The sequence below is a fragment of the Phocoena phocoena genome, chromosome 13 (assembly GCF_963924675.1).
Source record: "Phocoena phocoena chromosome 13, mPhoPho1.1, whole genome shotgun sequence".
NCBI classification, from domain to species: Eukaryota; Metazoa; Chordata; class Mammalia; order Artiodactyla; family Phocoenidae; genus Phocoena; species Phocoena phocoena.
Window position 1 is genome coordinate 13,593,139 of NC_089231.1, and position 288,358 is coordinate 13,881,496.

General features: G+C 36.6%; 2 protein-coding genes across 6 annotated transcripts; one reads left to right on the forward strand and one right to left on the reverse strand.

Annotated features, from left to right (window-relative positions):
* Positions 1-10,251: 10,251 nt before the first annotated feature.
* Positions 10,252-128,974, reverse strand: RELCH (RAB11 binding and LisH domain, coiled-coil and HEAT repeat containing). Of its 5 annotated transcripts, XM_065889657.1 has the most exons (30): positions 128,455-128,974; positions 110,773-110,862; positions 102,451-102,522; positions 102,285-102,340; positions 102,069-102,182; positions 90,085-90,288; positions 89,888-89,979; positions 88,986-89,279; positions 86,248-86,323; positions 83,933-84,028; positions 83,761-83,784; positions 66,142-66,254; positions 61,971-62,061; positions 59,181-59,252; positions 54,975-55,115; positions 54,366-54,530; positions 52,021-52,168; positions 47,746-47,902; positions 46,995-47,118; positions 45,131-45,179; positions 42,956-43,035; positions 39,780-39,886; positions 38,687-38,786; positions 34,050-34,132; positions 33,189-33,252; positions 31,642-31,780; positions 27,576-27,692; positions 23,743-23,831; positions 19,050-19,120; positions 10,252-10,372 (listed from the first exon to the last, which is right to left on the reverse strand). In XM_065889657.1, exons 1-30 carry the CDS (start codon positions 128,972-128,974, stop codon positions 10,252-10,254), a joined length of 3,669 nt encoding a protein of 1,222 aa, XP_065745729.1. The 5 variants fall into 5 exon arrangements, with proteins under 5 accessions (XP_065745729.1, XP_065745732.1, XP_065745731.1 ...); XM_065889660.1 differs by lacking the exon at positions 83,761-83,784 and having other exon boundaries at positions 42,956-43,023; XM_065889659.1 differs by lacking the exons at positions 34,050-34,132; positions 83,761-83,784 and adding an exon at positions 33,458-33,540.
* A 2,532-nt stretch (positions 128,975-131,506) lies between these two features.
* Positions 131,507-238,900, forward strand: PIGN (phosphatidylinositol glycan anchor biosynthesis class N). Its single transcript, XM_065889663.1, has 29 exons — positions 131,507-131,660; positions 139,167-139,415; positions 141,442-141,563; positions 142,173-142,271; positions 143,935-144,041; positions 148,489-148,613; positions 149,729-149,859; positions 150,758-150,874; positions 153,305-153,345; positions 156,234-156,293; positions 157,525-157,617; positions 158,655-158,710; positions 176,495-176,573; positions 177,520-177,702; positions 182,891-183,030; positions 185,249-185,348; positions 185,453-185,545; positions 186,653-186,744; positions 189,332-189,440; positions 191,702-191,810; positions 195,570-195,672; positions 200,567-200,669; positions 202,587-202,673; positions 205,512-205,567; positions 205,863-205,938; positions 207,880-207,953; positions 211,507-211,549; positions 214,084-214,136; positions 238,595-238,900. Exons 2-29 carry the CDS (start codon positions 139,195-139,197, stop codon positions 238,716-238,718), a joined length of 2,796 nt encoding a protein of 931 aa, XP_065745735.1. The 5' UTR covers positions 131,507-131,660; positions 139,167-139,194; the 3' UTR covers positions 238,719-238,900.
* The last annotated feature ends 49,458 nt before the right edge of the window (positions 238,901-288,358 follow it).

A 288,358-nucleotide genomic window follows, 5' to 3' on the forward strand; every position in this document is an offset into this window, starting at 1 on the left:
GAGACTAAACAACTTCTAAATAACATATGGGCCAAAGAAGAAACCTCAAGAGAAATTTTAAAATATTTTGAACTAAATGAAAATGAAAATAAAATTTATCAAAATTTGTGGGATGCAGCATTAAGCAGTGCTAAGTGGGAAACTTACAACCTTGAATCCATATATTAGAAAAGAAGATATAAAATCAGTCATCTAAGCTTCCACCTTAGGAAACTAGAAAAAGAAGTGCAAATTCAATCCAAAGAAGTAGAAAAAAAGAAATTATAGGAGTTAGAGCTGAAATCATTGAAATTGAAAATAGGAAATCAATAGAGAAAAATCAACAAAACCAAAAGCTGATTCTTTGAAAAGATCAATGAAACCAATAATCCTCAAACCAGGAAAGAGAGAGACAAAGAAAGAGAGAAGACACAAATTACTATTATCAGAAATGAAAGAGGGGACATCACTACAGATCCCATGGACATTAAAAAGATAATAAAGGAATACTGTAAACAACTTTATGCCCACAAATTTGATAACCTAGATGAAATGGATCAGTTCCTTGAAAGACACAATTTGCCAAAACTCATCCAAGATACAATCTGAATAGGCCTATGTCCATTAAAGAAACTGAATCAATAGTTAATAACCTTTCAAAACAGAAAGTACTAGTCCCACATGGGTTCACTGGTGAATTCTTACCAAACATTTAGAGAAGATATTGTATCAATTCTCTGCCACCTCTTTCAGAAGACAGAAACAGAGAGAATACTTCCTAACTCATTCTATGAGGCCAATGTTACCCTAATACCAAAACTAAACAAAGACATTACAAGAAAAGAAAACTACAGACCAATATCTCTCATGCACACAGACATAAAAATCCTCAACAAAATATTAGCAAATGGAATCCAACAATGTATAAAAAGAATTATGCACCACAACCAAGTGGGATTCATCTTAGGTATGAGAGGCTGACTCAACATTTGAAAATCAATTATGTAAATCCATCACATTCACAGGCTAAAGAAGAAAAACCACATGATCATATCAATAAATGCAGAAGAAAACACTTGACAAGATCCAACACCTATTTATGATAAAAACTCAGTAACCTAGGAATAGAAGAGGAACATCCTCAGCTTTATAAAGAATATCTACGAAAACCCTAGCTAGCATACTTCATGGTGAATAACTTGAAGTTTTGCCACTATCAGGAACATTTTGACTTTCAGAGAGTACAGGTGCCCAATGGACCCATTTTCTCAGAGACTGTCAGTCTACTGCATTTCACAAACCCACTTACCTCACTCATCAGAAGCCCAAGCTTTTTCTGACCTGAGCTCTTGCCCCTGAGCCACTCTGAACATTCCTTAAAGTTACTTAATCTCTAACCCTTCCCCACCACCCACTGGGCACATGGGAACTCATGGTGACTTCAACTTTCTTATCTACCTCCTCAACCTCTTCTCTTGAAGAGTCTCTTGTTCATCTTATACTAACTGAAAGCTGACTACCCCTAAGACATCACCTTCCCTGCTATTCTTTAAAGTGGAGGCTTTTCAATTTTGTTCCCACAAACCTCTGTACTTTAAAGGCTGGAGGTAGAACAGGTATATTATTTGCTTTCCATTTCTACTCTCAAAGGAAGTATCTTTCCAGTTTACTTACATATTTACTTTACTGAGACCCATCCCTCAGATTATTTATTTCCCCCCTCATTCCAGTATCTCATTTTCCCCCTTTCCCAGTTTAGTCTATGGTCCATCACTGTAATCATTTCTTTGCAAGAGCTTTAATGTCCTTGTCTTTTCTCCTCCTCTTATGCATCTAGAAAAACCCAGACATGGTTATACTTTATTTTGTGTATCTTCACATCTGCTCCTGAACAGTTAATTTTGTCTGGAAGAAACAAACAAAAAAATAACCCCACAATTGTGTTAACTGTCTTTCTTTAAATTCATAATTACTATTCTAAAATGGGCTTTCAAAATTGCTTGGCAATCCTACAATTCCCTCAATTCACTCTGCCATTCTTGGAGACAACCATTTCTACCTTCTTTCTCCTCAAACCTCCAATACTTTCCACATGACAGCCAAGCTAACATCTTTGCTTCATACTTCACTGAGAAGAAATTGAATGGAAACCCCCAAACCTTCCCACCACTAAATCTACCAAATTACCTCCAAGTGTATCTATTCTCTGCTTTCTCTCCAATTACAGAAGAGGCCAGGCTGCATTTGTGCTCTGAATCTCACCCCCTCTTGCCTTCTCAAGGATTTCACTCTTGCAGTTGTTGCCTGTTGTTGCTGTTGCATCATCACTATCTCTCAATTTACTGGCTTATTCTCACCAGCATATGAAAAGGATCTAACTTCTTATGTTAAAAAACTTACCTACGTGACCTCATGTTCATTTCTAGCTACCAGTACTTCTGCTCCCCTTTATGGCAACATTTCTTGAAAGAGCTGTCATCTCTAGTCATTGTCTCTCTTTAGCCCACTCCAATAAGGCTTCTATTTCCACCAATCCACTGAAACTACTATTGAAGTCATCAGTGACTTTAATCTTCCACCAGATTTCAGATCCATCCTCATCCTGACTGCTGAGTAGCAATTGACCCTCCTTGGAACACTCTTCTCTTGGCTTCCAAGATGCCACACTTTCTTGGTTTCCCTCCTACCTCACTCCTCTTGAACCTCTTAGTAGTTCCTCTTGCTCTGCTGAATTTCCAAATATGGGAGTGTCCCAGACTTGGATACTCTTCTCCACGGTTACTCTCTCCCCAGGGCCATCTCATTTACTTCCATGGATTTAGTCAAATATTGTTGACTCCATAATCTATATTTTCAATCCTGACCTCTGTTGAGATCCAGACCTGTATAGCTAACTTCTTGATATTTAGACAGGTAACTCTCAGACATCTCCAATTTGACACATCTAAAACAAAATTGTAGATTCGCTCCTAAAACTTGTTCTTTACCTTACTTCCTTACTATTGTTATCACTCATTATTTATTCAAATTATTTCAGACAGAAATCTCAGTGACATCTTGGTTTTTCTCTTTCCCTCACTCTTCATACCCAACCTGTCATGCCAATTCTACTTTCAAAATATATCTCAGGGACTTCGCTGGTGGCGCAGAGGTTAAGAATCTGCCTGCCAATGCAGGGAACATGGGCTCGAGCCCTGGTCCGGGAAGATCCCACATGCCGTGGAGCAACTAAGCCCTCAAGCCACAACTACTGAGCCTGTGCTCTAGAGCCCATGCTCTGCAACAAGAGAAGCCACCGCAATGAGAAGCCCGCACACCGCAATGAAGAGTAGCCCTCGCTCGCTGCAACTAAAGAAAGCCCGCGCGCAGCAACTAAGAACCAACACAGCCAAAAAAGAAAAAAAAAAGTGTATATATATATATCTCAGATCTGCCTTTTTCCCTCCATTTCTGTCCAAGCTGCCATCATCTCTTGCTTAGATTGCTGCATTAGCTTGTCTGCAGCCTAGACTCATACCCTTTTCCAAAGCATTCTTACAAAGCATATCTAATCGAAATGTAAATTGGATCAAGTCATTCTACTACTTCAACTATGCAAAGGCTTCCCTTTCTAACTTCTAACCATAGTGTTCAAGGCCTTCTGTGATCTGGCTATACCCCTCTCCAATTTCAGCTTTTGATACTCCATCTCATTTCAAAATGCTCCAGCCACACTGGCCTTCTTTTTCCAGTTCCTTAAATACACCAAGGCTTATGCATATACTGCTCTTTCTTCTCTTCCTCTTTCCAAATAGTTAAAGTCCATTCTTCCTAGTTTTCAGGTACAATGTCACCTTAAAGAGGCCTTCCAAAATAATCACCCTAATTAAGGTAAGTCCTCCTCAGCCCTTCCCTCTCAACCTGTTTGTTTCCTTGCCTGGCTGCAAGCTCTGTTCTCTGTTGGTCTCGTTCATTGCATCCCATGCCTAGCACAACATAGGTACTCCATAAATAATACACAGGTTGAATGGTGAATGACTTTATAATCCTTAGAAAGGGGTGGTTTCCCTACATTTACAAATGGCTTAGGACACATGGTAAGGTTTGTTGTTAAAGGCACTGCCCAGGGAGCCAGAGATATGAATACAAGCTCCGAGAGCTTTTTAGGCCATATGCACCTGGCACAGCTCTTAATCTGCACTTTTATTTACCCATATTTTCTACCTTGGAAATAAATAAGGACATTAAGAGAAACAGTCAGATACTTTGCTGAGCTCCAATGCACAAGACTACACAATTCTCCTGATCAAAATATAATGGCTCTATGAAAAGGACATTAGGTTAGTTCAGAATGTGGTCTCAGTAAACTCATACTGTTTTGGGGACTTCTGATTATCCTCATAATCACTCTTTTAATCTAATTAGAAAACTTGCATAGAATTGATATCAAGCTCAACAATTCATTAATTCATTCAATCAATATTTGTTGAGTACCTACCATATACCATTCTTCAAGTACTGGAGAGACACTGGTTGAAAAGGATAGACAACATTTTCTCTTATGGAGCTGAGTCTAGTGAGAGAGACGGACAGTAAAAAATAAGAAAATGAGTGCTGGTAAGAATCATGAAAAAGATAAACCAGGCTGATTAGGGAATTACAATGGTTACTTTGAATTGGGTGGTCAGAAAGGGCCAACTTGAAGAGGCTTTATATAAATTGAGAACTAGATGGGAATCCACATTTATAAAATCTACTGGCTTCTCATTTTTAAAATCAGGACATTTGTTCATCTCTAGTCTTCTGTCACCTCTTCATAATTTCTTGAGGATGATTACAATATTAAGTGTTTCTGTAGTATGACAAAGAAAGCAAAATGGTCTCTAAATTTGATATGTAGCATTTACCTCCTTATGAAGACTTTTGTAGCTTCAGCAAGAAACCTGAATTCTTTTTTTTTTTTTTTTTTTTTGGCGATACACGGGCCTCTCACCGCTGCGGCCTCTCCCGTTGCGGAGCACAGGCTCCGGACGCGCAGGCTCAGCGGCCATGGCTCACGGGCCCAGCCGCTCCGCGGCATGTGGGATCCTCCCGGACCGGGGCACGAACCCCCGTCCCCTGCATCGGCAGGCGGACTCGCAACCACTGCGCCACCAGGGAAGCCCTGAATTCTTTTTTTTTATTGGTCCATGGTTAACGGAAGGATTTCCTTCTCTTAGATAACAGTAGATTTATTTACAGCCAATTATTTTCAAGAAATGCCGGTTCTTATTTTGCTTTCCTCAGTATGAAAACTTTAGTTGCAAAGAGCCTGGAATTTCAAACTACATGTCAAAGCTAGTTACTATAAGAATAAAATGTATACTAACAGACAACAGTGGGGATGCAGAGGGTAAAACTTTTTCAAAACCTAAACAACTTATGTAATGGAAAATGAATCTATCAAATTAATTTATTTGGGTCTTTGAAAAAATTTTAATTTAATCACAAGTTTTAGTAAATACAGAGCCAAAAAAAATTGTTTTTTGGCTTCACTGCACAGCACGTGGGAGCTTAATTCCTTGACCAGGGATTGAACTCGCGCCCCCTACAGTGGAAGCACAGTCTTAACCACTGGACTGCCAGGGAAGTCCCTAAAGAGCAAATTTACCTTACCAGTCTTCACTAGGTTGGAGACTCTGGGAGAGGTCAAAGTAGGCCAAAGTAACCATCAAAAGTAGTTTCTGCCTCTTCTACTGCAGTATTAGATAAATCATGCCTGGCATGGTAACCTGTGCACTTACTAGAAAACAAAAGCATGAGGGAGGGGGTTATCCACACTTTAGTGATTCAGTAATTTAAAATTTAAAATTTCACTTTGACCTTTCATAAAACTTTAGAAGTGCTAAAACACTTTCAGGTTTACTATTATGTAATTTTCATAAAGTCTTCTGAGGAATAGAAAGCATATTATTATTTTCATTCTCTTTGATGGTAAGACAAAAGAATTTGTTAGAAAGGTGACTATATTTATAAAATCCATATAAAAATAAATTAGGAAATGATTTACATTATTAAAGCATTCATTATAAGTTTGTTATTTGATACATGACGGACAGCTTACAAACAGAGAAAGCTAAAAATTTAAAGAACTGTCAAGTAATTGTCAGAAATAAAGATAAAGCATCTATGAAATCATAAAGTCAATGAGAAATTATTAGTACTATCCAACAATGCATATTTCATATAGAGATATTTATAATATTTCCAGCTTTTTTGAAAATCCGTATCTAAAAATATCCAAGGTTGCAAATGCCAACAGTTCAAGAGAGGGTTGCTTTTCCACCAAGATAGTAGTTTAAAATTTTAAAAAGCAGACTGCTATCAACAAATGACAACCCTAAATAACATTACTGACAAAGAATTTAATACCTATAATGACACAAAATGGTAGTTTACAGACAACATAAATATTGCTACATTAAAGTCCCTCAAGAAATCTATTCATGAAATGATCTAATTGAAATAAATATAATGGAGTAATCTTTAACGAAATAAAAGGAATTAAAATAGTAAAACAGGACTTCCCCGGTGGTGCAGTGGTTAAGAATCCACCTGCCAATTCAGGGGATACGGGTTCGAACCCGTGGTCCAGGAAGATCCCACGTGCCGCAGAGCAACTAAGCCCGTGTGCCACAACTACTGATGTCCGTGCGCTCTAGAGCCTGCGAGCCACAACTACTGAAGCCTGCGCGCCTAGAGCCCGTACTCTGCAACAAGAGAAGCCACTGCAATGAGAAGCCAGCGCACCTCAACGAAGAGTAGCCCCCACTCGCCGCAACTAGAAAAAGCCCACGCGCAAACAGTCCTCTAATATAGACATGCTTTGAACAGAACTTTCCAGATATTACTGAAGACTCTCTGGAGAAAAGCAAATAATTTACATTCCTCACCACACTGAACTGAAGGAATTATTTATATGCTATCAAAAACACATAATAAACTTTTAAAATACTGTGGTAAGTTTATATTAACTATTGTGTACTTTATGATTGGTATGCTCTTACAGTGAATGGAACTTTTTATTTTAAGATTTTTTAAAATACGCAAACAAAGTAAAACATAAAGAAGGCAATCAACACAAAGTTTCCTGTAGTTAGTCCTGAAGGAAAAATAGGAATGATGAGATGTGGCACTCTCAGATTGTGATTAGAACACAGACTCCACAGATGAAATGCATACAGAGCATCCTTATGTAGTATAAAAATAGTCTAAAATCCAATTATTTTACCAATATGCAGATACATTTACTATTTTTGATTAGTAGCATATAGCTTTAACATATTATTTTTAAACATACAGAAATAAAATGGTAACAAACCAAGAACACTGCAACGTTACATTACAACTTTCAAACAAGTCTATTCATATGAAAGGCTAAATTTATTTCACAGTTTGCTTGTAAGAGAGTTAACAACCAAAATAAAGTTGGAATATTGTTACCTGGACAATCTGGAGAATTTTAGGAATTAGAGTAGCCAATTATAAAGCTCTTTAAATATACATTATTTACACAAAAAGTAGTTACGAAATTGGTAATCAGCACAAAACGTTAGCGGCAGTTGGCTATCACTGTTCAAAGATCAACAAGGTAGGTCTAGACAAAGTTATGTCCTTAAAGGTCAAATAATGGTCTAAAATAGTTTATGTTAAAAATCAGGGTCATGAAAAGACAATTCAGCCCACACTGATTTCACCTCCCTAAATTTTAGTTCAGAGACTATTTGAACCAATTTTTTTTTTTTTCTGTAAGAAAAGGAAGTTTGATAGCACCTTGAATTGATATCCCATTAAAATTACTTAAATTACTCACAATTTCATTCAGGTTGTAAGTCAATCTGATGTTTAGCAAAGTAATCTTTCAAAAGGTGCACTGATGGAAACAAATGAAGGTCAAGGATACTATGTATAGAGAGGTAGACAGTGCTACTACTCAAGCATCGCTCTTGGAATAATTCAGCAAAATTGTTAACTATGGCACTTCTGGATTTCTGAAAAATTTTAGTCTCTGGCTTGCTTTGGAGCATAATTTCAAATTAACTTTTCATTACTTTGCAAACTTAACTTTAATTTGTATCACTTTTACTTCTGTTTAAAAAGAGTGAGGATGGGAGTTTTACAGCTTGTTTTGGAAGAACACACGCAGTTTCAGTGATTAGTGACTGTCTTGTGTTTAAAGAATCCATATTTTACCATAAAAATCAATGTGAAAATAAATGGGAAGTCTTACTGACATTAATATATTTAACAGCATAATAAGGGGGACTCACTTGAGATATACTGTGTATCTTGCTAGCTGGTGCCTTTCCAAAAAAACCATTAGCATTTAGATAAATGGAGTCACAAATTAATAAAAATTATCACATTAAAAATATATTATATTTATTCACCAGGTAATAAACATACTAATTCTACTACAGTTCAAAGCAAATAAGAATTTAAACATTTTTTCTTTAAATCACCTCGGAAATGTATTAATTTTATACATCTTTTTTTAGTAAAAGTAAACTAAAACAGGTAATTTATATAGCTTATATTCTTAAAATAAAATATATTTTAATGAACATACACTTTCTCATTTCATTTTGCTTGGATGTAGGATATAGTGTTTCAAAATGAAAATAAACACACATAGTAAAAACCAAAACCAAAACAAGTATGCAAAAACATTTTATTTATAATAGATCAACATTTTTGACATGAAAGGTAGCCACTTTCAATTTCTCAGGAATGCCTAGAATCCAACAGTTTCCGTAAAGACTAGTTACTTAACAATTATTTCACTGTAGGTGAAAGAAATAATTTCAGAATAAACTTTTTAAATGGCTTTGCCTATGGCAACTTATTTTATAAGCTTTAATATGTGGTAAGCTAGCTTTCCCAGGAAGTGAATATAATCCACCTATGTTCCAAGTGTATTAAACCAGTTTATACAACAAACATGACAATCACCCATTTGTATCAGCTGTGCTCAAAAGAGAATTCTCTTTACCAAAATATGCATTTTTCAAAAAGGCCTCACATTAACCCCTTAAACCAACCACCTCCCTTCTATGTCCAGGACCACTCTTTTCTACTTCAAGTTGCGTTACTTTAAAGACAACTGTCAAATTCCAGTGGAACGGTACACTAACTTAAGACTCTATGTAATATATATCAAACACAAGAATAGTCACTGACTTTAAGGGACAAGGTGATGACTAACCAGTAATAATTTAGCCAATGTCATTTTTAGTTTAGAGGGAAAAAAGCAGCCCCCAAATGTCCTGAACTTTTCTGTACTTCTCTGTAACACACAGAATGAAAAGATAATCTCTGAAATTAAAATCATTAGAAAACATCTTAATAAAATGTTTTATGTAAATAGGTGTTAAATATTAGATTCAAACCATTATTTTCTTCTGTATTTCGGTTTGGGAAAAAATGTCACAATTGTTAGGTCTTCTTACTTAAATTTAGTTTTGAGAATTTAAATCTACTACACACCAGTATGTAAAATTCACCTTGGTTAACCACTCCCCATGCTTCTGTGCTGGGTTTCCTCAGGTAAGTCCATTATATGCATGTAAGTGATGGGGAGGTTTAAATAGCACTTAAAGAATATTCATGAGAGTGCTGAAATATTGAAAGTTTCATTATTATCTACTTACTGTAGGATTTGCAATTCAAATTCATTGCAGTATTATAAACACTGTGTGAATGGAATGCACACAATTCCTACAGACACACAAACTGAAGTCCAAAAGGCACAGAGTAATGCTGGTGGCTCTTTCTAGTCAGTTAAGAAACAATAAAAAGTCTGCATTATTCTTTCATAATTTAAATACTTAAGTAATCTCCACTTTTATTACTTTATAACAATGACTGCAAATTTACATTATTTTAAGTACCACTGTAATAGCTTAGTGTATCATACAGATATTTGCTAATATCCCATCCAAAAATTAAAAAAAAACCATATATATATATATATATATATATATATATATATATATATAATTATTCTGAAAGACAAGAACATAGAGGAGGGACTTGGTACAGACTATCAACTCAATTTTTTATCACCACAGTTGTAACTCCAAAATTAACAGATATACAGCAATAATCAAAAGCAGTGCAAATATCTTTGGAGGTTAAGATAAAATTATAATGCAAGAACATAAAAAAGAAATAAAAAAAGGCAAGTACTTCAAGTACAAGGAACCAGTCTGCTTGAGGTCCATTTAGTGTTTACTGGGGGCTTCCTTCCTGCTTTTACTTCTTTCTCTGAAACACATTGGCCAACATGGCACCTGATGTTGTCAACTGGCCCATTTTGTTCAAAAACTTGGTCTTTGTATCTTCACTCACTAAGCTTGCAGCAATTGACATTGAGCTAGGAAAGAAATTTTGAAATTCGTGTAAAGCAATTAAAAAACTAAAATATCTATTTTTTCATTTCTTTAGTAGTATAACATTAATAAATGCATTCTGAACTGGTATCACAAAAGGGAAACTAGTATTTATGGAGTAGAGTTTTTTGGTACCATAATAGGTTAGCAGCTTTCATGTTCATTGTTTTTTTAAAGGAAGCAGTGTGGTATAGGGATTAGGAGAAAGTGTGGAATGAGACTGAATCTCGGTTCTGTCATTTACCAGCTGTGTGACTTTGGGCAAGTTATTTAGTCTCCGTTTCCTCATCTATAAAATGGAGATAATTCTAGTACCTACCTCACAGGGCTATTTAGGATTATACGAGTGTAAAGTGCTTATTAGCAGTGCCAGGCACGTAATACCATGCTCTAACTGTTAGTTATTCTTCTTATTATCAGCATTACTTCATTTAATTCTTACAGCAACCCTGGGAGATAGATATTATCCCTATTTTCACAGATGAGTAAAGGAAATCTCAGTGAGGTCTTTAACAATCCTAGGACATATTACTTTTTTGGGGGGGCAGGGTTGGGGAGAAAAAACATGTCCTCAATTGCCAATTGCACTAGTTTTGATGGACAGTGTCATATCTTTTCCTTTCTTTTTGACCAACCTTCTGTGTAGGAAGTAAGCACAATTTAAATGACTACTAAACACAGCTGGTTTATCATATTACTGAACAGAGTATTGATAAAGGACAATTTTTCAGTGATCCAACAATTGTGCTGTAATGGATTCAGGAATCCAGCTTATTGGCCTTGTGGCTTTGGCCAAGATGCTTTAAATCACTGTGATTCAGTTTCCTCCTCTGTAAAATTTTGCAACTGTTACTGCAAAATATCTTGAGGACTAAGTAAGAGAATATGTTTGAACATGTCAAAGACAATGAGTGGCGAGCGAGGTACAGGAGCTCAACAGACGTCTGTTAAATCTACACATGAAGTATGTGCTGCTACCTAAGACCTCTGGTTCTATGTGGTCTTTAAAGGTGTGTGCTGAGTTACTCAGTTAAATACCCGACCACGATGCCCATCCTGAAAGTCTCTTCTTCCCATTGCTCTCCTGCCAGTACATCAACCTGGTCTGACCCTACATGCTCTGAATACCCCTCTCTTGCTGCTTTTCCTCTTCCCACAAAGTAATCCTCCATAAGGCTCAGCATTTGGCTCTAGTTCTTCAATTACAAAACTTACTCATTCTATAAGTTTTAAGTAACATCTCCATAGGATGACTCAAAAATATTTATTGAATCACAACATTTTTCCTGAGGGCCAGTCCCACATTACCGTTTGCTACAATAAAGCCAATGTCTCAAGTTTTTTTTCATACCCTAACTTTAGAAATAACTCCCCACTTTTATTTCTGAGTACAAGTCTTTCATCTCCTTAGGCAGCTTTATTCCTAGGTATGTCATGCTTTTTGTTGCGATGGTAAATGGGAGTGTTTCCTTAATTTCTTTCTGATTTTTCATTGTTGGTGTATAGGAATGCCAGAGATTTCGGTGCATTAATTTTGTATCCTGCAAATTTACCAAATTCATTGATTAGTTCTAGTAGTTTTCTGGTGGCATCTTTAGGATTTTCTATGTATAGTATCATGTCATCTGCAAACAATGACAGTTTTACTTCTTTTCCAATCTGTATTCCTTTTATTTCTTTTTCTTCCCTGATTGCCGTGGCTAGAGTGAACATCCTTGTCTTGTTCCTGATCTTAGTGGAAATGCTTTCAGTTTTTCACCGTTGAGTATGAGGTTTGCTGTGGGTTTGTCACTTATGGCCCATATTATGTTGAGGTAGGTTCCCTCTATGCACATTTTCTGGAGAATTTTTATCACTCACTTTCATTTCTTTACTTGCCAGTGGTTCTATCCTTTTCCTCTCTTCCCAACAGTGAATATAATGGCTCTCCATTTCAAACTATCATCAAATCTTGTGACTTTATTCTACAACATCTTCTCTATTGTTTACTTTTATTTCTAATGCCAATACTTTACAACTGAATTATTCCAAAAGTTTTAGATCTGGCCTCCTTGCATTAGTCAGATTCACCTCTTAAATAATCACTTCTTTATATCACACCCCTTCTCAAAATCTTCAGTGGTCACTTACTACCTACAAGATAAAATATGCATGGCATTCAAGAAACATAGCAATCTAATTCTTATGTGTGTGTGTGTGTGTGTGTGTGTGTGTTTAACCAACCATCACTACTTAACTTCTAGACCCCCTTGAGTCAGGTCTGCCTAGTCTAATTGTTCAAACCATTCTCAACTTAAATATTTCTTCTTTTATCTCGTGTCTAGCCATCTTTTAATTCCCAGCTCAAGCCCTATCTTTTCCATGATGGCTTTCCTTAACATTCTAGGTTTATAGTACTGTTTTTTTTCTGTAGGAAACAGTGTTAAGTAAAAGATAAGTATGATTTTAGTTTGTATCTACAAAAACAGGATACATGGCTCAGATAATACTTGAGATACCATGAAGTCTTTTTTAAAAAAATATTTCTTTATTTGGTTGCACTGGGTCTCAGCTGCGGCAGGTGGGCTCCTTAGTTGCGGCTCGCCCAGCTCTTTAGTTGTGGCATGTAAACTCTTAGTTGTGGCATGCGTGTGGGATCCAGTTCCCTGACCAGGAATCGAACCCGGGCCCCCTGCATTGGGAGAATGCTTCCCTGGGAGTGTGCGCCACCAGGGAAGTCCCCCATCAAGTGTTAATGATATTCTAAGAAGAGTGCAACAATGATGCTAAGGAGTCTGGAAACCATAAGAGATAAAAGTGAAAGGAATGAAGAATGTTTGGTTTGGAGAAGAGAAGATTTAGGAGACTTAAGATAACTCTCTGTGTTACTCATGAAAAATGAGATATATAATATATATCTGCACAGCTGTATATATCCATAGAGCTCTATTGATGCACATCACAATTACCTGGGGGAACTTTTTGAAATGTGGACACCTAGACGTAACCCCAGTGATTCTGATTTTTTCCATCTGGGGTAGAGGACCCACGTATGTATTTTACAAAGCTTTCTAGTGAAGAACCATTACATTATGGCTTTTTTTTTTTTTTCCTGAAGAAAGAGTTTACATTTTTATCAGTTAGACAAAAGGGTCTGACTCTGACCCCTCTGCCAAATGATGAAAACCTGGTATAGAGAGTAGATGTTATAGGAAGGGAGACTTTAACTCAGGATGAGAAAGGAATATTTTAAAAACAGAGTTGTTAAAAATGAAATGGGCTGCCTTGTAAAGTAATGTCTTCTTACTGCAGGCTTTCAAGGGATTCTCAGATCTTTCCTTTGCAACTCATAGCCAACCAGCTGTCATTTCTTACTGATTCTGAATCTATAGAATCTCTTACTTCTGGCCTATCTTTAAAATTATTTATGTCCTAGAATAGTTCTCTCTCTCTCCACATCACTATATCTTGCAAATCAAAGATCACTATTCCTTCTCTTTGAAACCCCTATTTGATTTTTTGACACCACTCTGATTTGCCTCCTATTTCTCAGTTAAGCTTCTCGTAAATGCTGCACTTTCAAAAAAAATTATTTTATTTATTTATTTATTTTTGGCTGCATTGGGTCTTCGTTGCTGCGTGTGGGCTTTCTCTAGTTGTGGCAAGCAGGGGCTACTCTTCGTTGCGGTGCACGGGCTTCTCCTTGCAGTGGCTTCTGTTGTTGTGGAGCATGGGCTCATGGGCTCTAGGTGTGCAGGCTTCAGTAGTTGTGGCCCTTGGGATCTAGAGCACAGGCTCAGTAGTTGTGGCGCACGGGCTTAGTTGCTCCCGGCATGTGGGATCTTCCCGGACCAGGGCTTGAACCCGTGTCCCCTGTATCGGCAGGTGGATTCTTAACCACTGCACCACCAGGGAAGTCCCTTAAACGCTTCATTTTAAATGTTGGTCTAATTCCAGGTCTGAGCTCCCTTTCCAAATGATATCATCTATCCACCTCTAGTCCTTACCTAAGCCTTTAATTACCACCTATATCCTAATGGTTCCTAAATCTCAATAACTGCTTATAGTGTTTTTCTTCCTGTACCTCAAATTTTAAATATTCCTCTTCAGAACAGTTCCATTTGGTTGTACGGTGCCATCATTCAATCTGGGAATTCTTATTAGATTCTAGTTCTCTCTTACTCTAATCTGTTGCCATGTTAAACTGAGTTCACATTTGAATATATCTTGAGTCCATCTTATTCTCATACTCAATGTTACATATAGGCAGTAAAACATGGTGGTTAAGACCATGGTCTCAAGAACCACAATGCCTGGGTTTGAATTCTGGTTCCTCCACTTAGTAGCTAGGTGGCCTTTGAGCAAGTTACCTAACCTCTGTGTCATCTGTAAAATGGGAATAGTAATAGTATCTACTTCATAGGGTTATTATGATAAATTATTAGCAAATATATGAAAAATGCTGAGAATGGTGTCTGGTTCATGAGTGTATCTTATTATTACCTGCCCATCCATGCCCATACCTGCCTTCATCATGGGTTACTACAGTAGCTTTCTGTTCCACCTGCTTCTCTGTTGCTTGTATTCACTAGAGCATGGCTTCCAAAGCAGTGGTTCTCAAAGTGTGGCTCCTGGACCCAGAGTATTAACATCACCTGGGAATTTGTTGCAATTCAAATTCTCAGGCTCCATCCCAGATCTTCTGAATCAAAAACTCTGGAGATGGCACCCAAAAATTTCCAGGTGGGCTTCCCTGGTGGCACAGTGGTTGGGGGTCCGCCTGCCGGTGCAGGGGATGCGGGTTCGTGCCCCGGTCCGGGAGGATCCCGCGTGCCACGGAGCGGCTGGGCCCGTGAGCCGTGGCCGCTGAGCCTGTGTGTCCGGAGCCTGTGCTCCGCAACGGGAGGGGCCACAAAGGTGGGAGGCCCACGCACCGCAAAAAAAAAAAAAAAAAAAAAATTTCCAGGTGATTCTGTTGGACCCTAAGTCCTGAGAAGCAAAGTTACTAAGGGTTGGTAAACTAAGGGTCACAGCCCAAATCCAGTCTGCTGCCTGTTTTTGTAAATAAAGTTTTATTGGAATGCAGCCATAGCCATACATTTCCATATTGTCAATGGCTGCTTACTGCTACAATAGCAGAGTTCAATTGTGTACTTGTAACAGAGACCATATGAATTGCAAAGCTTAAAATATTTACTGTCTTTACAGAGAAAGTTTGTTGACTCCTGGCCACAGGATAAGTCCAAACCTCTCATGTAGCATACAAAGTTCTTTATTAATGGTGCCCGTCTACCTTTATAGACTTATCTCTATTGTTCTCCCGTACATACTCTGTGCTGTAGCTTTAATTACAGTTCCCAAATATGCTTTTCTGAACTTTTGTCCTTTTGCACAGTGCTGATATTTCTGCATGTAATCCCTTTTCTCTTTTCTTTTGCCTCTGGTTGGAGGGTGGATCAGTTCATTACTTTGGAAACTGGTACATAAAGAGAAAGAATTGAACATTTATCTTGTCTTTACTATATAAACGGTATAACTTGGTAAAAATAGTACATATGGGGGACGGTTTTCTTTCTGAAGAATTCTAGCTCACAAATGAAGAAGGAATGATAGAGTAATACATTTTGTAATTGCTAATGAATTAACGGATCTGGCATTCATCATTAATAGATGTTAACATCACCAAAAAAAGAGAGAAGCAGACATTACCTGCCTCACGATGAAAACACACCTCCTCCTATGTAGAAGTCTTGGCAAATAAAAAACATGCCCCAAACCTGATTACAACTCTAGATCTAGATCCAACTAGTAAATTTATGGGAAATACAGAGGAACATTTTGAACCACACAAAGGAAATGCAATTAGCAAGATTTGGACTGTGGGAACCTCTATAGGACAAATGACTCAGTTCCTTCAACAAGTAAATTGTATGGAGAAATAAAGAGATACAAGGGGGAACCTCTGAATTAAGAGATTCAAGAAACATATTAACCACTTATAATATATGGAATGTCGGATCCTGACTCAAGGAAACAAACTGTAGGGAAAAACCGAACAACAAATCAATAATGACATTTATGAAACAATTAGAAATTTGAATAAAGGCCAGATAATAAATGATATTAAGGAGTTGTTATGGTGTGATGATACTGTGTTTATGTTTAAAAAAATAGCACTTATCTTTTAGAGATGTATGTCAGAATATGGGAGGGGAGAAGAGTTGGGTATAGATGAAATAAAATTGACTATGAGTTGATAATTGTTGAAGCTGAGTGATGAGTACATGGGAAATCATTATACCACGTTTATTTCTGTGTTAATTTGAAATTCTCTACAGTAAGAGTTAAAAAAAAAAATAAATGATAATATAGAGGATTTGAATAACATTTACAATAGCCAGGACATGGAAGCAACCTAAGTGTCCATCGACAGATGAATGGATAAAGAAGATGTGGTACATATATACAATGGAGTATTATTCAGCCATAAAAAGGAACGAAATTGGGTCATTTGTAGAGATGTGGATGGATCTAGAGACTGTTCTACAGAGTGAAATAAGTCAGAAAGAAAAAAACAAATACCGTATATTAACGCATATATGTGGAATCTATAAAAATGGTACAGATGAACCGGTTTGTAGGGCAGAAATTGAGACACAGAGTAGAGAACAAATGTATGGACACCAAGGGGGGAAAGCAGAGGCACGTGTGGGTGGTGGTGTAATGAATTGGGAGATTGGGATTGACATGTATACACTGATATGTATAAAATGGATGACTAATAAGGACCTGCTGTATAAAAAAATAAATTTAAAAAAGAGTTAAAAAATAAATGATAATATAGAGGATTTGAATAACATGGGAAAATATGATTATAAATGTGAACTTTTTTTTTTCTTAAAAAGGAAGGTCATGTAACCAAAGCAATTTTAGAAAGTTACGAAGAGATTTCTTTCTTGTAAAATTCCTGCATGATAATTCATGAAATTTCATTTAGAATGTATTTCACATATAATTTTTCTCAGTTTTGGTCTAAAACCTTTTACATCTTAAACTAATAAGGCACCAAATAATTTTAATATTTAATATACAACAAATGAACAGAATTATTTGCTTTAATGTTAACTTTATGGATTTTGTGTTCAGAATAGAAACCTATCAAAGTATGTCTATTGTTTTATAACTTTCCATGACTAAAATGATAGAAGAGCTCCCACCATTCTAGGAGACTAAAGCAAGAGTTCTGACTCATAGTAAAAGGCAAAAGACTCTGTGTGTGTGTGTGTGGGGGGGGGGGGGTTGTGGGTGTGGAGGAGTGTGTTTCTGTGTATCTAGCCTGACAAGATGAAACACTTATTCCTGGTAGTCAGTTTTATAAAGGAAACACCGTTGAGCTTTTCATGCCTAACAGAGTCCATTTAAGATCAACTGGTCAAGGTTACTTCAGAAAGAGTTAGAGACTATTTGTAAATTATTTCCTATCCTGAAATGCCCAACTTTATTCTTTCACATCTATGTTCATATTTTAATTTCACTGAATCTTTGAATTCTAATTAGTTTGGTTAGAAGCATGGGACTAGAACATTCACAAGTTGACAATCCTTTATGCAGTGAATCAAGTTAAATCTTACAACTCCTCTCATAAATTTCTACAAACTACGTTCACCAGTGATTCCCAAGTCCAGCTACCTATCAGAATCTGTTTGGAAGCTTGTATTTATTTTATTTTATTTTTATATTTTACTGAAGTATAATTGATATACGATCTTATATAAGTTACAGGTTTATAATATAATGATTCATAATTTTTAAAGGTTATACTCCATTTATAGTTATTATAAAATATTGGCTATATTCCCTGTGTTGTACAATATATCCTTGTAGTTTATTTTATACATAATACTTTGTACCTCTTAATTCTCTACTCCTATATTGCCCCTCTCTCCTTCCCTCTCCCCACTGGTAACCACTAGTTTGTTCTCTATGTCTATGAGTCTATTTCTTTTTTGTTATATTCACTAGTTTGTTGTATTTTTTAGATTCTTCTTATAAGTGATATCATACAGCATTTGTCTTTCTCTGACTTATTTTGTTTAGCATAATACCCTCCAAGTCCATCCATGTTGTTGTATATCGCAAAATTTCATTCTTTTTTATGGCTGAGTAGTATTCTACTGTATGTGTGTGTGTGTGTGTGTGTGTGTATGTGCGTATATATATATATATATACACACATATATATATGTGTGTATATATATATATATATATATACGCACATACACACACACACACACACACCACGTCTTCTTTATCCATTCATCTGCTGATGGACACCTAGGTTGCTTCCATACCTTGGCAATTATAAATAATGCTGGCTGCTATGAACATTGGGGTGCATATATCTTTTCAAATTAGTGTTTTTGTTGGAAGCTTTTAAATATACAGATCCCTAGGCTGACTCAGAATGTTGAGGTCACAGAGAATGAGATAGAGATCTGAATTTTATATTTCCCAGATGGTTTATGGATTAGCATTAGAGAACTGCTGTTTTAAAGGATTTTCTTGTCTTCCAAATTAATGACTACAAAATAACACAATATAAAACACTACACCCACCTAAAGAAAATTTATATAGAGAAATTAAGGTTAACTAAAGCCTTAAAAAAAGAATTAATGTCTTACCCTTGAGGCTCTTGGACGGTCTTGTTCTCTACTTTTTGTTCACATTCTTTTATCATGGAAGTTAAAATAACCTGATTTAAAAAAAATGACTTTAGAGAAATACTGTTAACATAGTAAAATGCTACGGTTTCAAGTTTTTAATTGAATTTTTAATATTCCCATAAGCTAATATGTTAACTAAAAATTGAAAATTTTGGCAGTTACTTAGTTACAGGAATTCACATTGGATTGCTAGACTAGGTACCGAAATAGCTTTAAAAGATCTCAATTGTATAACTCAATAATTCACTTTGATTTTCACTAACCTTCCTTCTGAGTCTGATTCCATTCTCCCTTAGCTTTCCCCACTATCTAATGTTAAAAGTAAAATTTATATACATTTAAAAAATACACATACCATGGTCAGACATATTTTCCCAGTAAAAGCTGTTCTGTCCCTTGTCCCTTGCTTTTTCCAGGTTGCTAAAAGCAAGATGCTCTATTTTAAAGTCTAGGGCAGAGACCAGATATAGGTCTGTGGTCACTAAAACTGGGGAGACAATAGGTGTCTAAGAGTTGCTATCACTCTTGCGGGGAGACTGAGTGAGTAATGGAAAGGGTGGAGGGATGGAAGCTACTGCCCCAAGTGCTGGCACCCACACCAGAAACCAAATGGCCCTCCTGAATTTTCTTGGCCCATATTTGTGCATGGAGGTCACTAGACAACAAACTTATTGTCACCCTCTACGTGCTAGGCATGTTTTTAGACACAGAGGATGCAGCAAATAGACAACATTCCCTCCTTGTGGAGAGCTTATGTTCCTTTGTTATAGACAACAAACACAAAAAATAAGTAAATCATATCGTATATTACAAAGTGATAAGGGCTTTGGAAAGAACACTGAGTGAGATAAGGGGTATAGAAGGCCAAAGTGAAGAATATTACAATTTACATGGAGGTGTTCTAAGCAGGTTTCATGGAGAGGATGATATTTAAGCAAGAACCTGAGGGACATGAGGAGTAAGTGTGTGAGACCCTGGTTAGAGGCTGAGCAAAGACTCCAGCTGGGAGTATGTCTATTGTATTCTAAGCCTGGAAGCCAGAGTGGTGGGTGCAGAGTGAGCAAGGGGGAAGGCAGAAGGTGAGGCCCGGGAGGTAAGGAGGAAGGAGCTGGGTCCTCTAGTGCCTTGCAGATTATGGTAAAGACTTTTGATTTTGTAATGTTTTCCCGCTCTCTCATCTGACACATTACAGATTTCGTTTGTTTGGCTCTTTTCTTTTACATCAGTGTTTTTTTGGGAGAGTTTTTATACTTTCTCTTCCGCTCCCTCTATTGGCCGTTCCCTCCAGTATCCTTTTTCTTGTGTGTATATTTTCATCTCTGTCTTTGATGTCAGAGGCTTTTTTCAAATGGTTGGTCATCTTGGGATATCCACTAAAGACTGAGGTACTAAAACGTTGATTAGAATCTCTTCATGCATGAGTAAATTCACTTTAAGGTGACTCTGGCACAAACTTTCTGCCAATCTTTTTTTCCCTGCAAATATAATTCTGGCTGCCACCCCATTCCTGGAGCTAAGAAGGAGAAAGGTAATGAGGTTTCTAATGACTAACTATACCTTTGACTTAATTTCCCTCCTTTCATTATAGCACCTTATTCCTGCTCTCAGCTAGGCCTGATATCTCAAGTCTAGAAAGGAAAGCTCCAGTCTTCCACCAAGGTTCAAAAGGTAATCTGGGAGTCTGATCCTTTCAAAAACTTTTAACCACTCCCCCTATTTTCAGTCCCACCCTACACTAATGGAAGGTAGTGAAAATAAGGCTTCTTATTTGTTCTATTCTACAAGTAGTCTTCATTTTCGATGCAAAAATCCTGAACAGAATACTAGTAAACTGAATCTACCTTCATATAAAAGGAATTATATACCATAACCAAGTGGGATTTATTGCAGTAGTGCAAAGGTTGCTTTAACATGTAAAAATCCATTAATATAAAACATTGTAAGAGAATAAAAAACACAACCATGTAATCATCTCAACTGATGCAGAAAAAAACATCTGACAATATTCAACACCCTTTCATGATAAAAATACTCAAGCAACTAGCAAAAAAAGTGAACTTCCTCAGGCTGATAAAGGGAATCTATAAAATATACAAAGCAAAAATTGAGAAAACTGAAAGGAGAAAGACATAACTCACAATCATAATTTTAACATGTCTTTCAATAGCTGATAGAACAAGCAGATTACAAAAAACTAATACAAATATAAGAGAACTGACTCATAAAATTAACTACCTTTACCTTATGAAAAAAATCCATGCATCAATAAAAATATAATGGAAATGAGAATCTAATTTGAACTAAATGATAACAAACCTACAATGCAGTAAAAGGGACGTGGCTAAAGGAGCACTTAGAGCCTTAAATTTTTTTTTTTTTTTTTTTTTTTTTTTTTTAGAGCCTTAAATTTATGTATCGGAAAAGAAGAAAAGTTAACAAGTAAATAATTTAAGTCTCCTCCTCAAGGAGTTAGAAAAACAGAAAAAAAAAAATCAAATCTAAAGAAAGCAGAAGGAAATAAAGATGAAAATAGAAATCAATGAAACTAACACATAGAGAAAAGTCAACACAGCCAAAAGTTCAATATTTGAAAAGGTTAATAAAATTGATAAACCCCTATCAAAAGTATTTTAAAAAGAAAGCAAGAAACAAATTGATATCAGAAGTAAAAGAGGGGTAGCAATATAATAGATCCTACAGTAAGGAAAAGGGAAAAAAATAAAAGTATTATACAAGAATCTATTATTTACAGGTGACTTTTCTACACTTGAAACTTATAAAAATTCCAGTGACATTTTGTTATTAGAATTAATAATAAAGTTTCTCAGGTTGGCCAGACATAAGTTCAACATACAAAAGTTATATTATTTCTATACATCAGCAAGAAAGGGTTAAAAACCATATAATCCTAAAAAAGGTAGCATTATAACATTATAGATATAAAGTGACAGTTTTTTCAAACAAAGTTATAAAACTTTATTAAAAGACATTAAAGGAGATCTAAATAAACATAAGATATAGTATATTCTGGAGAGGAAGATTCAAAATCATGAAGTTGATGTCTCTCCCAATTAATTTATAGAATCAACTCAATTTCAATCAGAATCTCAATGAGATCTTTCTTGGAGTCTCATAAAATAATCCTAAAATTTACATAAAAAAGCTAAGGGTCATGAACAGTTCTAAAAAAGGACAGGGTGCTGGACTTGCCCTATTAGATTTTAGGACTTTTTAACAAGGCAACTGTAATGAAGACAGGGTATCAATGTTACAATAATTGAGAAAGAGACCAGTGGAAAAGAATGTTCCCTAATAACAGACACATGCATACAAGGAAACATCATCTATGATAGAGGTGGCACTGCCAATCAGTATAGACATGATGCACTGTTCAATAAACAATAATGGGACAACTGGTTATCCATACAGAAAAAAATGTAACTTAAGCACTACCTCACATCATACGTAAAAACTAATTTTAGATGGATTAAGAATTTTATTGTGAAAATACAACTTTAAACATTTTAAGAAGAAAGTATAGGAGATCATGTCATGGAACTGGTCAATCAATCTATTAAAAAATTAAAAATCAGTGTTCAAATGGGCCAAAAATGTGAAAAAACATCAAAAATTGGAAAAAGATATTCATAAAACACAAAATTGACTGAATACTGATATTCCAATTATATAACAAACTTCAAGGAAATAATAGGAAAAAAGACAACCCAAAGTGGGAAAAATGGGCAAAAAACCTAAAAAGGCTTTGATGTTAGTGAACACACAAATAATTCTAAGTTTGACAATAATCAGGGAAATGCAAATGAAAACCATAATGATATACCACTTTATATCTACTGAATTTAAAAAGTCTAAGAATACCAAGTGTTGACAAAGATATGGATGAAAAGGCTACATACTCCTGCATGCTCCTATCAGGTCTGAAAAGTGTCCTTTCGGTGCAGCACTTTGATCAGTAGTGATCGTAGAGACAGAAGTTTTGTTGGATTACTGTGATGGTAATGAATACGACGTACCAACAGACAGTGTGAAAGTTGAGAGAGGGGGTGTAAACTGCTGGGAGGAAAAAGAGATATGAGGGAGGGATGAAGGGAAGATTTTGTTTTTGTTTTGATTTGTTTAGGAGAGAAGAGTCAAACACAATAATAGGTTAAAGAAAAGCTGCTAGAAAAACAGGCTGAAGATATAGAATAGGAAATAAATGACAAACAGGGTTTTGGAGAATACAGGAAGACAAATAGAATGAAAAGAGTTATGAGGAAATGGAGAGAGAAAATAGAAACTTTGCTTCTAAGAAAGTTAATGGTCAGAGATAACACTGTACAGCATTTTATAGATAAAAAGCATTTCACATACACTCTCTTACTAAATTCTAACTATATTCAGTGAAGGACAGTACGTTATTCCTACTTTAGAGAATTAAACAGAAGCTCAAAGATGTTGAAGGAGTGTCTTAAGATCTCATAGCTAGTAAATAAGTCCATAAAATGATGCTGAACTAGACTTTAAAAAATTAGGCACAGCATATCATAATCACACCTCATGGAGAGGAATCAAAGTCTATATAGGAGATATTAAAACACATGAACATGGCACTGATAATCACAGTGGCTTAATCATGATAGTAGCTTACCTCATGCTCTGGAGAAAGATGTTCCATGTCAATTCGTAAACATCTGAGACCAGGTAAGAAGTGATTAACCATTAAATCCTCTGAAATGACTTGAGATGAGGTAGTTAAGGAGATTAAAAAAAAAAAAAAACTGGTATGTCCAACAGAACAACAGAAGAATATAGAAGAAGCAGATCTCTTAAATGCTGCCTATGGCATGCTGATCACTTAGAGCAAACAGGCTTCTGTCAAGCACGATCTGTATTTGTTGAGTTAGTTACTTGTCAAGAGGCAACTGTGTTTATTCCCACAAATCTCCTTATGTCAGTGGCATTGATTATTGTAACAGCACATAATTTAATTACATGGTATGTAAACGTATGAAATAATAAGGGTGAAAATTAAATCATGAAATTTAATTGGATGTTTAAATGAGTATGAAAAGTAAAAAAATTAATGTTTCCATGACAACTAAGTTGAAAGTTTCAGAAAAAATTGATAAAGGCCAGTTGCTTAAAACACTGTTGCTTGGATACATATAGCTGATTCACTTTGTTGAACAGCAGAAACTAACACAACATTGTAAAGCAATTATACTCCAATAAAGATGTTAAAAAAATTGCTGCTTAATTATATATATGACAACTGTAAATATATACATATTTAAATATAAAGAAAAATATAAAAATCTAGAAAAATTCAGTACCCAGTATCAGAAATGTTTCTGGATTCTCTTTAAAGAAACTTAAGCTAAAATTCATAGACAATTATATTACGAATGTGGTTCACCTAAGAAAGCTGATGTTTAATTCTAATCAGCAGACACACAAAAGAAATGCCTCAGTACTACATCAAAAGCTTGGTAAAAGAAATGACATTTATGTGTTTAAGTTAAAAGAAGTTCTCTTAGGTATATACCATTTTCCTGATTTCTTACTCTAACCATTCTGTTAAACTGACCCACACTGGTCCTCACTGAATTGGGCAAGAGAGCTTTTGCTGTAATAAGTTTTAGTACTACTTATATTTCCTAGCCATATGAGTTTTAGTTGATTATATGACATTGAAAGGAGTCAGGAAAGCAGATGCATTTCTCAAACAATGCACCTTGTTTATTCACATCGCTTCTGACACATTCTCACCTATTACAGTTGTGAGCCATCTAAAAATATTTCTTATTTAATATTATACCATATTAAAGTGAAAAATGCCAGTAAATGAGTTCCTTTATAAAGATGAGTTATTCTGAAAAAAATAATAAATTATATTAACTAAAAAAAAATCCATATAACTACTGCCTTAAAAATATAGTTATAAATAAACACTAGTTGTAAATAAAACTCCTATAATTGAGTGACTTATAAATAGGCAGTTATAAAAATATAGACATCATTTGGTTGAACCAAATCCCTATAGATATACAAAGTTCTACAACCTAATGGCTATGTAGTTTTATTTTCTGGGTATAGGAAAAGTATCACCTAGATGTATCTGTGAGTGACCTTTGGATTAGAGAAAGGTCTCTGCTCTAGAGAAACCTGGGCATGGATTGAGAAACTGAAAATGGCCTTACTTGGTGGTAAGAGGGAAGACACTTTCCTTCTCCTCTCTCTCTATCCACTGTTTGGTCCTTTTCCCCCATGGAACCCCACAATCTTTCTTAGGGGATGGAAACTTAGAGATCATTTAGTCCTATCTGATGTTAGTAATCACCTCTACCTCATCTGTGAATGGTGGTCATAAAGCCTCTGACTGCTAACAGTGACAGGACATTCAGTTTTGTAAGACAGAGCACTGCATTTTTAGAGAGCTCAATTTGAAAGTTTTTCTTATAAACACAATAGGCCTCTCCATGACCTCTGCTTGTTAGTGTTTGCTCTGCACTTTAGTTACACAAGCATGCCTAACCTTTTTTCTATATAACAACCTTTAAGATAATTCTCAAATTATCTTTTCATCCCTAAACCATTTCTTTTCCAGGTTAAACATTTCTAAATTCCTTCAAATTTTTCTTAAACATGATTTCTTGACTTAATACCATGCCAAATGTTAAATTATATAGATTTCCTATGTCCCTATTGAAATACGATGTCGTGCTGAAAGGAATACTCTTGTGTTCTATCAGCTCGTAATTCAATAGAACAGCAGAACAGATATGGACAATGTGATTTTATTAGTGGCCATAACCACCCTGTTGACACAAGTACAAGTTCTGACTCACGGAGAACTAACGCTTTTAGTACTTGAACAGGGTCTATTGTTAAGATGGTTCTTCCCCTTACTGTGCTGTTATAAAGACTTTTTACTGTATTTTCTCTAGTAATATTCTGTACATACCTAAATACACAATAATATTCCTTCTATACAGACTTCTATGCTCTTCAGAAACCACTGCTTAGTCCATTTGAAAATTAGGTTAACAGAGCTAAAATTTTTAATCTTTTGACTTTCTCATTTTCCTTGAGGCATATTTCTTTAGAAACTCTGCTATATAAGATTACACACAACTCTTCACTTAAGTTTGTAAACATTTACTTTCGCAAAGTTTAGGGAATAGGTATAAGCGTATCAATGTTTTCTTCTTTGACATGCCAAACTCTGACATGCCATTATTACTTTCTTGTAAGGGTCCTGTCACTTCTCCATTACTAAAGAGCCCTTTCTTGCTAATTCAGAATTATCACTTCCTCTTTTTGCTTCCTCTATCTTCTCTAAGTTGAAAATGCCAAAAAGATAAATCAGGAATGATAGTAAGTTCTGCTTTTAGTGGAATTAAACTTATAGAAGGTATATGGTTAGTTGAGGCAAAATTATCAAAATATGGTATCTCTGCCCACTTTATGATCTATAGTATAAGAAGGTGGCTTATATCAGCCACGTGAATAGGCAATTTGTAGCAGAGTCCCAAAATGAAATGCTCTCAACCACACATCGAACTTCAAGTTTTAACATTTCTAAAAGGACAAGTAGCTCGTTAACAGACAGCTCTGCATTTCTTTCTCTACCATCATTTTTTTTTCTGTCAAAATCATAATTCTCTGATTATGTTGTCTAGCACATATTTTTACGGTTATATTCAAGTGTTCAGCCGTTCACTCATTTTTCAATCTCTTATTTCCTCCTTTCTTGAAATATTCTGGCTTTTAATGGGAGAGCCTAAAAGCTAGAGTTTATTCTGCCCATATTTATCTTTACTTCCTTCTTACTTTTATTTTACTAGCCCAAGGATATTAAAGAGAACATTGAACAGGATAGCTAAAGTTCACTGTTCTAGTCACAGTTTTGCTTTTAATTATAAAAAACAGAAGTCACTAATGCCTTTAAGTTTTAGTTTAGTCATTTATAAAATGTAGTGGTTGACATGGGTTAGATGATCTCTGAGCTTTCCTCCAGTTCTACCATCACTGCAAATGATTAACCATGGTGTCCCTGTATTTTTTTTAATGAGTGATATCTCTCCAAGAGATATTCACAGGATCATAAAGACGGTTAAACATTCATTAAAAATGAATGCCAGGACACATACAAGGATTCCTTTTGATTAACAGAAGCCTCAGTTATAACTCATTGCTTGCTTAGTTATATAGCTGATTAACATACATACAATTTTAGTCAATGTTTTCAAAACTATGGAACATATAAACACAGAAGACTTAAACTTATCTTTTAAAATTATGAGATGGCTAGAATAAGGAGCCATCTTATGGGGCAAGTCAACTCAAATTTTTAATCTTCTACTTAACTACTTCTTAGTTAAGGTGAAGAAAAAAATTCTACTTCTCAATCTTTAACAACTGAGGTTCACTGTAAGACTGATTATTAAATATAGATATATATTAATAAAGCAAGGATACAACAACAGGAAAGTGCACTGTAGGCTTCAAAAAGATGGGTAGCAATATCCAGTCTTTTAGAATCCACGATTTGTAAGTTGTTCACCAAGGCTAACTTATGCAAATGTGGTATAACAACTGAAAAAAGAAAAAGAAATTATTAATTTTAATCTAAAACATCCTTATACATTAAAAAAATAATTTTTCATTTTATTTTATAAAATTTTATTTTAATTCTGGATGATTTCAAAAGATTACCCACATCCCATACTTGCTTTTTCGTACTAGGGAAGAAAGCATGTTTTTCAGAATAAATAGTGATCTAGAATTTGGGAGAAATAGATTATAGCATGCCATTATAACCTAATTATGAGGATGTATACAGGTCATTTGGCTTCACTGCAATTCAGTTTCCCAATTTGAAAAATGAAAGCCAAATAAACAAATGTAAACAACCTATCTCTTGTGTTATTATCAGCTTTATAAATAAGTTTATATAAATCTTGTATTACTGTTGCTATTAAAAAGATAAATACAGTATACTGATTCATTTTCAATATCAAATTATTTCACTACTTCATGAAACTATTATTAGCTTTAGTTTCTCAAGTTCTTAGCAAAGACCAGTGTCAAATAGCACTGGTGGTTGAGTTTTCAAGTCACCTAATGGGCTCAATATCTTATATCTCAATGAATAGTGTAAAATTTCAAAAATACAGACAGCACATTGCTAAAATTAAAGTGGTGGTCCAAGAAACAGTAACCATTTCAGTAGCACTGAGCACTCCTACTGCCTAAGATTGTGTTCTTTAAATACCATTTCCCACTAAAACCAGGGTCCCTTGCAGAAATGGCTCCAGGGTAAGTGATTATCAAATTGTTGATCACACGGTCCCATTCTAGTCCTGCTTGGTTGGGGGACCCAAAACATGGTTCATAAGCACATACTTCTGACCAACTGTAGTGACTTCATTCATGTCTACCTTGAGCTTGTATATGTTAAAGCCACAATCTCCTTCTAGAAAAATCTCCTGCTTCCTCAATAAACCACTACTATAATTACAACTTTTATGCACCTTAGTAAATGGTAAAAAACCCCACACAAACTTAGGACAACAATGGCCATTTTTAGGGGACTTTTTGACTTATCAAAATTAATAACAACATACTTCAGAGGTGCTCTAGAAAAAATAAGAAGACAAAAAACTCCAAATTGGGGCTTCCCTGGTGGTGCAGTGGTTGAGAGTCCGCCTCCCGTTGCAGGGGACGCGGGTTCGTGCCCCAGTCCGGGAGGATCCCACATGCCGTGGAGTGGCTGGGCCCGTGAGCCACGGCCGCTGGGCCTGCGCGTCCGGAGCCGGTGCTCCATAACGGGAGAGGCCACAACAGTGAGAGGCCCGCGTACCGCAAAAATAAATTAAAAAAAAAAAAAACAAAAAAAAAACTCCAAATTGAATTCCCAATGAATTCACCGAAACTCCGATTCATTAACTGGCATGCTGAGGCCTCAACAAAATGGTGGCTCTGAGACAGTCTCTCAAAGATTCTCTATTTCATTTCTGCCCAAACATTTTGAAACTGACCTTCCTTGCACTACTTTATCTATAAACACGTGGCCTCTGTTCATTCCGCTCATTCCCTGATTTCCTACACAAGCAATCCTTTCCTCAGTGTTTTTCTCAGAAACTCAACAACCACACTATACAAGATCCCTGTAAAACTGCTTAACTAGAAAACAAACCTATACAAGTTACTTTAAACTCTAGTCTACAGACAGTTAAAGGTTACAATTAAGGATATTCCTAAATCTCAGAAGATAGAAGTTTACTAAAGAATTCAACATTTCATTATATATGTATTGTCCTGGGCTACCACATCTGTACCAATTAATTCATTTAATTGTTAACCCCTCAGATGGAGATAAATGGTTAAAAGATTTAATAACCTATATGTGAGTAATTCTACAACTGACCTTCGGTGGGCAAGGAAAACAGGAAATACACAACATAAGGCCACTTCTGAAGCCTTTCACTTAAGGGCAGATTGGACAAAGATTCAAAAGTGCGAACAAAATAAAGATAAATCAATAGGAAACTTTATAAAAATAGATTTTTGTAAACTTCTAAAAAATATTCTGGGGTAGATCCAATAGCAAAAGTGAAGGGAATCTTGTCCTCTCTTTTTGTAAATGGGCTTAGATCTAAAATAAGGAACTTTGAAAAAAACTGATCTGAAATGTAAAACTGCCATGTTAGAAAATCTCCAAGGTATGACTGAACATTTTCAGAGAGACTTATAAAGTTAAAAAAGTAGAAAACAAACAAACAAAACTGTATCATGTTCTGAATAAAACAAATGGCCCCTGAGATAAAATCAGGACTAAAAGGTCCTATGATAACTAAGAGTTGGGAGAGAAAAAGGGCCACTGGAAGAACCAATGTCTTCTATTCTCTAGGAAATAGAGGGAAGAATATCCAAAAATGCCACTCCAAGGAAGACATTACCACCCAGCAATTCTTTGTTCTTTCTCTAAACTCCTAACAGGAACTGTCTATAAATACAGATGGATAACAATATAGCATCCTTGTCAATGTGGGTTCTACTTCATCTACCATTAATCTTATTAATATAGGACACTAAATTCCACAGGGTAAAGTTCTAAAGCAAAAGAGAAGCCAACTGACTGAGTAGTAAATACAGAAGAAAAACAATTTTTTTGTCTTAAAAAAAAAAAGTCTCGTGTCAGAATGTGAAGGAAGATTGTATAAGACAAACTTGTGGGTATACAGTAAGTTGTAGAAGGCTTCAGGAATAATGGTTTACTACACCTATTCAAGCAGTGGAAACTGCTATTTTCAATTTTTTCTCAAGCCAATCTTTAATTGCTATTTTGGGACCATTATGAAAAGAATATTTCTCTTTTCTATGTGATACATAAATCTTTCCTTTGAGTGTACACAAAAAGGTTAGATCATATTCTAGATAGTTACTAACTCAACAACACAGCACCCACCAAAGACCCATTGCCTATTCAGCCTATTCCTTGATCCAACAGCCAAGACTTATTCTCCTTGCTTCAGAGCAATTACAGACAGCCTCAAAAAAGTTAGTCAAAGCACCTGTAGAGGGTCACCTGTAAATCTGACGTTACTATGATGAGGAACTATCCCTAATGCTAACTAAAATACTAAACCTTTTTCTGTTAACTGATTGTGAAATACTGTTATTTTCTCCTCATGCTACCAACACTAATACCCATTGAAAAATAACCTTGTGGTTGTTTCTGTAGTTCAATATGTGTTCATGCCCTCAACAGACCTTTTGGACACTGCAGTCCAAATCCTGACAATATTTTTGTTGTTTATCTTAAAAATACCAGGTTAAATATGCAATAACTAGTCTATGGGAGAATCCAATTTTGTATGGAAACCAAACTGATGTAAGAAGCCAAACTTGCGGACTTTCCAAGAGCATGTCAAATTGCTAAAAATAAAAGGACTAAGGTATAACAGTGATAACTGTCATGCTTTTGGAGTAATAATTACTGGATGCTTTGATGACACCCAAAGAAATTGTTGTCATAAAGTAAAAAGTGATACTATAGAAACCGGAGAAAATGCTTTAGCAGATCATCATGCAGGTTATTTAGCAGATCAACAAGCCATGATTTAAAACAAAATAGTGGAATGGCATGCTAAGTGGAAGAAATGTATCTTTCATAAGAACATGTCTAGAAACACATAAAAATTTCCTTAGAAATAAGAATTAAATAATAAGCTCTAAATATAATGAGCACAGTATTTTGAAATTAACAGGAAGAATTATTTTAAAAATAACTTGAAATTATTTATGAGTTACTTTTCATACATCTACAGCAATCACTATATAGTATAAGAAGCCATTTAATAGCAGTTAATAGCAATACCGATCAATCCACAATAACAAACTTGTTTCACTTTCAGCTTTCAGTATATGAAAGATAAGGTGTAGAAAGGTGTCATGTAACACATGACAAATCCTCAGTGAGGCTTATGGTCTCGCTCTTACATTACAATTCAGGAAAAATGGTAAAAAAAATGCAACTTACACTCATCTCGGAACCTTGGTTCTGCATTAGGCCCAACTCTACCAAATGTTTTTATGATTTCTGTATGCAAAGAATACTGGTCTTGATATTGAGGATCTTCCAGGAAAGAAGCCAACTGCATTTTCACTCTTTCCAGCAACTTAAAATTGAATATTGTACAGTCAAATTGAGAGAAGGATACACACTAAACATGGCTTACATCACTGGATTCAAATGACTTATATCAACATAATAGTAGAAATTTGGAATTAAATAAGTACTTATTTAGTCTTTTGGCTCAGAAAAGATCTTAAATTTTTGTTTATGCTTGTTAATTCATTTTTTGTTCTTTAAAAACACAAATATTCCCTGACAAACTGTAGAAAAGACCCCACAATATTTAGGGATAAAGATAGAGTTTTGATGATTTTGTATCTAAACTATAATTCTTAAAACAAATCAGAGTGTAAGTTACCCACTTATTCACCTTCTGAAAGCAATGAGTCATTAATGACTTACATCTTACTCATATTTCCCTAAAAGACATTTTTATTTTGGGATTTAAGAACATGTTGAAATTCTGCCAAGACTGCAAGCTTTGCAGAACAATGTGTTTTTTTATTTTGCTCCACTGGTGAAATATGTAAGTGAAAAAATGGAAAACATTTTTTCCCACAACTAACACGGTTGTTTAATTTTTGTTATAAAAAAAATCTATATGACAAAAAAATTTTATGGAACAGTTTAATATATATATATATATATAAATTTTTTTTTTGGTTAAATGTCTATGAGATGGAAAACCTTGTTTTCCATTTAAGTGGCTAAGTGATATAACCACAAATAATTTACTTTCTAATGTATAGGGTTTTTCATTGTGTAAGGACATGTCCAATTTGATAATAAAGAATAAAATTCTGATAACTAATTTTGAGAAGTGTCTTAGAGTTAATGTTGCAGATAGAACCTAACAAACTGAAAATTAAATCACAAGTTTCTGAATCAAAATACATATTTAGGGAGGAAGACTTTGGTAATCTCCTGAAGCAGGCGTGACAGAGGGTTGTCACAGTGATGTGTGCTACAAAAAGATGATACCAGTCTACGACATGACTTGCAGCTTGATTATCAATGACAGTTACAAGAACATAGGTACCCTCTAGCCTCCGTTCGTGAAACTGAGAAAACCTGTCTTCAAATCTGTACAAACTGGCAATTGAGAATTTATGTAGACTATCCAGAAGTCTACTGGATAATAGAAGCCTTTGGAGCTAAATCTGCTTTGAAGGATTATTCAAAACTGCAATATCCAGATAGACTTAAAATAGAACATCTGAGAGTTGGCTTATACTTAATTTTCTAGTTGAGAAGAAAGACTAGAGATTGCCTTCGCATATGAAAATATACTTTTGGTAGGCTATCATATTTTCAAATACTGAGATCCTCTTCTGGCCCATAAGTAACTAAGAAATCAAATGAAGGGTATGATGCTACCGGGTACACATATTGTAATGTGTTATCATTACCTCAACAGTACATAGATTAAATAAATTCCAGTCATTTCCTACCTCTCTTTGAATAACTGTTTCCATAATAGTGCCAAAGGCTGGAATTGTGGCAATCCTGACAGAGCTGTTAAAATTAAAAAAGAAAGAAACTGAAACTTTCTTTGAGATGAAAAACTGATTATTATTAAAATATATATCAAAGTAAGTACAAGGTAAATATACTGTATTAGTCTCTAGCAATGACAAATTAAATTTAAAAAAAAGCAGACCAAGAAGAATGCTCAAAAAGACAGACAGGATAACTTAAGGTCGCAGTCTGTGAAACTCACAATTCAGGATCACTGGACAAGGTAACAAGGGCCGGAGCAACCCGCTTGTCAACTAACGCTTCACTCATGCCTCGAAGAGTCAGCTGTAAACCAGTCAACATGCAATAAAAAATGGTTTGGTAAACTGGAATGAGAACTGGGTTAGCTGTGACTGAGGATGGGCAGGCAGACTCATTGGCCTTTCTTGGTTTAGTCACCCACACGAGACATTAAAATGTTAAGCCTCTGGTTCATGCCACTATACTTACTGGTAACAACATGTTAGTGAGATTAGAGAGCATCCCTTCTTGGCTTGGAAGAAATAGTCCATCAGCATGTTTTAAGTTTTGGAAACGTTTATTGAGGACTAATAAATACTACTAATATATTCTTTTCAATACATGGCCTTGTCATTAGGCTTACTGTGAAGGTTGACTTAAAAAAGATACATGAATAGTAGTATAATAAAGTTTAAAATCAAGTAAGCATAATCCAATATTATTATTTTAAAGAGCTAAATCTAGTCTTCAGTGAATTTAAAAGCTGATGGTTATTTCTTGACAGGCGCATTTTGAAAGGGATGCTGAATGTAAAAGGTAGGAACGACACTTACATTTCAGGGTCACTGGAGAGAGTAATGAGAGCAGGAACAACCCTCTGAGCTACCAGAGTTTCATTCACCCCCTTCACCAACAGCTGATTGGTCAGCACAGGGGGTATTCACAGGTGATGCATGGAAAGAGCAAACACAATGCCACAGGAAGAAGAAAGGAACAACCAAGAGAAAGAGAGAAAACACAAAAGCAAAACCAAAATTAGAAGCTAAGCAAATATTGCTACTAGAGTGCTTTATAAAGGCAGAGAATGCTTAGGAGAAAAATAAAGCTTACACAGCCTAGCAGTCCCTGAAAACAGTTTGTTACCAATTCAATGACAGTTTGTACTTCTGGTCAAATAGTCTATGCAATTTCCATGTTCAATTTAAAAGAAAGCTTTACCTTTTTTTTTCTTTTAAAGAAACTAAAAAGAAGACATACTGGGTTCTATGGTTAAATTCTTTAAATAAATCTGATATAATTTTGTTATGACCAACAAGGTACAAACTGGACTGTTTTTAAACCAAACTCAAATGGCTAGCAGCCACCACTAAATTGCTTCTGATCGTTCTGACGCAAGTAAATTTAAAAATCACATACAAAAATTCCCAACCTTTTACATCATGTAGCTTTATTCCTTGAGCTACAGAGATATAATGTAACCTAGTGGAAAGTACTTATTTCATGTGGGAATCAGACTTGGGTTCAGATTCTAGCTCTCCGCTTATTGGTCATGTGGCCTTAGATATATTACATAATCCCTTGAAACTCAGTTTTCTCACCTGAAAATGGTGACACTATCATCTACCTTAAAGGATCACTGTGCTACTAACTACACATAATATACTTAAATATTGTGTCTGACAAAGACTAGGTATTCAAGAAATGCAAGCTGAATTATTGTGACTACTCAAAGGACCTAAGATTTGTGATATATTTGAAAAAAGAAATTATTAACTAAAAAATGTTTTTGTCTCGTCCAAGTAGTTAATGTTTACAAATAGTCCTTTGTTTTGCATTTCTCTAAAAGCTCAAATAAAAAAATACAATGAGCACAATTAGACCTATTTCTATAATCATAAAAACAATTCATTTAGCAACCAACCCTAAATCGCAGAGGACTTAGAGGACAATATTGAGCTGTATGCCTTGTTTTTATAAAAATCACGGAATTTTATGAGTTCAACAGAAAAGGGTAACATCCTAATCCTACGTTCTCTATTTCAGAATGTAAACACAAATTAATCCTAAATGCTAATCAATCTCTTCACCTTGTAATGGAACTAGTCCTCATGGAAGATGGAAGATGCTGTGGAATTTTTAGTAACAAAAACACAACACTGTGTTGGGTTAACTATTCCTCCTACACAGCACATCAGAGAGCAGAGCCCCCTTTATCAGAGATTTTTAATTTTACACTAATCTGTTACCATTTAACAACTGATACACTTTATTTTATTTTTTTTTTGCTGTACGCGGGCCTCTCACTGTTGTGGCCTCTCCCGTTGAGGAGCACAGGCTCCGGACGCGCAGGCTCAGCGGCCATGGCTCACGGGCCTAGCCGCTCCGCGGCATGTGGGATCTTCCCAGACCGGGACACGAACCCGTGGTCCCCTGCATCGGCAGGCAGACTCTCAACCACTGCGCCACCAGGGAAGCCCAACTGATACACTTTAGAATCTACTTCAGTATTCTGAAATAATTTTTATTTCAACAGAACCATGGATAATTTAGGCAGGAATAAAATGACAAAAGAACTTCTGTTACTACCTTAAACATTACAGATGTCAGGTAGAAAGAAATAGGGGGAAGAAGTTCAAATACATTATATACAACTTTCTTCTCTGTATCATTTTATAAATAAGGTAGCTTAGATTCGAATTAGTAAAGTGTATCTTAAAGTGCCTAACTTGTGCCAGCCAAAAAGCATTAAAAAAAAAAAAAAAAGGGATAATCCAGGGGCAAGTTAATTTTTCATTGCACTGGAGTTTTCAGGTTTAATTTAATAAGCTGGAAAATCGGGAAGCAAAATTTAAGAGCTATTAATTATTACACATTTAGACACAGTTTATCATTTGATTTTTAAACATGATGAGGTAAGTACAATTATTATTAATGCTTTAACAGATGAAGAAACTGAGCCTGAGAGAAGTTAAATAACTTGCCCAGGGTTTTAGAGCCCAAAAAAGGTAGAGCTAGAAAATGGACTCAGTCACATTTGTCTTAAAAGCCCATGCCTTCTTTGAGTTGTGGTCTTAATGTTACCTGATTGATCTCCTTATGATTGATGTAAGAAATCATTATATGAAGTTCTTTTCTGCATCGTTTGGGAAATCCATTATGTCACACTGGAAGTCACATAATAAAGTCTCTTTTATAAATCAATTTCAATAATAATTTGTTACATCAAGAATATATTGTCTCTTATTTAACAATGAGAATAATATGACTGATTGGATTTCCCCTTTTTGCCCTGCTGTCTGAAAACTCAGAGCTAAATTTAGTGTTCAATTTCACTAAGTATCTCATATTATGTTCCTGGTATATCCATTTATTGCTTTTTTTCTCAGTAGTTTCTAGTCTCACATTAAAAAAATTAAAAATTTTAAGTGACCTGTTTTTTATGTTTTTATTTTGAATTAACTCATTTTGGGGGTGGGGGAAGCAGGCATAACTGTAAATTATAAAGTATTAGTATCAAAAAAATCTTATGAAATAATTATTCTTTTAATATAATATTATTCAAAATAAGCCTCACTGACAAAAAAGTAACTTTAATTTTTCCTACTAATGACTTTTATTGGCATGCTCAGTAAAAATTTTTTTGTCATAAATGAACTTGAAAAATCATTAAAATAAGTCTCTCAGATTAGACTCAGAAACTCATCATCAACTGAGAGAACACTGAAAACTGCTTAAGCATAGGTATAGTTTCCAACCAGCACTGACAGCAGACATAGAAACCAAAACCAGACAAAAACCACATGTAAGAAATAAGGCAGAAAAAACCCCACAGAAACAAGTAAAAAGGGAGGACGCTTCATTTTCTTTATTTTCATTTATATTGTATGCTTCACCAGTATATACATACATTTTAGAAATAAATGGTTCAAGAGAAAGAAATAGCTGTTATGGTCTTAGAATAAAATCCTATTAAGTGAGTCAGGATACTTTTTTCTTTTGGTGGGTAGAGGAGGCTAAAGAAAAACCTTTTTCTTTCATGGTAATAATTATTTTTCAGCATATTGAATAATCAAAAATTATTTATACCCAGAAGGCACTTATGCTAGACATCTAACTGAATTTTTAATTTGGAATTTATCTTGACAAAGAACATGTGATTAGTTATTTTTTATCAAATATGTATAATTGTGGGAATAACATGTTCAGAGGATTTTCAACCTCCTCATAAGGATGGAATTTTCTTTAGATTCCACAAATCTATTTTATATATTTAAGAGTTTTAGAAGGTATATATTTCAAATCTGTCAGTGCTCTATCCTTTAGATTGCAATTTATCTTAAATTATGTAAAAATTCTGAAATTCAGGAAAAATTGAATTGTCTAATTCTTATGAAAATGAGTGCTTTAAGATATTTTAAGAATCACATGTGTGTATTAAGGACAATTTTAGTTTGGATAAGTATACTTTTCCTAAACTATTATATTATTTTGTGAAGTAACAGCATATTAAAAAAACAGTAATCATAATGATAGTTAACATTTATTAAGCTCTTATTATGTGCCAGACACTGTTTTAAGACCTTAGAAGTATTAATTCATTTAATATTAATAAAAATCCTTTGAGATGGATACTTATTATTATCATCTTCACTTATAGATGAGAAAACTAAGGCACAGAGAAGTTTGAAACTGGCATTAAGTGGCAGAGACAGACACTGAACCCAGCCAGTATGGCTCTAAGAGAAGACTCAAGAACAGTAAATAACACTCTAAACCACTTTTAGTGCTCAAATTCAAGTTCTAGAAACATATATATATGTACACTAGGCTAACATAATTTCCTCTATGATGGATAAAAAGATAGATATTCCAATTTTCGTACTAAACTTGGGTAGGTGGCAATTTAAGAAAATCTAGTTAAATTATATGAAGTCTCTTCTGTCTTATAAGTCTACAGGCAGTTAATGTATAGAGATGTTGTTATTCCAGATATGAAAGGTGAGGGAATAATGAAGTAGGAATAATCAGTAAAATAAATACTTCCATAATTGCAAGTATGAATCCAACTATATTTTACTCATGAATCCAACTATATTTTACAACTTTAAAGATATCTTATATTGTTTTACTTTATTTTAATAGCTGTGTGCCTCAGTAAATAGAAAGTATAGCCAGGAAGATTTACATAGGATGGAAATTAAAATAAGATTTAAAAGAAATTCTGAGAAATGGAAATGATAATACAATAACATTCAAGGAACCAATAAGGCTAGAAAATAATCTGAAATGTACCAAAGCTAAATTTCTGCCCCATCACACAGTACACAACTAGATACTCTTCAATGCCATAAAATATACATCAACATACCATAGTATGAAAAGCCTCTCTGCCTTTTTAAGAAATATTCCCTCTCCCTCTTCCAAAGAAAATGATTATGATCTGAACCAATAGAAGCGTTTGTTTACATACCTCAAACATTCTAGCAGCAGTACATCTCACAAGTGCTGAAGTATGGACAACACCATACCACAAAACAGTTAACAATAACTCATGGTAGGCTGGATTTGCACTGAAAGAAAAAAAATCAATGCTAAAAGTGAGAGCCACATAGTTCTGGTTTAAAACATAAAAAGGTATATTCTTTCATTAAAGTCTATTTTGCCTTACTGGTGTATTGAAAAATACTACATTTTTGAGGAATATTAATGATAAAAATATTGGCAAAACATATAGAATTAGTTTGTATGGTTTAATAGGTTACATCTAAGATTCTTTAAAAAAGGAAGTCACCTTATAAAACTACAAACTTTTAGCATATTCAGGAGTTATACTTTTAGTTTCTCTAAGTACTTGCAATTATGACAGATATTTCAACTCTTTAATAGCATAAAAGTTAAAATTATAAAAAAATAAAGTAAAATAAAATTTTTACTTATGAGAAAGAAACACTGCACTAAGAGCCAGATGGGTAAGTTATAACCTCTGTGGGTTTTAATTTCTGCATCTATAAAAATCTGGGACAATACTGTCCTATTTACATCATATGGTTGTTTGTAGGATCAATAAGGATAACTCAAATCACCTATATGGAAGGGTAAGTTGGCTGTGAAGACTATCCAAATGTGGGACAGTATTATTAATAAACACATAAGTAAAGAATGAGATAAAACTACTTAAGCAGCTAGATGATGTGCTTATGAGGGACTAGGCAAATCAAATGGAATGGAAAAAGGAGCCTAATGAGCTGGCTTTCACTTGGGGCTCCTTTTCCAGTTTTGGGATACTGAATTTTCTTCAAATCTGTACTTGACTTTATTTCTCCAGCTGCTTCAAAGAAGATATGTCTGTATCCTTTCCCTCATTCTTTTATTATAATGCATTGATTACAAAATATTAAGAATGTACAAATAAGAAAAACCAAAAACAAACAAAAAAATCTTAAGTCTCAAAACCAAGAGATTTGGTGTGTATGCCAATCTTTTTAGACTAAAAGTATGTACTCTATAAATCCAATTTTAAAACTTTATGTAGCTTTTAAAAAACTATAAGCTATTATTTTTACCCCAGTTCCACAAAAGAAGCTTTCAGGCTATCAAGAGGAGCATGAGATAATGAAAGCAAGGTCATTACATCTTCTAAGAATCCAATTAACAGCTTTCGGTCTTCTTCCTACAGAGGAAAAAGACTGATAATGAATTTCCACCCAGTCAAGTAGAACTAAAACCGTAATTTCCTAACTATAATTAGAAAATTTTACCAAATAAGGGGGAAATATCCTAATTTGGGAGCATTTTAATTAAAGATATTTATTAAGCATATCTATGATCACAATGGTGTGAGGACAAAGACTATCTTGATTCACAGATTTAGACCCGTGCTGTCCAATATGGTAGCCACTCACCACATGTGGTTACTTATATTTAAACTAAAAAGGAAGTAAAATAAAAGATTCAGTTCCTGAGTTGCACTAGTTACAATTTAAGTTGTTTAACAGCCTCGTGTGGTTAGTGGTTACCTTACTGGACAGCTCAGATACAGATTACTTACATCATTGCACTATTGATTAGATAGTTCTGGTTTAAAACATAACAAGGTATATTCTTTTATTAAAATCTATTTTACCAATTTTACTTCCCGTTAACTATGGCTCTAAATACTTAAATACAAACCACTAAAATAGTTAGCCTCCTAATAGTAGAAAATTGATATCTGAGAAATTATTAGTGGTGAGAAGCTTCACACTTGCTGAAATATAGACCACTGTATTCTTAAAAAACAGTCACACCCTTGACTAAAAAATAATCTTTACTTTTAATCTTTCTTTTACAAACCATTATTTTAATAATCTGAAAAAATATTGCTTTCTTTTTTCTTACGCAGTACTGTATTAAGAAATACGTTAGAAAAAGCAGGTCTACTAAATAGGAAAGTTAAAAAAATAACTGTATGTTAAATTAACCTAAATCTGTAAGGGAGGGAATCTGACATTCTATCAGAAAGTAAATATATGTAGAGTCAGGTATTTTGTCTTTAGGTCTTTATTAGCTCAACAATAAATGGCTTCTGTATATATCAATAGATCCATGAGGAAGACTAGATAACCACCTACCTTTTTTCTACATGGTCAGGTTAATTTAGAATGAGGTACAGATAAGTGATTGACAAAAGTAATGATCAGCATGAACAAAGGATGGACACAGCAGTTTTATAATACACCAGTCTATTTAGGGAAGAACTTAGACACTGACAAACCAGCATCAGAGCTATGTTGGAATATAGATCTCACTCATTTATAGTCGCTTACTATATTAAACAGAGTATCCATAAATTTGGAAGATAAACTGTAAATCTGAAAAAAACAAGTGTGAAATGAGACCTATGAAATATACTTCTAAATGAGCATGGATTCCTTTGATTTGAAAATTTACTATAATACTATTTCTCAGTTTTGAAATTTAATACTACTCATGTATTTGATTCAAAATAGGTTTTGTTTACCAAAGCAATCAGGGCGTGATTAACTCTAACAGAAAATTTGGTTTAGTAAGAAAAATATTAACAGCTGGTGTGGGCAATCTAGGACAGCCACCTCAATTCACATTTTGTAACCAGCAGGAAAGTTCTTATCTCTTTAGATATTTGGATTTCATATAGTGGCTCAAAAAGCATGTCTTTATTCATTTATTCAACAAACCTATACTGAGGGACTACCATGAGGCAAACTTTGTACTTCATTATGCCTTAAAATACCATTTATGGTGAAAACCAACGTACTAACCAACTGCCAGAGCTTAAAAATGAGAGAGAAAAATACTGATATCACACTTGTTATTATGCTGGAAGAGCTTCTAAAATTAAAGAGGAAAATGGTATTCACGCTATTGTGCCTCGTAATATGTGCTAGGACTTAATCTCCATGAATTTAAGAATAACAACAGATACAATCTGTTAAGGTTACATGACGTAAAATATTCTAAACACAGGGATTCTCTGTGTATACATATTATGGAGTAGTCTTAGAAACTAGTGTAGAAAAGTTTAAAAGAATACTGTACTACTTTAACAGAGTTGGAGCTTCTGTTTCAAGGTATCATATGATACTGTAGAACTATATTTTAATATTATAGGATGGTTCAAATCTATTTTGGAAGAAGAGTGCAATAAATATGAACTGCTTTACTCTGAATACAAAAGGTAAAAGAAATTAGGTATTAATCGGGTAAAGTTGGGAAAAAAGATCTTCCTGTTTGCTTCTCACATTCTAATTCCTAAAAATGCTTTATCTTGAGTCCGTATCTTCGCCTCACAGGTGGAACTGCCTCACACTTAAAAATGACTGATGTGCCTTAATAAACATAATATGTTTACTTAAAACAATGTTAAGTAGAGTGAGGTGGTCTGTTATATTGGTGACCACCAATGAACCACATCTCCTGGTTCATGCTCTCATTTATTTCCCTCTTTTTGAATCTGGGCTGGGCCTGTGACTTACTTTAAGCAACAGAATGCAGTAGTAGTGATGTGCTAATTCCAAGCCTAGGCTTTAGCCTAGCAGATTCTGATTTTGCAATTTTGGGAGCCCTGAGCCACCATGTAATGAGTCTGGCTCTGCTGTTCCACAGGCCCTGAGGACAGAGAGAGGCCCTAAGACTACATGGAGACTGAAGCTCAGCCATCCTTGCTGAACCCCCTACCAACCAACCAAGTGAATGCAGCAACACAAGCAACTACCAGCAAGAAGAGATGCTTAGCTGAGCAAAGATCGTGAGCAAATAAAAGAGTTATAATAAGCCTTTACGTTTTGGGGTAATTTATTATGCAGTAACAATTAAGAAAAATAAAGTATTACTAAAACATACCTTACTAAAAATGATGATATAGTGTGCTACAGCATTTTGTAGTTTGCTTCACCTAACACATGTGCTTTGTTGTTTATTAATGAAAAAATTATCAGGAAACACAAAGAAATTACTAAATAAGTGCAATCTAACACCTCTAACAAAATATCAAGAAGCACAGAATCTCTAAATTTATTTGTCCAACAGAGATTTTCCTCAGAGACTATTACTGAAATATGCTCACCACTGTAAATTATTTATTGAATGAAATGAATAAATAAATTTTGTTTTCACTTATGGGTAACATTTTCAATTATAAGCACATTAAAATACATAATATTAGCTATCTTTCTAAACAGAAAGTGCTTTACATTTTCCAGCAAAAGAATTTTTCCCTTACCTGAATATAACACGTAAGGACTCCTGTTGCATAAATAGGGACAGTAGCTTTAGTGAGGACCCCATTTCCTGCTGAGGAATCTAAAATCACAAAAACAATTTAAAAAATCTGAGTATGCTTTAAATGTAAAGCAAAAAGTCATAAGACAAATTATATTTAAAATTAAAACTGGTTACAAAGCTTACAAATAAATATTATTACTTTGAAAAATATTTTGATTAAAACACATATCCACTGGTGGTTGTGAAAATATTATACAACTTAATATGCCATCATCAACTTAATTATGCCATCAGCATAAAGTTTTGATAGATGGGAAAAACTTTAATAACCAAAATGAGATGCTCTACTGTTATTTGCACAGTCAGAAATCAGAGCTTTCTTTAACACTCTCCCAAGTGCCCGTATAAGCAGGTCTTCATAAATTGTCAGGTTTTCAATTTGCAGCATTCAGTAAAATGTAAAGGCACTCAGCTGAAAGGAGGCAGCCAGATACACATTTTAGCTGCTTCCAGATACGAGATACTATTTAGTTTCCAGTGCTAGCCTAGTTCCAGAGCTCCTCCTGCGTCCTGTATAGGGATTTTCAGCCAGACAGAACCCTGATTATTTTCATGGAGTAGGGAGGCTAAGTAAAGCATGGGGAGAGGGGAAAGCATCCAATCACAGGTGAGTGTCCTGTGACTACTGTAACATAAGAGATTTTCTTATGCAGCACACGTAGATGATTTAAAAATAAAAATGTGCCAGAGGTGATATGACAGTTGCTATTTACAGTACCACAGCTCTCACTTATTGATTTTTAGGCACTGTTTTAAGTGCTTTACATTTACTTTTATGTACTCAAACTTTTTAAAATTACTTTTTATCTATTTTTAATATGGTTTTAAATTCTTTTCAGAAAGTAGTACATAAAGAAATTGATTTGAAAAAATGTATTTAACGGTCCTGAAAGAATTTTCAGCAAAAAAGAAAGTTCCATTTTCCTATCAATTCGTATTTGAGGTTTGTTTATTCTCTTGGTAAGGGTAACTTTTTCTTTTGGGGAGTACTGATGTTGGTTGACTGTGACTATGGTAGCTGAGAGGTAAATCTGAGGCTAGGAACATAAGCTTAAGTTGAACTCACAGATACAGACTGTATATACAGTGATTATATACAATAATCACTTCCTATACGAACAGTTAAATATTCACAGCTAACTAATAATTCTAAAACCTATCAGTTTCCAAAAATATATAAATATTCTTCACCAATTTATCATCAGAATTAATAATTAACTAAAGAGATAATACTAACTATTAGGTATTCCAAGCATTAACCCTTTAGAAAGCTATTAAATATAAGCTTTGGGAAGCATTTGTCAAAAAAAAAATCTCATCGACATTTTCAAACTTAAAGGGAATCATTTATTCATTCTCTAACTATCTCTGAGGACAGCCCCAAATGGAGTTTTTCAGATGACTCAATTCAAATCATTAAGGTAGGACTGAGATAAGAATTACCTATACATTCAAAATCAACCAAGTTTAAAAACAAAACAGGGGGGCTATACATTTTTGTTCCTAACATTTTTCACAATTCGTTCCTAAGAAATTAGAAAAATACACATGGACATAAGATCCACACATAAAGGAGTTCTTAGGCCAGTGGTGCTACAACTACACTTCTTATGACAGATAAGTGAAAACTATGAACAGAGGGGCTGGAGCTGCCCATTAAAGCCTATAGTTTCTTTAAAATCTCATGTTTCATTTAAAAAACATATATGTGTATCTTGTATTCCTTCAATTACAATTTGTTTTAAGTTTGAAAAGTTTTAAGTAACTAATTATGAATTAGAGGCTCTTTATTTTTTCCTTTTCAGTATCTCGAATATACTACTTCAACTCTCCAAGGGTACAAGTACTCAGCTTGAGAAGCTCAGCCTTAGGTCAATTTGATTACGGTGAAGGTAGATATTTACAGTCAAATTGACAAAGATTAATCTTACTGCCACCCCATGGGAAGGATATTAGATGTGGCAGAGTTGTAAAACCAAGAATTCCGTAGTATAAATCTTCCTTTTCAATTGTACTTGCTAGTTTATTTATACACTTTACATACAATGAATAAAGTATTTTGCTGGAGTAAAGAGATTCAATTGTTTTTAAAAGTAATAATGAACAAACTTACCAATATTTTCTTCAGACAGTCTTAAAATCTCCTGGAACTGAGGTTTTACCTAAGCAACCCAAAGAAAAGATCCAGAAAGTCTCAAGTTCAAGAGACCAATCAATGGTTAAATAAATAAAATGTTTACTACCACTACTTATTTATTTATTTTGTTTTATAGATTGTTGATTCAAGTAGTCAAAAACATAACAATTCTTAAGAGCCATAGGAAAAAAGAAGAGTTAAGTTACTGAAAACAACACCTTTTAGAGATAAAATATTTAAAAGAATCAACTCACATCAGCAAGTTTTCTGAAGGGTCTTTAGTTTCCTTCACTAAATTAAAATAATTTCCAAGGTGATTTTAAGTGCTTGAAATTACTACCTCCTAAAACTGACCTTGATGTTAGAAAGGGTATTTAGGCAGATATTATATGATTAGAATTATTGAAAAAATTTGCTGTATATAAAAGGAATGAAATTCCATTCATTTAGGGTATTCAATAAGTAACATATTCATCATGTGATATCCACTGGCTTAGGTTAGTCTTTAACTTCTTCAAAATTTAACTTTAAAAATCAAGTACAGAATTTAATTAAAATTTTAAGTTAAAGCAAATGCTTGTTTCAATTTTTTATTTTTAACATTATTGGATTTCAGATTTCAGGCCACTGAAGTCAACCACTTACTGTTAAGTGGTAAAATGAACTCCTAATTTTTTTTGTAAAAAAAGTAAAATAAATAACAGCTACTTCTTTTGGAGATGTCAAACAAATTGTGCCAAGCGTGATTACCAGTAAAATCAAATCATATTTGTTTAATAATTACATGTTAGTGAAAAATGTAAAATGATTTTGTTTCTTCTACAATAACATCAAGCTCTGGTTTTTGTCCTCCTATTGACAGGTCAGGCATATTAATTTACAAATTCAATTTAAACTGAGATGTAGACCACTGTGAAAAGATTAATCTACAGAATCAGACTTATAGAATTAAATGACACTGAAGCAACTTCTTCATTTCACACATGGAAAGATTAAGCACAGATACATTAAATGATTTATCATAGGATACAAACATAACAGGGTCATAACCCATTTTCCGAATTCCATCCAGTCCACTATACCAAACTGTCATGCTCTAAATGTTTCAGTAACTACAGGTTTAATAGTAAAGAGCTAAACAAAATTTTTACCCTTTAAATGTCTTGATTAACATTTGATTATAGCAATGACATCTTTTTATGTTTTTATTAGAGCTCTAAAGAACTGACTTAACAATATGCTATGAAGACAAATGGATTAACAGGATTGAAGAAGAAAGTGGGACCTAAGGACATTCCAATTTAATATCTAAAACTACAGAATAGCCTAGGTAGGCAAATGTGACAGTGATTGAAATATGTAGCATTTATCTCAAGTGTCCATTCTATTCCAAGAGCTTATATCTTGTAGCAAGTATTCTATACAAGCTGCTTTGATTCTATAATCACCTGAAGTTTTGACCAAAGCATGCTGAGCAAATGGCTGCTTCCTGAATCTGTGGTAGATGGTAAAGTACCAGAAGCACATTCAAAGAATCACAGCTGAGTCCCCTAGCTGATACTTCCTATGCTAGAAAGCTTTGAGATATCCACAGTCAGTAGATCTTATAACCAAATCTGGATACAAACTAAGTTTTGGCTAAATCATCTTCTGAAAATGAATAAAGAGAAGAATATTACTGACTAGAATTTTCTTTTCCTATCACAGTTTTCTAAGGTAATAAAAGATAATTTGAATAAAGGAAGGGCTCACGCTTTTATTTACTCTGCTATAGCATTAATTAACACATTACATTTCTATGTCTCTTGCATATAAGAAAACATGGAATACAAGTTTTTACCTTAGTGTTTGTAAAAATTTTGCCAAATGTCCGGCAAAGGCGCCAGAAAAATCTGGAGAATTCATGGACACAGGTAGTTGAAGTAACATTAATTTTGCCAACTATTTCTATAAGCTGTGGCAACCTGAATATGAAAGGAAAGAAAAATAGGCAGGGGTACAAATAAATTATTGTTTCCTTGCCAATTTCTGAAACAATGCAAATCTAACAATATCTTCTGTTCTGCTTTTCATAGCTAGTAAAATTGGAATGCAAAGGAGTTGTTTGGAACCCTTTGCAAAGTCTTCAGTTTATATTCTATAAATTTCTTAAAATAAATTTTAACTGATTGCCATAAAATATATGGAATCTTAATGGTAGGGTTCTAAGTATGGAGTTAATGAGACTCAAATCAATGGAGCTGCTATTTCATACAAGAGCTTGGCTAACATGGCATCATCCACTTCAGCCTCAAAAATGAAAAGTCTGGATGTAGTTTAAAATCCATCACCACTTGTAGACAATAAGGCAGCAGATAGGTCTTCTGACATAATACAGCAGCACCATCTCCATAGATAAATAACTACGTATCTAGTAGTATAAATCTCCTCTCCTAAAGAAATTTACCATAGATGATGCCAAGTTATGTTTTGCAATTTGTTTTTTAATATTTTGTTATATTTTGTCCCTCAGTGCCCAGGCTAAGTATAGTGAGCTACCTTTCATTCAACTGATTGAGATGTACCAAATGAATACGGAGATGGTAACTTACAATTGATTGACAACCCATAGTAAACTCTCCCAGCCTGTTGTACCCTCGTGTTCCAGCTGGTAATCATAAAGTTGTAGCAGTACTGCCAATTGCTCACGACTTCCAATAATAGTAGACACATCTTGAAGAGGCGACATAGGCCGAGGGAACCTAGTCACTATAAAAATTAGAAGCAAAAAATAAATCACATAGAAAATGACAGTTTGGAAAGTTAGCTATTCTGTCAAAAGAAAAGTAAGGTTCTGCCTCCTAATATTTATTTAGCTTATTATAGACTTTAAATATAAAACTAAAATATATTAATTAAACCATTTTTAGAGAAAAATGAAATACAGTTGATCCCTGTACAATCAGGGGTTAATCTGCCTACAACTTATAGTCAGCCCTCTGTATCAGAGGTTCTTCCACATCCACAAATTCAACCAACCACAGACCATGTAGTACTATAGCATTAACTATTGAAAAGTATTCACATATAAGTGGACTTGTACAGTTCAAACTCCTGTTGTTTAAGGATCAACTGTAAATTTTTGTCATATGTGAACAAATTTAGCAAATCTCAAAAATTAGGATTTTATGAGACTAAATAACTAGTAAATGAATATTGTAATGAAAGAGCTTGCCAGTGAAGAGTAAAATTTCACTTAAATTAAAATTGGCCACAAAATAAGATCTCAGCTAAAATATGGATTTGAATTTGGTTTTAAAGAAATAGAAATACTTGTAATTCCACCAGACTGTTTATGTCAAAAACTAATAACTATGATAAAATATTTCCTTCAGGCAGCAAGAAACTAATAGGTTGACAGCAGGGAAAAACTGTTTAATACCAGAGAATAATGACCTAAAATACATTAAAACTTGAGCTGAACAGGCTTCTTAAGTATTTAATCTCCAATATTAAATGATTTATTTAAAAAATGTTCCATAGTTTGATAAACATTAAGTTACTATAAAGTGTTAAAACCAGTGACCAGTAAGATAAAGCAAAATTATTATTAAAAAATGTATTATAAATATTATAACCAGAGTCTCATGTATATACTTTAAAAGTTTTGGAGGAAAAACTGTAAAAATTACTTTTAAAATTATGTAAATAAAACATGAATATACACTAGCATATTGTAAAATTTGAACACATCAATGAAATCTATGATTCTACAGATCATAATTAGATTCCAGGTTATTAAAGAACAGGTCTTAGATGGCTGTTAAGTGAATAATGCTACCAACAGCTCATTAACTGTTGAACAGAAATTCCTAATGGCCTAGCAACTCCTGCATAGAGGTTAACACCCTAAAAAGACACAATTAAGGATGCAGCATTTTCTCAAAACATATTAATGGTGTAATGATAATTATTAAACTTAAGAAAACATGCAATAACTTTAAAAGTGCTCAAAGACAAAATTAAGATGGTATCGTCCTCCTATGCTGCCCAAGGCTTTTAACAATATCTTAAGTACAGATAAAGGTTATCCCTTGCTAGCTGAAGTCTCCTATTTGATATCATAGTACACACACAAACAAACAAATAAATGAATTTAGGTAACATGGTATCCCATACTATCTGAGGTTTCTGCTTGAGTTGTCATTATCTCAACCTAGGAATCAAATAGATTTGGATGGTGAGGGATATCTGTACTTCATATTTCTATATTGTTGAAGCATATCTGATAATTTCAAAAAGGATTATATCATATTGGTCACAATCTGTGATACTATGATGGAATGTATCAATATATTATTCCTTCAAAAATACTGACAAATTATTGAAAAATAGTGGAACAGTTAAAAGTAAATCAGATAATGTCAAGATTTATTACAGGCAAAGTGAGGTCCAAAGATTTAAAGCTAGGTCCAACAGAAGCAAAACAATGTCAAGAAATAAGCAATTACTTGGATAACTCAGTTCTAACAGATAAGCAATCAGAATGGTTCAGGGATCTCAAAACATTATTCTATTTAAAAAGATTTTTAAAAATTTAAGCATCTAACTTGTAACCATACAGAAGAGTCCCCAGAACGCCATTTTAATAGGTATTTTATTGTCAAAAAATAACCACAATTATTCAAATCCAGCAAAATAACAACTGCTATGACTCTTCAATGTATTTCCCTCTCACTAGAATGTAAGCTCTTCATGGCAGAGATATTTGTCTGTTTTGTTTATGAGTGTATCCCAAGTGTTTAAAATAGTGCCTGACATAAATATTAGCTAGTGCTCTGGAATTTTCATTATGTAAGAGAAAACTATTAAATCTTCACTTGTAATAAACTGTATCCCAAATTATACAGATGTACATACAGATAGACACAGAGACATAGATATATAGACTATATATATAGATAGATCTATATATATATATAGATAGATATATAAGGATATAATATTTCCTCATTTATAATAAATGTATTATAACCTACATGTGAGAATAATAACATTTACAGTTACTATTAAAAGTCAGAGGGTCAAATTAAGTCAATAAGAACTTAAAAGATTATTTTTGGCATGATAAAGACATAATCACAAGGAAAGGTCACATAAACACCAGAAGAAATATGTTCAGGATGGTAAAGTAGTTTTGAAAATTTTCTATCTAATCTCTAACATGTGCTTGGCAGGCAATAGGTGACATTTAAGAATTATTTGTTAAATGCATGAATGATAGCAAGTGCTGTGGGTTGAACTGTGGGTCTCGCTTAAAAATTTATATGTTGAAGTCCGAACCCCTAGAACCTCAGAATGTGACCTTATTTGGAAATATTGTTGTTGCAGATATAATTAGATAAGATGAAGTCATACTGGAATAGCGTGGACTTCTAATGCAATATAACTGATCTTATAAAAGGGAAATTTGGACAGGGACAAGTGCATGTGCGTGCACACACACACACATGGAGAACAGAATGTGAAGGTGAAGGCAGAGACTGGGGTGATGTATCTACAAGCCAAAGAACACCAGAGATTGCCAGCAAACCACCAGAAGCGAGGAGAGAGGCATGAAACAGCTTTTCCCTCACAGCCTTCAGAAGGAACCAACTTACTGACAACTTGATCTCAGGCTTCTAGAGAGCTCACTTCAGAACTGTGAAACAATAAATATCTGCTGTTAAAGTACTAAGTTTATGGTACTTCGTTATGCTGGCCCCAGCAGAACAATACAGCAAGACAGAAAGAAAAAGAGAGGGAATTAGAAAGACAGGAAAGTCCCTAGGCAGATGAAGTGTCTTAATGAGTGAAGGGGTAGAACCTAAAGTAGCCAGCTGTGAGCGCTTTATGAAGATTTATCTTAAAAGTTTGAATTTTCATTCTCCTCAATATCATTAAAAAATATTAAACTAACTCTACCCCATCCATTCTCAATTTTCGAAGTAAAACTGGCATTCTAACAGTATACACCATTTTTATGCTGTGCTTTGTGTATTCTTGGACACACTGCTTCATATCCCAAAGATTATAGGTAGCCCAGTTTACTTTACATGAAAACTATAATTCTAAAAACACTGTGTGTTGATTTTCTCAATGTTATAATTCCTTTGTCTATCAGAAGCCCGTAAGAGACACGGCTAATTCACAAATCTGAAAAAGCTGCAAAGGAATCTCATACATAGTAATAATTTGTCTATAGCTGTTTATCCTGGGGGTTAGGTGCAGTGGGGCTACCACGTACCATGGATCAAAGGTCACTTACTAGTTAGCTAGACTTTGAGCTAAGAAAATACTGGCTCTTGCTATCAATTTCATGTATTTCTGAAAATAAATCATATTCTTTTTTTGGAAAAAAAAGAAACTGTGCTGCATATGCTTATATTCCTATCAAGGACATAGCAGGAAAGAGTAAATACATTTACCTTCCCCTACTGAAAATAAGATGAAATAGCTGGGGAAGAAAAAATATAAAGAAAGTGGAAATGAAAAGCTTCATAAACTGGTTCTGGTAACTATTAATTCAGCTCTATTAATGAAAGAAAATGCTTATTTCTGACTTATAACACTGAAAAAAAGGCTATAATAAAAGCCTCTAGATTAAGAATGGAAAGAAAGTACAAATATTATAAAATACTACCACGAGGCTTATCCATAAAAGATGAAGCCACATAGTTCACCCCAGATATCATACAATCTACGACCATGCAGTTCCACACATATAATACATTTTAGTAATTATGCTGTCATATAAAGTGACTTTTACATTTTTAATCAGAAACAATTCTTTGGAAAGCTAAGCTGTTAATATTCTACATCTTCCTTCCATAATTTAAGTTCAGTACCTTCTATCTGTGGCACTTCACCATGAAGCTTGGCTTTGCTGGAGAAAGGTGCGTTCTGTAGCACTAATGCAAAGAGAGATGGGATCAAGGACTGCAAGGCAGACAGATACATGTGGAGCTTATGTTCATCCAGCCCATGCTCTCCTTCCTGAAATATAAGGAGGTGAAAGCTAACTTTAGACTTCTGAGGTTATGTATTTATGATGTTCTTCCTTTCTGTGGCAAACAATAAGACATTTAAGGACGTGTATGTTAGACTCAAAGCATCACACCTAATGGAGATGACCATGAATCTTTTCTGAATTTCTCTGAGTATGAGAAAATGTGAAGTACTAAGGCACTGTGGAAGTAATAGAATCTTTTGTATGGAAAACTTTAGGATGAACATCAGTCATTTCATTTGTATGGAACTTCTTTTACAGGGTTTTTTCTTTTAAGAGGGTCTTATCTTTTGACATTTTATAAGTCAGGTTAAAGAAATTAAAGTGAGCCACAGGAATCATTTTAAACGCTCAACTGCTAAACGAGCAGGAGTACTTGCTATTCCTAACTTCTTTTATAGATTTGGTGACAACTGTATTTGCCAGCATTGGAAGCACTTTAAAATAATTCAATGTATAGATAAAATGTAGGAGAAGAAATGTCAAAAGAAAACAAAAGAAAGAGATAACAGGAAAAAAAAGAGTAAAAGGATCACTATGGTACACAGAAACCAAATATTAAAGTGAAAAATAGAATCATTAGAGAGGAAAGCATTTATTGCTGTTCAAATCCACTTGAGATGTCATTACTATATTATAAATAACAACTGTGTCAGAAATATCAGATATGTTAGTTTTTTACTATCAAGTTCTAAATTAGTTAATTTCTTCATGTAAGAATTACCTTGTGTGCTGAATACTGCAGCTATGTTTAGCAACAATGTGGAATTAGCTGTGTTATGAAATCGAACTAAAAAAAAAAAACAGGTACAGGGCTTCCCTGGTGGTGCAGTGGTTAAGAATCCGCCTGCCAGTGCAGGAGAAATGGGTTCGAGCCCTGGTCCGGGAAGATTCCCACATGCCGCGGAGCAATTAAGCCTGTGTGCCACAACTACAGAGCCTGTGCTCTAAAGCCCGCAAGGCACAACTACTGAGCCGGCGTGCTGCAACTACTGAAGCCCGCACGCCTAGAGCCTGTGCTCCGTAACAAGAGAAGCCACCACAATGAGAAGCCTGCGCACTGCACAAAGAGTAGCCCTGGCTCGCTGCAACTAGAGAAAAGCTCACGCGCAGCAAGGAAGACCCAATGCAGCCAAAAATAAATAAATAAATTTTTATAAAACCCCAAAAAAACAAACAAACAAAAAAACCAGGTATGGATAATTCTCAGATAGAAGGAATGCAAATATTAAAAAAAAATACTTAAAAAAATTCCCTAGGTTTCATAAAAAGGAGTACTTCAGTATAGTTGTCTATTTATAGTTTTTTTAACACCCATTTTAAAATTTATAGAAAAAATAGCCCAATTTTTAAATTAAATGAATACATGTGTATACATATAAGACTATCTACAGAGTAGTTAAAATACATTATGTTAAGAGCCTTTAAAATCTGGGGGTAAAAAGGGCAAGAGTTTGGTTTTAGAGACTGATATCAGATCCTGGTTCTGTCATGTGACAGCTTTGGGACCCTGAGCAAATTACTTAAACACTCAGTTTCCACACAAAAAATAAAATATAATTCAAATGATTATAAGAATGAAATAACATACTTTAAAAAGTATCTACCTTAACGGTACATAATCAATACGCATTAAAGAAATGTTTTTCTTCTAGACTTTAAAAGAGACTTTTAATACAAAAATTAGAACAAGAAGTTTCTATTGTTTCTTCAATTCTTTTACTTGGGAAGAATGGAAAGTTCCCTTTAAAAAGTCAGGACGTGAACTACTGCAGTGAAAAAAAGGTAACGCATTTTGACACTGTATAAATAAGAAAACTTTAGAGACTCATATTTTAGTTATCTCTGCATTCTGGGAACTGATGGTGACACTTTATATAAAATATTTAAGTCTTCAGAAGAGGCTAGGAAGAGGTAGCACTGTGAATAGTATACGAGTTAGTGCCACAAAGGTGCTATTTTAGCTAAAAAAAGGCAGACCATGCTCTTTCTCCTCTAGCTTCAGTCAAGCAAAACTTCCTCAAATCTCCCTTGGCTCCAGACCAATAGAATCTTTAACAGGTAGTTAATTAGAATGTTCACTAAGTGGTACTTTCTGCCTTTGTTCCCCCAACATTCTCTCAAGATGCCTTAGAACACACCTTTTAAATTTCTATTAACTATATAAATAAAGGAAGTATTTACCCTGAGAAGTTTTTCAATCTTGTTCAGCAATGTAGGTATAAGATGAGACTGTAAATTTCCAAGTTCTGTAGTCCAGGCAGCATAAGCTGGTAAAAATACTTGATGTGTTGCACTAACTACTCTTTCTGAAGGGTCACCCAAGGCTGACAGCAACAATTCAAAACCCTGCCAAAAGGAAATAGGCAAAACGTAGATTAAAAAAAAAAAAAAACCTAAAAAACATAATAATACGTAATAAATATACACTGCAGTACATTTAGCAGACATTTTAAGCAAGAAAGAAAACCATTCATAATCCTATCCTTCCCAATTTCTTTAAAGAAAAATGTCATTTATCCGTTGATGGGAAAACCAAAGAGAAAGGGTGGTAACATGGCATGCTTGTTGCCAATTTACCGCCAGAAAGCTGTGTCAGATACTATAAATGAATCAAAGCATCTCCTCCTTGAAATAGCAGAACTGAAACCAGGCAGCCAACTTCAACTGGTTAAAGTTGACACGTCTGCCATCTCTACTATAGATTATAGGATATCTGAATCAGAGATTTGGAATATTATACTATTTGGAATTTTAAAATGAAATAAATGGGATTCGTTCTGAAAAACATACCTGTTGATATTTGTCTGGATCATCAATGTATCCCATAATGATACCAAGGCTTTTGATCACAGCTTCTCTTACCAAATCTGCCTTATCTTCCATTAACATCTGTTGCAACATTGAAAGAACCAAGGAGCTACGGATTTCTTTCTGAAAATAAACAGGAACATGTTTTACTATTTATTTACACTAGCAGCAGAAAAGGATAGAAAATAATGAGATATCCATGTATTCAAAATCTAGATTAAATATATATTAACATGTTGCTATGTTTGCTTCAAGTCCTCATTTTTGAAAGACATAAGACATTAGAGATACAGCTGAAATATCACTCTTCTCCACCCTCTCCCCCTTCCTCCAACTCCCTCTCTAAAGATAACATCTACCCTGAACTTGGTATTAATCATCTCCCAGCATATTTTTGTATTTTTACTAAATATGTGTCAATCCCTCAAACCTTTACAGTGCCCTTTTGGCCAATCAACAGTCAACACTCTGCTATAACAGACAATGACTCTCCTACCACTACCTGTACAACTCAGATAAGAGCACTGACAGTCATAACAATAGGAGGGATTACAAAAATCACTCTGGTAAGCAAAACATTTGCCTGGGGTAGGAGTGTGGAAACATAAAATCCTGGTGTTCTGTTTTCTGAAGAACTGAGAAAAAATATTAAAACAGGATGATGAAACATGAGAGTAAACTTTAAAAGTGCTTAAAAAACTGTGCTGATATTTTCAGATGCTATTTAATATAATGTCAACCACTGTTGTGTCTTAATTTCACACAATTTTTTCCCCATGGTTTTAGCCTAATTAATGTCTGAGGTTAGAATAAAGTGTTACTGTTATACAAATTCTTGCCCTTCCTTCCCTTTTTTTGTACCATTATTATAAGTTGACAAATTTATAAAATTCTTTAAACTTGTTTAAGTTACTTTTACATATAATAGTTAAAATAAAAGGATATGATCATTTTCATAAATTTACAGTGTGATCTGGTATGCAAAGCAAAGTCTTAAAAGACATTTTTAAATGACCTAGCTTTTGTTTTGACTTTTAGAGACAAAAATATATGTAAGTTTAGCAAATTTTGGTTACATTTAGGTTGGTGAATATGCCTTTTGGTACAGCCATGTTTATTTATCCTTTAGGCTAAAATTGCTCCCCCCAATTTTTTTTAAAGTGTATTAAAAGGGCTTTTTGGTTAATATCAGCACAGGCAAAAGGACAGAGGTGAGTAAACTTCAGCTGGGTATTTGCTTTGCAATGATCTAGCCTGAGGTCAACTGTGGCAGTTAGTTTCAGTATGCTAAGGGAACCCACAGGACAAGTCAGGATGCTTTACTCCATTTAAGCCATGACCACACTGAGGTTTTACTGTTACCAGTTACAGTGGGGAACAAGAAAGTGGAGGTCCATGTAGGAAACATTAAGTCCATTATTAATACAGCTTAGCATTCTAGTACTAGGAGCAGTGTGGAACAGTTTCCTTCTTCTTTGATAGCATGTGATGTTCATCTCTGTCTTGGAACAATAAATAATAGGATGCTCAAACTCATTCATGTATCACAACAATAAGATACTTTTCTCTTAAAAGATAGGCAAACATTAAAAATAAAGTGATTATGCCCAGTTGAAGTATGGTAAGATAAGAACTCCAATGCACTGTTGACAGGAGTACAATCTGTGCTATCTTGGTTGGGGGCAATTTAACACTGTCAAAATAAAAAATGCAAATGTTAAAAGCAGCAAGATACACAGGTATTAATGGTTTGTGAAATTTAAAAATGAAGACTCCCTTGTGTACATTTTTAAATTTCACATACTGTTAATATCTCTGTATTTTGCTTCTTTTAACACACAGAGTAATTAATTCTGGGTAAGAAAAATTTAAAGGATGTAAAAATGCAAGCTGGTAACAGGCATAAATTTTTATTCTCTGTAAGTATTAATTAAAAATCATTACCCAAAGATGTAATCTTTGGGGATAATGATTAGGGTCAGGGAAGTCTTTGACTTTCATTTTATTCTTTTCTATACTGCATGAAAATTTATTTTTAACAAAATAAAAAAAATGTTACTGGGAGTGAGACTATGAATTATTCTTTATATTTTTCTGAGTAAAAAACCAAAATTTTTATTTATTTATTTTTAAAATTTATTTTATTTATTATTTTTGGCTGTGTTGGGTCTTTGTTGCGGTGCGCAGGCTTCTCAATGTGGTGGCTTCTCCTGTTGTGGGCCACAGGCTCTAGACGTGTGGGCTTCAGTAGTTGCAGCACATGGGCTCAGTAGTTGTGGCTCGCGGGCTCCAGAGCACAGGCTTGGTAGTTGTGGCGCATGGGCTTTGTTGCTCCACGGCATGTGGGATCTTCCTGGACCAGGGATCGAACCCGTGTCCCCTGCATTGGCAGGTGGATTCTCAACCACTGGGCCACCAGGGAAGCCCCAAAATTTTACTTTTTAAAAAGACAATTGACTATTGGTTTCTCACTCTTCACCAAAGATTATGAGGTAACAGTAAATGCAACATAAACAGCTCCTGTATTATACAATTCCAATTTTTGTACCCCTTTAAAAGAACAATCTTACAGAAAGGACCCTTTAAGGCAGATGTCAGCAAACTTTCTATAATGGGCCAGATGGTATATACTCTTGGCTTTGTGGCCAAAAAGTCTCTGTTGCAGCTATTCAGCTCTGCTGTTGCAGTGTGATAGCGGACACAGACAATACACAGCAAATGGGTGTGCTTGTGTACCAATAAAAGTTTATTTATAAAAATAGGCTGTGGACTAGATTTGGTTCCAGGCTGTATTTTGTCAAGCTCTGCTTTAAACTATGGTTGTTTAAATTAAAATAATTTTTGATGTCACCTCATTTCTCTACCCCTTCTAAGCCCTTGACCTATGGGAAGATACCTAAAAGGGGCACAACAGTGCAGTGGTTCTCAATCTTTTGGTGGCAGGATTCCTTTAGTCATTTAAAAATTAATGAGCACCTCAAACAGCTTTTGTTTGGGTGGGTAATATCTATTGACATTTATCATATCAGAAATAAAATAAGAGAAATTAAAAATGATTAATCATTAAAAACAATAAACTCATTAAAGGTTAACATGAATAATGAAATTATAATTTTAATGAAAATAACTAATCAAAAAATTAGTGAGAAGAATGGTGTTGTTTTATATTTTGTGCGAATCTCATTGATGTCTGACTTAAAAGAAGATAGATCCTCTTAACTGCTCAGCATTCAACTGTGTTGTACTGTTTTGGTTGAAGTATTTGAGAAAATCTGGCCTCACACAGACATATAATTGAAAAAGGGAGAGATATTTTCATAGCCTCTTCTGATGAGAATAGAAGCTGTCAAGCTCACAGTGGTGAATACAAGTTTTCCAAAATTCTTGTTCTCACTTAGAAGTTCCAGTTTTATCACTGGCAATGAATGCTGTCTACTTGTTTTCCTTGAAATGACAGGTTCCATTTCATTCACTTTCATGAAAATGTCTGTCAAAATCCCAAGTTTGAATAACCACAGCTTTTTTTAGTGGTCTGTCAACTAAAACTGGTTTAGCTTACAACTCGAGTGCTTTTCCTGAAACAGCCATCATAGTTCAGAATGCAGCAAAAGGGCTTGATATGAGTATCTTCCATTTTATTACACAGAATATTAAAATGATGCATACTTAGGGTCAAAATTTAGTAGAATTAATAATTTTACTGATTCACCAAGCTTATTTTTAAGTGAAACTGACTTTTTCTGCGAGTGCATGGCAGTGAAGAATACAATCATTATCTGTCTATTTGGGTGTCACTGCCTTGATCAGTGATAATGCACTGACATTGTTGCTCATTACAGCTTTTGCACTAAGAGTGTAAATGTCAACACAGAGAAAAAGTCAAAAAATGTTTCAATATTCTCATGAAAATAATTTTCATCTCATGGGACCCCCAGGGTCCTCAGACCACACTTCGAGAATTGCTGATGAGGTTTAATATATTTATACTCATGCAAAATCAATGGTTAATGTACCTATCTGTCTGCAGTGCCATATGGTGTCAATGTGAGCCTTCTCTTTTTGGCTCATCTTTTTCCTTTGTTAGGACAGAATTTGGATTCAACTGTATAATTACACACCTGAAAAAAAGGTTTCTCTATTGTTACAAAAGGAAGAAAAAGGTTTTTAAGAAAAAATTACAATTCTTACAGGAAGGTAAGGTGCCAGTGCTCCACAAGATTCCGCCACAAGCAATCTTCTTTCTGGGTATTTGTGATTAATCTAGAGTAAAAAATAAATAAACCAAGCATAAACAACATACCCTCCCTTCCTCCAATAGAGAATTATTTTTCACCATAAATCCTGTTAGGAATGCAATAAAGCTTCTTTCTTTTCCACTTCGGGGATCCCTATACCTGGATCAGGATTAAGGGAATCAGGGAGAGCCTAAAAAATGAGGTCACAGGGGTTACCTGTTAAAGAGAAAGAAGATAAAGCAAAGATGAAAATATGGCAAGGTGTCTAGAGATTGTGGGCTTGCCCAAGACTAAGCTGTCCTTAGGATGTCAGGAGCAACCTTCTCCTTCCCTAGCAACATTAGTATATTTTTAAATTTGGAAAACCCAGCTTCTAGATATTTACTGATACAGTCTACAATATGTGCCAGGAATGATTCCTCCATCCTCTTTTTTTACCTCAGGGATTAGGACGTAAATTAATCGATGATTTAACCAGAGCCCTTGACTGGTGTTATGATTTTGTTTTTAAAGTAAGCAGACGTCAATTCATTCCCGTTTGCATATGCAAGATGATGGGGTTTTGCTATTGTAATGACTACACTGAACCATAACAAAAAATAACAAAAACAAAAAAATGACACATACTGGGTTTTGTTCCCATATGTCTTCTTCATAGAATATAAATCTTTCTTTGACTGGAAAAGAAGTGTATCTGTTCTCATATTCCCATATGAAAAGGTGACATAATTCATTAATGTATTGGATGCCTAAAATTAAGAAAAGAAATTATGTAGCAATCTATTGGGCAACAAACTGGAGGTAGGCGGCTAGATAGATCACCAATATCCATGTTTATTCAGGTTACAGAAGAGGTGGTGGTAGAGACGATGGTAACTGACATCTCTGAATAAAATTTAATCCAGAAATAGTAACCTCAAAACAAAATGGTTTGAATGTCATAGTATGCAATATGTAAACTTCGATTTTACTTTCCTTTAGTCTAGCAAAATGAGTCTCAAAATTAAATGTACAAACAATCAACTGTATTCCTATATATTGGTGATAAACAGAAAGTTTAAAAAATTCTATTTACAATAGTATTAAAAAGAATAAAATACTCAGGAATAAATTTTAAAAGTGCATAAGTGATATTCTGAGAACTATAAAACATTACTGAAAGAAATTTTAAAAGACCTAAATAAATGGAACGACATCCTAAATTCATGGATTGAAAGGCTATTAGGATGGCAACATTCTCCAAATTGATCTACAGATTCAACACAATCCCTATAAAATTTCAGCTGGCTTCTTTGCAGAAACTGACAGGCTGATCTTAAAATTCATACAGAAATTCAAGGGACCCAGAATTCCTAAAACAATCTTTAAGTACAAGAACCAATTCAAGGGGTTGGGGTTTCTTTGGGGGGTGATAAAATTCTTCTAAAATTGACTGTGGTGATGGTTGTGTAGCTCTGTGACTACAAAAACCACTGAATTGTACAGTTTAAATAGATGAATTGTATGCTCTCTGAATTACATCTCAATAAAAGTTAAAAGAAGAAAATGGAAAAAACTATTTTAAAATTGCATATACATATGTATAATTGTACAGAATTGTAAATTCAAAGTTGTTTCCAAGTTAATTTGACTTTTCAGTGGTTACAGCCTAACCTTAAATTAGTATGCACTATAATCTCTAGATGACATATGGATTGTCAGAGATAATATGGATATATATAATGTTCCCTTTTAAATAATGAATCTAGATACGACTCCACTAAATTCTAAAGAAAAAAATGAATACTCAAAGAAAATGGGAACAGAATTCTAAAAGACCATAAACTTTAGTGATATTCCAGAGGCTAATAATTTTTCTTAAGAATAAGTGACAAAGCTAGTATAAATAAGGCCATGCAATTTGTCTTCATAAGTAAGAAATCCATCTTTTTAAGATGGAAGAATAAGTTACTTAATGACCTAAATATGGAATCTAGAAAGTCAAAGATTCTGAGTTCTAGCGAGGACTGGAATATTACAATTCAACATAAAACCAGAAGTATTGTTAGTAAACAGTGAGTTGAAATATAAATATATATAAACCTCCTACATCAAAGGTTTACACTTTATATTCTGTATATACTTATAATATATACAAGTATACAATATATACAGATACGATTTCTATTATCTACCTACCTACCTACACATACACACAACCTCTTGCTTTCCCTTGAACTCATTAGTTTGTATACTTTTCATATTTTGTATCTCACTTGATTCAGATCCTTGAACTCAGCAATTTTTGTATTTTGTCTCATTGGATTCAGATTCTTGTCTAAACACCCCTTTCTCAGAGATTCCTTCTCTGACCACCCTTTCTAAAACAGTACTCCCTATCACTCTCTAACCCTTAGCCTACCTTTTTTTTCTTCATAGTTTATAAATTACTAGACATCGTTTCATTTATTTGTTTACTCTTACCTCTCCACTAGGATGTCATTGTCTTTTATTCACCACTGTATCCCTAGTGACTACAACAGTACCTGGCAGTGGAAATAGTGTTAAGTATTTGTTGGAAGAACGAATAAAGCAAAGCAACCCAGAGCTTTCTTAAGGACTATTAAATCACTGTGCTGGGTTATAGAAACAGTAGCATAATTTATATCCCACATATTTCCTAATAGCATTTTTAAAAGATAATATGAACATTTATAATAAATTAGAATACAATAGCTAGGGAAAACCCAGTACAGTTATTTACCTGTTCCCAACACTGTGGTAAAAGTTCAGCTTCTACACGTGTTGGACCAACATGACGTGCAAATGCCACACAACCCGTCAGTATCATCTGCCTGAAAGATAATACAGATGAATAAAGATTCGTATTTGCACAGAAAGCACAACTAGGACAAAGGGTTAAAAAGAGTCAGCTCTAATTAACATGAAGTACAATATTTTTGCACAATTTGTACAATATTTTTGTACAAATTCAACTTTTCACAATGGACAGGCTGCCACCATCCAGCAGTGGCAAAACCATTTGTGAGAGATGTTGTGAAGGGATTCTCTACTGGTGTGAAGCTGAATCTCATAACCTCCTAAGTTAACTTCCCACATATACATTCTGAGAGTATATGTTTAAAGCTTCAGTTTCTAATGAATTTCAGTTTCTAGCTACTAAAACAATCAGTGATTATTTTCCCAGTATTTCTATAATTAAAAACTACGATGTCATATTAGTAAAATGATATTTCTTTTTTTATTTAAAAAATTTAAAATTTTTACTTGAAGTATAGCTGATTTAAACTTATTTATTTATTTATTTTTAGTTGCATTGGGTCTTTGTTGCTGCACGTGGGCTTTCTCTAGTTGCGGCGAGTGGGGGCTGCTCTTCGTTGTGGCGCGCAGGCTTCTCACTGCGGTGGCTTCTCTTATTGCGGAGCACGGGCTCTAGGTGCAGGGCTTCAGTAGTCATGGCTCCCGCACTCTAGAGCACAGGCTCAGTACTTGCGGTGCACGGGTTTAGTTGCTCCGTGGCATGTGGGATCTTCCCGGACCAGGGCTCCGACCCGTGTCCCCTGCATTGGCAGGTGGGTTCTTAACCACTGAGCCACCAGGGAAGCCCAAAATGATATTTCTTAAATGAGAATTTTTGGTATTGCACCCAAGATAACTGTGGTAGGCAGCTTCTGACATGGCTCCTAATGAGGTCCATCTCCTGATATTCATGCCCTTGAGTAATCCCATCTCCTTGAGTGTAGACTGGACCCAATGATTTGCTTCTAACGAAAAGAATAATGGCCAAAGTGATGGTATGTCACTTAGGAGATCAGATTACAAAAGCCTGTGATACCCATCTTGTGAGACACTCTCTTCTACCTTCTCAGCTGGCAGGCTTTGATGAAGACACTGCTATGTTGGACAGTTTCATGTGGCTAGAAACTAAAGGCAACTTCTGGCCAAAAGCCAGTGAGGAACCGAGTTCCCCAGTCCAAAGATCCATAAGAAACTGAATCCTGTCAACGACAAAGCTTAGAAGCAAATCCTTCCCCCATGGACCTTGAGGTGGCTATAGCCGCAGCCAACACCTTGACTACAGCTTTATAAGAGACCCTGAAGAAGAAGACCCAGATAAACTGACTCACATAAACTGTGTTATTTTAAACCACTTTCTTTTGGGGTAATTTGTTATGAAATAATATATAAATAACTAATGTGATAATTTCATTTGAATTGATAGATTTATAATTTAAAATTTTAAATAAGACTTTTCACTCTTCAGAATGAAGTTCCATTTAAAATGACTCTGAAAGGCAGAATTGCAAGTTTTTTTACTTTTGATTGACTATGACTTCAAAACAGTAAAACCTGATTTAAAAAAAAAAGTATGTTTTCCATAGATGTTTCAAAGTAGCCAACTTTAAGGAAAACCAAAATAGAATGTTTAATTCATACTAATTATAAAAGCCCAGGCATTACTCATTGCTATTTCTCAAAATACATCAATTTAACTTAAACTGAATAATGACCTTACATTTCTATTTAGTTCAGCCAAGTTAGCTACAACTGTTCTCTCAGGCTGAGGAGAATAATAACAGACAAAAAGCATCTGGACAATGAGAAGGGAAATGTTGAGCCAATAAGTCTTCATTGTATATTGCAGCTTCTCCTCACCATAACCTTGTAATTTTTATCTATCTGATTTCCCTTTATATCATTGTCTTCTATGCCTGTTTCTCAACTTTTCTTTTGTTTTTCTATTTTCTCCTACTTTAGGAAGGCAAATAAAGTGAATAAAAGAAAAATAGAAAAAGAAATTCCCAAGCTTTAAGACAACACGTTAGCTGCCTGTTCCCACTGAAAATTTCCAAATGTCTGATCATTTTTACCCCCATAGTATATTAAAATAATGAGAAATTATATATGTACGTTCCAGAAAAATTTGATAATTATAGTAAATGAACTTTGGTGAAATTTAAGCATTTCAAACACACATAAGAAGTATATACTTATATAAGAGCTTCATGTAAAATGACTTTAAATAATGAGTCACCATCACTATACTAAAGATGTACAAACTTGTTCAAAAAATGTTAGTCCCCTCAAAACAAACTTCTTAGTCAGCAGAGTTAAGATTCAAAATTCTAAAAAACAGGACAGTTTTGAAAGACATTTGAAAACAGAAAAGATCAGACGGTCTACAGATTATTAACAGCACTGGAAACAGGCTCCTGTGATAGGAAAAATAAACACTGTTCCTACTTGTAGAAAATCATAGGATAGGAATTATTTGACACAGGTAGAAATATGGTGTTAGTTATGGCTGTCAGCATAGAACTGCCAAAATGCACTACTATCGCTCATAAAATTAAGTTTCTCTTAGGATGCAAGGAAGCTTGAGATTCATTAAGTAAAGTAACAACTGATTATATGTCAAACATATCATGCTAACTTAAAATTTTTGCTTTGTTAGTTTGTTATTCATATATATAGTTAATAAATTGATTAGTTTATTTTAATAAATAACTTTGTTTCTGTAAGGTGAAAGATTTAAGTGTGGAAATGAGTGTTTCAATCCTGACATATCTTGACCTGAAGTAAGGCTATAGGTACTTTTGGCCACCAGGCGGCAGCTGTTAGCTTTACATGCAGAGTCTATGAAAACAGCCTATGTAGAACTAGAGGTTGCCTTGCAAATCTAAAAATGACAATGTAATAAGTGGTATTTAATTGTTAACTAACTTACCAAGATAGGGAATAGTATTTTTCAAGGAGAAAATAAAATATTAATTTTCCTATATAGCACCATCGAATTGTCCTTAGAAAATTTTCAGTTTGCAATGATTGGAACTTGATTGAATTTCCCTTATTTCCATTTGACTAGCATGTAGATTAATCTTGACTGGATCCTGGAAAAACATGTTTCTCTGCTTGCTCAGGTATATTTTGGTAAGGGTAGGAAAGAGATATATGCTTATAGAGTTTTAAAGTCTACATGACTTTTTGTTCTCATAGTGGAGAGATTCCTTGTGTTTAAAATTTTGAGCTTCATTTGTCTTATGGTTCACTTTTATGATTTTCCAACATTCTCAGAAGAGGTAAAAACTGTAACAGTCAGTAAAACAAGTACTGAAATTATACAAAGTTACCTAATCATAATGTATAATTCTATTTTTTGCAAAAGTATAAGCAAAAATTATTTATTAAGATAGAAAATTACTATGTAGAAAAACATTTCAATAGCTCAATCTTATCCAAATGGTGCTTAGTCTACCTACCCATCCACTGAGATGTTTTGTTCACAGTCACACTTGCACAGCTTCACCTAGTATTTAAAGGTCTTACCTTCTGAGGCAGACCTCTATCACTGTTGCTTGACCAAAACCCATTCCCCTTTCTTCCAGAGAGTCTCTCGATGTGTGTCCCATCCCCCCCCCCCACCATCAGGTATAACTCATTTCCCCATTCAGGCATCCTTGATTGTGGGTATTTGACTCAGGACTAACCAAAACACTGTATCCCTTTAGCCACACAGAAACTGCTTTACTGATAGCTCAGTGATGCAGACATTCATAATATAAATATTTTATTTCTTGTAAAGCATAACCATGAAGAGGCCATGCTGTATCTAGTTCATCTGTGGGAAAAAGGGGAAATATTTAGTTCCTGGAAATCAAATGTGAAAGATAAAAGCAAAGAAATATTGGAATTAGAAATCCAAAGGTAACTAACACAAAAGTGTACAAATTCAACATGAGTAGTTGGAATGACAAGAATGAAAACACTGCAGGGCACTGTGAACAAGGTGTTTCCTCTGTTTATTAAAATAGATATGAGAAAGAAAAGATGGCATTTATATTAAAATGCTAATCATGATGCCAAATTAATAAGTCAACATTATACTTATTTACCAAAGAAGTGGTCATACCCACCTTTGCTCATCATCTGGTCTCTTGATCAAATTGAAAAGTATGTGGAGAAGCTGATCTCTCTCTTTAGGCTCAGGATGTAGGCAGGCTGTACACAATATGAGGGGGATCAACTCCTAAAGAAATATGAAGGTGGAAAAAGTCAAAGTAAAAATGCATTGCAGAATATTCTTTTTTTCCCCAATGTATTCTTAAATGGACATTTAAAATGAAATAAACCTCAGCGTATATAGGAGCAAATTTTAACTTTGTAAGACTGATAATTCAAGAGAAAACACTGAAACATATATTTTTATGTTGGTTGTGCAGAAGATGCAGATCACAACGTAATAAAGTAACTTAAAATTCAAATAACCTTGTTTTCTTATCCAATACTTCCCAAGGGTCTATTAGTTTTTAAACTAAATAACATTCTATCTTACTATAAGCTGATATAGTTTTAATTTTGCGGGTTTTTTGGGGGTTTTTTTTGTTTGTTTTTTTGCGGTACGTGGGCCTCTCACTGTTGTGGCCTCCCCCGTTGTGGAGCACAGGCTCCGGACGCGCAGGCCCAGCGGCCATGGCTCACGGGCCCAGCTGCTCTGAGGCATGTGGGATCTTCCTGGACCGGAGCACGAACCCGTGTCCCCTGCATCGGCAGGCGGATTCTCAACCACTGCACAACCAGGGAAGTCCAGTAGTTTTAATTTTGAAAGTGTTTTTAAACAAACACTTGCAGAAGTTAACTATACTTTAAAACTTAAAATGATAACAGAAAATAAAGACAACTTGTCCCACTTCCATAAGCACAATATAATCTTTCTTAAGATTAGATATAATTAATAATTTTGTACCCTTAGCACCTAACCTAGTGGCTAATTTTAAAGACCATTTCCACAGGTGTTGAATGCTCTCAGTACAACTACAAAATGTTAGTAGAAATGCTTTATGCTGAAATGAAAATTTTTAACAATATTTTGTTTGTTGCACTTTCAACATGCAGAGGTAAATTCAATATTTTCAAGGAAAGTAATAGACAAAAGTTTATTTCTCTCTTCCAAAGAAGTATTTGAAAATTAAAGTTGTTTCCCATTTTAATTAAATTAAGACTAAATTCTAAAATATATTCAAAGGATATTAATGTTTTTCATTTTTGGAATAGATTTTCAAATCTAATGAAATAAAAGTCCAAAAGTGATAAAATATTTTTGGAGAGAAATCCTTTAACTTACTTTGCAGATATTTTAAAGAAATCACTATGATGTAATAAAAAGGGTAGAATGATTACTCCCATTTCTTTTTCCCATCTGCCTCCCTACCCACCAAAAAGTACTAGCAGATTTAAAATAGGAATTGATCACTGCATACTAATACATGGTACCTTGAAGAAAAGTCTACATTCTAGGAGAAGTATCTTCCTATTTTGAAGATGCTCCCTTAGAAACAGATGATATGCTTTTTAGAGGAGTTGAGACTGAAACTTAAAGGCGTGACTAGAAGTCCTTTCCATTATTTCTAACATCTTTATATATTACGCTAAAATTATAATTACTCGGTATAATTCTAAATTGAAAGTACAAAGATGTAGATACGAAGAGCTAAGAATAAATCTGAGAAGCAAAAAGAAATTTAAAACATTTATTCTGCCATCTTTCTTTTTAGGCACCTCTGTACATTTTAGATTAGTGAATAACTGAAAAGCAAAAGAAATAAAAAATAATTAGGGAAAACAATTTTGCACTGGGAACGGAACAGTATGCGTATGGATCCTATATTGTTATATAATGCTTCCACAGATGCTTAATATGTTGCTTGATGGGTAAGTCTTGACTTTGGAGGAGAAAATAAACAACCTTTTATAAAATATTAGGGTAGAAGACCATTCATATCAAGGATCCTTAAGGATTCCATTGAGGCTGCTAGGAGCCAATGGTACTAATAAGAGGACTAAGACTGCACATCAGCATATCACACTGAGAGTAGAACTTTAAGGATGAAAAAGTAGTTATTCTAGAAGGCACTAACAAAAAGAGAAAATATTTTAATGCCTGAAAATCAAAAAGACCCTAAATATTTTATTTGTACTTTCCCCTCATGTCAGACCTTTGTTTCCCATGGGTTTTCTTGCTTCCTCATAACCCTTCTTCCTGCTTTCCAATCATCTCCAAATATACGCTCTTACATTATATTATTCCATTCTCTTCCTATTGTATTACTCTTTTAAAAAATAAAGTTATGAAATGTAGGTAAGATATTTGTTATAACTGCAAATACATGCATATACACTCTGTTTAAAATATAGAATAAATAGCTTCTTTATCTCCATAACAAGTATACCAAAATAGCTGTTGTTGTTTACTTTTTGTGCCTCACATTTTCTTTTCCTTTTCTCTTTATTTTAAAATCATGAGGCTTAGTGATTCTTAATCGAAGAGGAAGTTTATGTGATACAGTAATATAAAGAATCTTTTAACTGGAATATGGCTATAGATGTGCTAAACCGAGAACCCTGAACTTGGAGGAGCTAGAAGAGCTCCTGCCTTAATACTTAGTACCAAAGAACCTAATGAAAACCACGAATTTCTCTGATTTTTAGTTTCCTCAAGTGAAACATATAGGAATTAATTATGATTAGTGCAGAAATCAAAAATTCTTTATATATATCTTTACATATATTTCTGTATTTTTCTTATCTATGGCTAATGGGATTGTTAATTTTTCCTTCTGAGATCAAAGTTGGCCTCAAAAAGCCTTCTCAACACAGCAGCCATTACCAACCAATCCAAACTGACACATGGGAGCAAAACGATTTGTCAGTCCTTGTCTCCTTGAACTCTAAAATTATGCTCAGTCACAGTTAGTAATAATTTATATTGCCATCTGTTGTTTTTTTTTTTTTGCCATCTGTTTTTATTTATTGCTGGCTAAATCAACAAATATGGGAAGTCATTGCAAATAAGTTTTGGTTGATAGCTTATGGCAAGGAGAACTGGGTACAGCCTGGCACATTAATGGCTATGGCAGTTATAACCCAGTGTATAAAGTATGCCAGATGGTCTCTTCTTACAGCAACACTGAGCTGAGAAGAGGCCCAGAAAGTGATGGTAGAAAAAAGTGGAAAGTGTAGTCTGTTTGTGATACAGCCATCAAGGATTTTAATTGCTAAGTTCTGACTAGCTCCAAATATCCTAATTTCCTCTTCCTCTATCATTCATTTATTTATTCACAACTTCTATTTGTACCATTCCTGAAATAATGAATTCTGTGTTAAGTGCGTATCTGCTGTGCTGTATATCACTTATTTATTGTGAATTCACCTTTTTCAAGCCTCTGAAGTACTAATTCATCCATTTAAGACCCTATTTACCATTTTCACACTAAAAACGACCCTTGAACAACACGGTTTTGTACTGTGTGGGTCCACTTATGTGCAGATTTTTTCCCTTAAGTATGTATTACAGTAGTACACAATCTGTGGTTGGCTGAATGAAAAGTTATACTGGGATATTGAACTGTGTGTGGGTCAGCACCCATAACCTCTGCATTGTTCAAGGAAGGGTCAACTGTATTTATAAATTTATAGATTTGAATCAATATTCTCCCTTTGGTATCATCTCTCCAACTGATGAAGTCCAGTGTTTAAAAAACTTTCCTTATAATTATAAATAAAACATTTAAAAAATGGTGGCTAAATTTTCTTCAGAAAACAATGTGATAGTGGTTTTGAAAATGTCTTTGAATAATAACCATGGTAAAATAATACTTATAGCTTTGGTAACATTATATCCAAAAAGAATCCCTTGCCCCGCCCATAAAAATGTTATTGTCTCCATATTTCAAGGCAACAGAAATTTTAAATACTTTCAAACATACTTTAGCACCTGATAGTACTCAATTAATGTGTATTGAAGTGAAATACAAAACTGATCTACTGACCATTAGAGAGGAAATCAGTGTAGTAATCCTATTGCAGAAGGTATTCCAGTACCTTATTACCACAATACTAGAAAACATATTTCCAAGGCCTATAGAATTCATTAACCTAAAGACTTAGTAATTTGCACTTTACTCAAGTAAATGACTTTTGCTTTAACTATTTTGATTTTTCCAATTTTAACAACAATGCTAGTTCTCTCTATATGAAAGCTCTTCCACTCTTCCTATGAAATTTTGTACAGAATTAAAGAGGAAAGGCTTCCAGGATTTTCCTTTCAGTTTTCTTTTTTTTAATATTTATTTATTTTATTTATTTATTTTCTTTTGGCTATGTTGGGTCTTAGAGTACGCGGGGTCTTCGTTGAAGCGTGCAGGATCTTTCGTTGCAGTTCAGGCTCTTCGTTGTGGTGTGCAGGTTCTTCTGTCTCTAGTTGTGGCGAACGGGCTCCAGAGCGCATGGGCTCTGCAGTTTGCAGCACATGGGCTCTCTGGTTGAGGCGCGCGAGCTCGGTAGTTGTGGCGCTTGGGCTTAGTTGCCCCGAGGCATGTGGGATCTTAGTTCCCCAACCAGGGATCAAACCGCGTCCCCTGCATTGGAAGGCGGATTCTTTACCACTGGACCACCAGGGAAGTCCCTTCTTTTCAGTTTTACAAGTAAACCAAAATAACTTCTAATAATAATAAAGAAATCACTTTCAAGTAAGATTAGTGTGTGTTCAGACTATAAAAACAGAAGGAAAAAGAAGTACCTAAACAGGATCTAAAACAATGTGAGTGATCAGATGTTAAAGGGGAAAGAAATGAAGTAGGAAATGAGATCAGGCAAATTTTAAAAGTAAAAAAAAAAAAAAGCATGGATATGTTGATAAGATAATGGCTCCAAAATCTGAAAGGAATCTAAACCATAAAAAGAAGTATTGCATTTAGATCAGATGCCAAGGAAGAAATGTTTGAGTACTTCAGGTCAAGAAGCAAAATTCTATAGTTCTAGAAAGGTGACGTTAGTCCAATTAATTATAGTTCACTGCTTGTCCTCACTGTTCCACTGAAATTATTTCCTATAACCCAAGCTTCGTTAAAAATTTTAGACAGGGGACGTCCCTGGTGGTGCAGTGGTTAAAAATCCACCTGCCAATTCTGGGGACACGGGTTGGAGCCCTGGTCCGGGAAGATCCCACATGCTGCAGCGCAACTAAGCCCGTGCGCCACAACTACTGAGCCTGTGCTCTAGAGCCCGCGAACAACTACTGAAGCCCGTGTGCCACAACTACTGAAGCCCATGCACCTAGAGCCCATGCTCCATAACAACAGGAACCACCGCAATGCGAAGCCCGTGCACCGCAACAAAGAGTAGCCCCTGCTTGCCGCAACTACAGAAAGCCCGCATGCAGCAACAAAGACCCAACATAGTCAAAAAATTAATTAATTAAAAATTTTAGATAACTGTTATTAAATTTTTTTACATCTAGTCTTTTGCCTATGGATTAAGCAATAATGAATTATAATTTAAATTCAAGTACTGACAAGTGTACATCCTCTGATTTAGATTTTCAGTTGAAATTTGTCAGGATGTTGACAATAACATGTAAAGAAAAAACATAAAGAACAAACATTGCAAAGACTCACATAAGGAAAAGAAAAGATTACTCACCTCTGGAAAAGTTTTACACTTCAAGGGCTGCTAAAATATCTATTTGTAGAATTATTAATATCTATAATTCCTGGGGCTCAGCCTTTAGGAAGCCTAACTGAAATACTTAAGTGACTTTCAAACTCTGATACTGCTAAAGAGCATGTGATTTACTCCAAAAATTACAAGATACACACACACACACACACACACACACAGAGTCTACATGGGTAAAGAAGATGGACCAAGCTTATGTACTTTACTGTACTATCTACTTTACTTGTACTACTATATTACTCTCATACAGTTGTAATTATCTGGGGCTATTATTACATGTAAGTTAAAAATTTACCATGGAGTAACCACGAATGGCAATGTAAAAGAGCAAAGTTTAGTTTCTCAGAAGATGAGCAAGTCTTTAGAGGAACTAGCTACTTTTAAGTCTTTTAGGAAATTGGTGTTCTCCTTTACCTTTTTTCTTTTTATAGCTTTAATGATATATATTTTATATATCATGAAACTCATCCGTTTCAAGTGTACATTCAGCGGTTTTTTTCCAGTATATTCAGTGTTGTGCAACCATCCCCAATCTAATTTTGGAACATCCTACAAAGAAAGCTTGGACTCATTTTCCATTTCACCTTGCTGCACCCCCATTCCAGGCCCAGGCTTCTCCTTTGCTTTTCTAATTTAGCTAGCTGACGACATATATTTCCTTGCCATAGAATAAAAATGAACATTAAATTTAGATGTATTATTTTAAAATGCTTTTAGAAGTAATTCTTTAAGAAATCTTATTTTAAATTACAGAATTTCCCTTTCAAATGCATTTAAAGCAGAAATTGTGAAAAATCAACTTCTTTAGCCTATTTTACTATATACATATATCAAATGACAAATATATTTACTTTGTAATTTGGTTTGAAAGATACAAGTTCCTCAACCAATCCATTAATGTGAACTACTATATAGAAAATCAGTTCATTATTTTATTTTTTTTTCCCAAAATGAACAGGCAAAAAAGTCTTTTAAAATACAAGCTTGTAAAAAGAGATTGTCACGGGCTTCCCTGGTGGCGCAGTGGTTGAGAGTCTGCCTGCCGATGCAGGGGACATGGGTTTGGGCCCGTGTCCGGGAGGATCCCACATGCCGCGGAGCGGCTGGGCCCGTGAGCCATGGCCGCTGAGCCTGCACGTCCGGAGCCTGTGCTCCGCAACGGGAGAGGCCACACCAGTGAGAGGCCCGCATACGGCAAAAAAAAAAAAAAAAAAAAAAAGAGAGATTATCACTACTTCGCAGAACATAGGAGAAAAAATTTTTTTCACTTTTTATCATCTCTGAAATTGGGATGCACCTTACAATGGGCAGCTTATCATAAATTAATTGGAATTCTTATTTCTTAAAGGTACATAATTGTTACACTCAATGGTATCTTAAATTTGAAAATACGGTATGTTGAATTTGGAAAATGCTATAATTGTGCCCTGAAGGTTAAGTGAGGTTGCGATTTTTCTTTTAAAAAACAAAAACAAATAACACTAATATCTATAGTCACTATACTTTCCACTTTTATACAACATAAAGTTTAATTTATTAGACAGTTTTAATTAACCTTTATGTCACTCCATTTAAAATAGTGGGTTATAAAGTCAACTGAGTGGGTCACAAAGAGCTTCTTTTTCTTTTTTATTGTTTACTTAGGTATATTCTTTAGTGCTTTAAAATATTTATAAAATCCTCTTTGATACTATCTTCTAACTTTTTGTAATAAAGGCAAGACTTGATTTGTAACACTTTTCTTTTAATTACATGTGTAATTATATACTGGCACATGATGTAAAATATCTTCCTTACTGACAGTGTAGACAATAAAGCTTGAAATACCTAATTTAAAACGTATTTAAAAGACAATAGAAGACTAGATATTATGCAGTCTTGAGAATGAGAAAGCTCTTTATCTACTGACATAGAAAGATACAAAAATATGTTACATGGAAAAAAAGCAAAGTGCAAAATAGTGCATAGAGTATGGTAGCATTTGCATAATTCATGGAGAGATCATATATTTGAGTTTCCTTATACATGCAGAAAATACCTCTGAAAGAATACAAAACAGCTCCAATAATAGTTGGAGACTTCCATACCCCAGTTTTGATAATGGACAGAATATCTAGACGAAAGATCAGTAAGGAAATAGAGGACTTCAAACAATGTAAAACAATTAGACCTAATAGACATATATAGACCACTATAGATGACAACAGCAGAATATATATTATTTTCAGGTGCACATGGAACATTCTCAAGGAGAGAACATATGTTAGGCTACAGACAATTCTTGGTAAGTTTTTAAAGATTAAAATCACACAAAGAACCTTCTCCAGCCACACTGGAAATTAAAAATCAATAACTGAAGGGAAACTGGAATATTCAGTAATATGTTGATGTTAAACAACACATTCTTAAACAACAAATGGGTCAAAGAAATCACTAAGGAAATTAAAATACTTTGAGACAAATGAAAAAGAGAAACAGAACATACCAAAATGTGTGAAATGTAGCATAAGCAGGACACAGAGGGAAATTTATAGTTGTAATTGTCTACATTAAAAAAGCAAGATCCCAAGTCAACAACCTTGCAACAAAGAGCAAACTAAACTAAGGGCCGGCTGAAAGAAGAAAATAATAAAGATTCGAGCAGAGATAAATGAAATATATACAAGGAAAACAAGAGAATCAGCAAAATCAGAAGTTGGTTCTTTGAAAAGATCAACACAATTGACAATCCTTTAGCTAGACTGACTAAGAGAAAAAGAGAGAAGATGCAAATAACTAGAATCAGAAATAAAGGAGAGGAGATTAGTAGCAACGTTACAAAAATTAAAAGGATTGTAAGTGAATACCATAAATGATGCTTCACCAACAAATTAGATAATCAAGAAATGAACTAATTCCTAGAATCACATAAATTACCAAAACTGAGTCAAGACAGATAGAAAATCACAATAGACCAACAACAAGCTAATAGATTGAACAAGTAATAAAAACCCTTCCCCAAAGAAACGTTCTAGGATCAGAACTGATGAATTCTAAAACACATTTAAAGAATTATTAGGGGGACCGGGCCTGAGGAGCAGGGGCGGGAGCTTCGAGACGGGCGGCACGAGAGGACTCTGGGAGGGCTCACGCCAAGGAGTACTCCCCAGAACTTCTGCCGCCAGGGTCCTTGTCCCCACGGAGAGCCACAGCCACCCCCCACCTCTGCAGGAGACCCTCCAACACTAGCAGCTGTGTGGATGAAAGGCTCTTGGTGCTCCAGCCAGGCGTCAGGGCTGTGCCTCTGAGGTGGGACAGCCAAGCTCAGGATACTGGTACACAAGAGACGTCCCAGCTCCACCTAATGACAAACGGCGAAAATCTCCGAAAGAGCTCCATCTCAACGCCAAGACCCAGCTTCACTCAACGACCAGCAAGCAACAGTGCTGGACATCCTATGCCAAACAACTAGCAAGACAGGAACACAACCGCACCCATTAGCAGAGAGGCTGCCTAAAATCATAATAAGTCCACAGACACCCCAAAACACACCACCAGACGTGGACCTTCCCACCAGAAAGACAAGATCCAGCCTCATCCACCAGAACACAGGCACTAGTCCCCTCCACCAAGAAGCCTACACAACGCACTGAACCAACCTTAGCCACTGGGGGCAGACATCAAAAACAATGGGAACTACGAACCTGCAGCCTGCGAAAAGGAGACCCCAAACACAGTAAGTTAAGCAAAATGAGAAGACAGAGAAACACACAGCAGATGCAAGAGTAAGGCAAAAACCCACCAGACCTAACAAATGAAGAGGAAATAGGCACTCAACCTGAAAGAGAATTCAGAATAATGATAGTAAAGATGATCCCAAATCTTGGAAATAGAATGGAAAAATTCAAGGAACATTTAACAAGGACCTAGAAGAACTAAAGAGCAAACAAACAGTGATGAACAACACAATAAATGAAATTAAAAATTCTTTAGAAGGGATCAATAGCAGAATAACTGAGGCAGAAGAATGGATAAGTGACATGGAAGATAAAGTAGTGGAAATAACTACTGAAGAGCAGAATAAAGAAAAAAGAATGAAAAGAATTGAGGACAGTGTCAGAGACCTCTGGGACAACATTAAACACACCAACATTCAAATCATAGGGGTCCCAGTAGAAGAGAAAAAGAAAGGGACTGAGAAAATATTTGAAGAGATTATAGTGGAAAACTTCCCTAATACGGGAAAGGAAATAGTTAATCAAGTCCAGGAAACAGAGAGTTCCATACAGGATAAATCCAAGGAGAAACACACCAAGACACATATTAATCAAACTATCAAAAATTAAATACAAAGAAAAGATATTAAAAGCAGCAAGGGAAAAACAACAAATAACACACAAGGGAATCCCCATAAGGTTAACTGCTGATCTTTAAGCAGAAACTCTGCAAGCCAGAAGGGAATGACAGGACATATTTAAAGTGATGAAGGAGAAAAACCTACAACCAACATTACTCTACCCAGCAAGGATCTCATTCAGATTTGACAGAGAAATTAAAACCTTTACAGACAAGCATAAGCTAAGAGAATTCAGCACCACCAAACCAGCCTTACAACAAATGCTAAAGGAACTTCTCTAGGCAGGAAAAACAAGAGAAGGAAAAGACCTACAATAACAAACCCAAAACAATTAAGAAAATGGTATTAGGAACATACATATCAATAATTACCTTAAATGTAAATGGATTAAATGCTTCAACCAAAATCCATAGACTGGCTGAAAGGATATAAAAACAAGACCCGTATATATGTTGTCTACAAGAGACCCACTTCAGACCTAGGGACACATTCAGACTGAAAGTGAGGGGATGGAAAAAGATATTCCATGCAAAAGGAAATCAAAAGAAGCTGGAGTAACAATTCTTATATCAGACAAAACAGACTTTTAAAATAAAGACTATTACAAGAGACAAAGAAGGACAGTACATAATGATCAAGGGATCGACCCAAGAAGAAGACATAACAATTGTAAATATTTATGCACCCAAACATAGGAGCACCTCAATATATAAGGCAAAGACTAACAGCCATAAAAGGGGAAATTGACAGTAACATAATCATAGTAGGGGACTTTAACACCCCACTTTCACCAATGAACAGATCATCCAAAATGAAAATAAATAAGGAAACATAAGCTTTAAATGATACATTAAACAAGATGGACTTAATTGATATATATAAGACATTCCACCCAAAAACAGAAGAATACACTTTTTTCTCAAGTGCTCATGGAACATTCTCCAGGATAGATCATATCTTGGGTCACAAATCAATCCTTGGTAAATTTAAGAAAATTGAAATTGTTATCAAGTATCTTTTGCGACCACAACGCTATGAGACTAGATATCAATTACAGGAAAATAACTGTTAAAAAATACAAACACATGGAGGCTAAACAATACACTACTTAATAATCAACAGATCACTGAAGAAATCAAAGAGGAAATCAAAAAATACCTAGAAACAAATGACAATGAAAACACAGTGACCCAAAACCTATGGGATGCAGCAAAGGCAGTTCTAAGCGGGAAGTTTATAGCAATACAATCCTACCTTAAGAAACAAGAAACATCTTAAATAAACAACCTAACCTTACACTGAAAGCAATTAGAAAAAGAAGAACAAAAAACCCCCAAAGTTAGCAGAAGGAAAGAAATCATAAAGATCAGATCAGAAATAAATGTAAAAATAATGAAGGAAACCATAGCAAAGATCAATAAAACTAAAAGCTGGTTCTTTGGGAAGATAAACAAAATTCATAAACCATTAGTCAGACTCATCAAGAAAAAAAGGGAAACTACTCAAATCAATAGAATTAGAAATGAAAAAGGAGAAGGAACAACTGACACTGCAGAAATACAAAGGATCATGAGCGATTGATTACTACAAGCAACTATATGCCAATAAAATGGACAACCTAGAAGAAAAGAACAAATTCTTAGAAATGTACAACCTTCCGAGACTGAACCAGGAAGACATAGAAAATATGAACAGACCAATCAGAAGCACTGAAATTGAAACTGTGATTAAAAATCTTCCAACAAACAAAAGCCCAGGACCAGATGACTTCACAGGCGAATTCTATCAAACATTTAGAGAAGAGGTAACACCTATCCTTCTCAAACTCTTCCAAAATATAGCAGATGGAGGAACACTCCCAAATTCATTCTACTAGGCCACCATCACCCTGATACCAACACCAGACAAAGATGTCCCAAAGAAAGAAAACTACAGGCCAATATCACTGATGAATACAGATGCAAAAATTCTCAACAAAATACTAGCAAACAGAATCCAGCAGCACATTAAAAGGATCATACACCATGATCAAGTGGGGTTTATCCCAGATATGCAAGGATTCTTCAATATATGCAAATCAATCAATGTGATACACCATATTAACAAATTGAAGGAGAAAAACCATCTCAATAGATGCAGAGAAATCTTTTGACAAAATTCAACACCCATTTATGATAAAAACTCTCCAGAAAGTAAGCACAGAGAGAACTTACCCGAACATAATAAAGGCCATATATGACAAACCCACAGCCAACATCATCCTCAATGGTAAACTGAAACCCTTTCCAATAAGATCAGGAACAAGACAAGGTTGCCCACTCTCACCACTATTATTCAACATAGTTTTGGAAGTTTTAGCCACAGCAATCAGAGAAGAAAAGGAAATAAAAGGAATCCAAGTTGGAAAAGAAGAAGTAAAGCTGTCACTGTTTGCAGATGACATGATACTATACATAGAGAATCCTAAAGATGCTACCAGAAAACTACTAGAACTAATCAATGAATTTGGTAAAGTAGTAGGATACAAAATTAATGCACAGAAATCTCTAGCATTCCCATAAGCTAATGACGAAAAATCTGAAAGTGAAATTAAGAAAACACTCCCATTTACCACTGCAGTAAAAAGAATAAAGTGTCTAGGAATAAACCTACCTAAGGAGACAAAAGACCTGTATGCAGAAAATTATAAGACACTGATGAAAGAAATTAAAGATGATACAAATAGATGGAGACATATACCATGTTCTTGGATTGGAAGAATCAACATTGTGAAAATGGCTCTACTACCCAAAGCAATCTACAGATTCAATGCAATCCCTATCAGACTACCAGTGGCATTTTTCACAGAACTAGAACAAAAAATTTCACAATTTGTATGGAAACACAAAGATCCCGAATAGCCAAAGCAACCTTGAGAAAGAAAAACGGAGCTGGAGGAATCAGGCTTCCTGACTTCAGACTATACTACAAAGCTACAGTAATCAAGAAAGTATGGTACTGGCACAAAAACAGAAATATAGATCAATGGAACAGGATAGAAAGCCCAGAGATAAACCCATGTACCTATGGGCACCTTATCTTTGATAAAGGAGGCAAGAATATACAGTGGAGAAAAGACAGCCTCTTCAATAAGTGGTGCTGGGAAAACTGGACAGGTACATGTAAAAGTATGAAATTAGAACACTCCCTAACACCATACACAAAAATAAACTCAAAATGGATTAAAGACCTAAATGTAAGGCCAGACACTGTCAAACTCTTAGAGGAAAACATAGGCAGAACACTCAATGACATCAATCACAGAAAGATCCTTTTTGACTCACCTCCTAGAGTAATGGAAATAAAAACAAAAAGAAACAAATGGGACCTAATGAAACTTAAAAGCTTTTGCACAGCAAAGGAAACCATAAACAAGATGAAAAGATAACCCTCAGAATGGGAGAAAATATCTGCAAATGAAGCAACTGACAAAGGATTCATCTCCAAAATTTACAAACAGCTCATGCAGCTCAATATCAAAAAAACAAACAACCCAATCCAAAAATGGGCAGAAGACCTAAATAGACATTTCTCCAAAGAAGATATACAGATTGCCAACAAACACATGAAAGAATGCTCAACATCATTAATCATTAGACAAATGCAAATCAAAACTACAATGAGATATCATCTCACATCAGTCAGAATGGCCATCATCAAAAAATCTAGAAACAATAAATGCTGGAGAGGGTGTGGAGAAAAGGGCACCCTCTTGCACTGTTGGTGGGAATGTAAATTGATACAGCCACTATGGAGAACAGTACGGAGGTTCCTTAAAAAACTAAAAATAGAACTACCATACGACCCAGCAATCCCACTACTGGGCATATACCCTGAGAATACCATAATTCATAAAGATTCATGTACCAAAATATTCATTGCAGCTCTATTTACAATAGCCAGGATATGGAAGCAACCTAAGTGTATATCAACAGATGAATGGATAAAGAAGATGTGGCACATATATACAATGGAATATTACTCAGCCATAAAAAGAAACGAAATTGAGTTATTTGTAGTGAGGTGGATGGACCTAGAGTCTGTCGTACAGAGTGAAGTAAGTCAGAAAGAGAAAAGCAAATACCGTATGCTAACACATATATATGGAATCTACGGAAAAAAAAAAAAAAGGTCACGAAGAACCTAGGGGCAAGGCGGGAATAAAGACACAGACCTACTAGAGAATGGACTTGAGGATATGGGGAGGGGGCAGGGTAAGCTGTGACAAAGTGAGAGAGTGGCATGGACATATATACACTACCAAACGTAAAATAGATAGCTAGTGGGAAGCAGCCACATAGCACAGGGAGATCAGCTCGGTACTTTGTGACCACCTAAAGGGGTGTGATAGGGAGGGTGGGAGGGAGGGAGGGAGGGAGAAGCAAGAGGGAAGAGATATGGGGACATATGTATAGGTATAACTGGTTCACTTTGTTATAAAGCAGAAACTGACACACCATTGTAAAGCAATTATACTCCAATAAAGATGTTAAAAAAAAAAAAACTGTACTGGCAGTCCTAACCAAAGTAATTAAGTAACAGGAAGAAATAAAAGCTATCCAAATTGGAACGAAAGAAGCAAAATATCTCTGTTTGCAGATAACATGATTCTATATAAGTCTCATAGAATCCACAAAATACTACTAGAGCTAATAAACAAATTTAGCAAAGTTTCAAGTTACAAGATCAACATACAAATGTCAGTTCTGTTTCTATATACCAGCAATGAACAACCTGAAAAGAAATTAAGGAAACAATTTCATTTACAACAGCATCCATGAGAATAAAATAATGAGAAATAAATTTTAACATGGAAGTGAAAAACTACAAAACATTGCTGAAAGACATAAATAACTGTAAAGAATCTCAAGTTCATAAATGGCAAGACTTAATGTTGTTTGAATGTCAATATTCCCCAAAGTGATCTACAGATTCAGTGCAATCCCTTTCAAAATTCAAATGACCTTTATGGCAGAAATCAAAACTGAGCATCAAATTCATATGGAACTGAAAGGGGCCCTAAATGGCTAAACGATATTGAAAAAGAAAACAAAGCTGGAGGACTCATTCTTCCCAATTTCAAAACTTACTATAAAGCTACAGTAATTAAAATAGAGTGGAACGGGCATAAAGATAAACACAAAGACCAATGGTACAGAACTGAAAGTATAGAAATGAATGCAAACATCGACATTGAACTGATATGTGGCAAAGGTGCCGTGACCATTCATTAGGGAAACAACTTTCTGTTCAACAAATGGTGCTGGGATATCTGGATAACTAAATGAAAAGAATAAAGTTTTGGACTCCTGCCTCACTCCATATATTAAAAAAAAAAAAAACTCCAAATGGATCAATGACCTAAATATAAGAGCTAAAGGTATAACACTATTAGAAGAAAACACAGGAATAAATCTTTCTGACTTCAGATTTGGTAATGGATTCTCAGATTGATACCAAAAACTCAAGCAACAAAAGAAAAAATAGATCAATTTCATAAAAATGAAAAACATTTGTTCATCTAAGGACATTATCAACAATGTGAAAAGAAAACCTATAGGATGGGAGAAAATATTTGCAAATCATGTATGAGGTAAGGGTTTAATATCCAGAATTGTAAGAACTCTTACAATTTAAAGGCAAACAATCCACTTAAAAAATGGGCAAAGAACTTGAAAGAATACACTAGAAGCTAATAAAATTTATTGCATGTAGGATGGTGGCTCAGGGACAAGGGAAGACAAGTTTTTGTTGTACATCTTTTTACATTTAAAAGATGTTAAACCATGTGACTGTATTATTTATTCAAACCTTAAAACCTGTTTTTAATGTTTTATTTTTTTATTACCTAGGATATTGCTATGATCAATCAGTTTACTAAAGTACATTTTAATTGTATTTACATATCAATAAAAAGGTTTATACTGATAAGAGAACACATAAAACAAGAAAGAAGAAAAAATAAAAATATTAATCCTTCAATCACGAGACCTTTTTAAAAATATATATATAAGGAACTAGGGTAAAATATTAAATACATGTAATCCAATATCAAAGGATAAAATGAAATAAAAGTTTTGACCTTTTATGCCCTGGGATTAGTTTCAAAGAAAGGCAAGGTATACTTCATTATTTACCAATTTAGTTTTGAGGGAATACAATTTTGGTATATAATAAATGGTAAATCTTCTGGTAAAACAGAATAAAGTACAAATAATTAAGTAAACAAAGATAAATGCTCAATTCTTCATGAAATTATAAGTATATAAATATTTTTAAATATAAAAACCTTAAAATCAGCCAAAAAGTAAACATCATACCACAAATAAATGTGTATATATAAATATGTTTACAGATATATTTATATATATATATAACTGATTACTGATGATGCAAATTTATAAATACTTCATGCAGTACAATCAGATTTTAGTGGTAGTTTTTTATGGTTAAAAAAGGGAAAATTCAAATAAAAAAGCTTAAACTACATCTCATAACAATTAGGTTTCTGTGATATTTTAAAGATTATATTAAGGAAACATAGTAAAAGGGATGCAAACATTAATGCACTGCAATGGATTATGTTACAAGCTGAAAAAGGAAAAGAAGCTCAAACACCATTCTGCCAGGCAGAACTGCAAAACAATCTGAAATTGGACACTGATCCTTCAAGACATAGAAAAATTTCTATACTTATTAATGTCTCAGAGCTATTTTTAAATATTAGGTAAAATAAAACCATCAGCAAGAAAACAGTCATGTTTATCTTTTTTAAATTAAACATACCTATAGGTATAAAAAATTTTTAAGCTCTACACATACATTTTCTTGAGGATCAGTACAAATTTCTTGTGCTAAACAGATAATTAAGGATAAGCTCTACATGGGTTTTGCCAATGCATTGTGTACCTATCATACTGTAGGTCCCGTGAATTATGATTAAAACCGGTGGTAAATATTAAGAGGATAACAAAAGAAACTTTTATGACACATTCTAAAATATTCTTAACCCATTAAAAGAAAATTTCTGAACTGAAAATTGATTTCATAAATTGAATAATTCAAATAATTAAGTTTGTTTGCAAATAAATAATTCACTGTCATTTAAATGAGATTACAGATAACTTTTTATTAATCTTTTATTGGCTAAATATAACTCTAAAAATAACTTTCTACAGTATTTATGGCTTATAACATAGGCAATGTGTACTAAAATAAATTTGCTACTCTATTTTGGACATTTAAAGCATCTGTCAATAACAGGTGAGCTACAAGAAAAACAAGAAAGGTACTTTCGAAAGTTATTGTAGACAATATTATAACTATCCTATCATCCTAAGACAAGTGTAATTACTGCCAAACAAATACAATAAAACTAACATTAATAATAGGTAACTACGTTTAAGAAAAGTTACATTATTAGTCCCTGTGAATGTTCAATACAAAGCATGTCTATTTCTGAAGACAAATCACGCATATCATATCAAGAGCAGAGATAAAATAAATTAGTTAACTGGTAATGTAAAAAACAGACAGTGTTCATGGCACATAAATGGACCTACAGTAATAGTTAGTGCTGCAAAAGCTAATGATGCTTTAAGCAAAATTGGAAAACATGAATACCATGCAGTTTTACTGAACTCACCTGACAGAGGTGTAAAACCATTCTCTAGGAGCAGAGATGCATGCACAAAAGTAAGAATATGATTGCAAGTAATAGACTTTAACAAAATAAAAATATAACACTAAACTTCAAAATGACAAAAAATGGACACATGATGAGATCTGGGGAATGAAAATACTTTTATGTGTCTCACCTCTCTCTTTGCCAACAGCACATTAGGAACAATGTGTGGCAGGCAGCGCCCCAGCATTAACATAACACTTTTCTCACTGTCTGCAATCCGAGACACCTAGAAAACCAAAGAATTAATAAATGATGACACTGGAGAACTTCTGTGCATGATGGTATTGTACTTAAAGTTTATGTTTTGGACCCTGTCACCTCTGTTCCAAACACACATCCAAAATTACAATTTATGATGATGATGATAAAAACAACAATAAGAACAACTGTAATCCCTAACGGGATAAACATTTTTATAGACCAGAAATGGATTTAAAACACTGTTAAGAAGCAAGGGTGAAGACAGGGAGGCTTACAAGGCTTCAGTTCTGGGAACAAACAGGGATAACACAGGACTGGGGCAGCTTCAATGGTTTTTAATTTTGTTCTTGGGGAAAAGGTGCCCACAAAGCTACAGGCTTTGCCTAAGGTGAGAGTAGTTTGTATAATGAAGCTGCATGCAAGGGAAGTCCAAGGGGGCTGACCCAGTCTTACAATGGGGATTGCCAGATTGCATCCAAACCATCCTCTAGCTCTTTCATATTCTTAATGACATTGTGGGACAGAAGCCCAAAATAGGTGAAGTGGAATCAACCATAAAACAGCTAGAAAGGGAGGAGTGAGTATAAAGATAGGAGAAAAAAAGAAAAAAACCCTCTGAAGATAAGCCTGCAACAACAATTACAAAGGACTTGAGGAAAACAAATCTGAGAGCTAATAAACTCTGAAATCAAAGACAATCAATCCGAACCTAGGGGGAGGACAGAAATAAAGACACAGACGTAGAGAATGGACTTGAGGACACAGGGAGGGGGAAGGGTAAGCTGGGACGAAGTGGGAGAGTGGCACGGATATATATACACTATCAAATGTAAAATAGATAGCTAGTGGGAAGCAGCTGCATAGCACAGGGAGATCAGCTCCGTGCTTTGTGACCACCTAGAGGGGTGGGATAGGGAGGGTGGGAGGGAGACGCAACAGGGAGGAGATACGGGGATATATATGTATAGCTGATTCACTTTGTTATAAAGCAGAAACTAACACACCATTGTAAAGCAATTATACTCCGATAAAGATGTTAAAAAAAAAAAAAGAAAATTACAGACAACCAAAAAAAAAAAAAATCCAGATGCCCAGCTTCTCTTGAAAAAGACTGTTATCAGCTATACCTTGCACAGAGAATCAGCCTAAATGGTAAGTGGGGCTGACATCCAACAGGCACTCATCTGCCACGCCAGGTATTTATCCATCAAAAGTAAGGAGTATCATTTTAATTTGCACAAAGGTGATATATAGTCTAGCAATGGCACTATCCTTGGGCCCTCACACACACACAGAAGCAATCACCTGGAAGATTTAGGCAAAGGATGTAAGTTCGAATTTACTGCAGTACCCACCACTCCTTATTATTACCCTCTTGCTTCATCATATTATGAGACCTGCCTGGTTTCTTTGTAGACATTTGAGTTTACAGCTTTTGGTCAGCATCAAAAGGAAATAATACTTTTGATTTATTCAACTAAATAACCTAAGTTTAGATTCACTTTGCAGAGGTAGGTTGTTCAGCTCCTTATACCAATGCAAATACTTAGCAATTAGGCTTTACAATCATATAGACCTGGGTAGCTGTCTAACACTGGGAAAGTTATGGGACTTGTCTAAAATTTCCTTATCTGGAAAATTAGACTAATATTACCTACTTTGTAAGTTTGCAAAATAAAATGCAGATTAAATGAGATGACATGTAACATAATGCTTAGTGTGTGTTAGGTATTTTTTAATGTAATTTCATGTTAACTGCTGAAATAATACCCTCACCCTGACCCTGAAGCAGGACCTTATCAGTTATTTCTGGAATCACAAATATTTGTTCAAACTTATTAGACTATAAAGCATAAAGCATGAAGGTGGGGGGGGAAAGACAATCCAAATGAAATTAAAAGTAGAGTAATCTAAAAATAACTGAAATTATAAACAATATGTACACTTGATTTGGTTGTCTGAATTATACCATAGAGAGGCATATAACCATATGTCGGTAGACAACAAATTAAAACTAGACTGTAAAAGGCCACTTTAATACTAAACAAAGCTTTAACCTAAAGACAAAAATAATCAACTACTTTCCTTAAAAGTTTAAAATTTTAGGAACTATTTCTTAGAGCATTATTTTAAATACTAGATTTGTACTTGAAATAGAGTCTTATCACAATTATTTTTGGTTAAGATGCTAAAAAGAAAAACTGAATGTTTTAAGAAAGTTTGAAAGAATCTGGTATAATTTACCTCTGATCCTAAACGACTATCTGCTGACATTCGACAGAAAGAGAGTAGTGCTTGATGGAAAGCAGGAGACAACTTCCTAGAAGAAAATATTGAATGAAAATTGGACAATACCAAATAGTTACCACTGGCATTTAAGGAGAAAGTAAGTTGCAGGTTATAATTCCCATCCTTGCATAAACCCTAACCCACAAATGTTAACTGAATATCTCAGCCACAAAAGACTTAAAGGTCACTTCAGTGGAAAATTATACTGGGGAAAAGAAATCAGCAATAGATGCTGATCTTAAAAGAGCTTGACGTTATGGGAATGAATGACTTGTAAATGTTAATTAAACCTGAAGTGGTATGGCAGGTCAATGACAACAGAAAGTGTTTGTAAAACTTGAAATGAGGATTTTTTTTTCTTCCCTAATTCTCTATGATCCCAGAAAGGTAAACAGTGGAGACAAAGGTTGACCTGGTATGTTGCTGAGAAGTTTTACAAACCTATATAATGATAATGATAATCCTTAATGTTAGAAACCCACGTAAAAGAATTAAAAATTAAAGATAAATGAAGGAGAGGCTTGTTCAACATTCATGGTATATCTCAAAGGAAGTATTTTTGTAATTGAAAATATTAGCCTATTTATGTTTAATAAAAAAGGTTAAAACATTTATATTTTTAAAACAACACTGGTCTCTAAATAATAGTATTCATAATATTGTAACTATGAGTTGTACTTTATGTGCTCTATCTACAAAGAAAAGGGCTAACACCAAAATTACATAATAGAGGTTATTTAGTATACACCACAAAGTGGCCCCCAGTAACATCTCATTGTGGAGTTACTGTGCCAAAGCTTAAGCCTATTTGCTCGTTATGTTTCCCCTCCCATATTCTTTCAATGGAGAGAGCTATAATGCATCCAACTGCCTATGCCAGAAAGCCTTTATCCTTCCCTTTCTTTTAATCTCCTAATCCAATCAATCTTTTACTTTCTAACTATCTTGTAAATCTATCCACTTCTTTCTAATACAGGAAATTCAATCATTTCTTACTTTGATTCTTCCAATAGATATCCTACTAGTCTCCTTTCTTCCAGTCTTGCTACCCTCCAATTACCTCTACCCTAGAGGACTCTTTCTAAAACTTAGATGCCATCACGTCCCAACTCTCTAAAATGAGTTAACACGGCTTATATGACTTAGTCTTTGCTTAATTCTCCAACTTCATCTGTCATTCTTCTCACTTGCATTCTTTGCTTCAACCTTAATAAATTCTTCTTAGCTCGCAAAGTGCACAGTGTTCTCCCTGCACATGCTATTCTCTCTTAGTGGGAAGACCTCGTCTTATTTCTTTGTCTGGTTAACTACTACTTAGTCATCAGGTCTAAAGTTAGATAATACTTCTTCCCTGAAATCTTTCCTGCTCTGATGCCTAGGTTAGGTGCCCTGATTGTGTGTTCCCAAAGCAAGGTGAACTTCTCTTATATTACTACTCTTCGTACTTATAATAATTATCTGTCGGCCTCTCTCATACTGTAAGGTTTGTAACTGAAGGGATGACCATATGTTTGGTTACCATTATACTCCTCGTTAAGACTGCCTGACATATAGTTAAGAGCTAAAAAAAATTAATTGAAGAAATTTAACAGTCATCTTTCTCCAGAGAGTGGCTTTGGTGTATCAAAGGAGATATATGGAAGTACTCCTAAACAGTAAGAACTATTACGAATGCCACTGTTATTGAATATCATTTTTATAACTGTATCTTAACCATATTTAATTAAATGCACTTTGAGGATTGGGCTGTGTCTAGTTCAACCCCCATAATACCTAAAAATACACACACACACACTTAAGCAGGTACACAGAAAGTTGTGGCACATGAGTGGAAAGATTTGCTTGGGAAAAAAAAAAATCAAATACTTCTCACTAATAATGAGTACCTTTAAGTCTAAAACAAATTAGTCATGCTTTCCTACTACATCCCAACACTTGGTATAATATTCCTCCATTTAATAGGAGGAGGAGGAAGCATGGCTTTGTGGCTCAGAATGCACCATAGGGTAATTTGTGAGGATTAACTAAGTTAGTACACGTAAAGCGTGTAGAACTGTGCCTGACATATAAAAAAGAACTCAGTAAATGTTCCTTTCTTAACATTTTTCACATTAAAATGTAAAATAATTTTAAACACATTTTGCCTCCTCTACTAGAAAACATAATCATGACGGGCAAGGGACCATGCTTTTGTCATCTGAGTTCAATCACTGCAATCCAATAAAAACTAAATGAATTAAGAGAATATTAATGATACAATATTAGTAATGGAAGCAGACACAGGAAAAAGGCCTAAGATTAACAGCTAATCCCCTCTTTAGTACAGGCAACTATTCAGTACCAAAACCTTCTACTGAGTCTGATAATGACTGTAGAATACAGAAAAGGTAAAAAGCACTGGGTAAAATACAGCACATAAAACATACATATTACTTATGGGTTTAAGTACTTGGCTAAGATAGGACCTATCTCATTTATGGTCTATTCCTTGTTAATACAATTTAACTTAGTAATTACTTGTGATTTTTTTTTTTTTTTTTTTTTTGGTGACATGTACTTTGCTATGTGTTAAGTTCATGCCAAACATAAAAATTCATACATCTGATCTGCAAAATAAGAACTGAAACTCTTCTATTTTGACAATGTTCTAAATAGCTGAAAGATGCATTTCAAAACACAGGATGCATACTAACCTATTGGGTTTATCAAAATGGACTGTGCTTTTATTTGATGGGGAAGAAGATGGCATTCCTTCTCTTTCTCTCCTGGGGAAAGAACGTGGGAAATTCTCTTTAGGAATAGTGGAATCAATTTCATCTGATTTTGAAAGATGGATATCCTTGTTCTCTCCCATGTCTGAACTATTTATAACTGAATCCTGTCCACTGTCTTCAGAGTCCTTGTGGGGAGACTGATCCAAAGAAGGCTGAACAGAGTCACAAACTACAGGGCTGGCAAAGTGTTCATTTTTGAGGAAGTCCATTTCACTGTAGAAAGGAAGAGAAATTATCAGAGAATAACTGTATTTTTTAAAACTTTGGCAATAGCATAAACCTCATAATGGGTTTAACGGTTTAAAAGTATAACATATTAATAGAAAGTGGTTTGGCAACTGATTAATCTCTTCTGCACCATATACACTGATGCTTCATATACCTGGAAGTGCAGCTACAAACACTTATAAAGCATAAAAATGGTTTTATAAACTATGCTTTGGATTAGCACTTAACATTCTTCATTTGCAAAATGGGAAAAATTCTACAGAATTAAGAATTAAATGAAATAATGAATGGGAAATATGTACAACACTAATGTGAAAAGCTATTTTATTACTACTGATACAACTTGGAGAAAATAAAAAATATCTTATTTCTTGGTTCCAAGACATATGCAATTACATGATTATTACGGGGACAACTTTTTTGGGAAAAAGGACACTTTAAGTATATAAGCAACTATAAGACTTTTTTCCAGAAGTATTAGGATATGAAAAATTATGTCTTACAACTGAAATGTTATTTTATATATTTATATAATCTGTCAATTTCTTTAAAAACTTTAAGAGGTTTTTTAGAAATAATGATTAAGTACTAACCTTTCAAGTCTTCTGATTTGTTCCATCAAAGACCATTTCTCACTATTTAATAAACTAATTTTATCTTCTAATTTCTTTACTAGCAAGGAGTTCTAAAATCAAAATGGGAGAAAAACAGAAACTCAAGATCTCATAGTATGCTTTTATGCAGTTTAAACACTTTTTGTGGACTGGATTACTTAGGTAATACCTCTCACCTCTACAGCAGCAGGAGTTTCAAGGGTTGGAGGAAGATTGCATAAAATTGGTGTCAGAGCCTCTAATTCATCTTCTTCTACACCACTGGCCACATCCACAAGATCTTTCCCAGTCACTTGATGATTTCCAAAATCTCGGTAGAGTTGCAATAAGTCTGGAGGTTTCGGAATGTTTAATCCTACATCATCCCATAGTTCAAAATCCTAAAAGATAAAAAAAAAATAATATAAAAAAAATCTATGTGGCAGTTTTATCTTGCATTTTTGAAATTTATCTTTTTTTAAACATCTTTATTAGAGTATAATCGCTTTAAAATGGTGTGTCAGTTTCTGCTTTATAACAAAGTGAATCAGTTATACCTATACATATGTCCCCATATCTCTTCCCTCTTGTGTCTCCCTCACTCCCACCCTCCCTATCCCACCCCTCTAGGTGGTCACAAAGCACCGAGCTGATCTCCCTGTGATATGCGGCTGCTTCACACTAGCAATCTATTTTACACTTGGTAGTGTATATATGTCCATGCCACTCTCTGTCCCAGCTTACCCGACCCCCTCCGCGGATCCTCAAGTCCATGCTCTAGTAGGTCTGCGTCTTTATTCCTGCCTTGTCCCCGGATTCTTCATGACAATTTTTTTTTTTTTAAGATTCCATATATATGTGTTAGCATACGGTATTTGTTTTTCTCTTTCTGACTTACCTCACTCTGTACGACAGACTCTAGGTCCATCCACCTCACTACAACTAACTCAATTTTGTTTCTTCTTATGGCTGAATAATATTCCACTGTATATATGTGCCACATTTTCTTTATCAATTCATCTGTTGATGGACACTTAGGTTGCCTCCATGTCCTGGCTACTGTAAATAGAGCTGCAATGAACACTGTGGTACATGACTCTTTTTGAATTATGGTTTTCTCAGGGTATATGCCCAGTAGTGGCATTGCTGGGTTGTATGGTAGTTCTATTTTTAGTTTCTTAAGGAACCTCCATACGGTTCTCCATAGTGGCTGTAGCAATTTACATTCCCACCAACAGTGCAAGAGGGTGCCCTTTTCTCCACACCCTCTCCAGCATTTATTGTTTGTAGATTTTTTGATGATGGCCATTCTGACTGCTGTGAGATGATATCTCATTGTAGTTTTGATTTGCATTTCTCTAATGATTAATAATGTTGAGCATTCTTTCATGTGTTTGTTGGCAATCTGTATATCTCCTTTGGAGAAATGTCTATTTAGGTCTTCTGCACATTTTTGGATTGGGTTGTTTTTTTAATATTGAGCTCCATGAGCTGTTTATATTATTTGGAAATTAATCCTTTGTCCATTGATCCGTTTGCAAATATTTTCTCCCATTCTAAGGGTTGTCTTTTCGTCTTGTTTGTAGTTTCCTTTGCTGTGCAAAAGCTTTGAAGTTTCCTTAGTTCCCCTTTGTTTCTTTTTGTTTTTATTTCCATTACTCTAGGAGATGGATCAAAAAAGATCTTGCTGTGATTTATATCAAAGACTGTTCTTCCTATGTTTTCCTCTAAGAGTTTTGTAGTGTCCAGCCTTAGGTTAAGGTCTCTAACCCATTTTCAATTTATTTTTGTGTATGGTGTTAGGGAATGTTCTAATTTCATTCTTTTACACGTAGCTGTCCAGGTTTCCCACCACCACTAATTGAAGAGACTATCTTTTCTCCATTGTATACCCTTGCCTCCTTTGTCATAGATTAGTTGACCATAGATGTGTGAGTTTATCTCTGGGCTTTCTATCCTGTTCCATTGATCTATATTTCTGTTTTTGTGGCAGTACCATATTGTCTTGATTACTGGAGCTTTGTAGTATAGTGTGAAGTCAGAGAGCCTGATTCCTCCCGCTCCGTATTCTTCCCTAAAGACCGCTTTGGCTATTCGGGGTCTTTTGTGTCTCCAAACAAATTTTAAGATTTTTTGTTCTAGTTCCGTAAAAAATGCCATTGGTAATTTGATAGGGATTCCATTGAATTTGTAGATTGCTTTGGGTAGTATAGTCATTTTCACAATATTGATTCTTCCAATCCAAGAAGATGGTATATCTCTCCATCTGGGTGTATCACCTTTCATTTCTTTCATCAGTGTCTTATAATTTTCTGCATACAGATCTTCTGTCTCCTTAGGTAGGTTTATTCCTAGATATTTTATTCTTTTTGTTGCAATGGTAAAATGGGAGTGTTTTCTTAATTTCACTTTCACATTTTTCATCATTAGTGTATAGGAATGCAAGAGATTTCTGTGCATTAGTTTTGTATCCTGCTACTTTACCAAATTCATTGATTAGCTCTAGTAGTTTTCTGGTAGCATCTTTAGGATTCTCTATGTATAGTATCATATCATCTGCAAACAGTGACAGCTTTACTTCTTCTTTTCCAATTTGGATTCCATTTATTTCTTTTTCTTCTCTGATTGCTGTGGCTAAAAGTTCCAAAACTATGTTGAATAATAGTGGTGAGAGTGGGCAACCTTGTCTTGTTCCTGATCTTAATGGAAAGGGTTTCAATTTTTCACCATTGAGGATGATGTTGGCTGTGTATTTGTCATATGTGGCCTTTATTATGTTGAAGTAAGTTCTCTCTATGCCTACTTTCTGGAGGGTTTTTATCATACATGGGTGTTGAATTTTATCGAAAGCTTTCTCTGCATCTATTGAGATGATCATATGGTTTTTCTCCTTCAATTTGTTAATATGGCGTATCACACTGATTAATTTGCGTATACTGAAGAATCCTTGCATTCCTGGGATAAACCCCACTTGATCACGGTGTATGATCCTTTTAATGTGCTGCTGGATTCTGTTTGCTAGTATTTTGTTGAGGATTTTTGCATCTATATTCATCAGTGATATTGGCCTGTAGTTTTCTTTCTTTGAGACATCTTCGTGTGGTTTCGGTATCACGGTGATGGTGACCTCGTAGAATGAGTTTGGGAGTGTACCTCCCTCTGCTCTATTTTGGAAGAGTTTGAGAAGAATAGGTGTTAGCTCTTCTCTAAATGTTTGATAGAATTCGCCTGTGAAGCCATCTGGTTCCGGGCTTTTGTTTGTTGGAAGATTTTTAATCACAGTTTCAATTTCAGTGCTTCTGATTGGTCTGTTCATATTTTCTATTTCTCCTGGTTCAGTCTCAGCACATTGTGCATTTCTAAGAATTTGTCCTTTTCTTCCAGGTTGTCCATTTGATTGACATATAGTTGCTTGTAGTAATCTCTCATGATCCTTTGTGTTTCTGCAGTCAGTTGTTCCTTCTCCTTTTTTATTTCTAATTCTATTGATTTGAGCCTTCTCCCTTTTTTTTCTTGATGAGTCTGGCTAATGGCTTATGAATTTTGTTTATCTTCTCAAAGAACCAGCTTTTAGTTTTATTGATCTTTCCTATGGCTTCCTTCATTTCTTTTTCATTTATTTCTGATCTGATCTTTATGATTTCTTTCCTTCTGATAACTTTGTGTGTTTTTTGTTCTTCTTTGTCTAAGTGCTTTAGGTGTAAGGTAAGGTTGTTTACTTGAGTTGTTTCTTGTTTCTGGAGGTACGATTGTATTGCTATAAACTTCCCTCTTAAAACTGCTTTTGCTGCATCCCAAAGGTTTTGGGTCACTGTGTTTTCATTGTCATTTGTTTCTAGGTATTTTTTGATTTCCTCTATAATTTCTTCAGTGATCTCTTGGTTATTAAGTAGTGTATTGTTTAGTCTCCATGTGTTTGCATTTTTACAGATTTTTTCCTGTAATTGATACCTAGTCTCATAGCGTTGTGGTCGGAAAAGATACTTGATACGATTTCGATTTCCTTAAATTTACCAGGGCTTGATTTGTGACCCAAGATATGATCCTGGAGAATGTTCCATGAGCACATAAAAAGAATGTGTATTCTGTTGCTTTTGGATGGAATGTCCTATAAATATCAATTAAGTCCATCTTGTTTAATGTATCATTTAAAGCTTGTATTTCCTTATTTATTTTCATTTTGGATGATCTGTCCATTGGTGAAAGTGGGGTGTTAAAGTCCCCTACTATGATTGTGTTACAGTCGATTTCCCCTTTTACGGCTGTTAGTATTTGCCTTATGAATTGCGCTGCTCCTGTGCTGGGTGCATAAATATTTACAGTTGTTATATCTTCTTCTTGGATTGATCCCTTGATCATTATGTACTGTCCTTCTTTGTCTCTTGTAATAGTCTTTGTTTTAAAGTTTATTTTGTCTGGTATGAGAATTGCTTCTCCAGCTTTCTTTTGATTTCCATTAGCATGGAATATCTTTCCCCATCCCCTCACTTTCAGTCTGTATGTGTCCCTAGGTCTGAAGTGGGTCTCTTGTAGACAGCATATATATGGATCTTGTTTTTTATGCATTCAGCCAGTCCATGTCTTTTGGCTGGAGCATTTAAACCATTCATATGTAAGGTATTCATTGGTATGTATGTTCCCATTACCATTTTCGTAATTGTTTTGGGTTTGTTATTGTAGGTCTCTTCCTTTTCTTGTGTCTCCTGCCTAGAGAAGTTCCTTTAGTATTTGTTGTAAATCTGGTTTGGTGGTGCTGAATTCTCTTAGCGTATGCTTGTCTGTAAAGCTTTTAATTTCTCCGTCAAACCTGAATGAGATCCTTGCTGGGTAGAGTAATGTTGGTTGTAGGTTTTTCTCCTTCATCACTTTAAATATGTCCTGCCACTCCCTTCTGGCTTGCAGAGTTTCTGCTGAAAGATCAGCTGTTAACCTTATGGGGATTCCCTTGTGTGTTATTTTTGCCTTGCTGCTTTTAATATTTTACCTTTATATTTAATTTTAAATTTTTTTTTTTTTTTTTTTTTTGCGGCATGCAGGCCTCTCACTGCTGTGACCTCTCCCATTGCAGAGCACAGGCTCCAGATGCACAGGCTCAGCGGCCATGGCTCATGGGCCCAGCCCCTCCGCGGCATGAGGGATCCTCCCAGACCGGGGCACGAACCCATGTCCCCTGCATCGGCAGGCGGACTCTCAACCACTGCGCCACCAGAGAAGCCCTGATAGTTTGATTAATATTTGTCTTGGCATGGTTCTCCTTGGGTTTATCCTGTATGGGACTCTCTGTGCTTCCTGGACTTGACTATTTCCTTTCCCATATTAGGGAAGTTTTCAACCATAATCTCTTCAAATATTTTCTCAGTCCCTTTCTTTCTCTCTTCTTCTTCTGGGACCCCTAAAATTTGAATGTTGGTGTGTTTAATGTTGTCCCAGAGGTCTCTGACACTGTCCTCAATTTTTTTCATTCTTTTTTCTTTATTCTGCTCTGCAGTACTTATTTCCACTATTTCATCTTCCAGGTCACTTATCTGTTCTTCTGCTTCATTTATTTTGCTATTGATCCCTTCTAGAGAACTTTTAATTTCATTTATTGTGTTGTTCATCACTGTTTGTTTGCTCTTTAGTTCTTCTAGGTCCTTGTTAAACGTTTCTTGTATTTTCTCCATTCTATTTCCGAGACTTTGGATCATCTTTACTATCATTATTCTGAATTCTTTTTCAGGTAGACTGCCTATTTCCTCTTCATTTGTTAGGTCTGGTGGGTTTTGCCTTGCTCCTTCATCTGCTGTTTGTTTCTCTGTCTTCTCATTTGGCTTCACTTACTGTGTTTGGGGTCTCCTTTTCACAGGCTGCAGGTTCGTAGTTTCTGTTGTTTCTGGTGTCTGTCCCCAGTGGCTAAGGTTGGTTCAGTGGGTTGTGTAGGCTTCCTGGTGGAGGGGACTAGTGCCTGTGTTCTGGTGGGTCAGCCTGGATCTTGTCTTTCTGGTGGGCAGGTCCACGTCTGGTGGTGTGTTTTGGGCTGTCTGTGGCCTTATTATAATTTTAGGCAGCCTCTCTGCTAATGGATGGGTTTGTGTTCCTGTGTTGCTAGTTGTTTGGCACAGGGTGTACAGCACTGTAGCTTGCTGGTCGTTGAGTGAAGTGGCGTTAAGATGGAGATCTCTGTGAGATCTCTGAGCTGGGAGGTCTCTTGTAGACCAGTGTCCTGACTTTGGCTGTCCCACCTCCGACGCACAGCCCTGATGCCTGGCTGGAGCACCAAGAGCCTGTCATCCACACAGCTCAGAATAAACGGGAGAAAAAAAAGAAAGAAAGAAAGAAGATAAAATAAAGTAAAGTGAAATAAAATAAAGTTATTATAATAAAAAATAATTATTAAGGAAAAATTTTTGAAAAGTAATAAAACAACAAAAAAACGGACAAACAGAACGCTAGGACAAATGGTAAAAGCAAAGCTATACAGACAAAATCACACAGAAGCATCCATATACACATTCACAAAAAGAGAAAAAGGGAAAAAAAAAAATGTATCATTGCCCCCAAAGTCAACCTCCTTAATTTGGGATGATTTGTTGTCTATTCAGGCATTCCACAGATGCAGGGTACATCAAGTTGACTGTGGAGATTTAATCTGCTGCTCCTGAGGCTGCTGGGAGAAATTTTCCTTTCTCTTCTTTTTTCACACAGCTCCCAGGGTTCAGATTTGGATTTGGACCCGCCTCTGTGTGTAGGTTGCCTGAGAGCATCTGTTCTTCGCTCAGACAGGATGGCATTAAAGGAGCAGCTGATTCGGGGGCTCTGGCTCACTCAGGCCGGGGGGAGGGAGGGGTACGAATGTGGGGCGAGCCTGCAGTGGCAGCGGACGATGTGATATTGCAGCAGTCTGAGGTGCGCCACGTGTTCTCCCGGGGAAGTTGTCCCTGGATCACGGGACCCTGGCAGTGGTGGGCTGCACAGGTTCCCGGGAGGGGAGGTATGGATAGTGACGTGTGGTTGCACACAGGCTCCTTGGTGGTGGCACCAGCAGCCTTAGCATCCCATTCCTGTCTCTGGGGTCCGCGCTGATAGCCGCGTCTCACGCCCGTCTCTGGAGCTCCTTTAAGTGGTGCTCTTAATCCCCTCTCCTCGTGCACCAGGAAACAAGAGGCAAGAAAAAGTCTCTTGTCTCTTCGGCAGTTCCAGACTTTTTCCCGAACTCCCTCCTGGCTAGCTGTGGCGCACAATCCCCCTCAGACTGTGTTCACGCAGCCAACCCCAGTCCTCTCCCTGGGATCCAACTGAAGCCTGAGCCTCAGCTCCCAGCCCCCGCCCGCCCCAGCAGGTGAGCAGACAAGCCTCTCGGGCTGGTGAGTGCTGGTTGGCACCGATCCTCTGTGCGGGAATCTCCCTGCTTTGCCCTCCGCACCCCAGTTGTTGTGCTCTCCTCCGTGGCTCCTGAAGCTTCCCCCCCTCCGCCACCCGCAGTCTCTGCCTGTGAAGGGCCTTCCTAGTGTGTGGAAACTTTTCCTCCTTCACAGCTCCCTCCCACTGGTGCAGGTCCCTTCCCTATTCTTTTGTCTCTTTTTTCTTTTGCCCTACCCTGGTACGTGGGGAGTTTCTTGCCTTTTGGGAAGTCTGAGGTCTTGTGCCAGCATTCAGTAGGTGTTCTGTAGGGGTTGTTCCACATGTAGATGTATTTCTGATGTATTTGTGGGGAGGAAGGTGGTCTCTATGTCTTACTCTTCCGCCATCTTGAAGCTCCTCCCCTGAAATTTATCTTTTCCTTATTGCTAATATCCTTCTTTTTTTTTTGGCTGCGTCAGGCCTTAGTGCGGCATGTGGGATCTTCCATTGTGGCACATGGGCTCTTCATTTTGGTGCTTGGGCTTCTCTCTAGTTGTGGTGTGCAGTTTTTTTCTCTCTCTGGTTGTGGCATGCAGGCTCCAGAGTGCATGGGCTCTGTAGTTTGTGGCATGTGGGCTCAGTAGTTGTGGTACATGGGCTTAGTTGCCCCGTGGCATGTGGGATCTTAGTTCCCTGAGCAGGGATCAAACCCACGTCCCCTGCACTGGAAGGAGGATTCTTTACCACTGGACCACTGGGGAAGTCCCCTTATTGCTAATATCTTGAAAATTCAACATAATCATAATTTTGTTGTAATGTCAAAGTGTATGTTCCAATTGAGAAAACACCCTGGGAGAAAACATCCTGGTTCTAGAGTGTGAGAGGCACCACCGTCTCGTACTTGGAAAATAGGGGAAACAGCATCCTCAGTTAAGAGACAAGTGTTATTTAAAGCAAAAAGGATATTCTGAGAGAAGCTGAAAATACACAGAACGCTTATTTACAAAAAAAAAAAAAAATTTCACATAGCACAACAGAAAGAAAGGATAGAAAGTAAAAAATCATAAAAGAAAGAACTGGTAGGAGGGAAGCAAAGAACAGTAAGACAATGATTGCATGCAGATAAAAATATGAGAAAACTATCAATAAATATTTACAGAGTTTTACTATACTTGCAGATACAGAGATGAACAAGAGATTCTTTTAGCCTCAAGGAACTTATAGTCTAGTCAGGGAGACAAGAGATAATTGCAGGTAACGATAAGTGCCACTAAGAGGGTAAAATCGGGGTATATGATCAAAAATAAAACAGGGCAAAAAGTTTTACACTTTGTCTAGAGACTAAACATGAGGGGAGTGAGGGCTCTATATAGCTCTGCTTTTAGGTCATTTGAAATTAGCACTAAATGTTGTTTAATGGTTAAAGAACAGGTTATTGATGAGCACTTCCACTGCCTTTCATAAAAAACAGCTTTACTGAGGTATATAATTAATACACAGTAAACTGCATGATTTAAATCCACGAGCTAATTTAAAATGTACAATTTGATAAGTTTTGACATCTGTGTGTACCCACAATCAACAAGATGAACTTGTTCACTCCCAAAAGTTTTCTTGGCCCCTTTGTAATCCTTCCCTCTTATTCCTCACATGTGCCCTGTTCCTAGGCAAATACTGACCTGTTTTCTGTCACTGTATAATAGTTTACATTTCTTAGAATTTTTTATAAATTCATACAGCAAGTACTATATTTGTCTGGTTTTTTTCACCCAAATTAATGATTAAGGATTTTCAGACTGATCTGTGTTGTTGTATCTGTCAGCAGTTTGTTCCTTTTTGTTGCTGTGTAGTATTCTACTATAAGGATATATTAAAATGTTTTATTCAACCGCCTGCTCTTGTATATTTGGGTTGTTACCCTGATTTTAGCTACCATAAATAAAGCTGCTGTGAACATTGTAAAGGAGTCTTTGTATGAACATATGCTTTCATTTCTCTTGGATTTTAATATCCATGAATGGAATGACCAGGTCATATAGTTGGTGAAGGTTTTAACTTTTTAAAGAAACTGCCAAAAAGTGTTCCAAAGCGACTGTACCAGTTTGCATTCTCACTAGCAAAAATGAGATTTCTAGTTACTCCACATCTTTGCCAAGACTTGGTACAGTCTCAGACATTCTATTAAGTGTTATGGTATTCTCATTGTGACTTAATTTGCATTTACCTAATGACTAAAGATGCTGAGCACCTTTTTCATGTGCTTATTTGCTATCCATATATGTTCTCTGTTGAAGTATCTGTTTAAATTTTTTTGTCCATGCTTTTAAAAATTGGGCTGTTTTCTTATTATTCAGTTTAGAGAGTTCTTTAAATATTCTGGATAAAGTCCTTTATCATATATGTTACTTGCAAATATTTCACCCAATCTATGGCTTACCTTTTCATTTGCTTAGAGTGGCTCTCAAAGAGCAGACGTTATTGATTTTGATGAGAACAATTTTGCTGAAGAATACCATACTTTTGGTGTCATATATAAGAAATCTTGGCCCACCTTCCAAGGTTGCAATGAATTTTTTCCATGTTTTCTTCTAGGAGCCTTATGGTTTTAGAAGTTAAAGCTATGATCCATTTGAATTAATTTTTGTAGATGGTGTGAGGTATGGTTTGAAATTCATTTTTGGAGGTCTACAGATATCAAAATGTTCCAGTACTAATTATAAAAATGACTGTCCTTTCTGAATGAAATTTACTTTGCATTCTGTCAGACATCAAAAGATCATCTATGCATAAATTAATCTCTTGACTCTCTATTATGTTCTATTGATCTATTTGTCTACCTTTATGCCAATAAGATACTGTCTAAACTACAATATCTTGAAGTCAGGTAGCTGAAGTCCCCCAATTTTGTTCTTCTTTATTAAAGTTGTTTTGGCTATACTATGTTATATGTTATTAATATATATGTTATATGTTATTAATATATAATAAGTAAAATTTATAGTGATATAACCTTGCTCATTCCAGATTTTGATAATTTGCTTCTTCTCTCTTTTTCCTAATCAGTCAGGCTAGAGGTTTTCCAATTTCATTAACCTCAAAAACTCAGTTTTTTATTTTATTAGCTTTTCTCTATTGTTTTCTGTTGCCTATATCATTGATTTACATTCTCATTTTTAATATTTCCTTTCTTCTGCTTACTTTGGGCTTTGCTTAGTTTTCTTTTTCTAGTTTCTTAAAGTAGAAGCTGATTTTCATCAATTTGAAATCTTCCTTCTTTTATATTATAAACATTTTGGTGTCATAAACTTTCCTGTAGCTTTAGCTACATCCTGCAAATTTTGATGGTTTTGTTTTCATCTTCATTCAGCTCAAAATACTTCATAATTTCCCTTTTGATTTCTTCTTTAACTTATGTGTCATTTGGAAATATTTAAAATCCTCTTAAATACTGACTTGCTTTATCACCTACATCTATTTAATAGATATAATATGATCTATTTTGATAAGTGACCCATACGTATTTGAAAACATGTATTCAGCTATTGAAAGATGAAGTTTTATAAATTCTACTTATGTAAAGTTAGTTGATAGCATAGCACAAGTGTTCTATATCCTAAATGATTTTCTATTACCTTATTCTATCAATTATTGAGAGAGCCAGCTTGAAATCTCCAGTAATTTCTGCCTTTTAATTGGAAGGATAGATCATTTATATTTAAATTTAAAGATGAACTTTAAACTTAAATTTAAAGATGAACTTTATATTTAAAGTGAGTATTGATATGGCTGGGTTTTAAATCTGCCATCTTGCTATTGTTTTCTGTGTGTGCCATCTATTCTTTGTTCCCTTTTTCTTCTTTTTCTGCCTTCTTTTTGGCCTCTCAATGTTTCTCATATATTCAACATATTTCTTATTCATTGTTTAGTTGATCATTAACCTAAGTTTGTGATAAAACATGATTAACCTGAAATATAATCACAGTATATTATAACATTATTTATATTAGGTAAATATTAGTTTAATGTCTTTTATATAGTTGAGTAAAACTACCACTTAATAAAGAATAACTATATATTTTATTAAATTTAGTTTTTGCCAAATACATTACAATAACTGAGGGAGTAACTGTACTGCTATCTTCCTTAGAGAACTTCTATTTTTGCTACTTTTATTTTTGCTAAATGATCCATGGGATAGTTTATGGACCAATGGGATATACCTGATTTAAAATGATAGCCTCCTGATTTCTATACAATACACTCCTTGGTATTTACTTTACGAAGGTACAAGATTCGAACTGACCTATTCGCACTAAGAAGTCAAAATATTCCAGAGTTACGAGATAACACTAAACAAAGCATCATTTCTTTTCCTATAAGATTTTATCAGTAAAATAATGAGGTTCTAAGATTGGCTCCTATTCAGAGACACAACTTATATTCTCTTATTCAAAATATTCTCTCTTAAATGCTGTCATCTATCATCTTAATTATTATAGTGTTACTGAAGAGGTTTTAGTTAAACTGAATTTATAAGTACACATTAATCTGTACTACTAAGTAAATGTTTTAAAGTTAAAAAAAAAAGCACATTTTATAAATACATGGAAATATGAGTAGATTACATAGTTATAAGGGGAGTTGTAAAAAGCTCCCTGGAAAGAATGAGAAGTCTTTAGAAACAGGAAATCTATAAGCCAACAGAATACTAGACTGGGAAGCCTTATGGAATTTTACAATATGTATAACTTTTCGAAAAACTAAAGAAACTAGATTAAAGAGAAAATAAGTATATTATAAATTAAAAAGGAAACAAATCGTCCCTTATTAAAAAAAAAAGAAAACCGAAAAGAAACTGTACCTGATCATCATTTTCATCTGAAAAGGTTATTGATGTCAGCTTGTAGTTATTCTTCAATAAAAATTCATTGACTAAGAAGTTTAGAGCTCTCTTTTCAAGAGGTTTGATTGGCTCCTAGAGATAAATAAAAGACATACAATACTGTAAGTCTTCTTCCTTCAATACTTGTGCTACCATTTCATATGGAAGATACTTTTAGATCTATCATTCACCCACCTGAATTTCAGGACTTGATTTGTAATTTTTTCGTTCCTGTAAAGGAACTTCGTGTTCTGGTGGAAGAAAATATGAATAATATTTTACTATTTTACATTAGAAAATATCTCAGCTACTTCTACATTGTCAAAGTAGAAAAAGTCTCAAAAAAGTTTATGTACACCACCTGCAGCCTTTGTCAGGTTGGCTCGGAGGGCCTGAATGGTCTCCTTGGCTTTCCGTAGTTCAAACTCCAGGACTGGACAGGGATTTGGAATAAACACACACAGGCATCCAACCAAGAAAAGGGAAACAAAAATAAAAAAATAAAAAGCAAGGATGGGTATGAAAAAAAAATACAATTTGTATTGAAAACAGAAAGCATGCAATCTTTATGAAACTTGTGAACGCATGCAGCAGAGTTGATTTGCAAGCAAACTGGTGAATGTTTTCCATAGTTTTAGAATACAGGGGACTACTGATCAAATGTTCCAGCTGTCTGACAAGGAATAGCTCTATTTAAAAGTAAAATCTATGGCATACTCTCCTTTAGGTAAATAAAAATCTTAGTAATTTAGGTGGTTGTGTTTCACTCAGTCTAGGTAAGAAATGTAATGGAATGTTTTCAGGTGACATAATTTTAGGGGAAAAGACAAAAATTAGATGAAGTCCTAGCAAATACACTTAAAGAAAATCTTAGGATTAAAAAAAACGTATTTTAAAATGCATTATCTAGAATAATGTTATAAATCAACATACAGAAACATTAGTGAATATAGTCCTTCATTAAGATGTTGAAAGAACAGGGTTTAAATATTTAACAAATGTGGGATGCCTATCAATTTTTCTACAAACAAGTATGTCTTGTATAAACAAGCACAGATATGTTAAACACATATCTAAAAAAAAGTTCTGAGGGGGTTATTTTAGGTTTCATTTAAAGCCAAAGGATAGAAATAGTTTGTCTTTTAATTTACAATTAAGATCATTCTAAAGCAAATGACTGAGTACAATTCTACAAGTGTGGTAATCTAAGGATACTGAGTAAATTTAAGTAGAATTTCAAAGTTTCTGACAACTCTTCAAATAGATATTTGTTCATAGTAAGAGGTACTAATGAAACTTAAAGATTTCTCCTATTACCACAGAGTCTGATTATAAGATAAACATGAATACTGAGGAGACATTTTAATGAGCTCTTTAAAATGTTTCATCATGAGCAAGATTTAACTATATGTGTCTTTGCTGGGAATTTTCTTTAAAATATATAAATACTGCTCTGAAGAAAAAGCAAGCTTAGATGTGGGGAAAAAAGCCATTTGTGTGAAGTAAAGCTCTGAGAAAATTAAGTGATTTTTGTCACAACTGGATATTTAAAAAAATTATAATTTAAATAGTTCTGCATAAAAATTAGCAAATTTAACACTTTAAAGATGCATTTTTTCCTCATTGACTAATAAACAGAATAAAGAAGATGGCAAATGAAATGCTATCAGAGACAACAAGGCTATAAAAATATATGGAAAAAATAGAATTCACTCAGTTTGCATATTTTCATTAAAAACTTAAGATGTAACTGAATCACATCTGGTACATTAAAGCCAATTATTTTGATGCACAGAATTTCCCTGCAGCAACACGGAAGCACAACTAAAAATCAGATGACATGTATGTGACTATTTCTTTTTTGTTAGTCAGCAATGCTGATCTGCAAATATTTCTGTGCAACAAAGTTAAAACATTTCCTAAAACTTAACACTTCTGGAAACTCTTAGAGTTTGTGTTTAAAGTCAGACTGCACACATTCAATGTGTTAGGTAAGTACAGAATAGGTTTACTTTTCTTTTTATTTCAAAACTTTAGGTAATTTATTTTGATTTAAAAGCACTTAACTATACCACAAGCAAAATGAGTATACATATTATGCTTCCAGAATCACTTACAATTTACTAACATATTACAGAACAATTGCAGATCAGAAATGCCCTGCACCAGAATGAAAGAAATATGAAAAAAATAAATTAAAAAAAAACTGGTTAAAACACAAACTGTGAAAAAAACTCAGATTCAACTGGTGAAAGTTTAGGTGACCAAGAGCAAAACACTAAATGATCAAGGCACAGAAAGCCAGAAACACCCATGTCAGACGGCAAGAATTTATATTTTTATGCACATCTACACATACATTGCCAAATGTCATTAAAAGGTACCAATGCTCTGGAAAGATAGTGCTTATCAAAATGAATTCACTCTGCTGCATGTTTCTTAATATACAATATAGACTTTAAAAGACAAAGGCATATCTTTGAAGCCATAGCACATCTCTATAAAGGCACAGTATGATCAAGTATTTGCAGTTATGTGAGAAAGTTTCACAAGAAAGGTCTGAACAGCTATATTTACACATATATAAATTTGTCACTTCTTCATTAAAAAAATATTGGATTAAATCTCAAAATTTATTATCCTGTAAAGAGATACATTGTACCAAGCAACCTCCAAGTATTTTTCAAATATTATAATTCTTCATAAAAATGTTTGAAGAAGTACATGTTTTTAAAAAACACTGTAGGAACCAACTACCAGCCTGCTCACTCCACTATTCCAACCCTCCACTAGCCCAACCCTGCTGAATGCAATTTTATTGGAACTAAAGTAATCGCAGACATAGGTATATTCTAATACTGCATATTACAATCTTACCAAAATATTTAATGACTAAGTCAGTATAAGCAATTCTAGATTAGTTGAGATAGTTATTTCCTAAATAGGGTTGGATAATACTGGCATTATATCAGGGGTACTTGATAGCTTCAAGATCAGGTGCTCGTGACTTGGGATATATACAATTGACCATGTCGAGACACCAAAGGTGCAGTGTTAAATTTCAAAGCAGAAAGAAATATTGATTCTTTGTTGCCCCAACTAAATATATTACTAATATTATCTTGAAATATTTGTTAGTCTTAGTTCTTTTGGCACAAAACTCAAAATAATACATATTTTAGATCTTTCCTATAATACTGATCAGAATATTATAGTGGTAATAAAATACCTCTTCCCCATCCTTAATACTTATTTTATTATCCCAGGAAAGGTTCTAGGAAAAGAGGAAAATTCTCATAAGAATATGAATTAGAATAAAAATATATTCCTAAAATAATACAAAAATCCCCAGGCAGTACCATCACCACTCCTTCTGGGTTTAGAAAATGCTCCCTGCCTATTACAGACCTAAGAAAGGTAGAGGACTATTACAAATGACCTAGCAAATAGTCAGAAATAAATGAACGGAAGCAAGATGCAATCTCCGTGGTTTGTACACATTTAGTTTTCTATATTCTTCTGAGGGGGAAAAAATTCCTCCTCCTTAAACTTTAAAAGAAGAAAATTCTTCCCATTATTGTTCCTCCTGCTCAGGTTCTCTTACAGACTCCTCTATCATTCATCTCAAAGTTGGTGTTTCCCAGAGTGTCCTCCCTGGTCCTTTTCTTACTCTATATACTGGGATGATAAACATTTCACTCTTACAGTTTTACTCTCACCAGTACTCTTAAGATTCAGAAATCTTTAAACTTTTTCCCCAAGATAAACAGGGCTACCTGTTTATCAACTGGACATGCCCACTTGAATGTCTCATAAACTTTGAATTTGATCCTATCTAAATGAACTTCATCATCTTCCTCTCAAATCTGTCTTCCCTCCTCCTGCAGTATATCTTCATTAAGGGCACCACTATCTACCCAGATGCCCAAATAAGAAACCTGGAGATTACTCTTCACTTACCTCTTGCCCTTACTCCCACATTAATTCAATGTCAAGCCATAATGATTCCAGCCCTTGAATCCTAAATAACCATTCATCTCAATTGTCTCTGCAAATGTCCTAGTTCAGACCTTTATGACTTATATAAATTTTAACAATTTACAACTCACATCAAAGGCTTGTTGCCCTTAAAAGCCTTGTTGGAGCATCTATCCTATTTTAAATCATACAAAACCATAAATAAGATTTAAGTAAAGTTGAAAATAAGAAAAACAAAAAGTACTGCAAACAAGAGGTAAAGATATTTGTACTAAGGAAAAATATATTATAATAAGACAGATAGGCTTATTTAATCCTGATAAAGCTGGATATGTATGCTGCAGCCCAACAGCTAAGGAATGAGAGGGCTACTGATGATGCTTCTTACCCAGGGGGTAAGGCCAGGTTAACCCACAGGCAAAATTTTGAATTTCATTTTAGAATGTTTACTAGATTACATAGGCTTAAAAAGGCTTCATATGTCTACTTTGTTGTTTATTGTTCCCAGAACAGTATAATACCCTGAATATAGAGGACTCAGCAAATGTTAGTTGTATGAATGGGCATTCCAGTACTTGATGCCATATCTAATAAATCTAAACATCAATGATCTTACCAGCATTCAGTAGTGTCTTTCCCTGCAAATTGGAAAGAACAGTTTCTGCAGTTCTCTAGATCCCAATACAAAAATTAAGGTATGAACTAGAGAAGTAATACAGTAACAGGTAGAGGTATGAGAACAAATAAAATCAGAGACTCTGATGCTAAAAGATGGATCAGGTGAACCTGAGACAGGGATACAGATGGTTCTAAAATCAACAAGTTCCTTATCACTAGTTCCAAAGTACTGAACATTTATTTGTATTACAGATATAGACAGGTTTTAGTACAAATTCCTTGAGGGCAGAAACTCTGTCTATTTCATGCGTCTGTATCTAGCGCCTAACATAATACCTAATACGTAGCAGATGCTCAAAATGTCTAATTAAAGAATGGCAATTCCAATATTTAGAACATAGATGTCCCTTGCTATCTTGAAGAAAACTTGAAAATTTAACAGCTACACTGTATGTACACTGTACAGCTTTGTTTAATAACATATAGAAAGGCGTTTACCAAAAAGTCAGTTAAATTGAGCTCATTTTGGTTTGGTGTCTACTAAATTCAGAAGTGGAAAATATTTGAAATGAAATGCTTTTGAAATTTTACTTTTTTGGAAAGAAAATGACTATGTTGAAACAGTCTTTTATGGGAAAGATAAGATTCTGCTATCCACATGAATGTACCGATGAGTCAAAGCTCCAGCCTGGTACTTAAAGATACTCGTGAGCCCTGGAATAAAAACCTATATGTTCACATCCTGATTTTGCCCTTTAGCCATATGGAGGCTACTGGGAAAATTTTTCAATCTTGGTAAGCTTTTCAGTTTTCTGATCTATAAAATAAGGATATCATGACCTATTTTGAAAGATTGTTAACAAGGTTAAATAAGTATTTTATATAAAGCAACCGGAACAGTGCCTGGCACAGAGCAGGTGCTCAATAAACATTTGCCCATTTAGAGATCTTTTCCTCTTTAAAGGAACACCTGTACAGACTTGAAAAAATAACCAGATATTTAAATTTAGGGAAAAGATGATAAGAATGATGCTGAACCCACATGTAGTAGTATATATATGTCTCATAAACAGCAACAGTTTATTAAAGGCTGGAGCAGACCCTACATTTGCATTGTGGGGCAGCGGACTCAATACCTGTATTATCTATAATCTCCTTCTGCCCAAGACTGGTATACGAAAATAAAAGAGATTTTTATTCTTTCTCAGTAAGGTTTACATGTGATCCAATGATAGATGGCAGGATAATTATCTTTTCTGGATCGTTCATTTTTCGATTAGGTTCTAAGTTACTAGCAATGGTTAGCAAAGAGCCAAAAATCTTTTTGTAAATGGGAATTGCGATTAATTAGAATTTTCATCCACATATCACACATTTGGCTCAATAATAGGCGATGGCACAAGAGCATTAAAAGTCTAAATGCCATTCTCTTGGAATAACATACATTTCCTTCCCTTTTCCAGTGAAGATGGAAGACAGCATTCAGTCACTCATTTACACTGAAGTATAGTTGAGTTACAATATTGTCTTGAGCTTCAGGCATACAGCATAGCCATTCGATTTTTTTGTATATTATATTTCGTTACAGGTTATTACAAGGTATTAGGTATAATGCCCTGTGCTACAGAGGGCATTGTTTATCTATTGTTTGTGTATCTATTGTTGTTTATCCATTTTATGTAGAGTAGTTTGTATCTGTTAATCCCATACTCCTAATTTGTCCCATCCTCTCCTCCCTCTCCCCTTTGGGGAACCATAAGATTGCTTTCTAGTCTATAACTCTGTTTCTGTTTTACCTTGATATATAGATTCATTGGTATTATTTTTTAGACTCCACATATAAGTGACATCACATAGTATTTCTTTCTCAAGACAGCATATATTTATACATTAGCATTATATAGTAAGCAAAAATTACTTTATCTCCCCAAACTTAGAGATAAGAGTATAATCTATAGATTAAAAATATAAGGTCAAAACTACCAAATATTTAAAATATTCACTCTTAGTTATGCTTAGTTATAACATATTGCTTAATTATAACATCTTGCTTCTATATCATTGTTCCCCCTAATTAGAAATACTAAAATACCTAAATACTGAGAATAATGATGAACCTCTTAAATTTTACTAAGTCTAAAATTTAGGTTTTCAAACAAAAATTAAAGGGAAGAAAGTAATTATGTGGTCTATTTCTGGGTAGAAGTTATTTTCTGATACATAACCATCTGAACAACAATACAATATACAAAACTAAATATATTTGGTTAATCTCTAATAAACCAAAATACCATGCATTTAATACTTAACATATAACAGAAAACACAGAATAGCTAACATTTACTATATAATTAAATATAACAATGCCACTTAACAAATGATATAATTAGTAGGATAAGTTTGCCCTAAAATTATTCAAATAATTCCCATTTGATTTGCTAATTTTCAGACAGTACTGATGTGATTTCTTTTTTGATACAGCTTTCAATTAATAATGCTTATGACTAAATCATGACTTGATATATGGAGCTGCATTAAACTCTTCCAATGACTTCTCCATTCAATTGATAATGCTATTGTTCTCACTGCTGAATCCTCTCTTAGCCTCTGTTGAATTAAAAACAATTACATCATTTTTTCCCCCTAACTCAGGGAAGAGATTAGGGAAAGAGAGATTTTTTAAACATTCAATAGCTCTATTCTTGAGTAATAAATGAAAACCACATATTGGAATGTCATTTTAACCAGGTCAAACCTCATCCTTCATGCTAAGAGGTAGCATACAGTGCAGTCAGTTGTGGGCTCTGCTGCTGGGTTATCTGCGTTCAAGTCTTAGCTCTGCCACTAAAGTCTTAATAATCTCTGAGTGCCTCAGTTTCTTGGGGAGGGGAGGCTGATGATAATTCTATAACTCAAAGAGTTAATATACATTTACAACAGTGTCCAGAATGGAGCAAGTGCTATATAAAAATTAGCACTCACTTTTATTCATAATGCCTATGACAGGCAAACATTTGGTAGGTTTTAACAAACTTGTCCCAGTAAATGGAAGAAAAATATTTCCCTCACAGGCTCCCATCTGTCCCACGTGGCATCCTTCCTGTGCCAGGTGTGCCCACCATTCTGGTGGATTAAAATACCTAACTGATGTCTGTCTGCTTCCCATCTATCTCAGAGTCAACGTCCTATGAAAACTACAATTCCAACAAGACATTCAAAAATTACTTCAATAACAGACAGCCACAGCCTTGAAGCACCAGAAAAGTACCAGTCACTTGACACCTGAGGAGCCAGAGCTGCTACACTGGTAAATCCCAGGGTGGACCCCCAGAAGAATCCAACTGGCCTCATTTGATGTGGGCAGAACACAGAGGGTACCAATTGGTTTTCTGAAGTCCCTACAGATCCAGTGGTGATGCCTATAAGGCAGAAATGGTGGGAGGATGGAGAGGGGAAGGAGATTGGAATGAGAAACCAAGCAACTAATAAGGATGTTGGCCTTCTTTTTGGAATGGGCAAGGTCCTGGAGGCCCCTGATGGACCAAGCATTAACCCTTTATTTTCTGGATCACAGGCAAGTCAAGAGAAGTTTCTGGAGAGATGCAGTGATGGCCAGGGAGCATCCAGGGAACCAAGCAAAGTTTTATTCACCAACCAGCATAGAAGTATTTAAACCAATTTTAACAATCAGTAGAGCTGTATTGGTATATAACACATGAATATTACTCAGTCCTGGTTTGGAGGATAAAAGGAATGAGGAGGCCAATGACCAACTAACTTTGTACTAAACCATGGCTAACTTAAACCTCTTTTACACCAGTTGTATAACTACATGGTTGTAAACTACTGGCTACAAGCAGAACTCAGCAAACTGTAGGTGTGCATAACCAAAAATTCAGAGCACCACTGGAAAGAGCAGTTGGGGGCTGGATGTTCCCTTCAGCCAATAAATTAGTAACATAACTTTGTATAATAACTATATCAATATATTCACATATCAAATTATAGAAAGAAGAGAATTCTTCAAGTCATTTTATTATTTCTGGAATGTCAAAAAATCCAAATCTGTCTTTACAATCTTACTCACCTGCCACTCTCTCATCCGTTTCCCTGTTACCGTCATCTGAATATCTTGCAAAGTCTAAAGAATCAAGGGTACTGATGCTCCCAGCTCGATCTGTAATAAACGAAAAAAAAAAATAGAATTAAACAGATTTTTATTTAACTGCCAAAATAAGGGATTGGAAATCAATTAGCTAAGATTTTTTTTTCCAGTGAATAAACTGTGACTCTAAGATATAGGAATTCTATTAAAACAATAAGGTAAAAATGCTCATACCAATTAAGCTACTTTGAAGTAACTCATGTTTCCCTGCCCAGATCTCTAACTAACTCCTGAATAATGGACACACAGGATATAACACAAGCCCAGCTAAGGACAACAAAACTGTAAACAGTTTGAATTTTATTCCAAGTACAATGGAAAATAACAAAAACACATACATTTTTGGAAAATCATTTTGGCTGCTATAAGGAAAGTGATTTGTAGAGAGACCAGTTAAGAGGCTACTGTGTAAATCAATTACACTTTAATATAAAATAACAATTTAAAAAAAAGAGGCTATTAGAGTCATGTAGGTGAGAGATGATCACATTTGGCCTAGAATAGAGGCAGCAGAAATGTGAGAAGTGGTCAGGGTTATTTTTTGATGTAGAACCAACATGTCCTGGTAGTGAAATGGATGTGGGTTTAAGTAAAAGAAAGTAACCAAGATAATTCCTAAAGACTTCATTTATTGAATTTGTAATATGGGATGCAAAAGGCAAATGAAGGGGTTTCAAGAGTTCTGTGTTTTGAGTGCATGGTGGTAGTGGGGAGTGTCCCTAGCTTTTGCCAGATTTTTAAGTGTCCCTAAACAGAAAAACACGATGTAAACATTCTCACTTAAAGGAAGAAATCAATGCTGATACTCACTAAAGGAGATCTAGCTAGCTAATGCAAAGAAGGGACAAATGAGAGGCTAGGTCAACTCATTCTATTAAATCGTGCTACTTACATAGTGTCCACTGTTTATATATTGCTCTAAGGAATAGATTATCTGTGTTTAGAAAGCACAGTCTGGACAAATGAATGCAAGTTACAGAAATAAAGATTTGAACATGTAGGGCTCCCTCACCTCCTTTTAAAACAATTAGTACATGCCAATAATTGAAATGGTTGACTCTTCAAATACAGCTATGTCATTATCAATGTACCACTTATCTTTAAATTCCTGTTAAGTGAAATTCTATATATAGTACTCTTCTGAGAACACTGTGTTTCTATTCACAGAAGCATTTAATTCCCCTGCAATTTAATTATATCTGATAAATAACAACTTGCTATTAAGTTTTAAGACAGCATAAACAAATAACAGAAAATCAAGTATTACAGTACCATTCATTAGAGCATAATTTATTTTAAGCATAAACCAAGAAACACTAAATAACAAAAGTAACCACAGAAATCTAGAAAGTTCATATTAAATATAGGCTGAACTCAGGAACATTACTCAGCAATTAAAAAAAAACTATTGAGATATATGCCACAACATGACTGAATCTCAATGCTTTATGCTGAATGATAGAAGCCTTACGCAGAGTATATAATGTATAATTTTATTTACATGAACTCTTAGAAGAGGCAGTAGTAATTTATGGTAGAAAAAAATCATTATAGTGGTTCTTGGAGTGGGGGGCTGAAAGGGGTGGGGACTGACTGACCGGGAAGGAGCATGAGGGAACTTTCTGGGGTGACAGTAATGTTCTATATATTGACAGGAGTTTGGGTTATCATGAACTGTTAAGTATGATGTTGGTTGTTGATTCTGGATAAATATTTTTCTATTATGTTAAGTATCTATCTAATGTTAGTTTTCTAAGTGTTTTCTAGTATTTTCAATCACACATACAAGCCTAGGTTAGACTATTTTCAATCACATATACAGGCCTAGGTTAGAGCCTATTTGATCACCATATATTATTCCTCCATTGTACTGTTACTATTTCTCTAAAAGTTTCAAAGAAATCACCTATGCAATAGGAAGAGTTCTTGGGGAAAGCAAACACTGCTTAATTTTTGACTTGGTATTATTATGGCCATTGAAAAATATATTCTAATTATTTTTTTTAGTTCCAAGCCAACAATTTTATATTCTCCAAGAAAAAAAGTTCTAATGTCTTTTTAACTAACAATAACTATAGTATCATAAAAGTAAAAAAAAATCTCCTAATTTATTAAAATTTATTCCATGTCAGAAAAAAATTATAGAAGGAAGTAATTTTAACTTTGATGGGGCTAACGTATAACAGATTTTGTACATAAAATGTACTTTGGAATTTAAGACTAATAGGTAATATTACAGCTCCTAGACAAATATACACAATTCTTTTCCAGGGCAAGCACATGCCTTTCCAAATACTCTAATATAAAAGAGGAAGAGTTTGGAAAAATTAGCCTCTTTTATTAAGAAAGAAGCTACTACCACTTTCTAATATAAAGTATACCACAAAGCCTTTCTTCAAATTCCAAGATTGTGTAACTTCTTAGTAATTCACTTTACAACTCAGAAACCGAATGATCAGGGACTTTCATCATAGTTGGCAAACAAGTAAAACCTGTATGTAAGTTTTACTAGGTCTGAAAACTAAAACCATTATACACAGTGTGACTATAAGGCATGCAGACTGATTTTATAAATCACATATGAGAGTAGTCTTATTTATATATACATTTAATCCTTTAGTACTAATGACAGAAGGTAACTTTTACGATAGTTAAAAAAATGAGTTTCAGACCCTTGAAAAGGTATCTTTCATGGAAATCATATAGCACTTTAAAAGCTAAGTGTACCAGGAAAATTGATCAGCTCCTGACTGGTAAAGAGCATTGGTTAATTCAATGAACATTTAGTGAACAACTATAATGTACCAGGTTACTGACAGGAAGCTACAATAAAATATTGAATAATAATTTTTAAAGGTTATAGATATAACTGACTCCAAGAAGTAGAGTTAAAATTTTTCAATACATACTCCTCTCTATACTGCTTGAATTTTTTTATTTGTGATTTGGTATTTTTTCCCCAAACACAGTGAATACCTTTTATGATATGGGCATTTTATAATTAAAAAGTCACAAAAGTACCCAGTTCACAGTTAAAGAATAGGAAGAAAAATAATGTCAAGCAATTAGCTTTAAATTCCAATTTGTTTAGTAAAGATCGTTTACTGAACCATGCCTGTGTCATGATAAGTAACAAAGAAAGAAGTATATAGTATATAAATTTAATAAACAGAAAGATAACAAATTTACCTTAAAAGTAATTATATCTAAATCTGAGGTCATGCATAAACACTTTAATATGTATCCACTTAAATTAAAAATGGATCTTAGGAATCTGTCAATGGCAAAACATTTATATTTTCTGATCCTCAGTTCTTCCCTAACGCTGGGACTCACTTCACTGACCCCTATGTTCAAAATATTTGAGAGCTAGAGGGAATCTTAGAGATAGTCCAACCCCTCCATCAACCCCAGTTTGATGAGAAAACTGAACCGTGTATTCATTCAATGCATATTTACTAATCCATGGTAGGTAGTAGAAAGATAAAATTCAGTAAGACTTGGTTCTTGCCTTAATAAGTTTATAAACCACTGTAGTTTCGTGCTGTAAACAGATAACGATAATAAAGTTAGACTACTTTATGTTAAAGGTTAAGCAAATTAATCTGTGAGCAAGCTAGGGGTACAATGTAAGTCTCCCAGTTTGCAGTCCACTGTCTTTTCTGTCACAAGATTACACTGAGTTAAATGTCAAATCAAGACTTAAACTTAGGAAGAGACTTGAACACTGAAATTTTATTGACAAACTATTCACTGAAATTAAAATTTCTATAATGCTGGATGATTTTACCATATGAACAGCTATCAGGTTAAAAGGAAGATTATTATTAATAACAGCATTAGTTATTATTTTGAAGATTTTCTGACCACTTATTCTGTGCCAGATATTTTTCATAGATAAACTTATTTAACCTTCGTGACAGCCCCCTGCAAGAGGAGTCATTCATTACCTTCCATATTTTACAGTAAAGAAAACAGAGACTGTCCCAGAGATACGCAGCTAGGAAGTAGCAGAGTAAAAATATGAACTCAAGCTCTCTGATGCCAAAGCCTGAGCTCTAAACCATTAGTTCCCTTGAACAGTATGTAAAAGCATGCAGGTTCAGATCTCCTAGATTCCAGCTAAGTTGGGCTTGATACCATGAAAGGCCTCAGAAAGATCAGCCTGGACTCAACTTTCCTCAGGCTACACAGGGAAAAGCTAATTTCACACGGAATATTCCAAACTTACATATTTATAGGATCCCATTACCTAAAGATCATTTCTTTAACATAACATCAACATTTTTTCAAAGCCTTATTTGCCAGGCACAATATTACGCACTGGTGACAGAAAGATAATTAATCTCCATAAGTGAGACAGACAAAAAATACCACAAGTTCAGGGGATTTAGAGATCACTATGTGCTGGAGAAGCTTCAGGGAGAGGAAGGAACATAAACTGGACCTTCCCTTAAGGATATACAGAATCTGGAAAAAACAAAAGGAGGATGGAGGAAAAGAATTCCAAGAGAAGGAAAAATAATATGGCCAAAGGCACTGAGATAGGAATATATAAAACATGTTCAAGGGACACTGAGTAAACAATGTGAGTACACCAATGGTTGGTATATGACAACAGGGTTGAAAAGGTAGGAAGAAGCAAAATTACAGGCAGAACTTTATGATGCACACTTATAATAACATATTTCAAAGTCATTTTTATCATATACTATGCAAAAATGGGAAAAAATAAAATTCTTAAAAAGAATTAAATTCTTGTTTCTGCAATATATAATTTTGCTAATAAAAAAAGAGTTCAAAAAAGTTGCCTTGGACAGCAGAAAGCAATGTTAAAAGGTTTTAGCCTCAGTGACAGGAATGAATAGCTTTTAAAATCAATTAAGAATAAGGATGGAGGAAAAGTTTAAAGGCACAGGAACCAGTTATAAGGCTAAAACTGAGGGTCCAGATGTAAGCTAAAGGCCTGAACTAAGGCAGCACACAAGCACAGGGCTGATGGATGGTTAGAAAGAACATAGACAATACGATGACACTACCTTGAGCAATCTAAGCCACCTAACCAGGACCAGCTGGTTTCAAAAACAAATGAACACCATTTCTTACTGCTGGGGAGTTTTGAAATAATAGGTGGGAATATCTGGAAGAAGGTTACACCCATGATGGCAACTGGGGTCTCCTCCTTGAGGCTTAGCCATGTTCCATGTCTAGACCAGAAACTTAGATGTAACCATGCAGCAAAGCTTCAAGACTGAAAAAGAGAGTACATGCTAATCCAACCTTGGCAGATTTCCTTAGAATTTCATTCAGCAGGTTATTCACCTCTGTCTTGATGTGGTGCTATAGTTTATCACTTTATTTTTTAAATGATCAATATTATACTACCTGACTTGCCTTCTGCATTAAAACGACTGGCTACTCTGAGTTAATAAGATATACTCTGAATGAGTTATTAAGATACTTTGCCTGACCATACACTAAAATGCTTTAAGAATATTTGCTTAACTGTGCTTTAAAATTGACAAAACAGTAGTTGTGGTGTAATGGAAAGAATGCAGACTTGGAAGTTAGTGATCTGGTTTGGAATCCCAGCCTTGCCACTTAAGACATGATATGTGGTAAAATATAAAAGGGCATACAAAGAAAAGGTAAGCCCATCTCCCAAACACCAATCACCCTCCGTGACGACAATCATTGTTTAGACTCTTCTGTATATATCCTTTTAGAAATATCCTAGGTATAGGCCAATTTCTCCCTTTTTGTATGTAAATGGAAAAACACAAATACCTGAATAAATTAGCCTGCATCCTAATTTATTCAATTTATCATATATCTTGGTGATCATTCCACATCAGCACATATAGATCGTTTTTTTTAATTAGCCAATCCCCTACTGTTGGACAGTCAGGTTGTTTTCAATCTTTGATACCTTTACTTGTAGAATATACGAAAAAAACCTAGGTTCAGTAGTAATGCAAACAAGCTTGTCTATAATAAATTATAGGAATGGAATTGGATATTAAGGAATATGTATTTTATTTTATTTTATTTTTTTAGGAATATGTATTTTAAAAATATGATTGATATCACCAAATTATTCTCAAAAGAGTATCCTACCAACAGTACATAAGTATACATTTTACTTTCCGACCTTTGTGTCATGCACATTTGATCAAAACTGCATTCAGAAGACAATACTGTTTATAGAAAAAAAATCTGTTAGGAAGAGTTCAGTAAGACTGTAGATTCAAAAATCTCCCATCAATACAGGCTACCTATTTGATATGGACATCTTATTAGAAGGTTTAGGAGACAAAAATTCTTACTGCTGTAAGTTATTAAAGGGTACAAAATGCAAATATTAAACATTAAGAACAATAATAAAATGTGACTAGAGATTTTGCTGATACATTCATAACTCTCATCATCCCACCTTATATTCTTTGGTCAACGCTCCTTACTCACATATCCATCCCTGAAGAAAAAAAGAAGCTTCCCATGATTGTAAAGAATGCCTACAATCAGGAGCTACTCTTGCCTAGAAAAATTAGAAACTTTAAGGCTGTTGCTAGGTACTTTTCTAACAGTAATTCTATTTCCGTACAGATATACATCAACAGAATAGTTACAAAACTCCTCATACGATGCAATAAAAAGCTATTGGTACAGTTTTGTTCACTTGAAACATGTCAAATGTATCTTAAAAGAGATTTGTGTCAACATTATACTAAGAATTATTAACTGATTCTGAAGATTTCCCTTCCAGATAAAACTGATCCTCAAGGTTACAAATGGCAACAGGAGACTGAGAATAGAGAAACTGGTACATATGTACCAATAGTTTGTGAGCAAAGAATGACATTTTTTTGCTGTTATTTTGTGCAAATTTAATTAACAGATGACACAAGACAGATATTCAATATAAGGTAACAAAAAAGGTAGACATATACCAAACACATATGCAGAAATAACTTACTATGCAAAATTCATTCTCTGGGTTCATATACCAGAAAGAAGATGGTATTTCATGTCACTAAAAACACCAAACTCAATTTACACTGCACAGTTATAGGATTAGGTGCCAATTAAGGGTGGAATAGTGGAGTTATAACTCCCACTACAAATTTTTCTTGTTTTACCGGAATTTACTACATGCAAATTTTGACAAAAATACTTTAAAATGCTTTACTTTAAATTGCTTTAAAGTACAACACCATATAACCACCACCTGATATGAACAACTGCTAACAGTTTGCAATTTAAAAAGAAATAATACCTTAAAGTTCATGTCCCTAATGTTTCCCTCCTCAAGGGCAATCACAGTGATGGATTTGGTGTGACTCTAGTTGATGCTTTTATATCTATAATACATATACAAGTACCCACAAATAATATACAGTATTGTTTTATGTGTCTGAAAATTTAAATAATGGTATAGAACTGTAATGCTCCACAACAGACCTGAGATCTGATTAAAGGCTGCTAAGATTTCCATTTCATGAATATACCCCAACTAATGTTTCCATTATGTATGGCCAAGAGGACTGTTTCCAACCTTGTACACACCTCGTTACACACCCTCATAAGTTCCAAATACTTACACGTGGAAAAGCTGGGTTGAAGGGTGTGCACATCTTCAACTTTTCTAGATTTTATCAAAATATTCTTCAAAGTAGTTGTATCGACACTTCTACTGGTAGCACAAGAGTGCCTGCTTCCTCCATATCAGGAATACTAAGAGTTGTCAGACATCTTCATTTTTGCCAAAAGGCTGGGTATTGTGAAATCCATTTCCCTGATTACTAGTGAATTTGAGCAACTTTTTATTGGTTTGCTTCTTTTTGAATTACCTATTTTTATCCTTTGCCTATTTTTCATTAGGTTATTTTTCCTTCTCTTAATTTATAGGCATTCTATACAGATTCTAAATTTGAAATACTTTTTGACTGTTATATGTATATGGCAAATATGTACTCCTAGTCTGTGGCTTGTCTTTTACTTTATGTTAGCTTTTTACATACAGGAATTTTAATTTTGATACAAATATATCAATCTCTTACTTTAAAATGTACAATTTTTATGTCTAAGAAATCCTCACCTCATGGTCATAAATATGTTTTGATATTTTCTTCCAAAAGTTTTCAAGTTCTATTTCCCACATTTAGCATTTTAATTCATTTGGACTTTGTTTTCGTGTGTGTGTGTGTGTGTGTGTGTGTGTGTGTGTGTGTGTATGGTAGGAGGTAAAGAAATACTTTCCCTCTAGAAGGAGAAAAATTTATTGAATAGCCTACCCTTCCCGCACTGATTTGACTCTTTTTCCTATACAAAAGACTCCTTGAGCTTGTTTCTGGCCTGTAATCTCTTTCTTACTTCACTCTGTCTACCTCTGCTCTTCTTTGCTTTTAAAGTATTTGTTCTGTAGATGGCAACATATATTGATTTTTTAAAACTATTATTAAGTTCCAAAACAAAAATAAATAAAGGGAAAAAAAAACTTTTCTGGCCATCCATTAGTTATAAAATTGAGTAAGTAACCATTGTCTAAGAAGAACACAAAAAGAAATTATATTTAAAAATAACTTACATGAATGTGATTAAACACATCTGTAAAAATGTAGGTACAATGCCTTTACAGACATAAAATACAATGCATTAACTGTACGGTAGTAGGTTTTAATGAACCATTACAAAATCCTAAATCCAATGTTTGCCTTTTCATAATTTATTTTACACTTATACAGACTTACTGCAAATGATAATAAATATTAATTCAGCTGACTCTCACAACAGCTCTATGAGGTAGGTACCGTTATCCTCATTTTTAGATGAAGAGACTGAGGCATTGAGAGATTAAGTTACTTATTCAAAGTCACAAGGATAAAAAAGTAGCAGAAACAGGATCCATGCCAGGTAGTCTGATTCCAAACTGTGCTCTTAACTCACTATGCTATACAGCTTTTTCCCTTAAAATGAGCAGACTTCTTTGATATAATTTATGGTGGCTACTCAAAAAGAAATGCTATCAAACTTTCCTGTGAATTTCAAGTACAAATGTTCCCAGTATGTTTTTTAAACGATTATTTTAATTAGGATGCCATATACCCATTAGTCCCATTTAATCCTACAAATTAGTACTAGCAGACATCACCTATCTTTCTCAGTCTTTTATCATCAGCAAATCTGATCTAGTTTTCCCTCATTGCTTCATATATTTTTTCTTATAAAAGAAAGAAGTAACTATAAAATGAGTTTTTGAAGTCCTCTCACATATATACCCTCATGTAAACTTCATTAAAACCCTGTAACTAGCAGTGGACAGAAATGATTACTATGCTTTACACAGAATAAGAAGGCTCTAGGGCTTCCCTGGTGGCGCAGTAGTTGAGAGTCCGCCTGCCGATGCAGGGGACACGGGTTCGTGTCCCGGTCCGGGAGGATCCCACATGCCACGGAGCAGCTGGGCCCGTGAGCCATGGCCGCTGAGCCTGCGCGTCCGGAGCCTGTGCTCTGCAGCGGGAGAGGCCACAGCAGTGAGAGGCCCGCGTACCGCAAAAAAACAAACAAAAAAAAGAAGGCTCTAAAAGGCTAAGTAATTTACCCAAGGTAACAGAGCTGTAAGTGGCAGAGCAGAACTGAGGATCAGATATCAGTACTACAAGTTGAGTGGTCTTCAAAAAATAGGCCAAGGGCTTCCCTGGTGGCGCAGTGGTTGAGAGTCCGCCTGCCAATGCAGGGGACACGGGTTCGAGCCCTGGTCTGGGAAGATCCCACATGCTGCGGAGCAACTGGGCCTGTGAGCCACAATTACTGAGCCTGCGCGTCTGGAGCCTGTGCTCCGCAACAAGACAGGCTGCGATAGTGAGAGGCCCGTGCACCGCGATGAACAGTGGCCCCCGCTTGCCACAACTAGAGAAAGCCCTCACACAGAAACGAAGACCGAACACAGCCATAAATAAATAAATAAATATTTTTTAAAAAAATGGGCCAAGTTCAAAAGTATAGATGGTATAGACTGGCACAGACCTACTGTTGTTTTTATCAGTTACGCATCTTTCCACGGCTACTCTTTTGCCAAGCCCATATTTCTCTATTTTATTCATACCAGTGTGAGAGATCTGTCATGTAGCTTGCTATAATCCAAATATATCAGCTCTAGGACAGTCTTCTTGATCCTGTTATAGTTAAGTGTTATCTTTTGCTGAATCTTAGTAAATACCATTGCTGTATTCAATTATATCAGGTATTCATTTCTCAGAAATCTGAAGAATCTATTTTTAAAGTGAATTAGACAATTTACATTCAACTTGTTCAGATTTCCTGGGCAGATGTCCTTAGTTTGTAGAAACCATATGCATATGCGGAATTAGACAGTTATCATGCTCCAGCGAAATGGAGGCCAGCAACCACTTTAAAAATTAATTGGAGGGAGGGAGACACAAGAGGGAAGAGATATGGGGATATATGTATAACTGATTCACTTTGTTATAAAGCAGAAACTAACACACCATTGTAAAACAATTATACTCCAATAAAGATGTTAAAAAAATTAATTGCAGGTATACACAATGTTCACTGCAGCACTATTTATAATAGCCAGGACATGGAAGCAACCTAAGTGTCCATCAACAGATGAATGGATAAAGAAGATGTGGCACATACATACAATGGAATACTACTCGGCCATAAAAAGAAATGAAATTGAGTTACTTGTAGTGAGGTAGATAGACCTAGAGTCTGTCATACAGAGTGAAGTAAGTCAGAAAGAGAAAAACAAATACCCTATGCTAACACAAAGATATGGAATCTAAAAAAAAAAAAAAAGGTTCTAATGAACCTAGGGGCAGGACAGGAATAAAGATGCAGACGTAGAGAATGGACTTGAGGACATGGGGAGGGGGAAGGGTAAGCTGTGATGAAGTGAAAGAGTAGCATTGACATATATACACTACCAAATGTAAAACAGATAGCTAGTGGGAAGCAGCTGCATAGCACAGGGAGATTAGCTCAGTGCTTTGTGACCACCTAGAGGGGTGGGATAGGGAGGGTGGAAGGGAGGCACAAGAGGGAGGGGATATGGGGATATATGTATACGTATAGCTGATTCACTTTGTTATAGAGCAGAAACTAACACAAAACTGTAAAGCAATTACACTCCAATAAAGATGTTAAAAAAAATTAATTGCAGGTACAAATTTCCAATTTTAAGATAAACAAGTCTTGGGGATGGAATGTACAGCATAGTGACCATAGTTAACAAGACTGTTTTGTGTATTTGAAAGTTGCTCAGAGAGTAGATCTTAGAAGTTCTCATACAGGAAAAAAAATTGTAACTTTGTGTGGTGATGGTTGCTAACTAAACTTACTGTGGTAATCATTTCACAATATAGACATATATCAAATCATTATGTTGGACACCTAAAACTAATAAAACGTCATATGACAATTAGATCTCAAAAAAAAGTTAATTGTAATATTGAAACAAACACTCATACGATAAGGGAGTTGAAGTAGGTCAATCCTAAACTAATGCAAAACCCCCAAAAATCAACCAAAGAGGAGCTGTGTTCAAATTATAGCCAAACAGCAAAACATAATTCACTTAAGCATCAACAAGTATGTTTTTAGTATAAATAATTTAGAAACCACATTTTATCATCAACTCTCACAGTACTTATAGGTAGAAGCCAATAAAAACAACTACCTGAAAGAAAAAAAATAGGCTATTAATATTTAAGACCCATCTCAATCGATATTTGTAATTTAGATATAAGTAGACTGTATTTTTAGATCAAGGTAAGTGTTCTTTTTCAGTTAATCATCCTAAAACCATGGGAGTTAAGGGGGTGGGCACAATTGAAAGCCATCATATAAAAACAAATTAACCGAATTTAGTTTTTGACGTAAATATACTAAACAAAATGAAAACTACACTAATCCTGGAACGTTTTTTCCAACAAATGTTTTTAAAAAAACAAGCAAAGAAACAGATAAGCATACATTCTGAAGATCACCCCTAAAGTAGAAAGTGTAAGTTTAATTTTTGACAGAAATAAGGCCTGTTTCCCCTGATTAATGCCCCTATCCTGCTTCCTTTTAAACTATGTACCACAATGGCTTGAAACATCATACTGCATTTTAAAATCTCTTTATTAATTGGTGAGCCAGATAATGGTAAGCATGTTCCCAGATGATGTTTTAAACAAGGCAAAACATAAAATAAACATTATCTTCTCTTTACCCTCCCTTTCTTGCCTCTCCATCAAGAACATAAACTCAACGACATACACTAAACTTCTCTTGGATTCCTACAATCCTTAGTTGATCACAGTTTAATAAATGTACTGATCAATGTAAAATATTGAATACCAACTATACTCGTCACTGTTCTAGGCAACGAAAATATCTGACTAATTTTCCACAAGAATTAATAAGTTTGAAGCTACTGAAATGCATAGGCAAAAAAATGACAGTCATGTAAGCGATAAATTTAGGAATCTATATGGTCCAGACAATAGTAGGAAGTCTCATTCAGCTAAAAGCAGTGAACCTAATAAATTTTAGAAATATTCTCTTGATACGCTCCTGTTAGAAGCCAGAGGAAGCACTAAACCCAATTCCAACCTAACAGGGAGGAACTACTGTACTTTGTAAAGCAGAAGAGATGGGAACTCTGAAAGACGGTAATCACACAGCACAGGTGATACTAAGAAAGGAACAGAGCACAGTGAGATATGTACTCTTTCAGAGTTTTGAGAAAAGATAGGCAAGGTAATGAAACAGAAAATTTTAAAAAGGAGAAAGATGACTCAAGAAGTCTGTAGGCTCACAAGTTAAATTATTAAATTCAATCATAAATACCTCCTGATAAGCAGCCTTACAAAAATTTGAAAGGATGATAAATACAGAATAAAAGAAATCCATCATTGAAAGGCATAAGTTATTTGACCACCTACTGTCTCTACAAAGAACTGGCTCATCCTAAGCAATTACAGTCCAATTTTGATTAGAACGCTAAGGCTTAGAGTGGAACCAGCATTCCTCCGGATAAGATACTACAATCTGTTCAGTGCTAATCAATGGCATTGGCACAACTTTTATCTTGCAATCTAATTGGAAAGCAAAACAATTACCAAATTGGCTCAACTGGCAAAAATACAGAGAAAAATATATAATTAATGCGTGTATATATTCAACCAAGTGAAACGAAATACAAAAGATCTAATTAGTTTAACAAATGGATCTAGTAGGAACATCACAGTGATGCTGCAACAAATTATCAAACACTGAGACTTCATTAGAGCTCATTTTAAATTCTTCTACTGAAAACATCAAAATTATAAAGCTATAATTCTTTTAATTTTTGAATGTTTTATAAATATAGACTACTCTTCTAATCAAGAAAAAAGATTAAATATAGTATGAAGACTTTTTACAGTATTTTAAAACCACCACTATACTAGTATTAACCGAGGTCAACAGACTTTTGGGTAAACAATTTAGTAAATCTTACAAAATTAAATTGCTTTTAGACATCTTTAAAGAAAACTACTTTTGACTATACATGTATTATTCTGAAGTTTTATGAATTTTCAGATCAGACACACATCAAAAAATACATAAAAACAAATAAAAATAATTTAATGTTTTAGATAATCATACTATCAATCTTTATACTCTTTATAATTAACCAAAAAGTACTTATTGAGTATTATAAAGTCATAACCGAACTAGCAACAGCTGACATGCTACAACTGAACATAGAGGACCTTAAAACAGACAGTAGTCTGGTCCTAAAGAAGGATTCATCCTTAGAATCTCTAAAACAGAATTTGTGTGATTAGGAGCTTAGTCAAAATCTTCAAAACATGGAACTAACCACAGTTTTACAGACTTCTTTTAGCATTTATCTATTTTCTGACTGTATTAAGACATTTAAATGCACTGATATTTTGACATACACAATGCACTTGCATTTAAGCTATACTAAAGTTTGTGCTATAAATATCTGCACATTTATAGGAGGAATATTTAAGAAATATTTCTTCTTTTTCTGATGCCATCATAGGCCTAAATTTAAAAGCTAAAACTATAAAACTTCTAGAAGAAAATACACAAGAAAATTGTTGCAACCTTAGGATAGGCAAATATTTCTTATTTAGGACACAAAGAGCACAAATCATTAAGGAATAAACCCAATTAACTGGACTTGATAAAATTAAAAACCTTTGTTCATAAGACCCATTATTAAAAAATGAAAAGGCAAACTATACTGGGAGAAAAAATTTGCAAAACACATTCTTGATAAAGGACGTGGGTCCAGAATATATAAAGAACTATAACTCAATAACAAGCTGGGAAGAGACATTTCACAAAAGATACATTAATGGCAACACACACACACACACACACACACCCAACGGCAAAAAGCTCAGAAGAAATAGCTCAGCATCACTAGCCCTCAATGAAATACCACAGCACTCTCACTAGAATGAGTTAAATAAAAAGCCTGAAATTACCAAGTGTTTGGGGGATGTATAGAAATTGAAACTCTCATACACTGGTGATGGAAATATTAAATGATACAACCATTTTGTAAAAACAGTTTGACCTAGGTATTACCCAAAAGAAATGAAAACATATGTCCAGGCAAAACTTATACAAGACTGTTCATGGCAGCTTTATTCATACAGGCCAAAAATGGAAAAAACACAAATGGCTAACAGATGAATGGATAAACCAAAAAAGGAATGAACTATTAATACACATAAAAACATTATTTGGATAAATTTCAAAAACATTTTACTGAGCAAAGGAAGCCAGACAGAAAAGACTATATGCTCCAGAACTGCATTTATATGAAATTTTAAAATAGACAAAACTTAACTAAGGAAGTGGTTCTCAATTGGGGAAATTTTGCCCTCCCCTTCCTTGGACAGTGCTGGTGACATTTTTTGATTGTCACAACTTAGGGAATGGGGTCGGGGTGGTTGCTACTGGTATCTAGCAGACAGAGAGGCCAGCAATGCTGTTAAACATTCTAGAATGCAGAGGACACTAACACAACAAAGAATTATCAGGCCCAAAGTTTCGATAGTGCCTAGGCCAAGACTGGAAATTGTGTTCTACAGTGGTCCGTGATGGTCTTCGGATATTGAATGCAAAGGAAAATGAAGGAGTTCTGGCGACAATAAAAATTTTTGTATTTTATTTGTAGTAGTAATTTTTTTTCCAAAACTCATCACACTGTACGCTTGAAATGGGCACATTTTATTGTATGGAATTTTACCTCAAAGTTGATGGTAAAAATTAGTGTCTGTCAACTAATATAAAGCTATATAAAACAGTTTAAAACAATTTTTGCTTTCTAAATTATATGGATAGAAAATACAGAAAAGGCAAGTACCACTGGTTGGATTATGGATAATTTTGATATTTTTTTCCCTGTTGCTCATTTGTTTTGTACTAACTTGAAAATATATTATCTAAAATATATTATTTAATTATGTATTTTTGAGTTATACCCAAAACAGGTCCAATTAAATGAGGATAATAGAAAAGCACAACTGCAGATGAATATTTGATCGTAGTTAAATTTTGATTTTTGATCACAGGACTTAAGTTATTTCAAGAAACTATAAAAATGTATAATGCAAAGGCATTTAGAAGTCAGTTTTTACTCTAAGACACCTCTATAATATTTAGTCTAAATTATAAATATATTTGTATACGAAAGGTTTTTAAGAGACATTTTCACTATAAACAGTGATATCACGTCATAATAAGGTAGGGTGAACAGGATAATAAATTCTTTTAAATTAAATAGAATAAAGTTATGAAGTAAGTAATAACCCATTTCATTATATTTATATAGTAGAAAAACACAGCAGATGCAATTTAATTATGTTCAACAACAGGCCAGGAACTGCACAAACTGTGAGGAATATAAAGATGACCTTCAAGAATTGACTATCTAATGGAGAAAAATGATACTGTTAACAAATCAAATACAAAAAGTTAAAAGCAACGGTTGAGGTTTGAAAATAGTACAATGAAAGAACCAAACAACCAAGCCTGGAGAGTGTGGGAAACATTTACAAAGATGACATTTGAGCTGGGTCTTGAGGAAGTAGTAAGAGCTTATCAGGTGAAAATCATTATTAGTTCAAAAATCTGAAACCAAACAAAGAAAGCCAACTACCTAACGATTTTGTTACACTGCTCTTTGTTACATTTTATGGTCTTAAAGGTCAGCAATGAGAAAATCGTTTCCAGAAACGGAATATTATCCTATAATATTGAGCAAGGAAGTTACACCTGCTGAGAAAGTTCCATATTCAAGAGAGAAATATGCTCAGTATTTACCCTGATGGAAAGAGCACTCTGCACTTTCACTACATCTAAGTTAGGAAATGTAAGTCTCTGGCACCATTTAAAAGTATAGACAGGGCTTCCCTGGTGGCGCAGTGGTTGAGAGTCCGCCTGCCGATGCAGGGGACACGGTTTCGTGCCCCGGTCCGGGAAGATCCCACGTGCCGCGGAGCGGCTGGGCCCGTGAGCCATGGCCGCTGAGCCTGCGCGTCCGGAGCCTGTGCTCCGCAACGCGAGAGGCCACAGCAGTGAGAAGCCCGCGTACCGCAAAAAAAAAAAAAAAAAGTATAGACAAAAATTAATCAATTGGGTTACACTTTTAAAACTGTATATTTAACATTTGTTAGTAAATTCCAGTTGGCCTCACATAACGCACAAAAACACCTCATACCATTAATAAGGGAAAAAATCTAAGATGCCTCTCAAAAGGGGTGGGTCTTAGGAATACAGTATACATCCTTGACAGCACGTTTTAAAGCCATAAGAAATGCTTATAAATATATGATGAATGAAGTAAACGACTACTCTATACTGCTAACAATGATTATAACAAGGTAAAAAAGTTAATTCCTAACTTAGGCAGAGAAAAAAGCCTGTGAGGTGGTGAGACCAGCAGATACACTGCAGGCAGAACTTGCCTAGCCAGCTCCTTAGACTTCCTGTAATTTTGGAAACCTACTGAAATTAAGGAACAGAAATGGAATTAAACTGAATTTAAACAGAACAAATTTTATGCAACAGAAAACCTAATTTTTGAGTGAGCAAGTCATCCCAAAGACAAAGGGTCTTCAAGTGGATCTGATTTCGTGGAGAGAAATTTCCTATTCTTTTCTCTCTTGACTTTGAGTCAAATAATTACTGCGAACAATTTAAGGAACACTGTTTCCAGGCAGTGGTGATTCAGGGGATTGGAGAAAACGGAAAAAGGATTAAAGCGATAAACCAAGGTTGCAAGGGAGTCTTCTGGGGTCACGTAATAGCCAGTGAACTAGAAACGCTGGCTATTTAGTAGATCCCGACACCAAGAGTGGAGCCAGGAGCAGGTGCAAGTCCAGCCAAGAGCTGGATCACTGCCAGATCCTTTTGCTTCCACCGCAGAAGATCACCTCCCGCCCCAACTTTCTAACTAAAATGTTCCTCATACTCAGTATCCGCCCGGAAGTACCCCTCCCCACAACTACCCCTTGCAATCCCAACAGTCCAGCCGGAGTGACAGGGCTGTTGTTCACTTACTGAGCTGTCCCCCACCCGACGTAGTACTCGGCTCCCGACCTCCTGCGCCTCCAACGCCGGCTGCTCCAGGGATCCCCGGCGCCCCTAACCCCGGCGGGGTCCCGCTCTGCCTCTCGAAGTTGCCGGGATTGGAGAAGTAGTCGCGCAGCCGAGGGAGCTCGCGGCCACTCTCTAACAGCTCGGTGTGCAGCTCCAGGGCGGTCAGCAAGTATTGATCGCGCAACAACTGAGCCGCGATCGCATCAATTGACAACCGGGCCGCGGTCTCGCCGGTGCCCCCCAGGGCCACCGCAGCCGCCGACGCCTCCCCAGGGAGCCCTGGTCGTGCACTGCTCCCTAAGGCCACGGGATCCTGAGGCGATAGCGAGTCCGCAGAGCCAGGATCTAGGCCGACCCCGGAACTCAGCCGAAGTCCTGCCCGCCGCTCGTCGGTCCCTGAAACCTCGTCGTCGTCCTCGTCCGAATCGCTGAGGAATGGATTCACGCCGCCGCCACCACCTCCAGGCGCCATCGCCGCCATCTTATACTGTCAGGAGCGTGGGCGCCTCCCTGTCTGGCTCTGACGGGCCGCAGCCTGAATCCCCACTAAGCCTCAGCGGGCACTGGGCACCTCCAAGGCCCCGGATTGGCCACGTCCCGCCTCCTCACTTGGAGACCAGGCCCAGGCTCGGAGGCAAACGGTCTGGAAGCAGCACCACCCTCTGCCTCAGCCGCAGCTGCAGCAGCAGCCCGGCTCTGCAGGCGTCTTCCTGGTCCCCAGTCTCGCGAGAAATGGCGCGTGCCGTGCCCCCTCTCCCCGCCCCAGCCCCGCCCCCGCCCCGCCCGTTCTCCCCACTAGTGAGCAAAGATAGAGGGCCCCGCTCCGCGCTCAAAGACAAAATCCCGCCCCCACTCCTTTTTGATTGGCCAAATGGGTAAGGGGCGGGGACTGGAGTTACTGGGGGGCTGACCCAAGAATTATCGCGAGAGCAGCTTCTGGAAACGTAAGTGTCAGGGGCGTTCCGTGGTTGAGGAGCGGTTATGACGGTGGCTTAGGAACATTCATTCTCTTGGATGTCCTTTCGGGAACAGAGGGGAACTCTGACCTCGAGCTGGGTCCCACCTTCGCGGTGAGGAGGCCCCATTTCTGAGATCAGGCCTGACCTGTATAAGCCCAGGTAAAGTCCGGGACTAGTGGGAGAGAGGTGCGGTGGCCCCGAAAGTGGCCTCACGCCCGCCGCCGAGCTGCTTCACTTTTACTTAGCACGTTTCACTTTTTCTGCTGTGTGCCGCCAGTTGATGACATTTTCTCCGCACGTGTAGCAAGTGCCCAGGGCAGGGGCTGTAGTCAGAATGTGGCTTCCTTTCTCTTCCTTGCCTTCCCAGCCGTGTATCCGTTTGCCCTGGAGGCCTAGGAGAGCGCCTTCTCGCCGCCGAGTTAGTAGTGATAGGGCAGGATGCCATAGGGTGGGGTGTGGGAGGTGGAGAGAGTAAATGGAAAATGGAACTCAGAGGTTTGGATTTGCGTGGATCAGAGAATACCCTGATAGCCTCGACTTCAGTAGCAAACTGGTAGAATCTCAGGATTTAATACACAGGGATGCTTCAAAATATCAAATGCAGTCCCTCAGTGGAGGGAAAAGTAAACTTAATCCTAGAGACGTTCAATGACCCGGATAAGTCAACTCCATCACTAAGTATTCAAAGGAACTAAAGTCAGTTCTCTTATGTCCATAGCCATTCTTTCTCCGCTATGCCTTGCAACATTTCTGACTTGTACATTTAGGCTGGAGTCAAGGTACTGACTGTGGAACTGAGAAATTTGGAAACTTGGCTGCTTTTGACAGTTTTGATATCCTTTATCAAATGTTAGCACAGTATACTAAGTTTGGGCAGTATACAAAGTATACTTTGGACAGTATATATATATTGGACAGTATACAAATATGTTAGCACAGTATACAAAGTTTGCCACTTATGCACTTTTAGATTTCCCTGTCATTCTGCATAGGTTCTTCCTTTAAGCACCAAAATAGAGGTGGCAATAATTATTATTATCAGGTAAGTTATGTTACATTGAAGCAGTGAAGTATATCCTTTAGGTCTGTGGAAAAATAAAAATATTGCGTTCTTATATAGCCTTAGGTCAGGTTATTGGTTTACATGTAAGTGTATACCAACAGTTAAATGTCGGCTTTAATTTCAGTTTACCCAGGCTCAGTAAACTAAACTTTTCATTTGAATGAGGCTTTGGGTTTTTCGTTTTATTTTTGGTAGAAGTTGTTTTTGATGTTATTAATACTAAGAATTCAAAGTATTTTTTATAGAGCATTAGCTCCTAATGTTTGAATTCTAAATTTTTTTGTGTGTGAGCCATAATATATTGAAGAAAAGCATGGAAAAAAAAATCGTGGATCTTAGAAAAATAGTATCAAACTAGTCAATGCTGTTACATATTTCTTAGCTAAAAGGATTGCTGCTCCTTATTGAGTTTGCCAGAGAGACTGAAAATGGAACCAATTTCTGGAATGGAGGAATGGAAGGGGTTAGGGACTGGCATGGAAAGGGCATGATTAGAAATGGGTTGTTTGTATAGTACAATATTTCCATCTCTGTAATGGGGAATTTTGGAAGTCTTTTGTATTTAGGGTCCCTGCACTTAGGGTCTTCCCTTAGAGGATTGTGCTTATTAGGTTGAAGAGCCTAAAGTTCATATCCCAGTTCTGCCAATTATTTACTGTGAGACTTTTAAATAGTTACTTGACTTCTCTCAGCCCTCATCTGTCGAGGGGATGCTGAAAGTATATAGAATTAGGAATGTGCTTGTCACTGTACCTGGTACGTAGTATACAATAAATGTTATAGTCAGTTCTCAATTAATGTAATACTAGTATATGGAGAACACTTGACAGACTTTTAAAAATAAAGCAAAACAAACCCCTTGTCAATTGTTTAGTAGCTACAGCCAGAAAAAGCAATTAAGGTAGTAGGCCCCAAAGGGAATATCTTTAATTTAAGGTCTGATTTCTAAAATGAAAGTTGAAAATATCAATAGATTTAAAATATGTTTCCTCAGAGAGTTGTAAGGAGTTGGATGTAGAAGTCCTTCCATGATTGGCTTCCTGTAACACGTCTGTAGTTTCCTGATTCTACTTCGTATCCTATAATCATGGACTTGTTTATGTGACCTTCCAAGCCCGTAACAAATCAACTGGCCAGTCTCCTCAGTAAGTACTTTTCTCTTCCGCAATACATAGAGGTTTACTTACCAACTTAAAATGTTTAAGAAATAGCACATACTATAATATTAATAATTGCTGATCTCTACTTTTAATAATTTGCTGTTAATATTGTTGAGAAATTTTCTTTCTACTTAGCAAGATCTGCATTAATTTGGTCTTTACAGCTAATGTTTCACTGAATAATATGGATAGTCATTGAAGTTTGTATCTTAGTGATGAAAATATAACAGATCACTTTTTTCCAAGCACTTAAATCATTTTCATGTTTAAAAAATTATTTTTTGCTTTAGTAGTCTTAAAATAACCACAAGTAATATTTCAAATGCAAGTTTTTCATTGACTTAAAGTTTTATAAGTATCTAATTCTTTATACATTCCAATTTTTTAACATTGTTTTTTAGCATGTGGTAGACATCCCACATATATAAGCTAAATAACTTTTATTGATATATGGTTATGTGTATTTTAAAATTTTTAGTAATTATTCATTTATTTTGGTAGTTTCCAAATGATTCATCCATGACAAAGTTTTCTTTTTCACTAAATCTGAATAAAAAATGATTTTTTAAAAACAGAAATATTAAGTAATAATATTGCTTAATTTCATGTGCTTAGCAATAATAAAATAAGTAGTGTGTGAAGAATAATATTTTGGAATCACCGAAATTTTATGTATAGTAAATGACTTAAACATAAAAGTTGTTGTGGTTGTTTTTAAGTATCCTGAATCTTCACAGTTCATGCGTATGTTCTGGAGGAGGAATAAATAGAGAAACAAGGCAGCCTCTAGTGGCTATCCTGCATATTACATTTACCTTTGAAATGATCATTGTAAGTCATTTATTAGTCCTTAGTAAGTGCCCAGGACTGTGATGAGTGCTGGAGAAAGCCTGTCTTGCTGTCCTGGAATCAGCTTTAAATGATAGAGACAGACATTACTACAAATAGTCAGAGTCATAGCCATATAATTGTAAACTGAAGTAAAGGTTTTCGCTTCTGATTTGGACTGCATAGTCCCTGAGGAAGTGATGCTTGAGAGTGCAAGGTAGGGACTTGACTAGGATCCCACTGTCACTATATAACAGAGCTAGATTTTTATGTTGGCTGTTACAGCTTCAGGGTCAAAGTTCTCAAATACAATTTTTGTTTCACTACTTCAGTAAGGTTTGGGGTAGTGGAAAATTTGTATTATCCTTTGACACATAAACTTTGATACTTTATATAGAAGAGTTGTGTAATAACAATGGAGAAAAGAAAGAACATAAGTCCAGGGAGTTATTTGTAAATACAAATGAAAGTGAGAAGTGATATACATATTTCCTTATATATAAGCATGAAAAGGAGAGTACTCAGGTTTCCATGGTAAAGAGGAGTGTTTAAATCAGTGTGAGCTTCTGTACATCTAGATATATACAGTATGTACTTAGTTGTAAATAGAGTTTAAGATCTAACTGAAATGATTTAAGTACTTGAAAAATGACTTACTTTGCATAACTAAATATGATACCTGGTAGATGGGGTCCTGAGCTAGACGACAGAAAAAAGGATAAGTGAATAGAATATTATGGATAATTTTGGAATAATAAATTTGACAGTTTGCATGAAATGGACAAATTAAAAGATACAACTACCAAAACTCACTCAACAAGTAGTAAATAATCATAACATCTCTCTGTATATGAAGAATTTATAGTTAAAAACCTTCCAACAAAGAAAACTCTGCGCCATTGGTTTCATTGGTGAATTCTGTTACACAAGAAAGGAAGAAATAATATAAATTCTACACAGACTCTTCCAAAAAATAAAAGAGGTAGCAGCACTTCCCAATGCATTGTCTGATACCAAAACCAGAGAAAAAAGAAAATTATAGTCTAATATCTCTAATAAATATTACTTTAAAATGCTAAATAGTATTTCAGGAAATAAAATCCAATAGTATATAGAAAGGATAATACTTAATGATCAAATGGGGTTTATTCTGGGAGTGCAAACTTGGTTTAACGTTTGAAATTCAATCAGCGTAATTCACCACATTGGGAGACTAAAAGAGAAAAACCGAATGATCATGATCATCTCAATAGATGCAACAAAAGCATTTGACAAAATCCAGCATTCATTCACAGTTTAAAACTCTTTGCCTATTGAGAGTAAAAGGGAACTTCTTTAACTTAAGAAAGGGAATCTACAAAACCTGGAAAACTGACAACTTTCACCCTAAGACTGGAAACAAGGCAAGGATTTCTGTTGTTATTACACCTATTCAACATTATACTAGAGGTCCTAGACAGTACAACAAGTGTGAGACATAAATAAAAAAGTATAGATTGCTAAGAAGTCCTTTTTTCACAGGTGACATAGTTATCTCTTTAGAAAATCAAAAGGTACCTACATAAAAGTTACTATAACTAATAATTTTTCAGTGTTGCAGGATACAAAGTGAATGTATAAAAATCAGTGGTAATTTAAGAACTAACAAGGGGAAATTGAAATTAAAAATATCATTTACAATAATATCAAAAAATGAAATATGTAGGGATGAATCACAGAGGCATGAGGAAACTTTTGAGGGTTATGGGTATGTTCCCTATCTTGACTGTGATATTATACACTTTAAATATATACAGCTTATTATAGGCTAATTATGCCTCAATAAAGTTATAAAAATGCTATAAAGAATATTATTGGGACACTTCAAAAATTTGGAGTATAGTTGGTAGATTAGATAAAAATACTGACGTTGAGTATACTGAAGTTGATAACTCTGCTGTAGGTATATATGGGAGTATCATTATTCTCAGGAAATAAACACTGAAGTATTTAGGGGTAAAGGGCCATAGTGTATGTAACTTATCTTCACATGGTTCAGAAACAATATTATGTGACACACACACACCCCCAAACCTCCCACCCGCACACATGGGAGGGGTAAGTTAAAGAGGTGAGGCAGGGACCAGAGAGGCAAGAGGGAGAAAATGATAAAGCAAGTGGGAAAAATGTTAACGTTAGATGTATATGGCTAAGGGGTGTATGGATGTTCATACCACTATCGCAGTTTTTCTCTGAATTTGGAATTGTTTGAAAATAAAAATGTTAAAAATCTATACTAAAGTGTTGTCATTTACAAAAATTCCTTAGGTGGGACACAAAATACAATCACCAAAAGAAAATTAATTGAACTTAATCAGAATTTAAAAGTACTGCTATTTGAAAAACGCTGTCTGAAAAGGGCAAAAAAAGAGGATTAAAAAAAGTTCATTAAATGCATGAGAAGTTGCTCAACATTATTGGTCATCAGGGAAAGGTAAATTAAAACCACAATAGGTTACCACTGCACTCCCACTAACTAACTGTAATTGGATATACTCAAGAGTGGGGGGAACATTATAACAATATATAAGAAATTATAAAGCACATTATACTTACTATAAAAGTAAATTCTAAAATGACATTGATAGCCAAATTATAGATTGTCAATAAAATAAAGTTTTAAAACACTTAAAGACATTGCTTGTAGATGTGATAAACAGTTTGGAAAAAGTTTGGTAGTTCTTTTTAGACGTTTAAACATTTGCTTACCATTTAACCCAGCAATTCTAATTCTGCATATTTATTCAAGAGAAATGAAAGCATATATTCACAAAGTCATTTACTGTTCATAGAAGCTTTATTTATAATAGCCCAAAACTGAAAACAATTCACATATCCATCAAGAGGTGAATAGATAAACAATTTGTAGTATATCCATACAATGGATCCTTCTCGGTATTAAAAAGGAACAAACAGCTGAATCACAGCCGTGCATGAATCTCAAAAATGTAATACTGAATGAAAGCAGATACAGTAAAGTACATACTGCATGATTCCATCTCAGTGACACTTCAGAATGCTAAAAATTAATCTTGCATCACAGAAGGCAGTGATTGCTTATGGTCAGAGCTGTGGGGACAGGGTTTGACTGCAGAGGAACATGGGGAAACTTCTTGGAATGATAAAAATATTCTATATCTTGATTCTGGTGGTTGGTTATATGAGTGTATATATTGGTCAAAACTTATAAAATGTAAAATGTCCATTTTTGTATATAAATTATGCTTTAATAAAGTTGATTGAAGAATTAAAAAATAGATGCCATTCATTAGAGTACGTCAGAAAAAATTTAGTAAGACTATTGACCTTAGAATAATTACCTCTAAATAAGTGGAATGTATTATAACAAGAACCCTTATACTCAAAAGAAAAACAATTGTATGAACTAGTGGTAATTTTTATTTAATATGCATATATTTAAAAAATGGTTAAAAACATAAATTAGTAGGTAATTTTTTGGATCTGAAAGAATTATCACAGGGCTCCTTGTTAGCATTGAAAAGTGGGCTACTAGATATTGTATTTTTGCATACATCTTTTGATTGCCTAATATCCCATATATCTTCAAAGACTTTCCTTGCTTTGGCTAGGTTCTTTGCCTCGTTCTTTGTGGTCCTACTAAAACATGTGGTCATGCGTATTCAACACGGACGTGTGGTCCATGTCTATTCACTTTTCAAATTCTGTTGCTGAGCATAATACTTGCAAAATACTAGGTTTTGAATAAATGTTGTTGAAGTAGGATTCATTTTAGCCAAAATTACTTTGCCATTCATTTTAATAAGTTCCTTAAAAAACATTGATTGAGCGCCTACTTTCTTAGTAGGTAGGACATAACAGTGGTGAACAAGGTATCAAGCCTTATGGGGCTTATATTCTAGCGGAAGAGAATCACTAAGTAAATTTCAACAATAAATACAGGGTGTGTCATTGTTTAAATCAGGTGAAATGAGGAAAGGGTCTACTTTAGGGTGGTGTAGAAACATTGAGGAGGCAACATTTGAGAAGATGGTGTGAAAAATAAGAAGGAGCCCGCCATGGGAAGAGCCAACTGAAGAGCCCAGAGATAGTTCGCTTGGAACTGAGCTGTTTCCCTGGATGCAAGACTTCCAGTGCCCAAAGCAGGGAGTCGGGGCGGGGGCGGGGGGGGGGCGGTGTGTCCCAGGCACAACGGGGTGGTCCAGCTGCTCCACTGTGCTGTAGGCTCCAGCTCTTCTTGCTTTCACAAGGGTTTTTAACTCCTGCAGTTACTCCACCTTTCTGTTGCAGCATTAATTTCTTTCTACATTTGAAATCATTCCTCAGCACACAGATCTAGTGTCTCCTAGCTGAGGAAAACCCTCTATTGGCCATACATCAATTTTCATTTAAGCAAAGAACTTTTCTTGAGACTTAGCATTCTCCCAAAGAGCTGTACTCATCCCACTGTCTTTCCCTCCCTGACCTCCCATTTACTTTCGAGCAAGCACGTTCATGGGGCTTACCTCTCACTACTCTGTTGAAATTCCTCAGTAAGGTTAACAAGGACTTCAGTTTGCTTCCCTGCTCTTACTCCAGTCTTTAAGTGTATCTGATAAAGTTGACCACACCCTCCTCTCTTGAAACACTGATATTAATAATAATTTCCGTGTTTGAAATCTTGTCCTTTAGAATATTCTGCTTAATGTCTCCTTTTTAATTCATCAAATTTAGTTTGTTGTACTGTGTGTATTTGAAGGAGGGCTTGTGAGATAAGCAAGAGAAATATATATTGCAAGTGTTTAATTAATTTATCATTAGGAGAATCAGTATTCAGCTGAAACAATTATTTCCATATATAGCATATCAAAGGCCTTAAAGATGTTCATAGCCTTTGATTCAGTGACTGTACTTATAGGTAGTATCTTAAGCACATAATGTGAAATGTCTGAAAAATTAACAAAAATTATATATAAATTTAGATTAATCACATCGATACTTTTAATAGTAAAAACCTGCTTAACAATATGGGGGTGATCAGGAAAATTAAAATGCACCCATAGAATAGAGTTATGGTAATGGTAAATGATGTGTAGGAAAAGGTGGGTTTTTTTTTTTTAAATAACAGAAATGTTAATGTATAATAAAGGAAAAAATCTATATAAAATTGTGAGCCTCTATAAAAATGTAGATAGGATAAAAATTGTAAGAAACTGTAAACAGATTTTTCTTTAAGTAGTAGAATTGTAGGTAATTTTTCTATATTTCCAAACTTACCACAGTGATTTTATTTTTATAATCAGATTGCTATTATTAAGATGGGAGTTGCTATGTGGTCAAAGCTCATAAGGAAAATACATATTTATTCTGAGAGTGTTGCCTTAGATTGCAGAATAGCATCTACTCAGTAAGGGACTTTCATAATTTGTGGAATATCTTTGATATTTAGTTGACTCTTGATTCTCCCAAGAAAAAAGTGGCCCATAATTTGACCATTTTCTCTGTTTTATTTTATTATTTTATTATATGCTTGACTTTGATAAGGTTTTTTTCCCCAATGTTTCAGTTTTTTTGTAGGATATTTTGCCACCCTTTCCTTTCATAATGTACTTCTTCAGGCCAGGAAGAATAAGATGTATCTGTAATTAAATTAACTCATGTTTAGTGTTTTTCAGCCAAGCGTCACTATGTATAACTAATGCAGTTACATTACAAGGACAAGTTAGAGTACTTTGCTGTTATTTATAATCTGGATAGAGATTCATCAACAAAAGCAAATTGCAGACTGGCTTGAAAAGCACTCCCCTGGACTCCCATTGATTTAGGCAGTTAATGGTATACTTTAAATGTGTTATTTAAATGTTTCACATTGCTTAGTTTTCCTTCCCTAAGTATTTGTAAGCTCATCAGATTTGTGACTGTGTCACTTTGGTGGTCTCTGTAGTTCCCCAGCACACAATTATGCGCTTAATACGTGCACAGAACATTTTTACTGAATGAATGAATGTAACCCTCTGCTTTTTTGTATTGCTTCAGGGAACTAAAATAAAGTGTTCCCTTAATGAGTGTAAATCTTCTGAAGCAAAGATGAAATTTAACTACTTTTTCCTTCCCCGACTAAATGGACAAAATGCATGTTGTCTGCTCAACTTGGTGATAGTCAAGAGAAGCTAAAACTGTCCTGAGCTGATAACCAAAAGTCAAAAAAAAAAAAAAAGAAGCACACATAGTTAAATAATGTTAAATTCTGAGAATATCAATGGTTGTCACATGGGTAACCAAGACCACCATGAGTTATATTTTCTATCTTATACAGGATTTGACTTGACTGAACCCTAACTCATTTTAGGACTCATTTAATTCTTTCTTTCTTTTTTGATCCTATGTTAGTTTTTATGAGCTTAGTATGCATTTAAGTTTATTATAAATAGTTTATTGGTGCTAATTACTTATGATACTTGAACTTTTTGCTTGAGTGTACTTTATCATATTTTATTTCTGTATTATCTCATTATTAAATAATACTTGTTACCATCATAAATAAAGGTGAAGCTGTGCTATGTAATATTTTAAAATATACAATCTATATGTAGTCATCAAAATAAGTGAAAATATATATGATTGCACTAAGGCTTACCCAAATTTAATTTTGTTCCCTCTTTTCAGTTTTTCTTGAAGATTAGTTACACAGGATATGCTGCTGTACATTATTTTGGGATTGCTTATACATTTGGTGTTCTTCGCCTCTATCTTTGACATTTATTTTACATCTCCTTTGGTTCATGGAATGACTCCTCAGTTTACGCCATTGCGTCCCCCAGCGAAAAGATTAGTGCTGTTTGTTGCTGATGGCCTGCGAGCAGATAAACTTTATGAATTAGATGAAAATGGAAATCCTAGGGCACCATTTATTAGGTAAGCGTGTCAACTGGTACAAAGACATCTTTGGAAAATGTTATGCTAATACTGTTTATCTCATGTTGGGTAGAGGAGTGATGATGAGAAAGAGAATAGGGCACATATAAATTGGCCTTTGCCATAGAGATTAGCAAGTTTATTTCCTTCTAGGAGTTATTTCTCTTATTGTGGAAGTTGATATCAGGTGAATCGAAATGAATGACCTTAGCTGCTTGGCCTAACTTGTCCTAATTTCTGAAACCTGGCTTACAACTCACTATATTGTCCTTTTCTTATTAATGACAAGCATAAATATTAGTGAATTGCCAACTACAAAGGTGTTAAACTAGAAAATATAGACTTCAACTCAAAATACATCTTCTATAAAATATATAAAGCCCTTCCAAGTCTATATCACTACATAATGTAATTTTTGGATTTTATTAAGTGGCTTTGAAAAGAAATGTTTAATTTTGGGGGCTTAGGGGACTCCTGCAATCAACTGTTCTTTTTCTGATTCTATGGCAAGCCCCTCAAAAGCCCTTCCTAATGCTGTTGTAGAGAGATTAAAACTCAAATTCAAATGGAAATTTATCTAAAATCGTCATCTTTCTCCTGCCCCATCATGATTTCTTTCTATCTCTTTACCCTATTTCAATTTTCCTTATAGTACTACTTAGCATGTGCAACTTCCACTAAGGCTGGGACTTTGTTTTATATACCACTTTATCTCTAGTTCCTAGAACATATAGGCAATTAATAAATATTTGTTGACTGCTAGAAGAATGAATGAACCTGAATTCTATGTTGAATTTCCAGGAATAAATTTATGGTGCCTCAAAGAAATGCATAATATACTAAAGTATGCAAATAAATGAGCAACTCAGGGCAGTAGGAAAATAAGATCAAGCCTGGGTTAAGTTCAGTACACAAAAATGTGTAACATAAATTTCTATGGATAGTTTAAAAATTGGGGTGATATATTTGGTTGAATTTCTTAGGTGTCGAAGAAAGGAGAGAAATATAGTTCATTGCAAAATTAATAAGATATAAAATATACTGGTTGTTAAGGCAAAGGCAAGGCTTTCTGGTGCCACTTGCTTCTCCTTGGGGTGTTACATAGAGGGCAAAGGGCTCACAGTTGATGTTCCTTGTGTTGTATGCCATTCTAGCTTCTCCTAAACCTTTTTTTTTGAAAGGTTTTACTTGTTCCTCACTGTTTTTTAAAAAATATGATCTGATCAAAATGTTTTCAACAGAAGTATCCACACTTCTTTATACCTTCCTCTCTCTGTTTGAGTTCAGTTTCCATTACATAACTGAAGAAGTTAAAAAATATTTCTCCCTCAGCAGGTGGTTCAATGGTTTTTTAAGCCTTTTATTTTTATGTATATATTTGACTAAAGTTGGTTTTATTATGAGATGTCAATATTAAAAGTACCTAAACCAGCACTTTTAGATACTTTCCTACAGAACATTTTGAGAATTGAAAGTTGTTACCAATGAATTAGTGTTTTATAACTTGTTGCTCTGCTGGCCTTTTACCTGCAACAGCATTACTGATAGTTTTGCATTTTCCCCCAAATTCTGCAAATCACTGTTAGACAACTTAAAGAATGTTGATACATTTTAGCAAAAGAAATTTTGGCCTGTTTTAATCTCAAATTTAGGTAGATAATTTAACCACCATCACACCTAATAAAATGTAACATTGACAAAATAATATTGTGTATATCAGTGATTTCTTATGTAACATACCATTTCAATACTTTGTGGCTTTAAACAATAATGGTGTATTTTGTCTTGTGATCCTGTACAGTGGTTGAGTGGTTCTTTGTCTCACCTGGGCTTTCTTGTGCTACTGAATCCAGCTGGTGGGAGGGATAGGACTGGGCTCAAGTGGGATCAGAAAGGTTGCTTTCCTTCTTAAATTTTGACTCACTCTTTTGACTGGATTCCTTCAGTAATAATCTTATTTTTCTAAAGCCTTAACAGAGCATTTGATCATAGTCTGTGTTAACTATTCATCTGTAACATCTTTTAGGAATATCATAATGCATGAAGGCAGCTGGGGGATATCTCACACACGTGTGCCAACTGAATCTCGGCCAGGCCATGTAGCCCTGATAGCAGGGTTTTATGAAGACGTCAGTGCAGTTGCCAGAGGTATTGTCTATTTAGATGACTTTATCACATGAAAAATTTATTGCAAAAATATTGCTTCTTTAACACTGAATCATGACACAAAGTGAAGTATGTTTTGAGATACTTTTTTTTGGCCATGCTGCGTGGCATGTGGGATCTTAGTTCCCTGACCCGGGACCGAACTGATGCCCCCTGCAGTGGAAGCATGGAGTCTTAACCACTGGACCACCAGGGAAGTCCCTGTTTCGAGATACTTTTGACAAGTATTTTAGCATGCCTAAGTCACATAAATACAAACTGGGATTGACTCAAGAATTAAGCTTTAGCTTTTTATCATCCTGTGCTATTGATGGAATATGATTGGATGGATTCATGGATTTCCTAGATCTTAACACTCGAAAGGTCAAAAGTGATTCTATATTTTAGTAAGAAGTAAATTATCTGTTGTAAGCTTTTTAAAAAAAATTGTAATATAATACATGTAACAAAATCTGTTATTAGTTTTGCATTTGTTCTACAATTAATCCTCATTGTTATTATTTGAAAAATACTTCTTTAGGGGATATACTAATATTTCATCATGTATATATTACTTTTGTCATTGTTTGCTTTTTTCTCAATTACCTGAAGGATGGAAGGAAAATCCTGTGGAATTTGATTCTCTTATTAATGAAACCAGGCACACATGGTGCTGGGGGAGCCCAGACATCTTGGCTATGTTTACCAAAGGTAAAAGTCATTGATTATATTTCCTCAGCTACTAAATAGGCAATAAATCAATATGGTAATTTAAAATATATACTATATTTTATTGATTTTGAAATACATGGTTTTACATGTTTAACATCTCTGAAATAAGGGTGTATATTGCAATAGATAGACATGTCAGTTTGATTTTTTTCCTTCTTAGTTGTACTTGAAATGTTGAATTATACAGTTTTTAATACCTTGGATTCGATGAAATGGTATATGTATGACTCTTAACATCTAATAGCTTTTTAATCTTGGGCAAGTTAGATAACTTCTTTGAAGTTCAGTTTTCTTTTCTGTAAAATGTGATAATAATTTCTATCTTCTAGGTTTGTTTTGGGGATTAAATAAGATAATTCATGTGAAACATTTAGCAAAATGCTTATTATGACGATGATAACTCCTCATAATGATGATGTAGATGTCTGGTTCATTTTACTTTGATAGATTATTACTAAGAAGTTAGTAGATAGTCACATAAAGATTTAAATGTTAATATTTATAACTTCTATTTGCATATATTCAGGATCATGCCATTTGGATTTGTTGTATGTGTTGTATTTCTGCATGAATCTGCAAGTATTCGAACATCTCTTGATTAGAAAATTCATTTACATTATTTTCTAAAATCAGTTGGATTCCATTTGAATTTTATGTCATTAAATGCTTTTTAGTGAGAGCATTATGATCATTTCACCTAATGAAAAGGTTTACACTTAGTCAAGAATATAATATAATAATTGTAATTACTAAACATTATTATAATATGTCTCAAAAGTAAAACAGATATTCAGAATTTTCTGTATGATAGTCACAGAACATTATTATGTAGAGCAGGTCAAAAAACTCATACTGCTTGCCATTTATATACTCCCTTCTTTGGAAAGCAGTTAAGCTTTTTGGGGGACTGGTGGTAGTGAGGATGGATTAAGTTGCTATGGTTACCAAATTTACCTCCCTACTTCTGACTACAGTTGATAGGACAGGACGCCTGGAGATAATCGAATAAGAATGTTCCATTTCTTATGGCAACCCACAGACCCACTCAGATCTTTACTTAGAATGTGGGAAGTAGAATGGCTGAACAGTAGAATAGTATCATTAGAGCTAAGCTGATATTATAAGAGATTTGTCATTATTTTGTTATATCTCTTACTTATGAGCTGTAAGAGCCTAACTCAGAAATTCACTAAGTTGATTAGATTCTTAATAAAATCCTACAAATATGTAAGATTAATATATTTGTTGACCCTTTCAAACTATTTGGCAATAAGCAATATTCCCTTATATTGAGAAAAATGCACATATTTTATGAATAAAAGAATTGAAATATTTGAATTTTCTTCTTGGTTAGGGAATTTTGTAAAACAAATGATTTCATCCATTTTAGATTGTACCATCCTTAGATGCACAAATTCTTTGAATAGTTTAATCCTTACAGGGAGACAAACTTTGGTGTTTACTCTTGTGCTGTCGTGTTTCATTAGCACTGTGACTTTGGCAAGTTAATTAACTCACTTGTAGTGTATCTGTAAAATTGGAATATGTTACTGTGAGAACTAAAACAACAGCATAGGTTATAGTATAAACTATGGTCCATGGCAGATCATTAAAAATTTTTTTCTCCAAATTTCCTTTTCAGGTGCTAGTGGAAACCATGTTTTTGCACATAATTATGATGCTTACAGTGAGGATTTTGGTGCCCAGGATGTAACAAAACTGGATACCTGGGTTTTTGATAACGTGAAGGTACGTGCTATTGAGTGGCTAATCTACAGCACACGTATTTGTACCTAATGTACTAGAAACTGACTTGTTAGTAAATGCATCTTAGTTTTTTTTATTTGTATGAACTTGAAAGTTCTTTATTGTAGCATACTACTTTAAAAAGACTGGATTCTAGGAAATTACACATTCTACAATAACCAATTAATAGAAGTTTAAAAAAAATAATTTAAAAAAGTTAACTCTGGACTTCCCTGGTGGCGCAGTGGTTGAGAATCTGCCTGCCAATGCAGGGGACATGGGTTCAATCCCTGGTCTGGGAGGATCCTACCTGCTGTGGAGCAGCTAGGCCCGTGTGCCACAACTACTGAGCCTGTGCTCTGGAGTTTGCGAGCCACAACTGCTGAGCCCGCACACCACAACTACTGAAGCCCACGCACCTAGAGCCCGTGCTCTGCAATGAGAGAGGCCACTGCAATGGGAAGCCTGCACACCGCAACGAAGAGTAGCTCCCACAACTGGAGGAAGTCTGTGTGCAGCAACAAAGACCCAATGCAGTCAAAAATAAATAAATTAAATAAATAGATTTATTTTTTAAAAAAGTTAACTCTTAAATTCCGTGTTTCTGACAGTAAAATGAGCCCTTGGTTGGATTTAGGAAACCTGCATTTCTTTCCTAGTTTGCTGAATCATCCTAGGTAAACCTTCTTGATCTTTCTTTGACCACAGAACCAGTCTCTTACAAGTAGTGAGACCATGTGATTTGTTTGAAAGTCTTCTGAAAAATACTGTTCAAATCTAATGCATTTATTATAACATAAAGTAGATGTTTAAAAAAATTTGTACTTTAAAGAAAAATTAGATAAGCAAAAACAAATTCACAAGTTAATCATAATAAAATATTTGAATTTTGTTAAGATATCGAGTTTTTTGGACTATTTGTTAGTGACAATCATCACAGCTTCACCAGGAATCCAATAGAATTTATATTTTCACAAACCGTAAAAATCTCAGCTGTGGATATTGGGTCACTCCTTTCTGTCAATCTATTCTTTCTCATCTCCAAATTATAACTCATAATTCATCTGTTATAAGAAGCATTCATTGATTGACCCTTAATGATTCTTCCTTTTACCAGTAGTGTCTTTGGACTGACATTGCGGACTTCTCCATAATGTAGTCATTTTTATTGTTTGTTTGTAAACAGTCAGTATGTGTCTGCATTTTTCTTTGTATTTACTTATCAGGAATTAAGTGCTCAATGTGTTCTTTGATAAACCCTATTTCTTTTATCAGAATATTTTTCCTTGAAGCTTTCTTTTTTCATTTAACATATGCTTTTGTCAAAACGGAAGACCTTCAAGTTAAATAAAATCTCTTCAAAAAAATAATTAGCAATTTATTTTGCTATCACTTCTTAATATAATTGACTTATATTAGTATCTGCTTAAAGGCCTTTGGCTTCTAATTTCGTAAACATGCCAAAAATGTTCCAAAATCATGGATTTGATTCCTTGTGGATAGGCAGATATTGCTAATGACTGGCCTGACAACACTGCTAGTTGGTGATATGATAGTGACTAGAAAAAAAATTTGCCTACAACTTCATAAGATATGATAGAGACATGTACATTAATCAATAACAAAAATATGAAATCATCAACAATGATCAGTGGTGTGAAGGAAAAATGCAGGGACTAAGAATATATCTTTAGAAAATTCTGATCTAAACTAAACAGTTAGAGGAAGACTTTCCTGAGAGTTTTGAGATAGTCTCTGGAGAAGTATACGAGACAAAGAAATGGATGGATCTGGATTGCATATAGAGAAGAGTATTTCAGGCCAACAGCGTTATGTGAACTTGGGCCCTGAAAGGAGAGCCAGCATAATGGATTTGGGGAACTGAAAAAAAGGGGAGGTTAGCATGGCAGGAACACTTACTAGAGCACAGTCTGAGATCAGGCTAGAGAGGGAGTCAGGGGTCCAACCTGGACTTTGTGCCCTGGCCAGAGACTCATGCTTAATTCTAGTCAAACGGTTTACAAATATATGCCAATTTCTACTCACTTTTTTAAAAATTGTGGTAAAATATCCATAGCCATCTCCTCTATTAGGTCTTCCATGACTTCCCTTTGCTTTACCCCACTTCCAGTTTGACTTAGAGAACCCTCTTCTATATTCCCTTAATACCTCTATCTTAGTACCTTATTATGCTATGCTGTAATTTTTGATACATTGGCAACAATTTCAATCCTATGGGAAAAGAATCTAAAAAAGGATGGAAAAAAAAAAGATGTGTGAGGACTAACTGTTCAAATACATCCCAGAGGATTAAAAGGAACTCTGCTTTTATTTAAGCTTACAACTGCCTATATTATAAGCCATTGGATCTAACAAGCATCTCTGTACTGTTTATGCAAAAAGGAGGGGATTTAAAAACAAAACAAAACAAACAAAAAAATCCAAACAATTTCAATCCTATATACATCTTATGGCAGAGATACTGTTTTTTTCACATTGTTAAATCTAAATTCCTATCATGGAATTGTCTGGTACGTAGATACATGATTAATTTAGATTAAATTCAACGCTGTAATAGAAAAAAAATATTGCTTAGAAGTTCTATCTCAATAAGAGATAATGCCAGAAGTATGCAGCCCAAGATTGATGCAGTCCAATATTGCCATAGTGGTTCCACAATGTCATTAAGACCCAGTCTCCTAAGTTTCTCTTCTATCCTCAGAGCATGGTTTTAGCTTCAGAGTTGTCTTACAACCCAAGAGATGCTGGAGTTCCAGCCATTATTTTAAATGTTTTAGGCCAACAGTACGAGGAATCGAAAAGGACCTTCTGTCCTACTAAATTAAATTTATTTCAAAAAGCCTTAGGTCCACATAGTCCTTTGACCGAAATGTTTGACTTATATCTCATTGGCCATAACCAAAAAGGCACATGTAGCTGTGAGAGAGAATAGGAAATATGTAGCTTTTAAGTTTGGAGCACTGACATGTCCCATAAAATCAGAGGTTTTACTTGTAGAGAAAGGGAGACTGCATGCTGGGGTAGTCATCTAGCAGTCTCCCATGAGGTATAATAAATATTTGTTAAGTACAAAAATGAATGAGTGTCTTTGAGCTAAGAAAAGTGGGATTGGTGGGCATAATTATACTAAATATTGGGGGGAAAGAAGCTAGGAGTGCATTCTATCTCTTAGGTACAAAAGACCAACTTTTTAAAAGGCAGTGAGAATCTAATAGGCTGAGCTCTGTAAGATAAGTGTTTCATGGCTTCCCAGATCTTGTGTCCACATATGAATGAATAGCACTTTTTACAAAGCTGAATATTATCAGTCATGAAACAAATTGTAAATTTGACTCAAGTTCAATTGCTAAGTTTTTTTGTTTCTTGTCAGCTTTCAATTATATCTTCAGAATGTAATTCCTTTCTCTTGAAAAACTTACCATTTCCATCTAGATTTAAAATTTCTTAGGGGCTAATTAGAATGTATTTGAAAGGGGCTAGGTAGAATATACATTTCATACATATATGAAAGTTAGGGGGCCATTTTATGTTTTTAAGGAGGATTGGTAGCATTATGTTTATGTTTTTAAAAAAAATTATTTCTATTCTTGACTAGATGGTTTCTCTGATGGCACCATTTATATTTTTAATGTTTGTAATAATGAAGAATTATCTGAAATAATATTTCAGACTTTTGTTGGAAAGTTAAATACCTCTTATTCTTAAAATTAACATCTTCTATAGTTCATTTATGTGAACAATAATTATATATCTTGGCAGCCTGTTGACGTATTTAAAATAATTTTAAAATACTCTCCATAGGTACTTGTTTACATGTTCATGTGTATGTAAGCACAGGATGAATCCTTTTCTTAGAGGGCTTTATGAATCCAGTTTACCATTATGAAATTAATCATTTTTGAACCGTATTTCCTTTCATTAAGTGGACATTTTTCTATCATACAATGTGAAGAACAGATTCTAGTCTCGGGACAAAGGAAATAGGAGGCTATTTGCAATGTTGCAAATGAGAGACTATGGTTGGACTAGGGTGGTAACATAGGACAACAGAAGTATGAAAACATTTTAAACTCATAAAGCGTTCCTAAACTGTTGCCACTAGTACCGTTTTACTTTTGACTCTTGTCAAAGTAGTTCTTCAGTCTGCTATATTTTATTCAATGTTATGAGAACTTCATGAAAACGAGATCCCCGTTCTATAACCTTTTTTCAGCCTAATTATAACACAGAAAATAGCTCACTCGTTATTTGAACATAGATGTCTGAACTGACAAGTACTTTGTGTTGGTAGGTCCTGAGGACAAATTTAAACAAAATAGGATAATTTAATTTTATAGTTATGTATAAATTTAATTAAATGTTTTCATTGGAATTACTTTTTAAATAAAATAAATGAACTAAAATTTTTTAACTGATTTGTTACATATAGGAATTCTTTCATGCTGCCAGAAACAACCAATCTTTGTTTTCTAAACTAAATGAAGACAAAATAGTTTTTTTCTTACATTTATTAGGAATAGATACAAATGGACATGCTCACCGACCATCGTCAAGGTAATTTTAATGCTGTGTTTAATTTCATGGTTTTGAGGGAAACGCCTGTTTGAACTTTTAAAATATTATTATAATGTTTTCTTTGTAATGATCACAACAGAACTTATATTTTAAATAACTCTAAAGTAGAATAAGTTCTCATTTATATGAGATGTAGTATGATATAGTGGCTAAAGTCACATGTGCTGTGACCACACTGCACATTAATATAAGTAAAATATATCCTGTATGTGTATTCCATATTCTTCATTTATCAGGTCAGGGAGAAAAAACTTATATTTTAGAAGTATTTTAGTAAATTTTGAAATAAAAAGCATTTTTATGGTGTTAATATTTATATCACAAAAAGACGTAATTAGCTGTTCCTTATGTTCCATTTAATCAGTGCTGTATCTAGCAGATAACAGTATAAAGTTTTGTATGTGATGTTTCAGTAGTACTCCTTATATAAAACGGCCACTATTTTTCTCACTTTTGAAGACCGTAAGAAAGGAAGAATTCATGTTATACTTTTATTCTTCATTTTGAATTTGGTTTAGATTAGTCTAACTAACTGTAAAGCCTATTGGCTAGCTGCCAGTAATGAATACCTCATGCTTCCCTTCTTTAACACAATGCATTGTCTTAAGTGATAAAACTTATACCAAACCATCCTTGTTCAACTGTATGGAAAGCTTAAATATAGTTTGTTCAAAATATATTATAGTGGTTTATATCACAAACACTCTAAGGGATGGAAATATTCTATAGTTGAAACAGTGATGCTTACCTATTACTAATGTGGAAAGAGCAATATAGTTTACATTATGAGAGGCATGAACTTAAAAGTCATCATTGTTGCATTTGAGACTTAAAAAGCATTCCTTAAAATCTATTTGCTAATCAATATCTTTTTAAAAATCATTTTTGAAAATGATTCCAGATGTTTTTACTTCTTTAAGAGAAGAAAATTACTTTTAACACTCTAAAGAGCTCTGATTTAAAAAAATATTAAAGATGAGATCTAAAAGTACTTCAAGTTATTGACTTTATAAGTTCATGTTGAATAAATTTGATTTTTCCAAATTAATGTAATTAATATAATTTAATTTTCTCTTCTCTTTCTTTTTAAACAGGGAATATTTGAACAATATTAAAATAGTTGATGAGGGAGTGAAAGAAATTGTGTCTACTCTTAAAGATTTTTACGGAAATGATGGGAAAACAGCATTTATCTTTACTGCTGACCATGGAATGACAGACTGGGGTTAGTCTGTTTCTAAATGATATATATTTTACGATTAAAGCAGTGGTAAATGTAGCTTGCAAATGTCTTGTAATGTTGAAGAGGATTAGATATCTTAGTATATGCAAACTGTCTAGCACATAATAGCATGCATAAAATGTTAGTGTATAAAAGACTGATCTTATATCATCTTTCTTCTAACTATGAAGGGAATATACTCTCATTTAACTTGAGAAATTAGAGAAAAGTGTGGTGAAGAAAACAAAAAATACTGATTATCCACCTAGAATTAACTGTATGTGATGGCAGAGGGGGTGAGTTTAAGGTGGTATTACTGAGGGTACTACTAGATGAGCCTATCCCCCCTGTGAGATTCCCAAGGCAAACACAGTGTGTGCACAGAGAACAAAATAAGGCAAAGCTGAGGTTTGGGTCACCAAATCACAATGTAGAATTCTTGTGAGCCAGTTCCACTTTATAAAGGGCTTTTGGCTATACCAGCCAGAGTGGCCTGGAAGAAAAGCATATAGAGACTTTGCTATCCTCTTCAGAGCAGACCTGGCCTCAAACTTGGGTGGTTACTCCCCAAAGGAGCTTTACCTGTTCTTTCTGCCTTTGGTACTACTCTGGTGGCATCTCCTCCAAGTCTTATTGTTATTATTCTTATTCTTCTTTCAACCAGTCACTCAACAGATGTTCTGCTTTTTGTTTTTGCCTGTTTGTTGTTGATGCTCTGACTTTCTTTGGGAATATTTAGAAACTAATTGTTAAATAGAGATGCAAACATTTGGGAGTATGGTGGCTAGAATTAGCTATATAGAGATCAACTCTTTAAAACTAAGTATTAAAAAATACTTAGGTATAAGTTAATTCTTATATATTGATACTTGTCTTATTACTCTTTGTGTCTTATTTGTAGGTTCCCATGGAGCTGGTCATCCTTTAGAGACTTGTACTCCTTTTGTCACTTGGGGAGCTGGAATCAAGTATCCTCAAAAAGTGTTAGCTCAGAAATTTGATGATACATATATGCAAGGTATGAACATTTATCTTTATTGTTTTTATAAATGTGACATTTTAAAATAAAACCAAAGTTTAACTTAAAAAAATTACTTTTCAAGTTATAGCTTTCATTTTGATATTTGTGTCATTAATATTTCTATGTATTACTTTTGTATAGTTCATATTATTTGGTTTATAATATTCAGCTTGAAATATAATTGTTAGTTATTTGCCTTGTGAAAGTTCAAGTATAAGTTTTAATATTTTTTTTCACAAACCTTATTATTCCAGGACTTAGATTAAACCCTTGGCTTAGATCTTACCTGCAAAGACTATCAATTAGATAAATCACACATATGTCACAATTGATATTTCAAAACCGGACAGATTTTGCCCTGTCTCTAGTACTTTTGAAGGCTCTCTCTGTTGCCCAAGCCTCCCTTCCTTCTCAATCCATGACGAAAAGGAATTCCTTTTTCTTGGAGCTCTGGTTATTTTGTAAGGTAAGGGTATTTTAGCGTTTCAAAGCTTTTACTAATTGGACAAAATAAATTCCTCTGAAATGCCTTTCTCTGGATTACTTGTGTCAGACTCATTCAAAGCACTTGTTAAGAATACAGATTTAAAAAAAAAAGTTACAGGGCTTCTCTGGTGGCGCAGTGGTTGGGAGTCTGCCTGCCGATGCAGGGGACATGGGTTCGTGCCCCGGTCCGAGAGGATCCCACATGCCGTGGGGCAGCTGGGCCTGTGAGCCATGGCCACTGGGCCTGTGCGTCCAGAGCCTGTGCTCCGCAATGGGAGAGGCCACAGCAGTGGGAAACCTGCGTACCGCAAAAAAAAAAAAAAAAGTTACAGATTTCCAGACCTTGTCTGTAGGTATTTTGATTCCATGAGTCTGGGTAAGCCCTAGAAATGTTCCTTTTAAAACCTTCTCCAGGGATGTGGACTCCCAGCTGTATTAGGTATTTCTACCATAGAAGACTTTTTGGTTTGTATAATAAAATTTTCCTACACACTTTCTTTCTTTTTTTTTTGTTTACTTTTTATTGAGATGTAATTCTCATACCATGAAATTCATGTTTTGAAAGTGTATGATTAAATTTTTTTAGTATATTCACAAGATTATGCAATTGCCTCTACTATCTAATTACAAAACATTTCCTTGCCACCACCACCCCCCAAATCCCTTCCCATTAGCAGTCACTCCTTACTTCTCTCTCCATTGTATGTCTATGCCATATTTCATTGTCATCTTATGGACATTTAGGTCGTTTCCACATTTGAACTGTTATGATAATGACTCAATGAACATTTGTGTAAAAGGTTTTGAGTGCATATGTGTTTTTATTTCTCTTGGGCAGGTACCTAGGAGTGGAATTAACGAATCATGTGTTCCTCTATGTTTTATTTTTTGCAAACTGCCAAACTGTTTTTCAAAGCAGCTGCACCATTTTATATTCTTATGCTCTGTGTTAAATGGATTAGATTGAATCTAAATAGAAGCTAGGTTAAATAGTACGTTTGTATTGAATACTTAGGAGACAGAACTTTCTTTTGGCAGTTGATTTCTCAGTGACTTAACATTTTAGAATCATATGACTTCAAGAATCATTACTGAAAGAATGTATTTTTTCTTATATGGATATTTGGTATCATAAGGTACAGAGAAAGGGAATGTGCATGTTCTTCCTCATCAGGTGATTAGTCTGAATTTTTAGTAGCTGACTGGTAAAATTAGGATCATATTTTTAAACTTTTTTAGCTTATTAAAGGAAACTTCATCATAAAAATGCCTTAGAACCCTTTGGGTAATATATCTTAAAGTCAAAAACAAAGTCTTAAAATCAAGACATGCCCTCATAATCATTTGTTTCGATTACTGTTCATTGAAATTTCTGAATTTATATGTAGAAAGATAGGGGAATGAGGCAGTTTTAATAGTAACTCACTATACTACTTTCACATTTGGGATTAGTGACTGTAGGAGCATCAGAGCTAAAAAATTTCAAATATTTTGCAAGCAACTCTCATTACAGAAAAAAGAAAAGCTTAGATTGACTAACGGGCTATTGGTTGCCTTAATAATTCCCTGGAACACGACTGTCATTAGTTGTAGTCATGCTGGCAGTTGTTATCATTGTGCCTTTTACTACCATCTTTCCTTCCTTAGCCTTTGGATGTTTTGAAACAATTATCTCCAAATTATTTCCAAATTAATATACTACCACAGAAAATATCAATTATTTACTTTTCAGTTATTCTTTTAAAATTCTAGTTTAAAAAAAAAAAATTCTAGTTTAAAAAATTTATAGCTCTTCCTTCTTAAGCACGCTTTTTGTTCATACTTGGCTTAAAATGAACTTTACCAATACTTTCGTTTCCACTGACCACTTATAATAATAAAATGATTTATCTTTTAAAAAAATTCTTAACAGCAGCTCTGGTGTTTATTTGTTTATTTCAGAATGGAAATTGGAGAACTGGAAGAGACAAGATGTCAATCAGGTATTCATTATATTTAATCATGTTCAGATTTAATTTCGTCTATAAGAAGTTTAGACCAAAAAAGTCTGGAAAAAAAGTATATTAATAATGATAAAAGATTTTTCTAAAACATTTCAGTTACCAAGGGAAATCCTATTAAATGAGAATATCTTAACCCCAGGTAATCTTCCTTTTGGCAAAATAAAAAAAGCAGCTGCAAATAAAAGTGAAAAGAGAAGAGGCCCTCCCTCCAAATAACACTGGCTAATTAAAGAATTATTATGCAAATTAAAATTTGCATGCCTGTTACATTTCTGTGATTTCTTGTCATGGTTGCCTTGCTTAGTTGCTTTAAGCACAGATCTAATAAAACCCCATTATGGGTTTCTCTCCTGTTAGTGTGTCAGTTACCAGTTCTTTTTTATTAACACCCATTTTATCTTTAATTCTACCCAGAGTTTTTACAAATGCAATGGAGAAAAAGTGACAAGACTATATAGATTACTCAGCTAGAAACTTTACATTATAGGAAAATGCGTGGCCAACCTAATCAAGTTAGACCAGTAACATTATCTGTAAATATGAAGCACAGATTTTTCTTGTTGAAGATATGCTGTGTAGACAGCCATCTTTACTATTTATGGAAGGCATGGCATCGTTGGTATGTGGCCTCCAAAATGGCGGGAATACCTTACTTCTCCAGGTCACCTCACAAGCTGACATTCCTTACTGTGGTGGATAAACCAAGGTCTAGGGTCTCATTTTCAGGCTTACGGTTATAGAAGCCTGTTCTTTCTCAGCGTATTAAGAATGGTCTCTTCGCTCTGGATGGATGCTTATTATCCAAGTAAGTGACAATGTATAGAATCAGATAGCAGTCTATTACTTTGCAATAAAAATCACTGTCAAAGGGATAGGAATAAATTGAAGTCCATAAAACAAGAACATGTTTTTTATATAGACTGGATCATAATCAAAAACTAAATATAGATTCAGCTATTGCTCTCTGAATACTGCTTCAGATCTACATTAGATGAGAATTCTTTATTCATTCCTTCTGCCAACACTGTTGTGTGTGTGCAGTATGTTTAAACATCGTGCAAACATTAACATTAACATTAAAATATTGAAACATTAACACATTAACATTAAACTTTGTATAAGGGATATAATGGTGAATAAAAGCTGACACACTCCCTACCCTAGGAAGCTTATAGTTTAGGAATAAGATAAATTTTACTTTTATTTGTATTTATGATACAAACAAACATAAAATTATAGCCGTGATATACAACAAAAGAGGCCTGTGAAGCCATCAGAGTATAAAGCAGATACATCTCATAGGCTGTGTGGTCAGCAAAGGCTTCCCCAGAAACTGAGACTTGGGCTGCGATTGAAGAATGAGTAGCAGTTGCCAGGCCAAGGCAGGAGGAAGGGAGCTTTTCAGGCAGAGGAGCAGCATGTGCCCAGAGCTCTGGTAGCGGGTACGTGGCATTTGAAAGGATCTTGAAGAAATGGGTGTACAGAGCAGCAGACCGTGCTTTGATGTGAGGCAGAATAAGGTAGACACTGGACCACACAGGGCCTCATGGGCCCTATGGAGTTAATCCTAAAGCTTGAGGAAGCCTTTGAAGTGTTCAAAGCCTGGGGAGTGACATGATCTGATTTTCTGTGAGAGGATTCCTCTGGCTGCAGCATGGAGACTAGATCAGAGGAGGCCAACGGTGGATTCTGGGGGAAGGAGAGGAAGCAATTAGGCGGCCCATGGGGTTTTCAGTGTTCTGTGAGATGGTAAAGAGAGTCTAGATGGTAAAAAGTAAGACTGAGAGCCTGGGACCAAACTCCAGTTTTAAATGGGGGCTAGAGAAGGTATCTGGAAAGAACCCACAGTGAGATTGGAGGCACTCAGTGGAGGGATGTTAAGGCCCAGGAGGGGGTGGTCCGCACAGCACTGCCAAGAGGTAACGTAATTATAATCATCACAACAGCATTTGTAGCCACCGGTTAGTGCAGGACTATTATGCGCCAGGTACTTTATAAATTTGGTCTCATTTGATCCTGCCATAACTCTGTAAGGGAGAAACTTTTATTTCTTTTTTAACTGATAAGGAAACTGAAGCATTGGAGAGGTTAAATAACCTGCCCAAGGTCTCAGAGATCACAAGCAAGTGTTTGAAACTGAGCATTCTGACAGCCAAGTATTTTACTCCCTGAAAAATTGTATGGACTAATATAAAAGCAATCAATTAGTTGTAGAAAAATGGAGGTTATTAGCTCTTTAGGAAGAGCAGTCTACAGAATGATAAAGAGTCAAAACAAGTTAGAGTGGCCTGGGGAGTGATGGGGAGGTGAGGCCATGGAGACAGAAAGCATGAGCAACTCTTCTGGGAAACTGGACTTGAAGGGAGCTCTCCAAAATGATATTTGAGGTCTTTTGTCCAAAGAGCCTCTTATCTGGTTTGTATCTTTTCTGGACTTCACTGGCTGGCAAACAAACCTCCTTCTGATACATACTGTCTTTAATTTATATATATATATTTATATTTCTTTAGTTAAAGTCTATTTTTGCTATTTATTTTCTAGTTAAAGCATCCTTCTCATAATACTCAAACACTGTTGCATAAAGTGGTCAAGTTTTTGGCATCTAGAATAAGTAACTTTTTATATGTTTTACATCTGGGGCTCCTAGTGGTTTCTTGTCAAATTTAAGTTTTCGTAAGTTCACATACCTCTAGCAAATGACATTTTTTAGAGATCAGTACCTACTATGTATTAAATAAATGTTTGAAGGTAATGGATTATAATGAATATCATGGTTATTTTTCAAACTACAGTGATATTAATTAGATTATTTACTTTCCTTGTTGATCTCTGTCAGCTTCTTAGATTTGAACTTCTTCTGTTTGTAGGCTGATGTTGCACCACTGATGGCTGCTCTTATTGGAGTTCCCTTCCCTCTTAATTCAGTGGTAAAGAATACAATTTTCTTATCAACTCTCAGAATTAAAAAAAATTATTGTACAGTAAAATTAACTTTTTATGTGTTTCTGAATAATCTTTGATTACATTTAAAACTTTTTTCCTTTATATTTCTTTCTAAAGATGTAACACCTCATAATTATGTATGAAATACAACATGGAGCACAAGCCTAATAGCTTTTCTTAAAAATTTTTTATTTTCTAAAATGTAAATAGATTTATATCTTTGTATTTTAGTTACATGATGAAAATATATAAGTAATTTTTTATTGTAAGAAGCAGAAACTGAATCCATTTAAAGGAAATTTATTAAAAAGATATTGCTGGTTTGCTAAATCAAAGGGGTCTTCAAAGGCCAGACTGGGAAATGAACAGGAACCAAGAGTGCTCCAGAGACTCGGAGAAAGAAGCTCACCGTGGTCCCATGGTAGGGCCAGTCTGCAGGGTCACTGACACTAGGGGAGAGTAGCATTACACCTGTTGTACTCTCTGTTCCTTGACTCTCAAGTGTCAAATTCCAGTGCTTACCATTTGAGTGGTCTGGCCTCAGTTATTTGTCTACCCTTCAGTGAGGGAAGGCTGGGGGGGCCTCATTAGAGACCTACTATGCTCTACCTGATATCTCAACATAGAATGATAATGCTGTTAAAAATGGGAACTGGATGCTGAAAAGCTAAAAAACAAACAGAATCCATTCCCATCAGCCATTCTTTCTAGCCCTTCAAATCAAACTTAAAAAACATAATGTCATCTACCTCAGAACTCTGATATGACCCCTATAGTCATAAGTATGTGTGTATGTCTGTCACTGAAACCAACGTTTCACAAAACAATCCTTACCGTTACTATACATAGTAATATAGTCCTATTTTTCTTATTATTTCTTTTTAAGTGAGCTGGCTGTGGCCCACCATAGTAATTTTGTGTGTGTGCAGAGCACCTTTAGTTCACTGCCTGCCACATAGTAATCTTTAAATAAATGTTAGGTTTTATTGAACTTAATTCATCTCTTTTGCTTTATTTACTTTATTATATCTACTTTGTAAGAAAAACTAAGAGAACATTTTTTAGTTATGGTTTTTAAAAAGATTTTTTGTTTAATTATTCCAAGAATTTGTCCATATGTCATCTCTATTGGTTCCTTTGTAAGTCTGTTTTGTTTTATAAGAATATTTTGAGCTTTGTTAGTACTAATATTAAATCAGTGTCTATTATTTACAGGGAACCCTTCCTGTGGATATACTTAACAGCACTGATCTCTTCAAAGCAGAGAGCATGTTTACAAATGCAGTACAGATTCTTGAACAGTTCAAGGTAAAACAAGACCACACACAAAAATGGACGCTACTACAATTTTAAAATTGTATATATTAAGTGAAAATATTTGATTTTGCATTTCAAGAAAGGATTTTCTATAATTTATTATCTTTAAATTTTGTGTGTTTAACTAATGTCCTAAAGTTTCACATATCTGAGGTGCAGGTTCCATGAATCAGTTTAAGGGTGTAGAATTACCTTTGAGGAGTGTCCCTAATTGTTAGAGTACCACATATGCTCATAAAGACTACAAACCAAGTCTTTATCAGTGAAATTTGCCTTGTAGAAGTAGGATTAGAGATTGCAACATTTCTTGTCATTCCATGTATATTATTATATGCATTAAGAGCTTAAAGAGGTGACCATCTAACTGAAACTTTCTGTTATTCTTTTTTGTTTTTGGCTGCGTTGGATCTCCATTGCTGTGCGCGGGCTTTCTCCAGTTGCGGCGAGCAGGGGCTTTAGTAGTTGCAGCACATGGGCTCAGTAGTTGTGGCATGCTGGCCCTAGAACACGCGGGCTTCAGCAGTTGCGGCGCGTGGGCTCTAGGGTACACGGGCTTCAGTAGTTGTGGCTCGCGGGCTCCGGAGCGCAGGCTCAGTAGTTGTGGTGCACGAGCTTAGTTGCTCCGCAGCATGTGGGATCCTCCCGGACCAGGGGTCGAACCCGCGTCCCCTGTACTGGCAGGTAGACTCTCAACTACTGCGCCACCAGGGAAGTCCCTTTCTGTTATTCTTAATAACAGAATATGTTAATGCAGCTTGGCTTATTTTGTTTCCTAAGAATTAAAGAAGTATAGTTTAATTACATTACAATATGTTATTTTGCAGGCTTGATATGCTTAATTCTCAGCTTATTGTAATGGTACAATAATATTAACATTTTCTTTAGATATTTATGAAATAATATAGCAACACAAAATTCCATTTATTTCTGTCCCTGAAGAACCATTTCAATGGATGTTTATATTTCAAAATGAAATTAATTTTTTTTTCTCATTTATAATATAAAGTATTTTCATACTTGGTTCCCAGGTGAAAATGGCTCAGAAAAAAGAAGCTACTTTACCATTTTTGTTCACACCATTTAAGTAAGTCTCTTATATTTTTTTATTAACTTGTAGGAAATCATTTTTCACTGAGTTTGAAAGCCTGACAGGATAGATTAGGTACTTAGAAACATTGTCTTTTTTGGGTACGTTAGTGCAGTCTTCTAAATGAAAGCCTCTTCTCTTGTTTTATAAATAATGAACCAGATGCTGTATACCTTTGAATGGCTGGTAGAGGAGATATAGGGGTGCAGAGAGATATAGGAAACATTAAGGAGATAAATTCAACAGGGCTTGACTGGGAAGGTGTGGGGCTCTTGGTTTGGTTGATTGGGAAGATGCTTGTGCCGTTATGGCTTACAGAAAGAAAGAAGAGCTAGCATGAAAGGTAAGGATGAATTTACCGAGTTCAACTTACATTTGAAGATACCAGTTAATTAGTTAAAAATAAGGACTTGGATCTCAAGATAGAGATGAGAATTGGTTATTAAGATTTTGGAGCCAACAGCATAAAGATGGTGGTGGAAAGTGTTAAACATGTAGGAGGCTCTGGGGAGAATATAAAAAGTGACAAGAAAAGGCCAATGAAACAATTCTGGGAAACACTGACAACTACTTGGGAAAAGAAGAGAGTTGATTTTGGTGGGCAGCAGATTTTGTCCCACATCCAGAAAGACGTACTTTCCTTGAATTGAGAATGGGGAGATTTGAGTCATAAATGTGGCTCTGCACCACCGACTCGGGTGGGTTTTCTCAGCCTCCTTGGACTTAGTTTGCAGTTAGTAGGGATTCACATTTAATTAGGGAGATTTTGTTCTTGACCAAAATAAATAAAAACTGTTTGAAATATGGGTGGTAAGGATCTGATTGAATGACTTCATTGGAGTTATTTTTTATAACTTATATAGCACTAGTATAGTATTCATAAACTAGAAACTATTGCCCTCTGAATCATGTAATCACATCATTCTCTATGGCAGCCTGCCTTTGTGTGTGTGTGTGTGTGTGTGTGTGTGTGTGTGTGTGTGTGTGTGTATAGGAGAGCAAAAACAAAGCAAAATTAAGATTTTGCAAGTTATGACATTAACAAGTTATGTTAATTAATTATGACATTAACAAGTTAGTTATGAATTTGCAAGTAATGAAATTAATTATATTACATATGTCAAAAGTAGAATTATTTTTGAGGAGTGTCCCTAATTGTAGGATTATCACATATAAAGACTATGAGCCAAGTCTTTATCAATTAGAATTTGCCCTATATTATATCATTTAGATATCATATGCATCTGTTTATTTGTAATGTAGTGGTATAGTCAGACAGTAACAAAATAAACAAATAAATGAACAAGAAATATATTATCAATTTTTGATATGAAGAAAATACACAGGACATTGAAAGTAACTGAGAGTTACTTTAGATCAGCTACTTGAGAAAGACTGATCAGGGAAATGCTTTTCTGGAAGGGGTTCAAGTGCACATTGCCCACCTTCCTCCACTTGGCCCGGGAGCTGACCATGAACTTCCCCTGCTTTCATGCTCAACACCTGCCTGCGGAGCCACTGCTAGCTTTGTGTCACCAGGGGCCCCAACAGAATGGTTGATTCTCACCCACTGGCTCACCCACCCTGCCTGCAAACTTGTCTGGCTGAAAATCATCATTCGTTGAAAGCCTGCAGTATGACGAGAAAAGCCTTGGATAAAACAAAGAATTGACTCGTGAGGAAATAGATAACTGAAGGAATAGAAAAGAGCTTAAAAATATTTAAATCCTCAGATATATCTGAGAAACTGTTGTATCCATAAATAAAAAAGCAGCACAAACTTTACAAAATGAGAAAAAGTATAGGATGCATTTTTTAAAAAATGCAAAATGCAACTAAAAACCTACAGAATGATAAATTGTACAAGAATGGTCCAAATGGGAGGCAAATCCTCCAAATTAGAACAGCAAGTAGAACTCAAAAGAAGTGAAATGAATTTTAAGTAATGTATGTACTGAATGAGAAGCTGGAGGAAACACTGGAAGGTGTCATTTCTTCACCCCCCATATACTGGAAACTTAGGGGGAAAGGAAACATTTTAAATTGTACAATAAAAGCAGGCTTCAAATCTGAAGCAACCTAAGATGTGACATGATTTTGAGCAATTGTTGGGACTGAAGAAAGATTTGAAGATTGGCATGTGGATCAAGGCTTCAAAGAAATAGATGAGAAAATTTAATTATAGTATAAAACTTTGCTACTGAGTGAACAGCATTTAAGTAATCATAAATAATGTAAATATTGATTTCCAGCTTTTAGAGTCAAACCTTAGACAAAGCAAGGAAGACTTAATAATGATTACAGAATAGAATGCAAATGTTACCAACTTCGGCAATGTACAAGGCTACAGGTTGGAAGGCAGAAATATAAATGGAATAATATTGGTGCTATTGTCCTCATAAAAAAGAATGTGGAGATGATTCCAGCTATAGTTGAGAGAATAAGGTAGAGGTTTGGGTATTAGATTATTAAAGTGACCAACGTAGCCACCAGGAGGTAAAAATAGTAATATAACCATATTGAGGTGGGAGGAGACAGCAGGAACAGAGTCAGTGGGGAGTCAACAGCAAGGGTCTCAGGTTATCAAGTCAAGAAATAGTAATAGGGGCTTCCCTAGTGGTGCAGTGGTTAAGAATCCGCCCGCCAATGCCGGGGACACGGGTTCGAGCCCTGACCCAGGAAGATCCCACATGCCGCAGAGCAACTAAGCCCGTGTGCCACAACTACTGAGCCAGCACTCTAGAGCCCGCGAGCCACATCTACTGAAGCCCTCGTGCCTAGAGCCCGTGCTCTGCAACAAGAGAAGCCACTGCAATGAGAAGCCCACGCACTGCAACGAAGAGTTGCTCCCACTCACCACAACTAGAGAAAGTCTGTGCACAGCAATGAAGACCCAATACAGCCCAAAATAAAAACAAATAAGTAAATAAAAATTTTTAAAAAGATATAGTAATAAAAGCATATTATTAAGAAAAATGAGGGTAACTACCAGAATAACTAAAATCAGACACATGTAAAAGTTTTTATTTCTGGGTTGGGGAACTGAGAGCTGAGAAGGGTGGAGCGGGGATACATTGGTTGTCATTTTGCCCCTCTGTACTATTTTTGATTTAAAAAAATTATATGTGTATATTGCTTTGATAAAACATAATTTAAAAAGAAACAAAAAATAGGTAGTTCCCTGGTGGTCCAGTGGTTAGGACTTGGCACTTTCACTGACGTGGGCCTGGGCTCAATCTAAGATCCTGTAAGCCACACAGTGCGGCAAAAAAACCCCAAAAAACAAAAACAAAACGGTATTCTAATCATTGGCATGAATCAAAATCATAAAAGTTATGGGCACAGATAAAAAAGAAATGTATTCTTCCATATAAATTTTAGAATCATCAACTTGAATTATATGAAAAATTCTTTGGTTATTACACTATATTTAGGAAGCAATTTGGAGAGAATTGATGTTTTTACACTATTGAACTTTATTTATTTATATCTTCTGTTATGTCCCTAAGTAAAATTTTATCTTTTCCCATCCAATATACATTTCTCATTATTTTATTCCTGGATATTTCTATTATGAGTAGTATCCTGTTTTCCCTGTTACATATGTTCAGTATACCAGGAAAAACAGTTATCATCATTTATCATCTGAGTACAATGGGCTCTTTATTTTTCCCTAATCCAATGAGTTTTTTTCATTTCTACACCATCTCTTTCCTTCCAGTCACCTTTATATATACACCTAATATTAGCATTGTCCACTTAGAAACTATATCAAGTAATTATTGGAACAGAAACATCATAAAATATGAAAGAATGCTGTGGTCACACATCCTTTTTGTAAAACAGCTCAGGTTCTTGTTACAAATAATTGTTCAATGAAGTCCTTCCTTCTTGAATAAGTACCATATTTCCCTTTTCTGGTTAGAAATATATTGTTCACTCATCAGTTCTTAAATGTAAGAAAACTTATCTAGGATATTGACAGCTGAAAATTCAGTCTTGAGATTTTACTTATGTGATTAATTTCACCAGCATCACTAGATTTAGGTTTAATAATATCTCTCTACCATTCTTCCATTTTCTTGTTTAGTCTTTCCTAGCATGAATAATTGGTGAATAATGTAATAGTTCCTAGGGTGATGAAATAGCAAATGTGTCAAGATAGAGGAAGAACAAGATTGCTAAGATCCTGTAACATCTCTTAGACTTGTAAAAGGGTCCAATGGATCCATATGGTAATTGCATATCCTATTTTATCCTATTATTTAAAAAATAAGTAAATTTTACCTTTGATATTTTAAAGACCTCTAAGAAAGAATAAAAATCATGAAATATTCATTATGACAAATAGAACTGCTCAAAAAACCCTCAAAACTAAAATTGGGTCTAATGGACCCTGAGTCTATGCCAAGGAATGACCAGCAGGTGGAGCTACATGACTAGAAAAAGTATAGTTTGGCTACATTGAAAGTACCTTAAAAAAGAGGAAAAAACACTTTCTATTTGAAAAGTGTGTATAGAGGCTAAATTAAGATAAGAAAAACATTAAAAGAAAAAAATTCCATGAAATGAGAAAAGAACAAGAGAAGACTCTTAAGAGATATTTTAGAAAAAAATGAAAATGGGAAGGAGATATTGTACCTTGCCAATAGAAGCCAAAGCATCTGTTATATTTTATTTAAAAATCACTATTTAAATTCAGGGAACTGAAATAAATTTTAACAGAATATTTTAATATTAATATTTTCTACTAAAATGACAAAAGATACTTTGATTCTTTTTACTATATTTATTTCTTTTAGTCTGATATGGATTAAAATTCCTCCCTTGGACCAAATTTTAAATATTTGTTTTAATGTGAATCTTTCTACCACTTCATCCATCTGATTTACTAATTATTTACTAAAAGTGTAATTTTCTGCCTCAAACCCGAAATTCTTCTTTTAAAAAAGTAACTTTGGGGACTTCCCTGGTAGCACAGTAGTTAAGAATCCTCCTGCCAATGCAGGGGACACAGGTTTGAGCCCTGGTTCTGGAAGATCCTACATGCCGCGTAGCAACTAAGCCCATGAGCCACAACTACTGAGCCTGCACTGCAGAGCCTGCGAGCCACAACTGTGGAAGCCCCCGCACCTAGAGCCCATGCTCTGCATCAAGAGAAGCCACCACAATGAGAAGCCCGCGCACCGTAACAAAGAGTAGCCCCTGCTTGCCACAACTAGAGAAAGCCTGCGTGCATCAACAAAGAGCTGACACAGCCAAAAATAAATAAATAAATAATTTTTTTAAAAGTAACTTTTATACATCACATACCTATATTGGAAAATATTCATTTACTTTATTATGACATGAAAGATAAGATTCTATGTCATTGGTCAGCCTAAAGGAGTACAAATTATTCTCTAAATACTTTTTTTTTCTGCTTTTTCTGTCTTTGTTTTCTTGATATAGTTTTTCCTTTAAATATTCTAAGAAGGAATGGAGTAGGTATCATTAGGTATCTCTAAAATATCATTTGTAAATGCAAATGAAATATCTTTGTAATAAAAATCTGAGTAGAGAATATATAATACTTCTAAGGGTAGCATTTTAAGGAGATTTCACCCTCCAACACTAGTTCACCCTGAAAAAATGCTGAAAGTCTTGATAATTCTAAAACATGGTTTAGTTTCTTCTACAGTGTTCATATAACTACGGAAAAAAATGAAACAATAGCAATCACAGCAAAGAAATGTGCACAATATTTATTTCTCTTTTGCTTTTTAGTTAAGCTTAACATGTTGATAATAGATTCTTTTAAAACTTGATGTTTTCAATATAAAATATTTTGTCAATAGAGGAAAAATTTTCATACAAATTACTATGTAGAAATGTCGTGTTGCTATTATCATAAATATTACTTCTGCCAAATTCTCTCTCTTCTCCCTCTTTGTGATTCCAATTATGTGTGTATATATATATGTGTGTGTGTGTATATATACAGGAGAAATATATATATATGTTCCTGTTCACAATGATGTGTATGGTTGATTTTTTAAATGGTCTTTTCTGTATTTTCTTTCTGCTCTTCAAGGTTGAGGCAAGATATTTTCTATTGACCTATCTTCTGATATACCAAATCTCTCTTCTGCTTTGTCTAGTTTGTGGCTATCAGTTATCACTTGTTTTTCAGTTCTAGGATTTTTATTTCAATTTATTGTAAAAAGTAGATTCCAGATACATGGTGCAATTTTCTGTCTTATTCTCCATTATTGAATATATTAACCACAATTATTTTAAAGTCTGTACTTGATAACACCAATAACCGTATTGTTTGTGAGTTTGTTACTGTTGTCCTTTGTCGGTTGGTCCTGTTGTTGAGTCTGGTAGTTTTTAAATGAACCCTTATCATTGTACATTAAAAGTTTTAGAAGCTCTGGATTGTCTCATTCTCTGGAGAGGTCTTACCTTAACCTCTGACAGGCGCAGAGCAGTAGCTGACTCAAAGCTGTGTTGCAGTTTGTTTCTTTGTCTCTTCTTCCCACTGGTTTGTGTCTGCTCTTAGAGTGGAGCCACCCAGGGATCTCAGCTGAAGCTTGTTGTGTTAGCTAGAGCCCTTCCTCTTAGGTGCCTCCTAAACACCAGATTTTCTCTCTCATATATCTTGAGATTACTGTCCTACTTGTCAGGTGCCTTCTCCCCAACTTCTTGTCCTCTTGTCCTAAACAGCTGAAGAATTCAGCTGAGTGTAAAGTTCACCTTTCCTCTTACCAGCACTTGGCCTCTGTTTCTTTATCTGAGTTCTCCATATATAAATTCTTGCTTATAAAAATTCCTTCTCTCATTTTTCTTAAGACTTCACTTCAGAATCTGTATTAAATTAGTTTAAGTAATTCCAGATAACCTTCTTTTCATGTCTTTTTTTAAAAAATCCAGAATGAAAATTGTATATTGTTCTCTTATTTTTCTCTTTTGGGTCCTCAAGTCCCGGCTTCATGGGATGCTGCAAACCTTAATTTTTATCTCTACAGTCTGATAAGATTGCCAAAGGCTTTGTTGGATTCTCTACATCCTGGCAGCAGCCATCTGCCCAAATTCTCAGCCTTTTTCCTTGTGTATGGATGCCCTAAGGGTTACAATTTTCTGTGTGATTTCTTTCTAGGGTCCAAACCCTTCAATTCTTGATGGTCTCAAGACCATCAAGGGTCTGCTAGCTCTCCAGTACCTTCAAATTTATTTTTAATTTTGTTTTATCAGGCTTTCTGGTTGTTCCTGGTGGGAGCATTGGTATGCCAAAGCTTCTCCATCATAGCCAGAAACTATGGTTAAATTTTAATGTTGTAATTATTTTAAAAATCTGGTTAGTAAAATGTGAATGAAAAAGTAATACATCTTGGGGCTTCCCTGGTGGTGTAGTGGTTAAGAATCCGCCTGCCAATGCAGGGGACACGGGTTCAATCCCTGGTCCAGGAAGATCCCACATGCCACGGAGCACCTAAGCCTGTGTGCCACAACTACTGAGCCCGTGTGCTACAACTACTGAAGCCTGCACGCCGAGAGCCTGTGCTCCGCACCAAGAGACGCCACTGCAATGAGAAGCCTGCGCACCACAACAAAGAGTAGCCCCCTCTCGCCACAACTAGAGAAAGACAGCATGCAGCAACAAAGACCCAACAGAGCCAAAAATAAATAAAACAAAATAAATGAATTAAGAAAAAAAAGTAATACATCTTCACAATAAAAGTCACACAGATGATAACAAAAAGTTCCCGTGCCTGGTGTGTTCCAGTCTTTACAGTCTTTGTTCCTGGAGGTGTAGCTGCAGTTTCTTATGTATCTGTCTATATATATATATCATGTGTACCTATGTATGTGTATGTATATATCCCTTTGGCTAACATATTCTTTTATTTTAATTATGAAATTATTCAAACACACTGAAAAGAATGAAGACTATAACAAAAATCCTTGTACCTACAATCCAGGTTTTTAAAATGTTAACATTTTACCATATTTCTTTAGATCCTCTTTTTTTCTTAAGAAGTAAAGTGGTGTAATATAATTGAATCCCTATTTTTAATATCTACCAATTTTTTTTTTCTACAATTCTCTTTTTTTCCCTTCAGTATGATTTTCAAGATTTACCAGCATTGGCACGTGCAGCTCCCCGTTATTCATTTTAATTTGTATACATTACTCCTTTGATTACTCCCTTGCTAACCCCCCTTCTTTGGTTGTTATTTGTTTTGTCTTTTTTACATGTCTTTTATTTCTCACAAAACTTCTTTATGTTTAAAATATGTGATACTAAGACGTATTTTGCACTCTTTCTCAACTTATGGAAAACTAAAAAAATTACATGGGGAACACGTTTATAAGAGTCTTTAATGTCATAATGCAACAGTGAGGTTTGTATAGAACATTTTGATGAATTCCAGACACATTCTGAACCTTTGGTATGTCCCTAAATTTATAGAGTCCATTTAGAAAAATATAAATTAGACTGACCATGGTTTCTAATACTCCATATATAATGTAATATTTCATATAAAATATGTATTTAATGTAATATAACAAGTATTTCTCTTTAAAAATGTTTATTTTTTTTTAAGACTTCACTTGAGAACATAAATTAGCTTAAGTAATTTATTTCCGGACAAGCTTTTTTTCCCTTTTTTTATTTAGTTTAGCAAATTGTTAGGTGCTTTAAGAATAGCAAGGTACATTCTTTTATTTTTCTTCCTTTTTTAGGTCTGCAATATTTTGATAGCATTTTTTAAACATCTTTATTGGAGTATAATTGCTTTACAATGATGTGTTAGTTTCTGCTTTATAACAAAATGAATGAGTTATACATACACATATATCCCCATATCTCTTCCCTCTTGCATCTCCCTCTTTCCCACCCTCCCTATCCCACCATTCTACCTGGTCACAAAGCAGCGAGCTGATCTCCCTGTGCTATGCAACTGCTTTCCACTAGCTATCTATTTTACATTTGGTAGTGTGTACCATATATACATTAGCACTCTCTCACTTTGTCCCAGCTTACCCTTCCCCCTCCCCGTGTCCTCAAGTCCATTCTCTATTAGGTCTGTGTCTTTGTTCCCATCTTTCCCCTAGGTTCTTCATGACCTTTTTTTTGTTTTTTTTGGATTCCATATATATGTTTTAGCATACGGTATTTGTTTTTCTCTTTCTGACTTACTTCATTCTGTAAGACAGCCCCTAGGTCCATCCACCTCACTACAAATAACTCAATTTCGTTTCTTTTTATGGCTGAGTAATATTCCATTGTATATATGTGCCACATCTTCTTTATCCATTCATCTGTCCATGGACACGTGGGTTGCTTCCATATCCTGGCTATTGTAAATAGAGCTGCAATGAACATTGTGGTACATGACTCTTTTTGAATTATGGTTTTCTCAGGGTATATGCCCAGTAGTGGGATTGCTGGGTCGTATGGTAGTTCTATGTTTAGTTTTTTAAAGAACTGCCATACTGTTCTCCATAGCGGCTGTATCAATTTACATTCCCACCAACAGTGCAAGAGGGTGCCCTTTTCTCCACACTCTCTCCAGCATTTATTGTTTGTAGATTTTTTGATGATGGCCATTCTGACTGGTGTGAGATGATATCTCATTGTAGTTTTGATTTGCATTTCTCTAATGATTAGTGATGTTGAGCATTCTTTCATGTGTTTCTTGGCAATCTGTATATCTTTGGAGAAATGTCGCTTAGGTCGTCTGCCCAATTTTGGATTAGGTTGTTTGTTTTTTTAATATTGAGCTGCATGAGCTGCTTGTAAATTTTGGAGATTAATCCTTTGTCAGTTGCTTCATTTGCAAATATTTTCTCCCATTCTGAAGGTTGTCTTTTTGTCTCGTTTATGGTTTCCTTTGCTGTGCAAAAGCATTGAAGTTTCATTAGGTCCCATTTGTTTATTTTTGTTTTCATTTCTCTAGGAGGTGGGTCAAAAAGGATCTTGCTGTGATTTATGTCATGGAGTGTTCTGCCTATGTTTTCCTCTAAGAGTTTAATAGTGTCTGGACTTACATTTAGGTCTTTAATCTATTTTGAGTTTATTTTTGTGTATGGTGTTAGGGAGTGTTCTAACTTCATTCTTTTACATGTAACTGTACAGTTTTCCCAGCACCACTTATTGAAGAGGCTGTCTTTTCTCCACTGTATATTCTTGCCTCCTTTATCAAAGATAAGGTGACCATATGTGCATGGGTTTATCTCTGGGCTTTCTATCCTGTTCCATTAATCTATATTTCTGTTTTTGTGCCAGTACCATACTTTCTTGATTACTGTATCTTTGTTGTATAGTCTGAAGTCAGGGAGCCTGATTCCTCCAGCTCAGTTTTTCTTTCTCAAGATTGCTTTGGCTATTCGGGATCTTTTGTGTTTCCATACAGATTGTGAAATTTTTTGTTCTAGTTCTGTGAAAAATGCCAGTGGTAGTTTGATAGGGATTGCATTGAATCTGTAGATTGCTTGGGGTATTACAGTCATTTTCACAATGTTGATTCTTCCCATCCAAGAACATGGTATATCTCTCCATCTATTTGTATCACCTTTAATTTCTTTCATCAGTGTCTTATACTTTTCTGCATACAGGTCTTTTGTCTCCTTAAGTAGGTTTATTCCTAGATATTTTATTCTTTCTGTTGCAGTGGTAAATGGGAGTGTTTCCTTAATTTCTCTTTCAGATATTTTGTCATTAGTGTATAGGAATGCCAGAGATTTCTGTGCATTAATTTTGTATCCTGCTACTTTACCAAATTCATTGATTAGCTCTAGTAGTTTTCCAGTGGCATTTTTAGGATTCTCTATGTATAGTATCATGTCATTTGCAAACAGTGACAGTTTTACTTATTCTTTTCCAATTTGTATTCCTTTACTTTCTTTTTCTTCTCTGATTGACGTGGCTAGGACTTCCAAAACTATGTTGAATAATAGTGGTGAGAATTGGCAACCTGGTCTTGTTCCTGATCTTAGACAAAATGGTTTCAGTTTTTCACCATTGAGGACGATGTTGGCTGTGGGTTTGTCATATATGGCCTTTATTATGTTGAGGTAAGTTCTCTCTATGCCTACTTTCTGGAGGGTTTTTATCATAAATGGGTATTGAATTTTGTCGAAAGCTTTCTCTGCATCTATTGAGATGATCATATGGGTTTTCTCCTTCAATTTGTTAATATGGTGTATCACATTGATTTGCGTATATTGAAGAATCCTTGCATTCCTGGATAAACCCCACTTGATCATGGTGTATGATCCTTTTAGTGTGCTGTTGGATTCTGTTTGCTAGTATTTTGTTGAGGATTTTTTCATCTATATTCATCAGTGATATGGCCTGTAGTTTTCTTTCTTTGTGACATCTTTGTCTGGTTTTGGTATCAGGGTGATGGTAGTCGTAGAATGAGTTTAGGAGTGTTCCTCCATCTGCTTTATTTTCGAAGAGTTTGAGAAGGATAGGTGTTAGCTCTTCTCTAAATGTTTGATAGAATTCACCTGTGAAGCCATCTGGTCCTGGCCTTTTGTTGTTTGGAAGATTTTTAATCACGGTTTCAATTTCAGTGCTTCTGATTGGTCTGTTCATATTTTCTATTTCTTCCTGGTTCAGTCTCAACAGGTTGTGCATTTCTAAGAATTTGTCCATTTCTTCCAGGTTGTCCATTTTATTGGCATATAGTTGCTTGTAGTAATCTCTTGTGATCCTTTGTATTTCTGCAGTGTCAGTTGTTACTTCTCCTTTTTCATTTCTAATTCTATTGATTTGAGTCTTCTCCCTTTTTTTCTTGATGAGTCTGACTAATGGTTTATGAATTTTGTTTATCTTCTCAAAGAACCAGCTTTTAGTTTTATTGATCTTTGCTATCGTTTCCTTCATTTCTTTTTCATTTATTTCTGATCTGTATGATTTCTTTCCTTCTGCTAACTTTGGGGGTTTTTTGTTCTTTTTCTAATTGCTTTTGGTGTAAGGTTAGGTTGTTTATTTAAGATGTTTCTTGTTTCTTAAGGTAGGATTGTATTGCTATAAACTGCCCTCTTAGAACTGCTTTTGCTGCATCCCATAGGTTTTGGGTCATCGTGTTTTCATTGTCATTTGTTTCTAGGTATTTTTTGATTTCCTCTTTGATTTCTTCAGTGATCTCTTGGTTATTTAGTAGCGTATTTTTTAGCCTCCATGTGTTTGTATTTTTTACTTTTTTTTTCTGTAATTGATATCTAGTCTCATAGCATTGTGGTCGGAAAAGGTACTCGATACAAGTTCAATTTTCTAAAATTTACCATGGCTTGATTTGTGACCCAAGATATGATCTATAGTGGAGAATGTTCCATGAGCACTTGAGAAGAAAGTGTATTCTGTTGTTTTGGGATGGAATGTCCTATAAATATCAATTAAGTCCATCTTATTTAATATATCATTTGAATCCTGTGTTTCCTTATTTATTTTCATTTTGGATGATCTGTTCATTGGTGAAAGTGGGGTGTTAAAGTCCCTTACTATGATTGTGTTACTGTCGATTTCTCCTTTTATGGCTGTTAGTATTTGCCTTATGTATTGAGGTGCTCCTGTGTCAGATGCATAAATATTTACAATGATTATATCTTCTTCTTGGATTGATCCCTTGATCATTATGTAGCATCCTTCTGTGTCGCTGGTAATAGTCATTGTTTTAAAGTCTATTTTGTCTGATATGAGAATTACTACTCCAGCTTTCTTTTGATTTTCATTTGCATGCAATATCTTTTTCCATCCCCTCACTTTCAGTCTGCATGTGTCTCTAGGTCTGAAGTGGGTCTGTTGTAGACAGCATATATACGGGTCTTGTTTTTGTATCCATTCAGCCAGTCTGTGTCTTTTGGTTGGAGCATTTAATCCATTTACATTTAAGGTAATTATCGATATGTATGTTCCTATTACCATTTTCTTAATTGTTTTGGGTTTGTTACTGTAGGTCTTTTCCTTCTCTTGTGTTTCCTGCCTAGAGAAGTTCCTTTAGCATTTGTTATAAATTGCTGGTTTGGTGGTACTGGATTCTCTTAGCTTTTGCTTGTCTGTAGAGCTTTTAATTTCTCCGTCAAATCTGAATGAGATCCTTGCTGGGTAGAGTAATCTTGGTTGTAGGTTTTTCCCCTTCATCACTTTAAATATATCCTGCCACTCCCTTCTGGCTTGCAGAGTTTCTGCTGAAAGATCAGCTGTTAACCTTATGGGGACTCACTTGTTTGTTGTTTTTCTCTTGCTGCTTTTAATATTTTTTCTTTGTATTTAAATTTTGATAGTTTGATTAATGTGTGTCTACGTTTTTCTCCTTGAATTTGTCCTGTATGGGACTCTCTGTGCTTCCTGGACTTGATTAACTATTTCCTTTCCCTTATTAGGGAAGTTTTCCACTATAATGTCTTCAAATATTTTCTCAGTCCCTTTATTTTTCTCTTCTTCTCCTGGGACCCCTATAATTCGAATGTTGGTGCATTTAATGTTGTCCCAGAGGACTCTGACACTGTTCTCAATTCTTTTCATTCTTTCTCTTTATTCTGTTCTGCAGTATTTATTTCCACTATTTTATCTTCCAGGTCACTTATCCGTTCTTCTGCCTCAGTTATTCTACTATTGATGCCTTCTAGAGAATTTTTAGTTTCATTTATTGTGTTGTTCATCACCGTTTGTTTGCTCTTTGTTTCTTCTAGGTCCTTGTTAAGCGTTTCTTGTATTTTCTCCATTCTATTTCCAAGATTTTGGATCATCTTTTCTTTCATTATTCTGAATTCTCTTTCAGGTAGACTGCCTATTTCCTCTTCATTTGTTAGATCTGGTGGGTTTTTACCTTGCTCCTTCATCTGCTGTGTGGTTCTCTGTCTTCTCATTTTGCTTAACTTACTGTGTTTGGGGTCTCCTTTTCACAGGCTGGAGGTTCGTAGTTCCCCTTGTTTTTGGTGTCTGTCCCCAGCGGCTAAGGTTGGTTCAGTGGGTTGTGTAGGCTTCCTGGTGCAGGGGAGTAGTGCCTGTGTTCTGGTGGATGAGGCTGGATCTTGTCTTTTTGGTGAGCAGGTCCACATCTGGTGGTGTGTTTTGGGGTGTCTTGGCCTTATTATGGTTTTAGGCAACTTCTCTGCTAATGGATGGGGTTGTTTTCTTGTCTTGCTAGTTGTTTGGCTTAGGGTGTCCCGCGCTGTAGCTTGCTGATCGTTGAGTGGAGCTGGGTCTTGGCATTGAGATGTAGGTCTCTGGGAGATTTTTGCCATTTGATATCATGTGGAGCTGGGAGGTCTCTTGTGGACCAATGTTGTGAACTTGGCTCTTCCACCTCAGAGGCACAGCCCTGACACCTGGCTGGAGTACCAAGAGCCTGTCATCCACAAGGCTCAAGATAAAAGGGAGAAAATAAATTAATCAATTAAATAAAATAAAAAAGTTACTAAAATTTAAAAAATTCATTTAAAAAAAGAATTTTTTAAGTAATAAAAAAAAAAAGAGTAGAGCAACCAAACCAAAAACACAAATCCACCAATGATAAGATGTGCTAACAAAAAAAAAAAAACGGACAGACGGAACCCTAGGACAAATGGTAAAAGCAAAATTATACAGACAAAATCACACACAGAAGCATACACATACACACTCACAAAAAGAGAAAAAGGGGAAAATATATACATATCATTGCTCCCAAAGTCCACCTCTTCAATTTGGGATGATTCGTTGTCTATTCAGGTATTCCACAGATGCAGGATACATCAAGTTGTTTGTGGACATTTAATTCACTGTTTCTGAGGCTGCTGGGAAAAATTTCCCTTTCTCTTCTTTGTTCGCACAGCTCCCAGGGTTCAGCTTTGGCATTGGCCCCGCCTCTGCGTGTAGGTCGCCTGAGGGCGTCTGTTCTTTGCTCAGACAGGACGGGGTTAAAGGAGCAGCTGATTCAGGGGCTCTGGCTCAGCCTGGCCTGGGGGAAGGAGGGATACGGAGTGTGGGGCGAGCCTGCTGTGGCAGAGGGCGGCGTGACGTTGCATCAGCTTGAGGCGCGCCGTGCGTTCTCCCAGGGAAGTTGTCCCTGGATCTCAGGACCCTGGCAGTGGCGGGCTGCACAGGCTCCCAGGAGGGGAGGTGTAGATCATGACTTGTGCTCACACACAGGCTTCTTGGTGGCGGCAGCAGCTGCCTTAGCATCTCATGTCAGTCTCTGGGGTCCACGCTGATAGCCACGGCTCACGCCCGTCCCTAGAGCTCCTTTAAGCAGCACTCTTAATCCCCTCTCCTCACGCACCAGGAAACAAAGAGGCAAGAAAAAGTCTCTTGTCTCTTCGGCAGGTCCAGACTTTTTCCGGGACTCCCTCCCAGCTAGCTGTGGTGCACTAGCCCCCATCAGGCTGTGTTCACGCTGCCAACCCCAGTCCTCTCCCGGCGCTCCGACTGAAGCCCGAGCCTCAGCTCGCAGCCCCGCCCGCCCAGGCAGGTGAGGAGACAAGCCTCTTGGGCTGGTGAGTGCCAGTCGGCCCTGATCCTCTGTGCGGGAATCTCTCCACTTTGCCCCCCGCACCCCTGTTGCTGTGCTCTCCTCCGTGGCCCCGAAGCTCCCCACTCCGCCACCCGCAGTTCCCACCCGTGAAGGGGCTCCTAGTGTGTGGAAACCTTTCCTCCTTCACAGTTCCCTCTCACTGGTGCAGGTCCCGTCCCTGTTCTTTTGTCTCTGTTTATTCTTTTTTCTTTTGCCCTACCCAGGTACATGGGGAGTTTCTTGCCTTTTGGGAGGTCTGAGGTCTTCTGCCAGTGTTTAGTAGGTGTTCTGTAGGAGTTGTTCCACATGTAGATGTATTTCTGATGTATTTGTGGGGAGGAAGTTGATCGCTGCGTCTTACTCTTCCGCCATCTTGAAGCTCATCTCCTTATAGCATTTTAATCAATTAAGATTTATTGATTCATTTTATGTGCTTTGCACTTTGCTGAGTATTATTGATATTAATGTAAATAATTAGTGGCCCTCATGAAGGTTAAAATTTAATTGAAGAGAAATAAATTGATGATGAGACCACACTAAAGTGCTAATGGTGTGAGGTAAGATTTGGAGTAGACCATAAAGGATGATAAGATTTGATTTTGGAAAGCAGAGACTGGAGGATCTTTATGAACAATAACTCAGACGTGAATGCAAGATAGGTGAAGAATGAAGCGCTTAACCATTTTACAACTGAGAGTATATATTTGGGGTAATAGGAAATTAAGTAGAATAGAAGGAGATGGTCATCAGTAGTCCAGTAAGTTTAGAATTGATGAAGTAGACAATAATATACCCATATCAATTTCAAGTATATCAGAAGATGTAATCAGTATTTTAGGAAGTGGAGTGGATTAGAGCAAGGAGAAGGAAGATCAACTTAGAAGGGTTTTATAGAACTTTGGAAAATTTATCTTAGATGTAGCCTTCAAAGAATTCCTGTGCCCTTTGGCCCAGTAATTCCATTTCTAAGACTTCTAGGAAGATATTCCAGAATGTGTGGTGTCTGAAGGACAGAGAACTGGATCATGGCAACAGTTTGAAGTAATTTGTTTTTCTTTCATGTATTCTTGCTTCCTGGTACCTTTTTCCTCCACATCCCATTGAGTCCAGGGGTGGTGGATTTTCCTACAATCTGACAAAGTGTTTGGGTTCCCATGAGTTCAGAGATCTGGGATCCCTTGGAGTAGGCACAGATTCTTAATCAAGCCTCTATAGAACTGTAGAGAGTTCATAGTTGAGTTCTGGGGTTCTTGAATTTTCTGAAATTATATGTAAGATTTTGGATTATTTATTTTTCTAGAGCAAATTTCAGGTTCTGAAAGATGTCTGTGACCCACCCAAACTAATAACATTGCTTAAAAGACGAACTTTCTAAAAGTCTCCATCTCATCTCTTTAGAAGCTGCTGAAACCAAGTAGAAAGAAGACAAGTGATTATTGAGCCATATGAAATTGTCAAAATTTAATTTAGTAGTTTCTGACATACAAAAACATCAATTTCAAATGATCCAACCTAATATATCCTTAAATAGCTTTTTTACACTTTTAAAATGTAAAGGTATTCACTTTAGGAATGTAGATGCTAGTTAAGCAGTATATATTCAATTTTGTGTTTAAATATACTTATTTAAAAATTACTTATGCAGTATTAGGAGTATTTCTCCTTTGTATTTAAGGTTTTTACTGTGGTAAAACAAGGACAGGGAAATGGTGAAAAGAGAAATGAAAGATAGGAAAACCAAAAAGGTATATGGTGTAATACAAAAATAGCAAATAGATTCAAATTATTCACTAACTTTAATTGTTGGTTAAGCTCTGCTTGGATCTCTTTGATAATGAAAATTGTCAGGCCCTGTCTGGCTCAAGGGTACAAAGCACCATAGTGAATCTGCCCTTTCTGTTGTGTCTACCATGAGCATGAGAGAGCTGAGTGTTGTAACTCAGACCACTCGTTTGTTGTTCCATTAATTACATTGATTTAGTCAGAATTTCTGTGTTAGCCAGAGCATTACATTTCTTCCAATGATGTATTGTATGACTGTCATAAGTGGAGTTTGGCAGTTGAAACTTTGAGTCAAGAAAACCAAATTTAATTTATAAGTTATTTCTTGGAAGAGTTCAGATAACCAGCAGTGATACAATTTGGCTCAGAGTTTGTTTGTTTCTTTCTTTCTGTCTTTCTTTACTCAATTTTCACCATCTTTTTATTTTCAATTAAACAAAGAACCAAGAAAAAATGTGATTAAAATGAAGAAACATTTTAAACCTAAAGCATTTTTTTTCTTTTGTAGCTCACTTTCTGATTCTAAACAGATCAACATTTTAAGAAAAGCAAGATCTTATATAAAACAGAAAAAGTATGATGAAGCAGTAAGTATGCAGGCCTTGTATATATAAATAGCTGATCATTCAGGTATGGGGAGGGGCAAGTATGGTGACGGAGAGCAAAGTGGGCAGGCCAGGGAGCTTTCCTGAACCTTTAAGGAAGGGTTGAATTTCCTAAGTAGCTGCTTTAGCCACATGGACATACTTCTCTTATTTCAGGTAATGTTATAGGTAAATTTTTTTAGGTTAACATTGGAAATGAACAATTGCTGTTCTCAATAATGAGAAAGTATATTCCAGGCTTCTGTCATCCAACTTATTTATGCATAATATTTTAGAACATGACATATCTGTACATTTAGAATTAGCTTCACACTATTTGAAATCTAATGGTTCATACTGAAGCTCTGACTTTTCCCAACTCCTGCCCTATGTTTTTCATTAATTTTCTCTGTTTTAAATGGTCATATAATTTTAAAGTAAGAAAGAATTCTATTTTTGGTTTCTAAAATTGCCTGAGTAGTATGATGGCATTTCTAATGCTTATTTTTGTTATAGTTTTACAGTGGCAAGCTATTCTTCTCCACTAAAATATTAAGCTATTTTAATAATGTTTTATAACTGATTTGGGTAATCTGATATGAGAAAGTCAAAACATGTAAATGTGGGCATCTCCTATCAGGGACCTATATTAGAGAACCATTTCTTTCATGTGCCATTTGAAGATAATTTCCACAAAATGAATCATTCAAAATCATTTAAAATCATTGTACATCTCATAGATAGTTTGCATTTTAAATGTCCTTTCTTATCAAGATTTAGAAATTTATTTTATTCAGGAATTTTTCTTATACTTTGCAAGAAGATCCTTGAACAATCAAAATCTGTTTTTGATCAATCATCTACAGTTACTTTAATAATTTTTCTTCCTTTGAAACTTAGGTTTTCTTTGTCTTTGCATGTGGCAAGTTATATTTTTCTTTCTCCATAGGTTTCCCTTTGCAAGGAGCTGATTAATCTTGCATTGAAAGGATTGTCCTATTATCACACTTATGACAGATTCTTTTTGGCTTTCAATGTCGTTCTTGGTTTTGTGGGATGGACATCTTATGCTTCTTTGCTGATCATCAAGTCTCACTGCAACCTTACCAGAGGTGTTAGTAAAGAAGTCAAGGTATGTTCAGAAGGTATAATGAAGATTCAGATGATGGTGTAAAATCATAAGACTAAGGAAAGAAATTATATCAAATTAACTGCAGTGAGTTCATATAATGTACATGCTGTACTAAGCTAACTCATTTGCTTTTGTTGTACTGGGTCTTTTTTTCTCAGTAATCTCTGTTTCTTTAGTTGGGAAAAGGGTGTATCAGTAATAATGGTCCTGTAACTTAAGAGGCTATAAAGATAGCTGTGTAATTTACATTTGCCTATGGCATTAATTGTGTTGTTTTTCTGTTTATTATTATAATTATTTAGCATGTTATAAGTATTCTGTATCTTTCTACAGTACAGGTGATCAGAAAACAGTTTCAAAGCAATATATTTAACTTTATCTGATATTAAGTTTAGGAGCTGGAAAGAAATAAAATCACTTATTCAAAATGTTCCTTTTAAAAGGAACATATTCCTTTCTGGAATATACATTTTTCTTACCTTTTTCATCTTTCTAAAATTCTTAAATACAGATTTCCAGAACTTTCTATATATCCTCATTTTAAGAATTAGTCCCTAGTTTACTGTACTTTCAATGCCAAAAAAACCCCGTACTTTCAATGCCAAAAAAACCCTGCTCTTTAATAATACTTTATACAACTGAGAAAATATAACAGTACATATATGGTTTAACTATATTAAAACACTTTACTCTTTTAAAATATATTACTGTCATTTACCAGGGATAATATGCCTCTTCCATCTCCTTTACTTCATTCTCTAATGATTATTACCATGTCCAAATCATCTAAAAAGTAATATACCTGAATGGTGTATTATTAATAATAATAGTCTGCAGACATTTCCAGTGATAACTTTTTTCAATTTTATACTTTATTTTTCTGTAATGGAAGGAAGAGCAGTAGTATTTATTCCATTTTTGTATAATGCTGTAATGCATCTTAAATAATTTACCCCAACTAATTTTCATTATTTGAATGTATGTGAAATTGGCTAGAGTAGAAATCATTTCTTACGTGGTAGGAAAAGAGACAAAAACAAACGTGTTATAGTGGAGGATATAACTAGGCATTCAGCTGGGTATTTGAAATTTATTTTGCTACTTTAAACGTAACAGTGCTGGAAGTAGGCATTATAATTTTTCTATATAAAAGAGGAAACTGAAACTATTTAAGTAATTTGCAAAAGGCCATTCAGCTAGGATGTGGAGGAACTAAGATTTGAGTCCAGAGTAGTCCAATGCCAAACGCTGCCTTTTGGTATTTGTCTTGACGTTTTGGGTTATTGAGAAGGGATATGATATCTTTAGATTGTTGTGTCAGCAGATTTCACAGCTGATAGTTCTTTATTCATTAATCTGATAATGCAGAGAATATTTGCGTATACAGCACAATGCGAGATGCTTCATAGGATACACCAAGAAATACAAAATTCAGATACAAAATTACAAGCTTCTCAAGGAGCTTGTAATTAAATAAAGTAGGTAAAAGATGTATACACATAGCCACCTTATCAGGTATAGGTCATATACTATGCTATATTGCATAAGACAACAAATGTTTGACAACTTTAATATAAAATGTGAAGTGAATGTGATACAATGACTATCATATTTTAAATAAAGAAAATCTCACTTTAGCTAGGGTGATGATAACAGGAAAAAATAAGTCTTGGTGGAAATTTAACAGTCAGAATATAGGGAGAGGATAAGAATTAAAGCAAATTGAATAATATAAATAGAGGCAGAGTTGGGAAGATGTATTTTTATTCTGGGATAATAAGTAATATTCATTAGACTGCACTATTCCAGGACTGTCCTGGGTGTTGTACATGTGTTATTCAGTTAAACTTAATACTACCCTAAATTTAATGGTATGATTCTCATAATATGGATGGGGGAATTTAGGCTCAGAGAGATAAATGTTTTCCTCCAGGACACACTGGTGTCCTTGAACTCTAATACTTAAATTCATGCTCTTTCTATACCATGCTACCTTCAAAATAAATAGTTCAGTTTGGGGGGAATTTGGGAGGTTTGTTCAAGGGCCTAATAAGAGATAATACTGATAATATAGATTAGGTGGAAGTAATCAAAGGCCTCAAATGCTAGACTATAGAGTTTAGACTTTATTTAGTGAAGAGCTGGTCTATCACTTAGAGTTAAACCAGAGAAATAGACCAGTAAGATCTCTGTATTAAGAAATTTAGTGTAAGAAATTGGCTCATGTGACTGTGGGGCTAGTTAGACAGGTCCTAAGTTCAGAGGTCAGGCCATCAGGAAGGGCAGACTGGAACTTGCAGGCAGGAGCGGAAACTTCACTCCACAGGTACAGTTTCTTCTTCGGGGAACCCTCTGTTCTGCTCTTAGAGCCTTTTGTGAATCAGGCTCACCATGATTGTTCAGGATAATCTCCCTTAAAGTCAACTGATTATGGACTTTAATCACATCTACAAGATATTTGCACAGCCAACACCTAGATTAATGTGTGATTGAATAACTAACTAGGGTCTGTAGCCTAGCCAAGTTGACACACAAGACTGACCTTTACAGTTGAGGTTATTAAAAGCATTTTGAACCCTTTAGTTCTGTTTGCAAAAACATTCTGATTCTTCTTCAGTGAGAGTTTATAATCTAGTGAAGTGACAGCATCTGCAGGAAGAATAAGTTGCCAGAAGTCTACAGCATTAACCAAAGGGAGGCTTGGAGAGCAATTGGGGGGTGAGATGATTGCAGCTCTGCACTCATTAGAACATGATGCTTGCAGTTGGGGTGTAGGGAGCCTTCACTGAGGCAGTTGTTACCAAAGTCAAATCTTAAAGGGTGAGTCGGATAGCACAATAGAAAAAAGGAAAAAGGTGCAGGGAGAGCAGCATGTGCCAGATGAGGAGTGAGGTAGCATGGCTTCTTGGAAGGGCTGCAAGTCACGGATACGGCTAGACTATAGAGGGCCCAGGGGGCGTGAGAGGTGAGCTCGCAGCAAATTCTACCCTGCACGGCCAGATGAGGAAACAGAGCTTGAGACAAGCTAAATGGTTTAGTCAAATTGACAGCAAATAGAACAGCAGTGCTGGAATTAAATTTAGGTCTGACTCCAAAGTTTCTGTCACTTCTCCATGATAGTGTCCGCCAGATTTTACAGGTTTATCACTCTTACAGACAACTCTGCAGTGAACATTCTCTTTAAAGGTAATTTGCCATAGCTCCTCCTAATTGAACTCTGCATTTAACTTCTATCTACTCTTCTCCTTTGCTTTTGCTAGTTCAGATGTCTTTTGCTTTAGAACTGAATATCCTTATTCTGCCACATGCTTCCCTTATTCTCTCACTACTTAGGGAAATCACAAAATGTTAACCCCTTAAACCAAGTCCCAGCATTCAGTCTCCACCTGTATGGTTTAAACTCCTCATAGGGCAGCACCTAGTACAGAGCAGGGCGTAGACTGTGCGACTTAATCATTGTTAGTTGGATGGAGGAGTCATGACAATGCACACAGCATGGTTCATTATCATCAGGTATTTTTTGGAGGGTCTGGGGAGGCAGGGAATTAATGATGATGAGGTGGAAAATGTTCCCCATTCCTGTTATTTAAAATCCTTTCAATTTTTACTTTAGCTGAACTGAATTCTTTTTGATTTGGTTTCCTACAAGTAGATGTTTATTTGTAATGTCGATTACTTTATGTGTCAAAGGATTGGATAATTATATGGTATTGTACTAACTCTAGAAAATCCCTTGAGTGTCTTTTTTATGTACTCTTTAAACTTATTTTCTTATTATTTTACTATCCTCAGAGTGATGTGAAACCAGTCCCAATTCCTAAAGTGAATACCTGCCTCAGGCACCTTGAGCTTTAGAGACTCTACCTGTCCATATCTGGTTGAGACTTGCTCCTTCTTCTTCCACCCCCTTGCTATGGGACCTCCATTTCCGGTGCTAGTCACTGAGGTTTCTGTAGTGACTTTTGGGACTAATGCAGAGAGGTAGAGGAGGAGCGAAGAAAAATAAAGGTGATAATGGTAGCCATTATTTATTAAGCAGTAGTAATATTCTGGGCATTTTGTTAAGCTCTTTTCATAATCTCATTTAAGCATTACTAGCCTTGATAAATAGATATGGAATTATTCTTTGCATTTTATAGATGGGGTAAAATTAAGTCTCAGAATCTGTTTTGTACTTTGCTCATGGTCATACAGTGAGCAAGTGACAGAGCCAGGATTTGAATTCTGATCTGTGTAGCGCCAAACTCTTAATCACAATGCTGTGTCTCACCTTCCTTTTTACAACTCTGCCCTAGTTTATTCTTGCTTCTCTACTTCCTTTCTGGTGACATTTTAGGCCAGAGGGAGGAATTATAAGGGGGAAAAAAACTCTTGCTTTTCCTCCCTAACCTCCCCTACTCCAGAAGGTAATTCTTAATTCTCACCTTATTTAGTTTGGGTAGCAAAACAAGGGGGAAACAGAGAGAGAGAAAACAAGGCACGGAGGCAAGAGAATACCATGTGACCCCTCCAGTCCTGTTTTTTTCTCCAGTGTGCTCTTAGCATCACAGCTTTCCATAAGTGTGTTCTTGTTCCAATCATTGGCATTTCTGTCCCTGACCCTCACATCATTACTCTTGGCCCAGAGCACCCATGGCCTGTGGAGGCCGTCACTGGTGATTTACATGGAGGAGCTCCTTTCTTGTTCGGCAGGTGTTTGGGAGAGAAGATATGACTGAATGAACCTACTGTGGTTGGGTGATGGAGAGAGAAGCGTGGGCAGCATGTCAAGTTGAAGTTTGAATAGATAGAATCATTGTTCCAAATGAAGATTAGGTCCCACAGTTTATTGTAGATTAAATGGGCTTTTGTGGGCTTGTCAGTGAACCTAATCAACATTTATAAAATTGTTACTAAGGAGAAATATGTTCAGAGTTCCGAAGAAGTTACTTGCAAACAAACTTTAGGAGCATAGTCATTTTAAATTGAGAATTACCTAATTGCAACAATTCCAGGCTATCCAGCTTTTTCTTCTATAATGTGCTTCTCCAATGACAGATTTTTTTACAATGCAGCTCTTAGATTAATCATCTAGTTGTAGAATCACTGAAAGAAAGTAATGTATTTTCTTCACTTTACAAAATCTCTTTTAAAAACCTATCAAGTAGCATGGATTTGGAGTGTTTTCAATGTTTTTTTTAACTTTCAGAAACCAAGCCATCTCCTGTCATGTAGTTTTATAGCTGTTGGCATTTTACTAGCACTTTTCCTGCTGATTCAAGCCTGTCCCTGGACTTACTACGTATATTGCTTGTTGCCACTGCCAGTATGGTATGCGGTTCTGAGAGAGTAAGTAACACATCTTGTGGTCTTGTTTTTCACTTCACTGACAGTTAAATCTGTATTTAAATGCATTAGTTTTCTGTAGCATAAGTCATGAAAGATAATTATAATACCGTCAAATCTCCAAGCCCTTTCATTTCATTCATAACAGCATAAACGTTGCATATAAACAGGCTTTTTTTTTTTTTCTTAGCCGCACCTTGAGGCCTGCAGAATCTTAGTTCTCCAACCCAGGATTGAACCTGGGCCCTCGGCAGTGAAAGTGCAGAGTCCTAACCACTGTACCTCCAGGGAATTCCCTAAACATCCTTTTTACTTTTCCCTTTTGACTTCATCTTGATTGCCCTGAGGTAGCACTGGCCTCATTCCCTTCTTTGTGTTATCTTTTATAAGAAAAATCTGGAGTAAAAATTAAGTAATTAATATGGATTGTACTATGTCAGGAGTGACTTACGTTTTGAATTTGTCTCATCATCCCAGTTTCCAGTGTATCTTCATGTTTCACAAAGCAATTTGCATGCTTTTGTTCCATACATTTTTGCCCCTCCTTTCCCAGCTATCATGTAAACCTAGATGAATGAAAGTTCGCAATTAAATCCAATCTAGTAATGTATACCTACAGGGGTTAGGGGAGATTATTCTTGTATGCTGTGATTCTACCTTTAAGTGCTTGCTCACAAGTTGGACTTGCAATGGATTCTTATCATTGTAGGAAACATCAGAGGTAGAGCTCTCATGGAAGTTATAAACACTTTAAAAGAAAATCACTAAAATGTTGGGCTGGTTCATGTTCACAGGCAGCGAGGGTCATGTTACAGATCATGTTGATTTCTATATTTGCACCAGTAATCTAAATTTAAACTTAGTCTTGGGCATCCTTTGAGCAAACCAGATGCCAAAAGCAGACCAGGGAATGACAGCTCAGAATAAGGGTGTTGTCAGGGCTGGCGAGCATGTTGCAATGACACAATGTGTTTTCTTTTCTAATTTTTGTTACCTCCAGCTTTGACCACCTCTTCTTAATATGAAAAATAAAAATTAATATTAAAATATTTTAAATGTTAACATTTTTAAAAACAAGGCAAAAAGACACTGACAAAAGAACAGACTGTTACTTCTCTGTTTGAAAGGAATAGGGTTGCTGGATGTACATATTTAAATTGGATTTATTCCTAATGTCATTTGCTCTGGCTTAAAAATTTTTAGAATGAAAGGTGTTATCCAAAATTCCCTCCTGAATTATTAAATGTTCTATTTATGAAGAACACATATACATTAAAATTTTAAGGACAGAGTGATTTTGAAAATATGTTGTGTTCTATCTTTATCTTTTTGATAGATTATAAAGAAAATAAAACATAAAAATTGACTTTTCTTCTAGAAATAATCTAAATGATTTTACAAAATCATCACTGTTGGGAACAAAAGAAACATTCTCCTTTAGACTGGTGTTAGCTTTTCTTTCCTAACATGGCACCTTAATCGTTTTGATGACATTATGTAACCATTGTTTTCAATCAGAAAAAGGTTATAAACCAAGTGATACTGACTTTTTATAATTGCTTACTTAATAATGCACTACCAATGCTAAAAAAATTTTTCCAGTGATGAAATGTAAAAAGGACTCAAGTATGTAATACATTTTTAATGGTTATGAATTCACATTTAATTACAATTAGTGTACAATTAGTGACATCTTAAATTGAGTTTGGAAAAGGTTATTTCACCCAGTGAAAAAGTGCAATTAAGATTTTCTCTACCTAGACTAGGAAAACGACCTTTATTTTATTAAGACAGTTGAGATTTCAATATAAAATTAACTTTAGTGAATTTTAAAAGTGTTCTTTATGTTTATTCATTTGGGTTTATTGTATTTTATTTCTGATGTTGTATCTGTAATTGTATGTGCCCATGTTTAAACATTCAATAAGACTCATTTATTGTCATTAATGTTTATTAAAAAGCCAAGCAAATTAATGTGATCATTATCAACTTAATTCAGAAGTTACATTTTTCCTAGAATACTAGGTATCAAAAAAAGATTTAGGTAAGTAAAGCCATTGAAACAAATGTTGGAGGTTGTCTTAGTTTTTGAAAAATCTATGAATTGAAAATTCCCTGATTTCTATGCACAAAATTTTTATTTTTAACTATATGAGAGCTAATTTTTTTATATTCAATATAGGTTATAAATAATCTTTTTATAAATAATCTTGTTAAACAGATTTCCAGTTATTCAAGGCTTGGTCACATTACTGTTGACCTTCCCTCCAAGTCATTTTGTTGGATACCTGTTACTCTTTATCCTGGGAGTTGAAGTATTAGTAAGTAATTTACCACGTTACCACATTTTCAGGTCTCTTTCATACACATGTAACTCCTTTGAAATGACCTCATTTTCCCTTTCTTCTTTGGATTGCATTACTAGGTTCTCAGTTTTTTCTACCGCTATATGCTTACAGCTGGACTCATTGCATTTGCAGGTTGGCCATTTATCACTCCACTGTGGACTCGAGCAAAGGTATAAGTATTCACTTTGAAATTAGGCAGATTCATAGCAGCTTTGTTTTGATATGCTTTTAACTCACGGAATTATTCAGTTTTTTTAGAACAGGGTAGAATGTGACCTTACATAAAGATCCTGACCCTTTTGACAGGAGGACTGATGTTGACTTTAAGGTTTCAGTGATTCATGCAGACTTTCATATCAAAGTGAACTGGTCTTGTGGTGATTGAAATACTCAAGAAGCAGAGCTGATTTGTCCTTCTCTGAAGCACTTCCTAGATTCCTTTAGGCTCAAATATCTAAATGCCACAGAGGAACTGCCCAGAGCAGTGCAGTGGCATGAGAGGCCACACTCTGGACTCAAGTCAGAGGAGTCACCTCCCTCCTGGTCTGGAGCCACCTCAGTTTTTCTCTGGAGAAGTATTTATTCATGATAGATTATTTTAAAGTATAATTACTCCTGATTTTCTGCCTTTAACTAGGTAGGTAATTACAGTGTACTTCTACAAAGAATACTCTCATGTTTTCATTTTGATACTTTTTGGTGGAGGTAGCAGGAAGATAGAAATATCTTCTTTCTACTCTATGAGAACCTACAAAATTTTCCAATTAATGGGACTATTGACAATTTTTTGTCTTAATCTAATTACAGAAGTATTTTTACTTATTTCCCTCCTGGGCACAATCATTTGATTATGATTGCAGGCCAGCTTTCTTAAAGATGTCATCTATATATGGTAGAACATAAATTGAATGAAGTGCTTGCTTTGAAACAGCAGACCTGAGTCTAAATCCTGGCTGCTTCATTTACTAGTAATAGATCTGGTGCTACTTACACTTTGACATCTCTGAGCTCAGTTTCCTCATCTGAAATACTGTGAATAATACAGCCTACCTATTGAGGTTATTGTGAGAATTAAATGAGATAATGCCTATATCATACCTAATATAGTGCCTACTGTATAACAGATCCTTCACAAATAGTAACTATATTACTTTTTAAAGTAAACAGATGTAAAGCTTTGAATTTTCCTTTTAGTTTCACAGCCATGTAGTCTGTGAAACACTGAAGACAGTTTTTGTACCATAATTGTCTAAAGATAACTTTTTTCTTTATTTTAGAGCACCTCACTGAGTTGGATTTTCTTCTGTTTGCTCCTGGCAGTGTTCCCACTTATGCCTGTTGTAGGACGCAAGCCAAATATCTTTCTAGTGTATGTACCATATTTTAACTTATTTTCTTTTTAATGCAATTGTTTTTCTCAATCAACACTATGAAATATGAACCAAGTCTTGGCCATGGGTTTAAAATCATGTGAACAAACTAGAAGTTAAAATACTAATATCAAACCATTAGTCATAATTTTGGCTCAGGCTCTGAGAGGCATTAAAACTCCCTGAAGATGCTTGTGGACCTTTGTAAAAAATGAAATTGTGCCAGTGATAACTTAAAATGCCAAGAATTTTTTAAAGGTCTAGAAGCCTTTGTATGTTTTATATATTGGGAGATCAGTAAACGGTTTCACATGAAAAAATGTTCTGTTGCCAAAATTAAAAGGTCTAAAAGCCACTGATGATTGATGCAATCTCTATCTTTTCCTTTGATCATGTCCACATTTTAAATGTCTGAGAAAAATGAAATTCTCTTCTAATCTGAATGTAAAGATCTCCATGGGAGGAAACTCTCTGTACCTTGGCAGCTTTCTCATGTTTAATCACTTAAACTGTTAGAAAATTCTATATACCTTACCTGAATTCTCCATGCTGCTGTTATATTTATTTCTCCTCAGTATATCTCAAGCAAATCTTTAAAATAATTGGTTACAATTGTTTTTAACTTTAAAGTTATTATCATGTAATCTAATGGCTGTGTGTGTGTGTATGTGTGTGTGTGCAGGCGCTTGGCAAATTAAATGATCACTATTTCATTTAACATGTCCTGTCTTATTTTCTAATCATGTAATCATCTTTGCTACTTTCTTTTGAACTTTGTGTAACCAACTTTTTAGCGTTCTAACCCCATCTTTAATAGATGAGGGTATATCTTTTGAAGGAAAATTAAGTCAATATTTTTTTAAAGTATGTGTTCATTTTAAAGTACCTATAAACTATATACATTTTATCTCATTTCTGTGAGAATAACGATATGGACTAGATCAGAAATTATTCCAGGAAGTCAATTTATTAGCAGAGCTCAAAAAATTGTATTCTAAGACTATTTTATCTAAGCCATACTTTATTAGTTCTAAGTGAAAACATTTTGCAGCTGTCATAAACTGTAAACAGCATGTGCAAAGATGAATTCAAACATTTTATTTTTTGCTTCCCACTACTCTGTGAGCTCTTCTCTTGTCTCTATAAAGCCGCTTTCCCTCCTTTCATTGGCCTCTACCCATCTGCCCTGCTCAAGCACTATTGACATATTTGAACAGGACTTATGCTAAAAGGAAAAGAAATTATATAAATGGTCTTCATAGAAATTTTTCACTTTACCTATTCCAGTAAAGATTAATTCAGGAAGCAAAATTGTTAAACCATGAGAAATCTAATTTGTATTTTTAAAAATTATGTTGTTTCCCCTCTTAATTTAAATTCCTCAGTGCTTCAAGTTTCCCAGTAGCTATATTTGCAACTTCTTCATTTTGCCTCCTGGTTTATGGAGAAATTGCTACTCGCCATTTGATCTCTCACCTCATCTCTCTTCTTTAGAAAATTACAAAGATAGATATGTGAAATATTTAAGGATAAATTAAAAGAAAGAGCAAAAATTTATATAACATAGCTATAATATTCCTGTTACTCCAGTTTTCTGAGGTAAAAACATATTTGCCAATTAATTGAAATACCAAATTATTTTTTAAGAGGGTATGGGGGAGAAAAACAAACAAAGAATCTTAATCATACACGGTTGTTTTTCATAAGATTTAATTAACTTTTCCCTCATGATTCTTAAAGAGAATATTAGAAGAATCAAAACAAAAGCAAAAACAAGCATTTTCCTGGGAATTCCTGCTTCACGTTCTCTATAACCCTGCCTTTTGCTCTTTCTTATTTCTCTTAAACCAACTCCTTTTCACATAGTTCTGTTATATTACTGGGTTCCAGATTCTATCCTCAACATAATTTCAGTCATCCTGTGTTACTTGGATTTTTAGGAGGTGAGAAATAGAACTCAATAGTAATAGTACAGTATTTCCTTGATGTTAGTCTCCTTCAATTTCAGGAACCATACTGTATCTGGTGTTCTTGAAAAAGTGTAATTTGTTGTTTCATTACTGTACCAATGCCTCACCCACATGCTACTTTTGTGGCCCCTCTTCCATCCTTCCGTTAGCCAGAAACAGCTGTGAAAAGCACCAACGTCAGTGATAGAGAGGAACAATTTGTGGATTATAAATGTAGATTTTCCTTTTTGTATGAGTAGGTGCTCATAGTCAGAAAATGTGTGATGTAGATACTGATATATTTGTAGAGCTATCTTTTATATTGTTTTCTGTAAATTTGTCCAAGTCAAGCTGAGAATTATGGTATGCGTAAATGTTAAAAAAATCAAATTATGGAAATAAGATGAAGATACTTAAAAAATTGTGTGAAAATTTACAAATAACACCATCCCCACAGGATCTTTATTCTAAGATTTGTATTCTTCTTACACCTGTGTATTCATTTTGTTACTTCATCTTGATTAAGCAAATGATTGAGAGGTTCTATATTAGAGTAAAATATCTAATATTTTCATGTGATATATATTCTATAAATGTCTTAAGAAAATTTGAAATTGTGAATTGTGTTTTAAAACAGAGTGGGTGCAGGCTTGCTGGTTCTTCTGCTATCCCTGTTTGTTGTAACATCTGTCTTAAAAAGAAAAGATAGTTTTGTAAGTGAAGAGCTGGTGTTACATCTATTACAGGTCAGTTACAGATTTTCAACACTATGTTATACAAATGATACACTAAAATGTATCTTACAGTTGTATTTAATTATATTGTTCTTAAGATGCCATCCTGTTTTTTTTAACCTCAATACCAGCTGAGAAGAGTTTTCTGTTTAAGATATTACATGGAAATATGTTCTCTAAAAGGTATGAAATAGCAAAAAGGTCAACAGGAGGCCCCCCAAAAATGCCTAGATAGCAGAGATTAAGGAGATATAAGAGGTATTGTCCAAAGAGTTGAACTGAAAAAGACTTCCTCTGGTCTGAGATTCTGTGGTGTCCTAGTTTGGGTCAGGAAAAAAGTAAGCTCTTTGAAGTGAAAGCAGACGCTTAGTATGTTTACAAGAAAATTAGTCAGTTTAAGACTTCAGATGACATACTAGGAGAAAATAAACATCACCTTGGTTGGTGGTTTTGTAGTGGTGAAAAGAACTTTGAACTTGACATTTCAAAATTGAGTCAATTCCCAGTTATTCTTTGTACTAGATGTGTGATTTTCAGTAATAGAACTTGTCTGTTTGTTTTTAATCTGTAAAGATAATATCCAGTAGGGTTGTAAGAGATTATATGATGTCATATTCTGTAAAATGATAGCTTTTTGTAGATAAGAGTGGAAACCACTTTTTTTTTCTTTTTCAACAATAAACAATATCTAGAACACTGAGAAAAAAACTTATTTAAGTCTCCTCAAAAAATTTACTCAGAACAAAGCTGGGATAATAGTATTTCCAAGAACACTCAAAAATTAAAATATACAACACTTAAAAGATGTTGACTCGTTCTTGGAGAACAACAGAGAACATATAAAAAGAGAAGTATTTTTGTCAAAGATCCTATCAAGCTATTGAAGCGTATCTTTTTTTTTTTTTGCGGTACGCGGGCCTCTCACTGTTGTGGTCTCTCCCGTTGCGGAGCACAGGCTCCGGATGCGCAGGCTCACGGGCCCAGCCGCTCCACGGCATGTGGGATCTTCCCGGACCGGGGCACGAACCCGTGTCCCCTGCATCGGCAGGTGGACTCTCAACCACTGCGCCACCAGAGAAGCCCTATTGAAGTGTATCTTTTCATTTTAAATGGTATACCGACTGATTTTACACTAAACCATAGTAGCTTTGAAAAAATTCACCTGTAATACTGAATACTTTGACAGAAGTGAATGTTTCTGAACCTTACTCTGTAGGAGCAAAGAATACCATGTTAAAATTCTTATGGACTTTGTGAGAAATACCCCTAAGTATAAAGTAATTCCTTCTTACATTAACCTATTAATTTGTACTCATTCCTCTATTGTGTACATATATATTTTTTTATGATTCTAAGATTTGTGTCTTCTCACATTTTAATGTATCTAAAATGAGAATGTGTCTTACATTTGAAAGGATCCTAGAATTGTGTCATAGATTTATTGACAGCAATTTTTCCTTCTTCATTCACTGAAAATATGAGTAAATTAAATGTATCTCTAGGATTTGGTGATCAGGTTGCTAATCTGATCTTTAAGAGAGTTTACTTTGTTCATAGCCATAATTTAGCTCATTTCTTAAACTGGCTATTAATCCGCTAATTCAGGGGTTGGCAACATTTTTCTGACATGCTAGATTGTACATATTTTAGGCTTGTGGGGCATATGGAGTCTGTTGTCACTTTTCAGCTTACCATTGTAGGGCAAAGGGAGCTGTAGACAACATGTGAATGAATGAGAGTGACCATGTTCCAATAAAATAATATTTCTAAAAGCAATAGTTTACCAACTCTACACTAGTTTGTCTATATTCCCTAAAGAATATTGTACTCCTTGTATTCCCAGTACCAGTGAAAACTCAGGCCACGGATATGTATTGAATGAATAAATAGATATGACTGTTAGTGAGGGCCAGAGGTGGAAGACACTCAGCCATATATGCCAAGCTATATACATTTCACTCTCTGCACTTCCATGATTTAAGAAAACTTCAAGATTAATAACAAATATTTCTAAGTAAAAACAGTGTGATAATGTATGCCAAAATACTCCTGAAAGTGTAAAACACCTCATTCATGCTTGTGAAGGAGGGCTTTTGCTTAGTACAAGAATTCTGACTGTTGGTCTTAGCCACAAGAAGGTGAGCTGGTCCAATTTCAATAACATTTTGGCCGGATTCCAGTTCAAGCACTTTTCTAAGTATTCTTTCTAATATATAAATTAGTCACTCACCACCTTTTCTTTTATTTACGTCTTCTGTGTTTGTTGTTTTCAGATGCTAAGCACGGTGCTTTCCATGTGTGTTGTGTATGGCACTCATAACAGTCTACTCAAGAAACAAGGACTGCCTCTTATTAATCAGGTTGTTAGCTGGATAATATTAGGTAAGAGGTCAATCAAATCAAATGAGATAACTTTCCATCAAGTTACATCTTAAAATTATCCACTTACATCTGTATCATAGCTGTTGAAACAAATAATTTTGTTATGGGAAAATAATAATAACAAGCTATTATTTCTGTCTCTTGTTGGAAGTTGACAAAGAAAATTAGAACTTCTGTGAGCATTCATGTGTTATTAAGAATTACTTGATAGAATATTTATGACTTGGTAATGAAGCTGTATATTTATTCGCACCTGATAAAAAGTGCTTCCAGAAGAGAAGAGGGTTTTGTGAAGAGATTCCTTTGCTGAAATTTCATGTCAATTCATAAATTCTCAGTTCTTACACAGGGACTAGAAAGCAGTTCAATTTTATCTGTATTTCCCTTGCTGAAAATAACATTGATTAGTCACCTCCCAACACATTATATAAAGCTGATTATACATTTTTTTTTTTTTTGGTATGCGGGCCTCTCACTGTTGTGACCTCTCCCGTTGCGGAGCACAGGCTCCAGACGCACAGGCTCAGCGGCCATGGCTCACGGGCCCAGCCGCTCCGCAGCATGTGGGATCTTCCCAGACCGGGGCACGAACCCGTGTCCCCTGCATCGGCAGGCGGACTCTCAACCACTGCGCCACCAGGGAAGCCCCTGATTATACATTTTAAAACGTATTCCTCTATAGTTCTTTTAAGAATGTGCGTGTGGAGCAAACATGTCATTTAAGGACTTAGCCTTTTCCTTCCAACTGGAAAACAGGAGCAAACTTTAAGTCCAGGTTTTTCATTAAAAAAAGGAAAAAGTGGGCTTCCCTGGTGGCGCAGTGGTTGAGAATCTGCCTGCCAATGCAGGGGACACAGGTTCGAGCCCTGGTCTGGGAAGATCCCACATGTCACGGAGCAACTAGGCCTGTGAGCCACAACTACTGAGCCTGTGCGTCTGGAGCTTGTGCTCCACAACAAGAGAGGCCGCAACAGTGAGGCCCGCGCACCGAGATGAAGAGTGGCCCCCGCTTGCCACAACTAGAGAAAGCCCACGCACAGAAACGAAGACCCAACACAGCCAAAATTAAATAGGTAAATAAATTAATTAATTAATTTAAAAGAAAAAAGAAGTAAAGCAAACCAAGTAAAATTCACTTAAAAAAAGTTTGTAATGCCTATGGATGATATGATGTGCAATTTAACATTTATTTATTTATAAATGATTTTTGTTCATTATTAAAAAAAAAAAGATCTTTGGATGGAACTTTATCTTAAAAAGACGATTAAGGGATAGGAGTATTTGTCCTTGGATTGCTCTTAAAATCCAAGCAGAGGCTTAAAAATACAACAGGAAACAGACATGTATCTCCTAAAGTTTTCATTTGCTCATTTTCTAAACACCTTGGTCATTGTATAAGTGGAAGTTACTCTTGGACAATAAGTGTTCTTGTATATATAACTTTATTTTCACTGTGTAAACTTCATTTCATTATGGGCATTATGTAGGCCTTCCCTTTTAAATTATCTTGATTACTAAAGTTACTATTTACATTCATTCTGCATGACAATAGCAGAGACTGCTCTTTCATTTAAAAAATAAATGTGTTTAGTTTGTACTATGTTCTGGCACTATTCTGTTCTCTGAGAATAATAAATATGGAACAAGTCCCTGCCCTCCTGGAGCTTATATTCTGCAGGGCTGGGTGGTGGGGCTAGTAATCTAGCGGGGTATTTATATGTAATTGTCTCTCATATGACATGTTAGTTTTCAAATCCACAGAAAAATCAAAAATTATGAATGACAACGATGACATTAAAGGGAAGTCTTTTTATTTTCCTGCATAACTTCAAAAATATGCGGTGTATATAACACACACCAGCATATAAACAATATATCACCTAGGGATAAACCACATGACAAAGAGAAGCAAAGAAAACAGAATTTGTGTTCATATTATTGTATCTCATTTTTAAACATCTAAAACGTATAAAAAGGTTAAAAAAAGAGAAATTTCCAGAATTACAGAAAGTCATCCTCTACTTCATGTTCTTGTCCATCTGTGATTATGAGTGTATGTATGTATAAAATTTTTTAAACATCATATTCAATATTTTTATCTATTCTACCATCCTTATATTAATTTTTCAGTTGACTTAATAATATCCTTTATGGTATTTTCTCTTTGAAGGGTATAGCTACCCTTCACTTTCTTTTGGTTTCTACTTGTATAGAATATCTTTTCCATTCCTTCACTTTGAGCCTATGTGTGTCCTTAAATCTGAAGTGAGTCTCTTATAGGCTGGACATATATTTTAAACAAGACTTTTCCTCCTTGGGATTAGGAAAGCATCGGTACTAGAGGATGCCTGCCATATGGTGCAAGGCATGAAATAGTTGACTCATAGGTAGGTAGGTCAGCAGTATCTCCAGAGGTATCTTCCAGGCACTAATTCACTATAGTCTAGCTCCAGTGAACATTTTTTGCTAATGTGCTGGGATCCCTAAATGGGTTATATGTTATGCAACTGGTTCTAACTTATGTCACTCAGGATGGGGACTCTTATTTCCCTTTTAGCATCTTATCAATCCTTTACACAAAAGTCAAACAAATACAGAAAATACAGATTGGTAAAACAGGTCTCATTTGAACTGGCTTTTTAAATAAATATTAAAATACTATTTCTTTCTGTTAAAATATATACCAGATGATGATAACGTTACTGGAACTACACATCTGAAAAAAAATCAGAAGCGATTCCTTTAAGATTACTGTAAATATAACTTACATAATCTTAAATCTTGCAGTGACTCAACTTTGAATGAGATTGTCTTTACATTTAACTTATTAGTAGATGTTGACTAGTAGTAATAATAGCACCTAGCCGTTATTAAGCACTTACTGTATCTCAGGCACTATGCTCAAGGAGCATTTTATAGGTGAGATTGTATTTAAACCTCACAACAACTTTATTCATTTCTACTTAACAGATGGAAATACTGCTTAGATAGATTAACAAACTTGCCTCATGGTTAAAGAGTTACAAGTAATTCAGCAAGGATGCCCTCCCAAATTATCTGTCTTCATACTTTAGAGCATTTCATTCCACGCATATTGCCATCCTAGCCAGGAGGATTAGGAAATTATACACATTTTCTTTCCAAAATAAAGATTGGGGAGTTTATGTTTTGCTACCCCCCCCCCAATTTATTTGCTCTTCTCCCACTGAAGTAGTTGCTTTCTAATATTGAGAAGAAAGATTACTTCACTTATTTGGATTACTCTTATTACAACTGTCATGTGTGGTGAAGTCCTTGTCTCCTGTCTCTAATTTTCTAACTGGCACACTACAACTCTCAATGCATACTTTGCAGTGGGAAAACTTGGAGGAGGGAGTGTTTAGGAAAAATCAATTTCTGGGGAATAAGTTGTCTTTGAACTAAATGTTTAATTAGGAGAAAAGTTGCTGAATCTTGAGTAATTTTTTTTTATTATTTACATTAGAAAATGACAAATTATTTAAGAGTTATTACAGTGAGCAAGGCTGAATATAAATTGGGAAAATCTGAAAAAAATTGTGGTTAAAATGGTGAAATGTAATTTTAATTAAAAATGTGAAGTTTCAAATTTCTTACAAAAATGAGTAGGGCAAATGTGGCTTCATTTTAAATATCACACAAATAATAAATACTATAAATGATAATAGAGTATTCAGTGCTTTAAACTCAACATACCCTGTGTCGCTTGTACTAACACTACCCACATGTGTTTTATTGCAGCCTCTTCCTTCGTCATGCCTCTGCTGAGTCCTCTGATTCTCTTTGATCGGCTGTTTAGCATTCTTGTTTCCTCAATGTCGACCTACCTACTTCTAAGCACAGGGTATAAACTGTTTTTAAATTTTAATTTTTAGTAGCAAGTTTTAAATGACATATTGACATTTCTCTGAGTATTTAACCTCTGGAAATGAAAAATACGTGAATCTTGAGGAATAAATTATAAGTATTTTTCCTCTGTAAAAACTGTATGTGACTTGATCTGTAATCTTCAGTTTTCTTTTTCTTATCATTTTCACAGTATTGCCTATAGTCTTTGTGTTTCTGTTTATTTCCTGAAGTTGCTTAAATATTGCTTACCTACAGTGTTAGAGAGTTCTGATAGATTGTGGAGGAATTTTAAGCCTCAAACAATGACTTATAAGAATTTTAGTCTTTGTTGCATTCCTTTCATGCACTTTAAATTATGTTTTGATTTGTTCATTCTTCTTTGAGTATAATATTTTATTTTTACTCCTACATATGTCATAGTCCAGATATTCCTTTTGATTCAGAAACCTTTTAGAATATTTTCCCAAAAGGTAAACTGTTAAAAAGTTAAACATTTTCATTGAAGATTAGAATTTTCTTGTAAAACAAAACCAAAAAAGAACAGCTTGATTTGGGTTGGATTCTGAAGCGTTCTCTAGAAATCAGTGAGAACAATGACATACTCCCCCATCTACTTTGAAGAAAAGAGTTCTTCACTTGCTTTTGAAATTTATTTCATCTTTACTTAAATCTTCATGAGGGTGAGAAATATGAACTTTATAATAAACACTGAATAGAGCAGACAAATCGAATAACCACCACTCAGACAGTTTCAAAATTTGGTCCAAATATAGGATCTTTATCCCAGTTAGAATAAACCTAGGGATTTACATTGTGCACATTTAAGCACATTTAATTTAAGAAATCTAAAAAGTGAAAAATCACACCTAAAATCAGAATAATAAATATGACCTTATTAATGAATGTATTAAGAAATATATTACCCAACATCAGAAAGTATATTTACCTTTGCAAAAAAAAATTAGACAGAGGTAGCCTTAAAGAGCAGTCTAATAATTTCAGTTAGTACATTTTCCAGTGTCACATCAGTTTTGCAAAACATAGTCCACCTGTTATCATTCCACGTCACTATTTTTGGATGACCTGGAGGGTTCTCCATGTAAATAAGTGAATAGTCAGAATTATAGGATATTTAAAAGAAATGCAGTTTCATTACTTTACAAAAGTACAATAATAGCAATCCTACTTCTAACAATGCACCCTTGATTAAATGAATAAAGAAGATTTATTTTTAGTCAGCATTTAATTATTTTTATGCAGATGGAAGCTATTATAATACTTGAAAATAGTTCTCTTTAGTTGGTTATAAACATTTTCCTCCAAAATTTTGATTATATTATCCCTTTGCTTAACAAAGTATAATACAACCTAAATGTCTTTTCAGCCCTGTTCAATTTGCACAGAGACCAAACTAGCAGATCCTAATTTAGAAAGGTTTTATTATGTACACTTTGAGCCCATGATGACATTTTATTGGTATTTCAGTTTATTAATTCAGTTATACAGACTTTATATGAGATATTGGTTCTCTAAAGAAATAAAGTCCCATAAGAAGATTGTCTTTATCAGATTTATTCATCTACATTTTACAAAAATTTTATTTTATAGTTTTTGAAAAGAAGTAAATCTGTAGCACTATTTGTAGAACTATGGAATTTATGTTTTTACATATTAGGAAAGAATAATTTCATATATAAGTGCAAATATTTAAAAAATCATGGGGTTTTTTTCTTTGTTTTTTGCTCAGAGAGTACGCTTTCTTGATTCAATTAGCCAAGTTTTTTTTCACATTTCTAGTGTCCTGAACACTAGACAGACATACAGTTAGAACAATTAGTGTACCCCAGGTGTATAATAGAGTTGTAAGCGGCTATAAAATATGTACTCTATTTTACAATGTTAGGCAATTACAAAATGCAACAATTAAGTTATCATAATTTAAGTTGTGAATTATGTGGTATAAAGAATGACTAGAGACAGGGTTTGGGTAAGGGAGCTGAACTGGTGCCATCAAGGACTCATGTGGAAATTGAACTAAATTTTCAAGAATGGTTAGGATACAGGCATTCTAATTCTTTCTTTTTCAATTTTTTTAAATCATTGTAAACATAGTATAATCACATTTTGAAGAGTAGGAATAAGGAAGAAAAATCATCTATTAACCCTACTCCTCCTATTGATGTTCTGACATATTCCCTTCCAGTCTTAGCTCTGTATTTATCTTTTTAACACAGTATTAATCATAGTCCACGTACTATTTTATATCTTTATTTTCTACTTTGCTGTATTTTATTTTTAATGTTTTTAAATTTTTATTTTATTTTTATTTATTTATGGTTGTGTTGGGTCTTTTCTGCAGCATGCGGACTTTCTCTAGTTGTATTGAGTGGGGACTACTCTTCGTTGCGGTGCTTGGGCTTCTCATTGCAGTGGCTTTTCTTGTTGCAGACGGGCTCTAGGGGCATGGGCTTCAGTAGTTGTGGCACGCAGGCTTAGCTGCTCCCTGGCATGTGGGATCTTCCCAGACCAGGGATCGAACCCGTGTTCCCTGCATTGGCAGGAAGATTCTTAACCAATGCGTCACCAGGGAAGTCCCTCTACTTTATTTTAGAAGCATTTTCCTAGTTGGCTTATAGGCTTCCTAACCATCATTTTTTTTTTTTTTTTGCGGTACATGGGCCTCCCACTGTTGTGGCCTCTCCCGTTGCCGAGCACAGGCTCCGGACGCACAGGCTCAGCGGCCATGGCTCACGGGCCTAGCTGCTCCGTGGCATGTGGGATCCTTCCGGACCGGGCCACGAACCCGTGTCCCCTGCATCGGCACACGGACTCTCAACCACTACGCCACCAGGGAAGCCCCTAACCATCATTTTAATAGATTTTTAATATTCTATGACATGGCTGCACCTTGATCTTTCCTGTATTTTTTGGTCACTTTATTTACAGTTTTTATTATTATAAATAATGTTTTGAGTTTTGTTTTTATGCATAAGCCTTTTATATAGTTAGATTATTTCCTTTTTTCACTTCTCAGTTGTAGTATAGGTGGGCCGTAAAATATGAATTTTTTTTTACTTTTGTCTTAAGAACAGTGCCAGCTTATAATATTACCAACGACCTATGAGGGGGCCTACTTCATCATATCCTTCACAGTATTTGGTATTTTCATTTTTAAATAAGAATATCAAATGCTATTTTAGTAGGCCAAAAATAGTGCAGCTTTGTGTTGATACATTTTTCTGCACTTGTTTTACTAATAATATTTTCTCACATATGTGTTGTCTGTTCATATCCTGGGGCGTCCTAAGTCTTATATACCAAGTAATTTGTGTATGCTTTCTCAAACCTGAACGTTTTCTTCTGCCTGATCTTCAGTGTTTTAGTTTTATGATCGGTGTTAGAGTTTAAAGCATTTTGTTTCTTTTGCTTTCTCATGTTTAGGAAATAGCGCAATATGGAATAGAGTTCAGTAGTTGAAAAAGTTGAAAGAGAAATACAGGTTTTTTTGTTTTAATTTGGTTTGCTTGATTTTGTTTTGTAACTTCCAGTCAACAAATACTTATTATGAGGGGGCCTGTAGTGGTGAAAAGACTGACCCAGTCAAAGATTTTCCAAACTAGTGGGGAATGCATATTAGTAAACATGTGATTAAAATAGTTTGATAACTGCTGTCATATGTAGAGTGTTTTGGGGATTACAAAGGTGAAGCATTTATCTTTTTTTTTTTTTTTTTTTTTTTGCGGTACGCGGGCCTTTCACTGTTGTGGCCTCTCCCATTGCGGAGCACAGGCTCCGGACGCGCAGGCTCAGCGGCCATGGCTCATGGGCCCAGCTGCTCCACGGCATGTGGGATCTTCCCGGACCGGGGCACGAACTCGTGTCCCCTGCATCGGCAGGCAGACTCAACCACTGCGCCACCAGGGAAGCCCCGAAACACTTATCTTAAACTAGAGCAGAAAAGGGTTAGGAAAAGTATCTGTCACTGCATTATTTCATGAACGTTTCTCCTTTGTCCACATTTTAATGTCCGCATTGTACGCCAGCCTAAAGATGTACCATACATTATTTAACTAAAATCCCCTGTGGATATTAAGCTGTTTTCTTGTTTTTCTCTTCTGTAAACAATATTGTAACAAACATCTTCAGATGGGAATCATAGTGTATATGTCTGATTATTTTCTCAGGGTGAATTCCTAGAAGTGACATTATTAGATTATACTATATGAATATTTTTTAGATTCTTGATGCATAGTATTAGATTGCCTTCCAGGAAGTGTTTATTCCTAAGTAGAGAGTATGAGAGTTCCTTTTTCATTATACTCTTGTTGACATTTTTTTTAATATGGGTAAATATTATGTGACTATGGCATCTATTTTATAATTTCTATATCAGTTATCAATATGGTCAGACACTTTTATGGATTTTTTTTTTTCTTTTTGAGAGGTTTATATTCCCTTATTGCACCCAATTTTTTAAAAATTTGGGATGTTTGTCTTGCTCTTTTTCTCTGTATATTAATCATTTTAACTCAGGAATTGTCTTTTTACCTTTGTCTTATGCTTTCTTTCTTTTTTGTGTATTTCTGTCATTTACCTCATGAATGAATTTTAAATATCTCTACTATTTTAAACATGTAATGATCTCAAGATCTGATAAATTTCAAAAGATGGTGTTAGAGTTGATATTTAAATGTTACTTTCCTTTCCTATTTTCTTCTTCTGGAAAGCCTAAAAAATTTAAATTTTGTGATGTTGTAACTTAGAAGTATTATCAAGATTGTTTTAATTTTGAGAAAGACCTATTAGTATTATAAATTTGCATTTTTATTTGTTTAATGTTTTTTTCTTTTCTACCCTCCCACTTCCACCTCACACCCCCCACCCCTTAGGTATGAAGCTCTCTTCCCATTAGTGTTGTCATGTTTGATGTTTGTCTGGATACACATGGAACAAGAAACCCTGCCACAATCTGTTGTTTTCTGTAAACAGAAGGTAGCTTGTCAAAATCATTCTTGCATTTATTTAAGAATATTAGAATATTCTCTATCCTATAAGGAGGTTGCAATGTTATTTCATCAAAAATTCTACTTAAAAATTTACAGTACTTGAGGCATTAATAATTAAGTCAAACAGTTTGTAAGGAAATTTTCACTTACAACAGAAAAGCATGATTTTATTGTTTCATAGGCATTATATGGGTTGGGCTTTTCTTAGAGATTATTTGAGAATCTCTGATGCAAAAAAGCACTAATATAGGTGAAAGAATACTGGAGAAAGAATGTTCTTTATCTTGTTTGCCTTTGTTTTCACATCTAATTTTTCTTTCCTTCAGTTTATTTTCATTGGAATAATACTTATGTTATCACACTTCAGTTTATGAATTTGATCATAAAGTGACATTTGTGTTCCAGCGTTATTTTTCTCTTTCTAGTCATTCTAATCCAAAATGCTTATTCTGTCACCTTAGTGATCATGGCCTCAGTCCAAATCTTAGACTGTTTATTCAACATAATATACTTTGAATTGGCTAAAAGCCAACCAGATATTAAGGATATTAAGGACACCTTTATCATGCTGAGCTAGAGAGCTAATTGATGTCTCTTGCCTTTATTTCAGAACTGAAGATAATTATAAGAAATTGGTGATAAAATATTTACAATTTTACTGAGGTCAGATAAAAGAAGTATTGCAGGAAAATACCTTCATAGTTGATCCATTGATTCATCCTTAATTGGTTCTAGTTGAGTTCACAAAGAGTACTTGATGTTTTAGAATAAACAATTTCAATAAAGAAGAAACTTTATTGAAGTATATTGAGTAATTACTGGTTTTTAACTTTCAGTCCTGGAATATTAAAACAATACATGAAAAGAAGTTTTGATCAGATTCAAGTAAATGGTCAGACTGTCCTTAGTATTAAATATTCAAAATTTTAATAATTAAATATTATTAAATTAAAAATGAGGTTTATTGTGTTATTTTTTAAATTCTTTTTTTTTGTGTGGTACACGGGCCTCTCACTGTTGTGGCCTCTCCCGTGGGCCTCTCACTGGTGTGGCCTCTCCCGTTGCGGAGCACAGACTCCGGACGCGCAGGCTCAGCGGCCATGGCTCACAGGCCCAGCCACTCCGTGGCACGTGGGAGCTTCCCAGACCGGGGCACGAACCCATGTCCCCTGCATCGGCAGGCGAACTCTCAACCACTGCGCCAACAGGGAAGCCCTAAATTCTATATTTTAACTGAAAGCAGATATGTCTTTTTCTAGAAAAGAGGATTAAAGTATCCCAAGAACTTAACAGAAAGTTACATGGGAAGTGGGAGATAGGGAAAGTCTCCCTTTAAACTTATCCATGAGTTTTTCTTTTGTGGAAAAAGGGGGATTAAGCAAGAGTGCATCCATCATATTGGAATTGAGAGGCTTTTTATTTTACCAGGACAGAAATATATTGCTTTTTTATAGAGAGAAAATAATTTCTCTGGAAATGAGTTAACAGAAGAACAAAAAAACAGAAAAATATTTAATTTACCGTGCTTTTTAATATCATACAATACTTGAGTTTGAGAAGATCGGGACACTGAGAAATCAGATGTCAGAAAAGGGAAAAATTATATAGGGATTTAAAAGTGAAGCATTTATACAGGATAATAAAAAGCCCAGTTCTCACTTTTATTACACATATGGCAATACTACAACTCTGTTCAGTATATTATTAACAGTATATTTTACCTTTCGGCAGATGTTATTAAGGTGAAATTAAGCTATAGGAAAAGAGTTATTTGTTTTTGTTTGTTTTCTTGTCAGTACAAGTTATCTTTCTAGCTATTGTAACTTTGACGGTAAGTTTGCTTTTGAGGGTAGAAGTAAGCAAACTGTTATTGTGCATTTATAAATTTCTTCTTATTTCATAGGTCTCCAGTATCCAATTCACCTATAATACTGATATAACCCAGTTTCGAGACCTCTATCTGGATGACATCCGTAGGGCCTTTTTCCTTGTATCCTTTTTATGGACTTCTGTTTTAAGGCACTGCGACCTCCCATTTAATGGAGTAAGAAGAAGTGGGAGGGGTTTCTGCCTGTCATTTGGTAGTGGTATTACCTTGGAGGCCATTTAACTGCCCTCCCAACCATAATTTTCTCATATAGTTTACACTTCAAAAAAATTCTGAAACCATAGAAAAGCATAAAGAATGATATAACAAACAAATGTATATATGTGTATTCCTGCCATCCAAGATATCAACAACTAATATTTTGTCACATATGTCACACATTTTAAAAAATTAAAATATTACAGCTAAAGACAGTCTCCTTTCAACTTCCAACTCCAAACTAATTTCCCTCATCCAGAAGAAACCACTATTATGAGTTAGGTTTGTATCTTTTTATGTGTATTTTATACTATACTCATGTTATATAACATCTGTCCCACAAGGTTTTTGGATCACATCAGAGGCAATATTGTGTGAAAGTTATTTGTATTAGAGTTTTGTAAGACAATGTGACAGAATAAAGTCTCAATTTGGGAAGGCTGGCTGACTGGGTTGAAAAAACTCATAGGGAGATATTTCCTTTGAACTTACCATGGTGGAGTCTGGACCTTATAGGTCCAGAAAATAAATGTTCTTATTCTCTCCTCTACCTCTTGCCTTCACTCTCAATTTTGCTTTCTGTCTTTGCAGATTCCTTCCACTCAGCCTATACTAATAAAACACCTCTTCCTTTGAACCCTGCATCTCCCTAAATTATAATTTCATCTTGTCCTCTGTGTCTACTACCAAGCTCCTTGCTGCTACCATTTCCTCCCCATTTATGTACTATATCCTCAAGCCTTGACCAGTGCCTGTCACACAGTACCTCTTCAGTATTTGTCAAATGTCTCTGCTGAAGTTGTCCTCTCGTGGTCTGCAGGGCCTTGCTGAGTGCACAGTCTAATCTGTTCAGTTTTACTTGACCACTCTTACAACATTCAACTCAATTGATTTTTCTCTTTCTTTTCCCTTGACATCCAGAACATGATCCAGGTTCTCTTCTCAGCTTTTTACACCATCTCTGTTCTCCTTCATGGAAACTTACTCTTCCTTTGCTCTTGAACCATGTATGTTTTTCTCCAAGCTCTATCATTAACCTTCTCCTCTAATTGTGCCTGGGTAATGTCATCCTCTCCTATAGCTTTGACTGACACCTCTGTACAAACAACTCTAAGATCTTCTTCTCCAGCCCTGACCTCTCTGACCTTAAGAGTCATACGTCCAACATCCTGCTGGGCATCACCAGATATATGTCCACACTGACTAATGACTGTCCACCCCTCTCCAAAATCACTCTCTGCCAGGTCTCATCTCATTTAATGGCATCACCATGCTCCCAGCTACCCAGGGCATCAAACTTGTCATATTTAACAACTCCCTGTCCAGTTTTAAAGTTCCGTGGTCTCCCCTCCTTCTCCATTTCCACTCTAACCACACTGGTTCAGACTTTCCTTGTCCCCAACATAGACTACTGAGAGCTTCCTAACTGAATTTCCTGCCTCTAATTATTTGTATCCCTGGTCCAAATATCTCACTGTTATTGGTATTTCTTATTTATATTACTCACCTAAAATTCTTGCCAGCTCTTCATTGTCTCCACAATAAAGTTCAAGGTTTTTTATTAATATGCCACCCAAATGCTTCGTCTTTCACTGTACCCTTCAGTAAACGCTCAGCTTCTATCACACCTGTTGACTGTTTCTTGACTACATCATTTTATTTATTTTTTTCTTTTGTCTGCACTGTGTGGCATGTGGGATCTTAGTTCCCTGACCAGGGATTGAACCCCGCACCCCCTGCGTTGGAAGCATGGAGTCTTAACCACTGGATCGCTAGGGAAGTCCTTGACTACATCATTTATTTCCCACTGTTTACCTTTAAATTCATCTTATATACTTCTACATATCATCATAATCTTAGTCACCATATGAGCACTTTAAACTATTTTATTTATATTTATATTCTTAGTGCCTAGCTCTGCCTCTGACATGTACTAGATGATAAATCTTGCTTGGTTAGTTGACTGGTTGAATGCATGGAAAAATTAATATATTTAAGGCTCAAGTTACCAATGCAAATGCCGCTTTTTCACTGAAATTTGCCTTGATTCATACTTCCTTTTTAGTGTGTCTGTACCATTTTTGTGTATGTGTTTATGATAATAAAGTAACTAACATTTATCGAGCCCTTTCAGTGGGCCAGGCACTATTTTAAATACTTTACTAGCAGTAAGTTCTTAGACCCCAATATAATTAATACCTACTTTTTATTACTGCACTATTACAAATGTAAGTTTAAGAAATGTCAAAAAGATGTTTACTCTTTCTCATTCTCTATTGAATTATTTTAAAACATGATATCTTATTTCTTCCTAAGCCTTTCAAAGAACCTGGCACGTTTCACATGTAGTGGGCACACAGCGAGCATGTATGAAATGAAATCGTCGTATTTCAGCTGAAAATGTCTATCGCTTTTTTTTTTAATCATTAGCAGCCAACTACAAATAACAGTAATCCAACTGTTTATGTTAGAGGCAAGGAAAATAGTAACCTTCGCAAGGTTACTAGTGACAAGGATGACCTCCCATGCCTCGTTGTTCTTAGTACATTGCTTGTTCCGTCTGCTGCTTTCCAAATGCCTTCACAAGGAGATACAGTGGAACACTCATTTACAACAATTTATGATGAAATGTACAAGTAGAAAAGCAAATTACACTCATGGTAGAATAGGTATATCTTTTCTCAATGAAAAAGAACTTTTATGAATTCTGACTTGTTTTGGCATTTCCTTGACTCTATTTAGGTTTTCTTCTTAATGACAGCCTTTTTTGGAACTGGGAATATAGCTTCTATTAACAGGTAATTTAAAATAAAAACAGCATATGTATAACCAGAAAATAATACAAATAGGGATTTTGTTCTGTACCTTGCTTTTTACACTGAAGGATGTATTTTGAAAATTGGTATGTATGGGCACATACAAATCTATCTCATTCGTTTTACTGATTTTATAATAGTTCTTGAGACAATGTATACTTGTGCTTTAGTAAGAGTAGGTTTCAGAAAATTAGTTTAAACATGCTTTTTAGAAGAACGTTCTTTTAAAGTTACAATGTGAATTCTAAACTCCGTTTTCTTTTTGTTGATTCCTTAGCTTTGATCTTGCCTCTGTCTATTGCTTTCTGACCGTGTTTAGTCCTTACATGATGGGAGCCCTGATGATGTGGAAGGTTGGTTTTCTTATTTTCTTAAGATATTGATTTATAAGATTATGAACTAATTGTGACAATTAAGATTATGTAACATGCGACATTAAGATTATAAAGTGACAGAGTTAAGTCGCATGGAAAGAAGATACCTTCTCAGACACTGTTGAATGGGAAGTCAGACACTTTAGCTTTTACTTCAAAATATAGTTAATCTTTTTACTTTACTCCTAAGCCCATTTAACTTCAAAAAAGTAGAGAGGCTGTTAGTCCCAGGAAGTCCTATCAAAGGTGATTAAAGCCTGTGGGGAGTGAAGGGTGGATCAAAACTGCCTTGCTCCTCAAGATCAAAGGCTCCCCGAACTGATGTTCCCCACCCCCAAGACTGCCAACATGTTATCATTTTTTCTCATAATCCCTGTACTTAGAACTGATTTATTCATTCAATAAACATGTCGTTGAAGGCTTATGAGCACCAGCTGGGTACTGAGGGTTCTAAGATAATGACAAATTATCAGTTTTCCAAGGGTTCAGACTCGCCAATAGAATGTAATTCATGCTCTTTCCCTTTTTCTCTAGGATCATTAAGCTTGTCTTATTCCCTCTACCATAGTGCCTGGCACATTTTATGTACTTCGTATATATTTGTTTAAATAAAGGAACTAATATCTGCCTAAAATCTGATTGCCTTCTATTCAGATCACATAAGTAATAATTGTTAAAGTACGTGTTTATTAACGGATTAATATCCCTTTTTTTGTTACTGCACTAATACAAATGTAATTTTAAGAAGTGTTAAAAACGATGTTCAGGGACTTCCCTGGTGGTCCGGTGGCTGGGACTCCACCCTCCCAATGCAGGGGGCTCTGGGTTCAATCCCTGGTCGGGGAGCTAGGTCCCACATGCTGCAACTAAGAGTTCGCATGCCGCAGCTAAGACCCGGCACAGCCAAATAAATACATAAATAAAAATATTAAATTAAAAAAAAAGATGTTCATTTTCTCATGTCCCATTCTCTACTGAATTCTTTTGAAATGTGTATTAACAGTTTCCTTAATATTTATTTACATTTTTCTTAAAGGTAGTTGTTCTTTTCTCAGTCTGTTAAAGATCATGGGCCTTTAATTAAAAACAAGCAAAAAAAAAGAAAGAAAAATAGAAGTTTAAACTAAATGCTAGACTTATAATCTCTAGCTTAATTCAGTAAGCTTTACTGACCTAATATATTTGGTCACTTTCTTTGACTGATGTGGCTGGAAGTGAAAATTCTCCTGGACCTCTGTTTCAGTCATGTAGCCTTCACTACATGTAGCCTTCGCTTGAACAAGAGTCTTATGCAGTTTTGAACATCATTTCTTTTCCATATTTTCTCCTTCCCCTCTTTGTTTAAACATTGTGTGTGTGTGTGTGTGTGTGTGTGTATTTTTTTTTTAATTGGTCATTGGAAAGCAGTATCTCAAAATATTAACAGTGTTATGTCTGGATTATAGATTTTTCAACCAGTGTAAATTTTATTATACCTTTCTCCATTTTTTTTTACAGAGTATGAATTTTATAATCAGAAATAAATTAGTATTAAAATAAAACAACAGCAAGCAATGGTAAAGCAGCTAAATCATGTTAATAGAGTTGTAGTATCAAATAACCAGATGAGTTCAGGGATCTGTGAATCAAATCATCAGGCTCCATAGTTTATTTGATTTGGGTCATTAATTATTATACTGAATTAAATAGAACAAAAATTTGGAATAGGCTTTATTTGAAATATTTGTTGTTATCTTTTATACTACAAATGCTGTTGATATGGATTTTTAAATCCATTTTCGTCACCATTCTGTATGTCATTGGTATCACAGTTTTATTTCAGCATTGGCTTTTCACTAATACAGACAAACTTTGAGAAATTGAAATATTTCTTCAAATGCTACAGCTACCCATGGCATCATTTGTTGTTCTTTTAAACAGATTTTAATCCCCTTTGCTCTTGTGATGTGTGCTTTTGAAGCTGTTCAGTTAACTACCCAGTTATCATCAAAAAGGTAAGATGAATGTTTAAGAAACATTGAATTTGTTAGTTTTTAGGAAATGAGAGTTAACACTTGAGGGTATTTTGTGTGATTGCTATTAAGACACAGTAACATAGATTTATTATAAAAATGAGAAAAAAATGTTTCACCCTTTTAGTCAGAATTCAGTTGTCATGAGAGGAAATTAGTTGATTAGAGCCTCTAGCAGAATAATATGCTCTCTCAACAATAAAATGTTATTAGAATATTATTCAAGCTAGAGCAGAGCCCCCCTAGAAAACTATAAAATATAAACGTTAAATTCTTGTAGTTAATAACTTGTTTATTGTAGATATAACTGTGCCTACAAACTCCAAGGGATATCATTCTGTTTTCTTTTGGATTATTTCTTAAATGTGTATTAGACAAATGTGTTAACATTATATCATTTTACATGGCTTGAGATTAACTTCTAGATGTCAGTAATTACATAGTTTCTTAGTCTTGATTTCTACACTCTTGGCAAATGGAATGGGAAGTATCCTTTCTGAGTTTCTAGGAATTTCTGGAGCAGCCAGTGTTAAGCAGTCGAGAAGCCGTCAACTCAACTCTTTGCTTTTTGGACGCAATGAAATTGTGTCATCGGCACAGGACTGATCAGCCTCTCTGAAAGACACGAGATAAATGTGTAGCTTCTTAGCAGTTTTGTTATTCTTGAATCAAACTGGAATATTCAATGCTGAAAGAAATAACTAATATTAGCATGAATTTGCATGTTCTTCTTGATGGATTTAAGCTAGAACCAAGTGTAGCGTATTATTATGTATTTGCCATAATAATAAGAAGAAGAAGGTTTTCTTGCACTATTTAAAAATAGTAGAAATCTCATTTCTAGACTAATTTAGTATATTTTTGCAGGATATTTACATGAATTTAGCATTAAAAGCATTTATACCTTGTCAATACCACATAGAAGATACTTAGATGCAATTAAAAAAAAAACTAGTAAGTGACATGTACTTTCTCACATCTCTGTTAACAGATGCAAGTTTTTAGAAGGGCTTTTAATTAAAGTTTAAGAAGAGCAGGGGATATGTGGGATGAGAAGTAGAAGGCTCATCAAAATGTGTGTGTATATGTGTGCGTGTATTTGTGTGTGTGTGTGTGTGTGTGTGTAGTAATTTTAACCTGAGACTAGTACGATGAAAAACTAAATACAAAGGGAGAGTTTTAGTTTTGTTCGTTTAGTATTTAGTTTGTTTAGTATTTAGTTTTTCTACAATGAAAAACTAAATACAAAGGGAGAGAACTGAGGCAAAGATGACAAAGTTGTGGCTTTATAAATGTCTTCTCTTTTGACCTTTAAACCTTTACAAGTCACTGACGTTCCCCCCAATATAACACTGACCCCTCAAACTTAACATGTCGTACATTGAACCCAGCAATTCCCTTTCTTCCTGTTGAACTCTAGCTGCTCATCCTGTTTTCTTTTTCTAATCCGTCGCACAAGCCCAAATCCATCCATCCCTCATTGCCAAATCCACTCGCTACATGTCACTGTTATCGTCTCTTCTTTCTATTCACATTTTCAGTCACCTCCACGAACCCACTATCATCAGTCATCTTCAGGGGCCTCTTAGCTGATCTCCCTGCTTTTACTCCTGTCCTCCTACAGTTATTATCCATACAACAGACAGAGGAGCCTTTAAAACTTTCCAATGGCTTCTTGTCACAACTAGAAAAAATTCTAAAGTCCTAATTATGGCCTAAATGGCCCCATGTGATCTGGCCCCTGCATATCTATCTCTCCAACCTTATTTCCCACAACTCTTGTGCTAGCACACTCTTAAAGCTGACCCTCTTGGTGTTCTTCAAATACACCATGCACGTTTTCACCTCATGCCCTTTGTACGTTCCACACTCTCTCTACCTGCAGTGCTCTTTACTCATATAGTTTCATGGTTCACTCTGTTCACACAGGTCTCTACTTAAATGTCTTCTCCTCATAGAGGTCTCCCCCGATCAATTGACTTTTCTTCCTGACATTTAACACCACATGACATTTTATTGTTATTACAAACATTCTATTTATTATTTGTCTCCCTGAGTAGATGGTAGGCTCTGTTCACCAATGTTTTACCAGCAACAAGAACAGTGGCTGTCATACAATAGAAACTGAAAACCTATGTGCTAAATTAGTGGTAGAAGTTATCAGCACAAAATAAAACTGGAAATGGCTACTACTACACATTGTGACATTTCTTTTATACACAAGACTGACTTAAGAACGTCCCCCTTTTGGTTCCATAGAGCACTAAAATTTGACCCAGGAAAAATTAGACTTGGTAGAAACAACAACAAATAACACTGTAAAAAGGTAAAACCACCCAGAGTAAAATCTATAACTGACAAAATAATGATGAAGAAGCAAAAAATTAAAAATAGTGACATCACCAAATGCTGCAGAGGATGCAAAGAAATTGCTGGTGGAAATGTAAAATAGTACAACTACTCTGAAAAGAGTTATCCAGTTTCACATGAAACTGCGCAAACAACATAATCCAGTAACTGCACTCGGCTGTTTTTCCTAGAGAAATGAAAACTTGTGTTTGCACAAAAACTGTACACAAATGTTTATAGCAGCTTATTTGTAATCGCCATAAACTGGAAACCACCCTGATGTCCTTTGGTGCTTGAATGGTTAAACAAACTGTGGTATAATGGCAATAAAAAGGAGCAAACTATTGATACACACAGAACCTTAGATGAATCTCAAGAGAATTGTGCTGAGTGAAAAAGGCAATCCCAAAATGTTATATGTGATTCAAATGATTCCACTTGTACAACACTCCTGAAATAACAAAATTATACAAACAGAGAACAGATTAGTGGTTTCCAGGGACTGGGGATTAGACAGAGAGTAAGCAAGAGGAGGATAGATGTAGCTATAAAAGAGTATCATGAAGGATCCTTGTGATTATGGAAACATTCTGTATCTTGATAGAATCAATGTCAGTATCCTGGTTGTGATATTGTGCTATAGCTTTGTAAGATGTTACCAGTGGGGGAAACTGGGCAGAGGGTACATGGGTTCCCTCTATATCATTTCTTGCAGTTGCATGTGAATCCATAATAATCTAAAATAAAAACTTTAATTTAAAAAAATCATAATTCATGTCCCTTTCTTTTTTAAATTTTATTTTTTACACAGCAGGTTCTTATTAGTCATCAATTTTATACACATCAGTGTATATATGTCAATCCCAATCTCCCAGTTCATCACACCACCCCCACCCCCCTGCCACTGTCGCCCCTTGGTGTCCATACGTTTGTTCTCTATCATGTCCCTTTCATACCATTGAAATAAATATTCAAAGTGTTAAATAACATTTTTGAAGTCTAGCCCATCACTGTGGGACAGTAGTCCATGATAATGTGAAAAGAGCCTTTGTCAAATGTAGTATTTTCAGAAGCAGAAATACTAATAACAGAATGTTAGATTATTTGATTATTTTCATTTTGATTTTAATGTGCTTTTAAAATGTGTCTGCAGTATTACATGTGTTTTTTCTTTATTTTTTTCCAGTCTTTTTCTCATAGTTATCAACATATCAGACATCATGGCTTTGGTAAGGCATTACTGGATATTCAATATAAATAAGATTGACAAGCTAAACAATGAGTTGATTTTTTTATATATATATATATATATAAATTAATTTATTTATGTACGTTTGGCTGCATTGGGTCTTCATTGCTGTGCGCAGGCTTTCTCTAGTTGCAGTGAGCGGGGGCTACACTTTGTTGCGGTGCGCGGGCTTCTCATTGCAGTGGCTTCTTTTGTTGTGGAGCACGGGCTCTAGGTGTGCGAGCTTCAGTAGTTGTGGCACGCAGGCTCAGTAGTTGTGACTTGTGGGCTCTAGAGCTCAGGCTCAGTAGTTGTGGCGCACGGGCTTAGTTGCTCTGTGGCATGTGGGATCTTCCTGGACCAGGGCTCGAACCCGTGTCCCCTGCATTGGCAGGCAGATTCTCAACCACTGTGCCACCAGGGAAGTCCCCCAATGAGTTGATTTAATCAAGTGAAATATGAATGCATTTCTGTACATGAACTCTTTACATACTGAGTTATAAGTGCTGGCATAATTTACACATAAATTACTTTCTTTTTATATGACCTATAATGTGGTAAGAGTGCTCTTCTTAGAGTGTCAGAAATCTTCTAACTTGATTTATTAGAATCTGTCACTTTATACATAGTCTTCAATGGTACATTGTATTTGAAATGAAACTTCCATAGGAAGTTAACAGAAAAAGCTAACTTTAGGTTTAGGTAATATACCATTTTCCTACTTGAAATGCTGATTTTTAACCATTTTGTCAGATTGAAAAAGAAAGGAAAAAAGAGGGGAGGAGGAAGGGAAGGAACGAAAGAGGGAACAGAGTGGGATGATGTTATCAAGATGCTAGCTCTAATAATGAGTTCTAGTGCGGAACAGGTAGGTGGGCCTCTAGTATGTAATGTATTAACAAAATGAACCCATTTTACACCTGCAAGTTCAGGAGGGTTCCCCAAACTACCCTAAGGTTTGATAATTCACTAGATGGACTCACAGAATTCACTGAAGACTGTTATATCCACAAGTGTGGCTTATTATAGGGAAAGGAGACAGATTAAACTCAGCCAAGGGAAGAAACGCAGAGGGCAGAGTCCAGAAGGGGTCCAGATGTGGAGGTCTGGCCATACTCTCGCTGTGAAGCTGGGACAGCCGTGCTCTACCGGCAGCGATGCGTGACAGTGCACATGGAGTACTGCCAGCCAGGCTCACCAGAACCTCGATGTCCAGGCTTTTTATTGGAGCCCAATTGTATATTGTTCCCATGGCTAACCTTTAATCTCCAGTCCTTCTAGAGGTAGAACTGATAACACACGGCCCAAAGCCCTGAACATAAATCACATTATTAGACTGTCCAGTGGCTGAGGTCCCGCAGGCAAAACACTCCTATCAGGCAGGACCTAGTAATCGCCTCCTAGTAGCTGAAGGTAAAGGCCAGACCTCTCTTTAGATAGGGTTAATTCTTCACTACACATCTTATGCTGGAAGTGCTGAGACACAACTGTTAGGGTAAATTCCCAAATCAGATTCCTAGTCACTTGATTCAGATGAGAACATTTTTATGTTGTATTGAACTGGATATATTTCTGAAATTGACCACACATAATGTTAGAACAAATTAGCTTTCAGTTTTGCTCACAAAGTGGCAAATAGACAAAGACATGTTAACAGAAGAGAATTTAAATTCTCTGATTAATTTTATATGAAGAATCAGACTGCTGAGTTTAACTTAGAGAGCCATGTGTGGTCTAAGTTCTGCTTACCTGACTGGCATTGTATCTCTCCTCTCCCTCCTTGTTTCCTCTACCCCAGCCTCACCTTGGACCTGCCAAGCTCTACCTGGACTCTTGATGTTTATAAGTGTTACTCCCTCTGTCAGAAACAAACTTCTCCCCAGATCTCTCCAACCTCCTCTTTCCTCTGACTCTTACTTGTCACTTAGATTTTTAGACTTTTTATTGGGATAACCTTCCCTTATTACCCCAGCTGGGGTGTGTACCCCTTTCTTTGTGCTCCTGTACTTGCCTGTATTTCCAGTCATAACACTCATCACACACACACACACACACACACACACACACACACACACACACACACGTGCCTGATAAATTGACTGAATCAGTCACTAGATTATAAATCTCCTGAAAGAGAGTTTATCTCCAGGACCTAACACAACGATTAGCACATAGTAGGCGATCAGTAAACGTTTGCTGATGAATAGATGATATGGCGTCCTTTCACTGCAGTCTTTGGTATTATCGATACTTAGTGTCTTTTATGAAAGTTGGCTGGGTTTTCTTCTAGTTATTCAAGATGTCACTTTTGTGCTTATATGATTGAATGGCAATGCTGTTTGTGGCTTTTAAGCTATTGCTCATTTTAGTCCAAGCAAAAATTTCAATAAAGGGCGAATTCTTACTGATTCCAGTCAGATAGTGGTTCTGAGGGGTCAGAAATCTGAAGGACATAATCCTAAAACAAAGTTGCTTTTAGGCTGAATCTATATAGCCTTTGTTTTTAATGAAGCCATATTTTGTTTTATTTTACAGCATTTTTTCTTCTTGATTAAAGATTATGGCAGCTGGCTTGATATTGGAACAAGGTATAGTATATATTCACATAGAATTCTTCAGAGTGCAGTGAAAAATAGTAACTTGGTATCTTAGTATAGAAGATTTCAATTTGATTTTTGAAGTAAGCATAGCAAGTAGCAATTATTTTAAACCTCTGGAGGTGAGACACGTCCCTCCAGTTCTTGGCATTAACACATTATCAGGTGTTTCCTTGGGATGATGTGGGGACAGATGTCAAGTCTGAAAGAAATGCAGAACAGCAGGAAGGTACAAGGAAAACTGCTTGAATCTGGGATAGATCACTCCAGTGTCTGTGTTCTCATAATCTCTCAATCTCACTCAAGAACAATGAAGCTATTCAAGTTGCAGTGTGAATTTTCTGTGGCAGTTTACATTTCATGTAATCATCATATGCCTCCTAGAATCTTCAATATGGGAACATGTTAACATGTGATACCTATAACATTGTTATTTAAAGTATAATCTGAACAAAATGTCAGTTTCCTGTTTATTGTGATTTGAACGTCAATGATTGCCATAATCTGTTAAATTTCTTCTCTTTGAGGGGAAGAAAGCAAGGTTGATCCTTTTGCCTTTTTGTTTTCAAATGCATTCAGAGATAGAATACATTTTTATAGACTAATTTTATTTCCTTTAGTCAGTATTTGTTCAGCCAGGAATTGTGTAGGTTTGGGTGAGGTACTCGATTACAAGTCCTCTCCTCTGTTCCTACCTCTTAGGCAGCTGAGGCTTGTACCGCCTTGTTATTTATATAGAGGTCTGTCTCCCTTGATAGTCAGCTGATTTGACTCTCTTTCATTCCTTGTGTGCTAGGCACAAAGAGGGTACTCCATAGGTCGTTAATTTTGTTTTCATTAGTCTCTTAAATTTGAAGCTTAGGGAAAGTTTTAATGTGTCCTTCTCACCAGCCCTCTGATCCCAAAGTGTCCAGGCAGGTAGTAGGTCATCGTATGGGCTTTAAGCCAGAGCTCCTGGGATTGATCTATTTCTGCCACTTTTTAGCTGTAAGACTGACAGCAAGTGACTTAACGTCTCTAATCTCTCTCTGTCTCTTGTCGTTTTGAATGAATTAATCCATCTAAAGCGTTTAGCACAGTGCCTGGCATCAAATAAGCTCCAATAAATGGGAACTATTATTATGTTTTTATCCTTCATAATGTTTCTTGTATTTGAGATACCTCTCCTTATTATCTGCATAATTTGATTAATTTATTTTCATTTTAAACATGTCAGAATTTTGTTTGGAAAATATCCTGACAAAATATAGCATTATTACATATGAGACTTTTTATTTTATTCTTAATTATAGCAAAGTATACATAATATAAAATTTACCATCTTAACCCTTTTCAAGTGTAGAATTCAGTGGCATTAAGGACATTCACATTGTTGTACAACTATCATTATCATTCCATCTCCATAATGGTTTTCATCTTGCAAAAAACTCATTCCCCATCTCCACCAGCCCTGGCAACCAACATTATAATTTCTGTTTCTATGTATTTGACTACTCTAGGATAGCTCACATAAATTAAATTGTACAGTATTTGCCCTTTTGTGACTGAATTATTTCACTTAGCATAATATATTCAAGGTTTATCCATGTTATAGCATGTGTCAGAATTTCCTTCCTTTTGAAGGCTGTATAATGTTCCATTGTGTACAGACCACATTTTGTTTACCCATTCATCCATCAGTGGACACTTGAGTTGTTTCCCCCTTTTGGCTATTGTGAATAATGCCGCTATAACATGGGTTTGAGACTTTTTGATGGGAGAAATTTATATTGGTTTTGGCTCTAAAGAGATATGAAGGAATGAAGAGGATATAATTCTCACATGAAAATGTGCATCATTAATTTCTGCACAGCATCATTAATTTATATTACACAAATTAAGGATTTGATTTTCTCTGATTCGCTTGAGGTTTATCTTTACTTGGCAAATTTTTTTCTTCAAAGTACGAATTTCACTGTTATTACCAGTAATATCATGCATAAAACACAAACCATTTTTAAATATCCATGATCTCAATTCAACAGGGCAAATATTTATTGATAACCCGCTATGCACCAGATGAATTTCTGGGGATGAAAAGCACATTCTCAGGCTCTCAGGGAGCTTAAGGTTGGAGGAGGAAACAGACTCATGAGCAGACAATATGGTGCAGTGTGAGAATTTCTAGAATAGTCTCTTGGGTGCTGTGGGGACTTTAGTCAGAGTACCTACCTCAGCCTTGCAGGGTAAGGGAAGGCTTGTCAGGAGAAGGACTGTTTAGACACTGCAAGAGTAGTATTTAGAAGAGCGCATTGGGTCACAAGATCGAGGGAGAATGTATAGCATAAATAAAGGCAAAGATCTAATGGCACCTTAAGGAACCACTTATATTTATGGGTAGAGAACAGGAGGTGTGGCAATGAGGCTGAAAGAAGTGGCCAGAAAGGCAGGAGGAAACCAGGTGAGAGTAGTGTGGTGGAAATCAAAAGAACATTCAGGAAGGAGGGAGGTTATTGAGATGTTACAGAGAGAGTAAGTAGGAGAAGACATAAAGACATGCATTGGATTAAACAGTGGGTCATTGATGAGCTTGGCCAGGGATGGTTCGGGGTAAGATTTAATATTAGACGTCTGCACTGAATCAAATCCATTGATTTCTGGGTGAGGACCACAGACCAAAGATAATCATTTTTCTCCTCTCTACCAAGTCTTCAATAAAATAACAAACCCAGCAAAAGTGAAGAGAATAGAAAAATGACCATCAGCAAACGCAAGTTCAACAAATTCCTAGAAGATGGATAATCCAAGAGAGGAAGAAGCAGCCCAGAATCTATCAGCGAATGCTGCCAAAGGAACAGAAAAGCCCACAGGCTCCAGGCTCATTCGGACAGTAATATGGAGCTCAGGAGTGAGGAAGGGGATTAACTGCATGTCTCTCAATCCAGTGATGGTACCAGTGGGCTCTCCATGGCCTCTTTCCTCCTTCCTTCATCCCCACGCAGGAAGTACTACTTTCTGCATTTTACTCCCAGGGAAAAACCAGAGGACACCTGGAAAGAGGCTGAGGAGATGTGAAGAATTTCACTGCTGTGACACATGTGCTTCTACCTCATAGAAAAACTGTCCTCCACTCTAGCATTCATAGCTTCCTTCCACCCCAGCCCAAAGGGCAGAGGCAGGCACCCCTCTTGCTAATCCTGAAACATGACATAGCAATTTTTATTACATACCCACAACTTACTGGCAACTATCCTATATGTGAGTTAGACCTAGAGGAAACCAAGACTTTCTTAAAAACTTAACACTACCCTCTGATTGCTATTCTGAATAGAATAGCAATTCTATTCCTAGATACCTACCCAAGAGAAGGAAAAAATATGTACACAGAAGACTTGTACAGGAATTTTCATAGTAGCTTTATTAATAATAACCAAAATCTGGAAACAACCCAGATGTTTATCAGCACTTGAATGGATAAACAAATTATGCTATATCCATAAAATGGAAAACTACTTATTAATAAAAAAATGAACAACTGATGAACCCAACTACATAGAGGAATCTTAAAATTTTTTTAATGAGTAAAAGAAACCAGGTGCATTAAGAGTACATATTGTATTATATCATTTATGTAAAATTCTAGAACAGACAGAATTAATCTATAGTCACAGAAAGCTGATCAATTGTTGTCTGGGCCTGGGAATTAGGGTAAGCATGCCTATAAATGGGCATGTGGAAACTTTTGGAATGATGGAAGTGTTCTACGTCTTGACTGTGATGATGGTTACATGGGTGAATCATTTGACAATACTCATTTAACCAGATACTTAAAATGGTTTCATTTTCTTATATATAAATTATACTTCAAAGTTGATTCATAAGGAAAGAACTAAAATAACTATCTAAAATTGACATGAGTAGGGTATAGTATAAGTCAGCCAAATCCTCCTCTTGCCTAGCAGAGACTTAATAAATGATGTTTTAAATTGATGCAATGTAAATCAATAAACAGCATCAATAAACAGCAATGTAAAGATACTAATTCATATCAAGGAGGTAACCACCAGAAGGTCTAAAAAGGGAAGCAGTTAGAGTGGTTGCTTGAGAAGTGGGTAAGAAAGAATGAGGGGTATTACTTTTCATTGTAAGCCTTTCTCCCTTATTTTGCTTTTTTAACGCTGTGTGTATGACTCAGATAAAAGTTAAAGGGAAGCCCTGAACCAAGATGGCAGAGTAGAAGGACGTGCTCTCACTCTCTCTGTGAGAGCACCGGAATCACAACTAGCTTCTGGACAATCATCAACAGGAAGACACTGGAACTCACCAAAAAAAGATACTCCACATCTAAAGACAAAGGAGAAGCAACAATGAGATGGTAGGAGGGGCGCAATCACAGTAAAATCAAATCCCATAACTGCTGGGTGGGTGACTCACAGACTGGAGAACACTTATACCACAAAAGTCAACCCACTGGAGTGAAGGTTCTGAGCCCCACATCAGGCTTCCTAACCTGGGGGTCCAGCAACGGGAGGAGGAATTCCTAGAGAAACAGACTTTGAAGGCTAGCGGGATTTGATTGTGGGACTTTGACAGGACTGGGGGAAACAGAGACTCCACTCTTGGAGGGCACACACAAAATAGTGTGCACATCGGGACCCAGGGGAAGGAGCAGTGAACCCAGGGGAGACTGAACCAGACCTACCTGCTAGTGTTTGAGGGTCTCCTGCAGAGGTGGGGGGTGGCTGTGGCTCACTGTGGGGACAAGGACACTGGCAGCAGAAGTTCTGGGAAGTGCTCCCTGGCATGAGCCCTCCCAGAGTCTGTCATTAGCCCCACCAAAGAGCCCAGGTAGGCTCCAGTGTTGGGCTGCCTCAGGCCAAACAACCAACAGGGAGGGAACCCAGCCCCAGCCATGAGCAGTCAAGTGGATTAAAGTTTTACTGAGCTCGGCCCACCAGAGCAAAAGTCAGCTCTACCCACCACCAGTCCCTCCCATCAGGAAACTTGCACAACCCTCTTAGATAGCCTTATACACCAGAGGGCAGACAGAAGAAGCAAGAAGAACTACATTCCTGCACCCTGTGGAACAAAAACCACATTCACAGAAAGATAGACAACATGAAAAGGCAGAGGGCTATGTACCAGATGAAGGAACAAGATAAAACCCCAGAAAAACAACTAAATGAAGTGGAGATAGGCAGCCTTCCAGAAAAAGAATTCAGAATAATGATAATGAAGATGATCCAGGACCTCGGAAAAAGAATGGAGGCAAAGATTGAGAAGACGCAAGAAATGTTTAACAAAGACCTAGAAGAATTAAAGACAAACAGAGATGAACAATACAGTAACTGAAATGAAAACTACACTAGAAGGAATCAATAGCACAATAACTGAGGCAGAAGAATGGATAAGTGACCTGGAAAACAGAATGGTGGAATTCACTGCTGCAGAACAGAATAAAGAAAAAAGAATGAAAAGAAATGACAGCCTAAGAGACCTCTGGGACAACATTAAACCCAACAGCATTCGCATTATAGGGGTCCCAGAAGGAGAAGAGAGAGAGAAAGGACCAGAGGAAATACTTGAAGAGATTATAGTCAAAAACTTCCCTATCATGGAAAAGGAAATAGCCACCAAAGTCCAGGAAGCACAGCGAGTCCCATACAGGATAAACCCAAGGAGAAACACGCCGAGACACATAGTAATCAAATTGGCAAAAATTAAAGACAAAGAAAAATTATTGAAAGCAGCAAGGGAAGAACGACAAATAACATACAAGGGAACTCCCATAAGGTTAACAGCTGATTTCTCAGCAGAAACTCTACAAGCCAGAAGGGCGTGGCATGATATACTTAAAGTGATGAAAGAGAGGAACCTACAACCAAGATTACTCTACCCGGCAAGGATCTCATTCAGATTTGATGGAGAAATTAAAACCTTTAGAGACAAGCAGAAGCTAAGAGAATTCAGCACCACCAAACCAGCTCTACAACAAATGCTAAAGGAACTTCTCTAAGTGGGAGACACAAGAGAAGAAAAGAACCTACAAAAACAAACCCAGAACAATTAAGAAAGTGGTCATAGGAACATACATATCAATAATTACCTTAAACGTGAATGGATTAAATGCTCCAACCAAAAGACACAGGCTTGCTGAATGGATACAAAAACAAGACCCATACATATGCTGTCTACAAGAGACCCACTTCAGACCTAGAGACACATACAGACTGAAAGTGAGAGGATGGAAAAAGATATTCCATGCAAATGGAAATCAAAAGAAAGCTGGAGTAGCAATACTCATATCAGATAAAATAGACTTTAAAATAAAGAATATTACAAGAGACAAGGAGGGACGCTACATAATGATCAAGGGATCAATCCAAGAAGAAGATATAACAATTATAAATATATATGCATCCAACATAGGAGCACCTCAATACATAAAGCAACTGCTAACAGCTATAAAAGAGGAAATAGACAGTAACACAATAATAGTGGGGGACTTTAACACCTCACTTACACCAATGGACAGATCATCCAAAATGAAAATAAATAAGGAAACACAAGCTTTAAATGACACAATAAACCAGATAGATTTAATTGATATTTATAGGACATTCCATCCAAAAACAGCAGATTACACTTTCTTCTCAAGTGTGCACGGAACATTCTCCAGGATAGATCACATCTTGGGTCACAAATCAAGCCTTGGTAAATTTAAGAAAATTGAAATCATATCAAGCATCTTTTCTGACCACAATTTATGAGATTAGAAATGAATTACAGGGGAAAATACGTAAAAAAATACAAACACATGGAGGCTAAACAATATGTTACTAAATAACCAAGAGATCACTGAAGAAATCAAAGAGGAAATCAAAAAACACCTAGAGACAAATGACAATGAAAACATGACGATCCAAAACCAATGGGATGCAGCAAAAGCAGTTCTAAGAGGGAAGTTTATAGCTATACAAGCCTACCTCAAGAATCAAGAAAAATCTCAAATAAACAATCTAACCTTACACCTAAAGCAATTAGAGAAAGAAGAACAAAGAAAACCCAAAGTTAGCAGAAGGAAAGAAATCATAAAGATCAGAGCAGAAATAAATAGAAACAAAGAAAACAGTAGCAAAGATCAATAAAACTAAAAGCTGGTTCTTTGAGAAGATAAACAAAATTGATAAACCATTAGCCAGACTCATCAAGAAAAAGAGGGAGAGGACTCAAATCAATAAAATTAGAAATGAAAAAGGAGTAGTTACAACAGACATCACAGAAATACAAAGCATCCTAAGAGACTACTACAGGCAACTCTATGACAATAAAATGGACAACCTGGAAGAAATGGACAAATTTTTAGAAAGGTATACCTTCCAAGACTGAACCAGGAAGAAATAGAAAATATGAACAGACCAATCACAAGTAATGAAATTGAAACTGTGATTAAAAATCTTTCAAAAACAAAAGTCCAGGACCAGATGGCTTCACAGGTGAATTCTATCAAACATTTAGACAAGAGCTAACACCCATCCTTCTCAAACTCTTCCAAAAAATTGCGGAGGAAGGAACACTCCCAAACTCACTCTATGAGGCCACCATCACCCTGATACCAAAACCAGACAAAGGTACTACAAAAAAAGAAAATTACAGACCAATATCATTGATGAATATAGATGCAAAAATCCTCAACAAAATACTAGCAAACAGAATCCAACAACACATTAAAAGGATCATAAACCATGATCAAGTGGGATTAATCCCAGGGATGCAAGGATTCTTCAATATACGCAAATCAATCAATGTGATACACCATATTAACAAATTGAAGAAGAAAAACCATATGATCATCTCAATAGATGCAGAAAAAGGTTTTGGCAAAATTCAACACCCATTTATGATAAAAACTCTCCAGAAAGTGGGCATAGAGGGAACCTACCTCAACATAATAAAGGCCATATACGACAAACCCACAGCAAACATCACTCTCAGTGCTGAAAAACTGAAAGCATTTCCTCTAAGATCAGGAGCAAGACAAGGATGTCTACTCTCACCACTATTATTCAACATAGTTTTGGAAGTCCTAGCCATGGCAATCAGAGAAGAAGAAGAAATAAAAGGAATACAAATTGGAAAAGAAGAAGTAAAAGTGTCACTGTTTGCAGATGACATGATACTATACATGGAGAATCCTAAAGATGCCACCAGAAAACTACTAGAGCTAATCAATGAATTTGGTAAAGTTGCAGGATACAAAATTAATGCACAGAAATCTCTTGCATTCCTATACACTAATGATGAAAAATGTGAAAGAGAAATTAAGGAAACACTCCCATTTACATTGCAATGAAAAGAATAAAATACCTAGGAATAAATCTACCTAGGGAGACAAAAGGCCTGTATGCAGAAAACTATAAGACACTGATGAAAGAAATTAAAGATGATACCAACAGATGGTGAGATATACCATGTTCTTGGATTTGAAGAATCAATACTGTGAAAATGACTCTACTACCCAAAGCAATCTACAGATTCAATGCAATCCCTATCAAATTACCAAAGGCAGTTTTTATGGAACTAGAACAAAAAATCTTAAAATTTGTATGGAGATACAAAAGACCCCGAATAGCCAGAGCAGTCTTGAGGGAAAAAAAAGGAGCTGGAGGAATCAGACTCCCTGACTTCAGACTATACTACAAAGCTACAGTAATCAAGACAATATGGTACTGTCACAAAAACAGAAACATAGATCAATGGGACAAGATAGAAAGCCCAGAGATAAACCCACACACCTATGGTCAACTAATCTATAACAAAGGAGGCAAGACTATACAATGGAGAATAGACAGCCTCTTCAATAAGTGGTGCTGGGATAACTGGAGAGCTACATGTTTAAGAACGAAATTAGAACGCTCCCTAACACCATACACAAAAATAAACTCAAAATGGATTAGAGACCTAAATGTAAGACCGGACACTATAAAACTCTTAGAGGAAAACATAGGAAGAACACTCTTTGACATAAATCACAGCAAGATCTTTTTTGATCCACCTCCTAGAGTAATGGAAATAAAAACAAAAATAAACAAATGGGACCTAATGAAACGTCAAAGCTTTTGCACAGCAAAGGAAATCATAAATAAGGCAAAAAGACAACCCTCACAATGGGAGAAAATATTCGCAAACGAATCAACGGACAAAGGATTAATCTCCAAAATATATAAACAGCTCATGCAGCTCAATATTAAAAAAACAAACAACCCAATCAAAAAGTGGGCAGAAGACCTAAATAGACACTTCTCCAAAGAAGGCATACAGATGGCCAAGAAGCACATGAAAAGCTGCTCAACATCACTAATTATTAGAGAAATGCAAATCAAAACTACAATGGGGTATCTCCTCACACCAGTTAGAAATGGTGTCATCAGAAAATCTACAAACAACAAATGCTGGAGAGGGTGTGGAGAAAAGGGAACCCTCTTGCACTGTTGGTGGGAATGTAAATTAATACAGCCACTATGGAGAACAGTATGGAGGTTCCTTAAAAACTAAAAATAGAATTACCATATGATCCAGCAATCCCACTACTGGGCATATACCCAGAGATAACCATAATTCAAAAAGACACATGCACCCCAATGTTCATTGCAGCACTGTTTACAATAGCCAGGTCATGGAAGCAACCTAAATGCCCATCGACAGACAAATAGATAAAGAAGATGTGGTACATATATACAATGGAATATTACTCAGCCATGCAAAGGAATGAAATTGGGTCATTTGTTGAGACGTGGATGGATCTAGAGACTGTCATACAGAGTGAAGTAAGTCAGAGAGAGAAAAACAAATATCGTATATTAATGCATATTTGTGGAACCTAGAAAAATAGGACCGATGAACCTGTTTGCAGGGCAGAAATTGAGACACAGATGTAGAGAACAAACTTATGGACACCAAGGGGGGAAAGTGGCGGGGGAGTGGCGGTGGTGGTGTGATGAACTGGGAGATTGGGATTGACATGTATACACTGATGTGTATAAAACTGATGACTATTAAAAAAATAAAAATGAGGAAGAGGAAGAGAAACAGGGAATAAGTATATTGTTAATATACTGAAATAAGACCAACAAAAAAAGGTTCCAAATAAAAAAAAAAAATTAAAGGGAAAGTCATAAATGAAATGGGAGGTCAGGAAGTAGAGTTTTAAGTCCAGACCACTCTTTCAAGCTTAATTGGAAAGGGAAGGAGAAATAGGGCAGTTATCACATGGGAATACTCTCATACCTCCTTTTGAGATTTTATCATTTTGTTTCAGCCATGAGTGATGTGAGGAATGATATTATAGTTGGAAGGCATGAATGTCCCTAGATCTGGTTACCCTGTGTCAAAACTGGGGTCCAGCATCGGGGCTCAAATGTAGTAAGCCCGTTCACAGAGTAGAGTAGTGACCCATCCCTGCAAGGTCAGAGCAAGGCGTTGCAACACAGAATCTCGTACCCAGCAGTTGTTTATTTGAGACATGGGCCCTGAGAGGCGTGATACAGGCAGTTCAGAGACCAGGGAATCTGTTTATATTTGGCAAAAGGCAAAACAAGACAGAAGTTCAAACTTGAGTTTGAGCTCAGGATGCCAAAGGCTTGCCCCGGTCACAGCTGTAGCACTAATAACCAACACTGGTATTGTGCCACCATGTTTACAGTATCTTCCAGCACATTATTTCATGTGATCTTTATCATAGCACTGTGAAGTACACATTATTTTCCACCACAGATATATTTACTGGCTCCTTTTACAGTTGAGGACCCTGTGGCCCTAAGGAGAGTGCGACTTGCTCATGCCACAGAGCCTGTAAATGGCTGAGCAGGTCAGGGAGGCAGCACTTGGGCACCAGGGCTGTGTATTCCCACTGACCCTAAGTGCCTCTACTTAGAATTCCCCAGAGTCTTTGTTTTGTAATTCTAATAACCTCTTTTTGAAAAGTGGCTCTGTGTCTAATCCCATGTTTGTGATTGTTGCAAAGGAACTATTCACTGCAAAGTTTTGAATTATATAAATCTAGGATTTACAGGAGAAAGAAATATTGATTAAGAGGGAATGGGCCAAGAGTAAGGGCATCTTAGGTCAGAAAAGTCCTGTTTTGTGCCAGAGGCCTTTGTTGAGTGTACAGAGCGGAGTTGTGTCCTCAAAGAGAAAATACTGAGAAGCAGGGAATGAGGCCGGTGGCAGCTTTCTGCTAGGGGAAGGCCGTCACGGGGTGTGCAGGCTGCCGACAGGCACCACAGACCCAAGCACACACACTGCCAAACTGCACGGCTGGCAAAGTGGCGTCTTATTTATGTCAGAAGATGGCAACAGATAGTCTCACACTGGTGGTTGAGAGAAAAACCTTGTGACATAAAGAAGACCCTCTTCCTAGGAGAGTTAAAAGATACGGTTAAAGAAACGCTGCAGTACTGTGATGCTTATGAAATTCTGAGGCTTTGTGTGTGCCCTAGAAGGACTTTTGCTAGGGCTACAGAGAGTCAAGGGCAAATTCAAGGACATAGTGATGAATCAAGATACCCATGAGCAAGGCCCTGATCAGAAATTTTCGTTAGCTGCGTCACCTTTGCTGACCTTGTTTACCTTATACTCAGGACTCCAGTAGAGGAGATTTCTTTTCAGCATTGGATCCCAGAATTCAGGACCTTTTCCCCCACTTACTGACTTATTTAGTCTTTCATGCTTTCACTCAACAAGTACCTATTGAGCAACAACTCTAAGCCTGTCTTTCTCATTACATTGTGCCCTCTTGTTCACATCCATTTCTTGTCAGTTCTTCACGGATCCCATTCCATTCAGCACTGTTGGCCCTGTTCCCTTTCTGTCATCTTCAGTCTTTCATCGAAAACTTAATTAGCAGAACGTTCCCCTCAACACCAACCCCTCAAATTACTTTTTCTTTGCTTCATCTCTAGTAATATACTGTTTCATCAAAAAGAAGAAAAAGAAAGAAAGAAGAAAAAGAGAAAGGGAGCGGTGGGGAGGAGGCAGGGGAGAAGAGAGGGAGGGAAAGAGAAAGAAAGAGAAAGAATACCCTTTTTAGCATTTCATTTTCCACCTTCTGGCATCAACATCAGCCCTTGATCCACTCCGGAAGTCCTGTATCCTTCTTTGTCCAAAAATTATTTTCTCTCTTTCCCAGTCTTTCATGTTGCTTGTTTAAAGATAGTCACCGTTTTTCTCTGGAAAATTCTGCAATGTCTTTCTTTAGAAATGTTAAGTTAAACTGTTTTAAGGAATTTAATGCAATCATGTTTATCTCTCCTCCTTTCTGGGATCACTAGAAGTTTCCAGAAACCTTTTGGAGGATTGGATTGTTTTGCCACAGAAAAAAACTTATACCCAAATCTGGGGAAAAGCCAGATTAAATTAAGCAGCAAATGAGTAAAGTTAAGGATTATTGAGAAAGGTATTAAATTGATATAATAATTAGTATTAAAATGTCATTTATTGCACACAGTGTATTAGGAGTTTTCCATAGGTTATTTCATTAGTTTTAATGACAATGATGTGAAGAAAATATAATTATTTCTACTTTACAGCAGAGGAAACTGGCTCTGAAAGACTTTAACAATAACATGGAATACGTAGGTTTCAGTTTTTGGAATTGTATGTACATTTAATATATAGATCATTTCTTCAGGAAAAAGTATATAGTGAGCATTCACCATCCATGAAGCATCCCCAGGTGTTACCAAGGGCCCAAAGATGAATGGGATTGCCTTCTCAAGACTTGGTGATGCCCCACTGCTAGAGATAGATAACTCCTGCATCAGAGTTTTTCGTAGGGAATTCGAGCACTGAGGGGGAAGTTCTACTGTATAACTTATAAGGAATATTCCAGCCCTGGAAGGATATGACTCTGACACGTGGCCCCTGCATGCAGGGTTGTAAGACAGAATAACTGTAATACGAGGCAGCATGTGCTTAAGCGTTATGTGAATACCAAATGGAGGCCGCTTCAATTCCAACTTCAATGACTGAGAAAACATTGCTCAAGGTCAGCATTTGAGCTGGGCCTTGAATGAAGGGTATAATTTCAGTTAGGAGACTTAGAGTATTTTCGGCGGACAGAATGGATATGAGCAAAGCATAGAGGTGAAAAAGCCCAATGCCTACTCATCTGGAGTGTGATAAATAAGTTGAATTTCAGAAACCTTAGGTTTTGGATAAACAAATTTCCAGAAAATAGCCTTTGGGAACCTTAACTTGGAGAACCTTGGATACAAAACTACAGTGTACATTCTGTTGGCATATAAGTGAGCAGCCATGTACTCTGGTTCCACTGGAGCTTTAATATTTTCGATGTTACTTCCACAAGTGAATTATTGCCTAGGAGTTAGGAATCTTGACTGACTGCCTTTTTTATACACGTTCATTCTGTGGAGTGACGGGTGGGGTAGAATGTGTCTGGAAATGGAGGAACTAACTAAACCAGCACCATCAGGGTGATTAAGCATTATCCTTAAGTGCTCCTGGCATAACCTTAACAGTCGGGCTTCAGTTCTCTTTTGATCCCTGAAGTTATTCTGTGCTTCCAGGCATAATTTTTTCCTGCTTCCTTCAAGGTCTGTCCTCCCAGGCTTCAGTGATATTACAGGGCCCGTTACCATGTCATAGTACTTTGCACTAAATCCAAATTGCCAACTTTGACAGTCTTTTTCCTTGATAAGGTTTTTCTTTTCTTTAAAAAAATTATCATAATATATACATAACAAAAAAATCACCTTAACCATTTTAAAGTGTACAGCTCAGTTTTATTAAATATATTCACATTGCTGTACAGCTAATCTCCAGAACTTTTTCATCTTGCATAACTGAATCTCTATACCCATTAAACAGCAGCTCCCCATTTTCCCTTCCCCTCAGCCCCTGGAATCCACTTTTCTACTTCCTGTCTCTATGAGTTTGGCTACTCTAGGTACCTCGTATAGGTGGAATCACACAATATTTGTCCTTTCATATCTGGCTAATTTCACTTAGGGTAATGTCCTGAAGGTTCATCCATGTTATAGCATGTATCAGAGTTTCCTTCCTTTTGAAGGCTGAATAATATTCCATTGTATGTATATATCACGTTTTGTCTATCCATTCATCCATCAGTGGGCACATAGGTTGCTCCCACCTTTCGCTATTGTGAATAATGCTACTATAACATGGGTGTTCATTATCCATTCGAGTCCCTGCTGTCAGTTCTTTGAGATACACACCCAGAAATGAGATTGCTGGATCATATGGTAGTTCTGTTTTTAATCTTTTGAGGAATTGCCATAATGTGTTTCATAGCAGTTGTGCCATTTTATTCCTACCAGTAGTGCAGAAGACGAATTTCTCCACATTCTCACCAATCCTTGTTTTCTTTTCTTTTTTTGATAGTAGCCACCCTGATGTGTGTGAAGTATATCTCATTGTAGTTTTGACTTGCATTTCCCTAATGTGTCATGATGTTGAGCATTTTTCATGTGCTTGTTGGCTATTTGTATGTCTTCTTTGGCAAAATATCTGGTCAAGTCCTTGGCCCATTTTTCATTTGAGTTATTTGTTTTTTTATTGTTGAGTGGTAGGAGTTCTTTATGTATTTTGGACATTAACCCCTTATCAGATATATGATTTGCAAATATTTTCTCCCATTCTGTGATTTGCTTTTTCACTCTGTTGATTATGTCCTTTGCACAGAAGTTTTAAATTTTGATATAGTCCAGTTTATCTATCTTTATTTTTGTTACTAAAAGAGGCTTTGACCCATTGCAAAACTTGAATTTAGTATCTAGTGTGATGTTCTTCTTGGCACGTGTGTGGTACCTCCAGGCCTCTTCCTTGCATTCCTTTACACAACCATCATGGGAAATAAAGTGTTCATCAGAGCACAAAATAATAGCAAAAAAGAGACTGCAGAGGCATAAAACAAACAATGAGCATCGTTCAAACCAAGGGAAACAGAATGGTGCATTAGCACTTGTAGGCTGTGAATGCATTAATGACCCCTCCCTCAGCGGCACTAGCCATGAGAAAAGGACGTTAACCCTGTGGTTCAGTACTGTACTTCATTTATACTACATATTAAAATAGTATATAATTAATTAATGCTATACAGGGTAAAAACTGTGCTGTAGAAATATTTTGTGGTAATAGTATTTTTTTATAAAGGGAGCTGCCCTACACATACAGGGATCATATGTCCAGGTTTACCTGGAGCAGTCCTGGTTTATGCCTTTTGTCCCGGTGTAATCTTCACATCCTCATCTATACAACATTAAAAATCCAAAGTGGATGGGAAGAGAATAAAGGCGTAGCCAGTTAATAAGTTATGTTAAACCTCAGTTTATCTCAGTCTTAATGCTTCATCATCACGAGTCTAACTCCCATAGGTAAAATGGGATGCTTGCTCTGAGAGACTTCAGATTTCAGAGCTCAGTTCTATTCCTCAGGCTGAGAACATTGAACTATCCTACATAAATTACCCACATCCTATCCCGGTCATTCCTGCTGAAATATCTCTTTGCTCTGCTCTGTTTGTCTTCTTTGTCTTTTATTGTATTGTACAAAAGATGCCTACTTAAGAAAGGAAGATGATGGGGAGTGGGGAGGTGGAAGAGGTTGGGGTGCAGAGACAAAATGAAATCTGAGTTAGTGGAATTAAGCTTTCTAAGTGGAATTGCCCCAATTGATGCTGCAAGGTGAGGTTTTCGTTGCTGCTGCTGCTCTTGTTGGTGAGTTAGAATTCTAAAATCTTTCCTTTGCATCCTGTATAGCAGTAATGGCATATAGTACCGCAGTGAACCATGTGATACAGGTCTAGTGCGCAGAAGTGGTTCATGCATCTTCATAAGCATCTGATTGATTGCCAGGAAAAGGCTTGGATAGTGGGGGAAAATACACTTCAAGATCCAAAACTAAAGCACCGTATAATAAGGTTCCCCTATCGAAACTTCATTATTCCACTTTTTCCTGCATTTTATTTGTTAGAATATTGCTTTTAAGTTTTGGCTTTCTAATTATTCCCATGTGGATATACATTTGAAAAGCTGAGCAGTTCCTTGTCATGTTGCAGATATTATTAAACTTACTGTCATAATTTCCTTAATGGGAACCAGGGTTATTTGAATTGTGCTCCTGCAGTGGTTTCCCTCTGTGACAAACTTTATTTCCAAACTCCTTTGTATTAGTAACACAGTTAATAACTTCAGCCATTCCATGCCTATTATTCACAGGAATGGAATGTTGTCCTTTTGCCCTTTTTATTGCTTTATAAATTTTATTGCTTTATAAATACATAAATGGTGAGAACCTGTCCTAGAATTTGAGAGAGGACTAGGGGCTAATGACCCCCATGAATGCAGTCTGACATGTATCTGTAATGTCTGTAGTGCCGTTGTGGGGACTGCAGTGGGTTTTCAAAATAGGTTGGAGAGATTCCTCACCTATGAGTTTCAGGTTAATAAATAAGAGTGTCTTTAAAAATAAAGATTGCATTGCTAGGGCATAAGACAGGATATCTGTTTGTAAGTGTAGTCCAATATGTTCAAAATGCATCTTTGGAGCAGATTTTACCAGACTTTAATGGAAACTGTTAAAGGAATACACTCCAGTCAGTATGATCACCTGAAACCGTGGGTGTAATTTCAGTGGTTTTCTGGAGAACCTTGTGGCATCAGGTGTTTTTTTCAACAGCCATGTGAAAAATACCCTACTCAGGCCATGAAACTGGGTTGGGCCGACAGAGCTATAATTTAGCATTTTCTTCTTTTGATCTTTTACACAGTTTCTTCATTTATAGCAGGCCGTAAACTTTACAGAGTATTGCCTTTTATATTCCATACTGAGAGAAGTGCATTTTTTAAACTAGAGAAAAAATTCCTTTGAGGGAATTTTCATAACTATAAAAACATAGATTTAAATGTATGTTCTGAATGTATTTGATATGAGGTGAATAGCCATCATCATCAGTTTGCACTTTAGTTTGATAGTGGTATTCATTTGGACTTTGTTTCCTACATGCACTATTGTTATACATTATTAAAGTATAAATGACAACTAAAGTATCACTTCTATCTTTAGATATAGTGAAAACTTAAGTCCAGTAATATTTTAATATCCTCCTAAATGTAATTAATAAGTGCCATAAAATATCTTTACACTTGACAATGAATACTAAGCTTTATTAAAATCAATGATTCTCAACCTGTTTCTTCCCCAGTACATCTGACAGATAGGACCTGCTTCTATTGCCCATTATCCTAATTGAGAAGTATAATCAACCTTTTATCACCCATTGTACACATTGAACAGGCCTGCCTGGTGATTCTGTATGCCCCTCCACACACAGACCCTGTCCCTCTACCATCTCATATATATACCTTTAGAATTACTGATTTAAATGCTGTCAAAATAGTCAAGGGAAGAGAGTGGGAACAGCGGAACTCATTGCAAGTAGAAATTTGATGCTCCTTTAACTCTGCTATGCTATGATGACACCAAGACTTGATCGATGGAAAATATAACAAACTGAATGCCTTAGACTCAGTGGCACAAAGAAGATGAGCTTCACAACTGTTCCCTGCCATCGATGTTAGCTTAAATGAGCCAAGAGTCCATGATTTCAGGCCACTTCAGGCCAAGGAGATAGGTGATCTGTGGAATACCTTTTATAAATAGACTGTCACTAAATTTGAGGATGGGTCACCTACTTTCTGGTTTTACAAAACTACTTTGTTAAGAGATCAAGTCATATTTAATATTTTAAAGTTTTAAAAAACACCTAAAATTGATAGTAAAATTTAATGGAAAAAACATCTGCTAGAATATAATCTCTTCTTTTTTTTTTACAGCTTTATTGAGGTATAATTTATATAATCACAAAATTCATCCATTTTAAGGTTTTAAATGATTTAAATCACTTCAGTGATTTTTCAGCAGATTTATGGAGTTGTGCAACCATCACCACAATCTAGTTTTTGAATATTTCCATCACTGAAAAAATTCTCCCGTGCCTAATTCAGTTCTATGCAATTCCCATACCTGGCCCCAGGAAACCACTACTCTGCTTTCTGTCTCTACAGATTTGCCTATTCTGGACATTTCAATAAATGGAATCATACGATATGTAGTCTTTCACATCTGTCTTCCTCCAGTTAGTGTGATGTTTTTGGCATTCCTTTATGTTGTAGCATGGATCAGTACTTTGTTCCCTTTCATTGCTGAATAGTGTTCCATTGTATGGATAGGCCACATTCTGTGTATTCATTTTATAGTGTGACTTTTTACAGTCCTCATGGCTTTTCTTCATCTACCTGCCTCCTAACCTCCTTGCCTGGTCTTCCCATGGAACCAGGGTCAGATTGGGCTGTCCTGGATTTGATCCTCGAGGCTGTAGACTGGGCAGTTTGCATTCCGTCCCTCATCTCACCTCTGACTCCAAACTCCAGTCCCTGGGTTGGGGAGTGAACCTTCTTATAACATGAAGAATTGTGACTATTATATCCAGCTTATTGGGTTGAGGACTTTTATCTCAGGAACCATTGCAGATTTTGAAGTCCTGTGAGGAACAGAAATGGGAGAGAGTTGAAGATTTCTGTGATAATTATGAGCTTGGCCAAGAGTTGTATGTCATAATTTGTAAACATCACATAAATAGAAACGTATCACAAGCTCACTGTAGAAAATACAGAAAGCATGTAGAAAAAGTAAGAAGTCACACATAATTCAATGTCTCAGAGTTAACCTCTGTCCAACAGGTTGATGTATCTCCTTTTAGACTTTATTTATATGCAAACATATACAGGTTTGTTTTTTTTTAAGTTGGCTTTCTATGATAACCATTTCCCGATGTCATTACTTTTAAAAACATGAAGGTTATTGTAACAAGAAAGGTGTGAGGAGAAACATGGTAGGGAGAGAGTTCAGAAAGACAGTTGATGTCACTTATGGCTTTGAAGGTCATTGTAAGGAATTAGGAATTTATTCCAAGTATAAGGCAAAGCATTAGACTCTTGAGCAGGGAAGTATTTGATATGCTTTATATTTGGAAACAACACTTTGGCCAATATGGAGAACATACTCAGGGATCGAGAGAGGGAAGAGGAAGATTGGTTAATAGGCTCTTGCAGTATTCTAAACTAGAGATGATGACAGCTTCGACTAGGGCAGTGATTCAAAATGGTAACAAGAGGCTAGATTTACAAAGTATTCTGAAAGAGAGGTGAGTGGAAGTTGTTAATGGACTGGATGTGCTAGGAGAAGAAAAGGTGAGAATCAAGGGTGACGCCTAGGTTTTTTATCTTGAGTAACTAAGTGAATGAACAGTAAAGCCATTTCCCGAGATGGAGAAGCCCCTCAGAAAAGTGAGGTTGATGAAGGAAGATTTGGGAAATTAAGAGCTGGGTTTTACATATCAAATTTAAAATGCCTTAGATTAGGATGGTGCCAGAGGAAGCCATGGGATCTTGGAAGAGTTTTTCTTTTATTTTTAGGATGAGAGAAATTACACATCTGCGTGGTGACAGCTTTGCTCGCTTTAGAGAAGGGGAAAATGTCGCTATGAGAGAGAGGGGGAATCATTGCAAAAGTAAAGTCCTTTTGTAGGAGAGTTGAAACAGGATCCAAAATGGAAGTGGAGGGGTTTGTTTTAGACAGGATCAGGTGCAGGAGGAAATATGGACAGATATGGGTGTTTTAGTAGGTTGGGGGCAAGAAGAGAAGTTCTCTCTTAGCTCTCAGTAAAGTTTTCTCAAATAAGCAAAGTCATCTCCTGAGAGGGGAGGAAGGTGATAGAACTTTGAGGAGAGAAGAAAGGACATTAAATGGTTTGACTTGGAGACAGAAAAATAATTCACAAGTGTGCAGTCAGAATTGAGGCATTCATGAGAACCAAATCTCATCTGTGCCCATAAAATTAAAGTGAGCCTAGCCAGAACAGTCATGAGTTTTTTGTGATGGTTCCTTTATCTTTAGTGTACGGTGCTTTCTGTTCCCCTCCCTGGTTCTGATTATTGATTCTAATGCCAGAATTACACTTATCTTTATGTTTTAATATCTCCTAGGGCTAGTTTTACTTCATTTTGGGAGACTCTTTGTTTCTTTAAATATTTTGGGATTTTGTCTTTTATCATTTAATTTTGATTATATGTCTATGACTTTTATTTTAGGGGAGTCTGATTTCAGTCCAGGCTAAATTTGCCAGGGTATATAAAACAAAAGAAGATTTTCTGATTTCTTTTAATTACAAATTACCATTTTTAATAATTTAACAAATATTGAAGGGCCCACAGGGCCTTGAATTGGACCTTAAAGATGAAATGGGGAGAGAAACAGGGACCGTGGTCCCTGCCTCCAGGGACCTGACAGCCTAGGGCAGAGGTCAGCAATCTATGACCCTTTAGCACAAGCCAGCCCACCTGCTGTTTTTGTGCTGTCTGCAAGCTGCCAGTTGTTTTCAATTAAACATTTTGACATAATTATGGGTTCACGTGAGATTGTAAGAAATAATACAGAAATCCTGTACTCCCTTTACCCAGTTACCCCCAAGGGTAACTTCATGCAACAAAGCTATAGAACAACCAGGATATTGACGTTCATATTGTCAAGATACAGAACAGCTTCTATCAACACAGGATCCTTCGTGTTGCCCTTTTATTGGCAAAACCACTTCCTTCCTGCTTCCATTCCTCCTTAACCCCTAGCAACCATTAACTTTTTTTCACTTCTGTAGTTTTGTTATTTCATGAGTGTGACATATGTGGGATTATACAGTATGTAACGTTAATTATACAGTATGTAACATGATGGGATTAGCTTTCTTTGCTCAGCATAATTCTCCGGTGATGCATCCAGGTTGTTGTGTGTTTCAGTGGTTCATTCCTTCTTATTTTGGAGTAGTATTCTGTAGTACCGATGTACCACAGTTTGTTTAGTCATTCACCCATTGAAGAACTTTGAGGTTATTTCCAGTTTGGGGCTATTATGAATTAAGCCTCTAAACATTCTTGTGAACATCAGTTTTTATTTCTTTGGGATAAATGTCCAGAAGTACACTTGCTGGGTCATATAGTAGTTGCATGTTTAGTTTTATAAGAAACTACCAAACTGTTTTTTGACTGACTGGAGTAGAAATCCAGGTTCCCCATTTAGCCTCCATTGACGCCCAAAGGGGTCTCCTCGTTATTACAGAGGAGGGGAAGGAATTACAGTTCCCCACTGGGCCTCCCCTGGTATTTCCGTGGCTAGGAAGGGCTGGAAGTCCTTATTGCTCCCCTACATGACCTCCACTAACATCACAGTGGGGAGGGGAATGGCCTTGTTAACTCTGGGCGGAGGTGAATGACTTTCCACTGGGCCTCATCTGATACTACCCCAGTGAAGGGGGCCCTCATTACTGCTGGACGGGGGTGCAAGTCGAGGCTTCTCACGTGGTCTCCACTGACACTGTCGGGCAGTGGGAATTGCTTGTCACTGCCAGGTTTGGGTGAAAGTACCAGCTTTCCTACTCAGTGTTCTCTCATGCCATGGGGGTTCAGGGTCAGGGATGGATGGGGGTTGGAGTACCTCATCAAAGCCTGGTGAGGGTGGAAGTGTAGGCTCCCCACTCGGCCTTTGCTGGAGCAGGTAGGAGCCGAACCACCCTTTTTTTCTGTGGTTTCTGCCTGAAGTGGAACAGTTACTGTCTAAAAGTTTTCCGTCTTTTGGGCCTGCCCCATTCCTTGTCTGTCCTTTGGCTAGAGAGTAGGCTTTTGTTATCATGTTGGGTTGTTTCGGGGGTGGGTTGGGCTATGTCCATTGGCATTTCTGGTTTGTTCCAATTTGTTCCAGCAAAAAGAAAATCCAGGGAACTACCCACTGTGTCATTCCTTGGGTCCCAAGATCCTTAACCTGTGTGTATTCTATCCACTGTTCAGTCTTCTTATGTTTCTTTTATATACAATTCCCAGGGTTTTTGTTGTACTTGGCAGGAAGAATAGGGGAAAGTACACCTACCTACTCCATCTCCAGGAAAAGGAAGATTTTCTGATTTTTTTTTTTAAAGCTTCTAGTTTTCTAACACCTCTGTGCTGTGATAAACTTGAATTGCCCCACTTTGGAAGATGTTTAAAGTAAGATCAGTCAACCGGTTACCAACTTAAGTGTGATAAAATTTCAGCATAACTCACATAATTTTGGTAATATAATCTTGTCTATTTTGGCATGAGTTGTTCAAGAGCATTCTGTTAAAATAAATATCTAGATAGTTTTATTCCCAGAAGGGCTTTGTAGAATGATAAAAATGTCTTATCATTGTTTTCATTTTTAAATAAATAATTATCAGTGATTTATTTCCTCTGTAGCTACTGAAGTTGGAAAGTAGCTTTGTAAAATCTACATAATTAAGTGGTAGATAAGAGCTATATCATATTCATTCAGGGTTAAAAAAATATATACAAACACACATACACACAAACACATACACACATAAATTTAAGTAGAAGAAAATTCCAGGTCCAATATTCTATTACATTATTTTTACAGTGAAAATAAACATTTCAAAACTCTTAACTTAATGTTAATATTTGGCTAGCAGTTGAAGATCTAATTTTATTGTTTTCTTTTTAGGTCAGGAGCCTACCCTAGTCCAGAACCAGATTTCTAACATAACTAGTTCTCATTCTTATTTTTTAATTAGCCAACTCTTCTATATCAAATTTACTTTACAAGATGAACCAGTGAACCTAGAGAAAGATTCTAAAGAGGCATCAGTGCCTTTCCAAAGGAAATCCTATCAAACCATAAAGCTTTACAATTGGAGGTTCTTGCTTAAAAGCTTATAACAATACCAAAAATAAATAAATAAATAAAAGCTGCATCGAGTAGAGGCCCTTCTTTCCTGGCCTTGAGGGGCCTTGCCTATGGGGCAGTTACCTGACAGCACAGTGAAGCTTTGCCTAGGTTGGCCTAGGGCCAGCAGTTTGACATTTTGGGGGGCTGCCCACCTACTGGACTGGAGTTATTGAGAAGGTGGGAGGGAGGCCTGCAGGCCGCTGTTCCCTTTCCCCTTAGTCTCCATGTCCCTCTCTGTGATCGGCCTGTTTTACAGGCACCCAAAAGGCACCTTCCCAGATGCCCTAAGACAAGTTCCCTGGAGCTTGCCCTGGGGGCCATTCTTGGGAAGGGGCTTCTTTAACCCACACCAGGACTTCTGTTTGCTGGGGGTAGAGGAGAGGAAAGGGGAGAAAATATGACCTCCCTTCATCAAGCCAGCTTGGTTACAGGCCTGCGGAACCTTCCCTTCACCTTTGTTGAAGGGTGTAAAATGTGTGAATCTATTATGAAGTTAGACAGGTAAACACAACTCTGATAGGCATTGTGAATAAACTTGCCAATCTGCACTGAAGCTTAGCTTGGGCAATACTGTACTAGTATCACTATAGGAAGCCTCTGCTTTGTTGCACATTTGTCAGATCTGTGTCCTAAATTTCTTTCCATATTTCCAAATTTATCATCAAGCCATGTACTATGTACTGTGTTTAAAAAGAAAAACTGAAAAAAAAAAAAGAAAAACTGAACATTTAATATTGCTGATAGATGGGAACTGGGATTGAGTAATTTTAAGCATATTCTATCTTCTTCCAGAAGTCTTGGGGATAGTAGCTTTGACTCTGAGATTAATAGAGAGATGTGTCCCTTTTCTTTTGTTTAGATTCTTTGACTAAAACTTTCACTTCACTGAATTTGAGTTTGGGTAACATTTTTCTTTCTTTGTGGCTGGTACTTTTGTCAAAGTACTTCTAACTTACGTCAAAACATGGGATGGCATGGTCTAAAACATCAGAATACTTAACTTGGGGACATCATGGGGAGTCTGTGGATATTATTCAGAGTATATAAGAATTAGAGGGGGGGAAATTATCTTTATTTTTCTAAAAGCTAAATTTTAAAATTCAGTTTCTAATGGTGACAAAGACACAGGCACTACTAATATCACTCAGACATTTTCATATCATTATAGTTGTTGGAGCTATCTCAAAATATTATGTTCATCACTACTTCTACAACAAATTTGTTCTTTTTAACGTATTGATATCTATTTCAAAATCATTGGTATCCTCTGTAATTCTGTGTATTTTATATACACAGTTGACCCTTGAACAACATGGGTTTGAACTGCATGGATCCACTTATATGTGGATTCTTTTCAATAGTAAATGCTGTAGTACTACAAGATCCGTGGTTGGTTGAATGCGAGGATGCCAAACCATAGATACTTAGGAACCTTGGATGCTGAGGGCCAACTATAAAGTTATAAGCTGATTTTCGACTTCTCAGAGGGTCAGCACCCCTAATCCCTGAGTTGTTCAAGGATCAACTGTACATTTAGAAACATTAGTTAGAGGAATCTTATGCTTTTCCTCTTATGTGTTCTCTCTGCCTGTAACGTGTTTCTTTTTCTCCTTCTGTAGCATCAGCCACTACGTGATTGTCATGTCCTTGACCATCTTTCTGGTGTTTCTCAATGGCCTGGCACAGATGCTCACAACAAAGAAACTCAAACTCTGTGGCAGACCCAAAAGCCACCTCACATGATGTTGCCAAAGCCATCACTCAGCATCCAGATCCTGGTTCTCATTCTCCTTGTCAACTAAAATCTTTTCAAGGATTCATAAATGAGATGGATATTAATGTATAACATACTCTGCTCATCTAAAGGAAATTATATGTGGAATTCTGAATTTATGGGTTATCTGGAATAAAGGAGCTTCCATTTTCTTTAGGTTTTGCATGAAGTCATGGTTACATCTGTGGAAAAGCAGAGTAAAGCATTCTGCATTTTCATTTTTTCCTTTAGTTGGCAACTTCTCTCACCGATGTTTCAGAGCACCTGTAACAATCTCTGGTCCCCAGCTGTACAGCTTCCTGTATTATATGCAGAGGAGAATGTGCTCCTGAGGGGGCAGTACTGATCACATCCAAAATCAATGCACTGGCTGAACATGAAGTAAATCACCAGGTGGCACCATAAATATTTATCAACTCTCAGCACTTGTTTTGCAAGTAGTTCTAACTACTAAACAACACTAGAAAGACAGTCAGGATGTGTAGGAAAATGTTTGCAGGTGTTTTTCATTTTTCTTCTGTATTCAGCAATACTATTTTATGCTTTTTAGTGCTTTTTTAGTTTTCATAATCAGCTAGATGCAGGTTTTACCTTCACTTTTTTTTTTTTTCCATTTCTGGATTCTCATGGAATTTCTGGAGATAGAAAAGCAGAAAAAGCTTGTTATTTGTGTCTTGTCCATGGGGAAAAAGATTTAAATGATTAGTTTTTGGGGGGTTTTAAAATTTTTATTTTATTTATTTATTTTTGGCTGCATTGGGTCTTCATTGCTGTGCGCAGGCTTTCTCTTGTTGCAGAGCACGGGCTCTAGAGCGCAGGCTCAGTAGTTGTGGCACACAGGCTCAGTAGTTGTGGCTCACAGGCTCTAGAGCGCAGGCTCAGTAGTTGTGGTGCATGGGCTTAGTTGCTCCGCAGCATGTGGGATCTTCCCAGACCAGGGCTCAAACCCATGTCCTCTGCATTGGCAGGCGGATTCTTAACCACTGCACCACCAGGGAAGCCCCTAAATGATTAGTTTTTAATTGTAGATTCAATAACTGTTACTTCCAAAGCTTTTATCATGTATTATTCCAACAGAATTCTTTAAATCAATGGTTAAACTTTCTGAAAATATCATAAGTCAGTGTTAAAATTGCTTTTCTTTCTGGTTGTGAGATTCTAGCTCAAAGGCCCAAAGTTCTCTCGTTAAAGTTTAATTTCTATTCATAAACTAATTTTAATGGACAAAATATTTTGAGAGTAATTTTTATTTGGATTCTTCATAAAGTGACCTTTAGATGTCACTGTGGAGTTGGGCTTTTGCCCATGGTGAGCCGGGAGAGTTTGGCTGATGCTAAGCTTTCTTGGTCTGAGTCCCATTTTTAAAAAGTAATTGATTTTGAATTAAGTTATAGCATCACTAATTCATTATTAATGATGAGGAAGCCCTCTACAAATTAGCAGATTTTTCAAATTGGCAGGTGAGTGAACAGATACAATTTAGGAGATTTGAAAATCAGTTTGGCAAAATGTACTTTCTTAATTCCTATTTATGATGAAGTATAGTTATAATTGACTTTTGATAGTACTTCATGGTATACCGGCGAAAGCATTATAGTACAAAAAACAAGAGACGTATTGATGTCAATGTAAGACCTCATGCAGTCTGTAATATGAAATCTAGGTGGACAGCTAAGAAGCTGCTGAAACGGTATTGGCAGGTGGAGAACCCATGAACTTTCACATTGCCTCAAAGGATTTTTGATCAGTCTTTTCACAAGTCATAGAAAACTGACTTTATAAACACTTATTATTTTTCCTTTTATATCTAGTTTTGCCTTTCTTCTTTCTCCAGATTTTCACACAGAGGAATTAATATTTTATTACAACATGGTAAAAGGTGCTCTGTGCTTTATCTTTATTTTGCTTTTCGAAGCACATCTTTTTAATATTGTTTCAAGTCAGTGTGAATTTACAAAACATGAATTGCCCCTACAGCCACAGGCCAGCCTTGCTCTACTGTGACAGGACCCCTCAGACTCACCTGGGAACAGTGCACTGGATGGGCCTTTTCTATTGCACAGCTTATCAGAATATCTTGAAGTGTTTTGAAATGCATATTTTTATATTGAAAAACAGAAAATATAAATAAGATTTAAGTAAAATATATTTCTGTTTAAGGCATTTACTTTTTCATTGTAACTATAAATACCAGGTTTTCAAGTCAAGACTTAAGACATTTGCTGATTAACATTTGTTTAAATTAAGAATTGCTGTAAGAATTAAAGTGGGCATATCAGGTTGAGAAAATATTGAACAACAAAACAACCATGCTATGTCACATGGACCGTGAATAAATCTTGGAGGAAACCCTAAGGATTTAGGAAACTATCTGCAGCCTGTCTGTAATCTATGAATGCTTTAATTCTCTCTACTATTTTTTTTAATGTGCTGTATTTAGAACACAAAATGTGTTTTTATTTTTTCGGGAAATGATGTTATAAGCAGTAGTATATTCTCACAATAATCCCCTCAAACGATTTAACAATGATAGAGCTGAACTACTTACCTAGAAAACTACTTACTCATCACTTATGATACTGTTTCTCATGAAAAACTCATTCCGAATTTTAGTCAACTCAGATATTAGGAGCATATATGTCCCCCACCTCCAGCCCCACCCTTACACACTTGTAGTGGACTGGGGACTCCTTTGGCCTTCACCTTTTGATATATAACTGTGCCATCAAATATGTAATTTCTGATGGAGCAGGCCCAGAGGGCATGGGGTCGGGGCATTGCATGGGGATTGTCTCTAGATTGTCTCTAGATGCCCTCTGGTCGCGGAGGGGAGCCAGGAGAGCCCCCCTCCCCACCGCAGAGAATGAGCTAAACCAACACAAATCATTTAGGGAGGATCCCCTTCAAGCAGTTCTGAGGACTACTTTAAGAGATCTGAGATAACTTGGTAATGTCTCACCTTTTCAGAGTTGTTCTTTTTATACTGACATTCTATCTGTAAAATGCTTGAGAGTGGGATTGTTAGGGTATGTGCTTTCAGCACTGTAGTAATATCTTGTAGCATTTTCCCATTTCTGCATCAGTGTGGTTTATAAAAGAGTTGGGTGGGATTTCTGCTCTTAATACTCATTCTACAAAAAGAACATTTTAGGGCTTCCCTGGTGGCGCAGTGGTTGGGAGTCCACCTGCTGATGCAGGGGACACGGGTTCATGCCCCGGTCCGGGAAGATCCCACATGCCGCCGAGCAGCTGCGCCCGTGAGCCATGGCCACTGAGCCTGTGCGTCCAGAGCCTGTGCTCTGCAACGGGAGAGGCCACAACAGTGAGAGGCCCGTGTACCGCAAAAATAAAAAAAAAAGGCTTTACAAATACTAACCTATTTGATACTCATAACAACCCTATGAAGGGGGTATTATTATTATTATACTATTTTACAGATGGGAAAACTGAAACACAGGATGATTATAAATAACTAACGCAAGATCCCACAACTAGTATGATACCTGTTTTTTTTTTTAACATTTTAAAAGGATAGTTTTCCCCAAAAACATTCTATCCTGAAATCTGCAAAAGAGCATTTGTAGATTTTTGCTTCTGAAAACAGTCACTGTACCTAAGCAAGTGATGTAAAAACTAGACTTTTTTGGTTGTGCATGTCTAATCAAGTATAAACACCATAAATAGGTATACATGCTTTTGACGTTGCCTACATCTGTGCAAATGGTGGTGTAGGGCACACTTGCACCAGATTCTTAATGTTCACCTTTGAGGCGTATGTCAGCTGTCTTCCAAATTGTATATGAAGCAAAAGGAGGAAGAGTTTCCTCCCTCTTCTTTTTATCAGCATTAAAGGAAGGAAGGCAATATTGGCTATTTTCAAGCACTTGAAGTTTTGTCAAGACCTGGAAGTCCAGAGGACACTTAGTGTAATGGGTTGAATTGTGGATCTTCCAAAAGATATGGCCACATCCTAACCCCAGGAACCTGTGAATGGGACCTTAAAAAGGGTCTTTGCGGATATAATTAAGTCAAGGATTTTGAGAAGAGATCATTCTGGATTATCGAGGTGCACCATAAATCCAATGGCAAGAGTCCTTATAAGAGACAGGAAAGGAGAAAGAAGGAGAAGAAGACCTTGTAAAGATGGAGGCAGAGACTGAAGTGATGCTGCCACAAGCCAAGGAATGTCTGGGGTCACTGCAAGCTGGAAGAGGCAAGGAAGGAGCGAAAACATTGATTTGGGCCTTCTGGCCTCCAGAACTATGAGAGAATAAATTTCCATTGTTTTAAATCACCCAGTTTATGCTAATTTGTTATGGCAGCCCTAGAAAGCTAACACATTTGGAGAGGTGAATTTTATAGACTCATCAGCCCCCTTTTTGTTTTTTAAGAAGATGTTGGGGGTAGGAGTTTGTTAATTTATTTATTGATTTTTGCTGTGTTGGGTCTTCGTTTCTGTGTGAGGGCTTTCTCTACTTGTGGCAAGCGGGGGCCACTCTTCATCACGGTGCGCGGGCCTCTCACTATCGTGGCATCTCTTGTTGTGGAGCACAGGCTCCAGACACGCAGGCTCAGTAGTTGTGGCTCACGGGCCTAGCTGCTCCGCGGCATGTGGGATCCTCCCAGACCAGGGCTCAAACCCGTGTCCCCTGCATTAGCAGGCAGATTCTCAACCACTGCACCACCAGGGAAGCGCCATCAGCCACCTTTTTGATGGAACCACAGCACTTGCATGGCTAAGTCATAGTTGTTTTGTTTTTTAGGGGTTTTTTCATATATCTTTTAATAAATTTATTTAGTTATTTATTTTTGGCTGTGTTGGGTCTTCATTGCTGAGCACAGGCTTTCTCTAGTTGCGGTGAGCAGGGGCTACTCTTCTTGGTGGTGCGCTGGCTCTACTGTGCGGCCTTCAGTAGTTGTGGCACACGTGGTCAGTAGTTGTGGCTCATGCACTTTAGGGCACAGGCTCAGTAGTTGTGGTGCACGGGCTTAGTTGCTCTGTGGCTTGTGGGATTTTCCCCGAGCAGGGCTTGAACCTGTGTCCCCTGCATTGGCAGGCGGACTCCTAACCACTAGGCCACCAGGGAAGTCCCTGTTTCTTTGTTTTCATAACTAGCAAAATTTTTTTTTAAATGCTTGATTAAAAGGCACACATAGTTTAGGGCATAGAGCAGAGAACGTGATAAAGGCTGCTTTCCAGTAGAGAAGCAACTACATCAGAGATCTATGGTGATAGGCACAAACGGTAAGCTATTTGGATCTCTTAAATAGTAATATGAAAAGATCTTAGAGACACAATAGGCCAAGTGACCACCTCAAACATATATATTCTAACATACACAGAGCCCAAGTCCTATGTATAATTTTGGCGGGGGAGATCAGCAGGCTAGCCACAGGTTAGGAAGACTTGACATTGCTGAGTCAATTTCTACATTGGTGCAATATTGCCTTCTGTACCTTTCCTTTTCAGTAACCAACTCATATTCTGGGACAGCCTCAAGGGAGTAGCTCATTAAAATGGACACATAGAGCAAGGAGTTTAAAGTGCTATGTTCTATTACTAACAGGAATCCAGCTATCAGTGAAATCATTCTTAGATGAAATCCAATGACCACTTACCCCCAAACCAAAAGGATACTCTCAAGTTAGTTTAAATATTATGTACAATCAAAAGTGATTGTTAGAGATGATCTCTCAGTGATGGAATCTATTTCATTACTTCCTGATCAATATCAAAACCAGCAAAGAAAATGAACCAGAAAGAAAATGGCATAGGACATGAGAAACTATAGGAAATACTTAGAATACTGGTAGAGTTGCAAACACCTTCGGAGAAAAGCCTCCCAACCATTTCACAAAACACACTTCTCTGCTCCACCCAAAGCTGAGGAGTTTGCTAAACCTATGGGTGATTCAGGAGCTGATTATTTTCTTGTTTTCTGCCCATCTAAATAAAGTGAACTGCTCTGCTCTATCTGAAAGTCATACAGTTTACTGGGTCACAAGTTTGAGTACCACAAAATGTGAATATTAAAATATCAGCACAAACCTGAAGGTGGAGTTAATTACCCTTTAATGTCAAGATTGCGGATGACTTGGCTTTTCTGGAACATTCCTGCCATATTTTTCTGGAACTAGTGAAGAGATCCTGAGACTTTCCTTTTCCCTTCAATAGTTTTGGTATTTATGTGTCTGGATTCTGTTAAAAGCAGAAAGTTGAAAGCTTGTCCTAAGTCTGGTTGTCCTTTAAAGCGTGGCCTCAGGAGCATTCTTGGGAATGGCCTCACCCTCCCTAACTCTGTGGCATCCATGACCTAATCCAGAATGTGAGAGGGAATTTTCCCACAGGAGCCCTGCACACAAGTCCTCTCAGCCTTGATCCAGATTTGGCATACATCAGGGCCTGCCACCACAGGCCCCGTGACAGGGCACCATCGCAGGAACATTCCCTGAACCTGAGAGGGAAGCCTTCCAGTGGCATTTCCTTTGTTAAGCCATGAGTCCTGTGTAATGTTAACTGACATTCTGGTTTATAAGATCTTACCTCGTGTCAGTCTGATGGCTGCTGTTTTTACTGCTTCTGGGGTGTTGGAAGCCTGAGAGGGATGAATAATCAGGTAAGGGCCTGTGAGCCATACCCTGGGTCTCTGCACTTGAGAACTTGTGTGGCATGAGGTTCACAGGTTCCCTTATTTTGTCTGGTGGACCTGCTCCTCCAGGAGGCTGCTGACATCGGACAAAGCTGGCGGGGCCTGGATCCAGCTTGAGGAGTTTGACCCAGTACAGTGAACGCTTTGATGTGAGCTGCAGACGCACGTGACTCCCGTCAGTGCATAGATGGCCTTTAATAATAGGCCGGTCAGTACCTTCTCCTGCAAAGGACTCTATTCTGCTCTCTCGTCCATTCCTAGTCACCTTCCCCACTCCCCAGGTTTTTTGTTTTTTTGTTTTTGTGTTTGTTTTTTTGGCTGCATTGGGTCTTCGTTGCTGCACTTGGGCTTTCTCTAGTTGCGGCGAGCGGGGGCTACTCTTCATTGCGGTGCGCGGGCTTCTCACTGCGGTGGCTTCTCTTGTTGCGGAGCACGGGCTCTAGGTGCGCAGGCTTCAGTAGCTGTGGTGCATGGGCTTAGTTGCTCCACAACATGTGGGATCTTCCCGGACTAGGGCTCGAACATCTGTCCCCTGCATTGGCAGGCAGATTCTTAACCACTGCGCCACGAGGGAAGTCCCCCAGTTTTTACTGTTGCTTTTCTGACTGGCAATTTGAAGTTACAGCCCTGCTCTTGAATATATCCTGGGGTGCAGTCGTCACCAGTACTAAACACCCCATTCCCTCCCTCATCAAATTTAACTTTGCTGATTGAGCCAGTTCTACTGGCTGCAAACAGAGCAAATGCGTTTTCCTTCAAGATAGAAACGGAATTTCTCTTTCCTGCATTCATCCATCTACCCCATCATCCTCCCATCCCGTTTTCTCTGTCTCTCCCTTTAAAAAGCTTTACCTGGGCTCTTGTGCGCCGACTAGGAGGTTGGATTAGGGGACCTGAAATGGCTGGAGACCCTGTACTGACTTGCAATCACATTCTCCTCAGGCTTTGTAGGTGGACAGAAAAATTAGTGGGAGTAGGAGGAAAAAAAGAAGAAAGTAGCTGAGATCCAAAGGGTTCTCTGGATCAGTTTACTCAAAAGGGGAAGAAAAAATGAAAAGTGGCATAAAGCTGTCAGAAGAATGGAGTAGATTTTCTGCTCCCTGCAGTGCTTCTTGCTGTTCCCTTCCTGTCTCGGTCACAAATTGTGTTCTTGGAGGACAGACATTAATGCCCCTGAAAATGACTCTCAAAGCTGCCGCAGCCTCTGTGTTGACCCATCAGCAGCTTGTCCCTGTCTGTGAGGTGCCGGGACCTCTGTGGTCTGTGTCACTTTCCACGTGGAGAGATGATGGCACTCGTCTACTGATCCAGAGACAAGCATGTGGAACTGCTTTTTGGGAATCAGGACAGCGTTGCCACCAATGAAGACTCTCCCTTTCTTCCTCTGATGGTAACTTACTTGCTTGGGAAGCGAACCCAAAACCTTGGCCTTGTTAGCTCCACGTTTTAAGGAGCTAAGAAAACAGAATCAGGCAGTTGCTATAAAAGGGACCTCTCTTACCTGGGAAATTCCAGCAACGTTAATCTTCATGAAAATGTTGATCAAAGTGGCATTTTGTTCAGAATTGTTATCCTTTATTACACAATGCTTTTCAGTTTGAATAATTAGAATCACAATACGGAAAAGAAAGAGTAGAAACTTGCTTCTAAAAATTTTAAGAAGAAAATTTACGAAGTTTTCCCAAGAAGACTATTTTTGCCTGCTACTACCGAAATAATGTCATTTCCTTCAACTAAAATATCTGTAAAGCTTTTTAATTTCTTCTTCATTTTTTTTTTTTACAGCAGATGGTCTAAATGGCCGAAGCCTGTCCCAACATGGTTTGATGTATTCTTTCAGAGTTGCTGACAACTTAGAAGGATAAACAGCTCAGGAGAATAAAGTCAGTGGAATCCCTCTGCTATATTAATGATGCTTTGAGTCTCTGCTGTCACCACTGGCAAAGAGAGACTCCCCAGGAGAACCAGGTGTATAAGGGCGTGCAGCACCTTAGCACTGTCGGGCATGCTTATCATAGCCATGGTTGTCATTATTGAGAGCGAGGGGAAGGAGCTGGAAGTGAATCTGACAGCCATTCCGTGGGATCGCTCTGTGAATTGTAGAATGTGGTACTGTTACCGAATGCAAGTCCGTGTGCCCAATGCACAGTGAGACCAAACAATACCGAAACATCGGAGTTTGGAGCAGAGAAAGGTTTGTTGCTGGGCTAAGCAAGGAGACGGGCGGCTCATACTTCAAAAGCCCCGAGCTCCTCGAAGGCTTTCAGCAAAGCCCTTTCACAGGAAAGGTGACGGAGAGGAGTGGTTAGTTGTTACAAACTACTTAGTGTCGGATCCTTTGTTCTTGCAGCTGTCCACGTAGGTCAGGTCACAATGTCCCTACAACCCTCCATCAAAACAAATGTTATTCTCTGTTCTGACAAGAGAGGGAAGGGGAGGCATTAAATTCTGTCTCCAAGCCTCCTTGCAGCTTTTCACTAACAAATCCCGTAAGCAAAGCGACTTCATTACCCCTCATTTTACTTGTTCAAGGTCTCAAAGATTGACTTCTGCCCTCCGAGGTCCAGGCCCCGTCTAAGAGGACGGGGTCTCTGCGGGGCCGGTCACCTGCCCGGGAGGGCTCGTCCAGCCCCGGGTCTGGGTCCTCCCGCCAGCGCCCGGTCTCTGCTGAGGAGGCAGCTCTCAGTGCGCGGTGCCCTCCGGGCCAGGCCCCCAGACCCCGCTCAGCCATCATCATTGAGGGAGCCAGGTGCCCGGGATCCGGCCGGCCCTCAGGCTCCTCAGGCCGCCCAAATGGGGCCGGGTCCTGCGGACTGCAACCCAGGGTGTCTGCCGCTGCCGGACTGCTGCGACGCTGACCACTGGCAGAGCAGGACCTCCAACAGCCCCGCCCTCACGGCCCTGCGCTCGCGGCCCGGCGCTGACGGTCACACGCTAACGGCCCCACGCTGACGGCCCCACGCTAACGGCCCCACGCTGACGGCCCCGCGCTGACGGTCCCGCGCTGACGGCCTCACGCTAACGACCCCGCGCTGACGACCTGACGCTAACGGCCCCGCGCTAACGGCCTCACGCTAACGACCCCGCGCTAACGGCCTCACGCTAACGGCCCCGCGCTCCCGGCCCGGCGCTGACAGTCACACGCTGACGGTCACACGCTAACGTCCCCACGCTAACGACCCCGCGCTGACGGCCCCGCGCTGACGACCCCGCGCTGACGGCCCCGCGCTGACGACCCCGCGCTGACGGTCCCGCGCTGACGGCCTCACGCTAACGACCCCGCGCTGACGACCTGACGCTAACGGCCCCGCGCTAACGGCCTTACGCTAACGACCCCGCGCTAACGGCCTCACGCTAACGGCCCCGCGCTCCCGGCCGGGCGCTGACAGTCACACGCTGACGGTCACACGCTAACGTCCCCGCGCTGACAGCCCCGCGCTGACGGTCCCGCGCTGACGGCCCCGCGCTGACGACCCCGCGCTGACGGTCCCGCGCTGACGGCCTCACGCTAACGACCCCGCCCTAACGGCCTCACGCTAACGGCCCCGCGCTCCCGGCCGGGCGCTGACGGTCACACGCTGACGGTCACACGCTAACGTCCCCACGCTGACGGTCCCGCGCTGACGACCCCGCGCTGACGGCCCCGCGCTGACGGCCCCGCGCTAACGGCCCCGCGCTAACGGCCTTACGCTAACGACCCCGCGCTAACGGCCTCACGCTAACGGCCCCGCGCTCCCGGCCGGGCGCTGACAGTCACACGCTGACGGTCACACGCTAACGTCCCCGCGCTGACGACCCCGCGCTGACGGCCCCGCGCTGACGGTCCCATGCTAACGGCTGCGTGCACTCCCCGCCCCTGTTACAGTAGCAGCAACAGCCAGGCTGCCGGAGAGCACAGTTTCAGTGACAGTATTGGAATATAACATGCCATTGGAAAAAAGGTACATTTAAATAGCAATAAGTATTTATCATCTTATTGTTTTTTTAAAGCTTGTGCCTCAGGGGACCATTTCTCAGGGCATACTGATTTGCACACTCGCAGTAGTTATGGTTCCACATGGTTCTGTGAGGACAGCAGTGTCACCTCCCTCCTACTTCTCTGGCAACTTCTGATGTGTCTGTCTAGTCTCCAAAGCATATTCACTGTGGCTCGTACGTCTTCTGACAAGAGTCACAGTAGCAGACCCAGAGCCATGAAGGCCCTTGGGATTCTCTGTATGAGGAAAGCATACTGGGTACACTTTGAAGTAACAACAGACATCAAATTTGTTATAACTGTTAACTCAAGACATTTTTTTTTTTTTTTTTTTTTTTTTTGCGGTATGCGGGCCTCTCACTGTTGTGGGCTCTCCCGTTGTGGAGCACAGGCTCCGGACGCGCAGGCTCAGCGGCCATGGCTCACGGGCCCAGCCGCTCCGCGACATGTGGGATCTTCCCGGACCGGGGCACGAACCTGTGTCCCCTGCATCGGCAGGCGGACTCTCAACCACTGCGCCACCAGGGAAGCCCCAACTCAAGACATTTTTAAAGTAGATTATTCTCCAACTTGAAAGGTCTGGGTTTTTAAGAGGGGCCTGTAGGCTGCTATTTATCTTTGCCTTTGCACCCCTATTGGTATAATTGGTCCTTGGTTAGTTCTTGGGGCCATAGAGTTGGTAGTAATCAGACACAGAATGAAACTTTTCACTTGCTTTTGAAATTCAGAAAGGGCTAAGATTGTTTAGGTGTGTACCATTCTTTAGATTTAATAATCCTGAGTCTTGTTCAAATATCTACTCAGACATTTTTTTCTGCCTACTTTTAAATTATCTATTGAAAAAGGATATAATAGCATTAACCTTCTCTTGTGATTTATTTCTCAATATTCACATTTCTGAAACCTAGAATACTCTTCCTTATTTCTAAGTATTCTGTGTAATTCTTGTTTTGTTTTGTTTTGTTTTCATGGCTGTGCCACATGGCATGTGGGATCTTAGCTGCCCGGCCAGGGATTGAACCCTTGCCCCTCTGTGTAATTCTTTTTTTTTTTTTTTAATTTAATTTAATGTAATTTATTTTTGGCTGCATTGGGTCTTCGTTGCTACTCATGGACTTTCTCTAGTTGCAGTCAGCGGGGGCTACTCTTCGTTGTGGTGCGTGGGCTTCTCATTACGGTGGCTTCTCTTGTTGCAGTGCACAGGCTCTAGGCACGCGGGCTTCAGTAGTTGTGGCTCGTGGGCTCAGTAGTTGTGGCTTGCGGGCTCTAGAGCGCAGCCTCAGTAGTTGTGATGCAGGGGCTTAGTTGCTCTGTGGCATGTGGGATCTTCCCCAACCAGGGCTCAAACCCGTATCCCCTGCATTGGCAGGAGGATTCTTAACTACTGTGCCATCAGGGAAGTCCCACAGATATAATTTTGAAGTAGGCCTTGTTGGGACAATTATCATTAACTTGGAAGGGTTTAAGATGCATGGATAGCAGTAATCTAGGTAAAAGACTAACAACTTGAATTCAACAAGGACAGTGGCAGGAATTATATTTGAAACCTTTTTCAGGCTTGTTCAATTGACTGGGTGTAGGGACTGTGGGATGGAGTGGTCACACACAGATGGTAGATATTTCTGCTTGGATGTTCAGTGGATGTGGGTACCTTGGCTTAGTTAAAAAAAAAAAAAGAAAAAAACTGGAGGAGGAGGGCATTTAATGGCAAGATGATGAATTTTCTTCCAGATCTGTTCAACGTGAGATACCCAAATGAAATCCTGGGGGACTGTCCCTTGGAAGTTTGCCTAATCAAGTCTTAGAGACAAGTCCTGGGCCAAATACAGGTACATATGGGAGTTCAGGACACATAAGACCTTTTGTGAACTAGTCCCCAACTATGTTTCCAGTTTTACCTCTTGTTACTCATCTCTCACTATGTTTTTCCAGGCCTACTCAACTACATGCAGCTGACCCCTTTCTTGCTCTGGTCTTTACATATACCCTTCACTGTGCCTGAAACACTGTTTTTCTGGAAATGGAAAGAAACAAAGCAAAACAAAACAAACAAAAGAAAACAAAATAACTGTCTCTCAGTAGGGAAATAATATACTGGCTTACTTATATAGTGGAACTCAATTCAATAGTTAAAACTAATGGACTAGATCTACATTTATCAACATGAATACATCACAAAAACCTAATATTGACTGAAAATAACCAAGTTAAACTGTATATGTGCAGTATGATACCATTTTTATGTATCATGTACCATACATATGTAGTAAATACATATATAAGTAGAAGAACTGACAACTTTATAATGTTGAATCTTCTCACCCATGGACATGATGTGTCCCTCCATTTATTCATGCCATTTTTATGCCCTTCGATAGAGAGATACTAGTTTTGCATAGAAATCTTGTGCAATTTTATTAGCACCCATTCTCAATCTTTTTTCTACTCAGCCATCCTAGACTCAGATCAATGTTTCTTCCTCAGGGAAGGTTTCTCCCACCTGTACCCACTAGGGTGGGTGAGGTTTCCCATATCATCTTTCAGAATGGAGACTGTGTCTTATTCATTGTGACATTTCCAGTGCTCAGCCAGGGTCTGGCACATAGTCAGGTCCTAGGCTACATTGGATCATAAGCTTACAGGTGATAGTTGAAGCCAGGGGATGCATGTGAAAGTCATTATGAAGACAATAATATAACCAGCAATGTGCTCAGCCCATGGTTACCAGGAAGAAGTCTGTGATAACCCACAAAAAATGAAACTCCTAGAGTGATGGGTGGTAAGTAAGCACCATATGCTTGTGGACCGAGTGTGGTAGTTCTACAAGTTCAGGCTGACAGCCATGTGTAGCCCTAGTGAATGTAAATCTTAAATGGGAAAAGAATAATTCCAAGTGCTTAAAAAGTGAAGGAGGCAATGATTTCTGCATGTGCATGGATCAAATTGAACTTTTCCACTGAATGTGCACAAACGATCCCCTACCGGCCAGCAAACACAGCCACCAGCTGTTTCTATTTCAGTCTTCAACTTGATCTCTCCCACTTCCAGGCCCCCCACTCTACCAGACCAGCTGGAGGTCCTCCGGGTGCCTTTATGAAGCATCCTTTCCCAAGGGAAGCAGGAGTTGGCTCTGCTTTCTCTGTTTGCTCTCAGTGGTTCCTCTGTTCTTGACTTCATCCCCTAAGCCCTTTACTTCCCAGATGGGTCAGAGTCGGTCCCTTGAGCTTTGAGCTATTCCCAGAGGCTCTGACTACTCATCTTTCAAAGTGGGAAGGAATAAAATGGGGAAATAGGCTAAATTCTTGGGGCAGATACTGCTGTTGGCTGACCCAACAACAATTAGACTTTTTGCTAACTAAACCTCAGTTTTGTTCTGGAAAGCCCTCTAAAACCTTGACTTCAACCTCTGCGGTCAGATGTGGGCAGGTGAAATAGTCTGGCCTGTGAGATGTAAGAGCACATTTTCTGGTGAGGCTTTGGGGAACATTCTTTATAAAGGGGCTGACTCAGTAGGTCATGATTTGCATTTTCCGTTCTCCTTTCCTGAAATGCAGATGCGCTGCCTGGAGGTGTAGGAGACTTCTTACAAACACGGGGTTGCAGGCCAGACACAGCCCTAGAACGAAAGAGCAGGCAGCTGGAAGTAGGGTGGACTCAATATATGCAAAGCCCTGCTTTATTTAAGCCACTGTTTAGTTGGTTTTCCTGTTATTTTCAATATAGTACAAACCTAAGTGATACTACCTTAAGTGTGAAACTGAAATAAATATTTGTTTCTGTCCATTCGAGAAGTGATAAACTCTCCAGCATAATAGGTGGTATTTAAGCAAAGGCCGGAAGGTCATTACTCAGGGATGTCTAAGGGGATTCCTGCAGAAGGTGATGAGTTGAATTTGGCAGAAAAACACAATGTTAATTTATAAAGAAAATCATTTGAGATAAAGGTGGCTTCTGGCACGTCAAAGTGAAATTCTAGTTACTGCAAAATAAAATTTCTTTATTAGCAGTTAAGGAAGCTACAATTCTATGTGTATGACATTAATACATATGGAGTAAAACAAAGATGGTGGATATAATAATGATAACTAATCTTTATTTAATACTTACTCCATGCCAGACTCTGGTCTAAGCACCTTCTTCTCCTTTCATCATCACATCAACTCTTTAAAGTTGATATTAATCCCCATTTTAAATGAGAGGAAACTGAGGCACAGAAGATTTAAGAAACTTGCTCAGGTCATAGAGCTGTTAAGTGGTACAAAGTAGACCAATACTTAACTCTGTTGTTCTCAAAATCTGCCATAATCTTTCTATAGAAGTAGTCAGATCTCAATTAACTCACCAAAAAAAAAAAAAAAACAATTTATGTTGTGAAATGTAACACTGTTCTTTAGGATTCTCAGGGATACAGAGTTCATTCACAAAAAATAATTGAAATTGTTTATATTAATAAGCAATTCATACTCTATGTATATAAATTAACTACAATAATGTATTGCCTGTAAGTAGAAAAACACAGGCAAGCAATACCCCAAAATACCAATAGTAATAGCAGTTATTTCCATTTAGTGGGATTAGAGATGGTTTGATTTTCTTTTATAACAGTTTCATATTTTTCAATTTTTCCATAATAATTTAATTACAGTATTGTTTCTGTTATAAGAAAAAAAATATTAGAGAAAAATTGTATACTGACACAATCTCCAAATGCTGATTGAAAACTGTACAAATGACAGCTGTCTTCAGTCCTGCTGAGTCCTTGTGACCCATTCAGTGGCTCAGCTGTCCTGCAAAGCCGAGTTTTGGGGTGAAAATTCTGTTTCTGGTTGTCAGGGTTATCTCTGCATTTAGCCTCCTAGTGGGGAAAGACTTCTTAGATCTGATCCTCCATCTTCTGGGGTGTGAAACAGCAAAACCACTTCTCCGTGTTGCCCTTTGGGGGCATCAAAGGCCAATGTGAAGAAGGTCACACAAGGGTGGGGGAAAGCACTTTCCTTGGGCAGCTCGTGAGAATGTCAGAGACACAGGCACTAGGGAGTCAATGTCATTGTTAGGTCAAGGAGCAAAAGACTATCTGTGTGGATTTGGGATTAATGACTGATGCCAGGAGACATGTGGGGAATCAGGGTGGCATTGGGGCTCAGCTCTTGTCAAGAAGTAAGCTTTGGAGAAATGTCCTGAGGTGGGGGAATGATGCTGGGGTACTAGGTTTCTGGATGGACTCAAGGGCAGCGAGGTCATCCAGCATGCTCCACCAAGGACCTGGAAGTGGTAAGGCTCCTGGTCCTGTACCAAAGAAACCCCCACGAAGGCAGAGTCTGGCAGGGAAGTGGTAAAGAGACTCTTGGCTGCAGCATTTTATTTTATTTTAATTAATTATTTATTTATTTGGTTGCGCAGGGTCTTAGTTGCGGCACGTGGGGTCTTCGTTGCCACGTGTGGGATCTTTTTAGTTGTGGGAGGCTGGGTGTGGCATGCGAGTTCTTAGCTGCTGGCATGTGGGATCTAGTTCCCTGACCAGGGATCGAACCCAGGCCCCCTGCATTGGGAATGCTGAGTCTTAGCCACTGGACCATCAGGAGAGTCACAGCTGCAGCATTTTAAATGGACTCGGTTGCAACTGGTTTGGAGTTGAGGACACCAGAAGGAAGAAAGCTGCAGTGGGTCATGAGGTGAACTGTGGTTATAGATCGAACAGGGAATCTTGAGTCCCTGAAACTTTCCCTTCCCCTGCCAGTGCGATGTTGGCCATGAGATGATCCTGGTCAAACAAACAAACAAATATTACGTCCATTAATCCACAAGCTCAAATCTCCCATCCTTAGCACCTGCTGCTACCACAGTCCAAGGCAAGGCTCACACTGTCTTCCTTTCCTCCCCCTCTCCTCCCTCTCTAGGCTCTGATTGTTCTGAGACTTTGCTTATTCTTCTCTAAGTCTGTCTAGCTATTAGTTTTAATCACATTTTACATTTCCTTGGAACAACTCTGACTTTGAAAAAAGACAGTGAGAGGGATAGGGCTGAGTTGAGAAATGTGAAGGGAAAACTGTCAGAATTTGGCAAAAGCCAGGACCTGGTGAGAGTCAGATGAGTTAAAATGATCTGGAGGTTTTCCTATTAGGAGATGAATAGCCGGGACCCTTGGTAGCTCCATATTGTCATCAGTGGTTTTGCTTCTTACTGTGTTTTGACCTCAGGAGCACACAGGGTTCATTCATAGTTACAGGGAGGAAATATGGTCCATGGGCCAAATGCTGGGAGATGACAGGGGGTTTGGCCTTCTGAAAAGTCCTCTGCTGAACTTTTCATACAGATGGATGAATTTCTTATACACGCACACACAAAGTGAAATTTCTCAATATTACAGGTGGTAATATTTTAGGAGTAAATAACAAAACTCATATTTATATGGCTTGATTTAAAGCATCAGAGTGTTTTCCCACTTTCAGAGTCAGGCGTTCATTTCTAAAATGGGTAATGTAAAGAACAAAAGCTGACTGGTGTTGGACCTCCAGCACCCTGCCATATTATGCTATTTCAGTTGATGGAGGGAACTTGTTCACAGGACATCCTAGAAGGTCTTCTTTGAAACAATAGCCCTTATTATGGTTGTCCAGGTGGGAGAGAGAAGGATGCTATAGGATTGACCTTCCTCAGTAATAGGCCACAGGATGTCAAAGACTTTAGGTTTGCAATAGCCACAGAGATTATCCAATACTGTGCATAGCCTTTCAGTTTCTTCTCTTCTCCAGAGATCCTCCTTCAGCCACTCACTCTCATGGTCAAGCAACTCTTGACCAATCACTGAAAGGTAGAGGTGTAGGAAAACCTGAATCCCTTGCCGTGAGTCAGAGCGCTTCTGAAGTGTTACCTATACTGCCCAGTTTCCCTATGGGATCAGGGAGAAACTGCCCTCTGTGGGATTTTGCCTGAGATCACACTATTGTTTGCTTTCCTCCCCTTCCTATTCTGCCCCCTGCACAACCTTACTGTCTCCCAAGGCACTAAATGCAGTGCTTTCCCAAGGTGCTGTGCTGGTTTCCCAAGGTACTTTTTACAGTAATCCCTATCTTCGGGTCTATTTTGGGAACTCCATCCTAAGGCTACATTGATCATCAACAACTGCGAAAATCAAAAAACAAGAAACAACTAGATGGTAAGTGCCTCTAACACCACCAGTTGAAGTATTCTTGCCAAAAAATGTCAAACAAGAATCTTTTCCAGCTTCTAGATCCAAATATCAATGAAGAGGAAACACAGAAGACAGGAAGACATGATAAACACATGACACCATAGAGATGTGGTTGGAAAAATGCAGACTGAGGGAAATGCTATAGGGCAAATAACCGGATTCCCTAAATAAATAATTTGCAAGAAAAAAGAGATAGGAAATCTATATGCTAAAAAATCTTTAAGAAACATATCAATTAATCACAACTTATTTAAAAATAAAAATAAATATACAGCATCTCATGAGATAGACATTTGAACCGAATATCTGATACAAGGGAATAATTATTAATTTTTTGAAGTATGATATTTTTAAATAATCCTTATATTTTATAAATACAATTTGAAATTTTATAGATGATGTATTGTGCTATATAGAATTTCTTCAACTCAGTCCAGGAAGGAGGAAAGCAGGAAAAATATTGCTGAAACAAGGTTGACCATGAATCAATAATTATTGAAACTGGAGGATGGGTTCATGGGAATTTATTATACTAGTTTGTCTACTTTTGTACATGTTTGAATTTTTCCATATTACAAAGTTAAAAATTTTCCCCTTTTGTCAGATGACATTGGAATGTTAGAATGGCTATAAGGATTTTGATGACTATAAGTGTTTTACAGATGGAGGCAAGAATGGGTTGAGTTGGAGATACCTTTAGTTTGGGTTTTGTGGGATATATTTATGTGTTTTGTTGTAGTTTATTCTGTGGACAGTTATTTCTATTCCTCTGGAGTAGGAATGGCTTTGAGAAATACTTCTACTGCCTAGTGTGCTAATGTAACTGGCATCAAGACAAAAGGTGCTGCTTAGAAATTGAATCACGGTATCAATGAATCTGTCCTCTGGTATACAGCATCAGAAGTGTGTGAGAGTGAAAGAAAAACAAAGTTTGAAAAGCAGTCTGTGGAAAATTCTTCTTATCATCAAATGTATAAAAGAGTATGCTCTTTTTGTGAAATTCGATTCTTTGATACCTTATCAATATAGAAGTTCTCTCTTATCAAGAATATAAGAGAATGCAATAATACATGTACTGTATATTTTAAATTTTAAAAAAAAGAATTGTTTGAAATCAGATTTAGCAGATTCTTTTGTTTGTGGAGTTCAAATTTCTACCAGGACTATAAACAGCAAGGAAGTCTGTGTGTGAAGACACCGATTTTAAGCATTTTTTGCATATAAGTGAAAAATAATTTAAAAACTGGGATCAATCATGCTAGAAGGAAGACTGTTTATTTTTCCATTTTCTCTAAAGAAAATAATAATAGAAGATAATTGTAATATGAAGAGTTGATCAAAAAGTATGCAGCCAAAAAATGTAGGGATGAAAGTATTATAGGGATGTATCAGGCAGTTAAATAATTCAAGATACTATGTTTTTCATGGTATTTGCCAGCTTTTAATAATTGTAACTTGAGATGATCCCTTTTCACATTCTAAATGTATATTCATTTTTATATTTATTTTTGAATTGTAATTTCATATTCTTTTTTTTTAAATCACCCCCCTCCCGCCAATTGTCTAAGCTTCAGCTGCAACAGTGGCCAGCCATGCTTAGTTTCCTTCACTGATTCCTCTTTTCCTCTCTGATTTCCAAACTTTGGAGTGCCCCAGAGCTCAGTTCTTAGACTCTTCCTTGTCTGAATTCACTCCCTGGGTACAGGTAGTCAGGGTTTAACTAGGGAAACAGGACCACAATGAGTATTACAGAATGAGATTTATTGTTGGAATAAGACCTTCTATGATTGTGGAAGAAGCTGGAGAAGGAAGGTTCTGAAAGAGGGATTGAAGAGATCAGAGTAGAGTTTCTAACGAGCCCTCCTGAAGCACAGAGTTGCAGCTTCCAAAGGCACATCCTGCTGCTCCAGTGGGACAGCCACAGAGAGACGGAGAGCCTATGGAAGCTGTTGCCACTGAGTCTGGTGGTGGACCTGGGGCTGCTCTTGCCAACAGGGCCAACAGCTGGGAAGAGGAGCTGGATGCAGAGTGGGGAGAGAGGGTCCAGCTGGAATCCACCAGCACCTCAGTGTCTGCCTCTTTCAACATCTAACCAAACACCCCTCCACCTTCCAGTTTCATTCATGTTTCCTTTTTGGTCAACACTCATCTGGAACCATATAAGGGAAGAGATTCTGGAGTACATAATTTCATTTTAGCCAAGTGAACGCAATTCAAAACCACCTGCTAGGTAATCTCACTTTGTCTCGTGGCTTTAACTTCCACCCGTGTTATGATGACTCAAAAATTTATAACCTCTGTCTGGCCTTTTTGAAATCAGATTTATGTCTAACTTGCTATTTAAATCACCATTTGGATAACTAATAGGCTTTTCAAACTTATATCCCAAAACTGAGCTACTTGTCTTCTCCCCGAACCTGTTCTTTCCAGAATCTTTCTCTGCAGAAGAGTCTAGGTGCTCCTGCCAAAAATCTTAGGATTACTCTTTATTCTTCTCTCTCCCAACCAACAACTAATCTATCAGAAAATCCACTGGCCATGGCTTCGAAAAATACCCCTGATCTGCTACTTTTGTAGTAGGCTGAAAAACTGCTCCCTCAGAAGATTCATATCTTAATCCCTAGGCTCTATGAATATTACCTGATATGATTAAAAAGGGGAAAGAGGAGTCTTTGTATATGTGATTAAGTTAAGGACCTTGGGATGGGAAGGTTATCTGGACTATCCAGGTGAGACTGAAATACACGTGTATCCTTATAATGGGGAGGCAGAGGAGATTTGGGATCTCCCACAGAGAAGACGACATGAAGATGGAGCAGAGAGAGATTGGAAGATGCTGGCCTTAAAGATTGTAATGATGTGGCCACATGTCAAAAGGTAGGGCAGCCACCAGAAGCTGTAAGAGGTGAAAATGGAGTGTGGAGGATGCACAGCCTTGCTGACACCTAGATTTTAGCCCAGTGGGACTGATTTTGGACTTCTGGCCTCCAGAACTGAGAGGCAATACATTCCTGTTGTCTTAAGCACGAAGTTTGTGGTAATTCATTATAGTAGCCACCGGAAACCAATACAACTTTTGGCAGTTTCCTCTAGGACAACCCTGTTTCCCAGCACCGCCATCTCTTGCCTGGATTATTACAGTAGCTTCCTGTCTAGTTGATCTCCCTACTTCTGTCCTTGCCCCACTCTCAGCACAGCAGCCAGAGTGAACCTTCAAAAATAAGTCAGGTCCTGTCACTCCTTTTACAAAACCCTTCAGTTGAGTCCCATCTCCTGTGGAGTAAAATACACAATTCTCATACTAGACAACAGAGCTCTGTTTAATTTGGCCCGTTTTTACCTGCCTGACTTTGTCTCCTACACTCCACTTTCATTACATTAGCTTCCTTGGTGTTCCTCAGGCACACCACATATGTCTCTGCCTCAGGACCTTTGCACTTGCTCTTCCATCTGCTTGGATTGACCTCCCCCACCCCCACCATAGCCACATGGCTTACTTCTGGTTTTTTTTACAGTACGCATGCCTCTCACTGTTGTGGCCTCTCCCGTTGCAGAGCACAGGCTCTGGACACGTAGGCTCAGTGGCCATGGCTCACGGGCCTAGCCGCTCCACGGCACGTGGGATCTTCCCGGACCGGGGCACAAACCCGTGTCCCCTGCATCGGCAGGCGGACTCTCAACCACTGCACCACCAGGGAAGCCCTGGCTTACTTCTTTACCTGAGAGATGAGACCTTCTCTGACTATTCTTTTCAAAATACCAGCCCTACAACGTCACTCACTTGTGTGTTGCAATCATTTTCCCTTCTTACTTTCTCAACAGTACCAAGTAAATTCTGACATACATATTCTAGCTTAGTTGTTTAATTGTCTACCCTCCCTCATTAAAATGTAAGCTCTGTGAAGGCAGGGATATCTGGGGTTTTTTTCCACTGTTGTATGCCCAGTGCCTAGCAAGGGCTATGACACATAAAGAATGCTGAATAATATTTGTTGAAGGGATAAATTGTCCAGGAGTGCCAAGTTAGTTTTATATTACAACCATTTTACTCCATTAAAAGGTCATGCATTGAGTTGTAAGCAGCAATCACCCCGCTCCTTCCTTGGTTTCATTAATATTCTCTGGAGAGAGTATGCTTCCACTTTTCCAAATGTCACTCTGGTCAGCAACTGAGCCACATCTTGGGTTCAGTTGTAATGTAAATAATGGGACTATCATGCATTGCAGGAAAGGAAGCTGCCTCTCCATTTCTGTGTTTTCCCCATTCCCCAACATTAAACCAAAGGAAGGGATCAAGTGGGAACTTGGTATGCTCTACAGGGCTTTTCCCATCCGACAGTCTTTGATCCTGGCTGTGTGTTGAATAAGCAGTGTCCGTCTCACTCATCCCCCCAGCTCCGTATCTCTCTCTCCTAATTCTTCCCCCGGCAGCCACTTCCTGTCATAGCAACCGTTTCAAAATTAAACTCCAGTTCTAAAACAAATGAAGCACAGGCAGGAAGGGGGAAATGAATCAGAAGCCTATGGGAACGGTTTTATTTGAAAGCACGATCAGCATTCTTTGCAAACAAGCTGTGGCCATATGTGGTAGGGTGGGCCTAGAAGGAGTTTTTAACGCAGAAGTGATAAACTGTGATAAAGTCTGAGTTATAAAGAGAAAGCTCACTAATGATTGGTTTGTTAGTAAGAAGGGTTACCTTGAATGGAGTTTCTCTCTACAGAGACAAGATAATTCTATGTCTATTTTTTTTTAATCAAAAGATTGCTAAGGGGTAGTATGTGATGAGTAAAACAATTCTTACCGGCGACTAAGGACAACTGGTTGGAACTTGTTTCTTGGCTAAAACCTAGGTCACCTGAATTCAGACTTATTGGTGTACCAACAAAAGTTATTTTTAGAACCAGATCTATTGCTTCTAGATGCTCATCCTAAAGGAAGAGAGGAAAGAGACGGAAGAGATGTGTGTGTGTGTGTGTGTGTGTGTGTGTGTTCCTTTTATTGATTGATTCATTTAATACATATTTATTGAGTTCTGACCAAAGCCATGCACAGTGCTCAAGCCCTGGATACTTGTGAGCAATAATCCCCAGTATTAGATGGTAAGCAGAAATCATCACAGTTCCTGCCTTCATGGAACTTTACAGTCCAGGGGAAATATAGCTAGTAATCAAATGGTCACACAGACAAATGGAAAGTAACAACTGTAGTTTGTGCTCTCAAGGAGAGCAATAGCATAGATTCTGTGAGAGACAGTGATGGGACGCCTGACCTAGTCTGGGGGTCAGGAAAGGCTTCCCCAAGGTGACGATTGATTTGCAGCTGGGAGATGAGTCTTTTAAAAGAGAGGAAAATGTGGCGCACAGACGATGTTCAGGGCAGAAGGGGCAATCTGTGCAGTGGGCCCTGAGCCAGCAGGGTTGTAGTGCATTCAAGGAACCAAAAGTGCTATGAAGAAGCAATGCATCTGGAGCTTAATGGTGAGAAGTCAAGAGACAGGAAAAAGAGGTAGGAAGGGGCATGACCACCCTGTGCCTTATAGATTACATTAAGGATTTTGGTCTTACTCTTAAGGAGAAGCCATTGGAAAGGGGGTCAGGGCAGTTAATCAAGAGCATGTCCCCAGTGCTCTCTGCGGTACTGGCTTACAGAGAATGTGCTGTAGGAAGTAGAAGTGATAAAAGCTGGTTATGCTGGATCAATCCTTCATTTGACAAATGTTATGAGTGACACTGTGTGGCAAGCACTGTTCTAGGTTCTAGGATACAAAAGATGAACCAGAAACGTACTGATCTCCCTTCAAAAGGCTTAAAGTCTAGGATGCACATGCATTACAAAGACAGTCGTGTGAATAAATAGTAAATTGAAGCTGACATAATGCAACAAAAGAATAGCATAAGATGCTTTGAGATCAAATAGCAGGGGTCCTAGTCTTGGGTGGAAGTGGTAGGGGAACCTCAGGGAACGTTTCCTCTAAATACAGATGTCCATCTGTTGGTATCCTCTGGGGATTGGTTCCAGGACTCCCCACAGACACCAAAATCCATCAGGCTTAGTATCTGCATATACTATGCACATCCTCCCACATACTTTAAATCATCTCTAGATCACTTATAATACCTAATACAATGTAAATGCTATGTAAATTGTTGCTGGTGTGTGGTAACTTCAAGTTTGCTTTTTGGAACTTTCTGGAATTTTTTTTCTGAATATTTCTGATCTATGGTTGGTTGAATCTGAGAATGTGGAACCCGTGAATATGGAGGGCCGATTATATTTAGTGGTAGACTTATTGGAAAGCTACTGGGACTTCCAATTAATCTTTTATTTTCTACCCCCAATCCCTCTTTCATTACGTGACCTTGACTTTCATACTTTCTCCCTCTGAATATAAGTTTCAGTGAGTGGGTAGCTGGGCACCAGTATTTCTGGCAGAAACACAAAAGCCCACTTATTCTGAGCACCATGTCTGTGAGACATACATGGTAGTACATGAAACAATAAACTATCAGATCACTGGGCAGCTCTGATTTTGTTCTGTCTCTACATAATCCACCAGGAGGGTAGTAGTATTGATATTTCTAAATTACATCTTTTGTCTTACTAAACCAATTACTTCTAACATGTCACAGTTCATCACCTCAAACTATTTTTTTTTCCAATCAGTTGAAGATAGAAAATCCATAAGCAGTTTGTCAGTGTGTGATGCTGTTTGCATTTCAGTGCTGTCACCAATTTGGAATTTCATCGTTCTTTGGACTCTTAGCCCAGCCTCTTCACAAATTAATGTGTTTGTGTGAAAACAAGCAGCAATTCCTGTTTATGTATGTAGCCTAGAAACCAGCCAGAGCGTACTTTTCAGAAACTCTGGGTGTGGTTGGTTGTTCCTGAAGATAAGACTCAGTATTGTTTTTCTTCTGAATTGACCTAGTCCTTTACTGAAAACACACTAGCCCTGTGCCTACCATGGAACTACATGTGATAATCCACAAAGAGCTTTTGTAGTACGGGTTTGGATTCTATCTGAATCACTTAACCGTATACATCTGTTTAATATACTTGATAATTCTGATTGAATTCCATCCCAATCACTTGGTATATATCTCGGACAAGTTACTTAAGTTCTTCAAGTTTCCCTTTTTGCTTCAGTAGAGTAGGAATAATTATATCTGCTCTGCCACTGTGGTTTCGTTGTGAAATTAACTGAGAAAATATTTGTAAGTATACTTTGTAAACTCTAGATCAATATTTATATGTAGGATGCCATTATTATACGTGGTAGAATTGCATCATTGACCCCAATTCCTCACCCCTTCCTGTAACTATGCCCTTTGCTATGTGACTTAGCAAGTCCTAAAGAGGGAGGGTGTATTTCCTTGCCTCTTGACTATTGTGCAAATATATTACTTGCTTTGGCCAATAGAATGAGGCAAGAGTGACAGCCGGCAGTTCTGAACTTAGGTCTTAAGAAGCTGGTATGTTTCTGCTTGCTCTTGTGTGCTCTGCCAATTGCTATGAGAAGAACACGTCTCTGGTCACAGACAGAGGATGGGGGACACGCAGAGCAGAGCCACTCCAGTCCAGCTGCCTTAGCTGAGCCCAGCCTAGACCAGCTGACCCCCAGCTGACTTACAGATACGTGGGTAAGTTCAGCCCAGGTCAGCAGAGCACCCAGACAAACCATGTGAAGTAAATAAATGTGTATTGTTAGGTGGCACAGAGGTTTTACTGTAGTTTGTTATGCAGAATTATTGTAGTAATGGATGACTGATATATCATTCATCAACCATACACCTATCCAGCTAATTAAGCATCCATTGGTTCACTAAGACTATGGTATCTTCCAGTACAAAGACAAGAGATTTCAGTTCTGAATGGACATTTCCTTCTCTCCCTATGCTCCTTTATGCTTGTCCTCCCTTGGCCCAATTTTCAAAAGTAAATATGAAATTTTCTGTACAGCACCCCAAGTTATCTGAATAAAAGGCTCAATAGAAATCTAACAAATAATGTTTTAGTGAAAATGTTTAGTTCTAGCTGCTATGAAGGTGACGAATCTATTAGGATCACATACATTCATTATTGCTTAATTTATAGACTAGATTTTTCATATCTATAAGTATATGCAAAAGACAGAAACAGTCTATGAAATTTCACTAAGAGCCTTGGACAATTCTAAGTTAAGAATTGAATATAGCATATACATATTGAATACATACCACAGGTAAGGCATAGTATAATGTCCTGAGAAAATAGAAATGAATAAGACATAGTAGCTCTCTCTTAATGATCTGGTAAGGGAAAAGAAATGCAAACTACTCATGATACTGTATCTCATCAGTTCTGTAACACAAATTTTTTTGTGCTTTTTCACATGTTGAAGTCAAGATGGTGTTCCATAGTTGTTAGTGTTTTTCTTTCTTTGTGGTATATAGAATAATGATGCAGATTATAAGTGATAGCAGCTTAAAGCCAAGAAAATACAGAAGTAAAAGCAGCATATACACCATGTCATAGGATCAAAAAGCAAGGGGATTACTTCTCTCTGACAATATAGGGGAAGATTTCATGGAGAAAGAAGCATTTATATTAAGATGCCAAAAATATGTAGGATTTTAGTAAGACTAAGTGAGACCACTGTGGGTCAATTGGTTCCTAAGTTTTTTATCACCAAGGCATACTTTTATCACCCATCCCCCCCAACCCATGTTGTTTTCAAAAAGATTTTGTCGTTATAAAATTTGCATTTATCAAGAGGTACTTTACTTCTGGATTTGATAGCAAAAGCCATGCATTATTGGTAATCAAAGTTTCTAATCAGAGAAGATAATCAGTATTCCCATACTGAGTGAGCATTTTTTTTTGGCCAAAAGCCAAAACACTTATTATTTTAGTTAGCCTATGAAGTTATTATTTCAGGTAACTCTTTAATTTCTGTTAAGATTTTTGAAATATTGGCAAGAATTAATCCTAGATGGGAGCATCATTCTACATGAAAATACATCGTAAGAAAATATGAGACATGGGCCCTACAGGTTGTGACCCTTAATATGGTTTGCCTAGTGCTTTGGGCAAATGAGGAAATATGAGGGGAGACAAGACAGGAATTATGAGAGGACCAGCTCACGGAGAGTCTTGAATGTCATACTTAGGAATTTAGACTTTCATTGAACCATCACTGAAGAAATCATAAGATTTAATATAGAAGGACTAATAGTAGAATTAGGTTACCAAAAACGAAAAAAAGAAGAACTCATATATATCATAGGCAAAAGAAGCAAAACCTGGGTGACTAAATTTCCACCAGAAGAACACAGACATGCCACAGCTTGTATGCTCATCTACAGTGGAGTAGCTGCCAACAAGCCAAGTTTGGAAGGAATGTGTAAGCTTCATCATTCATTCTGCATTTCTTACATGAGGGTTCCAAGCAAGGTATTAAGTAATAGCAAGAGCTTGAATTCCTGAGTCAGACCTAGATTCATGTTCTGGCTCTACTACATTTTAGTTCTGTGGCCTTATGCATGTTACTAAAGATCTTTGACCTTTGATTTTCTTATTTATCAATGGCGAAAATAATATTATAAACATTAGAAGATATTTGTAAGGATGACAGATTTTTTCTAAGTTGTCTGGTGCATAATTAACAGGAATTAATACTAGTTTCTTTTAGATTGGCTTGGAAATCCAAAAGTCAAGAGATTTGTGGTGGTATAGAACAATAAATTCAGTCTTCTCTCTTCTCATTATCACATAAGATGCCAAACTGGCTGGTAATCAAGACCCTAAGGAGAAAACATATGCTCCAGACACCAGCTTTGTCTTGGCAGTGGTATGTCTTTGACTTGACTAAATAGGAAGTGATGGCTGAATCCGGTGTGGGGATTCCAGGAGGATGGTTTTCCTGGAGGACTTTAATGGGAAGCTCACATTTTGCAAATAATTATAATTGTTGTAAATACATGAGAGTAGAGGTTGGAGGAAGCATCTTGCAGAAGAAAGTCCTAGAATTCCTGGACAGGGTGGAAAATGGGGAGTCAGAAGTCCAGAAGTTCAACATTCTGTTAATGAGATTGTGGTTGCGATCACCACCACTGTTCCACAGGTTTCTTTTTTTCTTTCTTTCTTTAAATTTTATTTTATATTGGAGTATAGTTGATTCACAATGTTGTGTTACTTTTAGATGTACAGCAAAGTGACTCGGTTATACATATATCCATTCTTTTTCAGTTTCTTTTCCTATATAGGTTACTACGGAATATTGATTAGAGTTCCCTGTGCTATACAGTAGGTCCTTGTTGATTATCTATTTTATACGTAGTAGTGTCTACAGGTTTCTTTACTGATTCCTTTTATTTTTAATTTTTAATTTTTTAAAAAAATATTTTGGCCGCACCGTGTGGCATGTGGGATCTTAGTTCCCCTACCAGGGCTTGAACTCACGCCCCCTGCAGTGGAAGTACGGAGTCTTAACCACTGGACTGCCAGGGAAGTCCCTAGTGATTCCTTTTAATCAGCCATATCTGAAATCAGCACTGCAGAAAATATTTGTCCTGTGAATGTGCTTAAATATATGTTGAATAATAATAATTAAACCTGATCTTGGTCATGCAAGTGTTCACAGTGCTTTCATATATATAATTTCATGTTTTTCACAATGACCTTTTGAGGAAAGTAGGGCATTATTATCCCCCTTTTCCAAACGAGGAGTATGAAATGCCAAATGGCACAGGGAACTTTCCTAATGCTCATGCTTGGTAAGTGGAAAGAACCCCTACCTTTTGACTTCAATTTGAGTCTACTATGTCCTTGTCCCTCTATGAAAATTCGTGATTATTTTCCCAGTAGACTATGATAGTCACGATCCATTCCCTTTTGGAAGACTTCCTCCCACCCCATGTTATATTTTCTTACTTAACAGTTTTATAGCAGGCTCTGTTGCTTCTAGGGTCACGAGAGACGAACATTTGCCATTTCTCATCCTGCATCGTTTTTGGAGGTTGTTATGGAAAATTGGCAGCCTATCATTTCCTTCATACAGTTTGACATAAGGCTTTCAGAAGAGAGAGACTTGAATGTCTCATCTGCCTGGACGAGATGAGGGTTGAATTATTGAACACCTGGTCAAGGTCAGAGCTCAATGTTTTTCACACCTTAAGTCTATTCACCTTATAATCTTTACAGACGAGGACCTCAGCTGTAACACAATCAATTCCCTTACTTCTTCTTTCCCAGGGCTATCAAATATAATAAAATCTCCTGTCCTTCACAAGAAACAAACCTCCCTTCCCTGGTTCAGAGCTTTGCACATTCCTTCCATATGACTCAGCATTTAACAGTCATTTTGAGACATAGACCCCCCCTTCCCCCACATCTTTTTTTTTCTTCTCGTTTTAAACAGGAAATCACCTCTCAGAAACCCTTGGATAAAGAAAAACAATTATGAAAACGTATGTAGGATATTTCATGAAAGTTACAATAGCGTTTTGCAAAAATCTCACTGTTCTCATCCTTTTACTAGTAATTTTATTGACATGGTAACAGCACATTATCAGTAATTCAAGGCGACAGTTGGTCAAATCACCTCTCTAATGTTTCAAAAGAACTGTTTTGGTTATCTCTGCTGTGTAACAAACCATCTCCAAATGTAGTGGCTTAAAACAACAACCATTCATTTGCTTAAGATGTTGCAATTTGGTCAGGCAAAAGAAAATGTAATTTGGGTAGTTCTACTCATCTCTTCTGGAGTTTCTCAGGTAGCTGTAGTGGTCTGGAGGTTTGAGAGGTTTGACTGGGATAGGAATGCTCAAGATTGTTTCTGTATTAGGTTGAATAGTGTCTTCTCCAAATTCCCATTTACCCAGAACCTCAGAATATGATTTTTTATAAAAAGGATCTTTGCAGGTGTAATTTGTTAAGATGAGGTCATGCTGAATGAGGGTGGGCTCACATCCAGTTATAAGAAGAGAAGAGGACACGTAGACAGACACGGGGGAAGGCCATGTGACAGTGGAGACCAAGACTAGAGTGATGTAGCTGAAGCCAACAACCACCAAGGATTGCTGGCAACTAGCAGAAGCTGGAAGAGGCAAGGAATAGATTCCCGTTCAGAACCTTCAGAAGGAGTCAACCCTGATGATACAGGTTGATTTTGGACTTACAGCCTCTGGAACTATGAAAGAACAAATTTTCTATTGCCTTAACCCATCCAATTTGTTGTACTTTGTTACCTACAAAAGCTGAAGGAAACTAGGAGAGATTCACTCTCCTGTCTGTTGCCCTAACTAGGATGGCTGGGACAGCTGGAGCCTGACCAGGTCCCCCATCTCTCTGCCTCTCACCCTACATGGGGTTCTCTCTGCCAGAGGATCTGGGCCTCTTTATGTGGAAGCTCAAGGTTCTAAGAGAATGAAAGTGAAAGCTGCCAGACACCTTATAGGTTAGGCCAGAGCTTTCGTTAGTTTACTTCTGCCATATTCTATTGATTAAGGCCAATTCCAGGGCCAGCTCAGATTCAGGGGGAAGGATATAGACTCCACCTGCTGATGGAGGAGTGATTGGCACACAGGGTTGGGAGGGATTGTTGGTGTCAATATTAGAGTCAGTCTACATCAAGGACCGTGGCTACCTGAATGTGAATGGGTGTTTTATTACACTGTAGATGTCTTCATGCAAGTCGTTACATAGGTTCAACAAGGCTTCTTTGGTGATCATCTGAATTTACAAGCCGTGTCCTTGAATGTCAGCCAGCCTCAGCCCCCATGTGGGGCTCTCCCAGCCAGGCGAGCAGAGGTCGGAGGCAGCCTGACGTGAGGTTCCAGGATCTCAGATTCAGCATGGGAGTAAGTGCAGTTGCCCATGGGAAAGATGTCGTGGCATTTCTGTGGCAGAAATGATTGCTTCTGTGAGATCAGTTCTGACCACAGGACATACCACTTTCCCAACTAGAGTTTAAGGACGATGGTGTCTTTCAGTGAAAGACAGTAAATGTTGACACAAGGCAATGCACAGGAACGAGTGAAATGAGGGAAGAAGTAGCTACAATAATAAAAATCAACAGCTGAAACTTAGCGTGAGAGTTTTAGAGGCCACAGGTATTGAACTTGAGTTGCTTTGATTCTAAATCCCTGTTCATCCACTACAACCTGCACAGTATTCTTTCGAAGCACTGAAATGTTGTAGAAGAACTTAAAAGATGGGTAAAAAAGGAAGATATAACTTAATGCTATTAAGAAATCGAATGATATTGTAGGGTAATGCAAAAGATGTCTCTTTTTCAGGCAACTTGTATTTTTTCCCTTAAAAACGTATTATGAATATCTGACACATGCAAAAGAATATATATGTTCTATATGTAAATAATGAAACCTAATAATAAGAGTACAACCTCCTATGAATCCACCACCTAACTTAAGAGCTGGAAGATTGACACTATCATTGCATCTATCTTCTTCCCCTTTCCATCTAGAAGATCTCTATCTGATCTTCTTTAATCACAATTCTGAATTTTGTATTTATCACCCCCTTGCTTATTAGGTAACTAGATCTTCATATTTGAATTAAAAGGGGGAAATCTAGTGGGGCTCCTAGTTAACTCCAAAGCAATTTTCTGGTTAATTGTTAACATAGGAACTCCCTGCTTTTTGTATAGTCTGTAAAGGAGTGACAATGACACCGGTATGATGAGCAGCCTCTGGAAGCAATAGTCATTTCCTGAGAGCTGCTGACTTTGTGATCATGCTTCACGGGTAACCAGATGTAGTTGTTTCCTTCTTCTGGTCTTATACAGGCATTGCGAGCTCAGGGAACTTTCAAAACCCTTTCTTCTCATTCTTCTGCTCTTAAGTTGCATCATTTTATCTGCTTCTCCTTGGGTGTCTGGGTCATCTATACTCAAACTTGAATCTGGGGCTTCTGGAAGGGTAGAGAGACTAAGTGTTTCAGGCCAGAAAATGTGGCAACTGTAGAGCTGTACTAGCAGAAGCGTGTAAAGTGATTTGCATAATGTTTCCCAGGAAAATAGCAGAAGTGTGGAAAGGCTTTTCCAGGGATACACAAAATCTCAAAGGTAAAGCGTCCACTTGGGACATATTTGCTGTAGAATTACTTCAGGGGCATATAGATCATGCAAATGCTGTTACGATCACTTTCAGTGCAGACAAATACATTTTTTTCCACTTGGAGAGTTTTAAATTCCATTTCCCTTTTATCAAAGTAAAATTATATGCACATGTTTTTTTGTTGTTGTTGTGCAGAAGATTTAATTAAAATGTGCGTTATTACCTCCTCTCCCACCCCCAATATGATTTCCTAGAGTCAACCACTTTGAACAGTTTTCATTTCTAGTTCTTCTGGTGGCTACCTGGACATCTATTTTTTTTTTAATTTTTTAATTAATTAATTAACTATTTTGGGGGCTGTGTTGGGTCTTTGTTGCTGCTCGGGGGCTTTCTCTAGCTGTGGCGAGTGGAGACTACTCTTCATTGCGGTGCATGGGCTTCTCATTGCGGTGGCTTCTCTTGTTGCAGAGCATGGGCTGTAGAGCGCAGGCTCAGTAGTTGTGGCACACGGGCTTAGTTGCTCCGCGGCATGTGGGATCTTCCTGGACCAGGGATTGAACCCATGTCCCCGTACTGGCAGGCGGATTCTTATCCACTGCGCCACCAGGAAAATCCCTGGACGTCTTTTAAAAATATGGTAGGTACTTCCTGACTTCTCAAAAACTGTTTATTCATTTATCCTTCTTGAATTTTGATATTATTTTATTTTTTCTAATGGCTGCATTTGCACACTCTCTGACTCATCCTGCTCCCCAAACACACAGGCTTCCTCCTGCCTGGATTTGTTGCATTTGTGGATCCCACTGCCTGGAATTCATTTCCTCCATATATGCACATGTCCCATCTCCTCTAGTCTTTACTTAATCGTCACATCAGTGAGACAGAGCTGGGGTTTAAATCCAGATAGTCTGGCTCCAAAACCCCCACTCTTAATGTACTCTACAACCTCCAGTCAAGACTGATAATATTACATTTTGTGCTGTAATTACATTGACATCTTCCATGAGTGAATGCTTAAAGTCTGAAAACCAATCATCTGTTTTTACCCTGTGTGCTAGGTTTATTGTCCCTTTTCGCAGGTCCAAAGTCATGACTCTTTTGCCAATCAGAGGAGACTGTTCCTAGCCAACTCCTTTCTTTATGCCCGATTTCCCTTATTTCCCTTTCCGATCCTGGAGTCTGGTGATGTTGTGGTCAGTCAGAGCTGATCTTTTCTCCACCAAAGTGTCCAGTGGTTGTCCCGCTCCCATTCTCTGCTGTTATGGATTTATCCTTTTATTGCCATTTGATTGGGATCTTAAGTGTAGTAGAAGGTGTGGCAGAAAGGGGCAGCGTGAATGACAGAAAGCAAATACTAGTGCTCAGTGTTCCAGCTTGACCTGGAAGCCCCAACAAAGGCATTCAAAAGGTACAGACTCCCAGTTAAAAGATAAGTAAGTGCTCGGGACGTAATGTACAACATGATAAATATAATTAACATTGTCATATGTTATATGGAAGTTGTTAAGAGAGCAACTGCATAAAGTGCTTAATTTATGGATCTCTAAAAGAAGCCGCAAGATAACTACTGATACACACCTGGTTCAGAGTTCATTGGATTAGACTGTTGTTCAAATTTACATAAAATAAAGTAAAAAGACTTGGAAACCCAAGGCCAAAAGACTTGGAAAATAAGGCAAAGTTCTATCTTTCCTAATGATATTCTGAAAGGTCGTAAGTGTAGCTTTGATGAAGTTTTGGTGCATGGGGAAATATTTCCCAAAACTGCCTGACTTTTTTTTCCGTCAAGACCAGTTAGGATGGAAAAGATCTTACCTAAGACACAGATGGAACTGTAGGAACAAAAACCAGTGGATTAAAGAAAACCCTGCAGGCAACTGTAGCAAACACATTAAAGTAACTTCCAGTCCACGTGTTTTAGCGAAAATGAATCTCCTCTGTGCCGTCTTTGGAAATTCAAATTTAGTCCTTTTTCGAAGGGAAAAAAAGTTGCATAAATGCTAAGGTTGACTACTTCCTGATAAGCTCTATTCCCAAGCAGACAAGTGTACTGGAATTACTTTAGGAAGGTTGTCAGCTCTTCCTTGTTTTGGTCTAAATGAACTCCTTATATAAAAATGTTCCTGATTTAGACCTTGGCAATTCCCAGTTTACAGATGAATTGAGTTCCCCAAATTGGATTCTAATCCAGTTTTTAGGAAATAAGAATACATTTTTGCAGTGAAACAATGTTATAAATGATGGTTAGAGTCCCAGGTCAGCACACAAAACTCTGTTTAACTCCCAGTGTTCCAAAAAGAGTATTCTAGACCACTGTTTTTCAAATTGAAAGCCAAAACTAACTAGTGGGTCATAAAAGCAATTTAGTGAGTGGTGACAGCCTTTATAAAAATAATGAAATAGAATAGAATGGATGAGAAAAGTACCAGAATGCATTGCATGAGGTAAGGGGAGGTACTATTTCATGGAATTTCTGTTTCAGATATGTGTGTCTATGTATATCCTGGGTAACAATGCAAATGTATTTCTTATTGTATGAGAAACACTGCAGTAGGCCAAGCCTGTTGCCACCAAGTAAAATGTCTCCCTGTAGGACATGTTCAGAATCACAGTTCTGGATGTCAGGATTCCATACCTGCAGAAACCTTGGGTTTCAGGTGATTCGAACCAACTCCTGTTAAGCAGGACATGGTTTATAGCAGTGTGGAAATGTGTGCACACATGTAGGGTGTGTGTGTGTATGCGTTTGTGTGTGTGTAGCTCTTGCGTAAGAAGCTGTGGTGATTGGGGAAGGAGATGAAGAGTAGGAAGAGTGTGTGCAGGTGGCATGGGAAGTTCTGACTGGGATTTTAGGGTGGGAGGTGGGAAACTTTTTGTGTAACTTCTGAGCTAAAAGTGAGTTTTACACTTTTGAAAAATTCTTTAAAAAACAGAAGAAGAAGTGACAGAAACCATAGGTGGCATGAAAAGCCTGAAATATTAACTATCTAGCTATTTACAGAAAAAGTTTGCAGAATCCTTTTTTCTAGGGGAACAAGGAGCAAGTAATTATTAGGACTCAGTGAAAATAAGGACAACTCAAAGTGTACTCTAAGCACAAAACCAGAAGGATGATGATAAACCCTCACCTAATGAAACTGCAAAGGATCAAGGGTAAGCGCTCAGTGAGGAAAGACAGAGTACCCAGGAGGAAAGGACTGACAGCCGACTTCTCATCTACTACAATGGATCCCAGAAGCAAAGTGTTAGAACAAATACTTCGACCTGGAATTTTATGCCAGCTAAATTATCGTCCAAGATTGAAGGTCAAAGAAAGACATTTTCTGACATTAATTCCTCAATAAAATAACTATTAAAATAAGTATTCAGCAAGAACAAAAGAGACACCCCAGGGAAAGCAGGGGATGAATGAAATAATGGGGAATCCAGAAATTGTTAAAATGTGTCTGAAAATTTAACTATTGATTAAAAACTACTTAAAACATTTTTTAAAAACAGGTAAAACTAAGACTAGAAAGCAATTACATGATGAAAGAGGGTGTTCAATGTTGAGGTATATTAAGGTTATTGTGGTTATTGGGAGGATGGTGGAAATTTTGAATAACTTTTGGCTATCTTAGGAAATTTTATGGTTAAATATATGCATTTTCAAAAATTAAAAAGTTGAAGCATAATTTTTAACTTCCAACTTGCTGGAGATGAAGAAAAGAAAGATGCTACAAAAACTGACAATAACAGAAAAAAGGAAATCAAAATGGCTGATAAACATGAAAAGATGCTTTCCCCAATCTGCTACCAGGAAAATGAAAATGAAAGTAACATTGTGACATCATCTCACTCACATCAGAAAGGGAAAAATTTAAAAAGTCTGACAGTGCCACATATAGTGAGAGTGTGAAGTGATAGGAAAGCTCGTGTATTACTGGTAGGAGTGTGAATTGTTACAACTACTTTGAGAGTAATTTGGGAATAACCAGTAAAGTGGAAGATGATTACAGCTCATGATTCACTTCTAAGGAACTCTCAGATTTGGGCCCAGGGACACAAGGACTAGAATGTTCACAGGAACATCACTTGTAAAGATATGAGCCTGGAGATCCATGAATGCAGATGGGTCCCCTGCAGAGGCACAATTTTATCAGTATTATGGCCAGAAAAGAGCAGCCACCTGCTGGAGAAGGGGGAGGTCCTGTCAACACAAAATTCAAGGAAACAGTGACCCAAGATAAATACATTCAGAACCACCATGAGGTTCAAGACAGCTGTCCACCCTGGTGGTTAGAGATTTCTGTCAACTCAGCATGAAGAGATATTTTGTAATTAAATAAGAATTCATGGATGTAAAACATGTTGAAATTATAGACAATGTCTGCATATATAACATTATGTGCAAATATAGAACGTTACCTGTAATGTTCTTTTGGTCTTTTTCAGTAAATGCCTTTAATTCCAAAGCTTCGAGTTAAGAGTTAGAATCTCATTTAGGTGTGGTTACTGTGGGAACTCCTGCACTGAACTGGACCATCTGATTATGATTTTGCTGCTTTGGCTGGGTGTGCCTTACAAGCTAAACACAGTCTGGGTTAAGATGCTGGTCACAAGTGAATGTTAAAGGTGATGCATTTCTCCAGGATACAGGTCTCTATCCAGTGACTCATTCCCATCTGTTCATTCACTCACCCATTCAACCCACAGTTACCAAATATTTACAACATGATAAAGAATACAGAGAAGACTTGAACAAGGTTCCTAATTTGGGGCACTCATAGTCCTGTGAGTGGGAAAGAAAAGAAACACACAAATCATTGCAGTACAAGACAATGACTGCTGGAAAAACAATGACAGCCAGGTGCTCTAGGAGCTGCCGAAGGTCCCCCAGAGTTTGGAATAACTGAATGGGTTCTTGAAGAATGAGCAAAAGGGGGTCCACGTTTTTTGTTGTTATTGTTGTTTGCCATATTTGCATATGAAAAGCTATTCCCAATACTTTCACTTAGGGTTTCTCAACCGTGGCACTGTTACCATTGAGGGTCCAATACTTCTTTGTTGAGGGGGGACTGTTCCATGCATCGTACAGTGGTTAGCAACATCCCTGGCCTCTACCCACTAGATGCCAGTAGCACCTTCCTCTTGTGTTGTAACAACCAAAAATGTCTCCAAACATTGCCAAATGTCTCTGGAGCGTGGGCACAAAATATCCTCCCCACCCCTGTTGCGAACCACTACTTTAACTGACGTTGTTTCTGCTGTTCTTTTTCACTTGTTTTTGCCCTAGCATCTCTGTGCATTGTCCAATTAGAGAAATGATTTTTTTTTAATTCACCTCACACTGTACCTCAGTTTCCCTTTATTTCACTTTCCACTGGACTGGGCTAAACTGAGGTTCTGTTTTGTATTATTCTTAAGACTTTCCCTTTAATTCATCCCTCTGTTCTCTAAGGGTAAGTCCCTTATGGTTTCCTAAGGGGTTCGACCTTGTCCCCTCGATCACAAATTCTGAAGCTTTATCACAGTTACTCTCTGTTTTTTGTTTGTTTTGTTTTTGTTTTTTCTGCTCACCTTTAGGAACATATTTCTCGATTCTTTTCTAACTTTATTTTCTCTTGTTGTATCTACTCTTCCGTTTACCATAGCTGGAAGGGGCTATTTATTCTGCCTGTATTGTTTTAGAAAGCGATTGCTTGTAGCCAAAGTACTGCTATATTATTTACAGTAATAGCCAAGACATGGAAACAAGCTAAGTGTCTATTAATGAATGGATAAAGAAATGTGGCACATATATATATATATATACACACACACACACACACACACACACACACACACACACACACAATGGAAAATTAGCCACAAAAAGGAGTGAAATCCTGCCATTTGTAACAACACAGATGAAACTTGAGGACATTAGACTACGTGAAATAAGTCAGACAGAGAAAGACAAATACTGCATCTCACTTATATGTGGAATCTAAAACAAACAAACAAACTCACAGAAACAGAGAGTAGATTTCTGGTTGCCAGAGGTAGCAGGTGGGAGAAATGGATGAAGGTGATCAAAGGGTACAAACTTCCAGATATAAGATAAATAAGTTCTGGACATCTGATGTATGGTATGATGTCTATAGTTAACAATATTGCACTGTATACTTGAAAGTTACTGAAAGAGTGGATCTTGAAAGTCCTCAACACACACACACACACACACACACTGGTCACTCTGCGAGTGATGAGTATATTAACTAACCTTATTGTGATAATAACTTTGTCATATATATGTGTATCAAATGATCACATTGTACACCTTACCTACACAATGTTATATGTCAGAATAGCTCAGTAAAGCTGGAAAAAGAGTGTTCTAAATTTTTTTAAAGTACAAAGGAAGAAGAATGTAAAAAAACTCATAAAAATTTGAGCAGTTATTATATATGGGTAGTGAGATTATGAAAAATTATTTGCTTTGTTTTACTCTTAAGAGTCTTCTAAATTTCTCCAAAATGTTACTTATAAAAATATATTTAAGAATCAATACATTAGGGCTTCCCTGATGGCACAGTGGTTAAGGATCCGCCTGCCAATGCAGGGGACACAGATTCGAGCCCTGGCCCAGGAAGATCCCACATGCCACTAAGCAAATAAGCCTGTGTGCCACAACTACAGAGCCTGTGCTCTAAAGCCCACGAGCCACAACTACTGAGCCTGTGTGCCACAACTACTGAAGTCCGCAAACCTAGAGCCAGTGCTCCACAACAAGAGAAGCCACCATGATGGGAAGCCCACGCACCGCAACGAAGAGCAGCCTCCACTCGCTGCAACTAGAGAAAGCCCGGACGCGGCAATGAAGACCCAACACAGCCAAAAATAAATAAATAAATTAAAAAAAAAAAAAAAAGAGTCAACGCATGAAAAGAAAAAAACACACAATCAATAAAACCAAGTACTGCTATAAAAACTTCCCCACTAGGGACAAGCCCCTTTCCCTGGCCCAGTATATTTCCCTCTGAACTTCTCTTTTCCCACAACTGCTGGGCCAGAGAAAAAAATGGCCATATTTAATATGCAAATGCCACAGGTCCCCCCTCCAGTGGCAGCTTTCCCAGCAGAAAAGCCCTTTCTGGCCCCATTAAATTGTTTGGCTCCTTTCCTTCTCACAATGTGTAGATTACTTTTGTGCTTCCAAAAATCCTTATGAAAACACTCTCAGTCCTGGATAACAAAAAAGGTCAACACAACTGATCATTTTGGCAGATTCTATAGGCCTGCTTTTAATGTTCAAATACTCCTGACGAAAAGAGCATCCTTCAGTTGAGTAAATACACAAATTATTACTTTAAGAACCTAGGCATCACATCAAGAGCAATCTATTCATTTTTACATCAGCAGTTCTCAACTTTAGCAGACATCAACGTCACCTGGAGGCCTTGCCAAAACCCAGTCTCCACTAGGTCCCACGCACAGCGTTTCTGATTCAGTCCGTTTGGGGTGGGAGCAGGGAATTTGCATTTGTAGCAAGTTCCCAGGTGTTGCTTCTGCTGGTGTGGCTGGTTTGGGGACCACACTTTGAAAATCACTGTTTCAGATTTTGCTGGCTGTCAGCCACTTTGTGGTTTAGATGTCCTTTTAAAAAATGACCTCTTTTATTTCATCTCCTTGGAATTTAAATGCTGGTTTTAGGGTTAAGAACTGGTAGATCCTGCTGTTTGCAACCCATGTTCTGTCCTGTGAAAAGATATAATACTGTCCATATGAAATCCATCCATCACTTGCCTCCTTCTCCCTGGACCTTGAGAGTTGAACTCATAGGATTTTGATGTCAGGTTGTTGAGATACAGAGTTACCAACAAAAACCTCAAAGATTGCCACTGTATCTTTTTTAGCATCAAAGATTGCCACTGTATCTTTTTAGCATCAAAGATTGCTACTGTATCTTTTGAAGCAAAGATTGCTACTGTACCTTTTTTAGTGTAGAAGATTGCTACTTTATCTGTTTTCTGATCTGCAGTAGAGAATTTGGGCTTCTCCTTTGGACATGTGCCAAAGGTAATTTTTAAATTAAACATAGAAATTATTATGCACACGCATGCATACACACACACACACACACACACACACACACACACACACACAAACACTGACAATGGAAAAGAAAAACACTGCTCAGGGCTGGAATAGGGGTCCAGGGCATTAAATTGTAATTAACTGATTCTCTTGTCTGGTTTTATTTCTGACTTATTTAGGACTTTGCTCCATCAAATGGATGTTCTTATTCTAAGGTTTGCCTTATTTTAAAGTCAGTTTTTTCCTTTTCCTTTTTTTAGAACGGTGAATTAGAGTCATCTTGTCAGTGGCAGGAATAGCCACTGAACGATTCCTTTAATGGGGAAACACAAAAGAGATACCAATATTTTCTTCAATTAGTTATTATTGAAATCTTTTTCTGATGTTTAACTCTCCTTCTAAAAGACTATATTAGGATTCAAATGGAATTAACCTGATATTCTGTTATGAAAATATCTAGACTAACAATACTTAGAGAAACCTGGAAGGAAGAAAATCCTGATATCTGCTTAAAACACTGGACTCTTGGATAAGTTCTCCTGAGGGCAGCAGAAGAGAAAGCATAAGTGACCTTTCAACCAGCCTTCTAAATCTCTTTGAGGAAATTTCTGTAGAGCCCTCTGGACAAAGATGGACCACTTACCAAAACTCCCTCTTCTCAATCTGTTTCCTGTGCTTCCAGCTCCACAAAGGAGTGCCTGCTAAGTGTTCTTCTATCCATCCCTTCTATCTTTGTTCTTCTTTCCCAAACTCTTCTCCTTTCTTATTTTCTTACCCACAGCCCTCTCTTCTGTTCTTAGCCCTCCAGAAAGCCCCTGGAGATAAGCTAACAATAATGCGTATCTTCCCAAAGGAGAGATATACAGTAAGGAAAGGAGAAAGTTTGGGTGTGTGGGGAGGTGGATGGGGAGTGGGGGATAGAACTTAAGAAGGGAAGGAGCATAATAACCCCAAAGTGGAAATAACCCAAATGTCCACCACCAGATGGATGGATAAACAAATACTGGAATACATAAACACACAGTGGACTATTACTCACCCATAAAAAGAATGAAGTACTGATACATACCTCCACATGGATGAACTCAAAAACCTTTGCTAAGTGAAAGAAGCCAGACACAAAAGTCACATATTTTATTATGCCACTTACATGAAAAATCCAGAATAAATACATCCATCGAGACAGAATAAAGCTTGGTGGTTGCCAGAGACTGGAGGGAGAGGAGATAGGAGAGTGACAGTTTCCTGGGTGTGGGGATTTACTTTGAAGGGTTGGAAACGTTTTGGAACTAGATAGAGGTTATGGGTGTACAGCATTGAAAATGTTCTAAACGTCACTGTATTGTTAACTTTAAAATGGTAAATTTTGTTACATGAATTTCACCTCCATAAATTAAATTTTTTTAAAAAGAACATTATTCATCAACATTTCAAACTCTACTTCTCTTAGATTTTATAGCCTTCACATCTCCCTTTCTCCTTAATTGTATTCCAAAGAAAGTTCTACCTTTAATTTAGATACTAAAGCAAGGAGAGGTCCTGGATTGACCTCTAAATCTAAGTATCAATCTTCAATAAAATAGCCCTAATAACAATGGGAATAATAAAGTCACCCTGTGAGTCAGTGATAGAACTGGGAATGGATCCCAAGGAGCATTACCTTTTAGTCTCTTCTGAATTCTGTTGGTATCTCTCCATGTCCCTGAAACTCCTGACATAATTGAAGATGACTTGTCAATGATGTCATTCCCCCAACCAGAAGAGACAGCGCAAAGGAGGCTTGAACGTAGGCTACACATTGCCATGTCCTCTGGAGGCTGCTGCTTTCAGATTCAATTTTGCCCTTGGCAAAATTGTGAAGCAACATAAAATTTGTCTGGCCTGCTCTTAACTCACGCCTTTCTATATGCTATGAGCCTCTCTGGGGCCCTCCTCTTTATCCTTTAGACATCTAGAGAGAACTTTCTACTCATTCATCCCTCCATTTCTTATTCTTCCATCTGCACCAGTATTTAGAAAAGGGGTTGACATCATTTCATCCCTGTGAGTAAATTTTATATCTAAAGTTGCTGGAGATATCACTGGACATTTTTGCAGGGTTGCTGGTGTCCCCACGATCTTTTGTCAGTTGTTAGGTCCAACTGCATGGTGTGCTTCAGGAAGAAGAACACAGGGGTAATTCACTACTGCAGATCACTGTCAAGTTTGTTTGAAGTCTAGGTACCACAGAGGAGAAGTAGTGAAATATAGTCAGGGCAGCCTAGCAAGTAAACTGACTTTCAAAAGACTGTAGACAATTCTAAGTATGTAAAAGTGATTAGGATTCTAACTTGAGCTTTGCCCAGAGGCAAACTGCTGGGTTCCTACAGCTAAAAGAATCAAAGAGAACAGTTGACTCAGTGGTCCAATTTGGACTAGATCCATTTTAACTCAAAAGTAGTTTACCCTCAGAGAGTTTATGAGTCATTTCTGTATTCTCCTCCCCACACCACAGGGTATCCACCTGTAATAACATGAACCCACATTATCCCTGTTTAACCAGATCACAAAGATGGAGCAACAGTTGATGGGCAGCTAAACTATAATCAGAAAAATAATACATCTGTGCTTGCAAATAATTCGTTGTTAGCCCCTCACTTTGTTAGCACAACCTCTTTTTGCAGCTTCATTCATTTTTATCTAGTTTCAAGAAAGCATACCTCATTTTTTGATTGTTCGTTATCACCATGTTTCTAAGGGAGCCCCAACTTTCTAGGAACACAAGGTGCTGTTAGTGTTAGATGATCCAGTTAGTGAGTGTTGTGGACTGCTGGTCAACCACGATGTCCGTGGGGGCTTGTCAGCTGTCGGGTATCTCTTGGGGACTTCAGCTTGCTCTGAGCACTGCCCATTGCCGTCTGTCAGATCACAACCAGGCGCCAAAGAACTGGAAGTTTGAGCAAAACTATTTAGACCTACATGTTACTCCTAATTTTCCTGAGTTTTTAAATGAAGACTAATAAAATCTTAAAAAATCTTTTACAAAGTAGTGCAAAAAAAACCTTTTCAGAATATTTATTCTTTCAACAAGACTTATAACATTCTTCTATACCTTTTCGTAACATTTTGGTTTTCTGGGCTTTCATAAAATATTTGGCATTAATTTTTTAAAATCCTCTTTGGGGGTGGGGACTATATTCCCCCCCGCCCCCGCTTATATTCAATATTTATTTTTCCATTTGGAGTTCAGTTCTTTTGGGGGAAATTCCTTGATCTGTGTTTGGGAAAATTACTCTTGGGGCTGATGCCAAAACTCTGGGTGACTTTGAAATCCAGACAACACCAAACTAAACACAGTCATAGCCTTTCTGCTGCTGTTTGCACAAGTTTCAGCTACATTCAGTGCCTTTGGACAGGCCCAGGGAATCTTTGGAAATTAGATTGATCCCAATGAGTAAATTAACTCAATACTGTACAGATAAAATCAACATGCTTTTGATTATACTAGCATGGACATTTGTAAAAACTCTTTAAAATTTTCAAAATAGCATGGGCTAAAGAGGTGAAGTAAGTTATTATTTTAAAATCTTTTATCAACACCATTTCAGGAGATGTTAGGGGTCACACTGAGTGATAACAGTTTTGGATAGATAACTTTTGTAAATTTTTTTTTTTGTTAGGCTGATTGCCTGATACAGCCAAGGGGTACCATAGGGATGGGGCTCAAAATGACTTACTTTGGAAAAGTTCAGCTCCTCTTCCAGTTCCTAAGATGTTATTTAGAAAACTGGTTGAGAAGATTTACCCATGACATTGGTAAATGGAAAAAACATTGAATGGACCACCCTTTCTTCACCTGCTAAACCAGACCCTCTATTTACCTAATATTTGTCCCTACCTGCCTGCACTCTGTAATGTAGATGGTGCTGTTATTCTCCCCTAACACTCAAATCTTTAGCATAGTTAAATCCTGAGAAGGTAAAATAACTCCTGGATTCAGTGGGAGGCAATGACACAGTCAGGTTTTCAGGGCATGTCTGTGTGTCTACAGTTTTCTCCACATTTCTGAGCTGTGGTCACCAGTGATTTTGTATTTAGTTATATGTCTGGTATATTAGTTATCTATTGCTGCATATCGAATGGTCCCCTACATTTAGCAGCTTAGAATAATAGCACACATTTATTATTTCACACAGTTTTTGTGGATTAGAAGCAGCTTAGCTGGTGGTTTTGGCTCAGGATCTCTCATGAGGTTGCAGTCAAGATATTGACCAGGGCTGCCGTTATCTGAAGGCTTGACTGAGATGGAGAATCAGAACATGGCAGAGTCAGAAAAGTTAACAATTACCTGATCCAGTTCCCTCCTTTTGTAACAAGGAACTATTGTTCTTCACAAGACCAATCTAAGACAGTTCTTAGGCAAGTTCCCTATGTTAACCCATGCCTCAAAGTGAGATCATGGGATCAAAGTAAGGGCCTTTGGAAATTTCTTTTAGTGACTTGGTTACTAAGATTCAGAAGGTCGAGAGTATAAGAGTCATCTTTACACTGCTTCCCTCCTTATTTTAGGGCTTTGCTATCTGCAGTATTGCACATCCCCCTGTACACCTAGGCCCCTGTGGTTGTATAAATGAATGAACAGAGTATCTGTTTTGAATAAGGAGATGGGAAAATTGCTTAGAGTCTTTGATGCCAGGAGTGCAGAGATGGTGAATGACTAGAGGGAGGTTGGGGACACTTTATTTCTCAGGTCAGCCCAGTGTATGTTCCTTCCTCTAATTTGGTGAGGTGTGGGTCATGTCAGGCATTGGAGGGGTAAATGGACCAAACCTCTCCTACTCAAATCCACCCTTCCTCAGGCCCTCGCTGTCAGATTTCCAAACCAGCTGTCTTCTCTCAAAAGGACCCATGGAATGCCCTGTTCCTTACTCCCATGGCTGATCCTGTGAGCATAACTTCCAGCAAGGTCAACCAAATGGAAACAGAAGTCATTGCTTTAGGCTTGAATCATTAGTGTAGTGGAAAACTAAAAGATAAACAATTATATTTCTTGAGAAGATGGAGCAAGAGCAAAGAATCCAAACTAAAAGTTCCTTTGAGGCTTTCTTTTTTAGAAAGGTGTTTATTTTAGAACTGCCTTTCCCCTCAGTCTCCATTCTGTAATTATACATATTAACACAGCACCAAACGCCAACATAACTCACCTCATAGAAAAACAACAGCTCTTCTCATCACAGTTCTAATCTACTGAATAATGAAGAACGTAGATAACTCACGTTCTAAGTTAATCCCAGAGAAGTTTAAGGCAGTGTTGTTCTAGGCAAGGAGAGAGAAAATTGCTAGTATGGATGATGTATACCTGAAATTAATTAACCTGGTCTCCCCTTCAATATCTAAGCTCTACAAATATTTTCTACCATATTTTGTTAGTGTTTTCCCATCCATTTGGACATGAGCCAGAGGTAACCCCTCTCATAAAGAACATTGAAAATATGACTTGAAATAATGCAGACTTGCATCATTTATAGCTGTTTGGCAAAGTGGTTTGAAAAATGTGAGCGCTTGAATATTTCAAACTGTTGGCAATAATAGGATCTTCTGTTTCCAGGAACACTGTCTGGTTTCCTATCTTGTTCTGCTTAGATTATACCGGATACTAGCAATATTTCTAAGAGTGTTTCCTAAAGTGGGGTCTGAGATGGTCATGTGTGCGTGTGAGAGAAAGAGAGAGACAGAGAGACAGCAAGAGAGACAGGGAGTGAACGTTGATTGTAGCCCCTGAGGGAACTCTTAGAGGCAATTGGCACTACTGCCAGAGCACCAAAGACTGGAGTGGCAGAATTAGGTGAGTGTTGGCTGAAAAGTCAGAAAAGCTCTTAGGAACACAAAGCAGCTGTTGAACAGAGGTTAAGGAATATTGTCTAACAATAAAGGGAAGGAAACATTCTTACTAAAAACAATAGGGGTCCCAGACAATCTGCTTGGTGGTCAAGAGTTCATGCAGAAAGAAGTTGGAGAATGTCACTTCTCAGAAGACAGGCCGTTGGCTCAGTGTGGAAGGTGACCGGCAGGTGCTTCCCAAGGCTGTGGCCCTGCACTGTGACACCCCGATCATACACCCCCACCCCGGCCAATTTCAGGAGAATGTCTAAGGAGTCCTTCATAGCAACGGGTGCAAACACCTTGTAGGTTTCCTCTAATCCAGCTGGACCAAAAGGAAGCCCTGAGAAACATAGATAAGCTGATTAAGTGTGATCACATTCCTGATAGGAATTTGCACTGAGGAATAAAAGCACAAAAGCTAAACGAAGTGAAAAGATCCAGGCGTGTGTTTCGGAACCAAGAGAGGGAGTGTATCAATGTAAGTTGTTGCTCGCCACCAACATACTAGTAAAAGATGAAGATGACAGTACTTACCTCATCCAGAAAAAGAAAAAAAAAAGACTCTGTACAAGATGATATTCCCTTTTGTATTATTATGGAACTGATTTGTGAATATCATTTTTATCTTTCCATAGGGTTTTTAAGGACTTTATAAAAGTAAACATGTCACAAAAAGATGTGTTTCCAAATATTTGATTTATAAGCCATCTCTTGTACCAGAGGCCCTGATCCCCATGACTTTTCTCACCATGGACAATGAGACTTGAAGAATATGAACAGTTATCTCTGTGCCAAAGTGCCAGTTCTTCGTGGACCGAATGCATCACACAAGAGAGGATGGTGCCAAAACCAAAGGTGGACTCCAACAGGCATTCTGAGCTGCCCTGTAGCTGAGGAGCCGATTCCCGATGACAGCTAAGCAGGTTTATAGTCTGCAGATGGATCTTGAGGGGTGAGGAAGGAAGCCTCAAAGCTCCTGAGAAGCTGGAAGGCAAAGAGAAACTGCCTCCTGAGCCTCCCAGGGGAGACGTGGAATGGGGAGGGGACCTCAGAGCAGCCATCACAGGCCTCCTGGGGCAACACAAGGCACTGGGCCAAGACTCAGGTGAGCTGTGGGTGGAGTTCACCTGCATGCCCATGTGGATATGTGCAAGCTCACCATTTACAGTATGTCAACAACAGAGAGTGAATATTTCTAGGCGGTGTGAGTGAAGATACAGTCGTCTCTCCGTATCTTGGGGGTTAGGTTCCAGGACCCCGCAGGAACCAAAATCCAAGGATGATCAAGTCCCTTGTATATCACGAGGTAATATTTGCATATAAACTACACACATCCTCCCATATACTTTAAATCATCCCTAGGTTACTTATGCTGCCTAATACAGTGTAAATCCATGTAAATAGTTACTGGGCGTGGAAAATAAAAATGTTTTGCTTTTTGGAATTTTCTGGAATTAAAAAAAACTGCATTTCTGCTCCGCAGTTGGTTTAATCTGCAGATTAGGAACCTGTGGATACAAAGGCCAACTGTAATTACAGCCAGCCAGGCCATTCAACATGTAGGCAGGTTATTTCTACCCAATACCTCTACCCCTGGTACCAGCTGCCCCAAACTCTGACTGCTTTTCATTCCTCTAAACACTTTGAGTCTCTAAAAGCTTGAACACGTATTTATCTTTCTGTCCCATAATGGTTCTCATGATGGTAGCAGTGGGCCAGAGCTGTCAACTTGCAAGAATAACAATTTTTTGGATCCAGGGCTGGTATCGTTTTGGAAGAGGACAGTGAGGATGCATTCTACATTTCTAACAATTGCTTTAAAATGAAGTTTTTAAAAGTGGAGAATTGTTTGTATTTAAGAGATAGCCTCGGGGCAGTAGAAGGAGCCTGGTTTTGCTGAGACTGGCAAGAAGGTGCAGCAGGGATGATTCATGGGCCCGGGGATGAAAATCCTGCCGACCTCCTGTGTCTGGTGAGCTCATGGTGACAAGGCTTCTAGCTCAGGAGTGGGATTTGCTTAAGCTCTTAGGAAAAGGTGAGGGAAAATCCCACGGGGCTGGACTGGGTGGAGATGCAAATTGAGTTCTCTTACAGTGAACTGACTTAGCCCCGGGTCATAAGCAGCCCACACTTTGATTTTTTTGTTTTGTTTTGTTTTGTTTTTTTGCGGTATGTGGGCCTCTCACTGTTGCGGCCTCTCCAGTTGCGGAGCACAGGCTCCGGACGTGCAGGCTCAGCGGCCATGGCTCACTGGCCCAGCTGCTCCGCGGCATGTGGGATCTTCCCAGACCGGGGCACGAACCCGTGTCCCCTGCATCGGCAGGCGGACTCTCAACCACTGCACCACCAGGGAAGCCCCACACTTTGATTTTAATAAGCTTGAGGGTTGGTATGTCTTAGTAGTGAGCAGAATTTAAGGAAAATGAAACCAACTCATAAGTTTTAGTTCATTTGCTGTATAGCAGAAAGCACCCCTATTAGTGATGGGAATAGTGGTAGGTAATGTCTTAGAACCAACTGACAAGTTAAAAAAAGGAATTGGGAATCAGACTAGTTCTTCAGCCTACATTTTAGCTGATAGCATTTTGGTCTCTCTCTTTACAGAACAATGTGCGGGCTCTTCTCTGATCAAGAAAGAAGGTGACTGGATTTTCAAGGCAGTGCCATCTCCAAGCAATGGAGTACAGCCCTCCTTTATGAGATGGACTAGTTCATCTTTAAAGCCATTGAGAATATTATAATTAATACACCTGCAAAGATTTTTGGATCTTCACTATGAGAGAATGTCTTGGGGGAACTCAGCAGCCATTTTTTAGTAAAAATAAATATTCATGTGTGTCCAAGAAATGCCCCCATGTCTACCATATTTAACCATACACAGCAGAAATGATAAATGTCCTGAGTCCTCACAGTTACTTGCGTAACAGGTAAATGTGAGAATTGACTTGTGGCATTGAAGGAGAATCCAAAGCACAGAACCATCGAGGGCTTTGGTGAATGCAACGTAACCAATATCTGTGGAATGCCAGTGACAGGGCCGATCACCATAGAACTATCTAGAATGGGCATTGCCGAACCATTCCAGAGTGTTTATCTTCAGGCACCTTGAGGCCCACACTGAGGAATCCTGAGCTTCTGGTAGGATCAGCGCCCCTTCAGGCATCCTTGGAGTCACAGTATGTAATATTCCTAATAGTGCTTTGACAGGGTGGGTGACAGGGAAGTCATGAGTATGAAGCCACAGTACTTGGTAAAACTTAAGAAATAATAAAATGAATGGGAAATTCAAGCCCTGGAAATGCTTTCTCAGACACGAATTTACTAAATGTACTTGGCTTTTGTTTTTTTCACCTGTGAAATGAGAATATAATTCTGCTCTGACTTTCAAAGATGCCATAAGGGCTGACAAACTAATGCAAATGATGTTTGTAAATATAAAACTTTGATATAAATAAGAAATAATGTGCTTTACCCTGCATAGCCTGTGAACAAAATTAACGTGAATGCAGAAAGCTATTTTATTTAAGTGGTTAAAAATGAGTAGCATTTCCTTTATGTTTCGGTTTTAATTTAAACTTGGGGCTTTAAAAGAGCAAACCCCTGACTGAGCATAGACAAGGATGATGATTTGGAGAGAAAAATATGATTTTGAAACATGCTCAGTGCCAGAAGCTTGAAGGCACACATCAGGTTTCAGAGAAGATTGTGTGGTTTCCAAAGAGTGAAAATGCAGAGATTTCCTTTGTTACTGGTCCATGGTATGAGACAAAAATAAAACTTAGGTGATTATTTCTCTCAGATCTCAAAGATGTT

What these genes read in the sequence shown, in the direction of transcription:
- RELCH (XM_065889657.1), bottom strand. Translation starts at nt 128,974, where the DNA reads ATGGCGGCGATGGCGCCTGGAGGTGGTGGCGGCGGCGTGAATCCATTC. An exon ending in AATCAAGTCCTGAAATTCAG is followed by an intron (nt 102,183 to 102,284) that starts GTGGGTGAATGA and finishes ATTTATCTCTAG; the next exon opens with GAGCCAATCAAACCTCTTGA. An exon ending in CACTGGCACCTTACCTTCCT is followed by an intron (nt 55,116 to 59,180) that starts GTAAGAATTGTA and finishes GTTTATTTTCAG; the next exon opens with AAAGAAATCCGTAGCTCCTT.
- PIGN (XM_065889663.1), top strand. Translation starts at nt 139,195, where the DNA reads ATGCTGCTGTACATTATTTTGGGATTGCTTATACATTTGGTGTTCTTC. An exon ending in CTTGGCTATGTTTACCAAAG is followed by an intron (nt 142,272 to 143,934) that starts GTAAAAGTCATT and finishes TTTCCTTTTCAG; the next exon opens with GTGCTAGTGGAAACCATGTT. An exon ending in TGGCTTGATATTGGAACAAG is followed by an intron (nt 214,137 to 238,594) that starts GTATAGTATATA and finishes CTCCTTCTGTAG; the next exon opens with CATCAGCCACTACGTGATTG.